Source organism: Mus musculus, chromosome 7 (assembly GCF_000001635.26).
Source record: "Mus musculus strain C57BL/6J chromosome 7, GRCm38.p6 C57BL/6J".
NCBI lineage: Eukaryota > Metazoa > Chordata > Mammalia > Rodentia > Muridae > Mus > Mus musculus.
In genome coordinates, this window is record NC_000073.6 from 118,471,375 (window position 1) to 118,684,599 (window position 213,225).

The following is a 213,225-nucleotide window of genomic DNA, read 5'->3' on the forward strand; positions in this document are numbered from 1 at the left end:
TTGTTTTGATACAGGGTCTTTCTCTCAGGCTACTGATCTCAAACTCATGATCCTCCTGCCTCCACTCCCACACGGGCTGGGCTGACAGGGATGTGTCATCATGCCTACCATCCCCACTGCTCTTCAAATACAAGCTGAACCTCTTATTCTGTTCTACAGTGGATTTCTGCACTTCAGCATATCTGACACCCAGAGAAATCCCTTTCTCTGCTTTGGAGATTCCCAGGACTGTGGGATGATAAACAGCATAGCATCCCTGGACTTAGTGTGTGATACTACTAATGGGGAAGACTTGGACTTGCATAACTCAAAGATGAACTGATTGATGACAGACCAAAGTAAGGACACCATTAAAGTCCAACTTGGTTAACCATGAGTTATTGGAAATACATTATGGAGTATGGGTGAGGCATTGCTTACAAAAGCAAAAATGACTCAAAGACAGCTGCATTCCCAAAGCTCACATCAATATGGGTGATAGCTCACATAAGCTAGAAACCTGGAGCGTACTGCAAAACGTGGAGGCAGCTCTACAGGTTGGAGAGTCTCCTCTCTTGAGCAGTTCTACTGTTTATATTACCTTAGGAAGAAGAAGGACCTTGTGAAGTTGGTAAGTTTTAGGAACTTCCTAAGACTTTCGAGTTGTTCACTATTGGAATCTTAACCAGCCTCCCTTTAGAACTTTCTGAGCCTTAATGACCTTCCCTCCAGGATAGAATGTTTCAGATCAGAGGAAACTGCTACACAATAGGTTTCTCTGATAGATGATAATAGAATCTCATGTCTGCAGGTAAAGACAACCCACAAGGCCAGCAGACATTGCCATGGGACAGCCCTGTTACATCTCACAATCGTACCATTTAGACAGTGTGGCCCAGGTTGTGTACATTTATTACATATATAAACCACGTACATTGGAGAGGGCAGGGGCTGGAAAGTGGCTTCTAGTAATGAGGGAAGTGTTGGCTGGTGGGTTCAAGTTGTAAAATTTATACAAGAAGTTTTTACCCAGCACCATATTTTACTATAACTATGTTAGAATTCAATGATATGCTGAAAATGAGACACATCTGGAAGGGTTGCTAGGCAAAGCCCTCCAGTATACAAGGCATCTATTGCTGTGACAAAATATCATAGCCAAAGTAACTTTTAACAGAAAGCACTTTAACTGGGCTTATGGTTTCAGAGGGTTAGCATCCATAATGGTAGAGCAAAGTCATGATGTCAGAAAGAGCTGCCAATCCCATTCTGATCCACAACTCAGAGGCAGATAGAACACCAAGAATGGCATGGGCTTTTAAAATCTCAAAGCCCACCCATGTGACACACCTCCTCTAACAAGGCTATACCTTCAAATCCTTCCCCAAAGGTTCCAACAATGGGCACCAAGTATTCAAATATCTGAGTCTATGGGAGCCATCCTCATTTAAACCACCACCCAGGGTAAGTCGTGGGGGAGAGGGGGAGGGAAAGCATTGTGAGGAATATTTATGTAATAAGCTGTGTTTATATAAGGGATCTATGGTGTGCAGGGGTGTGCATGCCTACTATTGTCTGAGTGTAAACTGTTGTTGCTGTAGATTGCCCTGCCTCTTGTGAATCTTATTAAAGTTGTGCAGATCCATCAATTGAGCACATCTGACACACCCCCAGGGTTGTGCCCCAAGAGAGCATTTATCCAACACTTCTAGAGTATGCGCACTGTAGACTTTGTTCAAAGGTTGTGGTGGTTTGAATAGCCTCATAAATTTGAATGGTTAGTGTATTAGTCAGGGTTCTCTAGAGTCACAGAACTCATGGATAGTCTCTATATAGTAAAAGGAATTTATTGATGACTTACAGTCTGCAGTCCAACTCCCAACAATGGTCAGTAGCAGCTGTGAATGGAAGTCCAAGGATCTAGCAGTTGCTCAGTCCCACACAGCAAGCAGGCAAAGGGGAGACAGAGACAGAGAGGGGGGGAGGGGGAGGGGGAGAGAGAGGCAGAGACAGACAGAGACAGAGACAGAGACAGACAGAGAGAGCCTTCCTTCTTCCAATGTCCTTATCCTGGTCTCCAACAGAAGATATAGCCCAGATTAAAGGTGTGTGCCACCACACCTTTAATTGAGCAAATCTGACACACCCCCAGGGCTGTGGCCCAAGAGAGCATTTATCTAACACTTTTAGAGTATGTTCACTGCAGACTTCCCAAATGACCTTGAACTCAGAGAACTCCCTGTCTTAATCTTCTGTAATCTATAGCCACTATGCCACAAGATCTCCATACCAAGATCCAGGTCAGAAACGTCTATCTCCCAGCCTCCAGATTAGGGTCACTGGTGAGCCTTCCAATTCTGGATTGTAGTTCATTCCAGATATAGTCAAGTTGACAACCAGGAATAGCCACTACAGTTAGTCCTCAGGGAGTGGAACTACTTGAGAAGGATTAGGAGGTGTGGCCTTGTTTGTGGAAGTGTGTCATTACAGGTGGGCTTTGAGGTTTCAAAATCTCAAGCCAGGCCCAGTGTGTGGCTCTTGCTTTTTCATGTGGATCCAGATGTAGAACTCTTAACTACTCCTCTAGCACCATGTCTGATCCAGATGTAGAACTCTCAGCTACTCCTCCAGCACCATGTCTGACTGGATGTTGCAATGTTTCCCACCATGATGATAACAGACTAAACCTCTGAAATGGAAAGCCAGCTCCAATTAAATGCTTTCTTTTTTAAAGAGTTACCTTGGCCATGGTGTCTCTTTATAGCAATAGAAGAGTGGTTAAGGAACTTGGTGAAATCATCATATAGATCGTAGTTTCAAAAGCCAGGACCTGGTCCCAGGTCAGTTAAATTCAAATAGAGCACTTTATCTCCAAGCAGTAGTCCCACTCCAGTCCCTGTTGCACAGATGGCTGGGAGGGATGAGACAGCCAGGAGCAACACAGCTGTAGGCAGGTGGCCTTCCAAAGACTGCTTCATTCACACCTCCTCAAAGCTCCATCCACTGGTATAGGTGTGGTCCTCCTCCATCTTCTGACATCATTCCCCTAGGCATCTCTCGTCTGTGTCTGTGTCTGTGTCTGTGTCTGTGTCTGTGTCTGTGTCTGTGTCTGTGTCTGTGTCTGTGTCGTCTGTCTGTGTCTGTGTCTGTCTGTGTTTGTGTCTGTCTGTGTCTGTGTCTGTGTCTGTGTCTGTGTCTGTCTGTGTCTGTGTCTGTCTGTGTCTGTGTCTGTGTCTGTGTCTGTCTGTGTCTGTGTCTGTCTGTGTCTGTGTCTGTCTGTGTCTGTGTCTGTGTCTGTCTGTGTCTGTGTCTGTGTCTGTGTCTGTCTGTGTCTGTGTCTGTGTCTGTGTCTGTGTCTGTGTCTGTCTGTGTCTGTGTCTGTGTCTGTGTCTGTGTCTGTGTCTGTCTGTGTCTGTGTCTGTGTCTGTGTCTGGCTCTGTGTCTGTGTCTGTGTCTGTGTCTGTGTCTGTGTCTCTCTCTCTTGTTCTTATAGCCTGAAGGATCATCCCAAACCAACCCTTCCTCCTCCTAAGTTGTCTCAGAGATGGAAGGCTCTGGTCAACTCCTTGTCAACTAATTGATGAAGAGCATGTGTCCCCAGCAGGAGCAGCTCTGGGCCTGGCTCTGTGACTTTGGGCTGGTTACTTTCCTTCCCTGAGCGACTTCCTCTTGTGTGTCTCTGTCCATCAGCTTCCTGCTGCTGTATCAAATACTGGACACAGTCGGCTTACCGCAGAGAAAGCGATACTCTGGCTCACAGTTTGGAGGCTTCAGTCTGTTGGCCCTGTCACTTTGTGCTTGCAACAGAGCAGTGATGAGAGTGTGTTGTGGGGCAAAACCACTCACCTGACTCAAAAAGAGAGGAAAGAAAGGGCTTCCAGGATGACTTCAACCCCAATGACTTGAAGACCTCTCACTAAACTCCACCTCTTAAAGGCCTCACAACCTTCAAAAACGCCTCTCTGGGGAAAACACCTTCAGCATATGGCCTATGGGGGGACAGTCACCATGGGAAGTCCCTGTGTTGTGGTGTCCCGGGTCTGAGTTAGCTAGCCTGTGGACTGACGACTGGTATGCAAGGAGTGTCCAGGCAACAGCCATATTATTAATCACTCCAGACACAGGATCTGGGCTCAAGCCCAGTGATCCCTCCCCAGGGGCACAGAGAGGCTCTAGGCCAAGTTCTTTCCAACCAGGCTGATGTAAAGAGCTAAATTGGAAGGTTGTATCCTGCCATTGTCCCCATACTACAGTCCCAAGTCACAGAGATGACATCATAAAAATGGCTGGCTTTACTCTAAAGCCATACTGGGTGGAAAGGCCTGCCCAGGGAGCCCCTTCTCTCTCACTTTGAAACTAAATGAGGAAGGTCTGCCTTGAAATTTTAGGAGGCATCTAATGATCCCCATTTCCTGCTGTAGCCCTCTGCATTCTTCAGACTTCTATAACTGCAGACACAAGAACACTGTTTCCACCATGGAAACTCCACCCTGCATTGGCTGGCCTTCCTCTAGATGCCTGGGTTCAGTTTCTGATTTACCTGGGCCACCTGCTCTTGGCTTGGCTTTCTGGAAACCATCCAGCAGAATCAGGAGGCCCTCCCTAGGTCCAATCACCTACAGATACTGAGCAGAGAGGGGAACTAACACCAGCCCTCTAGTAAGCCTCAGATTTAAAATACTTACGGTAGGGGCTGGAGAGATGGCTCAGCGGTTAAGAGCACTGACTGCTCTTCCGAAGGTCCTGAGTTCAAATCCCAGCAACCACATAGTGGCTCACAACCATCCATTACTAGATCTGAAGCCCTCTTCTGGAGTGTCTGAAGACAGCTACAGTGTACTTACATATAATAAATAAATAAATCTATGAAAAATAAGTACTTAGGGTAATGCTTGTCTTTATGTGACCGAAACAACAACAACAAACCTGACAAAAGCAACCTAGGGAGAATGGGCTTGTTTGGCTCACAGTTGCTGGAGGGCAGGCTCTGCAGAGAGAGCTTGAAGCCTCAACTTGCATTGTGTGGACCATCAGAAAGCAGGGAGCAATGTATGCTTTTGCTCAGCTTCTTTTCTCCTTTGTAGTCAGCCCAGGACCACAGCCCATCGGATAGCAATGCCCACATTTACAGTGGCTCTTCCCACCTCCGTTAACCTAATCTTGACCTTAAACAAACCCAGAGATTTATTTCCATGGTGATTTTAAATGCCATCAAGTTGTCAATCAAGATTAGCCATCACACTGGCTATATGGGAAGGCCCCTCGGGGCTGGAGAGATGACTCACCAGTTAAGGGCACTTACTGCTTTTACAGAGGACCCAGGTTCAATTTCTGAAAACCACAGGGTAGCTAACAACCATCTGTAACTCCAGTTGCAGGGCATCCAACATCCTTTTCAGGCTTCTGTGGGCATCAGGCACGTAGGTAGTATTCAGACATACATGCAGGCCAAATACCCATATACGTAATAAAAATAAAATAAAATAAAATAAAATAAATATGCAAAACACCATTAACAGACCGAGACCTATGGTCACTTTGTCCAAAGCCAGCTACCATAGTACAAGCAAATGAGTCTGGGTGTCTACATCTACAGAGTCACTGGTGGAAGGCCACGGAGTCAACATTCAAGAGCAGAGAGTGGGTGTGTCCTGCCGAGAGTGGCTGATTCTGCTGAGATAAACCTACCAGCATGGCTGTGCTGCCATGCAGACTTTCCTGTTTTGAATTCCCAGCAGATAACCTTTCCTCTCCTTTGCAGCCCCTAGGGCATCTTCCTATAGCAGCCTCTCCATTTACCAGTCAGGTTCCAGTCCTGATACACTTTAGAACTACACGGAGCTTTAACTAGGTACTCAGGCCCAGCCCGACCAACTGGGGACGGAACTCAGGCATTGCTGTGCATTAAAGCAAAGAAAATATGATTGAGGCTGGAGATTTAGCTCTGTGGGAAAGCACTCATGTAGCAGGCAGGCCCTGGTTTGATCTCCTGAACTACAAGTTAATTAGTTTAAAAAAAGGTTGAATCTGACTAGTGTTTAAGTAGGTGCTCTGTTTCCATAACAAAATATTTGAGATGGATACTTTATAAAGAATATCAGGGGACCGGGGAGATGGCTCGGTAGGTAAAAATGCTTCTGAGCAAGCAATGAGGGCCCCAGTTCAGATGCAGTGAAAAGCTGGGCACATAGTGTAATCTCAGCACTGGAAATGGAGAGCAGGCAGCTTTCTAAAGGTCCTTGGCCCAGCAGACTAGCTGAGTAGAACTAGAGCCATAGGGTAACCTACACACGCATACACAGAGGGTTTGGGGAGAGGGAGAGAAACAGAGACAGGGAAAGACAGAGACAAAGAGAGATGTATGCACACAGATATATTTTACACATATACAAACACATACAGATATGCATACACATACAAGTACACACACATACAGAAAGTACACAGATATACAAACACACACACAGAGATATACACACACAGATATACAAACACATACAAGTACATACACATAGAGAAGATACACAGATATACATACACATACAAGTATACACACATATAAGTACCTACACATACAGAAAGTACACAGATAGATACATATACACACACATTGCTACATACTTTTGCACACACATACCCAATACATCACCACTGAATAGGCACCTATAGCCCATTCATTCCGGAGACACTGTGGAGCACCACTGTGCTGCGACTTTCCACAAAGGCTGGTCAACAGGCACCACTAACTCAGAGGCTTCTCGGCCACCCAGGAACACAGGCTGAGCTCATCTGTGATTGGCAGTTTCCTCCACATGAGGGAAGTGAACAGAGGTGCCCTGGCTTCAGATCTTATGTCATGGATAGCTATACTGCCTGGCCCAGCTTGGTCAACATGCAGAATCATGAGAGAAGCCACAATGGTGGTGGTGGTGGTGGTGGTGGTGGTGGTGGTGGTGGTGGTGTGTGTGTTTGGAGAGAGTGCATCTGAGGTCTGCCTGGGGGTCTGCCTATTCCCACCTTCCCAGAGCTGGAGTTATGAGCATGCACTGCCATTCATTGGGGCTACAGGCACTACCACACCCTGGTCTTACATGGCTCCTCAAGCCCCTTTGGCAGGCATTTTACTGACTTTGGCATCTCCCAGCCCTTACAGTGGGGCGTGAGCAGCTACATTTTAAGGTGTTTTGTTACAAGCCTATAAGTAGCAGGCACCTCACAGAACACTAGGAGGAGGAGCAAGAACCAGGCTTACTTTTCCTGTTGAGAGGCAAATAATAAATACTTTAGGTTTTGAAAATCATAGATAATAAGGTCACTTTCGGCACATTTAGTACCAAAAGCACTCACAGATGAGATGTTAGGGAATGAGTGTTTGAATAAACCTTTATTGACAGTGGCTGGCAGGCTAAGGTTTATTCTATCTAAACAGTTGTTGAATATGTGTGACATGCATGCATACACATGAGCCTGTGCGATACATCTCCATGAGAAACATATATCTGATTAGGTGTCAGTATGTCCCTGTTGGGTTCTGTAAGGAAAAGCAATGAGCTTAACCCAGGCAACATTTCAACATAGTGATCCAAGGACTTCCTGCTTCTGTAGCAAGGAGAAAAGGAGGCATCAGAGGAAGCCAAGAGAAGAGACAGCTGCTGTGTCCTTCTTGTTTGTCTCTGGATTAAGTCTGGAGGGGAAGAAGGCCAGTGGCTGGGCTACTGTAGGGCCAGCCGCCCACGCTTTCCCCCATCTGCTAAAAGAGAAATGAAATCACCCTGGGGCCAGGGGTGGGGAGAAGAAGCTGTAAAAATGAAAAGGAACCAGGGAGCTTTTAAAGAGAGACTGGGAGAGGGCTGTATGCCCCTCCTGCAGGGCGATTGTGGACACTGGACTGCAAGTTTCATTTTGATCCTCCCCCTGGGACTCTCATAGGGTAACTTCCTGCTTGAGTCATTTCTCTGGATGAGTTTAAAGAACTAGGAACACAGGAGCTACTGAGAGTTGGCTTTTTTTTTTTTAAGCGAGCCTGAGGATGTGGGTTCAAAACCTGACGTGTACTTCCTTGGGGCCTATGACTTCATTCTGCTGAGCCAAGAGCTCCTTATTGGTAAAGTGGGGTGGCTCCTAGAGCCACCTCCTGGGACAGTAGCAGTAGTGAGAACTGTGGATGTCAAATGTTTGACGCAGAGCTTTGCGCTTATGAAGCATTCCCAAGGCTGCTCCCTGAGACAGACCTTCAGTGTTCTTCTGGGATTCCAGACTTTTGAGATGTCATCCCCGACACCTCTGGGCTATGCTAGGTTCATTTATGATGTCATAGAAACCTGTTCCTTTGCCTCAAAGCATGCACCTTTATTGGCCCCGTGTCTGATAACAATCTTTCTAGCCAGCCGTGCGTAAGCTGCAGACACGGGAGGTTCTGTCTGCTAACCATTCCATCCTGTCCTCTGCACAGGGCTAATATATTTATTTGATATATTGATATTTGAGATTTACTTCTCAGCTTCCAAAGAGATCCTCTAAAGCAGCGGTTCCCAGCCTTCCTTGTGCTGTGACCCTTTAATACAGATCCTTGTGTTGTGGTGACCCCAACCATAAAATTATTTTTGCTACTACTTCATAACTGTAAATTTGCACTGTTATGAGTCATAATATAAATATTTGTTCCTCCCCCCCCCCCAGTGACCTTAGGCTACCCCTGTGAAAGGGAAGGATTGTTCGATCCATAAAGGGATTGTGACCCCCAGGTTGAGAACTGCTGGGCCAATGCAACATCCTGAGCCATCAGTTAGGTTAGGTTAGGCTAAGTTAGGCTGTGCTGTAGGGACAAGAAACCCCAATGTTTAGCTTCAGAAGCCTGACATCACAAAGGCCGACTTCTCGGCCATCTAAATATAATTCCTGTGACTTACAGGCAGTGATTATGTGTCAGTGACTCAGTTGCAATTTAAGATGCTGTTGTTGTAACTGGTCACTGTTATTGTCCCTGCAGGGCCAAGCATATGTCTCTTCTGCTCCCTGCCCATTGCATATAATTGGTTACTTGGCCCTGTGCACCTACAGGGGACTTTGAAGTAGAGGATTACTCATAGCTAGCAAGCGTGTGGAAGCGCCTCTGCTTTAGAGAGTTCAGACTCTGAGGGCAGTTTCAAGTATCTGTGAATATGCAGAGGAAGTCCCAATGCTCTCTGAAGACTTGGAAAAAACAGATCACTACTAACTAGCTGGCTTCTGAAAACCAGGTCAAATAGCACCTCGGCAGCCTTGAGTGATCAGTTCTAAGACCCACGCCAAGACCCACGCCAAGACCCACCCAAACTGCGGATGCCCACGTCTTCTGCATTCAATGGCAAGAAAAACAACAACAACTGAATGGACACTGTGACTATGCCTGTAATCCTAGCATTTGGGACACCCAGTTCTAGGTGAGCCAGAGCTACAGAGTGAGGTCCTTTCTCTCCCAAACTATGAACGTCTCCCATGTTCTTTATATCCATGTGTTCCACAGCATACATGTAGAGGTCAGAGATCAATGTTCAGAAAGCAGCCCTTTCTGGGTTGCCAGGGTCAGCTTGGCTTGGCAGTCTAAGCACCTTTATCAGGGGAGCCATCTTGCCAACCTCAGATATAATTTTCTAAGTGTATTACTATTGTATGTGTGCATGTATGTATACATGTGGGTATGAGCATGCCACAAGTGTGTAGGTGAAGATCAGAGGGCAACTTTTAAGAGCCGGTTCTCAGCAGGCTTTCTGGGCAAGAGTTTTACTTGCTGAGCTGTCTTGCTGGCCTCCAGACTTAGTTTTTGTTTTTTTCCCTGAATCTTGGCTCTGTGGATGGTTGAAGTCACAGCTGTGCAAGTCATAGATATGGAAAATTAACGGTATTTATCAGGAAAAGCATGGGACTCACACAGCCTTTGCCCATGTGACATCTGAGACATGTGAGGCAGTGTCTTCAGTCTGCAGTTTCTTGCCCTTGAGATTCAGAAGGCGGCGGCTCATCCCCAGAGCCTTAGCCGTTGTCTCCACGGCAGGAATGTTTTGATGCTTTCATTTTGATAAGGTATCGAGGGCCACTCATTAGAGGCCTAGCTCCTGATTTGAAGTGACTAATGATTAAATAAGCCATGAAGATAAACATCTTTCAAGAGATTAGGTCCTTAAAAGCTTCTGGTTGGGTCTGGAAGGCAAAGGGATTTCTGGGTTTTTCCCCCTGGCTTCAGTGAAAGGTGACTCAATGGACTTGAATTTCCTCTTCAGGGCCAGCTCAGAGTCACTGCACCTAAAGAGGAAGAGAGTGAGATAAACGGTGGCCAGGAGCTGGGCAGTGACCTGTTCTTCTTCTATGGTTAAAATGTTTGCCTTGGTTTCATGAGAACGCGAGTTCTGTCACCAGGACCTATGTTAAACAGCCTTGTGTGGTGGTGGTACATGGTTGTAATGTCAGTACTGGGGAGGTGGAAACAGGTGGATGGATTCTGGGGACTTGGTGGCCAGTCAGTTTAGCTAACTGGGTGAGTTCTAGGCCACTTGGAGTCTGTTTTGAAACAAAACCAAAACCAAAAAAAAACAAAACCAGATGGCAGATAGAGCCTGAAAATTATACCCGAGGTTACCCTCTGACTGTCACATGCATATGCACACCCACATCTCCCACATCTGCCTTCACACACACACACACACACACACACACACACACACACACACACACAGGACATGTGCATGAACACTTGGATAAAGTCATTGGATGTTCATGAAAAGAGCTAGCATTTTAAGAAGACAGAAAAGACTTGCTGCACATTGAATCCTGAATGTCTCTCATGTGTTAAAGACTTGGTTTCCACCCCATGATGTGATTGGAAGGGAGGCAAGGGGTTGAACCGCTATGCAGTTCAGCCTAGTAGGAAGAAGGTAGGTCACTGGGGGCCATGCCATTTGAAGGGAAGCTCAGACTCTCTCTTCCTTGATGTTCCCCTATGGCGATGAGGAGTAGCAACAGAGCCAACTGACCATGACCTGAAGCCTCTAAGACTGTGCCCAAGTAGACTGTTTCTTCCTCCTCTTCTTCTCTGACTGCTTCTTCTTAAAACTTGACTGTGTCTGGTATTTTGTTGGTGACAGAAAGCCAGGGTCTAGGGGATGCTTTCTCCAGGATGGTAGATAACAGAAGGAGGGTGGTGTCTTTCTTCCCAATATTGAAGCTTTTTCTCTGTGGAGAAGTTTCGTTATGACTCTGACATCTTAACCAGTTTGTCTCTGTCTTCCTGGGGATTGAGAAAAGAGAAGTGTCTGCAAATGTAAGCACCATGCCTGCTCAGCAATAATGCTTGTCCTGTGCCTCTCATCCCAAGAGTTCTGTCCATTATCACCTCTGCTGCTGACCCTTCAACCTTCCTGTCTCTGCCAGGAAGCAGACATGACAAATATCAACTGGTTCCATCATTCTTGATGTTGAAATGACAGGCAGAAGGTTCTGAAAGGGCCACCAGACAGAAGCCAGTGGTTAATGACTCTATAGTCTACATTCATCCATGGAGTTCTGTCCTGCACTCTCTAAGGTTCTGGTATGTGGTAGAACTGCAAGTTTGGGTATCTTGCAAAGTCTCTGGTGTGTCCTAAGAAAGCTAGGGCCAGGGCCACTGAGAACCTGAGCCTTCTGCCTGGAACTCTAGCAATTAAGACAACTGGAGAATGTTTTGTGAGAAGATGAGGCCCTGTGGAAGAAGGAAATGACTGTGAGCAAGCCACTAACTGGATGGACCTCTTCCTACACACAGCTACTCCAAGTGTTCAAAGCTGTAGAGTCAGCCTTGGTCCCACTGAGAAGAAAGTCTTGTGATGGAGAAACAATGGGCTGAGGCTTGAGGGGGATCCCCTCTTGTGAACTCATCCTCTGCTTGTTCCAATCCTAGGGGCGACTGCAAACATCTCACACTTCCCCTGTGTACATGAGTTGTTCTTCCAGAACCCCTATCAAAGGATGAGTTTTCACTCTCATGTTGAATATTGAAGCGTGGTATTTTTAAAAAATTAACTGGCTTAACAAAATAATTATAATCATCATCACAAGTAAACATGACCCTGAGACAAGACACACCTGTCAAGGTTATGGCATGCCAACTTAGGACAGTCTAAATCAAGTAGATATGAAATGGTAGGTCCTCTACTGCTCCCTTTTTCTGGTAGAATCTTCTGGAATATGTTCCTAAGGCTTTGTTCACTGGCAGATTCTATGGCAGGTATCCACAAATACCCATTGGCCTTTCCCATTTTGCTCAGTGCTGCTTAAAGCCACGCACCAGGCTCTTTCCCAGCGTCCCTTGCAAATATGCCATGTGTCAGGCTATGTCCAGTAGGAAATGAAATTAAGTCCTTTGCTTTCCATAATCAGTTTTCCTCTCTCTTAACAAGACAACTGTAGGAAAAGATAGTGGTCATTGTGGAATCTTGACATATACTTGAAGATAAGATAAAACTATCTGGAAAGCCAAAGCAAAAAGATGCCCGGATCCCAAATCACCCCTCAACTGTGGAACCCTATATCCAAGCTACTAGAAGGGGTAGATTTTGAAATCCTTATTTGTTGATATCACTATAGATTAGGCTTTTCTAAGCAGTAGCCAAACATAGCCTTTCCTCCATGCTCTTCTGGGATGACTTGGGTCTTCAAGTCTCCCTTAAGTCTGTGTGGTAGAGACTTGGTTGTCTGGCTATGGTGCTGTGGGCAGATGGTGGTGCCTTTGGGGGTTGGGCCATAGAGAAAGGAGGCAGGGTAACTGAGAGCAGATATTGTGACCATAGCTCCTTCCTTTTCTTGGTTCCTTGTGACTGTGAGGTGACCAGTTTCCCTCTGTCACAGTTCCCTCACTGTGAGGTTTGGTGTAGTCTTACACAGCTGCTCCACTTCCTCGGCTTGGCTAATTCCAACCTGTGTTTAGATCTCTACATAGGCACCACCCACTCCAAGAAGCCCTCCTGGAAATCTCTACACTCTAGGTTTCTCTCTTGTTGGTTTCTTTGACTTCCCTGCCCAGTACCCTAGTCTCCTGTCTGTAATTTGGAAGCTGATTGCCAGCTCCTGTCTGTAAACTTGGAAGAGGCAGTGTATGTCTTTGCTATATCTGTGCTGTCTTCAATGGCCCAAGTCTTTACAACTTTAATTTAAAACCAAATAAAACATACTCATCAACTTTCCCTGAGGCTTAACCCACAACTATTGCGCAGTCATCGTAGCTGCAGGTTTCATTGAGGCCTACCTGGCTGAGATGTCAACCGCCCAACTTGGTCTCCAAGATGCCCTCTCAGCTAAGCTGGATGTTTTTCAGTGTTAGCAGCTAACCGTGTCAAGAGGGCCCCAGGGCCCAGGCAGTTTCTGGGCAAAGTGTTTGAACTATGAATTAGCCACAGGTCAATACTTGACTCACGTTGGAGGGGGCTGGCAGGGCACAGCTGTATGTCTACAGGGCATTTTCTCCCACACGGGCAAACAATTCTCTCCAGCAGGATCATGAGATGGAGTTCCAGAAAAGCCTCTGAGGTAGGCTGGGGAGGTGGCTAAGCTGGTTATGTGATTACCACCCAAGCAGGAGGAGGACCTGAGTTTAATCCCACAAACCCATCACACACACACACACACACACACACACACACACACACACACACACACACAGCAGGGGGAGGGGGCGCCACTGAGGTTTGTGCTAGTCCAGGCACAGGCACCAGCACCCAGATCCCCAAAGCCCACACATAGTCCAGAGGTTTCCACAAGTTCCTTTATTGATATAGCAAAATTGGAAAGAACAAGGTCCCCAAGTGACCCACAGGTTCGAAAGTGCAAAGACACTCCACTTCGAATGAAGATGAGTGACAGACAGGCCTTGACCACTGGGGCCATGGAAATTGTGTGATGAAGACATCCTTAATCACACAGTTGCTATAGCAGCCAACCAGGTCTGATTAACTCTTTGGTCTCTTTTATTGGAACAAACTTAGGCTGTAACCATGACCCCAAACTGTATCCCCATATGCAGTTTGGGGTCATAAGGGACGTTTAAAACAGCCAGAGCTGGAGTGCTTCAAGTCAAGTGACTGAGGCAAGACATCTTTTTTTTTTTTTCCCTAAAAGGTGCTAAAATATCCCTGCATATATAACACTTCCAGGACCAGATTTCATATCAGCTAGCTGCATATTTCAGTCTATTTTTTCTGTGTACATGATCTGGAATTTACTACCCTCTCCCACCCCACCGTGTGCCATAAAAAATAAATAGATATGTCTAAGTTGCAGATAAGCAATTAAAGAAAGAAAAAAAAAACCTAACACATACCACAGGGGTAACACTGAGCCAGTTTCCCTCTGGAGGGTGTCAGAAATTTGGGAGAGGTTCATTTTTTTTCCACCACAGGAGAAAATTTTCCTTGTGTAGACATGGGGGGGGGGGGAACCTCTTTGTCAAGGTCAAAGCCAGGAAGCACAGTTCTGTGGAAAACGTGACTTCCTCTGGGAGGTGACAAGAGGTGCTTTAGGAGGAGGCTCAGCTGGTGCTCCTTTTGGTGGGAGACACTGAGTCAGAAAGGAATAGAAAGACAGCCAGTGTTCTTGGAGGTGGGAATAGTACAAAGCCATGCAATTTGGCCCAAAGTTGGAACACTGGCTGTTGATATTGTTTTGGTTTTGCTGGTGTTTAATGTTTCCAACCAATATTGTGAAGGCCCAGGCTAGGTTACCATGGTCAACAACAACAACAACAAAATTAATTTTCACATAAGAACCAAACACGAAGAAAGAAATTATTCTGCAATTCTTCCTCATTACTCATCGGCAAGCTCCAGCCAGGCTAAGAAAGTTGATCTCAAATCACCAGCCTCCCACCCCAGCCCTCCACCCCTCCAAAAGTTGCCCCAACTGTTTTTTGGGGTTTGTTTGGGGTTTTTTTTTTGCCCCAAATGTTTTAGCTGGGATTTTAATTGGAGAGCCAGGCTTGCATGGAAACCCTACCAGCCTACCAGGAACTGGGATAAATGTTATCTGTGGCTGTATTTTGTTTTTTTTGTTTGTTTGTTTGTTTTTTTCTGCTGTTATTCCTATAACAAAGCTTAACTCTGAGAGATAAAGTAGAAATGAACTAACACCCCCCCCCACACTTATATATATTTAACCACTGTCTCTATGGCAAAGAATATAAGCCTATACATACCTGGGAGAAGGCTAACTGTGTAAGGCAAGGGGTCGCAAACTGCTGGCCTCAGGTTCAACCAGATATCTGGCTCACTTGGTGGTTTCAGACTTTTTAAATTACTTCTTAAATTAAAAACCAGTGAGCGTTAGTATTTTAATTTGAAATGCCGATTGTTGGCCCAGCCCTTTATTTTCCAGTCTGGAGCTGAGGTGAGCTGCCTCCTTTAAGGTAGGCACAGTCCCCACACCCTCCACCCTCTTATTTATCTCCCTGCCTTTAGGCTGCTAAGTTTGTAACTCCTGACCTGAACTAGCACATACTTAAAAACACATTTCCTCACCCAAAACTCTCTCCCACCCTTGAGGTGTCTTCACCCTTCTCCCTCCCAACTCTTCCTTTCACATACACCTTAAGACCTCCTCCCCACAAATCCTCAGAGAATATTTGCATCCATTCACACTGTCCTCTCCTTCATTTGCAAAACGCATATTCTCCCAGCCCATGAGCATTCCAGGAAGGCTCCGAGCTGGGCAGTGGGAATTACTGAGGTGTCTGGACGCAAAAGAGCTGAGTCATCTTCCTCAAAAAAACGATTTTCTTTGGGCACTGGCTAAACAACTCTTTTTATTTTTTGGTAGAGCCATCGTATCTGAGAATATTGGCATATATGACTCTCCAGCACCAAATATACACCAAAGGTGTGTGCATGTCAGATAGAGGCCATGACAGTAGCCATATGAAATGCAGAACTGAGCTGAATTGAAAGGCCTTGGGCAGCCACTGGACTCAGTTCAAAGCCGTATTATTGCATCTGTACATAGTACATGTTTCAGATCACTAAATATTGATCAAAATTGATCGAAATCTCTTGTTTTTGTTGCCACATGGCAAGAACAACTGTTCAGCATGGCATTTAAATAAAACATTAATATTTTTTAAAAAATTTACAAACACAATGCCCATTAATTTAATAATAATAATAAACTTTAAAAGTTTGAGGATGGATGAAGCTTTGGGTAATTAATACAAAAAAAGAAAAAACCCTACAAGAAAGATACGTTTATATAAGCTATTCATATTTATGATCCTAACCAGATTTATACTTTAAAATATTATCAAGACTTTTTAAAAAAGGGATTCCTTAGCTAGAAATTTCTAGCTAAGCTAGAAATAGCTGGAAATTTGCCTCTCCCCTGTTCTAACTTAATGACTACAGAGGCAGCAACAGGCTGAATGTAGAAATCATGTGTGCATTATACACACAGACACATACACACACACAGATACAGATACACACAGAGAAACACACAAACACACAGACATACACACACATACACATGCACACACACACACATGCACAATCTTCCCTTGGCATTGGCTTTTTAAAGTAATTAAAATCAAACCGACTGTGCAGTTTCAATCTTTGCAAGAGGCTGACAGAACAACCCTTTCATCCAATGCCGTACCTTATAACCAAATATTGGCCTCAAAAAAACGAAGAATGATCTCTGGGGTATCAAGAGGGATGGCCTCCAAAACAACTCTCTTTCAGTCAGAGTTGCAAAGGACAAATGAGAAGTCCCTACACTCTATTCCCCTCGATTGCCAACCGGGTGCCCCAAAGAGAGTTTGCAGAGTTCCCTCCACATAGCTAAGAAATGAAACAATGACCCCATTCATGTGACTATTTTTATCTTCCAACTTTCACTTTAAGGAGTCTAAGGGAGCTCAGATCTTTGTTGTTAAAAAAAAAAAATCCCTAAGTGTATTACTGAGACTGGCCACACTTCCCACGAGGAGAGAGGAAGACGAAGCTTTCTAAACTTGAACTGCTATTGGAAGTTGTCTGGAAGGCAGGAGGATAGGAGGCACTCGAGGATGGGATCCTCCCAACAGCAAGGGGCGCCCAGGCCAGGGAAGTTCAGAACTGAGAAGGGCAAAGACTGTAAGCCAGCTCCCTCTTTTCTCCCTCTGCTCCTGTCGCCTATCTCTTCTGCCCACTGCTGGAGACTGACAGGTCTCCAAGCACACACCTCATGCTACTATTTTACAAGTCATAAGCAGAAGCAAGAATTGACTGGCCTTCAATACGATGTAAGGCTGCTTAGGCAATCAAGAACCTCCCAGCCACTACCCCGATATCAGACATCACTGGACCCTACCCCATTCCCAGGCAGCACACCAAGCATTTTCTCCTCAGAGGTCCTTATGCTCTGAGACAAGCCTACGGGGCCTTTGCTCAGAGGCTCTGAGACCTAAGTGGGTTGTATCCAGCCTACGATGAGCCCTAGGCAGGAGCTTCTAAAAGACTTATGTTCTACACTTTTGCCAGACCTGTCTTAATCAAGGATCTTTCCCTCTGCATTCTGCCTGGCTCAAATGAACAGGTATTGAGTGTCAAGTGCAAATCCCCACCTATGACCTGGAGGAGTGCTGATGGTGGCTGGCTGGCTGCTTTTCAGAGCCCTGGTCTTTCAGATAACTGTGTGGAAGCTCTTTTGAATAGCCCTTGGTTCCAACAAACACAGAACAAGAAAATGACTAGACATAAAGTGCCACTTGCTCTGAAAGTCTCTGACCAGCTCTTGGCCACCTCTTAGCATTGGTCACTTAATTTATAACAACTCCATTAATCTTATTCAACAAACCTGTGATTGCACCACTAAAAAATACATGCATGCTCATGGAAATAGCTAAATCAGGACTCTGGAATGCTAACAGCTGGACTAGAATTTCAATTCCAGTTGTGGATAATTATTCTTTAAAAACAAAACAAAAACTAACAAACAAAAAACTGGGAGCCCAGGATGTAGCTTTGTGGTAGAGGGCCCACCTAGCATAGGGATCTAGGATTCTAGCCCCAGCATTGAAACATACATACAACACCCCTCCAAAACTAGGGATCAATTGGGAACCTAGTATTTACCAAATAAGTATATCAAAGGTGATTGCTTCTAATAATTCGGGGTCAGAGACATCTGTGTATGAGACCACCCAAGATACTCTAATAGGTCTGCAGAAGATGCCACTGATATCTTAGGCCATAGAGCCTAGGACAGAACATTTGTGCCATCAAATCCTGTGACATCCTTCAAATTTTCCCACACCTTGAACAGCTCTTCTTGAATTTAGCTGCCATCCGCTCTCTCATCTCATGGGAAAGGGGCATTTGGTCAGGTGGAGTGTAATCAGGGTTCATGGTTCATCTTCAGGGGAGCCCTGGATGCGTTGACTCCGGGGTGCTGGACACCTGGCAAGGTAGCGGGGACCACCGTAGACTCGGAGAAGCTGGGGCAACCTTCGCCACGTGGACAGCAACCGCGCTGCTGCAAGCTCCCGGGAGTGCGGGTCGAAAGGCGCCAGGAGGTCAACAGGAGCGGCCTCCCGCAGCACCTTGGGCAGGGGGCCAACCTCGGCAGCCGCCCCAGTCGGACCTAGGACACAATGGAAGAGATCTCGGCGTCTCAGCAGGCAGTCCCTAAGGAACTTCACCAACTTCTCCAAGCACTCACTCAGGTGTGCCTCGTCCCAGCTGGGCGTTGGGCTGCCCTCGTTCAGAAGCACCTCCAGCACCGCCGTTTTGAGCACGTAAGAGGACAGGATACGTCCCCAGTGTGTAGCAGCCATCGGGTCCAGCCCGCGGGCACCCAAGTCTCGAAGAGCCTTAAGCAGCTGCAGGCACTTGAGATAGCAGGCACCTGGAGGCGCCCGTTCCTGAAGCCAGCCCAGCAGTTTCTGCTCCTGACGTGCTGTGTTCACACCCCACAGAGCCTCGGCGCGCAGGCCACCCGGGAGCTCTGACAGGGCCCCGCTAGGCGAGGGTGGTGGTGGTGGTGCCACAAGGAAGACGCCATCACCCAGGTGGACAGCAGGGATGAGGCGCACGGCCATGGAAAGGCGGCAGCAGCCATAGTCCGTGCGGCAAGGAAGGATGTGGAGGGTGGGGGGCTGCTCCAGACTGCCTGGGGTCAGGCTGACCCGACAGCGACCCTCCAAGCTGTAGCGCACAGTGGCCAAGGAGCGCTGTAGGTGCGCCTGGAACCAGCGCAGTACCAGGGTAGCTGAGAGGTGGCGACGGCCCTGCACATCCACACAGAAGCCTTCAGCGAAGGGTTTGCAGTCGCGATGCCACTGGCCCGTCGAGGCCCCCGATGGCGAGGGTGGTGCCTTGAGGGCGCACACGAAGCAGCTGCGGAAGGCTGGGGTCAGCGAGGGTTCGGTCCCCAGGCTCCGCGGCTCCAGCGCCACCTGCGGCGGGAGTCGCAGTGGCACCAACACGTCGAAGCTGTCGGGTCGGCGGATTTTATGCTGTTCATAGGCGCTGCCCACCTGGATGAAGTCTCCCCGGAAGGCCAAAGCCAGTGCTCCCCCGGTGATGAGGCCTGGAGACCCTCGGGCCCGGCCAGCTTGCACTAGTTCCCCCACAATCCGGCTCACATGTGCCTTGCTGTGACCTAGCACATGCGGCGACAGGCGCACTTCGTGCTCATAGTAACTCTCCAGTAAGATGCTCAGGCCTGGCTCTTGCAAGGATCTGGCTGAGAAGTTGGCATGACCACGCGGGCGGGAAGAGCCTGGCAACAGGCGCTGGCGGATGGCGTGGCGACATCGTAGGAGGATGTAGCCGAGGAGAAGAAGGATGGCCACCTTGAGCAACGGGAAACCGCTGTCTGCGCCGTCGGGGGACTCGGCCCGGGCATCCTCGCTGCTGCGTAGGGCATGGTAGAGGCACACCAGCGCCGTGCACAGCCCGGTCACCAAGGGCCAGAAGACCCGCAGGTTGAGCGTGTACCGCACGGACATGCCGGGAGACCGGGCGGCCCAGGGCGCGAGCCCGGGTGGTGTCCCCTGCCCAGCATGCGCGCAGCGTCCCGGAGGCCCCGAGGCCCCCGTGTCCTTGGCCTTGAAGGAGGCTCCCCGCTCGCAGCGCCGGGGCCAGCAGCCCCGCTGCTCTGCCTCCACTCTTAGCTCAAGTTCCCCTTCCAGGCGCCGCCCGCGCAGCTCGCTCCGGCCCCTGACCGCGCCCTGTCCCTGTCCCGCTCAGTCCCAGCCGCGCTGCCCTGGGCTGGCTTCTGCCCCGGACTCCTACCCTACCCTGGGCGGCCCTCCTGGCTCCGCCACAGCTGTGCACAGGGGCGATCGGCCGGGTTACTCGGGTCCCGGGATTTTCTTCTTTCGGAGGGGAAGGCCGCGCCGGGCAGCCGGGAGGAAATGCCGGAGTCTGGAGCCTCGCGGGGAGGGCGGCCCCCTCCCAGCCTCCGCCTGGTTCGACGTCGGGTGGCCAGAGGGACTTCGGGACTTGCGGGAGACTGCACTCCCGAGGGCTACTCCTGGGCCCCCTCCTGGAAGGCAGAACGGGGAAGGCCTGGTTCCGGGGCGGTGGCTGCATCTGATCCCGCACTTACTGGGAAGTTGCTGGAGGAAGGCTTGCAGCCCCACCGCCCGGCCCTCCCTTCGCCCGGCCCCACCCCCAACGAGTCCCGCTGGCGGCGTGGCAGGCTCGGGCGGAAGTGGCCCCTAGCTGTCTGCCGCTGTGCTGTCTTGTAAACCTCTGTAGAGTACCTACTAAGCACTAGACAGGAGCCTAAGGGCTGGGAATGCAGTTGATAGTGTGGAGGTTCTCTTGCCTGTTATTCAAGCTCACAGTCTGGTAAAACGGGACTACGAACAGAGAAGGGTGGTGATGACTGCCTCTGATCCCGAGGCTGGAGTCATGAGTTCAAGACTAGTCTGGGCTACATAGACTGTCTCAAAAACAAAGATTCCCACCAGCAGATGTTCTGAAAGGAAGCTGAATGAAGGAGTACAGGTTGATCTTCCAAAGGATGATCCTCAGAGTCCTGCCCCAAACTGTAGGGTGTCTGACGAGGTAGTGTTGGATCTGAGACCTGGGAGAGCTGGTGCAAAGCGATAATGATAGTTTTTGCAGGACAGGAGACAGGTTTGATGCCCAGCCTCACCACCTGAGTTTGATTCTCAAACCTGCATAGTGGAGGGAGAGAAGTGTTCTGCAAGTTACCTACCCTCTGACCTCCTCGTATATGCAAGCACACACACACACACACACACACACACACACACACACACACACACACACTTACTTTAAAAAGGAAAGAAAAGAAAGAAAGAACTGTGTTTTGGTTTTGGTTTGCCTTATACCTGCATCAGTCACATGGTACATACTTACTCTGTACTTTAATGCTAATCCATACTGATAAGACCTTAGTGCTAATATCTATTGCCAATAAGTAGTATCTTCTCAGATTTTCTGATACTAGAGTCCAGCCAGGTTCCAAAGATCACCCAAAGTCACACAGCCTTTGCAGAGCTGTGCTTCCATCTAGAGGAGTCAGAAGGCAGGGTGGCCAGGGAAGAGGTCCATGTGTCCTTTGGGCATTTTTTTTTTTTCTGAGTCCTTTGTGAGGACTCTTACAAACCTGGAAAGCCTGCGCTTTTTCATAACACGAAAGTCCCAGGAACAATTTGAATGTATTTGAATAGTCGTCTGTATTTGTTCACACTTATTACACCTTGCTGCTGTATAAGGGGAGCAAGGGTAAATGACTTAGAGCATATGGGATCCCAACCATAGAACCAGGATAGAGGGTCATCCCAGCATTAGTCCAGGAGATCCTGACTGAACTAGTCAGGCTAAGCAGAAGTGTGTGTGTGTGTGTGTGTGTTCACTCACATTTATATGTGAAAGCCATAAGTTAACCTTGGGTGTTATTCCTCAGTGTCATTCCTTGGGTGCTATTCCGCCTTGGGTTTTGAGACAGGGTGTCTCACTGAACCTGAGGTTGCTGTTTCGGTGGCCAGCAGCTCCAGGCATTGGCTTGTTTCTACCTCCCCAGTGCTGGAGTTTCACATTCGGGCCATCGTGTGCTGCTCCTCCATACCTGCCTCCTCCTCACAGAGGTTCTGTGGATGGAACAAGGGTCTTCGTGCTTGTGAGGCGAGTGTTATACTGACTGAGCCATCTCCCCAGCCACTGGATTTATTTTTAGATCCCATGTATGCTGTTGCCAGAGTCCAGAGGATTCCTAGGGTGTCCTCACAAGGTGCCCCCCTTGTGTTTAAGTTGATACCAAGATTTACCACCACACATCCACCCCTTGACAACCTGACACACAGTCACCTTGCCTTATATCACCCTTAACTTCCAAATAAAAACAATAACTAGGTCATAATTCTGCCCAACATGATATAACTAGCCACATACAATCACTAATTAGTTATATATTTTAGACTAGATGGCAATGTCCCTTGAGGGATGCTTAGTCTTTTAGAGTTTCATGACGTAAATATGATAATAATCACTAATATTATCTCAACCTATGTTATATTACATTAGAGAAATGGAAGAAAGCAAAATGTCTGCTTAGTGTATATGTTCATATGTGTTCACATTCTTAGCAAAATACGACAGAAACACTGTGTCCATTATAATCGTGTCTGCAGCTGGTCACGTGGCCTTAGCTGGTATGTATAACTACCTTCCTTGATATTCTGTATTTCCTCCAGTCTCAGTAAGCACTTCAGCAGGTCTTGGCTCTTTTCCTGGAGGAGTGACCATACCTTCATTCCTGGGGAACGGTATCATATCAGTTGGTCTCTGCTGTGGGTAGATCTGGCACTCAGCAACACCCGTAGCCAGGTCAGGCTTTGTGAGTGAAAGTCTGTTTTGCTGAGCCCCTCTACAACCTGCGTCTCCGCCACCACGGCCACTTTGTTCATGCGCCTATTGGGTAGTGACAGGGATGGATTCCAAGAGGCCGACTTTTCCAGAATGTGTATTAGATAAGAAAGTACAGACTAGCTAACAAGATGAAGGGGACAGAAATACAGCCAGACATGGTTTAAGGGAAAATGTGTGGCGTCAAGGTAATGGAGGAATCCAAGGAGATCCTACTTCAGGTTAAGCTGGATCTAGGTCCAGTAAGTCCACATGTACCTATTTCCCTTCTGCCTCTCAGCTCTGTTTTCTCCTAATGGACTGGGCTCTGACAGGTCACCTCTGTATGCCAAGGGTTAGCCTAGCTGCACATTTTTCTGGGTTCGAAGGAAAAAAGTGTCTTGCTTCCCCAAAAGTTGTGACCAGTGCTATGCCTTGGGATACTGCCAGGTCATGTGTGAAGAGTGACCAAGTAAGAAAGGCAATGACAGTCCTCCCCTGGATTGTGCTTTCACCTCCAGATTCTATGTTCAAGCCCAGCCCCCAAGATGCCCATGTGGAGACAGGGCTTTGAGGAATTCACTATGTTTAAATGAGGTTGTAATGATGGGCCCCTAATCTGATAGAATCTGTGATGAGACATGGATGGCTGGCTTCACACTCCTCACCAAGGGAAGACTGACCATACATAGGATACAGGGAGAGGTGCCCATCTCTGAGCTGGGAAAGCAGCCCTCCTCAGAAACCTAACCCCAGCAGGCCTCCATCTTTTACTTCCCAGCCCCCAGACCCAGGTGCCGATAAGTCCCATTGTTTAAGTTGCTCAATTCATGGTGTTTGCAGTCAGCCCACAATGACTAATACTCTGGGTACCCAGCCCAGGGAACAGGACAAAGGGTCACTGTGGCAAGGGTGTTCCCCTAGAGCAAGTCACAGTGCCAACAGAAGGGGGCTAGGAAGAGCAGAGGCACCACATTTATGTCTTAGTCTTACTTTTCACTCTGGTCCTCTTGTCTCTGGAGTAGCCAGGGTCGTGACACTAACTAGGTGATTAATTTTCCCCTATTAGATATGGTGGCACACTACCTCCTACCACCAAACAATGTCAACACCATAGATCAGAGCTCAGCAAACACTTTTCATGAGGACCCACCCTGAGGACAGGTTCATACTGTGAGCCAGGCTCCCACAGCTGCTCAGGTCTGCTCAGTAGCCACAGGGTAGCTCTGCTCATTTCCTGGGCCACTAGAATGAAGCAGTACACAGGAGTGGCCCGAAGCTACCAGGAATGGTGACACCCATTTGTAATCCTGGTATTTGGGAAGTTCAGGCAGGAAGATCGATCATAAGCTTAGGGCCAGCCTGGACTCCATAGTGAAATCCTGTCTCAAAATATCAGAACCACCAAACTGATATCTTCTACAGGTCTAGAGGCTTCCGTAGCAAAGCCACAGGGCCAGGCTCTTCTTCCCCTCAAAGCCCCAGAGTGATAACACTGCAGTGTCGGCCATCTCTTTCCTCTGAGTTTGTTGGCATCTCTGTCTCCAAATCTCTCTCTCCTTTGTTTTGTAAATATGTCAGTTGTAAACTGGGCATTCTGGCTCACATCTGTAACTTCAGCACTTGGGAAGCTAAGGCAAAGGGATCCTATGAGTTTGACGCCAGACTGGGCTACACAGTCAATACCAGACCAGCCTAGGCTGAAGAGTGAGATCTCTTGTTTGTCTCAAGACAACAAGAAAAGCCATGCCAGACGTGGTAGCACAGACTTGTGATCCCAGCTACTTGGGTGACAGAGGCAAGAGAAGCTATAGTTCAAGGTCTTCCTGGGCTACAGAGAATCCAAAGCTAGCATGGAAAATTTAGGAAGAACTTGTATCACAAATTTGAAAACTACAGAGAGGGCTCTGGTGCAGCTCAGGGGCAAAGCATTTGCCTAGTCCGTGTAAGGGCCTAGGTCCAATACCCAGGACCAACAGTGTGGGGAGAAGAACCAATGAGTCAGTCATTGGTTTTAAAGCCTACCTTAGTCCCGTGTGACGTCATCTCACATCATTTAGCTCAGCAAAGACACTTTTAAATGAAGTCCGATTCATAGATAGCAGAGCCAGAATGTTTCCAAGTTTGGGAGACACCTGACCCAAATCACTGTAGCAGCTTCAGAAAACACGTCAGCTCGTGAATGGAGTCAACTGTGCCACTTATTTACAGATGCTGAAGCCTGAGTTTCCAAACATTGAAATAGACACCACTTGATTTTTTTCCCCCAAGTAGTTAAGACCATAAACCAGGCATGGTAGCATGCACCTATAATCCTAGCTCTCAGGAGGCTTAGATAGGGGTATCATGAGTTCAAGTCCAGCCTAGACTATGGAGTTAGACCCTGTTTCAAGAAAACCAATTAGCTACTTGGTGCTAATAAATAAATAGATAAATAAATAAATAAACCTCAGCTTGAGAGGTCTCATGTAGATTTGTTGCCCTTCACCTTGAGCTTGGGGGCAAAGTATTAACTATTTGTATAGAGTATTACATGGATAGGATAACTTACAGAAAGATTTCTTCTTCCTTCTCCTCTTCCTCTTCCTTTTTTTTTTAATTTTTATTTTTTTGAGACAGGGTGTCTTTATATATTCCTGGCTGTCCTGAAACTTGCTATGCAGACCAGGCTGGCCTCAGACTCATAAAGACCTGCCTGCCTCAGCCTTCCAAGTGTGGGTCTAAAGCTGTGCACCATCAAAACTATTTGGGTTTCCTTGTCTCTGATCACAGCCTTGAGGGTTCAGTGGTCACTGGGCTCCGTTCCTGGGCCATAGCAAAGTGGGAGGAGTTAAGGAATAACACAGTGGTGGGAGGTGGGGGGTGTGTGCTTCATCTAATGGTGGGCAGGATACAAAGCAGAGACCATGTATCCCCTTTACAATCATACCCCAGTGACCTACATTCTTCCAGCTAGGTCCCACTTCCTAAAGTTTCTAGAACCTCCTAGAACAGTGAGACCAACTTGGCACCATGACATATGAACCAGTGGAGGACATTTCATGTTCAAACAGCAAAGGCATGTAGATTCTCTGGTCTGTTGAGCTGGCAGGTCTGAGTGGAGAACATGTCCAAATTTAGGTCTAAGAATGAACTTCTATTTTGTTCAAGGCAAAATGACAAGGGCAAGAAGAACTAGAGTGCTGGGTAGTCAGTGCTCAGTCATTTCTAAGACTTGTTTGCTACAGCCTCAACTAGAGTCCTCTCCACCAATGTAGTCAAAGCCATCTGTCTTCCTCCCTGCTTTGCTCCTGCAGTCCCCTGCGGGGTCCTCCATTCATAACACAGTCGCCAGAGTAGCTTTTCTACAACCTGAGAAAACCACATGGGCTCTCTTCTGAAACTTGACACACTTCTTTTTTGTTCAGAATAAACCCCCTAGAACATCTGTAATCTCTAAGATCCTGCAGAAAGAGCCACACACTCGGATATCTCTCCTGTGCTCTCTCCTCTCCTCCCTGAAGCTCCCTGTTCTGTCAGTACTTAGGTTACATACACACCTCCTAATCCTTCTAATCCTTTCAAAGAGCCCACTCCCTGATAACTAAGAATTCAGATATATGAGCCAGTAGGGGGCCATTGTTATTCAAACCACCACAGAGGCAATTCCTAAGTGAAGGTTTCCTCTTCCCAGATGACTCTAGTTTTTGTCAGGTTGACAAGAAGCAACCAGCACACCATCCTTGCTGTCCCGTCTCTAGGCTATTCTTTCCTATTCCCTTGCCTATGCCCTATACTTATCCCCTTTGACCAAAGTTCTGACGATGACTCATAGCTCCCTCCCTCCCTTTTTCCACATCCTGGAAGGGGCACCTTCCTTAACTCTGCCCAAAGAACCTAAGACAGCAGACCCCACCACTCTGTGCTCACACCCCACTTTATTTTTCTTCTAAACATTATCCATCTCCTGCCACATGACACAGCTGGCTCTCTATATCCTTAGATTCAACCAGTTGAGTGTTGAAAACATTGTTTAAGTTTTTCCTCAGGGACCAGGAAGATGGGTGAAGCATTTGACTCAAAATCATGAAAACTGGAACTCAAATATCCTCGAACCATAAAAGCCAGGATTGGCGCCAGGCATCCATCTTAATTCAGGGTTCCTACAGTGGAAGGAGAGAGTACTGATGCCTGAAGCTGTCATCAGACCTCTACACATATGGTCTGGCAGGACATACGTGCATGCAAGCATAAGAGTGTGTGTGTGTGTGTGTATGTGTGCGCACACACACACACACACAGAGAGAGAGAGAGAGAGAGAGAGAGAGAGAGAGAGAGATGTCCTGAACATGTGCAGACTTCTACATTTCAGATTGTTCCCTACAGAGGACTGTGGGATAAGAATTTACACAGCCTTGACATTGTATGAGGCATCTATCACAAGTCATCTAGAAATTATTTATAGTCAGGGGTTACACGAGTATCCTCTGCCTTTTGGGTTTTAGTATCTAAAGGGGTCCTAAAACAAATCCCCACCCCCAATACTGAGGGATGGGGAGTATGTGCCACCCCTCCCCGGGTACTCAGGGATGTGATGGGGAGTATGTATTGGCCATTCTTGAGATTTATTCTTTTGTCCTTGTGGAAAGTACTACAGAAGCAGACCTGTGTCTGTGTTCTTTTTCATGAATGTACTCCTGGCTCCCAGAGCAGTGTCCAAGACATGGTAATCCCTGATAACTATGGTTGGGCATTTGCTTAATGTCAGGTTACATTCGGCAAGGAGCTTTGCTTTGCAATCTCGTTGTTTCGAGAACATCACAGACTATACTTGCACACAGTAAGGGTGTCATCATCTACGGAACCACCCGGGGTCCATTCAGGAACAAAGCACACCGCCCTTGGCTGGACTTGCTGAGTGTTTCAGTTTCCCATGCCTGCTGTGAAATCACCATACACCGGATGGCTTAAAACCACCCAGGTGTGTCTGCTCAGTGCTGTGGTCTGGGTGAGGAACAACCAACCACACGGGCTGAGGTTGGCTCACTTGGTCTCCAACTGGCAGTGCTGTCTGGGGAGGCTGGGGAGCCTTGGCACGGGAGGCAAGGCTGCCAGAGGTGAGTCACGGGTGTGTGTGAGGGGTGGGGGATGTTACACCTTTGAGAGTTATGCCCTGTCCCCACCCCACTCCACCAGAGCTCTCTGCATTCTGATCCACCTGGATGTGAACAAGTCTAGCCCCACCCCCCATACTTCTTTACCATGATAGACTGTGCCCTCTAAGCCACAAGCCAAAATAAGTTCTTCCTTCCTATATGGGTTGCTTTTCTGTTGCTATGACAAAACACCAGGACGAAGGCAACTTGTAGAAGTTTATTAGGAATTATGGCCCCAGAGTGATAAGAGTCTGTCACCATAACAGCAGAGAGGCGTGGAAGCAGGTAGGTGTAGAAGGCACAAGTCCTCACAGATAAGGAGAAACAAGGAGTGTCCATCACACAGGGCTGGCTCCTCAGTGGAGGAAATGGATACCTCGTTTCCACCCAGAAGGATGGGAGCAGATGTTAATAACCTGGTGACCTTTCCTATCTGTAGAGCCAGACCTCACCCCAACCCCCAGAATGTTTATCCCTGACTCTCCCTCCATGGACTTTTATCTTTAGCTTTGATTCTCAGCCAATAGATGGCATCCTTAGGGGAGCTGTCACATGTACTTTATAGTCTGGTGACCTCTACACTATCTCCAGATCCTGGGCCCTTAAGCTATAAAGTCCATCTTCATAGCAGATATCACTTGTACTTGGCAAAGAGTTTTGATACAGTCACACCTGCAGCTGTATTGTACACATAGGATTGAGATAATTGTTTCCAGAAAACGTTTTTCCAAAATTGGACTGGGCTTAAAGATGTCTAAAATAAACTGGTGTCAGACTTCAGAAGTTTGAACCAGAGCCCGACTAAGACACACTAACGGGTTTGCTTCTTACCTCATTGCTTCCAGAGGTCACCTCAGGCAGTCATGGCAGCAGGAACAGCTGAAAGCTCACACCGCCCACCACAAGCAAGAGGCAGAGAGAACACGCTGGGAATGGCACAGGGCGTGCCCATGACATACTTCTCCCAGCAAGGTCACACCTCCTAAACCTACCTAAAGTCACCGACTGGGGACCAAGTATTCAGCTGCCTGAGAATGTGGGAGACATCTCACTCAAACCACCACACTTACCACAGTCCCTTAAGTTGAGTAACAGGAAAGCAATGGCTGTGCTTCCAAGAAACAGAATTTAAGGTGTCAGAGGGCTGGGCCCCCTTGCAAGGAGAGGGTCCTTCCTGCCTCTTCCATGTTTTGATGTTCTAGCACTCCAGGGTTGTAGACACAAAACTCCAATCCTTGCCTACATCCACACATGGACTTCTCTGGGATTTTTGTCTCCTTTTCTGCTTCTTATAAGAACTCCTAGGTTTGTTTGTTTGTTTGGTTGGTTGGTTGGTTGGTTGTTTGGTTGGTTGGTTGGTTGGTTGGTTTTGACCTTTTTTTCCACCTGGGTAATCCTCTGGACATCACCAAGAGATGTTTAATTTATGAGTCTTAACTCAAAGATCTTTAATTATATCTGCAGAGATCCTTTTTCCAAATAAGGTAATTCTTGGGGATGGGCACATCTTTTTAGGGGGTGTGATGGTCAATCTTCATTGTCAACTTGTCTGGATTTATAATCCCCAAGGAAGCCTAACTCCGGGCCTGTCTGTGAACCCCCAGAGAGGTTCAACTGAAGAGGGAAGACCCACCCTGAATGTAGACAGCACCACTCTGTGGGCTGACATCCTAGACTGAGAAACAAAACAAAACAAAACAAAACAACACAAAACAAAACAACACAACAACAAGAAACATGCAGAAGAAGGCCAAACCAGTGGCAACACCCACCTCTGTCTGCTACTGAATCCACCCCACGCCCATGTGAACAAGCAGTCTCCGGGCACACGCCTTCCTGTCATGACAGGCTGACCTCTCCAACAGGGAACCCAAGTTAACCCTTCCTTCTTTAAGTTGCTTTGGGAGGTGCTTGGTCACAATGAGACAGGGATGAATACAGTGGCACTATGCTTGCCCAGCTGGGCTGAGTGATGACAGGTCCTGCTGCTGTTCTATGTACCTGTTTCCTCGGAGCATTTTCTTCAAAGGGCTCAAGCTAGAGCCTCAGAGCTGGGAGACTGGAGCATCTTCTGTTGGTGTTGGACCAAATACAAGTTCGACCATTGCTTCCTTCACCACCCACGTCTGTGGGTTATTCAGTGTGCCAGGCAGCAGAATGGAACTTGAAGGAAGATGAGACATTCTCAGGTTACGGGATAAAAAAGGTGACTTCAGAAAAGAACCAGCTCCTTACACTAGCAAACACAGAAGTGGATGCTCACAGTCAGCTAATGAATGGATGGATCACAGGGCTCCCAATGGAGGAGCTAGAGAAAGTAGCCAAGGAGCTAAAGGGATCTGCAACTCTATAGGCGGAAAAACATTATGAACTAACCAGTACCCCGGAGCTCTTGACTCTAGCTGCATATGTATCGGCCATCACTGGAAAGAGAGGCCCATTGGACACGCAAACTTTATATGCCCCAGTACAGGGGAACGCCAGGGCCAAAAAGGGGGAGTGGGTGGGTAGGGGATTGGGGGTGGGTGGGTATGGGGGACTTTTGGTATAGCATTGGAAATGTAAATGAGCTAAATACCTAATAAAAAATGGGAAAAAAAAAGAGAGACAATCAAAAAAAAAAATCACCACTGGTGTTCAATATGTGATGCCGGACACGCCTGGACCTTGACAGTCCAGCAAGGCTATGCACACATTTTTTTTCGTGTAGAGATGTGTCCTGACAACAGAAAGGGAGGAGAGAAAGAAGTGGCTGCTTTCACACAGGAGGGCCAGGGGATGCGACCGGAAGTCAGTGTAATGGACAGTCTGGCGGTACCGGGTACCTCCTTGGGGTTGCCGGTGCTGAGCAGCACCTCCTGAAATGTTCAGAGATGGTGCTGGGAGGCCGGTACCATTTTCCCATCTAGGGAAAGTGAGGCAGAGAGAGAGAGAGAGAGAGAGTATCAGACTTGTCCCAAGCCACACACCAGGCATGCCGGATTCTGGAGCCCTTTGGGCTCTACTCCCTGGCACACAGTTTGAGAGGACAGCAGTGGAGCATCATGGGAAGGCAGGGATTGGTCCATCTGCCTCACTATGGGATGAGGCTCGAGAAGGGAGAATCTTTGCGCATTTATCTCAGCATTCCTGCAGCTTTTGCCACACTTGGTACTTGAGGGGTTTATTGAATGAATGCGTGAATGAGCAGGAGTGTGAGCAGCGGAGAGCCAGAAATGCCAGCCCAGGCGAGTGGAACAAATACGGGAACTCTGTTGTCAGTGAGCACGTGACATTCAAGGAAGAGAATGGCCACAGTGTTGCATGGAAGGCTGCAGTTTTTAAGCAGATGCTGTGGCTGCATTCACCAGCCGCTCATTCTAGCAGTCTTCCAGAAGTCTCTCTCATACTCACGTTCTGTGCTGTGAGAACATCAGCTCTGCTGATGCTGCAGGCTTCAGGGAATGGGTCTTTCTGAAGTCTCCACCTGGGTAATCCTGACTCAGTCAGCAGCTGGATAGGACCTGAGCCACAATTCCCTGGTCCCCAGCTCTGCTGTGTGGTTTTGGGGTCTTCTGAAAGTTTCACTTAGCATCTTCTGTACAGTTCCCTGGTTCTCAAAGTATATGTGACAAGGGTTTTGTGTTTGTTTTGTGATGTTAAATTTATCTCTAGGGCTGGGGATGTGGCTCGGCTACAAAGCTTGACTAGCATACCTGAGACACGGGGTTGGATCCCTAGCACCACACAGACCTGGCAGAGTGCTGCACACTTGTAATCCCATCGCTCAAGAAGTGGAGGCAGGAAGGTCCGAAGTTCAAGGTCATCCTTGGTTACATAGAGAGTTCAAGCCTGGCCTGGAATACCTGAGACCCTGTTTCCAAAACAAATGTGTAGTCCTACCACTGACATTACATCCAAATCATCAACCACGCCCTGCTGTCCCACAGAGAGAAGAGGCAACTGGGGACAACTGTTTGGCTGTCCCCAAGATGGTGAGTTAATACAGATGTTTTAAGACTCGCTAGCCTGCTCCAAAGAAGCCAGTGGAAACAAGCCCAGAGACATAACACTACCAACAATGGTCGATAAATAAATGAGTGGCCAAGTAGCTTGTCTTAGGGTTTTATTGCTGTGAAGAGACGCCATGACTAGGGCAACTGTTATAAAGGAAAGCATTTAATTAGAGATGGCTCTCCAGGGCAGAGGCTCAGTCCATTACTACTGACAGGAAGCATGGTGGCATGCAGGCAGACATGGTGCTACAGAAGTAGCTGAGAGTTCTGCATCTGAATCGGCAGGCAGCAGGAAGAAAGAGAGAAACACTGTGCCTGGCTTGAGCATTTGAAACTTCAAAGTCCATGCCCAGTGACACAATCCTTCCAACAAGGCCGCACTTACTAATAGTACCACTCCTTATGAGACTATGGGGGCCAGGTTCATCCAAACACAATCTGTTTTCTTAATGCGTCTGAAGGGGACAGGGGAGCCCTGGGGTGAGCAGGATTGAGAAATAAACAAAAGCTTTAAACATCAGAAACTCTGGAACAGAAAAAGGCCTATCAGTCACAGAAACCATGTGAGTCGTGAGGGGTTGAATTGGTGAGGGGAGGCTGAAAATGGCGGGCCCCAGCTGACCAGCTGACAGGAGGGCACAGAGCTGCTGTGAGGCCTCCAGCTTCTGGGGCTCAACTTCTGGTTGAAGGAACAGCTGTCGCCTCTGTTCCCAGGATTCATCTCATTCCCTACGGGACCTGAGGTCATAGAATGAGTCTCTTCCTGGCAGCTCAAATTTAGGAAGGGGGAGGAGCAAGGGGTGGCATGGGATGCAAAGGCCTTTCCTGTTCCCTAGGAAGCAGACCACAGTCTGCATTCTCCTGCAAATGTTTCCTTGGAAAGTGAGCCCAAGAAAGCTTTGCAGCAAACTGAGCCAGTTCCTTGCTGTCCAAAGAGGCTTAGAGCTTCTCCCGCCTCCTGCCAACCACAGGATAGACTGTATGCATAGGGTGCTTGGTGAAGCTAGAGTTCCAGCAAGTCAGGACCATTGATTGGCACCTTGTGAAGGAAGTGTTTGGTTTGGGACAGGAGGTGTGGCACTAAAGCTTGTTAACTGTGCAAATGAGTGGCATGAGTGATTGCTAGAGATGCTCTGTCTGAGAAACAAGGAATGTAGCTAGGAATGAGTGCAGATGGGGTCAGATGGATCTGGAGCAACCTCTGAGCTGCTCTGGTACCAAAAGTCCCTTGGTGCATCTACCTGCTGAGTTGACCTTGGGGGATGAATTGATAACAGCCAGGGTAGAGAGGGGGCCACCCCCCAGTGTAGAGTCCTGAGGAAGCTGGTTTGGCTTTCGGTAGGTCTGAAGTGTGGGGAGAAAGTTGAGAAGATGAGACTGGAGAGTTAGTAGTGAGCAAGGTCACAAGTCTCAAGTAACAAGTGTTACGGTGCCTGGCTAGGATGTCCTCTCACTGCAGCTGACAAAAGACACTGGACTGTCTAACAGAGACAATAAAAACATGTTCTCTCCATAATTGCAAGTAGAGGTGCAAGAGCTTGCCTCCTTCCCCCCCCAAGTGGTTTACCCATGGTTCCTTCCCACCTCTCTGCTCTGCCATGTACAGTTTTGCTCTCCTCCTGGTCAAAGATGACCACCGTGGCTCTGGGTAGTCATAGCCAAATACTATAACAACCATTAGAAAGCATACCTAGGAGGCCATCCAGATGGCTCAGAGAATAAAGTGCATACCACTGAGCCCAGTGGCCTGAGATTAACTCTTAAAATCCACATCTTAGAAGGAGAGAACCCATTCCCTCACTGTGAGCAACCAGTTATCTCTACCTGCCTGCCCTCAGGCACCTAGCAATTGTAGGATACATCTTCACTAGCTACCAAGGTTCCACAGTAACACATCACCACAAGTCACTTATCCTCTCTGTGTGCATATATCCCTTAGAAAAGGCTAGTGTGTCTTCTCCCCATTCTCTTTTTCCCTCCCCTCCCCCAAAAAACCCTCCCATGTGAGACCTATCTTAGCCTGTGAGTCTGTGGCTTCTGTCCCTTAGATCACAACACTCACCATGTCCACTGGCTCCCACCCTTGCACAGTGGCACACATAACCACCCATCACACTAAATAAATAATATCCTTTAAAAGAAAGAAAGAAAGAAAGAAAGAAAGAAAGAAAGAAAGAAAGGAAGAAATGAAGGAAGGAAGGAAGGAAGGAAGGAAGAAAGAAAGAAAGAAAGAAAGAAAGAAAGAAAGAAAGAAAGGAAGGAAGGAAGAAAGAAAGAAAGAAAGAAAGAAAGAAAGAAAGAAAGAAAGAAAGAAAGAAAGAAAGAAAGGAAGAAAGAAGAGGAAGGAAGAAAGAAAGGAAGAAAAGAAAGAAAACAGACCTAGGAGCTGGGGTATGGCTCAGTGGCTAAGAGCAGTTGCTATTCAAACAGGAGGGCCTGAGTTGATTCTCTGTACCTCACATAGGCCTGCAATATCACCACTGTGTTGGGTAGAGGCAGGAGATTTGTGGGGCTTGCTGGCCACCAGCCTAGCTCCAGGTTCAGTGAGAGACTCTGTCTCAAGGGAAAAGGTAAAGAGTGATTAAGTCTCCCCTGGCAATGGGCAAAGAGTCACCTAATTGGTGGTGCTGCTCTTATATCAGTCAGGGACAGAGAAGATGGCAGTCCTTTGTTCATTCTAGCTTGATGCCTGGCTTAGTGCCTAGAGCTGTGTGTGTGTGTGTGTGTGTGTGTGTGTGTGTGATATATATATATATAATCAAATTCAGGCAGCTCAGCAAGGGAGGAGGAAGACAGAGACCTGTTCTGCCATACCATGCAGCACAGATGAAGGAAGATGCCCATAGACCTGTCCTCCATACTATGGCACAGGTGAGCCATAGACACAGAGAGCCCCACCTACCACCACTCATGCATGCATGAGTGCAGCATGGGAGGACGAAATCAGAGATCTGAGGACCATCATGCCACCAGTGCACAGTACAGGCAGGCCATAAATGCCAGCTTGCCACCACATAGTGAAGACTGTTACCCAAGGGTCCACGTCGATGTCAGAGGCTCATATAACCACTAGAGAACATGGAACATCTCTGATCAGGGCAGCCACTGGGTATCACATGGATGTCCAGGGGCTGTGCAGAAGTGGCCCCATCCCTCACTAGCTCTGGAGAGCTGCCCCATCTCTCATGGGTAGCAGAACTCAGTAGAGCAGGCCCTGCACCTCACCTGGGCAGCACAGTGGAGCTGGCCCTGGTGGCAGGCATGTGGGTGAGCCAGCTAGGAGGGCATGAATGTGGGAAAGCTGTCCACAAGGTTGTGAATGCGAGAGAGGTAGTCAGTTTCTGAGCAGCTGCAGCACTTGGGAGACCAGGCCTGGCACCTTGCCTGTACAGCACAGGAGAGCTGACCTTGGTGGTAGGGCACAGGTGAGCTGGCGCAAGGGCAGAAGCAGGGAGAGCTGGCCTCACCACCCGTCTGCCATCAGGTGGTGTGGGTGCAGGGATGATGCTCTGCCTTGAACCTCACTACCTGCAGCAGTTGGGAGAGCTGGCCTTGGGGTCATGAGATCTGGTAAGATGTAGCAATCGGAAGAGTGAGCCCTATACCTCTCCTGGGCAACACAATAGAGCTGGCCCTGGTGGAGGGGGCACAGGTGAGCCAGCCCTGAGGTGTGAAAGCAGGAGAGCTGTCCCAGTCCCTCACAGTCTGCAGCATCTGAGAGAATAGGCCCAGGGTCTTGACTGAGTGAGGCAGTGAGGTTGACTCTAGAGCCATAGAGCAGGTGAGCGGCCCTGAGGGCAGAAGAGCAGGAAAGCTGACCCTGCCTCCTGCCCATGGTGCCATTGGTTGGTCTAGCCAGAGCAGTGCTGGAGAGCTTGTCCTGGTGGTGCAGATAAGGGAAAGCCAGAGTGATGAGCAGCTCAGCTACAACCCAAGGTCCAGACCTAGGGCTCTGAGTTGGCCCATCTCAACATCTATATCATCTGCAAACGGTTGGGACGTGTGAAAGGAGCAGACTTGCTGATCTAAAGCAGCACCATCACCATGACACAGGACATCAACAAGAAAACCAGGAGTCCTGGTGAAGATCCAATATTGATGGTGCCACAGAAGCCAGTAAGTCCCAACCAGACCAATGACTCACTACGGTGAACTGCAAGTGAAGATGTGTGCCCATGAGACACATATGACATACTACATACATATGTAATGACATAGTATAGTTCCCATGATGAGATGTTTTCCTATGCTGTGTGTGTGTGTGTGTGTGTGTGTGTGTGTGTGTTTTATTTGTAGGGGAGAGGTTGCAAGAGTGAAGGGTGGGTGTGAGGGGAGGAGGAGATGAGTGCGACTGGGGTGCATGATGTGAAACTCATGAAGAATCAATAAAAAGTTTTTAAAAATTAAAACAAAAGAAACATGATGATTTAAAACAAGAGTAGCTGAGTAAGATACTCAGTGTCCTCCCATAACCTCCACGTGCATGGGTGTACACTCTCTCCCCATACACACACGGAAAAATAATAAAAAGAAGAAAGAGAAAAGGAAAACTCAGCACACCTACCAAATCAAAGTGGAAGAGGAGTTCTCTCTCCTTCTGGGGCCTGTTGAAAAACAGGAAATTCTTTCAGCCATTTCATGAGTTAGTCACACGGTCACAAGGGACAGCAAAGGATGCTAGGGAGTCTAGTAATCGCTGTAGATGTCACAGATCCTGCTAAAACATATTTTATCATTATGATAAATAATGAGTCTAAATATTGAAGGGTAACTGCCAGGCATGCCACAGCAGGACTCCAACAGAATCTGCTCATGGCTCAGTCCCGTGTTAATTGTAACTCACATAGTTACTGATAAATGCTTGCATTTACAAATAGATTGTAAGAGCTCTTGGCTTAAAATTTTTCTTTGTGAATTTTTTAGTAGAGGTGATTAGGAATACTCTTTTTAAAGACAGTCTTGCTTATGTAGTCTAGTTGATATCAAACTTCAAATTTTCAATCCTCCTGCCTCAGCCTCTAGAGTGTGGGACTACATGATTTTTAACAGTAAGAAATGTCTTTTTGTTTTGTTTTATTTAGTTTTTTCACTTAAAGATAAAGATAGGGTTTTGTGTAGCCCAGACTAGCCTAGAACTTCTGGTCATCCTGACTCTCCATGCTAAGAGGTGGGATTATTGATGTAAAACCACTGTAAGCTTAGATTTTTCAAAACCTAAGCGTTTAATACGGGTTTTATTTTAAAGCTTCAACCTCCCTTCTAGCCCACCACATACCAAAGGTAGTGAGAAGGAAAGGCTATTAGGAAACGAGGCTTGTGGACCTGGTTAGAAATAGTTCTTTGGGGGGAATTCCAATCTTAGTTATCAGCAGTCCAGTCCTCTAGCAAAACCTAACATGAATCAGCGGCGGCAGTCCAGTCCACTTAGTAATCAACACTCACGAATCAGCAACTGGCCAGAGTCCATGGAAGTGGCAAGAAGTCGCCAGAATAGCACCAGAAGGTCTTTGGCAAGTTACTCTCTACAAAGTGACAACAATGGAAGATCAAATGCAAAACAAGCCAGTGCCAGAGCCTCCTTCCATTGTCTGTGGGGTCATATTTATAGTCTTTCTAAAGACCACATGTCCTTTCATGTGTCTGCTTCAACAAAACATCCTCTCACCTGTATCTGCTTCAGCAAAACATTCTTTCACCTGTCTGCCCCAGCAAAGCATCACATGTCATAACTGAGTTTCCAAAGAAACTAGAAATTTCCACTTCACACCACCATATCTATCAATTTCTATGTCCCCTCCCTCCCTCTATTCCTCCCTCTTGTACTATGTATGTATGTATGTTTGTATGTATCACCTGTTTGTTATCTATCTATCTATCTATCTATCTATCTATCTATCTATCTACTCACTCTGTAGCCCAAGATAGCCAAGATATTGCAGACCTGCTCAGCCTTCCAAGTGCTGCAATTCCAGATGTGAGTTTTCTCATCCAGCCCTCTTGTTTGCTGATCAGTAAGTGCCAGTGAAAGAGAAGACCGAAAGGGTGGGTAAGTCTTATCTCAGAAGTCCAGAAGAGCACCCTGGATCAATAGGATTTTTTCCCTAGAGACTGTGTTCCCTGATTTGCACTTTAGAGGCCACAGCTGTGAGTTATGCAACCAACATTAGTTAAAAGGAAAGCTTTGGTCTGGGTAAGATGAAGAGCCAAGAGAGGACTAATGAGTCTCTCATCTAATTGGGTACCAATAAAGTGTCACTATATGAATCAAGGCCATGAGAACTACAGGGCAAACACCACACAATTAGAGACAAACTCCTCTGCTCCATCTCATCGACTTTGAATCATTTTATAGACACCGAGTTCCCACTGACATTGTCGGGTGATGTCATGGTGAGAATCCTGACAGCCATTACATTTCTGGCCCGAAGTCCAACAGAGCCAAAGAAACTCAGAAGGCAGTGGGACTGAGAACCTCAAAGCCATTGTGCACAAAGTTTGCAAAGCGAGCATGCCAGATATAAGACCCCTCTTCCCTGTCTGTTGGCAGCATTGTGGAGAGAGATGGAAGCCAGCCAGAACAGTTCTTCAGTGGCAGTCCTCGGTCCCTCACGATGTGGGGCTTGTTCATCCCTCCCATGCAGAACAATCTTCAAAGCAGCTTCTGTCTTCATCTCTACTTTGCAGGTGGGAACACTGAGGCCCAGGCAGGCTATGTTCACTGCCTGGGATCCTATAGCCTGCAGTGGTAAAGCTGGGATTTGAACCCACGCCTCCCTCATCACCCTGCACATTGCTGTTTCCCAGGTTCTCCACTTTGTGTTTTGATGACTTTTTTTTTCATGATCTGGTGCAAAAAATAAAACATATAAAGAGAAATTTCATAAGGTTCCTGTGATGGTTTGTATATGCTTGGACAAGGGAGTGGCACTATTAAGAGATGTAACCTTGTTGGAGTAGGTGTGTCACAATGGGTGTGGGCTTTAAGACCCTCATCCTAGGCCGGGCAGTGGTGGGGCATTCCAGGACAGCCAGGAATATACAGAGAAACTCTGTCTCCAAAAACCAAAAAACCAAAAAACAAACAAACAAACAAACAAACAAACAACCCTCATCCTAGTTGCCTTCAGAACAAGATGTAGAACTCTCAGCTCCTCCAGCCCCATGTCTGCCTGGACGCTGCATGCTCCCACCTTGATGATAATGGACTGAACCTCTGAACCTATAAGCCAGCCCCAATTAAATGTCTTTTATAAGAGCTGCCATGGTCATAGTGTCTGCTCACAGCAGTAAAGCTCTAAGTCAGCTCCATTTACAGTGGAGTCTTATCTCAGAAGACAGAGGCATTTCAAATCCAGCACTTAGCAAAAGAAAAATGCATTAAGTTCCAATTGTCTTCACTCTGTGGGCAGAGAAGTCTGCATGACCTGCTCATCAGAACCACTGCCCAGCTGGCTCCTGTCGTGTGTTCCATTACATATCAATTTCACTTCTAAATTCCATGGACACGTGGTAGAGTGCAGTGGGAAGCAGGCTGCAGAGGTAACTGCGATGAATGGATGGTGCACAGAGGGAAGGGCAGAAGATGGAAGATAAAGCAGGCTATAAGAGATGCATTGCTGGGCTTCAGGTGGCTCACACACAGGGCCGAGCAGACAGCCTGGCTCTCTGTTTCTCTACATGTTTGGGAGGCTTTTCAATGTAATGCTGAGAGGGAAACAATACACTTAGGATTCTCTTTAGAAGCTGCCAGCATTCATTCTTTCATTGGCTATGGCAGTCAGATGCTCCTGCGTGATGGTTTGTATATGCTTGGCCCAGGGAGTGGCACTATTAGAAGGTGTGGCCTTGTTGGAGTAGGTGTGTCAGTGTGGGTGTGGGCTTAAGACCCTCACCCTAGCTGCCTGGAAGTCAGTTTTCTACCAGCAGCCTTCAGATGAAGGTGGAGAACTCTCAGCTATGCTTACACCATGCCTGCCTGGATGCTGCCATGCTCCCACCTTAATGATCATGAACTAAACCTCTGAACCTAAGCCAGCCCCAATTAAATGTTGTCCTTACAGAAGTTGCCTTGGTCATGGTGTCTGTTCACAGCAGTAAAACACAAACTAAGACACGCAGTATCAAAACCAAATTCTCACTGTGTGAGCATCTGACAGCTGCTCTGGGAGTAGTGGAGTGTTAAGATTTTGAGGGTGGATTACTGCCTCCTCTCTAGAATGGGCCCTGTGGTTTATAATGAGCATAAACACAAACATAGAAAACAGAGGGGGATGGGGTAAAAAGGAGGAAGGAGAGAGAGAGGGGGGAGAGAATGAATCACAGGTCCCCCCGACACACACACCTATGTAAGAATCCACTGAGTGGTGAATGCCTCATAGTGAGGACAACCAGAGCTGGAGTCTACCGACTCCGACTCCATAACCTACATCATCTGTAGGTTATCTGGTGGTAGAACCGGAAGGGGCGGGGTCTTGACTCACTGTTCCTGTTGCTGGGGGAAAACACCCTGACAGAAGCCACTTAATGAAGGGTTTATTCTGACTCACAGTTCTGGGGTTCAGTCCTTCACAGGGGAAGTCAAGACGGCCAGGAACTGAGGCAGATGGTCAAGTGGCATTCTCACAGGAGACCAAAGTCCTTGGCATCATGCCACTTATAGTACAGGTGGGTCTTCCCACTCAGTCTAGAAACTGCCCCACAGACATACCCACAGGCCAACCTAACCTAGACAGACCCTCACAGCCTCCTCTTCCAGGTCAGCCAAGTTCACCATCAATATTAACTACTACAGGCCCTGCGGTACAGCTTAAAGCTATAGAATAACCTGAAGTTCTCCCACCATCCCTCCCTCCTTCCCCTCCATCCCTCCTTCTCTTCTCCTTTCTGGCCACAAAATAAGAAGTTTAGACCTGCCACATGCTCCAATGTGATGTGTGGCTGCCAGCCCAGAACATCCAAAACTGCAAGCCAAGAGAAACATTTTTCTGTTTGTAAGCTGACTGCCTCTAGTCTTTGTTACAGTAAGGAAAGCAGACCCACGTGACTAGTACTTAATGATTTCCAGTTTCCTTCACTGTGTCCCTAGAAACAACTTTCTACTAAGATCCATGAGAGAAATGGGGTGATGTATCCCAACCTTAGGAACAAGTCAGCCAAGTGCATAGGTACCTGAGGGGTCCCACAACTGTGTGTTGGGTAGTTTTGTGTCAAGTTGACACAAGCTAAAGTCATCTGAAAAGAAGGGATTACAGGTAAGAAAATGCCTCCATACAACAATATGAACTAACCAGTACCCCAGAGCTCGTATCTCTAGCTGCATATGTAGCAGAAGATGGCCTAGTCAGCCATCATTGGGAAGAGAAGCCCCTTGGTATTGCAAACTTTATATGCCCCAGTACAGGGGAACACCAGGGCCAAGAAAGGGGAGTGGGTGGGTAGGGGAGCAGGGCCATGGGGGGGGGGGCAGAGTATAGGAAACTTTAGGGATAGCATTTGAAATGTAAATAAAGAAAAAATCTAATAAAAAAAATAAAAAGAAAAATAAAAAAGAAAATGCCTCCATGAGATCAGGCTGCAGGTAAGCCTGTAGGGCATTTCCTTAATTAGTGGTTGATGGGGGAGGGCCCAGCCCATTGTGAGTAGTGCTATCGCTGGGTTGGTGGTCCTGGGTTCTATAAGAAAGCAGGCTGAGCGAACTATGAGGAGCAAAACAGTAAGCAACAGCCCTCTATGGCTTCTGCATCAGCTCCTGCCTCCAGGTTCCTGCCTTGTTTGACTTCCTGCCTCGGCTTCCTTCAGTGATGAAGAGTGACCTGAAAGTGTAAGTCAAATAAACCCTTTCATGACCAATAGAAACCCTAGCCAGAACACTAGGGAATGACTTCAAGGGCACCTTGCTAGTGTGGAGCCTTCCTCTGCCCTGTCCCCACCCCGAGTAACCTGGGCTGAGTGCACAGCTCTCCCTTGCTCCCACATGTGTGTTTTTTTCTTCAGAAGGTTTGAATCTGTTACAGTTTCAAACGTTTTCCCTGGAGCAACTGTTTAGCCTGTCACAAACAGATCCAATTTCTTCATCCTCCAGTACCAACCTCTCACACAATCACTCCTGAAGGCCTTGGCCCTTCTCTCTCCTCCCACTGCCTGCCTGTGCTATAGGCGTTAGTAGAAATAAGATCCCTACTGTTGACAGCCACAATACCACACTTGCTCATGGCCACGTTTGGCTGCCCAGAGCCTAAGCAACTTGTCTGTCATTTCCAGCTCCAGCCATCAGCCTGAAAAATGCCGAGCTGTGTGTGCACCATCCACTTGAACACAGAGGCCCCGCGGGTTCCCTCCTTTGTGGAGGCACACTATGAGGAAGAAGAGGTGAATTTGGGCTGTCTTTTTATAGTCCTCTGCAAAGGTCAGCCTTTGTCTTGTAGCTGGAAAAGGCCCACACCATACTGTGTGCATAAAAGGGATGGATTATCAGCCTGCCTTCCCATCAGGCCTGTGCTGAGCACATAATCTACCTCTTTTTTTCTTGGGCAAAATCACCTAAGGTTCAGTTTGATGAATTTTATTTCTGACTCTGCATGAAGGGTTGTCCCAATACCAGTATCCTTTGGATGGCAATGTTAGCCAGCTTTCCATGATAATCACAAAATACCAAGGACTGTCAGCTTACAAAGTCAAAAGGTAAATTTGAGCTCAAGGTTTTTGAGTTTCAGACTGTGGCCAGTCTGTCCTCATTTCTTTCAAGCTTGTGGTGAGGCCACACATCCAGGTAGGGGGTAGGAGAGCAGAAATGGTCATCTGGTGAGAGGTGGAGGTTGGCGGGGGATGAGGAACAGAAGAGGAGGCATGCTCTGTGTATGTGTGCGTGTGTGTGTGTGTGTGTGTGTGTGCGCGCGCGCGCGCGCGCGCGCGTGCTGTCTTCACTAAGAATACACGCCTATGCACGGATAGGCCTCCAACTATGCCCCATCCCTTACAGGTCCTGCTGTGCCTGGAGAGTAAGGTATAGAGTATTTGAGGACTTTTATCCAAACTCCAGTAGAGACCAGGAAGGACACCTGCTTACCAGTCATCTTGGATGCCCAGCCTGTGTCGTGCACGATATGAAATGGGTGTTTTATCTACATGAGTAAGACACAACATGTAAACTGGCTTCAGTGGCCCACAGCCATGTGGAGGGACAGAGAAGGACAGCCTATGTGTCCAGAGTTCCCTAAGCAGGACACCTCTGTCCCCTGGAGGAGTTTTGCTTACTGACAGGCCGGCAGATGATCCCTTCAGTATTGTCATTGGACACTCTGACTGACTATCTGCAGTGTGTCGTCCTCTGTGTTAGACTCAGTTAACAAAGATCTCACTATCATTCAGATGATGTTTCCAGTCTAGGAAATTATACATGGGCCATAAAATCTATTGTCCAAACTCAGATTTGATGGAGGGAAAGTGGTTACAAGGATAATTGAGTTAGGACAACAGACACAGACCACAACTGCCCCACACAAATCATAGTGAATAGATCTGTGTACGTTCATGTATAGACAGACATGTGCGTGTGTGAACATGTCATACCCCAGGATGCAAGTGAGTGTTGTATTAGTTGCTTTTGATTGCTGTGATTAAAATTAGGAAAAAAATAAAACTAACAAAAACAACCTACAGAAGGTTTCTTTTGACTAATGCTTGAGGAAAATCCACAGCCAGGTGTGGTAGGCTCTGTCTGTGGTAATAGATGAGATGCAGTCTCCCATAGCATGTTGGGTAGGAAGGAGAAAACAAAATCAGAACCAGGGTGGGTACAGCTGCCAAAAGCCCAAGCAGCTCCATAGCCTTCAGACACCACCATCAAGCTGGGGACAGAAAGCACAGCCCCCAGAGGACACTTCAGATTTAGGGGTGTTGGAACTCCATCCCCTCAAAGTCACTCCCTTCTCATTGCCTTGTGGCTTGTACAGTGTGAACAACTTCTTTGCCACCTATTCCTTGTCACAGACCCCACAACAGTGGAGCCAGCTGGGCAGAGTGAGCTGCCTGAGACTCTGGGCCAACCTTTCTTCTATTTGATGGTTTGAAGTATTGTGTCACAGTGACATAAAGCCAACACTGGTGACCACCCCATCCATCTTCCTTCTTATCAAGGACCGATTTGGAGTAATGGCCTTTACAGGGCATTTTCTGATCTTCTCCTTTAGACATCATCATGTCTCACAAATACTTAACACAGACAGCAAAATCTTTCTTTCCTCTTTGTCTGAACACGTAGACGCAAAAATACACGTTATGTCCTGGACTCTTGGCCAACACCCATAACTTCCTATGTCCTAATTTCACATTCAGGAAGTCTGTAACTCATTCAAAGATTCCCACAATCCTCTGATGATTGAGCGAAATCATTAGAAATGGAACAATTCTGGAAGGGCGTGGGACAGTGCCTTTCTGGGGTGAGGATAACCCTTCAAACCCTTTCTACCTGCCAAGGAAACAAAATTAAAGCTCAGCTTGGGGAGGTAATATTTCAGTTTGAGAGATGAATTCACACTGTGTGGGGGGCTGCAGGCAGGGTGGAAGGTAAACCTGGCTTCTGGTTAGATACTCAGACTTTCATTCCTGTGCCTGGGGCTCCATCTGGCAAAGGGCAGATGCTAACTAAATGCTTTTCATTAAAAAAAAGTTTTCCATACCCCAATCCCTCCTTGTATCTGTCCTGTATCTTGATGCACACAGTTGACTCAGCAGAACCAACAGAAAGGAGAGGAGAGGAGAGGAACAAAGGGAGAAAGAAAGAACAGAGAAGGAAAAAGAACAGGAAAGAGGGTAGGAGAGAAAAGAGACAGGAGAGAGAGAGTGTATGGCAGAGAGAGAGAGAGAATAAGAATAGAGAAAAGAGGAAAGGAAAGGAGAAAGAGGAGAGGCGAGATAAAAAGAGAATAGATACATGATGGATGAATGATAGATGGATAAACAGACAGACAGACAGACAGATAGACAGACAGACAGACACACGGATAGGCGATAGAGAAAGAGATAGGTGATAGGCTTCAGGTTGGTGGGGTAGGAGCTATATGTTGCCCTAGCTCCCTGTGCTTCTTGGCACCAGGGTGTGAACTGTTCAGTGCCCCCTCCCCCCAGGATGGACTGTCAGTGCCCCCTCCCCCCAGGTTGGACTGTCAGTGCCCCCTCCCCACAGGATGGACTGTCAGTGCCCCCTCCCCACAGGATGGACTGTCAGTGCCCCCTCCCCACAGGATGGACTGTCAGTGTCCCCTTCCCCAGGATGGACTGTCAGTGCCCCTTCCCCCAGGATGGACTGTCAGTGCCCCCTCCCCCCAGGATGGACTGTCAGTGCTGAAACTGTGAGCCAAAATAAGTCTGTCCTCCCTCAGTGTGCATCTGCTGAGTAACTTGGAAAGAGTGACAAGCTAAGTCACTCACACACAGATCAAGCTGTCCCTGAATAAAGGGACCTCCAGGCTCTTCCTTTAGCCGAGCTCTTAATTTCCCATTAGGCAAAAAGGTCAGATTTCTGTAGCCCTTCTAAATGGTATGGTGAATTCACATTCAAACATTATTTTATTTCACGGCCTTTGGACAAAGTGTACCCTTAACTTTATTCTTTTAATGGCCACATGGCCTTATTTACACACACACACATACATACACACACACACACATACACACACACACACACGTACATACACAGACACACACACACAGACACACACAGACACACACACAGACACATACATACATACACACAGACACACAGACACATACACACAGACACACACATACACACACACACAGACACACACACAGACACACACACACACACACACACACACACACACCCCGCATCAGCAAGTAAGCATGAGAAGCTGAATATCAACAGAATTTTTCATCTTGGGAGGAAGCTATTTCAGAGTTAGGCTCTGAAAATAACAAACAAAAGATTCACGAACCCCCGCCCCAAGCAAGTGGGGGTGGGGAGGCAGGCCACTCACCATTGTCCCTGCCCGGTGAAGACATATAGCTTGGAATGTGTTTCCAGCTGTTGAGGCACTGAAAGGGCTGGAGAAAAATTGCAAAAACAGGTCCCTTCTTATCAGAAACTGGGAAGTCGGACAGTGGGGACCTTGCCTCTGCCAAGAACGCAGGCTACAAGACAGAGGGAATACGTCCATGGAGGGCAGCCTGCAGCAGTCCTGGAATTAACTTACTTCTCAATATGGCCTGCACTTCTGAGCTCCCATGTGGGGTTTAAAAGATATACAGCCCCTAGGCCTGACCTGGGAGTCTCTGCTTCAGTAGGTAGAGTAGAGTCTGTAGAGTTTGCCTGTTGATTCTGATATGCCGGCTCAGTTAAAAAATAAAATCAAAAGCCAAAGATGAAGCCTGTGAATGTTCTGTGTAATCCCTAGGAAGAGAAATAGACTTTTATATGTAGATGTGACAGTTAATATTGATTGTCAATAGCTTCCAGAATCACGGAGGAGACAAGGCTCTAGGCATGCTTGTATGGTTGAGGGAGTTTCTAGATTGGGTTAGCCTCTGGGCATGCTTACGAGGGAGCCTTCCTGATTGTCTGGTCCATGGATTGGAGTCCTCCTGCACTGAGTAAGGAGAGTGAGCAGCAGTGGGCAGTGAGCAGCAGTGAGCAACAGTGGGCAGCAGTGAGCAGCAGTGAGCAGCAGTGAGCAGCAGTGGGCAGTGAGCAGCAGTGAGCAGTGAGCAGCAGTGGGCAGCAGTGAGCAGCAGTGAGCAGCAGTGGGCAGTAAGCAGCAGTGGGCAGCAGCTCTGTTCTTGCCAGCACCAGAAGGTGCAATGGGACCAGCCAGGCTCCTCCAGCTCCCACTGCCAGACCTCCCCGACCATGAGGGACTATATCAAGAAAACTATATGAACCAAAAACGAGTCCTTTCTCCCATATGTTGCTTATGTCTGGGTATTTTTATCATCACAGCAAAGAAAGTACCTAAGAGAGAAAGCTGCATGAAGAACGGAGAAAATCTCAAAACCAAACCAAAACAGAAACAAACACAGAAGAGGAAAAAAAAAAAAAAAAAAAAAGAAAGAAAGAAAAGAAAAGAAAAGAAAAGAAAAGAAAAGAAAAGAAAAGAAAAGAAAAGAAAAGGAATTCAGGGGATGGCCCCAGGTGAGAGTTGGGGCTGTGCAGGAAGAGCAGGATCTATCAGGTGCTGCCTGGCGCTGGCTGCTGGCACCTCGCAAGGAAACCCTGGACAGGGAGGGACTGACTGGCTGCTCCCTCCCATATTCTCATCTCTCTCCCTTTTTCTGAGAAAGCAAATGAATCCATCAGGACAAGGACACTGAAGCTATGTGAGCATTGCCACCAGGAGCCCTCCAGCTCACCCTCCCAAGGCAATGCTCAGGTGTGACATTTGGGGATGCTCTCCTTTTGCAGCAGAGATCCAAGGGTGGCATTGCCAGGGCCAAGTTACCACCTTGTGGCAGTTCTCTGCCTCTCCCAGGTGCCTTCACCCAAGCCAGCTGAGACTGCCTGCAGGCGGCCACACTCCCGCCTCGGGCTCCGCTCGGTTCGCGCGCGCCCTCTGGAGGCCACCGGAGTCGTGGGCCGTTCCTCGGGAGGCGTCCAGGCGTGGTCCTGTGACAAAGGACCCTGGAGCTGCAGACAGCCCTGGGGAGCACTGAAGACCTGCTGTAAATGGCCGGCTTTATGTGTTTACTCGCTTTCCCTGAGTAGGATTGGCGTGCTCCCTTTCCCAAAATCAAGGTTCAAGCTGGGTTATACAGGTGTTTGCAAGGTCCTGGGGTGAGGCTCAAAGAGAGTGTGGTCCCCAACAGAGTTCAACTCTTGCACCATGGGGACTGGACAAGTAGTTCCATCGTTCCCGATCTTCTGCAGCAAGGCCCAGAGCTGCAACCAGTAGTCACCAATAAAAATCCCACCTTGAGCTACAAGTTCAAGTGGTCCCCTGAAGCAACAGAGCCAGGCAATAGAGAAACAGATTCGTAGTGAGCCGTTAGTTACCATGTCTGTCTCCAGCCACATCCACACAATCATTCCACCCAAGTCTAGCCAAGTCAACCAAGGAACCTAATGGCAATTTACAAGTGGCACACCACGGAGAAAAGTCTCTCCAGATGTAACCATTAACCAGGGATGGTAGGCACTACCAAACAGAAACTACCAAGGAACCTGTGGGGGTCCTGGCAGCCACACTTGGCCAGGATGTAGATTCTGACTGGGGGTGGAGGGGCAGCCTCAAATTGTATTTGCCCCCTGCTCTCTGGTTGGTACCATTGTAGGGAGGGAGGGTGGGCATGAAGAGAAACCCAGGTCAGCTGCCTGTGGAAACACAGTGCTTGCAGAGACTGCCCGTTCATCATCCTGGCATCAGCCCTGGGTTCTGTCCAACTTTAAATCGTATTTCCCTGAAAGGTCAGAGTGGTAAGGAAAGGGGAGACAAGGAAACACTGTGGCCATGTGAGGACATGCTGCGACGACGGGAGGAGGAGTCGGAACCTCTCTGGAAGCTCTCAGAAGCATCAAGCACCAGCCCTTCATTTTGAAGGGGAGGCTAAACACACAGGAGCTGACTGTCACACCCTTCATGTGGCTGGGGCATCTGGCTCAAGAGTGTTGCTATGGGGAGGGCCATAGTACTGACTATGCCACAATCAGAAGATACTCTCGGAACCTCTGCCCACCACTGGAGACGTAGAGACCAGAGGACCCTTGGAGGCATATGGCCTGCCAGCCCACTGAATCCATCGGCTCCAGGTTCACTGAGAGACCTGTCTCAAACAATAAGGCAGAGAGAGAGTGGCAGAGAAAGACAGCTACCTGTGACCTTTTGCCTCTCTCCATGCACTGACCCCCCTCCCACAAACACACAACCACGTAGCCTCTGTTAATTCCCTGGAATGAAACTTATTTCCAAATACAGCATGGAACCGTATAACTTTATTTTTATTTCTAGGGCAGAAAATCTATACTGTTAAACTGTCAGCAGGTTTAAGCTGTACAACAGACACCACCAATCCTAGAACATTCTTATGATACACACACACACAGCAACCCTTATCTACTGGGAGTTTCTTTCCTCCCATCCCCCACTCTAGCCCCAAGCAACCATCAATTTCTCCTCTGTCTCTGACTAGCCTGTTCTTGACATGTCATACAAATGAGATCATAAGCGACCTTTGGATCTGGCTTCTTTCACTGAACATGTGTTTGAAATAGTGGGAAAACATTAAGGAGACATTGCCACTTTGGCAATTTTTAATAAACAGTTTAGGTTATTCATTCCAGCCTCCCTCTCCAGGACTCTTCTTGTTCTGTACTGAACACCTGTAACCAAACATGCTTTACAGCTCGTTCAAGTTATGGCAGGAGCTGATTTTTTTTTTTTTTGATGGCTGAATAATATTCCATTCTCTGTAGAGACCATTCTTCATTCAATCCCTCCATTGATGGGCATTTGGGTTGTTAGGAATTATACTGCCATGGATATTCATGTACAAACATGTGCGAACACATTTTCATTTCAGTTGGCTTAACCTTAGGCATGTTAATTTGGCCATATGACCGAGGAGCTGCCAAACTGCTTCCGAAAGCAGCTGGACCACTGACCTTGTGACTATCAGCACCTGAAGGTTGCAGTTCCTCTGCATCGGCACTAATGCTTCCTATTCCGTTGCCCTAGCAACTAATGATCACGAACATCCTTTCTTAGCTGATCATCTGTAACATTGTATCTCCTCGGAAGTAATGGCTATCCAAATCCTTTGCCTGGTTTTCAGTTGAGCTGCTTCTTTTTCTTGAGCTGTGGGTGCTCTTTGTGTATTCTTTTGGGGGGAGGGCGTTGGAAACAGGGTATCTCTACATAATCCAGCTTGTCCTGGAACTTGCTCTGTAGACCAGGTTGACCTTGAATTCAGAGACTCACCTGCCTCTGCCTCCTGAGTGCTAGGATTAAAAGCGTGAGCCACCCATGCCTGGTTTCTTTATGTGCTATAGAGAGGAGTGTCTTATCAGATAAACAATTTGCAAATACCTTTCATCTCTTACATTTGTTTTCAGTGCCTTGATTGTTATGGCATAGGATTTTAGTTTTGACAGAGTCTAGTAACAGGTTTCATTACTTGATTTGTGATAGGCATGGTAGGCTTGCTTTAGGTTATATTTTATTGCAGCGGTAGAAAGCAAACAAAGACACATGTACATTTGTAGTGTATTTTAAGTTAACTTTTATATATGCTGTAAGGGTTAAACTCTCCTTGGTTTTGTTTTGAGAAAGTCTCACTATGTAGCCCTTGGCTGGCTGCCACTCACTGTGTAGACCAGGTTAGCCTCAAACCCACAGAGATCCATTTACCTCTGCCTCCTGAGTGTTGGGGCTGACTAAATGTGTACACCACTGTACCTGTCTTCAAACTCACTCTTTTCAAAAGATGGAAACCCAGTTAAAGCCATTAGCAAAACCACAGGCAAACGGCCTCTGTTGGTCCTTGGTGATATGAATCCCCACTGAATTTCTGCTAAGAGACACACAATGAGTCTCTAGTGAGCAGTTATTTGAAAGCAAACTTTACTACAAGAGTTAGTTTTTCATTCGGTCCCACCTGCTGTTCACTGAGCACCTACTGTGGGAGACTCAAAGATCTAGATCTCACAGATTGAAATATTCATAAAGGTCATGCAGAGCGAGTCACCCAGGGCCAGGGGCAGGGGTGGTGTGGCGTCGGGCTTAATCTCCTGAAGTTGACTAGATAAGCCCTAGTTAGTGAAGCTGTCTCTGGAAGTGTCTATAAGAGCATGTCAGAACCATCAGGTCAGGAGTGTTAATCCTCTAATGGAGTCAAAACATGACAATACCGAGGATGTGGAAAAGTAGGAAGCGGGGCCTTGGTGGAAGAAGTAGCTTCCTGGGGGTGTGTCCTTGCGCTATATTCCCACGTGTCCTCTTCCTGTTTCCCTCTCTTGGCTTCCTGTTCACGATGGAGAAACTTCCTTTCTCCACCACAGTGCATGACCTGAGCAACCATGGACTAAAAACAACCCCTGAATCTTTACTTCTTCAATTGATTCTCCCAGAGATTTTGGTCACAGAGACAAACAACTGGGCAGCTACAGTGGGCTTCTTCAAGGGTGATGCTGGAGTTTGAACCTGAGTGGGGGTGGTGAGGGATTTGGCAGCCACTGACTCAGAAGGTATTCTAGGCCGACACAGCCACTGCAAAGAACATCAGACAGACCTGTGTGTGGCATTTGTGAGGAGCGCAAGGAGGCCAGTGGCTGGAGCCGAGTGAGGCAGGGATATGCCCAGAAGGCCAGGCCACCTGGAATCCTCTTCACCACCATGAGGGCTTTGCGAAAGAGCCGGGGGAGTGAGCCAAGCTGGCTTCCAGCTGCCAGCGTGAAGATGGAGTGTGGGAGGACAAGACCACGAAGGAAGCTTCTGGATTCATTCGGTCAAGAGAGGGAAGTGACTGGTTGGGCCCAGATGGAGCACGGAAGGTGGTAGACGGGTTTTCATGTAGTGATACCCCATCCTCAACTAGACAACTAGAGGGAGCTATCAGGGAGGCCACTGTGGAACCAGACTTGGAGAGACAGGGAGGCAAGGGGTTCAACTTGTGACACTTGGTGAAAATGTTTCAACTTCCAAATGGAGGCATTGGATAGGCAGCTGGAAAATAGGAGACCAAGACAAACGCCCACAAGGAAACAGCCTGGCCCGAGGGTAAGCAGGAGCGTGAGGGTGCGCCTGGAGCTTATGACATTAAGAGACCAGGGGTGGAAAGGGCGAGCCAGGCGAGCCTTCAGAGTGGTCTTCAGGTCTGCTGTCTTCATAGTTGGCCACCTGCAAGCATCACCCTTAGAATGCCACCTGCTCCCCTCCCTCCCACTCAACTTCCTTTTAATGGGCACCTACTGTGTTCTAGGACAACTGATCTTTCACAGGAGAGAAAGAATGGCCACTAACGAGACAGACACAGCAGCAACCTGAGCCCGGCTAGAGACGTCTGATGGTAGTCCACGCAGAGGAGGTTACAGCCATCTTTACCCTTTCTTCTCATACGTAACGTCTTCCTATTACTTAGTCACAAAGTTAAAATCACTTTTGTTGGTTTTATTCCTTACTTTCATCTTTATTTATGTGTGTATGATCTGGTCCTAGGTATGAGGACATTCGACCCCCTGGAGCTGGAGATATGGATGGTTCTGAGCCTTCCAGTGTGGGTGCAGGAACTGAACTGGGGGTTCTCTGGAAGAGACACAAATGTTCTTAACTGCTGAGCCACCTCTCCAGCCCTTGTTTTGTTTTCTTGCTATAGGGTCTCACTATGGACCCTACGTTGGCCCTAAATTTGTAATCCTCCTGCCTTAGCCTCCCGACTGCTGAATCCTCTGAGTGGCAGGGAAGAGGTCGCAGCATAGAAACTATCTGTTGGCCGCCACCTTGCAAAGCCAGAGCCACTGCAGCAAGCCCCAGCTCATCTCAGGCTCCGCTATAGGAACCACTGACCAGTGCAACTAGGTCAGAATTTTGGTCTGCAAATTTCATTTGTTTTTTTTTCTTGCTGTATTGCTCAGACTGACCTCTAACTCCTGCCTCAGCCTCCCAGGGAAGTTTGAAGGGACATTCTGAGGAGAACTGAGGTTTTTTTTTTTTTTTTTTTTGGCTTTTGTATTTGACAGGGTCTTGCTACGTAACCAACTGGCTCATGAAGATCTCTCTCCCTCTGCTCCCCACGGCTGGGATTACAGGCATGTATCACCACACTCTGCTTGATCCTGGGTTCTTTGTTTGTTTGTTTGTTTGTTTTTCTTTAAATATATTTTGAAAATTTAAAATAATAAAATAGTTCACAGAAATACTAAATTTTTGTCAGTCTGGCTTATTTGGAGATAGCAAACCTTGCAGAAATTATAATTCAATTGTAAATAACCCACAGCTCTGTATGTTATTGTGGTTGTTTGCTGGGGCCGGGTGTCATGTACGCTGTCCTCAAACTTGACGTGTGCTGAGGATAGCCCTGGACTCCTGCAGATCTTCTTGCCTCCGCCTCCCATGGTGCTAGGATTACAGGCCTGCATCACCACACCCAACTTAAGTATATTTTTGATTGGGATAATGCCATCCTGCCTTAGTCTGCCAGGACTGCTATTAAAATACTGTAGGCTCAGGAGCTCATGAACAACAAAAACTTGTTTGCAGTTCTGGAGGCTATGAAGTCCAATATCAGGGTGCCAACAGGTTGGTGTCCAGTGATGTGGAACAGACTGTGGGTCTCCCTAGGCCTCGTTTCTATAAGGGCACTAACCCCACTCCTGAGGTCTCTGCCCCTTATCTGCCACCTCCCAGCCTCCTCTCCCTTCAGGTGTCTCCTCTGGGGTGAGGGATTTACCACCTCCTACCATCGGCTCTGGGTGAGAATTTTCAGGAGCCATAGCTACCACAGTGCTTTGCCACGTCATGCTGACATCAGAATGCACAGCGCCTCCCTCGAGAGACTTCCCAGTCTTGCTTAGCCCATCTTATACAGTCTAATGTTTTTAAACTCTAGAAATAGAAGTAAAATAAATCTTTAAAAAAGGATTCCTGTTAACTGACGAATGGTTTGTTCTTGATGTCTTAGGCCCAAATTAACTATAAGACCAAGGGAAGACCAGCTGCAGGTACTGTAAGGTGAGCAGAGTTAGTTAACTGCCAACCTCACAGCACAAGAAAACCAAGGAATCCAGCGCCAAAGAGTTTATTGACAAACACAAGCCCCAAACCCGGCCTCTTGTATTAACAAAACACACACAGTGATAACTGTACAGCTCCTCCTCCACAAATATCACTCCTTAAGTTACGACCATCTTTTCTAGAAATGGATCAATAGACATACTCTAAAACCTTTCTGATAAATATATGGCTGCACTGCATCCGGCCTGGATAATCCTCTTCAACAAGGCATACGCGGGAGCCTGCGGAGAACAAAAGGCTGCGATGTACTAGATGGTAGAGTATGGTCTAACATGCACGGCGGCACCCTGAGCTGGGAAAATAAGCAAAGGGGCAAGTGGTCTGTTAAGTGGTAGAGCGCTTGCCTAGCAAGGCCCTGGATTCAATGCCAGCCCCTAAACAAACAGCAAGGAAACCCCACGAGATGCATCTATTTTCAGATGTCAGACCTGGACTCACTGGTAGGGCAGGGTTTGGGCTCCTCTGGATAAAAAGAGGATCTGGGAAATGATTTAATTTGAAACAAAAGCCATTTGAAATTCTAGAAGCATCTATGGACACTGAACTGCTGGGTTGTTTCTTGTGTTAGTAACAGAGCAGGACACAGGAGCCTCACCATGGACCAAGGCTGTGCTTGGGTGCTTTCTGTCAAGTACCCGTTTCCCTGCCTTCTGACCTGTACTTTCAAATGTCTCCTTCTGGGAACAGAAACCTTTGGCCCCCACAACCTTTAAAATGGCCTGGGAGCAGCACAGGAAGAGTTGCCCCTACCAGCTCTGCGTCATGGTCCAGGCCTGTATCGTGGTGTTCAAGCTCCTCATCGCGAAACTGCTTGATGACCTGGGAAGAAAGGAATCGCAGACCGGGGTGAGTCGGCACCCCAGGTTGCCGACAGCTCATCCTGTTTCCAGGCCAGAGCTTGTGTCCTCACATACAGCTGGCAAAGGCTCGCATGCTTTTTCTACCCTGGCACTCCAGTGGGGTGAACAGCCTTGCAAGAGTAACCCATAGCTGTGGCTCTAATGAGACTTATTTACAAAACGAGCAAGGCCACAGGCTAGGGTCGGCCAGTGGCTGACTTTAGGTTTTAAAAAGTGAGAGTTGTTGCCTGTCTTAGTCCCTGCTCTGTTGCTGTGAAGAGACACCATGAGCAAAGCAACTCTTAGAAAGAAAAGCATTTAACTGGGGGCTTGCCTGAGGTTTCAGAGGTTTAGCTCACTATCAGCTTAGCAGGGAGCATGGCAGCAGTAGCTGAGAGCTACATCCTGACCTGCAGACCAAGAGAAAGACCCTGGGCCTGGCATGGGCTTTTGCAAACTTAAAGCCCCGTTCCCCAACAACATACTTCCTCCAACAAGGCTAATCCTGAGCCTCCTAATCCTTCTCAAATAATGCCACTCCCCGACATCTAATCATTCAGATATGTGAAACTGTGGGGGCCGCGCTTATTCAAACCACCACATGGCCAAGTACAGTAATACACACTGACACCCCCAGCCCTAGGAAGGCAGAGGCAGGAGGGCCAAGAGTCAAGACAAGCCTTTGTCTCAAAAGTAAACCAAACAGAATCTAAGTAAATGAACTGCTGTTGGGGAGAGTGCTGGAGGATGGCGACCAGGCAGGAGGACCTCTGTAGACGCTAGTTTTAAGACCAGCCCAGGGCCAAACAGTTCCTTTTTTCCTATAGAGAAACCTGAGGAAAATCACCCAACCTGAAGAGTTGATCATCATTTTTTTTTAATTTTATTTTTGGGATTATTAGTAGTTAACCACAGCATTTTTCCCGGCCCCTTTCCTCCCTCCCATATACCCCTCTCTGCTCTCCTTCAAGTTCATGGCCTCTCTTTTCATTAGTTGCTGTTGCGTGTGTGTATGTATTTGCTTATACATATTTAAATCTAGCCTGCTCTGTCCGTATAATGCCACCTGTATGTATGCTTTCAGGCTGACCTTCTGGCACTGGACAGTGTGCTCTTCCCTGGAGAAGGCCACCCCTCCCATCTCGACCTTCCTGCATCACTATGGTTCTTTGTGTAGGGGTCAGGCCGTGTGGATTTTTCTCTGTCTAGTTAGTGTGTTAGCTGACATCATCCTTGTTCACCTCGTGCTGCTGAGTCATGGATGTGCAGAGGCCACACAGACCTGGACTGGGAACAGTTCTGAGCTGTATGATCTGTCTGTGTCTCACGTAAAAGATATGCCCCCTTCCCCAGTTGCCTAAGTCCCTGCCTCCTTAGTACCCATCTCCTGTCACCTGCCCTTTCTCCCCTCAAGCAGCACACACCTGCAGCAGCTCCTCATACTTCTCAGGGTCCTCTTCCATCAGCATGCGGATCTGGTTGTTGTAGTGATTAGCGATAGACTCTTCTACCGCCACGGTGCAGGCCATTGCTCCTTCCTTCCCCAGCAAGGCAGTTCCTGCCCCTGCAACCGTCAAACAAACAAAGTCAAGCCACAGGCTGCTGGTCATCTGTGAGGCATCCTGACACCTGGGTTGGTAACTCTCTGGGAGGGCTGTGACGTGTTTCTCAGGGTGTCTAATGGCACCCGATATCCACCCTCTGGATGTCAGCAGTACCTGCTGATCATGACCACTGGGCATTCAGATATTCCCATGAATCCCTTGAAACAGTCACGCCTAGTTGAGAAGCGGCTGGAGCTTATATCAGATGCCAGTCACAGAGCTCTTTCTGAATGGATTTTTATTTTATTTGCTTGGTTTGTTTTGTTTGAGACAAGATCTCACTATGAAACCCAAGTTAACACATGGGCTCAATGAGGCTTGACCCTCTGCAGAGAGCTGAGAGTGCCATCTGGGTTCTCTGCTGTTCTTCTGTGTGTGTGTGTGTGTGTGTGTGTGTGTGTGTTATGGAACTCGATTTGTAGACCATGCTGGCCTCAAACTCAGAGATCTGCCTGCCTCTGTCTCCCCAGTGCTGGGGTTAAAGGTGGGCACCAGCACTCTCACAGTCAGGTTGCTCTGAGGTCAGGATCCTCAGGACACGGATTCTGGCAGTGGTGGCACGATCCTAGCTTCCTTCTGTGAGTTATTATACCATCTATTTATAAAAGTGATGGCTCTATCTTAAAGTAATATAAACAAAGAAAATTCAATCAACTTCATCAACTTCAATTTAGCTTTAGGAAAACACACAGTAAATTTTAAAAAGTTGGATGCAGCCATGACAAGGGCTCCAGAGGCAGGAACAGCCCATCATTAGAGCCCAAGCGGCTGCTGGACAGACACATACCCAGGGCAAAGCCTGCCACGTTCCACAAGGGCATCAAAACCGTAGGTCGGACCCTGAATGCAATCATCAACTCGTTGAACTTTTTCAAATGGTTCTTCTCTTGATCCCACATTTTCTGGGGGGGAAACATAAAAAGAGGCATCACAGGGACACGGCTCGCTGAGCACACAAGAGGTAAGAAGGAATTGGTGCAATGCTGTCTTCTATCCCCTTAAATATCCATGAGATAAAAGCAAACCACAGAAGAATCTCTCAAAAAAGAAAAGCGCCTGCCAAGTAAATGAAGAACCAAGGCCTTGGACAGAGCTAAGTGTTCCACCTCCAGAGCCACACACACCTCAGTGACCACACAATCAGCTTGCATAGTGAGCCATATAGAACTCCAGGTTCTGAGCCACCGGCTCAAGCAACCACAAGAGAAAATAATGAAAAAAACTAACAACAACAACAACAAAACTGTGTCCTGAAAACTCGCAGACTGTTCTCAATAGAAAACAGGACATGCAATGAGAGGCATTCTCCTGGCATGAAGGACTCTTCACAGGAGAGTTGTGCAGGGCCACAAGCAGGCACCCACCATCTTACACATGGGATGAGCTCTGGGGACTGGGATCTGTGGGGATCTAAGCTGCCATGTGTCATGGTGACAACAGGATCTGGTTTATTCCCCAGCCAGACCCAGGGAGGTGGGGGTTACCAGGCTAGTGTGCACACAGGGAAATGAAAACCTAGAGGTCAGGTGACCTCTTCAGGGTCGCAGAAGTAGATGAGAGATCTGGAAAGGAAACCTAGATCTTCGGGGCTGTTAACCCCTCTCTCTGATACTCTGTGCTAGGACAAGCCTACAACAACCTCCTGGCACATGGAACATTCTTCTAATGGAGGGACTTTCAGCCTTTTCTGCAATGAAACATTAACACCACAAATACACCCAATTTCCAGACCCAATTTCTTTCTCTCTTACTTTCTTTCCCCCTCTCTCCATTTTTTTCTTTCTGACCTGGAACTTCCTATGTAGACCAGGCTGGCCTCAAAGTCCCAGCGATCACCCTATCTCCAGCTCCCAAGTGCTGGGATTATAGGCATGCACCACCACACCCAGCCAGAGTCAATGCATATCTGTGCTTTTAGACAACAGAGCAAGTGCTTTGTTCCAAGTGCCTCCCTTTGGAGCACACAGCCAAAAGTGATGCCCGAGGGCTTCAGATACACTGCCAGGGCAACAGACTGGGCTGAGACTCAGGGAAGAACCCACCTGAATGACAGGGCCAACACTGGTCCGACCGAGCACGGCCATTTGCCCTGCATAGATGCGGTTTGCTCCATATTCACCAGCGTGATCCACCCGAATTATTCGATCCACGGCTGCCCGGTTAATATTGTCTAAGGTCATCCCCGAACTGTGACACCTGATGATGAGGCCTCTTCCATACTCTGCAATGAAAAAGCAAGTGTCCGTCTCATTATCCACACAGGACACTGACATTCCTGAAAACGGAGTTGTGGGGTCCAGGGATGGAACTCAGGCCCTTGTGCTGGAAAGCAAGCACCTTTACCCACTGAGTCATATCGCTGGCCTGTTGCCTTTTTGCCGACAGAATGAAAGACAAGCCTGAGGGCTGGACACATCTACCAGTGTGTGTTCTTTATCACCTGCAATGCTCAAACCCAAAAGACTTCACCTAAAGACTAGGGTTTCCGGATTTACTTTAAACATATGGCGATCTGGAAGGACCGAAATCTGTCCTCACAAGGCAGCTGACGTGACAGCTGTTTCAGGAAAGGGAGGCTCCCCTCTCAAGCTGTACAGCAGAAGCCCCTGGAGTGCACCCAAAGCTATCTATAATGCTCTCCCTAAGTCTCCCTGGGAAGCGGCCAGTGTTGATGTTCTGAAAAAGCTCAGGGGACAAAGCCTGGCATCCCAAGTTGAGGCTTCAACGTTCTTTTAATACACCAATTCCACGGGCAGGTGACTGAGACCCTGCCTGACAAGGTTTGACCTCAGACTAAACTCTTCTTCAAATGTAAACACTTTCACTATACTTCCAAGCTCCAGATTAGAGGATCTTGAATGTTTACCTCATCCCAGAAGGGTCCTGTAGTAATGTGTGTTTATTCCATATAAAAACGGAAACCCACAGGCCCTCTGGTTTGTCACTCTAGCTGCACCCTGTTTAAAGTGCTGCAGGCTCTCTGCTTGCTATGACCACCATGTCTTTGGAAGACACTTCTTTTCACCTAAGCAAACTTCAACATCCAGAAAAGGGGTGGAAAAGTTCCCATACGTCTTTGGCTCTTTCATCAAGAAGGCTTAAGGTCTTTGGACACAAGGCCACGGGGCAGGATTGGAGTATCTGGTGTGTATGCATGCCGTCGTTGGGAACGTGAGCTTTGCTACCAAGTAGAATTTTAAATGCTGTATCTATTTATCATGGTGCTGGAGATTAAGCCTGCCCTGAGCTACATCAACAGTCCTGGGACAAATAGCGCTGTGTGTGCAAAGGCACGTGGATTCTGCAGGAGAATGGCTTTGGTCTACTGCGCATGGCATGCTCTGCCTCACTCAGCTCACTGACTCTAACTGGACAGAGTCTGTGGAGCAGACACGGCACCTCAGCTCTCCTGCCGAGTGTAAGACACCAACCATTCCAAACTGTCTTCAGACAGTGGGGCTCTACGGTTTGAGGCCCATATTTTATGGGACAGTGATGGGACACAATCAGGAACTTGTTGCATTTCTGTGTCCAAGTTCAAGGGCTTATGCTTCTGGCCAGCTTGTCTCCATGCAGAAAGCAGGGTCTGGAGACAGACTTGGTGAGCCAGTTGTATTTCTCAACACAATCTTGTTTGCTTGTGCTCTTACTTTTTAGCAAAGAAAGTTCAAGGCAACCCAGTACTCCTTTTTAAAAAGTATATTAAGGAATAACAAGGGGCCTGGGGAGGTGGCTCAGCGGTTAAAAGCACTGACTGCTCTTCCAGAGGTCCTGAGGTCAATTCCCAGCAACTACATGGTGGCTCAGGAGCATTTGTAATGGGATCTGATTCCCTCTTCTGGTGTGTCTGAAGACAGCTACAGTGTGTTCACATATATAAAATAAATCTTTTTTTTAAAAGAAGAATAACAAGGAGCTGAGCAGGTGGGCCAAGTTTATATGGCTGGCTTTTGAGGTGTGATAAACAGGATTCTTTATAACTGAGAACACACTGGAATGTTCTCTCAAACACAACTTCTGCACTCAATGACTGGGAGAGGGTAGTGTTTGTCCTTTTACCTAAGAAATCAGTATAGGTATTAATCCCAGCATGAGTTGGCAGAGCTCTGTGAATTGAAGGATATCCTGGTGAACAAGCAAGGTCCAGGTCAGCCAGCGCTAGAGGCTGTCTCAAAACCAAATTAAAACCTATCCAGTAGCAAGGCTAGTTTTATTTTTTTAAGGAGACACACACTTAAGGTTTTTTTTTAATTATTATTATCATGAGGGTATATGAAACAAAGGAAACTAAGTTACTTCATAAATGAAAACAAGTGATTCTTATTGTTAACCTGTTCACTGGGTTAGCAAGGAACCTTAAAATTCACATCCCTGAGACCTGACTGCCTTGTTACACACTTTAAAATAAAGCTGAATCGCAGAGCTAGAAGCTCTCAAGAGTGCTGTTCCAGCCATGGTATCTGGGAGATTTTAAGTGGCAAATGAGAAGATTTTAAGTGGCTTATGGACACATAAATTACATACTAAGAGGCTCTTAAAAAGTCTCTTCTGATCCATTTATCACCAAGGAAAACATCTCTATAACTGGCATGTCTTGAAAAATATCCAAACACTTGCTAAGCACTCTTCTCTTCCAGAAAGAAAAACAACCTTGGACTCAAGCCTTGGAAGGCACACACAACAATATCTAATGAAGTTTCATAGCTGTTCTCATGGTATTGGTGGTGGTGGTGGTGGTGTGTGTGTGTGTGTGATTACTCATCCATTTGGGGGCAGACAATTCTGGCTTATTATTTACCAAAAGGATGTAGTTTCAATTAAATTACTTAATAAGTTGTAGTTAAACAAAAACACATCTCAAACCTCCAAACAATATTGCCTTCAGGCAAAATAGAAATCTAATGCTTGAAGATTTAGTTTCGAGAAAATGACCACGATTTTCTGGGGCAGCTCGGATGAATCAGACCTGAATCCAAACCTACCTCTCTCCATTCCAAATTCAAAGCTTACCATATTTTGCAATACAAACAGTCCCATGAGAGGCTTGATAAAAACAGAGACTCTACGGCTCAAAAGAAGGCTCAGCAGTTAAGAATGTGTACTGCACTTGCAAATGACTTGAGTTGGGCTCCCAGCACCCATATATAGGGATTCACAAACTGCCTGTTACTCTAGTTGCAGATTCAAACCCCAATTCTGGCCTCTCTAGAATTTAATTATTGTGCGCACGCACGCGCGCGCGCGCGCGCACACACACACACACACACACACACACACACACTTTTTAAAACTCTAAAACCTATCAATCCAGTGGATAATGAGGGGGACCCGAAAATCTGCATTTATAACAGATTGATGCTGTCGTCGGAAGGCTACTTTGCTTGAGAAAGTCCCGAGTGGAGACCGGAGGGACACTGCAGGACACTCAAGTTCCACACTTGCACTGACGTCACATCACAGGCTGGTAATCACTTGTTCCCCGGCAGGGCATCCTGCAGAAGTTCACCCGTTCCTATCAATCAACTAGACGTACTACAAACCCCACCCCCATGTCGCGCGCTTGTGACGTATAGACGTCCTCCCCGTGACATCCGTGACCTCCACTGCAAATAGTCACCGGCGAAGAGCCCCGCGCCGAACCACGACCCCGAACGGCCGGTACCTGAGAAGGGCCTCCGGACACCAGTGCGCAGGCGTCCCACGGAAGCAGCCGCTATGGCTCCGGCGGCGCTCATCGCTGCGGACAATGCAGCTATGGTCCAAACGCCCCGCCAATCGTGCTCTCGACTCAGGGTGATGACGCATAGATGCCGCGGACCGAGAGCCAGAGGAAACGCCCCTAGGCCCTGGATTACACCCGATTGGTTAGAAATGACCGATTCACGTACTCTATTGGGTCTTCCCCCTGTCGATCATTGTAACGTCGTGAAGGCGCCCGGTCGGCTCTTAGGGTTGATGCAGAGCTGCCCTGGAGAGGCATTTTAGGTTAGGGTTTCTCCCTGTCTTGGAAAGGCGACCCGCAGGTCACTGTTGTTTCCTCCACGTTATGGAGATTATTTTTCTCTATTAAGAGCCGATTTACACCTGAAAGTCAGCAATTACCTGGTAAAACATGCCAGTTTTCGGTGTAATTGTGGGTTTCCCAGTTTGTTTCCCGTTACTTTCCGTTCCTTCTCAATTTTTATATTGAGATTTGCTTCATTGTTCATCCTTTACTGGATTATTCATGGCCTAGTGCACATTAGTGATGAACATAGCTGTGTGTTGAGGGAAGGAAAATTTAGTAACATACATTAAACATTTTAAAGTGCATATCCATTAATATGACAGCTAGGATCTAGCCAATAGAAATAAATTTTCAAGTCAGATAAGTATATAAGGGGAAAAACCATACCTGCAAGGATAATCAGTGCCTATTATAGGACCACTAGAGACTGTGGCTTTAGGAAAACTAGAGTTTGCACCCTTGGCGGGAGGGGGGCGGGTATTTGATTCATAGCTACTGTAAAATAAATGAAACTACTAACCCATTCTATATAATTATAGTGTTCAATTAGTATACTACAGTAACTTAAAATTAAGACGAGCCCAAGTACTGGGCCTTAGCGGCAGTGAGGGTACTTAAATATTCCTGTGGAATACTCAACCTAAATCTGGCTCTCAAAGCCTTCAAATGTTCAGAACCTTTCCCGTGCATTCCACTTCTAGATCTGTCCTAAAGAGATAAAAGAATGTTGAGGTGTATGTCCTAGTTATTACTGGAAATTTTTGGAAGTGTTAAAAAATTGGAGCTAGAGAGAGCTCAGAAGTTGAGAACACTTCTTGCTCCTGTAGAGGACCTGGGTTTGATTCCCAGAAGCCACAGCAGGAAGCTAACAACGGCCTGTAACTCCAGTTCCAAGTGACCCAGCACTCTCCTCCGGACTCTCTGCACATGTGACACACAGACAAATACATGTTTTTTAAAAAGGTTACCATCAAGAGAATGCTAACAAACTATGACTCATGAGCACAGTTAGCAGCTCCCTGAAATGGATGTAATGACGAGTTCAGATCTGATTATGTCACTCAGGCTTGCCTTAAACTGGTGAAATGGCTGCTTTGGCCTCTGGAGCTTCCAGGGGTGTTAGAACAATGAACTTTGAAAGAACTTTGGATAAAATAGAACATTTAAGTGGAAAATATGAGACTACTACATTTTCTTTCTTCCCTCCATTTGTGCTTGCTTGCTTTCTTCTCCCTTCTCTCTCCTCTCTCTTTTTCTCTTTCTCTCTCTCTTTCCCTTCCTCCTCCCTCTTCCCCTTCCCCCACTCTGGTTATGAGACAAGAATTTCACCCTGTATCCAGATGACTTTCAACTTGCTGTGTCATCCAGGCTGGCCTTTGGTGCCTCTTTAAAAAAAACTTGTGTGCTTATGTGTAATTTTGATTTTTCTCTGTGGTTTTCAATGTTCTCATACTTTATAGTAAGCACTTTCATATTTTCAAAAGACAACGAAGAATATGTGATTCCATAATCAAATTCTGAAATATAAAAGCAAGTTTGTCTTAGTTTTGTATTTTAAGTGTAAGGGAACTGTCTCTGAAGGTGAAGGAATTTGTTCACAGTCACACAGCAAAGAGCATGTCCCATGTTTCAAGTACCTCTCATGCTCTGGACAGGTTTCTGGTAAAGCCTCACTCTACAGAGTAAAGATGTGTTCAGAAGTTCTCACACGGTCAGATCTTGTACCACCCAGGAAAAAATGAATTCTTCTGTTCGCAAATACTTAGAGCATAGTGGCTAGCTGCCATCAGATTTTTGGCTGTGAGGTCTGATTTGCCAACTTAACAGTTAATGCAAAGTAAAGACCTGTCTAACTGGATTCTCCTTCACTGAGATGAGAACATTTCGTGGCTGCGAGAACCTGCAGGTCTGCTCTGCCAGAAAGAAATAGAGAGGGAGAGAGAGAGAAAGAAGGAGAGAGAGAAACAGACAGATAGACAGACAGGCAGACAGACAGACAGAGGGGAGAGAGAATAGAAAAGAGAGGAAGGGGAAAGAGAAGGGAGAAAGAAAAACAGAACCGGAGCCTATAGTAGCAGACGGGAAGTGAAAATGTTTGCAAAGGCTTTTAAAGTTCAATTTCCCAGTGTTCCTATGGGGGAAGAATGACAATACCTACTTCAAGTACCCACCAGTGACTGCATAGTTACTGGAAATGTGTGTTACCACTGTGGAAGGCTAGATGGCCATTACAAAAGGGAGCTACTTGGAGAGAACATCAAGATGTTATTAAGGAGAAATTAAAAAATATGTATTCACAACACGCACCCAACACATATATAGCTACTTTCAATATTTATTATATATTTATAGAATATTAAAATAAATACAAACAGTGGCTTTCAATGGTAGCAAGATATAAAATGCTTAAGATATTGTCTTTGACGTTCAAAACACACAAACCTGCTTTTCTTTGGCTTCTTAATAGCCAAGAGGAGACAAGACTCATCTAACACATCCATCGATGTCAAAATGCTACTTCCTCTAACTGCAGTGACAAAGAGCAACTTTACTGAGTATTGCAGTTCTCTTCATCACTTAACCAGTGATGAAGAGCGTCTGTGGGTTTGAGGACAACCATACTCTAAAACTTTCAAGACACGGAATCAGGAGTTTAACACACACCCGTTAGAGAGCCGCACTTTAAAGCTATACAGACATTGCCTGGTTATTCCAAGTTATTAAAATATTCAAGTAGGAGGTGCACACATTAGCAGCACTAACTAAAACCAACATACCAATTGGCATATTTTGTTATCTGTTTTATAATAAAGAAAATATGTTGTTTATTTTATCTACCATTCCTACAAACATAGGACAGCAGATTATCCTCAGGGCCACAGTGAGGACAAGAATGCTTCATGAAGGCACTAGGCAAAAATGCCAGCAACCAGGATTTGTAGAATGAGAATGGAGTAAACTTTGGTTTATTCAAAACTCCTGTTGTTAGGCTTTAAAACTCATAGATCTTAAAATACAAGAAAATGTTACAAAGCACATGTTCCCACAGGAACAAAAATATCCCAGGTTAACAGCCTCATGGAAGATGACGGAAATGATTGTGTAGAGCTTGAGGATATGAGTTCCGCCTCCAGATGTACATATGCACACACACACACACACCCCTCACCAAGGGCCCTTTATACGAATTCACACATGTAAGATATGGACACACACACATCAATACACACAGACACACACACATCTGACAAAGCACCCTTTATACACACACAGACATGGAAGCTACAACGAGTTTGCTTTGCTCCCAGAGGGAAGCCAATCATTTTTGAGGAACAAGGCAGTGATCAGAGCAGGGAAGTCCATCTTGGCAGCTTTCTGAAACATTAATTGAAATTTAAAGGTTAGGAGCCAGTGGAAAACAGTAAAGACTCCACAGTCCCATCACAGGACTGCAGTACATTGACAAAGACCTTAAAGTGAAAGCAGATCAAATTAGACACCACTAAAAGGGACGCCCCATAAGGGAGGCTTATGATGAGGTATTTATTAAATACAGCTTTTACTATGCTGGAGATCTCAAGAGATACTCTGTCTTTGTAATGTTTTATAAAAACAAAGGAACACACACACAAAGTTTTAAACTCAGGCAAACAAAATCTAGCCCTTTGACATGTGTACTTAAGTAATCAGAACCCAACCTTTGTTTGTATTATGGGGCGTTCTTAGGAACAGGCTGGGCTGTGGACCTACACCTGAAATCATACATAAAACCCCTGCTCCTTAAACCCAGCTCCAATTCCAAAAAGCATATTGCAGCCTAGCTCTGAATCACTCTGCATCTTTCAGGAATGAACAGCTCCATGCACGGAAGAGGAATAACACTTGGAAAACAGAGGAACTGCCTGTGCACCTTGCAAAGTTAAACCCCTCTTCAATTCTGTCACCAAATCTTAGAAATTGGGGCCAGGTGGAGACTAAAGGCTAATGGCTAACCAGTTGGCTAAGGTCACTTTCCCTGGAGGAGTGAACAAGGCTGGAGAAAAGTTCCAAAAAGCTGAAATTGCCACCTGGCCTAGTCCTCTCCTCAAGGGGGTGATACTGACTGGGCATGGGTGGGAATTCAAGTGTGATGGGGTACACAGCGGGGATGGATTTCCTTTCTGCCTTTCTGCCAGGACGGCCTCTCCACGTTCCTATCAGCTGTTCTAAGCCTCAGCATCTGAAGATTCCTGCTCATCTGAAAAAGGAAGTCAGGTTTAATTTGAAGTCACCAGTGGCATCTTGGAGGGTATTCACTCGGCCTGGGAAGGCTTTCGGAGAAATCTCAGTTTTACTCTAAAAAAAAAAAAAAACACACACACACACACACACACAACCCTTTTTTAAAAATATACAAAAGTCTAAACAAAAAATAAATAAAAGTCTCCCCTCTCTGATCGTGAGAGGCTGAGCAGCTCGAGAAGTTAAGTGTTTTGGTGGAGTCACCACTCCCTGGGGATCAGGCTGGGGGTCAGCCTGTTTGGCTAAGCCACCAAAAGTCACTTCCACTCAAACCCCAGGTGGACTCTGTAGGGTCATCAGAGCTATGTGTTGAGAAGTTTCGGGCAGCATCTTCATGCTGAAGCCGGCTGGCTCCGGACCTCCCTTTGAGCTTCTGTTAGTTTCTGGATAAGATAACGCTTGTCACGACTCTCCTAAAAAGACAAACAGATTCAAAGGGCATCTTATATGTTTAGAACTGTACAAAGCTATTTCTATCTAGTGAGTCTCTGCTCTGACTCAGGGTAAGGGATTCCAGTCATTAGATTACCACAGTGACTTCCAGTCTGGCCTGTCTCCTTCACTGAAGTCCCAACCATAGTCCCCTGTCCACACAATAGCTGGAGATCTAGAAATGTACATGGGGCTGAGGATGTGGCTCAGGTCTCAGCATGCACAGAGCCCTGGGTTCTATCCCCAGCATTGCATAAATTAAGTGTGGTGGTCCATGCCTGTAATTCTAACCCTTAGGAAGTGATTGTAAAAGATCAGATCTGACAGGCAATGTAATGACTTCTGGCTAGTGTTAAAGAATTATTCTGCCTCAAATCTCATCCTTCACAGCCACACACACACACACACACACACACACACACACACACACACACACACATATCTCTTGTCTCCCCAAAGTGCCTGGCTAATTCCCACACTGGGCCCTCCCACTCCTAATCAGGACCTCAAATAACTGGCTGTTGCCATAATTCACATCTCACTTTTAATGTCACTGCCTTCAACAGGCCTTCCCCAGCCACTGGCTGCAGTAGCCTTGGTTCTCTGCAAGAGCAACAAATACTCTTAACCACTGAGCCATCTCTCCCACTCCCTGGTCCACCATTTTTTGAGACAGTTTCTTAATTAGACCTGCAACTTGCTGGGAGTTTAGGCCTGCTGCCCAGTCAGCCCACGGATCACCCTGATTTTGCTTCCCCAGTGCTGGGGCTACAGAATGCAGGCCGTGACGCCTGGCTTTCTACATGGATGCTGGGGTTGACTGCAGGTCCTCGGGCCTGTGCAACAGCACCTCACACTGAACTATCTTCCCCCTTCCAAAGTTATCGTCTCAAACTCTTCAGTCCTTTGTCTCTCTGGTGTGGTGCTGGATGGACCAAGTGAGTGACGGAAACTAGAGAGAGCTGTTATAAGTTTTTTCCCTTTCTGTATTTGAAACAAGGTTTTGCTATCAAGCCAAGGCTGGTGTAGAACTCACTACGTGGACCAGACATGTGGAACTCGCAAGTTTCCTGCCCCAGCCTTCTGAGTGCGAGGGTGACAGACCCGTGCCACCATGTCCTGAGTCTTGGTTTAATGGCCCTGAGTCATGTCTGACCCTTTGGCCTGTGCCTCCTTACCAGGGACAGCTGCTCTCGAAGCTGTACAACCACCTGCTTGTGTGCTCCAGCCAGTGCAATGAAGTAGAACATGACAAGGCTGCAAAGCAAGACAGACAGGTCACCTGTGTCACCAGAAGGCCACTGAAAATCACCTAGCACTCACAGGGAAGTTTAAATATTGAAGGCCAACAAAATGACTCAAGGCCTCACTCACATGGGAGCCTGTATCATCTAAGGCCACTAAAAACCACCCAGCACTCACTGGGGAGTCAGGACATCAACACAGAACACAGAACATTGCATCTGAACTATGTTTTCTTTTGCTAGAGAAAATAACTAAGCAAGCAAAGTCCTCCTATCTCTGAAGAAGACAGCCTAAGAAACAGCTGGAGCCAGGAGGCTCTGACTTGTAAGTCTTTAACTTTCTGAGCTAATTATAAAATTACTGATGCTCCCCTGACATGCAGAGTGACAAAGTGAGATGAGGTAAAGTCTGGAAAGTCAGCTCAGGGTGTCAGTAACTGGCTATGAACGATCACTGGGCAAGTGCTCTGGCCTTGGTTTCCCCATCTGTGAGATGGGTACAGGAAAACCCGGCAACGACAAGGTTAGGACTAAAAGCCATCAACAGCTTCTAGTCTGCAACTCTGGGTCTCAGATGGGGACAAATTACCTTCATAGAGAGTTCTAAGTGGGACAGAGGGTGAGCCCCCACCCCCCACCCCCCAGCCCATTCCTGCCTAATGTCCCCAGATAGGGCTGATAGAAGGAGGACCAAATCACCAGGACATCTAGAGATTCTCTAAGTCCCTCCAAGGAACAGCATCCAAGGAAAGCAGAGGCAGAGCAGATGCTCAACCCCAGGGGCACTGAGCAAACTGTTAACCCCGGTGCTGCAGGGACGCAGCTTCCTGGGAAGCCCAGGTCAGACAGCTAGCTGAGCATCAGCCAGCTGAGCAGCCCTGATTCATTTTATTAATCTCAGCAAGGAATAGGATTCCACTTCTCATGAGGGTTTTTTCTTTTAAAACCTGCTTCCTATAGCACGCTTTTACTGAACTATTGATATCATAGGATAAGAGCATTTGTAAGTTAAGGTGTGAAAGGCAGAAGGCACAGTTAGTTGTAGTTAAATGTGGCTTAGATATGGCCGAGCCAGGGCTCGATACAAGCTGCTCTCTGCTGTTTCTCTGTTGTTCACTGATCCATTTTTTTTCTCCATAAAGTATGAGATTTAGGCAAACCACCAGTGATCTTAGGAATAGGCCGCCTTTATTTGGTTTTTATGAGCAGGACCATGGGCCTCCGTTCACATGCGTGATCTGAGTCTAGTCAACATTCCCCTAGCACGTGACATTCTGGGGCATTCCTAAAGGCCATGTGCTGAAAGTGTGGGTTTCAGCAGGTGGTGCTGTGAGGAGATGGGGTCTCGCAGGAGAAAGGCAGGTCACGCACGGGCTATGTCCTGCAAGGGGATATTGAAGGGAATTCCTCTTTGCTTCCCAGTGGACAGTGAACGGGCTCCCTGCACCACGTGCTCCCACCATGCAGGCTCAAAGGCAACAGGGCCAAGTGACCATGGAATGGAACCTCTGATACCCTAATCCAGGATAAGCCTTCCTGTCTTATAAACTGATTCTTGAATATCTTGTCCCAGTAGCAGAAAGCATTCTGTTGGGACCTAGGTAAAATGTTAAGGCCTAGGCAACAGTTCCCTAGCAAGCCTGCCATTAGAAGGAAACTTTCCGATGCCAAGATTGACACATTCTGTTCTGTTCTGTGCCCCTGGGAACCAATCATGACAGGAGTCAGTAGAGCTGTTTTATATAGTTACTGACAATAAGGTGGAAGCCGAACCAACCAACCAACAGCACTTCCTGCACCTATGGATAAGCATTTGTATATTGCCCCTGGGATGGACCCCAACAGAAGAGAGACACCTGCACCAATAAAAGAAACTCTTTGGAATAAGACTTCCACTTTGAGTAGTGGCCAAGTAGAGTTTAAGTTCCCACGATATCCCTGGAAACTGACATCCTACTTGGCAGAAGGAGACATACATGTACCTGGGTAACTGACACCCTGGTTGGCAAGTTAAGACATGACTATTAGACAAGTCCTATCCTGGTAGACAAGTTAAGACATAAATATTAGACAAGGCAAGTCCCCTGCCACAGTTGAATACCCCAACCAATGGGAGCAGGGTCAGTGCACAACAAAGACATGCTCCCAAGGAAATCTCTTATCCCTAAATCCTGATTGGTGGAATAACTTGGCACAGATGTTTGTGAATTTTGGGCTTAAAAACCCTGTAAGATCTTAACTCAGGGTCATGGTTCAGTTCTCCAATCTGGGCCCTGGTCCATCAGCCCTGGAGCAGATGCTCAATGAACCATCCCTGTCTGACAGAGATGGGGTCTGTGTGGTTTGTGAGGCGATTCCCAAGTGAGAGGAGATGTATGTACTGGCCTGCTCTGGCTGCCACTCACCAGATGATCATGAAGAAAGGCACCGCGAAGGCTTCTGATGTAACGGCATGGATCAGGGTCTGCAGCGAGCTGGGGAAGGTGCTCACAGTCTGAGGAATCACTTCCCAGGTGGTGTTGAAGTTGGTAAATGGGCCGCAGGCTTTTGAGGAAGGGATGCTGGAGGTCAGAGAGGGAGGAAGCTCAGGCCAGGCTGAGAGGTCTGCCTCCGCATGGCCAGCACAGGCTGAGAGGTCTGCCTCCGCATGGCCAGCACAGGCTGAGAGGTCTGCCTCCGCATGGCCAGCACAGGCTGAGAGGTCTGCCTCCGCATGGCCAGCACAGGCTGAGAGGTCTGCCTCCGCATGGCCAGCACAGGCTGAGAGGTCTGCCTGCCTCCGCATGGCCAGCACAGGCTGAGAGGTCTGCCTCCACATGGCCAGCACAGGCTGAGAGGTCTGCCTCCGCATGGCCAGCACAGGCTGAGAGGTCTGCCTCCGCATGGCCAGCACAGGCATTTACAATAGTCTACAGGGAACTTCCCCAGTCCAGAAGCTTCTGGGATGTTTGAAAATGCTGACCCTGAAACTGCATCAAGTCTCTAGGACTAAACGTTCAGTTTACAGGACACTCAAGACAGAAAAGTAAGTTTGATGTCATGGAACATAAACAATTAGACATATATGTATCCTCCAGTCTCTTAATTGAAAGGCAGAGAAAATGGCCTAGACTCCCCCGAGAATCAAAGACAACTAAAAAGATATGACAGCTTGAGCACAATGCGGGAAGTGGGAAAGACTGTTACTTTAAAATAAACCTGGGAGGGAAGACTGTGCTGGGGGACCTGAGAAATCTGAAACTAGAAGAGATAAATGAGCAATCTGTTTTCTCCCTCCCTTTTCCCTCCTTTTCTCTCTCTGTCTCTGTCTCTGTCTGTCTCTGTCTGTCTGTCTGTCTCTCTCTCTCTGTCTCTCTCTGTCTCTGTCTCTCTCTCTGTCTCTCTCTCTCTCTCTCTCTCTCTCTCTCTGTGTGTGTGTGTGTGTGTGTGCATATACACATGAGTGAACAAGAGTGCTTGTCTGGAGGCCAGAGGTCAAGCAAGGCTTCTCAGTGAACACTGGACCTGGGGCTTGCCGTTTAGAGCAGTCTGGCTGGCCAGTGAGTCCCTGGGATCTGCCCATGTCCATCCCCTCAGCTGTCTCTCTCTGCCTGCTCCCCAGCACTGGGAGTAAAAAGTAGCAAGATCAAACAAAACAAAGGAAAGCTAAAAATTAAAAAAAAATTAAAACGGTAGATATGGAGAGGCCAGCAGGAACTTATTGATCTCTAAGGAAAGAACACTCTAGAAAAGCCCTGAAGAATGTTACAAGTTCTTGAACATAAAGAGATACAAGTCACAAAACCAAGGACCGTTTTAGAAAATGAAGAAATACTTACCGAGCCATGCTGATGGTCAGAGGTATGATTGCTAGGCACAGCCCAATCAGCAACACCAGCAGGAAGAAGAAGTTAGAATTGGATGCTCTGAACTGCCTCGGGGAGGGTCTGCAGGTGTAGAGAAGACTCAACTACAGAACACAAGAGAAGGGGAAGAAGTACCAGTCCTCAGTAGGGCCTCCGAGAGCGAACACGTTCACAACACAGACAGTGCAACTGGGGAGTGTCTACCCCTGCCGGGGTACAGTGTCACACAGATCAAAAAGAATCCTTCGCCCAGATTCCAATTTGGGGGACATTCATGTTGATAGCAAAATTGGGAGAATGAATCAAAAAATCAGCAACACCTCAAACTGTTGAACAGACAGAATAATCCAGAAGGAATGTTGAAAACCAACAGTGGGGACTCCTCAAAGCAGATCTGTAAGAGCTAATGTATCAAGTACTTTAAAGTCATCTTTGAGGCAGCACGCAGCACTTTAAAAGAATGAGAGCCCGTTAACTCCCACGCAGTTGGAGGAAACTATTAAATTTCAAGATCCTGTGTAGCATAAACTTTATTAAAGTTTTATTATTTTATTATTCATAGGTGTTTAAAGTGGATCTACAATGATCTATGCCAACTAGGGAGACATTTTGCTTGAACATTTTCCACACATATAACCTTTCCTATGTGTTAAAAATAAATATTTACACAGAGGGGGAAAGACTCGAAGGAAATATCAAGTAAAAAAGCAGGGAAAGAAGAAAGGCATTCTGTGTTTTTTAAACTTGCATTTCTGTGGAAGACATGAAGCTTGCCAGTTCCATAGAAACCAGAGCAACTTGTGAGCTTAGTTTTGGGGACAGTCAGCCAGCAGGGCAGGCCTGGAGCCAGTGACTGCCACACACACCTGCCCTTCACTACAGCACATGTGGGAACTCACTAGTCCGCCAGTGTTTTCCTGTGTGTCCACATTCCTGCCTCCTCTGATGGCATTGGCTACTTGATGTTTCCAAATGAAGATGGAAGAACAGTGGCCAAAGGCCAAAGGCTCCCAGAACAAAGTCCAGCCCAGTGCAAGGTCCTTCTCACAGGGTAAGAGCCAATGCTCAGCTGTGGTGAGCGACATCTGCCTCCAACACTCCGGGAAACAGCCACACTGTATGACCGGGGGCCAGTTAACCCCTGAGCCTTGGCATGCTCCTTCCTAAAACATGAGTGGCTACTCCAGGGCTGGGAGCCAGGGGAGAACCAGAGTACCAGGAGACCACCCACAGGAAGTGGGGGTACTGAGGGGCACGGGCTCATAGCATTACTATCCCATTATTGTCACCATCATCATTGTGAATTCTACCATTTCCATTTTTGAATGGCTAGGACAAGGTAATTGGTAAGTGTTAGGCTTGGGGTGGGCATGGTACTTTCCTAACATGTTCAAAGTTCTGGGTTCAAGCCTCGGCAGATACACATGCACATACATATAAACATATACAAACACACATACACACACATACACACACACACACACACATACACACACATGCAGAAAGAGAATTAAAAGTTTTTTTAAAAAATCTTTAAAAATATCTCATCTTCATTTAAAAAATAATAATGAGAATGGCTTGCTTTTATATTCATGAACAAACTAGTAAGTCCAGGCATGCCAGCCACCTGCAGGGCTACTTGACTCATGTAACACCTGGTTCTACCTCGATCCCTGGGAACTGTGAGCTGGGACTGGGCTTCCACTAGCCAAGGAGCTCTGAAAAGCTATGGATTGACTCCAAAATTACAAAACAGAAATCAACCAATAATTGGCTAAATGTCACTGAAACACACCACTGTTGTTTGATTGACAGCTCAGACTCATGCTGTCAGTCAATCATCTATAAAAACTACATTTAAGCCCTAGGAACAAAGCAATTCTTAAATGTGCTTGAGAAATTTGTTCTAAAACAAAGCAAAACAAAACCAGCCTGCAACCTCAGCACTTGGGAGGTGGAGGCAGGGAGATCAGGAATTTGAGACCAGTCAAAGATATACAGACTGTGTCGCAAAAAAAAAAAAAAAAAAAAAAAGGTGAAAATGTATTTGAAGTCCCTTCCCAGAATATATTCATATTAAGGAAGCCCTGGGCTGGGGGTACATGTACTTATGATGTGTCTCATGGAGTACAGAATGGCCTTTAAACACGTGAGCTCCAGATGGTATACCCCTGGCCTGGCATGCTGGGGATATGCGGGTTCCTGTCCACAGCACAGCAAAAACCGGAGCTATAGAAAGACTGGTGCAGAGTGGGAGCCCTGCCTCCTTTCCTCACCTCTTTCACATAAAAGATGATAACGAATTTCAAGGTGGCAATGGCAGGGAGGAGTGGGGAGAAGAAGGCTCCAATCCAACAGATGGTCTGCCCGTACACGATGCCCAGGACATTGTCGGGGATGGCGAATTCCTGCTGGCCCCAGCACTGGATCAGCTTTGAGGAGGCACAGTAGGTCACCAGGAGCCTGGAAACAAACTAGATGCATTCTTACCTGACTCTACAAGAGCCCTGAGGCTACAGAACCACACCCACCAACCAAGGTCATTTCCATGGCAAGTGTGTGTGTGTGTGTGTGTGTTGTATATGAGTGTGTACATGGTTGTGCACGCAGGTGTGTGAATGCATGCAGAGGGCAGAGACTGACATCAGGTGCCTCCCTGTGCCATGCTCCACCTGATTTTCTGAGACAGGATCTCTCACTGGGCGGGGAGCTTACTGATAAGGCTGACGTGGCTGGCCACTGAGGCCCAGGGATCCCCACCATCTCCAGCTCTCTAATGCTGGGGTGTGCACAAGCTGCCACTCCAGGCTTTACCTAGATACTGACGATCTGATTTCAGGTCTTCATGTTTGTATGGCCAGTGAGTACTGAGTGACTGTACTGAGTCATTTACTTGGCCCATGTATGTATGTATGTATGTAGGTATGTAGGTATGTATGTATGTATGTATGTATGTGCATATTTGGGGTTTTGTTTTTGAGATAGGGTTTCCTCTGTGTTAACAGCTCTGACCGTCCTGGAACTCACTCTGTAGACTAGCCTAGCCTTGAACTTACAGAGATGTGCCCTCTTCTTCCTTCCGAGTGCTGGAGGATTAAGGGTGTGCATCACCACAGCACCTCTGTATGTATGTACAGATGTGTAATAGCGCAGTATAGAGGTCAGAGGGCAACTTATGGAAGTCAGCTCTCTCCTTCCACCATGTAGTCCCAGTGCGCAACCTAGAGACATCTTGCTGGCCCTCAAATTTCTTTTTCTAATATCTAACTTTAGGGTTCTCTGGACTTCTAGTCCACATCTGAATTAAGATGCCCAGGCTGGTCTGGAATTCAGGATTCTCCTGCCTCAGCCTCCTGAACACTGGAACGACAAGCCTGCATCATCACACCCTTGAGTGGGTATCTTGACTGTGGTGAGAAGAAAGAGTTTCATTTAAGACTCCTGGAAGGACACAATGACCACAGCAGTAAGGGTCACAATAGTGGCGGTCACTTTCTGTTGAGTTCTGTGCTCTGGGGTGTTCTCCCCATGGTATCTTGCTTATTCTCACAGAAAGGCTGTGAAGTGACCCTGCTATCATCCTTCCCTGACTCAGATGAGAAACTCACTGTCTTGTTACTCAGAGCAACAACTTGTTCATGGTCACATAACCTGCAGGAAGGTGGTGTGAACCCCGATCCAGAAGCTGCACTTAGTGTGTCTGCCCTAGCAGGGCCTGGGCTACATCACGTGCAGGGAGTCAGCTCAGGAGGTCTTGTGGGAAGCACCATCTCCACCGGGGTCCCAGGGTACCACCCAAAGATGTGGTGGCTGATGCTGCTACTGTGTCAACAGCCTAGAGTCATTTGAGTCACCAGATGTCAATGGTTCCCTGGTGTGAGTGGCGTTACCCAGCACTTGTGGAGAACAGGAGTGGGTCATAGAGTAGGGGCTGGCAGGGACCCCAGGAGTGGGATGTAGAGTGGGGGCTGGCAGGGAACCTCACACTTACTTCCTAGGGAAATCCACAAACAGCGTCACGGCCAGGATGATGATGAAGTCGAAGATCATCAGCTTGTACATTTCCTGTCCCACCTGAGTCTCCCAGCACTGAAACCAAGACATGGAGACACACTAAGAGACTGACTCCCAGCATAAGAAGCCAGCCTTCTGTATCCTCAACCGTCCCCACATCCCTCTTCCTGAAGCTCCTGCACAGAATTCATTATCCAAGTCCTTGACTATGCCGGGAGTGGGGCCGGATCTGCCTCGCAGCTGGCAGCCCAGGCCATGGCTCACCGGGTAGAGTTTCTGGTTATAGCCGCAGAGTTCACACGTGCTGTCACCACAGGATGTGATCTTGGAGCCCAGCGTGAACACCAGCACACAGATGGTGGCCAGCCGCATAAAGACACACCTGCAGGGAAGAGGGGAGGGAAAAAGAGGCGTCAGAGCTGGCCTCCCTCTGGACCTGACACTGAGGAGGAACACAGGCAACTTCCTTGCATGCAAACCTCAACCTAGGTAGAGATTCTGCTGGGGATGAAAAAGGAAAGCTCTGGAAGTGAGTGGTGGGGAACCGGCTTAAGGCCAATGAATTGTACACTACAAACGGATAAAAGGGTGAAGTGGTAACTTCATGTTCTATACATTATGTTTTAAAGTAATAATGTTTTATTATTTGTGTGTATGAGTATGTGTTTGCGTATGGATATGTGCACATGCATGTAGGTGCTCATGGAGGTCGGAAGGGGACATCGAATCCCTTAGAACTAAGATTGCAGGCTGGTGTTGGTGCTAGAACCTGAACTCAGGTCCTCTGCAAGAGCTCCTAACCGCTGAGCCATCTCTGTAGCCCCTACAAAGTTGTAAGGCGGGAAAAAAAATCAAGGCACAGTGGTGCACAGGATTCAGTCTGAGCCACAAAGGGAGACCCTATTTCAGAGAGAGAGAGAGAGAGGAGACGGGGTGGGGGAGAGAATGGGGGGAGAGAGAGAGGAGAGAGAGAGAGAGGGGCCAATCCAGCAATTAAGCTCAGTACGTGGTCCTATGTAGAGTCTAATTTGAACCCCCAGCCCTCGGCCCCTCCATCATAGAGACTGGCTCTACTTTGGATCACGTGATAAAGATTTGTTAAACAAGACTGTTGTGTGGAAGGGCTTGAACGGTCCTACAGTGACAGGGAGGGAACCACGTGAGGGAGGGAGACACAAGGAAGTCAATATGATTGAAGGGCATTATACATGTGTGAAAATATCACAATGAGCTTATTATTTTGTCCAAATAAAACTCTCTCTCTCACACTCACTCTGTGTGTGTGTGTCTCTGTGTCTGTGTCTCTCTCCCTGTATGTGGAAATACAAAATACAAAGGTTTTATTGTGTGTTTGCTTACTTTAAAAAAGATATAAACAGTCTGGAGTGGTGACTCAGGCCTGTAAATCCTAGCTCTTAGGTGGCTGAGGTAGAGGTGGCCGGAGGAGGATCCAGAGTTGGGGCCATTAAGGTCACAGTAAAGATTGCTGACAGCCATTCTACAATACAGCCACAGTTCACTCGGCCACAGATAAAGCTATCGAGGATAAAAGATAAATCCCTTAGCCTTGTCTCTGTCTCAGCCTGTTTTATGTCATATTGACACAAGCTAAAGTCATCTAAGACATGGGAGCCTCAATTAAGAAAATGCCTCCATAAGACTGGGATGTAAGGCATTTTCTTTCTTCTCTCTTACTTTTATTTATTTCTTTTCTCTTCTTTTCTTTCTTTCTTTTTTTTTTTTTTTTTTCCTTTTTTGGTGGGGGTGGTAGTGGTAAGTTTCCAAGCAAAGTGTCTCTGTAGCCCTGGCTGGCCTTGAACTCAGAGATCTGCTGGCCTCTGCCTCCTGAGTGCTGAGATTAAAGGCTCAGCCACCATCACTCATTAGCATTTCCTTACTTAGTGATTGATGGAGAAGGCCCAGCCCATTGTGGGTGGGGCCACCCCTGGGCTGGCAGTCCTGTGCTCTGAGAGAAATCAGGCTGAGCAAGCCATGGGGTACAAGCCAGTAAGCAGCATCCCTCCATGGCCCATGTACCAGCTCCTGCCTCCAGGTTCCTGCTCTGTTTGGTTCCTGTCCTGACTTCCTTCATTGGTGACCAGGGATGAGGCCGTGTAATCCATCATCTAAGTGCAAGCCAAATACAGCCTTTTTCTCTCCAAGTTGGCATTTCATTGCAGCAACAGAAACCCCAACTAAGGGGGATAAAACTCAATTTCACATATTTGAGAAGTAGGAAAAAAAGTTGTCCTAGTCAAGCCTAAGTACTCACTCAGTCATTTTTATTCACTGGTGTGAACTTTCTCAACTCTGCCTAATACTGTTAATTCTGCCATCTTTAGAACAGAATGTCCTCCTAAGGCCTCATCCTATGTTAATCCTGTGTCCAGTTACTCCAGACTCAAATGTACAAGAGTGACAGGAGACGCTGAAGACCAAGGGCCTTCGCTGCTATCCAAACATTAATTTCTTCACGAGCTCATCAAAGGAAAAAGGATGATTGTCAGCACAGCAGGCAAATACGATGCAATCTATCAGCCATGTCTGCCATGAGTTAGCAATGATCTACCTGGCATGCGCGCAGTCAGGCATTACCTAAGAATCGTCAGGCGGATCTCAAAGCCTGGCGAGTAATCCTCGTAGTGGATGATCTTGGCAAAGATGATTGGGGTAATGAAATTGGCCAGGGTAATCACAATGGACGGGAGGTACAATATCAACAGGTTCTCCCCAAAAACCATCTTGTCAATTTCCTGGAAAGATAACACAAGGCATTGGTCAGCATATGTGGGACTGTGTCGCTGAAGACTTGAACTGAAGAGAACTCAACTATGAAGAGAACTATGTGTAAATGTGTATGCAGGCTGAGCGGACAAAGCCTACTTATCATCCAGTGTGGCTGGGAAACACAAGCTCTGGATGCTCGGATCCTCCCTTACAGGCACATACGCAGAGACCTGGCACTATGATGGAAGACTAACGAATGCTACTGGACATATTCGTGAAGGAATTTCTGTACGTGCTGTGTTAGGTGGCCAATGCAAGGAACTTTCAAGGATGTTGTAATGATTGATTTGTAACAGAATTCTCCTTTCTCTACGGTAGCAGATCACTTAGCCACTGCAGAGCAGAAGTTTAAAATCAAACTCCACATCTCATCCTTGAAGAGCCAGGCCTGTCCCAGCCCCACCACTTTCCCTTTGGCTAGAATGGGGATACAGCAGTGAACCATCTTGCACCATACAGAAAACAGCTACAGCCTATGGATGCCAAAGCCACATGCTGAATGGTATCTATAGTACATGGGTATCTATGCCTAATCATTTAGAGCCACTAGACCAATTTAGACTGTCTTTTTGATTTTCGAGACAGGATTTCTCTGCGTAGCCCTGTCTCTTCTAGAACTCACTCTGTAGACCAGGTTGGCCTCAAAACTCACAGATCTGCCTCCCAAGTACTGGGATTAAAGGCATGAGCCGCCACCACCCAAATTAGATTATTATATATCTAAAAAAGACTTACTATGAAGTTCTGTCCATGTCTCCTCAGTGCTGGAATTACAGGTAAGCACAACCATGCTCATTCCAACATGGGTTTTTTTTTTACATCACTGTGGGTGGAGAGAGGCCTCGGGAGTTAAGAGTGTATACTGCTCTTGCAGTGTGCCTGGATTCCGTTTCGAGCATCCACAGCCTCCTGAATCTCTAATTTCAGGGGGATCTCCCTAGGCCCATGTACCCATGTGCACAAACCCCACCAGAGCAAAAGATCAACCGGACTCTCGTGTGACACTTACTTTTTTCATGTGTTCCTGTGAGAAGGCAGTTGCTAGGTAGATTGCATAAAAGCATGCCGCTAGCACAGCAAGCACAATGCAGTTCAAAAACAGCCTCAAAGTGTAAATGCGGATGGTCTCCTCTGAGGTCCTTTCTGCTATTTTCTGTCGTATTCTCTCTTCTTCCAGATCTGCCTGAGGACCGAAGAAAACTCATTTGTGAGCACTGGGAGGGGTATGTGAAACGTAACTCTCCATGTTTCTCTGAAGTATTCATGTTGCCGATGATACCTTCCCAGGCTAAGCCCTGCCAGTTTTTACATCTAAGGCTTATAGCAATGATTCTCAACCTTCCTAATTCTGCGACCCTTTTAATACAGTTCCTCATGTTGTGGTGACCCCCAACCATGAATTATTGTTGTTGCTACTTTGTAACTCTAATTTTGCTACTGTTAGGAATCACAATGTAAATATCTGTATTTTCTGGTAGTCTTAGGTGACATCTGTGAAAGGGTCATTTGACCCCCTAAAGGGGTCATGACTGGCTGACCTGTAATTGAAGGGGTTGAGAACCACTGGCTTATGTTATGGTAAGGTAGAATCCCCTACTCAAGACTGCATTTAGCTTTGTAATAAATGTGTAAGCTGAATCAGCATTTATAATGATGTGTGTGTGTGTGTGTGTGTGTGTGTGTGTTTATGTATGTGTGTATATGCATATGCAGACTGTGCAATATTTCTTTACATAGAATATATGTGGTTACCATTATTTTAATTTTATTAATTTCTCCTTTATCTATCTGAAGTTCTGAGGATTGAACCCAGGGTGCCTTGTGTATGCCAGGCCAGGATTCTACCATCTTCCTCCATCTCCAACCCTTAACAAAAGTTTTTGGTTTTGAGATAGCCTTATTAAGTTGCCCAGAACAGCCTCAGATTTTAGCTCTTCTTTCTCGACCTTTCAAGTAGCTAGGATTATGGGTGTGTCCTACTATGTTTGTTTTTTATCTAGCCTGGAGGTCTCTGCATTAAACAGAATTTAATCCATTCATATTTAGTGTAATGTTAATAATAGATATAACCCCACCCAGCTTCCTTCATTAAGCTTTATATTCCCTCTCCCAACCCTTTTCTGATGGGCTTGACCAACATGCTATTCATTTCTCTTTCTCTATTAACGTGGAAGTTTCCCTGTTATTTTTCAACTTCTCTCTAATCCATTACTATCACAGCATTCTCTTCATGTTTCTAGTACAAACAAAGTTTATGGCAGCTATGACCAGGAAGGATATCAGTAAGATAGTAGAGGTAAAGGTAAGAAATCATCTGCTCTGGCCCCATGTGTGTCCCACCTCCCTTCCCAGTCCCAAGTTTCTAGCACCCATGTTTGGGTTAAAGGTGATCAGTCCAATAAGCTGTTTGCTATAAAGAGCTCTTAAAAACTGCAACAGGGAAGTGTGCTGAGACAGACTGGGCCCTGCAATCCCATGAAACCTGCAAACAGCCTCCCCAGATCCAACCTGGCCAGTGAGGTCCCTCCCCAGGACTGAGGTCCCTCCCCAGGGCAACCCGGCAGCACTCACTCGGAGCTCGTACCGCAAGCTGCTGTGCTTCAGCTCAGCCATGCTGCGGTTGGTGATGCAGAAGTCCCAGCCAGCGAAGATCTTATTACAGTAACTCTGAAAGTGTTCCTCGCTCCGAATCAGGTTGATCTTGAACCCTTCCACCGACCTGGCCCCCAAAAAAGCATCACTCTGAGAACAGCAGCAAAGTATAGGATGGTGAGTTGGTCTCATTTAAGATTTACAAAATTGAACATAAGTCCATTGCTGGCTCACTGTGACACAGTCAAGTTTGTTCTGAATCCATATGGCAGCTGAGCAGGTATCTATCTCATTGATGAAAACCATTATCTTTTTGTCCATTTAATAACTTCCTTTTAAAAAATATACTTATTTTATGTGTATGGATGTTTTGCTTACATGTTTGCCTGTGAAAGCCAAGTGAGGGCATCAGTTAACCTGGAATCGGAGTTGTAGATGCTTGTGAGCCACCGTGTGGGTGCTGAGAATCAAGCCAACCGCTGTCCTCTAGAAGAGCATCAGTGAACATTTACCACTGAGCCATCTCTTCAGCACCCCACTCATTAGCTTCTTTTTTTTTTCAAAAATAATTTCTTTATATTTATTTATTTTACCTTATGTATTTTATTTTTTGCTACAATGCTGACAATTGAACCCAAAGTCTCTACCAGGCCAGGTTAATATCTGAGCTAGACTACCAGCTCCCTCCTCTTATACATTTTATTTTGAAACATTTGTTGAGGTGTCCCATTTGATTCTCAAACTTGTGATCCCCTGCCTCAGCCTCTTGAATAGCTAACAGGTGTCTATTAGCATGTATGATGTATGGTCCAAAGTTTTAGTTCAGTAGTCTCTTGTGGTATTCACAAATACAGCTTCTATTGTGTTCTGGCTACTATGCAGTGAGACAATTATGAACAGTATTTAGAATTCCTCTTGGGGATTGCTGTCTTGGGAGTTGTTCTGTCAAGGAACCACACACCTTGGTGGCCCATGACCCGAAGGGACAAACTTTTCACAAGTTTGGCAAATACCCGAGATAGGCAGTTTAAAGGAAGGTTTATTTGTTTCACTATTCCAGAAATTTCTATCCATAGTTGGCTGGTTCCACTGCTGGGCCTGAAGTGATGGGAGGGTATTATGGCAATTGGGCATGATAGAAGAAGCAGAGAGGGAGAGAGGGGTAGGGAGAGAGGGAGATGGGGGGAGGAGAGAGGGAAGTACTGCATGGTGTCTAGGAAGCAGAAAGAGGGAAGGAATGCAAAGTGTTTCACTTGCTTCCTCCAACCAGGCCCAGCTTCTAATAGCCAATTTAGCTGTGAACGCCATCTATGAGATTAGCACCTCCTGATACATTCATCTCTAAACAGCGCCACCATCTGGGGACCAACCCACTACACCTGAGTCTTTACAGGGAATTTCACATCCAAACGCCATGACCCTTACCAAGGGCTGGCCATACACCAATAGGGCCTCAACACCACCGTCTCCTGGCCCTGACCACAATGGAAGGGTCAGGATTAGGTATCTGAGTGGACAGAGCCAAAAACACCTTCATAGGTTTCTGTGGCTGTGAGCTGAGCACAGACTTGGCTACAGGCTGACAGAAACTGGTGTGTTATTTCCCATGACTGCAAGGTTCCTGTCATTACACAAACACTCAGGGCAGAGGAAGCCCTTGCTTTTGATACTGTTTCTATAAGCTTTGGCTGTATCCTTCTCAGAGCAGTCTCTCCCTTTCCTTGGCTCTCTGTGCACTCAATTCCCCAATGGTCCAATTAACCAGAATTGGTTTTCTGCCATTTGCAAGCCAATAGAGACCTCGTTAATATAACATTCCCCAGCCAGGACAAAGCCGGTCAGGAAGAGGGATCTGGAAGAAGCACTTAGCACACTGAACTGCAGGCTGCTGCTCCAGATGCTAGCTCCTGACTTCTACTTCCTCCATATCTTGGCTACAGCACACTCAATCCCTTTCCCAAAGCCTGGCCATAGCATAGGCTCTGCTCAACTTTCAGGCCCTGACTTCCAGAATCCATAGAACAGTAAGAGAGTACAGCCATAAAGAGTTCCATCAATCTGAGATGCTCCCAGAGGCTCATGTGGGTGAGGGGTTATGGAACCTTTAGGATGTGGGACTGGCTTGCAGAGATAGGTCCCAGGGCTACCCCCTGGTTGCAGAGTGTTCTCTGCTTTCTGACCCATCACCATACGGACAAGGACAAGCTTCTGTCTCATGCTCTTACAGCCACGTTTTCCTCACTGTGAGGAACTGAAATTCCCTGCAACCATAAGCCCAAATAAATCTTCCTGTACGCATAATGTTTTTCTGTACTGTGAAAAGATTATCCTTGTGTTTATTCAAATGCTGATTTTTTTGTTTTTGTTTTTGGTTTTTTTTTTGTTTGTTTTTCGAGACAGGGTTTCTCTGTATAGCCCTGGCTGTCCTGGAACTCACTCTGTAGACTAGGCTGGCCTCGAACTCAGAAATCCGCCTGCCTCTGCCTCCCAAGTGCTGGGATTAAAGGCGTGCACCACCACCGCCCGGCTCAAATGCTGATTTTTATCTGCCCCGATATCTTGTAATGCTTGTGTCAAAAATCTCCTGTCTCAGGTATGTGTAAACAATGCTTACTGTTTATTCTCTACCTTGTCAATAAAAGCTGACCAGCCAATAGCTGTGCAAAAAAAAAGAGAATAGGGCGGAGCTTCTGCCAGCCAGGGAAAGGGGGAGGGGGAGGGGGAGGGGAGGAGAGAGAGAGAGAGAGAGAGAGAGAGAGAGAGAGAGAGAGAGAAAGAGAAAGGAGGAGGAGAAAGATGAAGAGGAGGAGGAAGACTGAGATTGAGCCATGGGGAGGGATCAAAGGAATCCGTGAGAGCTCAGAGGGAGCAATGGAAGGCCTACAAGCGCACAGTATAGGAATTCTGGCTGGGAGACAAATACTTTAAGGGATAAAGATAGATCAATTGACTACCCAGGTATTGAGGTGAAGCTTGAAAATATATCTTGATCTCTCTGTGTCGTTATTGGGGAACTAGCTAGATTAAAGAAAAACAGCCTCCATATTAATTTACTGCAAACATTTACATTAAAATTAACCAAATGGAACCAAAGGTACACTTACCTTTTCACGATCCAAAGGAGGCTCAGGGCCAGGTAGGCAATCGTGCTTATCAAGTAAGCCAGGGGCAGGTCATACGTGAAGCTCTGGAACTTTACACCATCAATGGTGTAGTGCCCATAAAAAAGGCTGGTCTCCTCCAAGAATCCCTGAACAAAGCAAGAACATGGGGCCAGGTGGGTCAGCTCAAGCAGGCACGGAAGTATCCTTGTTCATCCTGGAATCTTTCCACACCAGAAAGAGGCCCAAGGTATATGGGGTGCTCAGCTAGTATTTAGGGACTGAGGTACTGCTAAAAGCTGTGCATCAAAATAACTGTTAAGTGCTGGAAATATGTATACTCTTGCAGAGGACCCAAGTTTGGTTTCTAGCACCCACAAACCGAGGGTTCCCAACCTCCTCTAACTCCAGCTCTGGGGGACCTGATGCCCTCTCTTCTGGCCTACAAAGGGAACTGTCTCATGTGCACATACTCCTAACACAGACACATCCATATACACATAACAAAAATTAAATAATTTTTTTAAAGCTAGCTGGTAAATCATATTTAACTTAAAGTGAAAAGAAATCTAGGTCATAATGTCAAAAAGAAAAGTTAAGAATATGTTTAACACAAGTATAAATAGTATATTCTAAAAACTATGATCCATAGTTGAAATAAACATGGGCTGGGGCTGTAGTTGTAGAGTGTTACAGGGCCATTATACACAAGCTTAAACGAGGCATGGGGGCAGACGCCTGTAATCATAGCACTCTGGTGGTAGAAGCAGATGGATTGGAAAGTTAAAATCATCCTTTGAGACACATAACTAGTTGGTGCCAGCCTGGGCTACATGAGACATTATCTCAAAATAACAAAACAAACAAACAAAAGAACCAATGAAAAATAAATTAATGGAGAGGTGCTTTTGGCCTAGTACTTCCACATCAACACTCCACAAATTGGTCTACAGAACCAGCACGGTCCCAATCAGAGCCCCAGCTGGCCTCATTAGAAACAACAGGCTGGTCTTAAAGTTTAGATGTAGCTGCAAGGGAGTCAGTGGCCAAAGCAACCTTGACAAAAAGGAGTAAAGTTGGAAGTCTTGTCTCCTGGGCTTACTGCAAAGCAAACTCAAGATCATCCAGTGCAGGCATAAAACAGGCCCAGAAGCCAGACATATTGGCCTTTAATTCCATCACTTGGGAAAGAGGTAGGTAGATTTCTGTGAGTTCAGGGCCAGCCTTGTCTACATAGTGAGACCCTGTCTAAAACAAAAGCAAATAACAAAACCAGATACACATAGCAGAAAAACAGAACAAAGCACCTATGTATCTCCAGCCAGCAGGTTTTTAGTAGAGGGGAAAACATGTCTTCTCAACAAACAATAGACACACAGAGAGCCAAATCATATAAACATCAGCTTAAAGTGGATCAGGGATCTAAGCATTAGAGGTAAACACACAAAAATGCTGGGAAGTTTAAGGTCTGCCTGAGCCAAAAAGCAAAATTCTGTTTAAAAATAAACAAAAAGATGACAAAGTCCTCGATGAAAATAGACTGAACCTCTGAACCTGTAAACCAGCCCCATTGAAATGTTTTTCTTCATAGAGTTGCTGTGGTCAAGGTGTCTCATTACAGCAGTAAAACCCTAACTAAGAAACAGAGTCAGAGGGCAAGAGAGCCTAGAAGGTAAATTTCCTGACTTCTAAAGGAGCCTGTTTTCAGAAGCCAAGCTTGTCATCTTACCTCTGGCCCTCTTTCTTCCTGTTGGGCCTATTTCAGTGTGAAGTGACAACAATAGCAAGAAATAAAGCCCATTCCTCAGTCACAGAGGCCACATCTCAAGAGCTCAGGAGCCCATGGCTCCCTCATGGGACCGACAGACTCAGGCTGCTCTCCAGAACACTGTAGGAAGTTCTTTTGGACAGGGTTGCTTAAGCACGCTTCCTGGGTTGCACATCTGTGATCATGTGCCACTAACTGTCCTGCAAAACATACTAACACATGGTGCTTTGGGGGATGCAATGAAAGAAATGGGGCTACTCAGTGAACTCCTGTCTTGAGAAACCAAAAAGGAGGAGGAGATGGAGAGGAATAAGGAAGATGGCAGCTCCGAGCTTGGTTCCACAATTTCTTTTTCTTTTTCTCTTTCTTTTCTCTTTCTTTTCTTTTCTTTTCTTTTCTTTTCTTTTCCTTTCCTTTCCTTTCCTTTCCCTTTCTTCCTTCCTTCCTTCCTTCCTTCCTTCCTTCATTTCTTCTTTTTTAATGAGACAGGGCATCACTATGCATGCCTGATTGTAGACCAAGCGGGCCAAGAACTCACAGAAATCCACCTGCTCTGCCTCTTGTGCTAGGAACAAAGGCATGCACCATTATGATCAGTCAAGTCTTGCTTTCAGTAACAATGACTTCAGGCAAGCTGCTGAGTTCTTCTCCTTTGCGAGCTTCCATTTTCTCAAGTACATATCTGGCATTTGACTGTGCACCCAACCACCAGAGCTGTTCTGAAGAAAACATTGACTTTGGAAACATAAAAACACCTCCAGCCTCCCCACAATATTAAATGAAATGGACAGATTCCAGGCCTTTTACTTGTCTATTCAGAAAAGCAGCAAGTTCTATGGCGTGGCATTTTAGTACTAGCAACTTCCAGGAAGATGGTTTAATCTGTACGCTAAATGCATTCTATCTGAAATGCCTGGAACCAAAAGCGTCTGCGACCTCAGACCTGTTCAGAATTGAGATTTTCCCCAGAGAGTTCACCAGATGAATGTCCATCAGCAGACAACCACAAATGCAAGGCAACAAAGGCAGCAGAGAGCAGGAAAGGCAGCAGGGGGTAGTACTTCCTGAACTCTAGTGGAAGGTCTAGGTGAGCAGAGGACTGCAACCCCTTTCCTCTGTTCACTGTCAACGCTGGCATTGCCTCTCACTGTGTAGCCTAGGCTCGCCTGACAATCCTTCTGTCTCTCCACCTGCACCACAGAGCACCACTCAGGACTCCAAAGCGCTGTCAGTGTACAGGCCCACAGAGGATTGAGTTAAATACTTACTGTTCCAGACAGCAGGTCTATGATGTAACTGTAGAAGTAAATGAGCCCAGAGCTACTTATTGGATACAGTGTGCACTGAATATCTGCAAGAAACAAAAACAAGGGGCTGGCGAGATAGCTTAGTGGTTAAGAGCACTGACTGTTCTAACAGAGCCACGTGGTGGCTCACAACCATCTGTAATGGGATCTGATGCCCTCTTCTGGTGTGTCTGAAGACAGCTACAGTGTACTCATATACATTAAATACATAAATATACCTAAAAAAAAATAAACAAGGATGTGTCACAAGTTCTCTGTATCAGTAACTGGCCTGTTGAAGTTTGTGAGCAGTGGCTACCTACTCAGATACGCCAGCTGTCTGTCATTTCCTGTGTCTGATACATCCCCCTTCCTCTTCCATTATTAGCATTTCCTTTTTCCTTCCCACTTTCCTTTAGTATGTTCCTTTACTAAACAGCTTAAAGCTATCTTTATTTTTGTGTGTTTACTGGGTGTTCATTTCATCCATTGATTGATTGATTGATTGTGTACTTTATTGTGTGTTTGTTTGAGTGTGTGTGTGTGTGTGTGTGTGTGTGTGTGTGTGTGTGTGTTTAAAACATGTTCATGCAGGTGCCCACAGAGGGTGTTAGATCCCTGGGAACTGAAGTTATAGGCAGCTGTGGGCTACCAGATGTGGATGCTATTACCCACACCTGGATCCTCTGAAAAAGCAGTACATGCTCTTAGCTGCTGGGCCAGCTATCCATCCCCTCGTTTCAGTTTTTGGAGACAAGGTCTCACTATCTAGCTCACTAGCCCCCAAGTCAGTATCTTCCTAGCTCAGCCTCCTAAGCAGGATTGTAAGGTAGGTACCTCCCCGTGCACTTGGTGGTGCTTAATATTACATTTTAATATTTGTCTTATTTTTAATTACATGTATGAGAGGACACATGCATGCAATTGCCCACCAAGGCCTGAACATGTCATCATATCCCTGCAGCTAGAGTTACGGGCAGCTGTGAGCTGCCTACTACAGAGCTGGGAACCAAATCTGAGCCCTCTCAGCAGTCCAATATTTATTGTTCTTTAAAGGAGTTAAGTATTCAATGAAGTATTTTAATGGAGGAATAAACATCTCATTATTTAAATGGTCACCCAGCTCAACACAGAAAGAAACTGAGGCCCAGGAAGGATAACTGACCAGTACATCTGGCCTGGCAACCTAATGTTGATTTTCACAGTAGCAGGAAATATGTCTCTAAAACATGGATACATGAGAAAGCAGGAGGGCACTCTTGGCAGAAATCAGGCTTTACACAAAGTCTGAAGTGGCAGGTTATATGGATTTTAAGAGACTGAAGATGGAAACAAAGGGGAGCTGGGGTGTATAAGGTCTCTGAAGTCGTTCTCCAGGGTTCTTCTGGGTAAGGAGTCGTTTGACAGGAGGGTGTGGTGATTTCTGAAGACCTTCAGAAGATCTGGGACCAAGCCGGCTCCTTTACTGAGCCTGGGATTGCAGGTTTGCAGTGAATGTCTGTGAAGCAGAGGAACCCCCCCCCCCCCCCCCGCCTCATCTGGGCTAATAGAATCCCCAGATCTGAGTTTTGTTGAGAATACAAACGCCTAGTCCAGCACCTACTGTTAGGGTCTGGCATCATTGTGGAATTGCAATCAGCTTCAAGCATGTTCTTTTCATAGATAACAATCTTGAAATGACGTTAGACTAAGGGTAGATTCATTTAGGTTTGCTAAACACCCCACCCTGCATTGCTCCTCCCACGAGCTCTCATGAACCCAGAAGGAACTGGGTGTCCTGGTGTGGCCAATGAGATGTGGAAGAACTATGTTTGTCTGTCGTGTCCAAACAGCAGCATCAGGAATCAGCACACATCTGCTGTGCCTCATTTCCGCTGCATCGTGGTGACCATCATGGCTGCCCCAAAAGTTCAGGCTCCCGAGTGAAGATTCCCTAGCCCGGGATGGATCTGGACTGTGAGTGAGAGGTCAGTGTTTACAGCCACTGCCACCGAGGATAACAGAATCACCTGTTTCTGCAGCATACCCAGACTCATCTCTACTGACAGTCGCCTGAGGCTCAGAACCAAGATGCGCAGGAAGGGAAGCCTTGCAGCTGGCGCAGCCCTTCCACTCACCCATGTCTTTGAACGGGATGAGCACAAAAGTGCTGTTGGTAATCTTGTACTTGGTGAGTAGGATTGGAAGCAAAACCAACATGAAGATGATCAGGAATATCACCAGGTTCAGCACCACCAGGAACCGCAGGAATGAGAAGTAGGACTGGATCCCCGTGCCAAACTTTCCTGAAAGAGAAGCAACACGGCTGTCAGTGACCAGCCCCACACTGTGGACTGAGGTGGGCGGACCCGCCTTATTCAGGACAACCGCCTGTCACTATAGCTCCAGGCTATCCAACTTCCTCCTCAGGCACTAGCACCTATGCATATATACCCTACACACATGTAATTAAAAAATTTAAATATATATATACATATATATATTTAAAAAACCTTATTTTTCTAAATGTTGCTAACATGAAGAAATACACTTATGTCTGGAACTGTAGCTCAGAGGTGGAGGAACGCTTACCTAGCATGTGCAAAGCCCTGGGTTCAGTTCCCAGCATCCCCTACAGGTGGGGGGGATATAACCAATTTTATACAGACCTTGTCAAATCAACAACCTTGTTAAATTCACATACTGATTCCAATAACTTGTCTTTTTATTTCCTATGTATCTATAATCTGGACAAATGGTATTATATAATTCTTTCCCTTTCTCCGTCATCCCTGCCTGAGGTGTAGTTAGCTAAGACGCCCAGGGGAATGCTGAAGAGACTGTGGTAGCACATTTCTCATTCTTCATCTCAGACTCCACGGCATTTCATTTACTGGGTCACTTGCTGTAGGTTTTTCGTACATTTTAAAAGGCAGAAGCTCTGTCTAGCTCACAGTTGTTAAGAATGAGCACTCGGGCTCTCGGTGCCTTCTCTGCCCCTCTCTGGACAATGGCAGTGACTTTAGGGTCAGAAATGGAACAGAAGAGCAGCCCCTTAGCAGAGAAGGACTGAATGCCCGAGGATGGTCTGCAGAGTGACATCCTTGTTGCTGGCACCGACACACTGCACTGTCAAACACTCGGCCGTGTCACCAGAGGTAGCGGCTTTGATTTGCACCCCTTCTCCTTCTGCCAAAAGGACATCCAGTCAGCCAAGAAACCCCAGTTCTTCAGGGATAAGAAAGCCTCTAAGGCATGTGATAGTCAGAAGTCTCCAGGAGTGTCCCACCCAACCAGAGAAAAGCTGGGCACAGCACACTGACCCCTCCCCTTGTCACTGTGGCCCGGTACCTGACAGGCAACTCAAGGAGGGAGGTATTTAGGGGCTCACAGTTTGAGGGGACACAGTCTATCACAGAGCAGAAGGCACAGCTGCAGAAGTGTTGAGGGGGCTGGTCACTTTGTGTTCATGGTTAGGAGGCAGAGGAGAGACAGGAAGTGGGACCTGGCTAAGAAATCTCAAACTCCATCGCCCACCCCAGCAGTGATCCATTTCCACCAGTTAGACACCACTTTGAGGCCAGCTGAAGACCAAGTGTTCAAACAGGAGTCTGTGGGGGCACATTTCACACTCAACACTCACTTGGCCAGTGAAGCATGACTGCCCGAGTTCAAAGGCTGGCCCTGCCTTATCCTAGCTGGGTGCACTTGGGCAAGCATCTTAACCTTCGTATGGCAGGGAAATGGTGAGTGCCCACATGAAAGGGTTTTGTGAGGCTGGGCGTGGTGGCACACACTTTTAATACCAGCACTGGTAGGCAGATCTCTGAGTTCAAGGCCAGCCTATGCTACATAGAGAGAGGCAAAGGGGTGGGGATGAGGTCTTATGAGGACTAGCAGGTCTCTGTGAGTTCAAGGCCAGCTTGGTACACACAGAGAAAAACAAAAGGGGTAGGGAGACATTAGAAGGTCTAACTGACAGAGGTAATATGAGCCAGGTGCCAAAGGCGACACTCGGTGCATTGCTGATGCTCAGTAAAGATTTGCTCAGTACCATACTAAGCTTCCATCTCAGGAGAAAGTGTGTGTGTGTGTGTGTGTGTGTGTGTGTGTGTGTGCGTGTGTCTGTGCGTGCGTGTGCGTGTGTGTGTATGTGTGTGCGTGTGCGTGCGTGTGTGTCTGTGTGTGTGTGTGTGTGTGTGTGTGTGTGTGTGTGTATGTGTGTGTGTGTATAAGTTCTAGATGGGCCTAGAAGACCCCTGGGAAATATGTTTACGGTCTCCATATAAAACAACAATTTATAAAGGAGAATAAACTATCAACAGTATATTCAAAGATTTTATTTAAATTATGTGTATTGTGAGGGGAGTTGTGCAGATGCCCGTAGGGGGCCAGAAGAGGGTGTTGGAGTCCCTGGAGCTGGAGCTATAGGTTGGTATGAGCTGCACAGTGTGGGTGCTGGAAACAGAACTTGCGTCCTCTTCAAGAGCAATTCTGTAGTCCTACCAACTGAGCTATGCCCACCCTCCTCTGCCAGAAGACCAGAAGGTACCCAGTATTTGGTGGGGGGTGGGGGGAGGGAGAAGGACAGGATTTCAATGTATAGTCCTGGCTCATCTGAAACTCACAGTTTCAGCTGCCCCTGCCTGGATTAAAGTTGTGCACACCATGCTTGGTACTATATTTTTAGAGTGGGCAATAAGGAAGATGTCCCTTCTGCCACATATCCTGCCATGTTCCTCAGACTTTGCTAAGGAAAACTACTTTAGCAGTTGTAAGGCACTGACTATAAATCGTTTTGCTTTACCATAGAAAATAAGGAATGGGAGAGGCCCGGCCTGTCCCCAGCTCTGCTATGTGAACTTTCTAGATGACAGAGGCACAGAGCCTACTAAGGATAATTAGGTTGGGTTGACTAAGGTGGGAAGACCCACCTGAACGTGGGCAGCAGCATCCCTGGGCTGGGGAGCCAGACTGAATAAAAAGAAGACCATGAGCGAGCACCCACATCCATCACTTCTGTGTCCTGACTACAGATGTCTGTGACCACCAGCCTCAAACCCCCGCTGCCATGCCTTGCCCTGCTGGCAGACTGAACTCTGAAACAGAGCCAGAATAAACCTTTCTTCCTTCATTTGTTTCTGTCCGGTATTTTGTTACAGTAACAAGAACAGTCACTAACATTTAACCTGGAAGGAAATCCTCAGCAGGTGCACACTCAAGTTGCTTACAGGCCAAGCAGGTAATCCAGATCCACCCCAAAACACACACACACCTCAGCCAAGGGAGGGAAGGCTGGGAGTGGGTGGGTACAACCCCCAGAGCTGCTTGGCTGCGGGGAGGCTGGCAGCACATGGGCTCTACCTTCAATGCTGCGGATGTCTTTGCGCCACAGTTCCAGGTGGGTTGTCATCTCTCGAGCTTTCTCTAGGAACCTCTTCCAGGACTTGCTGCTGTACCGTTTCCACTGGTCCCACTCTGATAAATACTTCATTTGGGTTTCCTGAATGTCCCTACATTAAAAACAAACAAACAAACAAACGGTCATGAGCATAACAATGACAAAGCAGCATCGAGTCCAAGCTCTGTGACGTCCTGGATGGGAGCCCGTGGTCATAACTCTGAAATACTATTCAGTCATCAAAAGGGATACAGCAATGATACACACTCCAGTGTGAGTGACCCTTGAAAGCACACACAAAGTGGTGAGAAAAGCCAGACATGAGGTTGTGTTCCATGGTCACACAATGTTTAGAATTGGTAAGTCCAGAGACAGTAGGTTAGCAGACGCCTGGGGCTGAAGGGAGGAGGGATGGAGTGTTTTTTTAATGGATGCTTCTAGCTGTGGGGATAAAACATTTCTGGAAATAGCCGGTGGTGCTCAGTACAATGACCCTATAGTGCCAGTCCTGACCTTTTGCCCTGCTCTGCCAGCTGATCAAATTCTATTTCATCTCTAGAACACCCCTTCTTTTGATAACATACCTTCTCCAATTAACATTTGTCTTTCCCAATATGCTACAAATGGTTGGCTGCTTGGTTGGTTGGTTGGCTGGTTGGTTTTTGAGACAGCTCTGACTGGCCTGGGACTTGCTATGCTAAGTAGGCTGGCTTTGAAGTCACAGAGATTCATCGACCTGCCTCCATCTCCCAAGTGCAGGGATCAAAGGCATGTACCACCACACCTAGCCTGATGCTACAAGCCTTCTAAGAATATATAATATTTGTTTCTATGGTCCTCTGACCCAGAAAACACAGAACACAGACAGCTGATTTCATGACAATCCTAGTCTGACTGTTTCTGCTTTGCTCTGCACACTGTCTTAAGTTCAGTAACTGGTGCTTAATATATTCTTAATACCCACCATTAATCAAAAAGCAATATTCATAAAAACATATACATTAAATATATACTGCTATATTCATGAAAAGTGAACTGCTTTAGACAGACAAGTGAATAGATACAGATATTGATAAATGGGTGGATGAGATACACAGTTGGATAAATGAATATAGATACAGTAAACTGATGGATGTATACAAATATATAGATGGATAGATGGATGGATATAGATGAATGGATAGATGGATGGATGGATGGATGGATGGATGGATGGATATTGACTAGTGGATGAATAGATGATGATGGACAGAGAGATGATGAATGGATATAATGTGCATGCTTGTAATCCTGACATTTGGGAAACAGAGAGGTGAGTTAAAGGTTAGCCTATGTTACACAGAGACATCTTGACCAAAAAAAAAAAAAGCGGAGAAGAGGCCTGGAGTGACAACTCAATAGGTATGGTGTGTGATATGCAGCCTGGGGACCAGATTAGGACCCCCAGGTCTTGCCTACAACCCCAGAGCTGGGGGAAATGGGGACAGGTTGAACTTGGAGACTTGCTGGCCAGCCAGAATAGCCAACTGCTAAACTCCAGGTTCTGTGAGAGAGCCCCCCCCCCCAAATAAGGTGAAATGATAAATGAGAACTGAATGTCCACTTCTGTCCCCTACATGGGAGCATGCATGTGTGCTTGACACTCTCTCTTCTCTCTCCCTCCCTCCTTCTCTTCCTCCGTGTGTGCATGTGTGTGTGTGTGTGTGTGTGGCTCACTGAATGGCTACCCCCCTCACTGAACTGAACCTGGGACTGTTTATTCAAGCAGGGGGTGAACAACTTCTTGAAGGTCACAGCAGCTTAGGAATGCTCACTACAGAATAAACTCTGGGTTCCACCCATGACGAACACACCACACACACCATACAACCACACACACACCCCTCTCCCAGATCATAACATGGCCACTTCCAGGCAGCTATGGAACCAACCTTAGTCTCCGCTTCTCAGAGATGTTCAGTGCATACTTGCGGATGGATTGGCTGTTGAGGTTTTCTGTGATTCCTCCATCCAGCTGGCAACTGAAAGAGTCTGTCGGCTTCAGCAGGGTGCCACTTTGCTTGTCCCGAGAGAGGATGTTTGTTCTCCTACGTGCCACTGACCGATAGCTTGGCAGCTCTTGAAGGAAGTTCACAGGTGGAGAGAAACAGCTAGAACCCAGAGACAGGTTCTCTGAGGGAAAGACAAAAACATTGGATCTCAGCCATTGGATCTCAGACTATGAACAAGCCTTGCAGACGGTCACCCGTCAGGCCAATGACAGGGAAGCTGAATCTTCTTTTCTCTTTTGCTGTGCTGGGAACTGAATCCATGACCTCACACATGCTAGGCAAGTGCTCCACCACTGAGCTACACAGCCAGCCCTTCATGTACTTAGAAAGGTTTTGTTAAGTTTCCCAGGCTGGCCTTAAATTAAAAATCCTCCTGCCTCCGTCTCCTGTGTAGTTGGAATTACAAAGTTGTGCGAACCCAAATTACAAATCTGGATCATTCTGCTTTGTTTGCAGGTATGTGTGCTCTCCTGTGTGTGAGTGTGTGCATAAGCTTGCACACGCATATGCACACGTGTAGGTGAGGACAATGCCAGGTGTCTCTCGTGACCACACTCTACCTATGTATTCAGGCAGGGTCTCTCACTTGAACCCAGAGCTCACCCATCCAGATAGTCTAGCTGACCAGCTTGCTCCAGGAGATGGGCTATCTCTGCCTCCTGAGCATTGGAGTGGGCTGGACAGCAGCATTTAAGTGGGTACTTGGGGATCCAAAGCACTTTACCCACTGTACTGGCTGGTTTTGGGTGTCAACTTGACACAGCTGGAGTTATCACAGAGGAAGGAGCTTCAGTTGGGGAGATGCCTCCATGAGATCCAGCTGTAAGGCATTTTCTCAATTAGTGATCAAGGGGGAAAGGCCCCTTGTGGGTGGGACCATCTCTGGGCTGGTAGTCTTGGGTTCTATAAGAGAGCAGGCTGAGCAAGCCAGGAGAAGCAAGCCAGTAAAGACCATCCCTCCATGGCTTCTGCATCAGCTCCTGCTTTCTGACCTGCTTGAGTTCCAGTCCTGACTTCCTTGGTGATGAACAACAGTATGGAAATGTAAGCCGAATAAACCCTTTCCTCCCCAACTTGCTTCTTGGTCCTGATGTTTGTGCAGGAATAGAAACCCTGACTAAGGCACCCACTAAGCCATCTCCCCAGCCCTGGCTGTGTGTAGTTGGCCATGACGATACACAGAACAGTGAAACCATTCTATAAGAGCTGTCTATAGATGTGTCTATAGACAGGTGTAGCCATTAGCTAAATTCATGGTCCATTTGCTGAATGAAGCTAGCAATGTGTGCTGTGTCTCCAGTAAGTGGGGGAAATGATACTGTGTAAGAACCATGATTGCCTAAGCGATTACCTCCATGCACATCCTAACACCAATCCTTCTTCCTGTTGGGTGCTAAATGGCTTAAGTTCATATCCTGACTCGTCCCTTTTTTGTTGTGTGTCTGGGGCGTGTGGGGAGTGGAGTGGAGATGACTTAACCTCTCGGAGCTTCTGTTTCCTGATCCCAAATAGTCATTCAACAAACAGATCTACCACACAACCTTTCTGGAGCTAGGGATGCCATGGGAATCAAGGGAAATGCCCTGCTCTTATGCAGCTCATATTCTGAGGGGGGCAAGAAGACAACCAGACAAGAAGCTGGAGATAAACTTATGACAGGAAGTGGTAGGCACAATGTAAAGAGAACACAAAGGCACACTTGGGGGCTGTAGGGTAAGGGGCAGAGGTGAGACTGGGGCCAGACACTGCTTTTGGTTAAAGATCAGTTCTTTCTTACCCTTAGCTGAAGCTCAATGGAAAGAAGGAACAGACTTGAGGCTACGTGGGGAAGAGCAGAGGGGGCAGGAAGTGCAAGGATCCTGGGGCAGCCATGCACAAGGCACATCTTTAGAGGAATATGCAGACTTCTGACTGGAGCACTGGTGGAGAGACAGACAGGAGCCTAGAGGTCCATTTGGTTGGCAGATGGTGGCATCATCCAGCCGGTCTATACCCTTTCCCCCTAAGCCTTAGCTGAGATTAGCTTTAACCAAGGGCACAAAAGAAAAGTACTCTGCCAGCATCAAGTTATAATAGAGTCCAGAAACCATTTTGGGCATTTGGGAGCCAGTCCTGTAAGGACCAACCAGGGTCAACAAGATGGCTTATAGGGTAAAGGCACTTGCCACTGAGACTAAGAATCTGAGTTTGACTTCTAGAACTCACATGATGGGAGAGAACCAACTCTTGCAAGCTGTCCTCTGACCCCCAACATGCACCATACACATTCATGCACACACACTACAAACAAATAAATGTAATTTAAAAGATATCCAGGCAGTAGAACCCACAGACAAGAATCAAGCCTCTGCCTTTGTTTCCAGTCACAGAGAACATCCATGTGGGCATTGTATGTAGGATGTGGGAAAAATCAAGATGCTTGTGTGAGACCTTACATGTAAAGGACCTGCAGATGAGTGCTGACTCTGTTCTGACCACACTTTAACTGGTCACTCAGTAGGGTGCTGTAACTCATGCTGTGTTCCTAATTCAGGAGACTAAGATGGTAGATCCTGAATTTGAAACCATCCTGGGCTACCCAGTGAGACCTTAAGGGCAGGCCTGGGCACCCCATAAGGCCAAGCCTAGGTACTATGGGCATGGTCTCAGCATCACAGGTGCTCACAAGGGGGCAAGTCTCAGTGATATGGCAGACACACAGTGCTCCCCCCGTAATGTTCCAGGAAGTGTGAGAGGGCTTGGGGAGGACCCGGGACCTGCATTCCAGGTCTCTCTGGAACGTTCAGATTACCAAACCTCTGCCCCTCCCTGAAAGGCATGCTCAGACACAAGACAGCAGTTGTCTCACTGTGGATGACGCAGAGACACGCGCCCAGGCTCTGCCAACCTCCATGAGCAAGCCATGCCACATTCATACCAACACACCCTGAGGATGTGAGGCACTCCAGTGACAGGCAGAGCTGCCTCCAGCTATTAGGTTCAATCTAGAAGGCAGCAGGGCAAGGGTGCAGCCTTGGGACACTCCTCCCGCTAGGCAGCAACAAAGAACTGTTATTAACCAGGAACAAAGGTCTTTGAATATGGGGCTTGTTGAATATTCAACAACTGTAGGGGTCAGGAACCAGTGCAGATGGGAACCGAAGCCTGGGCTGGCTTCAGATCTGCACTGTTACCCACCAGCCAGGCTACCCCAGGAAGACATCAGTTCTACTCATCTCAGACGGAGGGCATCTGTCACCACAAACCATGGACACCTGTCTCACTGTGAGCGTCAGTGAGCTCTCCCTTCGGGCTTGGCTGTTAGAAGTACTGAAAGAGAAGCCTAGCCGTGTATACAAGTAAGGCCAGCAGTCAGAAGGCTGAAGCAGGAGGATTGCTGCAAGGGTGAGACCAGCTGGGGTTATACAACAAGAGACTGACTCAACTTGACTAGATTTAGAATCAGCTAGGAGACAGTAGAAAATGAAGATTCACCATCATGGGCTGGCTCAGCAGGTAAGAGAGCTTACAGTGCAAGCCTGAAGACCTGAGTTCGAGCCCCATAACTCACAGAAAGAGAGACTGACTCTTGAAGGATGGTCTCTGACCTCCACATGTCTATGGTGTGCGTGTACACACACACACACACACACACACACACACACACACACACACACACACACACGGAGTTAAAGGGTCTTGCCCACTTGCTACTAAACACTGGGTTAAGGATGGACCTAACATCCAATCACATTACCCACGTCCTGACTTCCCCCATGAAATGGGCTGTGGACTTGCAACAGCCTTATAAACGCTAACATGACACACAGGTAAAATGGCTAAATGTTCCTCCGCTTCCAACCAAGCTGTACACATGTCTTTCTCTCCAGCCGCTCCAGAGAACATTCCCACCTCCTTTACAAACACTTCCAGTGCTGTCCTCATCCCTAGACTCTCCCTCCAGCTTTAATACAGGGCTGTGCTGGTTTCAAAACTCCACCAGGCCTCTCATAGGCTTCGGGGCCCTGGCTCTTTAACGGGGAAACTGAGGCTCAGAGAGATGACGACTCGCCCAAGGCTCATGTTAAGACAATCACGGCCTCTGGCTGCACCTTTTTGAGCCTTGGGCAGCTTGTCCTTGGGGAATATGAGTGTCAGGTGCTCCTCTGACTTAGCCCTGCCATCAGTGTGGCCCCTTAGGTCAGTATGGGGGCTGTTTAACTAAGCCTTTGCATGTTTCCAACATCGGGGTGACTGCTGAGAAATACCTAAAATTTCTTGGGATCAGACTGCAGCATTTAGGCTGTTACTAGGGCAGGAGGGCAAGGGTGACAGGTGGCATGGGTCAGAGCAGGGAGCTTCCTTCCTCTCTTTCAGAACTGGGACTGACCCCAGGGCCTCAGGCACACCAGTCAAATGCTCTGCCATCAGCCGCAGAGTGGCCTCAAACTCAAATTCCTCTTGCTTCAGCCTCCGCAGTAGCTGGGATGGTTGGCCTGCACCACCAGGCTCAGCTCAAAGTCGAGTCTCTGAGTCTAGAGCAGTGTCTTGCCCCTAGAAGGCCCTCTACTTGAAGACCAAATGAATAGATGAATGAATGAATGAATGAATGAATGAATGAATGTCAGAACAGAAGCATGGACATGTGAAGAAGGGCTTCCTTGGGTCCTGACATCCTAGTGAAAACTATAAACTCTCAAGAGACTGGCCAAGCATGATCTGAGTGTCTCCAAAGGCCCTGCATCCCTCTGCATGCCTGCCAAAGGCGCTTCAGCCATATTTGGTGCTGAGCACACTTAGGGCTTTGCTTCCTACTCTCAGGTTCGTGGAACTCAGGATAAAAAATGACCTTGTGAGTCATGGAGAATCTGCCAGTTACTGTGAGGATAAGTGTCCTCTCTTCCCATGGGCAACATGTTCCAAAAGTGCCAATGGATGGCTGAAACAAAGAACTCTCTTCTATGCTGTGCTGTGCTGTGCCACTGTGCTATGATACACTACACACACACACACACACACCACATCATCTAAGTATGTGTATGTATGTTGCTGGGGATAAACTCAGAGCCTTGGGCATGTTAAGCACATACTCTCTCACTGAACTCCAATGCCTGCTCTGTCTTTTCCATCAGAACTAAGCACTTGTCACACATTGTGGCCTTAGCCTTTTCAGTCACTTTTTATTTTTGTGTGGGGGGAGGGGTTGTTTTTGCGAATGTATGCAGGTGCCTGAGGAGGCCTGAAGAGGGCATCCAGTTCCCTGTGGCTGCCCGATATGGATGCTGGGGACTGAACTCCTGCCCTCTGCAAGATCAGTGCTTGCTCTTCACCGCTGACCCATCGCTCCAGCCCAGCTTTTAGGTGTGACAGCAGAGCCATCGTGGAATTCTTAGAGAGAGACACATGACAGTCATTCCAATCCTTAATCTAGGCTGTTTAATGTGTATTGTCTCTCTCTTCTCTCAGGGACCCCATTTTTCTCCACCACCATGAATCGTCTGGGTCTGTGCAGGACTTGACACATGTCAGTGTCTGATAAATAACTGATGAATGAATGAATGAATGAATGAATTGGGAATGGATGAATCTGGTTTTGAGGACACTGTTCAATTATCTACCAAGTTTTTGATCAAAGTATGTGGTTAGCACCCTAGAAAGCAGGGTGCAAAAAAACAAGGGGCAAATAATTAATCATGAAACATTATTCTTTTCCATATGGATGATACATTTTTACAACTGAAAATAAAATTAGTGGTTGTTTTTCAGGGTGTTTATGTTTGTAGCTCAGGCCAACTTAGAACTCGACTTGTAGCCCAGGCTGGTTTCAAACTGAAGTTCCTAGAGCCTCCCTAGACCTCAGATTGTAAGTGTGAGCCATGTCCCAGGGGGAGGGGAGTTGGCAGTACACACTGACTGTACTCGATGTTCCTGTTTGAGATTCTCTCCACAGACGTGTTTATGGACATGCACTTTGATCTGTTAGGAGCACAGTTCATTGTTCTCAAACAATCTCACAACAGGGAGACACTGATTGCAGAGCCTGCTTACACTGGTTCCTGGGCACTTGTCCACTCCCTGCGGTTTGACATCATTGTTATTCCGGAAGCTAACCAGAGAGAGGAAGCTTGATAAATACATATACATACAGATTCCAAAGGCTTTTTATCTAGAAGTTTCTAGAATTCAGAGACTCTACTTTAAAAGCTACCACACACAAGATACTCATCAAGTGATATATGGCCTATCAAGATGGCTCAGCACTTGGCACCAGGTCTGATGACCTCAGTTTAATCCCTTCCTTATATTTTCCATAGTTGAGAAATTATATATTTTTGAACTCATGTTTTTAGAGTTCTTTCCCACAGCCTAAAGTCACAACATCCTACCATTTTGCTGAGACTTTAGATACACCTTCACCTCCTAGACTTGTGCTGTCTCTGATTCTCATGGAGTCATGAACCTTAAGGTTATTCCTCCAAGGAGGAGCATGAAAATATGTCTATTATTATACAAATAAGCCTTACGCCCACAACAACCATCCACACCATGGAGGCCCATGCCCTGCTGACTCTATTCCAGGGACAAGAATCACATCACATCGTTCCTTACACTTGGCCAAGTAGGATTTGGTACCTGAGAAGGTAACATTTGAGGAAGGTGGGGAAAGCAGGGAGAAAGTTATGCAGCCTTCCTGGGAAAGGCTGTCTAAGAAGAAAACAGCAAGTGCAAAGGCCCTGAGGCAGATGGAGCTCGGCAGGCCTGAGAAAGAGATTGGTGGGAGTCAACAGGAGGACAGTAAATCATGGGGGATAGAACAGGCCAGGGGCCTTGAGTATCAGGGAAGACACTCGCTTTTGTCTGATAAAGTGGGAGCCATGAAGGGTTTGTGCCAGAGGGATGCTTCTCGAACTGGGGTTAGGCAGGGTCACTGTGGCTACCACTGTCTCTACACGGTACCATGGCTATGGTCCAAGCTAGGTGTACTTCCCACAAGGAAGGTCTAGTATTGGTTGGTTTTTGCCAACTTAACATAAACCTAGACATTTATGAGAAGAGAGAATCTCTTTTACTTTTTAGATTTATTTATTTCTGAGTTTTTTGTTTGTATGCGTGTCTGTATACCGTTTGGTACCCTGAGAGGTCAGAGAGGGAATCTCTATCAGATTGGCCTGTAGGCAAGTGTGGGGGGAGGGCATTTTCTTGCTTGATGAATGATGGAGGAGGGCCTTGCTCATTGTGAGTGGGGCTACCCCTGGGCAAGTGATCCTGGTCCTGGGGTGTGTAAGAAACCAGGCTGAGGGGCTGGTGAGATGGCTCAGTGGGTAAGAGCACCCGACTGCTCTTCCGAAGGTCCAGAGTTCGAATCCCAGCAACCACATGGTGGCTCACAACCATCTATAACGAGATCTGACTCCCTCTTCTGGAGTGTCTGATGATAGCTACAGTGAACTTACATATAATAAATAAATACATCTTAAAAAAAGAAAAGAAAAAGAAACCAGGCTGAGCAAACCACATGGTGTAAGCCAGTAAGCCGCACTCCTCCATGGCCTCTGCTTCAGTTCCTGCCTTCAGGTCCCTGCCTGGAGTTCCCGCCCTGACTTCCCTCAGTGATGGACTATAACCTGGAGATCTAAGCCGAAATAAACCCTTTCCTTCCCAAGATGATTTTGCTCTCCATTCTTCTCATCAACAGAAACCCGACAGGAGGGAAAGTATCTGGGATTGTAAAGCAAGCGAGGTGTGACCGAGGAAAGACAGTTTTCATTTAGTCACATGTCCAAAGCGACCCGTGGCTGGTGCTATAAGGAATATTGTGGAACAGCCTTCTTCCTGGATCCCAGAGCCAAGGGAAGTGTGGAGAAGCCTGCCAGACACCTGGATAGCAGGCTAGTAGGACCAACCTGAGTCAGATCAGCTGGTGTCACAGCCAGGACAGGAGCGCAGCTGGGCTACACCCCACATCTTACAACCGGATGAGCAAACTGCCCTCGGGAGCAGGTGACTAACTTGCTAATCAAAGTTACCACTGGGCCAAGTGCCTGTATTACCTAGCTGTTAAGCTAGAGGAGAGTCCAATGTGCTGGTTATGGGCTAGTTCCTATGAGTCTGTGTGCCTAATGATGAGCAAGACATGCAGGGCAGAGCCCTGCCTCCCTGGCCACCTGCCTGGTGCTAAAGCCCAGCTCCTCCTCCTACCGGTGTGGACAAGCAAGCGTCCTGACCACCTTGTACCTTAACGGGAACAGCTGTCCTGAAACTAGTCGGCTCCCATATGTAAAGTGTTTAGACAAGAGCCAGAGGAAAACTCACGTGTCTCAAATCCCTGCTGCCCACATAGCAGGAAAAATCCCCAAGTGACAGCCGCAACTGTGTTCTAACAAAAGCTTATTCACAAAAACGGGTGGCAGCTAATGTGGTGAGACCCGCGTGGAAGCTGGGACTTCTTCATTGATAAGTTTACTGTGTGAGCCCATCTGGAACGGGCAGGGGAGGTGTCTTCTTGGCAGGGGCCAGGCTAGTCCTTTGTGGACTGTCTTCTCTCTACCAAGACCGCTTCAAAAGAATCAGAAGACAGAGGCTGAGGCAGGAGGACTGAGAATCTAAAGCCAGTCTGGGTTAGGCTCTCTCTCAAATACAAATAGGGCTGCAGTCATGGCTCTGTTGGTAAACTGCTTGCCTTGCAAGCACAGGGACCCGAGTTCAATCCCCAGGAACCTCATGGAAAAGCTGGGCATAGGAGCATGGGTTTATAATCCAAGCGCTGGGAAGGTGGGAGCAGGCGGACCCCTGGAGCCAGCCTTTAGCCTGCTTGCTTTGCAAAAAAAAAAAAAAAAGTTTAAATAGGATAGCACCTGAGAACATTACCCAATGTTGACTTCTAGCCTCCATGTGCATGTGCACCTGCACACGCGTGCGCACACACGCACCACGTAAACAAACAAACAAACAAATGGATCACAAACAAGTAAGTGATGTCCAGTGTTACTGGACACAACGTAGGCAGCCTCTGGGAACACGCACACAGTGCAGGAGCATACGTCACGATTATGGAAAGCTTTTACACTGGATCCCGCTGGGTCTCGCAGGGGCTGGATCACAGCTGGTCTTCTCAAGCCCTATCCTCCTCTGCAGCTAAGATAAAAACTCTGCCCCAACGTGAGCCAGGGCTTGAACCACGAGGGAAAAACCTCAGGACATGCGCACGCCATACCTCCACCATGGCATGGCGGTGGCCTGGCACCTAACAAACGTCCCTCAGACAGACACGTGCAAAAGTGACCTTGGGAATTTCTCTGCTCCTGGGTGGCCACAGTGCGCTGCTCCGGATTTCATCAATGGATTTGTCATAAAATACAAAAGCGGCTAGCTCTTCACCGGCAGGTGAACTCTGCATAGCACTGTGGCAGTTCACGGGGCCTGACAGGCTAAGCTTGGGTGAGGCTGGGCCTGCTCCTGGACGCAGGTCGGATACAACACTGCCTAGCAGGATGTCACTGGAAGTCAGAAAGGAGTTGGGGTTCCACAGTCTCTTTGGTGGGCACCCCCCCCATTAAGTTCCACCTCCTTTTCTTTTTTCTTGGTTTTTCCAGACAGGATCTCATGTAACTCCAGCTGGTCTCAATACTTAGCAGAGGTGGGTCTTGAACTTCAATCCTCCAGGCTCCATCCCCTAACTGCTAGGATTACAGGTGTGGAGCACCACGTCTATCCCTTTCCAATACCAGTACCCTGTGAACTAAGGCTCCAACACACAGATCCGCCTGGGATAAGCCACCACACGTGGCTTGTCAAGTCGTTTCTCTGTGCCTCAGTTTCCACAGAGGTGAAACAAATAATCCTGCCCTGGTTTGCTTTCTGTTGGCTGTGATAAATACCAGGACCAAAAGCTACTTAAGTAGGGAAGGGCTGGGCTGGCTTACAGTTCCAGGTAACAAAGTTCACCACCGAGGGCAGTCAGGACAGGAAGCGAAGCAGACCATGGAGGGCCGCTGTGTACCTGCTTCCTCTCTGGTTCATGCTCACCCTGCTCTTTTAGCCCAGGTAGGCTTTATCTAGGCTGCAAGCTATAAGCATATGCCTCGGGATGGAGTCCTGGGCTCTCTCACATCAATTACCAGTCCAGATCATCTCTCTCAGACACGGCCACAGGCCAATCTGATACACACAGTCTCTCAGCCGAGGCTCCTTCTTCCCAACTCAGGTTGTCAAGTTGACAAAGAAAACTACCAGGACAAACCCTTACATCACTGAGTTTCTGAAAGAACTTAAGAAAGTTACATTGCAGACTCCACAGGCAAATGCAGACCCGGGCCTGTAGAGTCTGCACCAACAGGCTGTGGCTTGCCTGAACCTGGGCCACCCTGCTCCTCTAAGATCTCCCCCAAGGCCTCTTCAAACACATTTTACTCTCTGGGCAGCCAGGGGCTGGGTCCTTTAGATCCTCAGGGACCTTAAAGCCAGGTGCAGCAGGATCTTGGTATCCACCACAGAAAAGACTCAAAAGCAGTCAAGAGTGAAGCAAAGTTATCGAGGCTACTGACTGGAAAGACAGACTTGAAGGGAGTCCAGTGCAGGGGGAAGAGGATTGCCCTGCCCCCACATCAGCAGTCACCATGGATACAATTCGGGGAGCTTCCAAGTTTAGATGTTAGAGGAAGCCCACACCTGGCCTGGAGACTTATCACAGAGCTGTGTCCCTAGATAGATAGATGTAGGTTACCATTTTTGGAAGGGCACACTGGAAGAAATAAAATACAACTACAAAACGAAGAGGTTCTTGCTCTCTTCCTTGGGTCGCAGGATGCTGGACTTAGAGCCTCATTCAGTAGCCAGAGTTTTTCTTTTTGTTTTGTTTTGTTTTGTTTTGTTTTCATAATAATTCGTTTTTGTTTTATGTGTATTGGTGTTTGGCTTGCACGTATGTCTGTGTGGGAATGTCGGATCCCCTGTAACTGGAGTCACAGGGAGTGCTGAGCTGCCACGTAGGTGCTGAACATGGAACTTCTGCAAGCATAGCCAGTGCTCCTAACCACTGAGCAACCTCTCCAGCCCCCAAGTAGCCACCACATATGTGGGACTTCTCAGAAAGGAGAGGGCAGGGCTGGTGAGAGGGCTCAGCAGGTAAGAGCACTGACTGCTCTTCCCAAGGTCCTGAGTTCAAATCCCAGCAACCATTCGTAATGAGATCTGGTACCCTCTTTTTCTGGTGCGTCTAAAAACAGCTACAGTGTACTTACTTATAATAGTAAATGAATTCCTAAAAAACAAACAAAAAAACAAAAACACAAGAATTTTAAAAGATAGAAAGGAGAGGGCAGTGCTGTAGACTTGGAGGTCAGCCAGTAAGCCAGTGATGGACAGAAATCAGAACCAGGCGTGTGTGTGTGTGTGTGTGTGTGTGTGTGTGTGTGTGTGTGTGGTGGGGGAGGGTCCTTACTTCCTCTCTCCTCCCTCCCACTCTCCCTACTCTTTGTTCCAGACAGAGTCTCTATACAGACAGGATGGCCTAGAGCCTTAGAACTCCTCCTTCCACCCCCTGCTGACTGGCCACCAGTACCTTGCTTGGTTCTTCACTTATTTTGTTTAAGTTTGGTTTCTAAAATTACATTTCCCTGTTGTGTGTAGGGGGTGTACCAGGAAGCACAGGCGTGTGGGGGGGAAGAAGACCACTGTGGAGCTCAGCAGACAACTTTTGAGAGTCCTCCCCTTCCTCCATGTGGACCAGAGATCAAACCCCGGTCACCCACCAGGCTCGGCAGACAAGCACCTTAGCTCTCCTGTCCTCTGCCCTTCTGGGCCCCTCTCTGAAGGTCCCTTCCCTTTGTGTTGCCAGCAAAGGCTCCAAACATTCTTTATATCACCCTGCCTCAGCTTAGAGTCACTTCAGAGGCCCTACCCCATCTGGGCTGGTAATGTCATACACATATACACACATAGACACACACACACACACAGACACACATACAGACACACACAGACACACACATACCACCTCCACCTTTGTGTTACTTCTTTCCCAGCGGCTGGACTCCCTTGGATTTTCTCCCCTTCCTTCTCTTCACTGCATCCTTCCCAGTGCCTGACTTGGAGCTCAATGCCCTGTCTTCTGAAGGCTGGCTCCTTGGGGACCAGTCCAAGGGCCTGCTGGTTAGAGCTGGCTTGCCTCCCTCCTCCTCCTCCTTCTGGGAGAGTACCTCAAGTACACAGCCCAGTTTGACTGGGTGGTCCCAGACCCAAATTCTCTCCTTGGTAGAGGCATCGGCTTGCAACCAAGTCACAGCCCTGCAAAGCTATTTCCCCCTTTTATCCCTTCAGACCTCTCACTTCCTGAAAAAACAAAGAAAGCCACCTCTGAGCTGGGTCCCCGTTCTAACCCTGGGCAGAGCTGGGCTCCCCCAGACAGAGCGGCAAAAATAGCTGTCCCCAAGAGAACCTGACTGAAAAAAAAAGGCTCAAGTGATCTCCAGCCTAGTCCAGAACATTCTACCCTCCTCAGAGGCCTAGAAGGGTGATCCGGTGGGTCACTCCCCGGATGAAGGGCTACGCAGATAAAGGAAGACATAAATAGCTATATGTCTTCGTATCTATTGTGCTGGAGTAGGCTTGACTCAAACAGACGTGAAGAACGGTTTTAAGGTCATGCACATGCCTGGTGGTGCATCTGCAGAGGTCCAGGCACAATGGGCCTGTCACAATCCCTATGCTGTTAGGGCTACAAAGACCAAACAAAAGTACCCACAGTGTTGTCAGGGCTCTGGGACAATATCCCAAAATATGCTTCAGACTCTCATGTCCCAGCTCCTAGGTAAGACAGACACACAGAAATTCTCTTGCTCAAGGGCAGTCATGAAGACTAGACTCCATTGTCCCTAAGACAGAAGAAATTCTCCACCTTTGTTTGATGGGTGTTGATAGAGATTTCAAGAGGGAACCTTCCAGGGGATTCCTAAGAAGCTGGGTGCCCTGCCTGGCTCACACACAGCTCACACACAGCCATGATGTGCCTTGCGGTTCTCCAGGGCTGTGTGGCTTCACCACCCAAGCAGCACGTCACCCTGGACCTTTGAGTCTTCAAGTGTATAAAAAGTTCTGATGTAGCCAGGCATAGTACAACAGCTCAAATGCCAGCACTGAGCAACAGAGGCAGGAGGGTGGTGGGTGCAAGGCTAGACAGGGCTACACTCTAAGACCCAAAATAAAGTTGAAACGTTAGAAAAAAAAGGGAGGTGAGAACAAGGTTTTCCAACAAGAAAGCTGTGCACATGAAGGGCTGAGCAACTCTACTCACAGGGGCCTGATGTCCACGAGTGGATGTGTACACACACAGCATGTGACCCACAAACAATGGAGCATTAGTCACCTATGAAAAGGGACGGAGTACTGTGTCATTTGACCCTGGATGAACTCCAATGGTGAGCTGAGAGGAAGCCATTAAGTCTTCAAATCAGTGCCTAGATAGGAGATCTACAGACAGGTAGAAGTGGACTGTTTGCAGAAAGCTGAGGAGGAGGAAGGACTACTGAATGAGGGCGGGTCTCTTTGGGTGATGCAGATGTGCTGAAATGAGTGAGACCCAGCCAGACCATCTCTTGATGCAGGAGAAACTAGTTACATTGGTGCAGTGAGGGATTTACTAATTAACTTGCTAAGGAAATACTAAGGTTACACAAAGTAGAATTTAGCTGAAGGAGATCTCCAATATTAGCAGTACACTAACCAGGCTTGCTGAAACTGCAGGAAGAAGAATTTTGTACCATAACTGAAGTTTAGGGTTTCCAGAGAAAGTTTCTGCTAATGCTTGTTCACCAAGATTGACCTCCAATTAGGCTTCATTGCCATAACAAAGGGAGACAGCCCTGACTAACAACCAGCCTTTAGGCTACTCCCACATCAAAGAACACGCCCCCAAGGGGCAGCTCAAGGGCACAGCAGGTTTGAAGCCATCACCAAGTCCGGGTCTGCTTTTATTTAGGTCAGGAGAAGCACAGTCCTGCCAGGTGGGCAAGAGGGACCTGGGTAACAAACATTCAAAAAGAACACCAGTTGTTAAGAAATACTATTAAGAAATAATTCCAATAACATCTTTACCCTGTAAATCTCCCATCTGCCCCAGTGGCCAGACTTGCAGTCTCCTGTCTTGTTTAAATTGTTCAGAGTGTGACCTGGACTGGAATGGAGAGGTTTAAGGATGATAGCAGAGGTGAAAAGCACTTGTCTAAAGTGGCTATGTTAGTAAAACCTGTTCCAGCCGGCTCCTCTTTGGACACAGCCAGGGTGGGATGTGAGTTATCATTAAGGTGTTTTCTCCGCAATCTCCTGAGTGTGCAGAGTGGGTTCTCACTGGGGATGAGGGAGAGCAAGAAGAGTGGTTCTCACTGGGGATGAGGGGGAGCAAACAGAGTGGGTTCTCACTGGGGGGGGGAGGAGCAGGCAGAGTGAGTTCTCACTGGGGATGAGGGGGAGCATGCAGAGTGGGTTCTCACTGGGGAGAGGAGCAGGCAGAGTGAGTTCTCACTGGGGATGAGGGGGAGCAAACAGAGTGGGTTCTCACTGGGGGGGGAGGAGCAGGCAGAGTGAGTTCTCACTGGGGATGAGGGGGAGCAAACAGAGTGGGTTCTCACTGGGGGGGGGGGGAGCAGGCAGAGTGGATTCTTACTGGTGATGAGGGAGAGCAGGCAGAGTGGGTTCTCATGGGGTGGGGGGACACGCTTTGCATCATTCCACCCTGATGAACAACAGCTGAACCTGTCTGAATCACACCTCCATGAAAGAAAGAGAAGAGGAGGGAGGAAGGAGAGAGACAACATGGGGTGAGAGGGCGTTAGAGACGTACACTCTCAGTCTCACACAGAGGGGCACATGAGCACAGTAGCCTGGCAAGATGATTCTTCTGTGAAAAGGGGGCACCAAGACCCAAACTGGGCGAGCAAGCACACCGGACTGGAGGTTCACTGCATTTCCATTCTAACACAGGCGGTGGTAATTCAGTGTCTTCCCCCACCCCCACCCCCCCACCCCACCCCCACCCCACCCCCATTCCATCCTCCCAGCCCCCATTGTCTGGGATTGGACCTCAAAGTTTTTCATGACTGCCTAGTTTTCAAGGAGTCAGTGCAAAGGAAATCAAAGGCAATAGAGGTCACTTAAATTCTGATAACTTGGCAGGACGTAGTGGCACACACCGAAGGCAGAGGTCTTCTGTGAGTTCAAGGCCAGCCTGGTCTACATAGTGAGTTCCAGGACGGCCAAGGACTACATACTGAGACCCTTCTCAACCAAACGAACACACACAAAACAAACAAAATAATAAATTTTGATAACACAGCAGGACCTTTGTATAAACAAGTTTTAGCCAGTTGGAGGGAAATAAGGACATTTGCATAAATGTTTCAGAGCGGGAGAGAGAGAAATATTTTGATTTCTTGTCACAAACAAAAGTTTTTCAGTGCTTAAGAGAAAAGAATATTAAATGTTCCTTGCAGGAGAGAAGGAGGAGAGGAGAAATGGAAGAGAGGACGGGAAAGAGAGTGGGAGGGAAGTCTGGAACTGAGGCGAGAGGGGGAGGCCAGGTACCTGTCCGCAGACACCTGGTGAACGGAGCTTCCCTGTGTGCCTCTAGGAGCCTGTGAGAGACATTGGGAGGTGTGGCCAGGATTCAGGGAAGGAAGGCTGTGTGGCTGTGGCAGGTGGAGGCTTTGCTGGAGCCCTCCTCCTCTCCAGCAGGCTGGACAGGGCCTTGGGTTGTACGCCTGTCAGAATCTCCTTATAAATGTGGAGATGAAGCCTCAAGAAAGGTGATTTGCATAAACTTGCATGAATCCAGCTCTGAGAAACAGGGTTGAGCCAAGCGCATTTGTCCCCAAAGCCGGGCTAAGGGGGAGAGGCTCAGGGATCAAGTGCCTGCTTAGCCCGTGTGAGGACTGGAGTTCTACTCCAGGGCTGCACACACACAGGAAAGGAGGAATCAGCAAGATGTGCAAGGACACACCTGCCATGCCAGTACTCGGGGAGCACAGGCAGGAAGACCATGAGTTCAAGCTCAGCCTGGGCTACTCGGTGAATCCCAGAGAAAGCCTGAGCTGCAAAACAAACTATTGGGGGGGGGGGGAGAATCCCTCCCCCTCAGGAGAGTACATGGAGGGGACAGAGTCCAGCCTGGAAGAGGCAATCAAAGAGGGCTTCTGGGAAGAAGTGACACTGAAGGAAGAGATGTATGTACCTTATAAGGAAGGTTATGGTCCCCAAGGTGGATGGACAGGCTGGAGTGTCCATCAGGTGGGCCTGGGAGGAACGGGCATTAAAACAGGAACCAGTGGAGAGGGACTTCCATGCAAACACTATCATCAGAGTGTGTCAGACACTGGGGCCACCTTCCAGGAGCCCCGTAGCACAAGAAAGTACAGCCATAAATGTCAACACTTAAATTTTCTTAACACTGGCCCCAAAATGGCCCCAGAGAGCTACACTCCCAATGTCTGGGTGCTCACACTGGGCAAAGTGACCCACGATGACCAAGAAGCTGCTGCAGAAATCTGGCACGGACTTCAAGACTGAACCCCAGAACACAATAGCTTCCAGCCTGCTCTCTTGGAGTCATCTGCTCTGGGGAGGATATGAGCCATGTTGAGGGGAAGTCAAAACCAGCCTGAGAAGGCAGAGTAGGCCGGTTGATCAAGCCATGGTGGGAAGGACCCTCCAGGGCCAGTCAAAGATGCAGGCGACTGCAAAGCCAGGTTCCCCTTGACTACAGCCTTACAGTGACAGACTCAGGAAGCAGAGACCCCAGAGGGTTCACTCCTGAATGCGCACACCATGGTCTAGCACAGGACTGTTGCTCGGCTACAGTGTGCTGCTTCGGAGTGCTGCTGTGGGGTCCATTTCCAAAGAGGTCCTACCTCATGCTGCTAGATTAGGAAGTCAGAAAACAGCATCTGTGTAGGGCAGACACTATGCACCTGTGTTCCAGGACACCCAGAGAGGTCAAGTCATGAGGTGAAGGCCAGCCTGGCCAGCATCAGGAGGCAGAGGCAGGACTCCAAGGCTGGCCCAAATTGCAGAGGGTTAGTCTCCAAAAAACAAAAACAAAACCAAACCAAAAAAAAAAAAAAAAAAAAAAACCAAAACAACTTTAAAAAGTAAAAAGAACTGGGGAATGTAGTTCTGAGGGAGAGCTCTTGTCCTGCTGTGTGAGGCTCTAAGACCTAGCCCGGGAATTTCAAAACAAACAAAACCTTGCAGATAACCAAGGGGGTTGGAGAGATGGCTCAGTTTATAGAGGTCCAGGGGTTGCTTAGAGTGGCCCTTCAACTCTCAGCAAAGACCCAAAGTGAGACCGAGCATGCTGGAACAAGAGGAAGAACCATGGGAGCCACCCAGAAAGATATTGGGCTTTCACAGTGCTGCATGGGACCCTGGGGTGGCTGGAAAAACGCTACAGGTGCCACGCCCCCAGCCCCTCACTGTGGGATTCCAGGCCCCTTGCTGTTACCAAAGGGCTGAAACAAGCTGACATCAGCAGAGCTGGAGCTGAGCAAGAAAGGGGAAAACCCTATCATAGAGCTTCGCCTGATTTTTTTTTCCCTGCTTCCAGAGCTTTGTCCCAGGACTGGGTCTTTCTTCTGGAGGCTGAAGAGCCCAATGCCCTCTCTCTGAGCTTTGCCTTCGTAGATCCAATCTCACTGAAACTCATACTGCAGATAACTTTTGTTAGTTCTGGCTCAAGACAGAAACAAAGTAAATACAAAGTACAAGGAAGCCTGCTCCAGGGGGTTGGCAGCTCTACTATATCTACTGGGCGGCGTCTTTACACATTTCTGTAAAATCTCAGGAAGCTGTATATTTGACTGTATATTTAACACAACTAAAAAGAAATTTTTCCTGTGCTAAGTAGGCTGCCATCGACTATTGCCTCGCTATAATCGGGGCTGTGCTGGGCATTTGTTAATATTTCACTGTTATTCTGTCAATCTGAGGCTCAGAGAGGGCAAGTCACTTGGCAAAATTCACACAGCAATAAAGACCAGAGACAGAATGGCTTCGAGTGGGTCTAAAGGGAATATCTAGGGGCCAGCCGCTGGGGCGGGCAGGTTGTCACAATCTCTTCACAGAATAAGATACCGTGGCGATCTAGAGGCTGGCCTGGGTCCGTGAATCGTCGCGTGGAAAGTGGGGACTGCCTCTCCAGCTCGGTAGGCAAGGCAAGGCGAGCCTCCTAGCCGGGCATATCCGCTGCCCACCGCTTTCCCCGCAGCGGTGCCCCGCGGAGGACCAGGACGGCCACCCTGCCGCCCCGCACGCCTGGTCCCGCCGCGACCTACCTGGGTGTACGGCCCGCTGCCGGCTGGACCCGTGGCCCGGGTCGCCCGCGCTGCCCTCGCTCATCACGGCTCGGCGAGGACCCTCCAGCCGCCTGCCGGCGGCCCTGCCTTGTCGGGTTCCAGATGACGTCACAGAGGCGGGCGGGGCCGTTCCCACGGGCGCGGGGTGGGGACCGGCTACCTCCAGGAGCCTCTCAGTCTTCTTTCTCAGTCTCCTTCTCCCCTCCCCTTGGTCCCTCCCTCCCCTTTCCTACTCTCTCGGTGCGCCCTCCCCTTCTTCTTCCCCCCTCCCCTCCCCTTTCTCTTTCTCTCCCTCCCTCTCTTCTGGTACTCTGAGACCCAGGTTGGCCTTGAGCTCCTAATCTCCTGCCTCCACCTCCCAAGTGCTTGGATTACAAGTCCCACTATTGTAAATTGTCACTTGGTAGCAAGTGTGGAACAGAAAGTGTGGAACGTTGCCCTTTGGGTTCGTGTGTGTGTGTGTGTATGTGTGTGACACATGCATAACTAAGACAGTCAATGTGTACCTTACACGCTATATATCAATGTATGTGTGTGTAGATGGCTGTCTAGAGGGTGCAGTCAACTTGCATGGTTACCGGAGGGAAGGGCAGGTGGGGGATTTGCTACATATGTTCTTCCTAGAAATGTTCTCATTCACCAACACCCCATACATATATATACATGTACAGCTAAAACGTAAAATTAAAGTAATGAATGGGGCCAGTAAGATGAATCAGCAGGTAAAGGTGTTTGCCACCAAGCCTGGCAGCCTGAGTTCTAGCCTCAGAATCCATAGGGTAGAAGGAGAAGATGGGCTCTCACAGATGTCCCCTGCATGCATACAGGCACAAAAGAAATACGAATAAATGAAATTTGGAAAATATTCTTTTAAAGAAGAAAGTGGGATTTTAGAGATGCTTCGTTGGTTAAGAGCGTTTCCTGCTCTTCCAGAGGATTGGGGTTCAATCCCCAACACCCACAACCACCCTGAACGCCAACTCCAGGGAACTCTCTTCCAACCTCCACAGGCACCTGACACACCGTACATGCTCATGCAAACACACATACACATAAATAAAAAGTTAAAAAGAAGAACTTGGGAGACAGATGGATCTGTAAATGTGAGCCAGCCTGATCTACATAGCAAGTTCCAGGCCAGCCACGGCGACATAGTGATACCCTGTCTGGAAGGAGGAGAAGGAACAAGGAGGAATTGGGACTTGATGGATGGAGTGGCTGTCCCACCTTCTCAGGAGGCTGAAGCGGGAAGATTGAGCCCAAGAACTCAAGGCCAGCCTGGACAACACAGGAACCTCCACAAAAAAAGAAAGTGGATCAGAGGAGGACCAGGGACGAGCAGGTGGCAACAGGGCAGAGCAAGACTGCTATTTTGAGAATTACTAAAAGGCTCAGACGCCAGCTGGCACCGGAGACCATTAGCAGTGGCAGTGAAAGCAGCCAAGCGGGATCACCACGTCTGTTTGAAGGTCACCTGGCTTCCCAGTGTCCCTCCCTGTGCTCTTCACCCTCTGAATTTTCCTACACTGTGCCCTCATCCTCCCATGTCAGTTAGATAGTGTCTGCTGACCTCTGGCTGTTTACATAGTTTCTGTCCTTTTAGTTTCTCTGGCTTACTGAATGATTAATACAGGATATTAACATTAATTTAAAAAAATATTGCCAGCCATGGTGACGCAGGCTTGGAACTCCAGAGCTCTAGAGACAGAGGCAGCACTATTATGAGTTCAAGTCCAGCCTGGGCTATATAGCAAAACCTGACTCAAAACAAATAAATAAGAAAACTGAACTAGAATATAAAGAATATGACCCAATGGTAGTGAGGAGTGTTCCAGCAGGCACCAGCTTACTCCTGTATGAGTTGCAATCCATCTCCAGGGCCTGGGCTGTTTCTCCCCAAATAGAAACATTTCCTATGGCTTTCCTTCATCTTCCAACCCACTTCCACGTTTCCATCTCATTATTTCCAGCTAATTTTAATTTATGATTATGGATGTTTGTGTCTGCACACCATGTGTGTGCCTGGTACCAGTGGAGACCAGAAGAGGGCATCATGTCCCCCAGAAATGGAGTTGCAGACAGTTGTGAGCTTCCATGTGGGTGCTGGGACCCAAACCAGGGTCTCAGGAAGAAAGCCAATGTTCATAACTGTTCAGTCATTTCTCTAGACCCTCGAAGTGTTGTGTTGTTGTTGTTGTTTTGTTGTTGTTGTTGTTGTTAGGGTCTCATCAGCCCAGGCTGGCCATGAGCTCATTATACAGCCAAGGGTAACCTTGAACTTCCCCCTGCCCCTCCTAAGTGCTGGAATTGCAAATGTGTACCACCATGACCAACTTCACTGTCAACTCTTCCAGAAAACTGTATTTGTAATAAGAAAATAGAGATCACTGAGTTGAATGTGTTCATTTGAGGCTAGCTTGCATAGTGAGAACTGTGTCAAAAACAAAGAGGGGGCAGAGAAGGGAAAGAGAGAGGAATCACAATGGATGCTATCACCATCACCACCGCCGCTGCTGCCACCAGTGTGTGCAGTGTTTTGTGTTTATGCAGGTGCATATGCACAGTATGTGGAGACCAGAGGTCACCTTTGGGTCTTACATCTCAGGAGCTCTCTGCCTTGCCTTAGTTAGCTTTCTTTTTCTTTCTTTCTTTCTTTCTTTCTTTCTTTCTTTCTTTCTTTCTTTCTTTCTTTCTTTTCTTTCTTTTCTTTCTTTCTTTTCTTTTCTTTTTCTTTTTTTTCTTTTCTTTTTCTTTTTTTTAGACAGGGTTTCTCTGTATAGCCCTGGCTGTCCTGGAACTCACTTTGTAGACCAGGCTAGCCTCAAACTCAGAAATCCACCTGCCTCTGCCTCCCGAGTACTGGGGTTAAAGGTGTGTACCACCACGCCTAGCACTTAGTTAATTTTCTTTTTCTTTTTTTTCCCCAAAGATTCATTTATTATTATTAGGTGACTTCTGATATACCAGAAGAGGGCATCAGATCTCATCATGGGTGGTTGTTAGCCACCATGTGGTTGCTGGGATTTGAACTCAGGACCTTCGGAAGAGCAGTCAGTGCTCTTAGCCGCTGAGCCATCTCACCAGCCCCTTAGTTAATTTTCTAATGCTGTGATAAAATGCCACAACCAACGCAACTTATAGAAGAAAGAGTTTATTTGGGGATTATGGTTTCAAAGGATTAGCGTCTGTGATGGCAGAGTGGAGGTAGCAGACAGTGGGCAGCCGAAGCAGCCATTGAGAGCTCACATCTCCATCTACAAGGCAGGAGGCCGAGAGGGCTCATTCCAAATGGCATAAATCTTTTGAAACCTTAAAGTCTGCTCTTAGTAACACCTCCTCCAATAGGGCCACGCCTCCTCGTCCTTCCCAAACAGTTCCCCCAACTGGAGATCAAGTATGAGCCTGTAGAAGCCATTCTCATTCAAATCACCACCCTGTGATACAGTCAGGATCACACTTACGAGGGCCCAGCAATTTCAAAGTTTAGAGGTTGGAGGGGCGCTTAATGCATAGCATCAGGACCTGCTGTGTGTCCATCTCGCAGACTCTTTCTTCTCCAGTGCACCCCCAGGCTCTCAGAACTACTCTTTGTAGGAGGCAAGATCCCCTACCTGGAGAGCCACAAATCTTGGTTAGTGCTTGGTGATTTTAGGATACCACCTCCCTTCTATGAACCTGTTTTTCATGACAGTGTGTTTCAGTGACACAGGATTTAGTTAGACTTGCTGGCCAGGAGCCTCAGGGACCCTCCTGTCTCTGCTCCTAAGACTGTGATTACAAGAACATTGTACAACCTAGGTCTGGCTCTATTTCCCAGGCTGGCTCCAAGTGTACAAAGCTCCTCTCTCAGTGCTAGGATCCTCCCCTCCCAAAGTGCTAGGATGACAGGCAGATGCCACCACGCCCAGCTGGAAGCTGCCATTTTGAAACCTCTTATCTGGCACACACACTTTAATTCTCTGTTTGACTAGACTCTCACTAGACAAGTGGAAGTCACCAAGCATATACATTTATTAAAATCCCTATCATTGCAGCACTTAAGAATAGACAAGCCCAATAGCTATGTGGATTAGGGCCATGATGGGGGTGACACCTGCCTGGGGGCTAGTTTGAGAGCGTTGGTGAGCTAGGAATACTTTTGCTCTGAAGGGTGGAAGTGAGGGTTGATCCCCAGCACCAAGATACCAGTAATCCTATCCCTCACAATGGCCATCCTGCCTCCCAGAAACTTGGAAACAAAACCCTGAACCGCTGGCTGGAGCAGTGGTTCTGGTGTTAACAGAGCGCACTGCTCTTCCAGACAACTCACGCTTGATCATCGCATCCCTGTAGGACAGGTCACAGTTGCCTGTAGCTTCAGCTCCATGGGATCCAACATGCTGTTCTGCTAAGAGCCCACACATGTACATGGCAAATACACACAGATACATAGAGTGCACATATATAAAAATTAGTAGGGCTGTAGAGAGGGTTCAGCAATTAATAACATGTATCACTCTTATAGAGTGTGATTGTTTGGTTCTCTGTACCTGTGGCAGCCGGCTCACAGGAACTCCAGTTCCAGGGGATTGGACACCTCTGGCCACTGCAGGAACCTGTACTATGTACACATACCCACCCTCATATATATAAATATGCATTTATTTATTTACAATAATTGTTATTATTAATAATAAATATTTACTATAAATAAATGTTTATTATATTTATTAATAATAAATATTTATTGTATTTATTAATATATATTCATTAATAATAATTGTTATTATTGTTAATTGTTATTATTTACAAAAATTGTTTACAAATTGAGTCAAGAGCCTGCATCGCAGGAACAGCTGTCTGGTATTTCTACTTCCTCTTTGACAAGAACTGAATTTTCTAGGAACACAACACCTTAGGATTTAGTCTCCAGTGTTGTCTTGGTCTTCACTGTCTGTATCACTGCACATCTGCATCAGTGCACATCTGCATCAGTGCACATCTGCATCAGTGCACATCTGCATCAGTCCACATCTGCATCAGTTCACATCTGCATCAGTGCACATCTGCATCAGTTCACATCTGCATCAGTGCACATCTGTAGATGCACCATCAGTGGGGTTCCCCCCACCCCGAAAGTCCTGAGGACACTTGCAGAACACTGTCCTTTAAGCACAGTGGCCACTACCATCTTCATCAGAGCAGCTGTCTGATGACCCAAAAGGGACCCTCAAGATCAGGTCTGTGGAAGTTTCCTCAGAGATAGTGGACCTGGGAAGTAAGTAAGACCCTCACTGAGGCTCCAGCTGGATGCAATTCTGTCCCTGCTGTCTGTGAAAGAGTATACCCATGGAAGAAGGATAATTGGGGGTGGGGGAGGTGTTTATACAGCTTAGCTATGCAGGGCTGGGACTTGGAAGTGATGTGGGGGCTTGGCTAATGGTCATAGGCCACTAGGGGTGGGTCTTTAGAAGTTATAACCCAGGGCTGATCCATTGTGTGGTGGGTTGAAGATGCTTGGCCCAGAGATTGGCACTATTAGGAATTGTGGCCCTGTTGAAATATGTGTGTCACTGTGGTCATGAGCTTTAAGATCCTTATCCTAAGCCGAGCAAGATGGCATAAGCCTTTAATCCCAGCACTTGGGAGGCAGAGGCAGGCGGATTTCTGAGTTCGAGGCCAGCCTCGTCTACAAAGTGAGTTTCAGGACAGCCAGGGCTACACAGAGAAACCCTGTCTCAAAAAAAAAAAAAAAAAATCCTTATCCTAGCTGCCTGGAAACAAGCTTTCTTGTAGCAAGCAGCTGTCAGATGAAGATGTAGCCTCTCAGCTTCTCCTGTACCATGCCTGCCTGGATGCTACCATGCTCCCACCTTCATGATAATGGACTGAACCTCTAAACCTGTAAGATAGCCCCAGTTAAATATTGTCCTTTATAAGAGTTGCCTTGGTCATGGTGTCTGCTCACAGCAGTAAAACCCTAACTAAGACAATCACTACGTGACTGAGCTACTCCCTCCTACCACTACATGCCAGTCTACCATGCCAGTCTACCATGCCAGTCTAGTCTACCATGCCAGTCTAGTCTACCATGCCAGCCTACCATGCCAGCCTACCATGCCAGTCTACCGTGCCAGTCTACCGTGTCAGTCTACCATGCCAGTCTACCGTGGTGGGCTGAAATCCCTTTGAAACCATGAGCCCAAGCAACTCTTTCCTCCTTCATTGTTATACATTTTGACCACAGCAATAAGACAAATAACACACCTGGCCTTTTTCCTGGCAGACCTGCATGCATTCCCTACCCTCCTTGACCCTTGACCCTCTTCTCTAGGCCTCCTTCTCTTGTGGCATTTACCATTCTTTAACAGCTTGCCTTCCTGGTAATTGTGGCATTATTGTGGCTGTCAGCCTACCCCAGTACAACAGAACGTAAGTCCCATGGTAGGAATGGTCTGTGGTCATGGCAGATCACCAAGAAGTTCATTAGGCTTGTGGGAATTAATGGATGGAGGAGGGGAGACTCTTTCTCTCAGAGATTGCTCAATAACTATTACTCATTCATTCATTTTACTGGTATTGGAATTCTGTCGGGACTCCACCCCCCACAGTTAGCTGGCAAAAGCCAGGTAGGCCTGGCCCACTATAAAAGGGGCTGCTTGCCCCCTCCCCTCTCTCTTGTCTCTCTTCTCTTGCCTCTTGCTCTCCCTCTCTCTGCATTCCCTTCCTCCATTTCCCCACGTGGCCATGGCCAGCCTCTACTTCTATACTCTCTCTCTCTCTCTCTCTCTCTCTCTGTGTCTCTCTCTGTCTCTACTACCCTCTTGACTCTCCTCCCCATGCCCTAAATAAACTCTATTCTACACTATACCATCATGTGGCTGGTCCCTCAAGGAGAAGGGATGCCTTGGCATGAGCCTGTCAAGGCGTCCCCTTCCCCATACCTCACCACACCCCCCATAAAACATATTCTTATACCCTTTTTTTCTTAATAATCTTTTTATAACAACTGGCGTGTTTGTTTTGTTTTGTTTTTGAGAAGTGGAAAGGGAAGGAGTCAGAGTCTCATGCATCCCATGTATCCATCCCATCAAATCCACTATGAATGATCTTGAACTTCTAACCTACCTGCCTCTGCTTCCTAAGTGCTGGGGTTGCAGGTGTACACTGCCATTCTGTTTTATGAGTGTGGGGCTCAAACCCCAGGATTCTTTCATGCTGGATAAATTACTAATGAAGCTGTATTCCTGGCTCTTTTTGTTTTGAGACAGATCTCATTATGCAGTTTATCCTTGCCTCAAGCTAGATTCCCCTGCCTCAGCCTCCCAGGCAGTGCTTTGGCAGGAACTCACACCACCAACCCTAATGAAACCTGGTGCCTCCTCGTGTGCTGGGTGAGTGCTCTCTGGTGGGCTTTCTGTGCCTCTGTCACTTTCACAGTGTGTACTTGAGCCTAACGGAGCACTGGACTCTTCCATATAGCAGAATTTGGTAGAGTAAGCTGGCATACTTTTCTCATGGTAAGTGGCCTTTTACTATGGGGTGTCCACCATGATTCCTCAGGACAGACAGAAGGAGTGTCCCTCCTCTCTTCCACACTCTGGCCTCCTCACTTCCCAAGGTCCCCCACAGATGTACTTCCGGTCCATCTGGAAAACATTTCCCTCCTACGGAGGTAATGACTTCCGCCTGTACCCATTCCCATCAGCCCTGCTACACTGTCCTGCTCTGAGTTCTGACTACTCTCTGTCTCTAGGGAGGACTTGGCTGAAATCTCCGAGGCAGGAGATGAATCCTGATGAGAGCCAAAGTTTCTCTGAGGTGGCTCATGGCCTAGACGCTGCTGCCCAGAACGCTGTGAGTGGGGGAAGGGAAAGTTCCCTTTGGCTATTGTTGCAGACAGACAGCAGGACACCAGCACACACACTCAGCAGCTGCCCTCGTGGGTATTTGTTATAAGGCTGTTGAGCTCCAAGGGCTCCTTTTGGGAGGACCATGCTGTTCTGGTATGTCATCATTCCAACTTTCTCATGGTAAGCTGTCATTTCCAGAGAGAGAGAGAGTGAAAAATGAGACAGCCTTGGATCAGCAAATGGTTCTTCACTCACTGGCTGTGCGATCCAAGGCTTGTTACTAAGCCTCTCTGTGCTTCTGCTCTCTCATCTATTTTCTCCCCTTTCCTTCTTTCCTCTTTTAGATAAGAGCTTGCTAGGTAACCCAGGCAGGCTTTAAACTTAAAATATTCCTGCTTCAAGCCACCAGAGTTCAGGGATCATGGGTCTGCATGACCAAACCTGACTCTCTTCCTATATCAGTGGTATCTGTTCCTCTGTTTAAAAAAAGCATTAGCTGGACCTGGATTGTGCAGACAGGGAGAGGTGTGGGTTTGACTCCTAATGTGACCTGGGTATCTGGGAGCTATAACCAAGGAGCAGGCTGGAGGTTGCTGATAGGAAATTACCAGGACAGAATATTAGAGCTGTATTAGTTAAGTTGCTCTGAGCAGATTGGAGGAGGGAGGACTTAGTTTATTCCAGATTTCAGAGGCGTTGGTCCAACTTCTATCATGCTGGCCAAGAAGCAGAGAGAGGGATGGTAGCAAGAAAGAGGTGAGGGCAGAGCATCTCGCGTCCACCCCTGCTTCCTCCCAGGGGTGCCATCTAGATGGGAATTCATCAAAATACAAGGTCAGAACCTGCAGTATCTAACTGTGAGCAATCTGTCACACACACAGCAGGATGGAATGTCTCATTAATCATGAGGTGATTCGAACTCCAATCAGGACGACTGTGGCGACTAGCCACCACAGGGAGTTAAGGAGGTTTCTATCTAGGCTGAGCTGATGAAACTGTCACTGCAGATAGATCAGGTGACAGATACCATCTAGGAAGGAGGCCCACTCAGTGAGGGGCAGCAGGTATTAGGGCTCCTTCTTCCTAAATGACTGTGCAAGGCTCTCTGGCAACACTAGAGTTCACAGGGGAGAATACAGGCAGGCTCTGGAGTTGGTTAGGAGCCTTACAGTTAGGCTACACAAAGAATCTTAGTCATCTCTGTTCAGCTCAGATCTAAGAGGCAGAGGCAGGGCACTGAGCTCAGAGTTATATGTAAATCTGAGTCTAGAGAGGACCCGCTGAGCTTTCTAGGTTCGTAAGTCCCAGAACAAATAATTGGACCAGGGTGAGAAAAAAGTAGAGGTGCTGATGGACCCCCACCTGGGAGTGTGGTGAGTCTCTAAGGCCTCTCCTCTCGGGAGAGTGCCTTGGGTGAGCTTGGTTTGTTCCTCATAGCCCTGGTGAGGGAGGAGTTCCCAGGCCTTCCGCCAACTGGCTTCTTTCATATGCTAATCTCCCCTCCAGCCCTATTCTGCCAACAGTTGCTGTAACAGAAGACCACCCCTCCTCCCAAATTGGGTGCTTTATATAGAAAAAAATATATCGTTCACACAGTCTCCAGCTGGGAAGGGACATCTGTTCAGTGAAGAGGAACAAATACAGCTTCTGGAACATTCCTGTGAAGCAAATTGCCTGGGTGCTTCAAAGATATCAATAGCTGGAGTGGGGGCGGGGCAGGGGCAGGGGTGAGGTGGGAAGCTCTGTAAAGCTCTTGCATAGTAAACAGGAGGTCCTGAGTTCCACCCCCAACCCTGGGGGGTGGGGCAAGGAAACAACAAGAGTCGGGGTTGGCTGAAGCAAGGGAGGAGGAGGGGACAACTGGACTAAAGTAGAGTAACATGGAACTGATGGTTCACAGCCGACCTCCTCTGCTTTCCTCTGTTGGTGCTGGCTATTAGTGCGAGCAGGAAGGTCCTTGGGATTTCCCAGCACACAAAGCTGAGAGAGTACTGAAGAGCTGCCATAGGGGACTGGGGAGGGATGGCTCAGTGGGTGACGCACTTGCTGCAGAAGCCTGAGCATCCGAGGTTGGACCCTCAGCATCCACGTAAAATTGGGCTCAGTCTGTAATCTCGGCTCCTACCTCGAGAAGACGGCCAGAAGTAGCCTGGGGAGTCCCTAGGCCAGCTCGGGAATGCAGCTGTGAGCACCAGACTCAGCTTCCCACAGGTAGAAGGAAGGCAAATGTCTCTCGCTGAACCTTGAACTCATCCGGCCACCAGTAAACCCTAAGTGTTTTCCTCTTTCTAGCCCATGCCCCACAACCCTCACCCCAGAATGGGGTTACAGTGTGAGTGCAGCCACCCGTGGCTTAGTGCTGGGGATTTGAACTCATGTCCCCATGATTGCAGCAAGTGCTCTTACTCACTGAGCCCCTCTGATTTAAAGACGCTTGTCTTAATTAAAGGCATGCTGTGCTAGCATTAAATAAACGGGGCTGTCTGGTGCTTTCAGGTTCGTCTTGGAGTCTGCGTGTGGGATTCTTACGGTTCTCTGATGGACCCAGTCACGCCAGCCAGCATGGCACAGAAGCAATGTAGGTCGTGTGGCCCTGAGGTCAAGCAGACCCAGAACTGGCTCTGTAGGGCAATGTTACATAAGTTCCCTTTGTCTCTGTCTGAATTACCTCCCCGTGTCTAGATTTCCGTGTCTTTAAACTTAAGACACGCTATGACTATGTTTTCTGGACCGGACTGGGAGACCAGAGCTCAAGCACTCTGTTATCCTGTCACATGATTGAGTGCATGATATCACGTGCCAGGTGGGCACCTAATTTGAGCTTCTTTGACCAGTGAGTCCCTTCCGTAGACTGGGCTAGATCCCTTCCTAGTCGTCTTTCCTTGACGAAGCCTCCCTTTTCTGCCTCACCCTAGAGGCAAGTAGCCACAAGAGGGAGCCAGAGAGCAGGCATGGGAACCGGTCAGGCCAGCTGGGGAACTTTGCCAAGTTTGTATTGATGGCACGCGCGCGCGACTCTGCAGAGGTAAACACCATCCTCCCAGGAGAGGGCAGACTAAATCTTGGTTATAATGAGTGTTTCCGAAGGTGGCCAGGGTTCTGCTAGGTCTCTGGGAGCCTGATCTCCGGCTGCTACGGACCGGTCACAGTTTCTGGAAAAAAAACCCACCAAGTCAAATCCCTTAGTGTCCCAGAGTCACCACCTTTCAAGTAGTGCTTTATGGTCTTTTTCAGGCTAGCTGAGGATATTTGGGCAGAGATTTGGGTGGGGCATTTATTCCGGTTTTGTTTGTTTGTTTATTATTTTTAAAAAGTGTTTTACTATGTGGTCCCAACTGGCCTGGAACTCCTTTTGTAGCACAAGCTGTCCTAAAACTCACAGGTCCACCTGCCCCCACTTCAGTGCTGGGATTAAAGGCATGAGCCACCATGCCTTGCCTTGCCATGTGGGCCTTTAAAAAAATGCCTCAATGAAGACAAATGTGCTTACATTTTAAACTTATTTCTCTCTCTCTCTCTCTCTCTCTCTCTCTCTCTCTCTCTCTCTGTGTGTGTGTGTGTGTGTGTGTGTGTGTGTGTGTGTAAGTCAGACAACTATTTTTAGTAGGTAGTAAATTCCTCCACCTTTATACCATGTGGGTAGAAGTCAGGCAAGCGTGGATTCAAACCCCTTTATCCAACTGAGCGGTCTTGCGTGTATGTTAAAGAACTATGTCTATAACCATATCGTGATCTTCTTGGTCGCAGAACTAGGTAATAATAGCCTCTGAGATAAACAGGCAACAGAGTCTGTTTGCTGGTACAGTGCTTCCTTAGGGACCCTGCTGTGCCTGACACACCATGTCCCCCCTGCAATAGTCAGAACGACAGCTGGGTGGTACTGAAGCAGACACACACACACACACACACACATTTCTTAACAGTAACGGAAAGCAAATGGCTTGCAACTTATCATCCTCATCCTTCAGGTGCAGTTCAACGGAGAAGAGCCACGGCGCTATGTGGCTTGTCTCCGGAACGTCCTCATCTGGGGAACGCCACCTCAGCACCCCCTCAGCGCCCCAAAGCTTCTGTCTGTGGTTGTTTCCTGTGCGAGTACAACTCGGAGCATTCAAGCTGTTGTACCAGACTCATCTTGCCCAGTGTCAGAATCTCTTGTTCAAGACAGGCTGGGTGTGAAGCATGCCTATAGTCCTGGCACATCAGGAGCTCAAGGCCGGTCCAGCTACTTGAGACCCGTGTGAGAGCTTAGAAGGTAAAGGTGCTTGCTGCTGTGCTTGACAGCGTGACGGAAAACAAGAATGGACCCCTACATGTTGTTCTTGGATCTCCATACATGTTCCCATGGACCCCCAATAAATAAAATGTAATTAAAAAAAAAACCTCTCTGTTTTGTTATGAAATTTCCCCTCTGTAGCTCTGGCTGCTTTAAACTTTCAGCAATCCTCCTGCCTCAGTCTCGTAAGTGCAGATTACAAGCCTGGGCCAACAGTCTGGCTGACGTTTTCCTTCCTATTGAAAGGCAGGATTTCACTAAGTCACAGGGACTGTCTTGGAAAGATCTGGGATGACAGGCTGGGTCACCACCCTGACCACTTGGTTTGTTATTGGATGGACAGTGTCGCTCTAGTGGTGAGTGGCAGGGTGCTCCTCACTGTGGTGTCTGATTCTGTGTCTGATTCTGGTGATCCGAATCTCCATGTGACTCTGCATTTCTTTAGATTCCCACAGTGTGGCCGGCAAAGCTTTTGGAGCTAGTCGCTCCAGCCCCAATGCCTTCCGGCATCCCCTGGGGACTCCATGGCCCTGGCTTCTGCTGAGCGGAGGGGTGGGGCTTTCATGGGAGACAGTAGTGTGTGTACACTGGAACGAGCAGTAGTTGTCTATAGCCACCGTCTTCAGGGACCTGCTGGATGCTAAGAATACTGTAGCCGGCCCCTGGATACTAGGACGACACGCGGCAGCCTGCGCACAGTCCTAGGTCCTAGCTGGAGCACACTGTGAGTGTGAGAGAGGCGCTGCGCCCGGGTGAGACGGTTGCCCTGCACGGAGGGTAGCGGCTGTGGCACGGAAGCAGGAGCTACGCAGGTGGATTGGGTGAAAGTGGGGCGGGGAGCAGGGGGGAGCGGGAGCGGGGCGGGCGGATCTAGGAGCTAAGGGCCCCGGCAGCCTCTGCACCCCAACAGCAGCGCTGGCCTTCTGTGGTAGCAAAAAACGGGGTAGGATTGTCTAAACTGCAATTTGCATGAGAATATCTTCAAGATCAATTTCCTTTCTTAAGAAAGTCCCATAGCCACAGGTCCAAAACCCCGAACGTGTCTAAGCCAATATCAAAAAACTTCTCCCTTCCTGCCTGTCTTCCCCTGCGACCGCTTACCGCCAGGTCTGGAGGGCACCTGCGGCCAACGCAAGAACCATCTCACAATGTCTAGGGCAGAGTCCCTGGCTAGATGGGATGGTTTCCAGAAGAGAGAGACTGGGTGGAACTTGTGTGTCTCCTATACTTGGGGTTCTCTTGTGTGAAACGGGGAGAGTTCTGGGACGCTACTGCTAAGCACCCTAAGATGACAAAATGCCCAAACTCTAATACGGCAGAAATCAGGAAACGGTGCCTGACAACTGAGAAAGGACCTTTTGCCTTGTGGTTCCTCGACGCCCTCTCTGCGACCCCTGCATTCCTCAGTTGCTGGCAGCTGGGGACTTATCTCTGTCCCAAACCAAGCCATCCTCTAGGGGACCATCTTCTACTTCCTCTCATATTTTAAGGCCTTTCCTCAATTTGTGAGGAAGAAAAGTCCCATCTCTCCTTTAGGAAAAAAAAATTCACCATTTTGCATTTAAAATGTAAATTTTACTTACTTGTTCTTAAGTTTTTGTTTGTTGTTGGTTTTTGTTTGTTTGTTTTTGTTTTTTGTTTGTTTGTTTTGTTGGTTTTTTGTTTGTTTGTTTGTTTGTTTTTTGACAGAGTATCCCTGTCTATGGGCTGACTCCATTCTTGTAGCCCTGGCAGGCCTGCCTTTGCTATGTAGACCAGGCTGGACTTCAACTCAGAGCTCTGCCTTCCTCTGCCTTTTGAGTGCTGGTGGTGCACCCCCAAGATTTTATTTTTATTTTTAATTATGAGCATGTGTGTGGTTTGTACACATTAGTGCAGGACCCCTGAAGGGCACTGCATCCCCAGGAGCCAAATTACAGGCAGTTAGTTACCTGAAGTGGGTGTTGATAGGTGATTTCTCAGCTACCAGTGAAATGAGCCAACTCAAGCCAGATCAGAGTATATTAAAGTCAGGTTTATTGGGAAGCTGGGCCCCAAGGATGGAGGCCAGGGAAGTTACAATGGGGAAAAGGGGTGGGTAGGGGAGGAAGACAGAGCTCTTTAGTAGAGAGAGAAGAGGAAAACAAAAGAGAAGGAAGGGGGGAGGGAATGAAGGAGGGTGACAGGGAGGTGCAGGGAGAGGCAGAGGGACCAAAATGTCTGGATTATATAGAGAAGAGCCTCGGTGGAGGGTTGCCCAGTCCCTGGGCTGCTAAGTTCAGGGTTAGGGACAGGGCATGCCAGGTAGGGACTGAGAGGTGCGGGAAGAACCTGGGGGCCAGGTCTGCTTACCAGATCCCACTCTGCAATAACAAGTGGTCTTAACCACTGAGCCATCTCTCCAGCCCAATACATTTATTTTTAATTGCATTAGTTAATTGTGTTTTTACCTTTTGCTTTTGAGACAGGGACTCTTGTATCATGGTCTGGCCTTAAACGCATGTGTAACTGAGGATGCCCTCAAACTCCAGATTCTCTTGCCTCTACCTCCTGAGGGCTGAAGTCACAGGGCTCACTGGCTGCCTACTGTCTGGTTTATCTGTCGCGAGATGGCCCCCAGAGCTTTGCGTATGCCAGGTAGCCCTCTGCCGGTTGAGGACATTCCTAGCCCTACTTAGCGTTTTGATGTGGGTGTCAATATTGCAAGCTAAGAACAAGAAGGATAAGTCCCATCCCTCTCCCCCTCCCCCTTCCCCTCCCTCCCCTCCCCCCTCCCTCCCCCTCCCCCCTCCCTCCCTCTCTCCCTTCCTCCCTTTCTCCTTCCTTGTTTAAGAGACAGGGTCTTTCTCACTATGTTTTCTGAGCTGACTCCATTCTTGACATCCTCCTACCTCGGTCACTCAAGAGCTAGGAGTTCAGACTTGTGCCACTGCCCCCATCTCTTTCCTTCCTTTTGAATGTTTCCTTCTTAGAGGCCTCACTGAGGGAAGGTAGAGTGTATCTGCTCAGCTGTGGTTTCTCTCTAGGTTGAGTCTTGGGTGACTAGAAAGGACCTGAGTCACAAAAGTCCCATTTATCTCCAGTGTTGCCTCCGCTGAGGAGGTGGAGGATTTTGCTTCCATTTCTCAGATAAGGAGGGTAACACTGAAACTAGAAGAGGACGAAGAACAAGAGTCGGGATTTGAATTTTGAACTGCCTCCTTGAGCTGTCAGCCACATCCACACTGCCTCCAAGGCACAGGCCACCTGGGATCATAATTGTGAGCTAAGGCTACCTTCAGATGCTGCCTCAGGGGTGCTGGCTGCAGAACACACTGTCCCAGAGCTGGGAGCATCTGTGAGACCAGGGTCTATCAGTACTACGTTTCCAAGGGACCCACAGTTCAAAGCCCGACTTACTTCCTTATGGTGTCATAGAAATAAAACACTGAGCTGAAAAGGACTTTGCTCTCTTTGTTGTCTTGATGCCAAGAGGACATCGGAGGAGGAGCTCGGGCTCAGGAAGAAAAGAAGAGTTGGAGCCCCAGCGAGGGCCTTGGTAAACCACAACGCTCAACCAGGCGCTGGAATACAAAGCAGACAGATCTGTGCTAAAGGTAAGACTTGGCTTTTCGTTGGCAGGGAGGGGACAGGTGCTAATGAGGGGGCATTTGTAAAACTTTCCCAAGCTGGGCCAACAGTTCCCCCTTGCCCCTGCCACCAGCTGCGTGGCAGGCTGCCCAACAGAATAAGGTAGACACTAGGCAGGCATGAGGTGTGCACAGGGACCTCGTACAAGGGCTGAAAGAGATGAGACTTAACGTGTTATTTTTAAAAAGGAAGTGTCTGCTTCCTTTTTCTTTATGTCTACCTAAGCAGTCTTCTTCCCAGAGGCAGTGCCCCAGGGTTTAGCATCTCCGCAGTTGAGCTTTCTTCCTGGAAAACAGGTCTCCCTGGCTATAAATGCCCAAGCCTCACAATAGTGTCACCCCACCTCTGGTCACAGAGTACGGAGGGAAATTACTGGGATGCTCCTGCGGGACGAGGGAGGCTGAGTTAGGGTCAGCAAAGGAGGTCACTGACGTAAAGTGGATGCTTGGGAATGTGTCCGAGGAGAAGCACCACACTGGGCCGCCCTGTGGCTTATTCCTGGGTTATGGATGCAGAAAACGTACACCATGAACATATGTTAGCCAAAAGAATTGTCATCTGGAAATCCAGAGCACTCCCGTTAGGACTGCCTGTGCTTCAGCTGCCTCCTACCTAGTGAGAATCCAGGCTTTTCTGCTCCTAACTGTGTTTTGCTAAATTACTGTTTCTTTCTGACCTTGGTTTCCCCATCTGTAGAAATGGGTAAGATGCTATGAGCTCACACATCTGCAGGAAAATATCAGAGCTGATAAGAATACATGATATATTGTCACCTTGATCCCTGCAACCTCCTTATGCTCTCTTGATCGTCTTCATCTGCTATCACTGATGATGTTGTTGATGAGCGCAACCAAAGTTTAAGGTCTTTGGGCAGAGGCCCTGGGGTCACATCCCACTCTGCTTCTGTGCAACCTTTTGCAAATTATACAACCTGTTTGACTTCAATATCATCATCATAAGATGGGCCAGCCAGACCTTCCCAGAGGTTTGAAGGTTTGATGGCTGAGATGAAAGAGCTTGTTTTAGTGTAGACACACGGGCAAGCCTTCAGTACATGGTTCCATCTTTATTTGTGAATGTCAGCATTACCCTCATCAAAGGAGATTCTCTCTGAACTGGAGGGAGGAGAAGTGCCCATTGGGGATGGATAGCAAGGGGAGGATTTGAGCCTAGCAGGAAGTGCACACCTGTGATTCCAGCACACGGGAGACTGAAGCAGGAGGATTTCAATTTTGAGGCTCCAGATCAAAAATTTGTTTCCAAAATCAGAGAAAAAAAACCAAAAACAAAAACAAAAGGAAGGGAGAGGGAAGAAGGGAGAGCGTAGAGGGAGGGGGGCCTCAGTGGATAAGAGCACCATGCAAGCAGAGAGAGTCCAGCATCCATGTGAAAGCCAGGCACAGTTGTGGACTCCAATATCTACAGCACCACCAGGGACAAAGACAGAACTTCTGGCCGCCAGCCCAGCACCAGGTTTAGTAAAAGCCTCTGTCTCAAAGGAATACAGTGGGAAGTGATAGCTCAGAACACCCAAAGTTCTCCTGAGCCTCTTCTCCGAATGTACATGTACTCATGGTGGGAGACGGGCTATCAGGAAAATCCCCCACCAGTGTTACGTTAAGGTATAAACGCCATCGATATCCAGTGAATCACCTGTTGGATATTTGTGCCATGATTTCCCGGAATGAGGTGATGAGGCTATCTGATTGCTGAGGTCATTTACAGTCAGAGACCAGGCCAGCTGTGGGAATGCTAATCACCAGAAACGGCTGTCTCTGCAAAAGAACTGGTCAGAACAAGCAGAGAATTTCCATGTTGTTATTGAACGTCGGGCTGAACCAATTCCATTTCCCGTGGTCTTTTGAGTCTGAAAAGCATTTAAAAATAAAAGAAAAACCGGTTTCATTTTTTTTTTATAATTCACAAGAAGATTTGGAAGCCTCTAATGGCTGTGGTTAACATCCACATTAAATGAAAAAATGGAAAAGAAAAAAGTTATTTTTCCATAAAGAAAATGAGATTTCCTTTTGACAGAACATTGAGGTATAAACAGAGTAATTAAGGGAATGTCCTTTAAATGAGGACAGGAGGGACTGTCTCCCTGAGGTAGATTTGCCTCAAGATCTGTCTTTCCAGTGATGTGTAAACTACAGGGTCCAGCGTGTGCTCTCTGACCAGCTGAGCGGCTGAAGTTGAAGGTGGACCATGCTCCCCTTGTTGCATATTCCATGTCTTGCTCACGGAGCTTGAAGTGACTTGAATCTGAGGTTTGTGTGCTTGAACACTCCCAGCTGCTAGTGACATGTTGGAGGTGATGGGGCCTGCTAGTGGAGATGGATCCCTAAGCTGGGGACCCACCACAATAGACTGAGAGTCACTCTAACCATGAGTTCAGACACGGCCTTTCTATGATTCCATCAAGTCTTCTGTCACAGAGATGAGAAAATTAACTGAGAGAATCTGTATTGTTTCAACTTGGATTTTGGGCAACATATTTCTTAGTTTTAAAAGTCATGGGCGGGGCTGGAGAAATGGCTTAGCAGTTAAGAGCACTGACTGAGTTCAAATCCCAGCAACCATATGGTGGCTCACAACCATCTGTAATAAGATCTGACACCCTCTTCTGGTGTGTCTGAAGACAGCTATAGTGTACTTACATATAATAAATAAATGAATCTTAAAAAAAAAGTCATGGGCTGAGAGAGATGGCTCAGCCATTAAAGGCTGGGGCTCACAGTCAAAAATTATAAGTCATAAGAGGTACTTCTTTGTCCAAGACGGTTTCAGGGCTGGGAAGATGGCTCAGTTGGTAAAGCGCTTTTGTTGTAAGCATGAGTTCAGCTTCTAAAAGGCTAAAATAATGACACTGGAAGGAGAGAAGGAAACAGTTGGTGAGCTGGACTCTTGAGCACTCAAAACAGCGTGCATGCAGGATAGCTACATGGATCAAGCACCAAAGCATATAATGAGAAACACACTCAGGCATGTGTACATGTGTACATCCCCTGACCTAGTGGGATGGTTCGATGGATAAGAGCTCCCATTGCTCTTGCAGAGGCCCAGCGTTTGGCTCCCAGCACTCACATGGCAGCACACAACCATCTGTAACTCCAGTGCCTAGAGACTAACTGTCCCCTTCTAACCTCTCAGGGCTCCTAACTACACATGGTACATACATGCTCAGGCATATGTACATGTGTGAGTGCAGGCACACACACATACACTCACATGCACACCATTTCAAATGTCACAAAAGAGATGATTAAAAATTCAACACTTCCTCTTGTGACTTCTCCGCCAAACATCATTCGGCCACATGGTAGATGACCACCGTATTTGTTTGGGGGTTACCATGGTAACCACCTTTAACCTTATGGGATCTGTTGTCTCATTGGTTATTGTGTACACATGTACACATGCCTGAGTGTGTGTCTCATTATATGCTTTGGTGCTTGATCCATGTAGCTATCCTGCATGCATGCTGTTCTGAGTGCTCAAGAGTCCAGCTCACCAACTGTTTCCTTCTCTCCTTCCAGTGTCGTTATTTTAGCCTTTTTCCTTTGTAGCTAAGAATCAGGGTATCTCAACTTTCACATACCGAGATGTTTGATCAGGAAACTTTGTTGGCTTGTGCTGTGTGCTTTGTGAGATGTTGAGTGTTAGACCCTCCTGTTTGCCAGAGATGGCAACAACATACTGTACTAGTTCTCTCTCTATCTGTCTCTCTGTCTCTGTCTCTGTCTCTCTGTCTCTCTCTCTCTCTGTGTGTGTGTGTGTGTGTGTGTGTGTGTGTGTGTGTGAGAGAGAGAGAGAGAGAGAGAGAGAGAGAGAGGTGTGTGTGTTGGTACAGAGATAGGTCCTGGCTATCCTGGAATCCTCTATATAGACCAGGATGGCTTCAAACTCACAGAGATCCACCTGCCTCTTCCTCTCAAGTGCTAGGATTAAAGGCATGTGCCACCATTTCCAGCAGTTACTTTTCTCATTGTTGTGACAAACTGCCTGACAGTTTGAGGGGAGAGTTTATTTTTGGCTCCCACTCTGAGGGTCCATCACAGTGGGGAAATCTTGGCAGCAAAAGCCTTTGACAGCTGATGACATTACACCCACAGAGAGCAGAAATGATGAAGGCTGCCCCTCAGCACTGTTCCCTATATTCGGTGTGGAACCCTAGCTCAGCCCATGGGATAGTGCCTCCCATGGTTAGAGTGGGTCTGCCCACCTCTGCTAACCCCATCTAGAACCTGCTTCTCAGGCCTGCCCAGAGGTTTGTCTCCCAAGTGATTCTAGGTCCCATCACACACACACACACACACACACACACACACACACACAACATTGAAGTCTGTCAGACGATGGAACGTTCAGTTTCAAGACCCCACCTCCACACCTCCACATTTGGATCAAAGTTCTCTTCCAGTTTCACTCTCAGGCTTCTAGATGCTGCCCCATGTACTGTGGCAGTTAAACGTTTTATGTTTCTTGAATGTTGGGAAAACAGTTTGCTCCTGTGCTTCCTCCTGCTGAGGCTGTTGTGGGTGTCACTCCAAACGTAGACACGGGTGGATTCCCGTAAATGTTCCTTGCAGTCAGCAATGGAGCTGGCAGGGACTCCAAAGAAGGAAGCAGCATGTGCCATGGGGGCCTGTCCCGGTGTTGGCTCAGGGCACCTGCAGGAGAGTGTGGCTTACCCTGTGTGACAGGAAAGGAAAGAAGTGCTCCCTGGGAGGGTCAGAGTTTGTGCAAGGGCTTCAGGATTTAGGCTTAGTGCCAGGCCCAGCTTCCTCTAGTGTTTTGGCAACAGACTAACAGAGTGCTCTTAAGGTCCTGGCTTGTGGACACAGAGGGGCAAGGCACAAAGAAACTTGGGCTCTGGGACGTCCAAACTCGCGTTACGTCTCAACAGAGTCTCCTAGGTTTGGTGGTACGAAGCTTTTCAGGACTGGCCAATTCTATTTCAGCTGGCCCATATTTGAATTAAATTCCAGTATTTTCTACCTAGAGTTAGTGCAACATCCCCAGGTTAAGGGCTCAGTCCCACAGGGTACCACAATTCAGATACAAGTGACTAATCCAGGCTTCAGTTAAAAGACAAAATTATAGTGAGTTTATTTGAAATATATATATATATACATATACATACACAAATACATATAATTTTTCAAATCATATTTATTTATCTGTTTGCACATCTGTGACACACGTGGTAGTCAGAGGACAACTTTTGGGAGTTGGTTCTCTCCTATCGTGTGAGTCCTAGGGACTGTCCGCAGGTCATCTTGCTTGGTGGCAGGCTCCTTTATACACTAAACCACCCTATTTGGCCCCCATCCCCTTTAAAGATAGAGTTTTGTATCCAGCGTGCTGGTGCATGCCTTTGATCCCAGCACTAAGGAGACAGGTGGATCTCTGTGAGTTCAAGGCCAGCCTGGTCTATAAAGCAAATCCAGGAAAGCAAGGGCCATTTCACCGAGAAACCCTGTCTCAGACAACCACAACAAAAAACAAATAGGGTCTTGCTATGTGGTCTAGTCTGGCCTTGAACTTGTGGTCCTCCTCTCTTATCCTTTTGAGTACTAGTACCACAGGTCTACACCACCATACCTGACTAAAACACACAATGCACTAAGTTGCCACTGTCTTCTTGATGTTTTTATCTTCTTTGCTGCACTAGCTGTGAGGTGCAGGCCTAGTATGCAGCTGGCCAATGCTGGACCACTAAGCAACTTCCCCATCTTTGAATGATCTTCATTGACTTGTGTTGTGATTCTAGAAGCAGGCAACAGCCCAGTTTTGATTCGCTGAGTGCATGATAACCAGAAAAAGATTGGGAGGTCCAGAAAAGGAACAAAAGCAATTGATTGATTAGTGATTCTAAAGTTACTTTCCCCAAAAAGGTTGAAGCAGAGGGGCCCTTCCTGTCCTGTTGGCTGAAATCGGCTTGTTGGGAAATTGGCTATCACCTCTCCTGATTTTTTAGAAGAGCAAACAATGAAGTTTTGACTTAATATGAAACTTTGGTGTGAACGACTCCATGATAGTTTGTTCTGTGGGGCCTGGCACACAGCCTCATTTAAGTTTTATTTAACATTAGAAAGCTTTTTTGTGTGGTGTCTCTATGTGTGTGTATGTGTGTCTGTCTGTCTGTCTGTCTCTCTCCTCTTGTCATCTTGAGGGCTTACAGCTAAATTAGCTCACCCTTTCTAGTTCTTTCTGAACTCTGACTGGCTAGTTCAACTCAATTATTCTGGCTCAAACTCCTCTCCAAGCTGACTGATCCAACCTGGCTTCTCTCAGCTTCTCACTGAATTGCTGTCCTTGGCCTCAAACTAACTCTGGCAATTAGTTCTAATCTTCTGGCTCCTTCTTAGTCTATGGCTTCAACAACCACTGCTGCCCTGCACAGAACTCCGTGAACTCATGAATGAACACTGACTCCTGACTGACCTTCTTCCCTGCGCTGCTCTTAAATAGCTTCTCTTTCCTATACTGCTCTGGAGAGAGTTGGGCGTATCCTATCTGTCTCATTCTGTCAGATCGTTCTCTGATTTGTCACTTTGTCTGGCCCTCAATTAGATGTCACTTTCAAATGTGGCTGCTTCCTTCTACAAACTAATTTTACCTTAAAGGTATATAATAAGGGTATGTCTGTATTCCAGCCAGATCACAACCTTGCCAGAGTGCCCATGTTGTTGTGTTGTTGAATTAAAATTCCTCCTCCTCCTCTTTCTCTTCCTCTTCTTCTTCCCCCCCCCCCCCTCTATGTGACATATGTGTATGCTTATGAGGGACAGAAGTGGACTCACTGCCATGTATGTGACTTTTTCCACGGGTGCTGAGGATCCAGACTCAGGCCTTCACACTTGTGCAGAAGCAGATTACGGACTACACATCTCCTGAGAGCCTCGACACTGAACTTCTCTGACCTTCCTGCTACTCCTTCAATGGTTTAGTCATTTGCTGAAACTGCTTACACAACTCAGGGAAACAGTTAATACTCTTATTTATTTATAGGTTTATTGTCATAGTTATGAAAAACCTCTGACCAACAACCAGATGAAGGGGACACAGGGTGAGGTGTTTAGGGTAGGCACGCCTCTTTTGCTCCCTGTAGACGAATGACACCAATGAAGTATGCTGTCCAAACAGTGCCTGATGTGTTGAACCCATAAGTTCCTGGAACCCCTGAGTTAAGGGAGTGGTGTGAGGTCTTCATTGCATCAGCAGGACCCTGTGAGCCTGCCAGCTGCAGCCTGTGTCTTCATCTAGGACAACAGAGGCGAAGCTGAAAGCCCAAGCTGCTGCTCTGTCACCCCAAGAGTCATTGCATTAGAGTAAAACAGAAAGTTTCTGAGCACGGGTTGCTCTATCAGGAACTTTGCTCAGAGACCATATAGTTCCTATTATTATTATTATTATTATTATTGTGATTAAAAAATTAACTTTATAGTGCTAGGATTCAAACCCAGAGCCATGAGCACACTAGGCTAATACCTTACAAAGCAGCTACAGCCCCAGACCTGAAGTTTTAAGTTTAGATTGAAAGACTCCAGGGCTGGAGAGATGGCTCAGAGGTTAAGAACACTGACTCTTCTTCCAGTAGGGCCCAGGTTCGATTCCCAGTACCCATATGTCAGCTTGCAACTGTCTGTTACTCCAGTTTGAGGGGAATCTAACACCCTCATGCAGACACCAACACTCATAGAAATAAATAAGCAAACAAATAAATGAAAAGGAATCACTTTAAGTTTTAAAAAATGTTTGTTTGTTTGCTTGCTTGCTTGTTTGTTTTTAAAAAGGAAAAAAGGAAATGAGAGCTTCTCCCATGATCTCTCCTGCTCTGACTATTGTAAGGCTCTAAGGCGCTCCCTGTAATTGCCCTCTTTTCCACTTCTGTAGGAGAGTAACCTTAAGACCAATCACTTTTTGTTCTGATTCTGCTTCACTCAGCTTTTTCCTGGCTATCAAGCCAGTCTCTCCCCAGCTCATTAGAATGGGGATTCTGTTTTACAAAATTCGATGGAGCTTGATTCTAGAATCACAAATAGGAGTCAGTGAAGTTCATTCAAAGGCTGGAGGAGGGGCTGAGTGGGCGAGTGCCATCCCAGCATGCTTGAGGTTCCCTACCCAGCACAGTAACAAGAAGACATGGGTGGAAGACACAGACGGAAGACCAGCGAACATGGCCACAAGCAAGGCTCTGGCAAGGCACCCTGTCACATAGGGTCCACTCCAGTTCACAGTGCTGGAGACCCTGAAGAAAACTGATACAGCAGCCCAGGTCCCTTCATGGCTTCCAGTCAGACTCAAGTGTCACTTGGTCCCAGCTTTGATGGGATTGGCTGTTTTGCCATTTCTATCTGTCTGTCTGTAAGTTCTTTGTGTCCTTTTGAGACTAGAAGTCTGTAGTTCAGGCTAGCCTTAAATTTTGTCTCCTCCTGTTTGAGTTTCCAGAGTCCTGGGATGACAGGTACACGCCATCAAGCCCCTCCCTTGAGATCTTCGTGTACTTTTGCCGTGTCTAATGGGTTGTCCTTTGTGGGATTACACCTGACTTTTAGTTTTCTTGTTTCCGACTCTTTCTCACTTGCAAGCTAGACTTATGAATAAAACATCTCATATTCACTTTGCATTCATAAAATATAAATACCATTCAAGAATTAAATACATGCCTTGGAATCTCTCCCTGGATTGTCTTGACCTGCTAGTTCCCAATAGTGACGCGGAGACGTTTTACTTATTTGTGAATGCTTAGGCTTTACACCTTAGGCTTGTTTCTAACTAGTAGGCTTGTTTCTAACTAGCTCATGTAACTTAATAACCCCATCTAAACTAATCCCCTTTTTCCATGTGGCCCGTGACCTCTCATTCAGTCCATACATCTGGCTTTCTCTGTGTCTGGTTGGTGAACCTCCCTCCCCCTTCACCACTGCCATCATCTGATTCTTTCCCAGAGTTCCTCTCCATTGCTGGAAGTCCTGCCTTTCCTCTCCTGCCTCAGCCATAGGCTATCAGATTTTTATTAAACCAGTCAAAAGGTGATGGAGAAGAGTGTTTAAAAATAACCATACTGGGCTGGAGAGATGGCTCAGCAGTTAAGAGCACTGACTGCTCTTCCAGAGGTCCTGAGTTCAATTCCCAGCAACCACATGGTGGCTCACAACCATCTGTAATGGGATCTGATGCCCTCTTCTGGTGTGTCTGAAGAGAGTAACAGTGAACTAACATACATAAAATAAATAATAAAATAAATCTTATTTAAAAAAATAACCATACCAAAGTCTGGATAGTACTCAGCACTCCGCTGGCACAAAAATCAACACGTGAATAATACAGTCTTTACACAGTGCACAAGAAGGTCATCCCAACAGAAAGCTCAATAAATCCTTTTGATAATGAAAAATACTTTAAAATTTTTGCTAGAGCGTATTTAATTCATTAAATATTTATTTTTGTGTGTCCGCATGCTATAGCGAGTGTGTGGCGGTCAGAGTTTACTTGGAGACTCAGATCTTCCTTTCAACCACATGAGTTCTGGAGCTGGAACTCATGTTGTCAGGCTTGGTGGTTACCGAAGGTAACTTTCCTCACCAAGTCACCTCCACAAGCTCTAAGAGTTTCTTCTCCCCTCCCAATCTGGACACCGTAACACTGAAATCATAGCGTGGTTGTTTCCGGGGAGTGGGGTGGGGAGTGTTGAACACTGGCAACATTTAGGTCTGACTCAGAGGCAGAAATGCTATCTGAAAAAACCCACAGATCTTGCATTTGCAAATATTTAATTACCAGGAAGTGTTTACATGCGAGTGAAGGTCTTGTTTGCAGTTGCTGTTTGAAGGCTGTTTACCTTATAGACATTTCTTAATTCTAAGCTGAAGGCTTCCCTAGTATTTGTGATGGGTGCTGAGGTCCCGTAGTCTAAGTACCCATCATTTGTATGCTGACCAAAGTACCCACACAGGCACAGGCCCAGTGAAAAATGTGGAACAAGGATGGACACCTCTATTATCATACATGAGCCTGAGGGACATATGGCCAGGCATCTGGGCCACACCCTCAGAAATATGGCCATCACTACTCCCTGTATTAGCAGTTATTTTTCCCTATGGCAGTCCTGGGGAATGAAGCCGGGGATATTCTCTCTCTCTCTCTCTCTCTCTGCCTCTCTCTCTCTGTCTCTCTCTGTCTCTCTCTCTCTCTGTCTCTCTCTCTCTCTCTCTCACACACACACACACACACACACACACACACACACACACACACACACTGCACATATGCACTAGGCAAGTGCTTGCCCACAAGTTACGGAAAGGCACAGTAAGAGTCCATCAAGATGATATGATATGCCTGGTAAGAAGGGACTGTGACAGTAGCTGGGTTGTCTACTGGACAGAATCTAGAATCTCTTAGGAAACAAAGGTATCGGCACATTGGTGAAGAAGTTTCTAGGTTCGGTTAGTTGAGGTGAGAAAGCTCAGGATAAATGTGGGCGGCACCTTTCCACGGGATCCCAGACTGCCTGAGAAGAAGAAAGCACTGAACATCAGCCTTCCCGCCCCCCTCTCCCCCGCCCTGTCTTTGCTTCTCGAATGTGCGCATGCGCCAACCGTGTGCGCTGCCTCACTCTCCTCACACCAACTGTGTTGGTTTCCCGGAGCTGGGAGCCAAAACATAAACCCACCCTTCCTTCCTTCCTTCCTTCCTTCCTTCCTTCCTTCCTTCCTTCCTTCCTTCCTTCCTTTCTTCCTTCCTTCCTTCGACCCCTCTCTTTCTATGTAGCCCAGGCTAGCCTTGAACTCACTTATGGTGCTCCTCCTGCCTCAGATTCCTGAGAGTTGGGATTAGAAGAGAATCCAGGTGAATTATTCTCTTTAGATTCCTTTTCCTCCCTCCTTTTCATCATGTTTTGGTTCCGTTCTTATCACACATGCTATTTATTTATTCATTTATCATAAATTCATTTCAATAGAAACCCTGTGTGCGGAGTGGAGATGGAACTTAGGACTTTGACCATCCTGGGCTCTACAACTGAGGTCAACCCTCAGCCTGTAGCAGTAAGCTGATGTCTATTGTCAATAGAGAATGTGTATAATTTGTTTACAATTATGGTTAGATTTCCAGTCAAGGACAAATGGCTAAATGAGGTGCTTACTGACATATCAAAGTGGACTCTGGCCACCAGGTTCTCCCAGCATTCCTCAGTGCCTACCTGTTACAAGGTCCTCCTAGTTGACATGTCCTGCGCTCTGCCTAAACTTCTCCAGTGCAAAGGCTGGGCTGGACTTTCCCTTCCCCCAGCTGTTCTTCCCTATATGATCCGTTTGGGCTATTTGGATCCTTTTAAGCTGTTTTGGTCTCTTGGCCTCTGGTTTCCTTGGTTCTGGGCTCCTCACTTGGTCTTCCAGCCTCGTGGCCTCACCGATTTCCCCCCCTGTTACTTCACAAGGCCTGGCTCCCGGCCACGTTCACTCTGGACCCTTCCAGATGTCTGTGGCTGTGCTCTCCCTCACATCTATTGTACATTCTTACGTTCTCCTCACCATACCTAGCAGCAGTCACATCCTCCCTCTTATTTCTTTTTCTTCTTCCTGTTCTTTTTTTTTTTTTTTTCTGTTCATCTGGTACTGAGACCTCAGGAGTGGCATAAACGAACTCCTGTCCAAGGGACTTGGCTGCTTCAAACCAAGGTGCGGATCCGACTCTCCTAAGCTTTGTTCGGATCATTTGTTTCTGCGGGCTTCTGCTACCCGCCAGGTTTGGCCTCATTCCAAATTCCAGAGTCTGCTTTGATATGTTAATAGGTGGCTCAGCCACTTGTCCCAGGTTTGAGACCCAATAGACTGTACACACAATGCTAGAAGAAGATCTTTATTTTAGTGTGACTCTTGGTACTGTGGCTGGAACATACCTTAAGCATGAGAGGCAAGTGCATCTAAGCCACAGCGCTCAGAAGTAGTCACACAGAAGCATAGACACATCCGATCTCTCAGAGTTCGAGGAGGGGAAAGATCCCTGAACTGTGCAGCACTCTGAATGAGCAAAGGTTTAGGAAACTCCACCAACAAGCGGGCAGATACTCTTAAAAATACATAAATAAATAAATAAATAAATAAATAAATAAGGAAAGAAGCACCCAGAAATAGTGAGGGAGGTCTGAGTTTACATTTTGCTGTATTTGGATAGATCTGAGTGGTTTATGATTTGTTAATAGCTGAACACTCAGCTGCTGGGGTTGGCAGAGATGTGGCTACATGCTATAAGAATATGCTATCCAGTCAGGTTACAGCTTGCTCTCTATGGAGACAGCTTGGAAACAGATTTTTTCATGTTTTTATGAATGTATGTATCCAAGAAAACACACACACACACACACACATATATATTTCATTATTTATGAATGCGCATGTCTGTGTGTGGGTATGTGCCTGTTTTTGTGGATACCCCAAGAAGCTAGAAGAGGAACTCAGATCCCTGGAGCTGGAGTTGCAAAGCAGCCTGATGTGTGTGATAAGAACAGAACTTAAGTACTCTGGAAGAGTAACTAGTGCTCTTAACCACCAAGCCGCCTCTCTAGCTCCCCATATTTTAAATCCTATTTAGATCGAACTGAGCGAAAGAAGCCCGTCTCCAAGGGCTGTGTACTATGGGCTCCATTTATGCAACATTTTGGAAAAGGCAAAGCTATGCGAGCAGAGAACAGATCTCTGGTGTCTAAGGGGAGAGCTATCTGTAGAGAGCAGTAACTAGCAGGTTTTGGGTCACGGAACTGCTCTACGCTAATGATGAAAATACTGTGCTAGTCAGCTTCCTGTGACTGTAACAGATACCTGGGCTGACCAGTTCACAGTTTAGAGAAGGTTTATATGGCTCATGGTTTCGGAAATTCCAGTCTGTTCCTCAAACCTGTTGGTTTGGGTTTGTGGCCACTATCGAGGTGAGAAGGTCAAAGAGAGGAAGAAAGGGCTGGAAGCCTAGAGTCTCCTGTATGGGCATCTCCCCTCAGTGACTCAAGACCTCCTATTGGGCTCTACCTCTCACAGGCTTCCCATGGCAGCACCAGTCTGGAAGCTAGCCTCGAATACCCAGGCCTTTGGGGAGACACAACCCCGAACAGCCAGTGCACATTCAAAATAAAAGTCACTGAAGGCTAAAGTCAAAAGAAAATTCAGGTGGTGCCCATGATTCGATTTACTGCTTATGCAGAGAAAACAAAATGAAACAGAACAAGCAAAAAGAACACACACACAGCACAAAAAAAAAAAAAAAAGAAAAAAGAACAACAACAACAAAATAACCCTCTCACTTTAAAAGAGAACAGGAGTTTATTCTAGAGCCAAATTTGAATGGTCACATACTGGGAACACAGATTTAAAGTGTCCCAAATTCCATGTTCCAATTGGAAGCAGTTTCACAATGTCTTTTAGTTCTACAAATCAAAGAAAGTCACGAGTCAAGGCAAGTTGGTGGGTACATCAGAGCGGTGGTTACAGCAGGGTGGGAGAGCTTTTCCTAGGTCTCAGATGCTATCTGATGACAGTGTTGGCTTCTAAGTTGGTGGAAACTAGTGGTCTAATAAATGAATAGATTGCAAAAGGTTTTTTATCTATTCACCACAGGATGTTAGTTCTGACACAGAAGTGGGCAAGGGATGGCTGCTCTAGGGGCATACCAAAATAAGGTAGTTAGCTTCCGGGACGGAAGCACTCCAGTCACTTCAGTTCTAATTCATCAGTCTTGGCAGACACAGCTGCTTTCCAGGAATCCCCCATTACTGTGTTTGGACTTTATGAGGGTGCAAGAACTACCTGAGCTCAGGAGACACACTGCAGCGTTTGGATTCTGACTCGAATGTTTGGCATCAAATTCTCCCAGCATGCAGTGTTTGCTGGGCTGATGAGTGAAGAGCTTTGGATGCTCGTTCATCCGTTTCACAGAATCTCCAACGCACCGCTGGGTTTCGTAAGTCGGGAGTGTCTGCGGGTGACTCTGGCCACACACTGCGGCCTCAGGAAGTCTCTGAGCTTGCTTGCTGTTTCGGCCGGCCTTTGTTGGACAGGGCACCATGACAGAGACATAGTTGAAGAGCTGCTGAAGACATCTTGATCGAGATGTAGTTGTTAATTGGAAAGACTTCAGTGGAAATGTGTTTCTTTTGTGTGTGCAATAGCCAGAGGTTGCTGTCAGGAACCCTCTGCACCTTTTTTCCTTTATTTAATTCTCTGTGTGTGCTTGTGTGTGTGTGTGTGCTTGTGTGTGTGTGTGTGTGTGTGTGTGTGTGTGTGTTGCACAAGTGAGTGCCTACATTACTCAGGCACCATCCACCTTACTGTTTGGAACAATCTCTCTTGCCTGAAGCTTGCCAAACAGGACTGGCTGGCTAATGAGACTGGGTCTCTGCCACTCCAACAGCTATACCACCGCACATGGCTTTTTTTTTTTCTTTTAAATAAAGTTATTTGTTTACTTCACATCCCAATCACAGCTTCTCCCACCCTCTCCGCCTGGTCCCTCCCTCTCACCCCCACCCCCCCCCCCCACACACACACAGACAGACACATGGGACACACATGGAGGCTGTACTTTCAAGGCAAGTACTTTACCAAGTGAGCCATCCCCCAGCCCTTGAGCTCTCTGTTGCTCCTAGGTAGAAGAAGGAGGTACCATCCTGTTTCCAGCTGACTTTTTAAAAATGATTTAAATATTATTTTATTTTATTTGCCTGCATGTATGTCTGTATGAGGGTGTCAGATCCCCTAGAACTAAGAATTACAGACAGATGTGAGTGGCCATGTGGGTGCTGGGAATTGAACCTGGGTCCTTTGAAAGAGAAGCCAACTGAGCCCTCTCTCCAGCCCCCTTGTCAGCCCTCTTCACTGGCTGCAGGTAGAGTGGGGATTGGAGCTGATCATCCAGGCAATACTGTGGGCTTCTTACATTTCTCTTTTATTGCTGCGATGAATGGTTATTTGACTTCAATGACAACTTATTGCATTTGCTTCGAGGCCTTAAACTGCACTTCTGAAACCCATGTGTTTGGGGTTTGATGGAGAGAGGGAGCAATCATGATGTCAGTGTATTTAAGGTTTTCCTCACCACCGCTTCCCCAGATAGCACGCTGTGACAGCTGATGTTTTCACAAATGGCTTTCGTTTTAAATGACTATAAGTTGGGGAAATTCTTGTCTCATTTCATTTACAGTTATCATGTTTTCTGTCAAGAAAGCTTTTTAAAAAAACTAATTTTATTTTGCTTATTTATTTTTTAAAACATATATATACATATATATAATTTTTCTAAGTTCTTTGAGAATTTCGTGAAATATGTTTTGATCATACTTTTCTTCCCCCAGCCCTCGGCTCCTCTCAGATTCTCTCTCCCTCACTGAGAAGATGCCTGCAGTTGGGAGTGGACAAGAAATCCAACTTCTTTATACTAACACACATATAGTGCATATCTTTAACCTCAGCACTTGGAAAGTAGAGGCAGGTAATCTCTCTGTGCCTGAGGCCATCCTGGTCTACAGAGAAAGTTCCTGGACAGCCAGGAGTGGATTCTCCACATTTTCACCATAAAGAAACAATTGGCATTAAGACGATAATATGCCATTGCCCTAAGTTAATCTTTATCCCATGTGCACACAACCCTAGACGTCACACTGAACCCCATGGCTATGTAAAATATGATGCCAGTCAACAACGTAAATTGGTTTATAGAAGCCTGCTCTATAGAATCATTGGTGTCAGCAGTCCCCAGTGACATCTGCAGACCACATTGCATTGGGGACAGTTCCTGTAACTGGGGACACAGTGAGAAAAGTAAACACTAAGAGACAAGTTTCCATGCAGGGATCTGTTCAGTTAACAGACTCTCCTCTCTGTTCGGGAAGGACAGATAAAAATATTTTTATTTTATGTGTGTGGGTGTTTTGCCTGCATGTATGTCTGTACACCATGTACGTGCCGTGAATTGGATCCCTTGGAACTCGAGTTACAGACGGTTGAGCCACCACGTGTGTGCTGGCAATGAAACCCAGGCCCTCTGCAAAAGCATCAGATGCCCTTAACCACTGAGCCACCTCTCTATACTCTTCTCTATACTCTTCTGTATACTCTTCTGTATACTCTTCTGTATACTCTTCTGTATACTCTTCTGTATACTCTTCTGTATACTCTTCTCTATAATCTTCTCTATGCTCTTCTCTATGCTCTTCTCTATGCTCTTCTCTACACTCTTCTGTATACTCTTCTCTATACTCTTCTGTATACTCTTCTCTATACTCTTCTCTATACTCTTCTCTATACTCTTCTCTATACTCTTCTCTATACTCTTCTGTATACTCTTCTCTATACTCTTCTCTATACTCTTCTGTATACTCTTCTCTATACTCTTCTCTATACTCTTCTGTATACCCTTCTCTATACTCTTATCTATACTCTTCTCTATACTCTTCTCTATAGCCTCCGTATGAAGGATTTTTATTGGCATATATTTATGTCCTCAGCAATAGATAGGTTTGGTAAGATGTTTTTTACAAAATATATCATGTATGTTAACCATATTCACCACCAAATCCTCCTTTTTCTCTCTGCTCTTCCCTCTAAGCCCTTTTATTCCCCCAGACAGTCTTGCTTCTACTTCCAGAGAGAGAGAAAGAGAGAGAGAGAGAGTCATTTTATATATTTCCATAAACCCCAAAACCTACAAATGAGAGAAAATATTATCTATCTATCTATCTATCTATCTATCTATCTATCTATCTATCTATCTATCATCTATCTACTATCTCTCTCTCTATTTATATATATATATATATATATCGATATATATATATATATATATATATATATATATATATATATATATATATATATATATATATATATATATATATATCGAGAAAGGGTTTCATTATGTAGCCATGACTGGATTGGAACTTGCTATGTAGACCAGCCTTACCTCAACCTTGCAGAGACCCTCTTGCCTTTGCCTCCTAAGTGCTGGGATTAAAGGCATGCATTATATACCTGAGTTTATTTTCTTTTAAATTAGGTTTTATTTTTTTAAAGATTTGTTTATTTATTGTATGTGAGTACACTGTAGGCTGTTTTCAGAAACACCAGAAGAGGGCATCAGATCTCATTATGGATGGTTGTGAGCCACCATGTGGTTGCTGGGATTTGAACTCAGGACCTTTGAAAGAGCAGTCAGTGCTCTTAATCTCTGAGCCATCTCTCCAGTCCCTTCTTTTTAGTTAACTAACTAACTAATTAATTAATTAATTAAGTCTTTTGAGAAAGACTCTCTACATAGCCCTGGCTATCCTGGAACTCACTATGTAAACAAGGCTATCCTAGAACTCTCAGAGATCCACCTGCCTCTGCCTCCTGAGTGCTGGAATTAAAGACATACATAGCCATACCTGAATATTTTCTTTCTCAAAAAATACTTTTTAATGTACACAAGTGTTTTGCCTGCATGCATGTATGTGCACCAGATGTGTGCCTGGTGCCAACAGAAGCCAGAAGAGGATATCAGATCCCTTGGAACTGGAGTTAGAGGTGGTTGTGAGCTACCATGGAAGTCCTGGGGCCTGAACCAGGGTCCTCTGGAAGAGCAGCAAGTGCTGTTAACCACTGAGCCGTCTTTCCAGCTCAGTGAGATTTCTTTGAGTCTGACTTCTTTTGCTTAATATGATCATCTCTGGTTGTACACATTTCTCCATGGTTAGCATAATTTTACTCTTCATCAAGACTGCATAAAATCACCATACAGATTCTCACCTCAGTGGCCTGGAGGGGACCCTGATGTCCCTTCAACTTTAGGCTCCTGAGGTTGTCAATCTCTGAGTGCTTTTTATGCGGCCTTGGCTGCTGGCTTCGCTCTGTTACCTGATCCTTCTAGAAGGCTTCTCATAACACTTGTTCAGGAATGGATTCTTAGGAGCAGAGCTGCCTTGCCAAGCCAGCTCGCTTTCTGCTTACCCACTGGGAGCGTCATGTAACCCACACTGATTTCCTTGTAGTCTGAGCACTGATTTCCTTGTAGTCTGGGCTAATAAGAAGCTTAAAGCAAAGTTTCGCTCTAGGCTGGTCAAGGTGTTGCATACCTATAATCCTAGCACTCAGGAGGATGAGGAGTTCAAGGCAAAGCTTGCCTACATACTACCTAGAGGTCAACCTGGATTATATAAGACCCTATCTTACAAAACACTGAACAGTTCTCTCTTATTGTCACTATGACAACCTAGGAATTGTGTAGTATTGCTCCTTCTTCTCCTGCCTGTTACAAGGCACTACCTGTTTCTTTAATCATATCCTGGTCCAGTCCACAGATCTTAAGTCTTCTAGAGGTTGCCCAAGGATCTAACACACACACACACACACAGTGCTCACTAGGAATTTCTGAAGGCTGCCTGGAGACGGGTGCTAGGATGTTACTGTTGACATTAGGCGAGTGCACAGACAGACTCACAGAACCTGAGGGCCTTGTCCCACACAGCCAGCATGTGGGAGCCAGAGTCCTTTCTACCTGACACCAAGTGCTGGGCTTCCTAACCATTTCATTTTGTATCACTTTAGTATTCGGTCTCTCTGTTCTTCCTTCCTTCCTTCCTTCCTTCCTTCCTTCCTTCCTTCCTTCCTTCCTTCCTTCCTTCCTTCTCTCTCTCTCTCTCTCTCTCTCTCTCTTTCTCTCTCTCTCTCTCTCTCTCTCTCTCTCTCTCTCTCTCTCTCTCTCTCCTTTTCTCCTTTTGAGATAGAATCTCACTGAATAGCCAAGGCTGACCCCAAATTCACAATGTAGCCTAGGCTAGCCGGAAGCTTGTGATTTTTCTGCTTCTGCAACCATACTAATCGTCATGGTCACCACACCCGCGGCCTTCATTTTCAGTTTCAGGTTAGGTATTGTATATTGGCAAATACAGGTGCAGGTCTTAAGTGTACAACTTGATGAATGTTTACACACATAGGTCTGAACTTCTAGTAGGCATCTCCCACCCAAGAATAAGATCATAACCCAGCACTCAGAAAGACCTAGCCATTACCATCTCTGTCCTTCTCCACACCCACTATTCTGACTAAAATCATCACCTGTTACTAGCCTGATCTTGAACTGGGATGAGTATATACAGTATATGCTCTTTTGTGTTAACTCAGTTATTTGTCAGAGTCGTCCATGCTACTTCATGGAGCAAAGGTTCCGTCTTTGTTATTGCTGTATAGTATTTCATGCTCTGAGAATACCATAATTCATCTCCTTATTCTGCTCTTGAATGACACCTGAGTTGTTTCTAACTGTGGGGTGCCTTGATACATTTCTGTGTAGGTCACATGTGACTTGTCATCTTCTGGTGGCTATAGTTATTTCCCTTGAGATGGTCTACATATGTCTATTTTTATTTTCTGAATGTAGTAGGCCTTACTTGGCTTTGCTAGATATAAGACCTTGGTTTTATGTAGACCCTGGAAATCTGTAGCATAGACCTGGTAATTTCTACAAGGAAACAAATGAGCTCCAAAACCATGTTAGGAAAAATAATTTGCAGTAAAACACAGCAATGAGTCTTTATAGCACCATACTGTGTGTAAGTGTCACCATTTGCAAAGATCATATTGTTGTGAAGAGTCTTCTGTTTTGTCAGCAATTAGCAACCAAACTCTAAATTATGTCAAAACGGGAATACGATGACACAGGCATATAGTGGTCGTCTGCCTTCAGGCATGGCTGTATCCAGGGGCTGCATACATCACCAGCACTCTTCTTTCTATGTATCTCTTGGCCCTGCCCTCTCCCTATGGGCAACGTTTAGGCAAACTCATTAGCAACTAGTAGAAGCTTCAGGCTTAAGCTTTCTGGATACAACTTCAGGAAAACAAACAAAACTCACAGGATTGATTCTTGTCAACTCTCCTGGGTGATATGCCCCCACCTGATCACTGTGCCCTGGAAGAAGAGAATCTCAATTAGGTTCAGCCCCTGGAGCTCCAAACAGGGAGGGATCCTATCCCAAGGAGACACGTTTCCACAACAGAGAGAAATGGATGCCAGGAAGGAAGGGGGGGGGGCGGTAAGCCGACTCCCATGGTGCTGAGCTACCTGGAATCGAGTTGGCCCACAAACTTTCTGAAGACATAGCTGAGTGTAGAAAGTTAATATTTTCTTAAGCTTTGGTTATTCAAAGCCTAACCCATGTCATTTACACAGAGATAAAGTAGTCTAAGTTGGCCAAGCTTTAAAAATCTTCTACTTCCTTCTTCAAAAGTATCTCCATTTACCTAGTCATTCAGGCCTGAAACTGCAAAGATATTTGTATTTTACTTTCCTTATCCCCCCCCCCCCCCATGGGCTAGGCAACAAACCCTATTGTATTGACTCTGCCTGCTAACTTTCTCCTTTGCGTATTGTTTTCTGCTCCACCCACACTGGTACCACTCCTGTAGCTCCAAGCTGAGCTTTTTTCTTTTTCTTTTTTTAAAAAGATTTTTATTTATTTATTATATATAAGTACGCTGTAGCTGTTTTCAGACACACCTGAGGAGGGCATCCGATCTCATTACAGATGGTTGTGAGCCACCTTGTGGTTGCTGAGATTTGAACTCAGGACCTCCGGAAGATCAGTCAGTGCTCTTAACTGCTGAGCCAATTCTCCAGCTCTCGCTCTGGCCCTGCTCCCTGTAGCTGTCTTCAGACACCCCAGAAGAGGGCAACAAATCCCATTACAGGTGGTTGTGAGCCACCATGTGGTTGCTGGGATTTGAACTCAGGACCTTCGGAAGAGCAGTCAGTGCTCCACTGAGCTATCTCTCCAGCCCCAGACTGAGCTTTTAACTTCGTTGGAAGAGGAACACCTCCTCACCAAATCTATTCTACACCCCTTAAAGGGTATATTAGCCCAGTCAAGAATTGAACCTTGTGGGAAAGAGGATGGTGGGTTCTGATTGGTCGTGCTGGGTCACGTGATTGTCATTGTTTTGGTTGGTCGGTGCACTCAGTTTTTGTATCATCTGCACTAAGCGGGAATGAGAAGATTTCTTGGGGGAAAATCAAGGCATTGGTACCAGAGAAGGAAAACAAATAGCAAAACACATCTTCAGGACATCTAAAGAAACCCTTATCACTTGACTGGAGAGTGTACCCCATTGAAGATGAAGAGTTCCTGGAACTGATAAAGTCACATTTTCAAACAGAAAGGGACCCTAGCTGGTGTTCTTACCCGAGTCTTCTGTCTCATCTTCATAAACTGTTCTTTCTTTGTTCACTCATGTTGGTTTGTGCTTTTAACCCTAGAAACAGCAATCAAAGTGTTCAAGGTTGGATACACCCATAATTTCAGCATTCAAGAGGCTGGAGCAAGAGGATTGTGAGTTCCAGATCAGAGTGGGCTCCACAGTGAGACCTTACTTTAAACAAACTAGAGAACAAACAGTTCAAAGATGATCTGGTTCCTCCGGCTAGGGCGCAGCTCAACTGGTAGAATGTTTGTCTAGTGTGCAGGAAGCCCTGCATGGCTTATGCCAGACATGGTAGCCTGTCTGTAATCCTTGAACTTGGGGTCAAGTTCAAGGTCATTCTCTGCTACATAGTGAGCTCAAGGACAGCCTGGGCTATGGGAGACTCTGCCTCAAAACAATTTGTTTGTGTTCTTTCTGATCTTTGGTTCATATCTCTTCCCTCCCCCCAATCATGCAGATATATTCTGTAAGATATAACTGCCGCTGTAGGTACCAGCACACTGAGAAAAGAGAGGCTTATTCTCTTCCACACCGTAGTCTGTGCTGCTAGGATGGCTTTGCTCAGGGGAGTTGCTTACCACTCAGCTCTCCATATGTTGTGCTATCATCCCTCCAGAGAGCACTGCCATTCTCATGACACAAGACTGCTGTGTACCAGCTCCATTCAGCCCACAGAGGTAGAAAGTTGTAAAAGGCCGTAGGTCCCTCTGGGGAAGAACAGGAGAAAGGGTAACAGCAAAACCTTTGGGTGTCTTATCAAGATCCTTCCTCAGTGGAACCTGGCCACCCCTTCATTCAAGGGGTTCTGGATCTGCAAACTGTCTCAAGTCTGGAAATTGATTCACTGGCCGAGATTGCTGTTTACCACGATCTAATGTAGCCTTTCTTTCATTTGGCTGTTTACCACGATCTAATGTAGCCTTTCTTTCATTTGTTTGAGAATTTTTCTGCTTATACAGATCAAACAAATATGCAGTAGGCTTCCTATGTATTTCATTCCTGGAAACACCATGATTGATTAGCCAGTACCAAAGGTCCAACCGAGTCATGCCATTATAAATTTCACCTCTCCTGTGCTGACCATTACTGGGTATGTTATTATAAACATTCTTTTGTCTACGCTGTCCATTATAATAACTAGGATCACCTTGTCTCCGGCGATTCAATGCTGCCACTTGGCCCTTGTTATCTCGGGATCCATATGGAGGAATGACTTCAGTCCTTCAATAGCATGGAAGCTGTAGAGAGTGCTCCTGCTGGCCTGCCATTGAGCGCTTTCATAGCTTTATTCTAGATGTGGGGAATCTGAAAAACCCAGTCACTGCTCTCGGAAACTGAGCACCGACTTATCAGATGGTGGGAGAAAGCAGGCAATTTGTGTAAGGAAGGAAGAAAAATAGCTTACTTTTCCTTTGCATTTTGATTTTTCAGGTTAATAAAAAAGGTTCCTGGGTTGCTATGGATATGGGGATGCTTTAACACAACCGGGTGAAGACTCTGCAGCATCATGTCTTCCTTCCACCAGAATAGCAGCTACATGGAGGATGCTGACTACCCTGGTTACTCAGGGTCTCGGAACCACACACACAACTATTTGGAAACTCAAGATTATCCGGAATTCCCAGGCTCTCAGAACAATCCAGGCTTCCACCACCCCAGAAGCAACCCGCATTCTTCGGGCTCTAGAACAAACCCAGACTACCCCTACTTCCAAGAAGAACCAGATTATCCTGGATCTCTGAGTAACACGGTCTATCAGGACACCAGGAGTCACCCGTTCTCTGCACATTCCAGAACAAGGCCAGACTATGAGTCTTCAATTGAGCCAGACTATAATGACTTCAGGAGTGAATCTTACCACGCAGGTTTACCCATGGAGCCTGACTACCCTGGCTCTCAGAGCCATCCTGGTTTTGCAGGCGTCGGAAGAAGCAGTATGAACTATACAGGCCCTAGAACCAATCTAGGCTATTTGGGATCTCTGGAAGAACCAGACTACCCTGGAGCTCAGGATAACTCTTATTATCATTCTGGCTCCAGACCCCATTCCAACCTGCCAGGCTCCAGAAGAGATGCAGGTTATGCTGGGTCCAGAATCAATTCCTACCCAGATGATTTGGGGGAACCTGATTACCCAGGTGCTGAGAATCAACCAAACTCTCCCCGTTTTTACGGAAAGCCAGACTATCCTGGTGCTGAAGAGGGTGATGGCTATAGCTCTTCCAAGTCCCTGGCAGTCATCAGGAGGTAAGTCCAAGTATATTCTCCCACTGGGGGCCCTCAGCATGCCAGTGGACATTGGTCCAGTGGATTCAATTAGGGACATGTACCTTTGTGTCACTGTGTCTAAAAATGTCCAATGCAAACAACTTACAGGACAACGCGTTTGTTTCAGATCACAGAGTTGGAGCCCACGGTGCCTTGGTCCCATGTTCTCAGTCAGAACATCATGGCTACAGGAATGTGTGGCAGAGGAGAGAGTTTATGTCCAGGAGGGTGGGTAGCAAAGAGAGTGAGATCAGGTAGATGGTGGGAGGTGCAGAGACAGAACCTATCCCAAGGATCCACCCTCAGTGACCCTCTTCCTCCACCCAGATTTCATCTCCTGAAACTTCCAGAAAGTCCCAAAATAGTATCACAGCTGAGGACTGAGCCTTCGGCTCACCCGCCTGTGTGGGACAGAGGACCTTAGCATGTGCCATTTCTGATCACTGTCATCAGGTACTGCTTTAGGCCTTCACAGCGTTGGCTGGGTGCCCTAGCTAGACCAACTCTGATTTTCCTGGGTTAACTTTTGCAAAGGTCATGTCAACAACAATCCTTATATCTTCCGTGAGTTTTTTGTTGTTGCTAACTTATACATTTTACCTCGTGAAATCTTAACTGGCACTGGTCTTATTTTACAGGTACCATTTCCATTTTTAATACTTACAATTTGAGAGGTTTTTTTTTAATAGCTGTCTTAGAAATGATGATACATTCCTGTAATCTGAGCACTTTGGGATGCTGAGGCAGGAGGATTGTGATGTTAAGGCCTGACTGGGTTGCATAGTGAGATCTTTTCCCAAAAGAAGGAAGGAGGAAAGGGAGAGAGGGAGGGGGAAAAGGGGGGAGGGAGAGAGGGAGGAAGGATAGAAAGAAAAGAGGGAGAAGGAGAGAGAAGGGAAGAAGAAAGAACAAGATCCCAGTGCCTTGCATTTGTGTCAGGGAACAAGGGCACAGGACTTGGTATGCAGCTATCAGACAAATGCCTTCAGGACCTAAGCAGTGACCCACAGGAGCAGGCCACACATGCTATCACCTCCGACTGTCAGAGTTACCATTCTGAGATCCACCCTTTATCCCAGCAGCCCCGTTCTTTCCATCTCTCACAGGTCCTCCTATCCTGTGAGCCAGGCTCTGCTCTTTCACTTACAGACTGAGAGAAGGAAACACAGAGTCAACAGCAGAGCCAAGTGCCAGCCTCAGACCAGCTGCCCTCGCTCCTGCCCCTCCCTACCTCCGATCTGTGCTCCAAGTCAGTTAACTGACTGTTCATTAAAATTACCTGTTACCTGGAGGCCTTTAAAAATGATATAACTAGGGCTAGAGAGATGGCTCAGCCGTTAAGGGCACTCGGCACTCTTCCAAAGAATACAAGTTTGGTTCCTAGCACCCATATGATAGCTTACAACTACCCAAAATCCAGTTCTAGGTGATCCAACCTGGCACATGTGAGATATAAATATATTCACACACATAAAATAAAGTAATAAAATAATATTACACACACACACACACACAATCTTAGTTGGGTATGTGAGTACACAGCTTAATCCCAGTGCTCGGGAGACAGAGGCAAATAAATCTCTATGATTCTGAAGATTGGTATATACAGTGAATATATCAGCAGGGCTATGTAGTGAATATACCATAGCCAGGGCTATATAGTCATACCCTGCCTCAATAATAAATAATAACAATAGTAATAATGATGGTAATATAACTTGGGAAGTAGAAGCAGAAGAATCTAGACAATTCTCAAGTCATCCTGGGCTGTGTGCTAGAATCCTATCGCAAAAAAATCGATAAGATAATAAATAATAGTAACAATAATCATAATCACAATATAGCAATAGCAGCAGCAATAATAATAATACAAAAATAAAACTGATCTTGGCCCAAGCTTCTGATTCTATTGTCTAAGATGAGGTCTATGTATTGATATATGTAAAATTGAGCATTATTGCTGCAGGTTATTTGTTCTTTTTTTTTTTCCATGTAATGTGTGTGTGTGTGCGTGCGTGCGCGCTTGTGCTTGTGCATGACTTTGGGTGTCTTCCCCTGGTCTCTCACTGAACCAGAAGCTCACTGTTTTGCCTAGGTTGGGGTCAATGAGCTCCAAGGATTCACTTATTTCTGCCTTTCAATACTGGGAATCATAACTCTCAGCTTTTCTGTGGGGCTGGAGATTCAAACCTAGCTCCTCATGCTTGCATACCCACATTGTCGCCCTCTGAGCACCTCCTCAGCCCTCAGGTGCTTGGGTTTTACAGCATTTGTCCCTACACCCGTGCTCTCAGCCTCTCACCTGTACTTCTGCTCTGCAGTGTGCCCGCAGACTGCACTGATCAGTCCTTCAAGCTCCTTCTGAGATGCTCGCTCTCCATGTAGCCTTCTTGGAACCCCCATCCTTCCTCTGAACCCCCAGCCTGTCTTTTCACACTCCCAGTTCCCACTTGTATTGCTCACAGCTGTATTTAAAAGTGGGTTGTGCAGGGAAGGAAGTTCCTCTGGGGGGTCAGTACCATGTCTTTTTCTCTGTGTCCTTTGTGCCTGCCTCACGCGTGACACAGGGCTGGCCTTCAGTCAGCCTCACAAGGCAGATGAATGGATGCATTATGCATGGATACATGGGTGAATGGATGGATAGATGGTGCATAGCATACAGGAGCGGTGAATGAATGATGGATGCACACATAGATGAGTGAATTGCCACCCTGATATTGCTGGATAGAGTGGGATTGTGCTAGTGAGACTTTCTGCCACTGTAATAAACGAACAGACAAAAAAAAAAAAAAAAGCAAAAACTGACATAAACTAAATGAGAAAAGATGTATCTTGGCTTATGGTTTCAGAAGGTTCAGCCCATCATGAAGCCCATCAAGTAGAATAAATACTTCATATCATAGTGAGCAAGAGATAGAGAGATGGGGAGAGAAAAAGAGAAGGGAGGAGGGGGGACGGGCAAGGGGAGGGAAGAAGGGAGGGAGGGAAGGAGGGAGACAGAGACAGAGACAGAGACTATACATATACATTCAAGTGAATTTCTCTTGGTTTTACTTTGGTTCCATGCCACACACACACACACACACACACACATACACACACTTTTCTGCCCTCGTCTGGAAGGGTCTTCCCTTAGATATTCCTCTCTTGAAATGATCCTCACAGACACTCCCAGATGTGCACTTTACAGCTTCCCTAGGCCTTCTCAATCCAGTCAAAGTGATAAAAAAAATGGACCATCACAGGTAGTCGTGCTTTGGGAATTTAAAGATGCTCGGCCAAACATACTGAGTGTGACCCCTATTTCCTTACAGAGGGAATGGCCCCTTTGGCATGCTCGGCAGGAGGAATGAAGATTACCCTGAAGGCATTGGAATGGTATCCATGGAGATGGCAGGTGATCCTAGAAATGGCTATGGTAAGTGTGTCCAGGTCGCTTTAGTGTCCCAGGAAGGAAGCAAAAGGCAGCGAATACAAGCATGCCACAGCAGCAGCAGCCCCGACTCCTCCTCCAGCAGATAGACGACCTCTTTACATACATAGAACTTGGTGTGTAGAAAGCCAAGTGTCATCACTAGGATCAAATAGTATGAGGGGAGAGGAGCAGGGGGGAGGGGAGGGAAGGGAAGGGAAGGGTAAGGGAGGGGAGGGGAGGGGAGGGGAAGAGGAGAGGAGGGGAGGGGAGGGAGGGGAAGGAGAAGAGAGGGGAGGGAGGGGAAGGAGAAGGGAGGAGAGCGGAGGGGAGGGGAGGGGAGGGGAGGGGAGGGGAAGAGGAGAGGAGGGGAGGAGATGTCGAAACAGAGAGGAGAGAAAAGAAGAAGAGGGAAGGATAGGGGAGTGGAGAAGGACCAGCTAAGGACAGCACAGGATGCTGGTGCTGTAAGGCACAGGCAGAGCTTCATAAACTGTGGGGATCCTGGGAATGGTTTTGAAGGCAGCAGAGAGGAAGGGACAGGACGCAGCTCTCTGGTTAGTGTGCACTAGGAGTCTGCTGCGTTCTAGGCTTATTGGACCATTTCACATGTCTTACCAGATTGTTCCACCAGCAATCCTGTCTAAAAGTCAGATTGTCATCCCTGCTTTACAGATTATGACAGTGAAGCTCAGAGACGTTACGTAACATGCCTAGGGGGAACAGCTGGAAAACAACAGGGCTGAGAATTACTCCCAAGCAAGGAGTTCTAGAGTGCACCGTATTCTGTGTAGGTTACCTTTTGTCCTTAACATGAATTGCGTAAGCATATATCGGAATGTGACACTGTCACACAGATGCAAGGAGCGGACTCTGTCCCTAGGAAAATCAGGTCATACTTAGTCCATGTGTCACCAAACATTACAGCTTCAAGAAACCTTTGTGCTCACCTATGCGCTCGGTTTCAATGCGACTTGTAACTCATTAACTAACAAGTACAATCAATTACAGAGTGAGATAGAAAATTAAGTATATAAACTTAAGTTTATGGAGCTAAAATAGAGTTTTATAAAATGTGTTTATCGGTTACATGAGCATTATTTTGTGCTGAGTCGCAAGTTCCAATGTTATAAAAAATGTTTTGAGTTTTTATTTTTATTTAATGTATATGGATGTTTTGCCTATGTGTGTGACTGTGCTAAAGGGGGCAGGTGGCTATGAGTTGTCACCAACAGGGAACCAAACCCAGATCATCTACAAGAGCAGCCAGTGCTCTTAACCCCTGAGCCATCTCTCCAGCCCCTAAGTAGTTTTTTTTTTTAATCGTATGATTTTTGTATTTTAATCCTATTTTCTACCCAAGTTTTTAATCTTGGATCTCATAGGGACCTCAAAGCTGTGGGTGACCTTTCCTGACCACTGAGAGCACAGTCAGCCATTACGTGTTCCTCAGTGTCTAGTGTGGAAGTACTGATTGGCCATGTTCTCCTCCTCATTGCAGTGAATCCTGCTTACACAAGAAGAATTAGTCCTGTCTGTCCAGATAGAAACCTATTGCTGTGCGCACATGATTGGCACACATCAGTCCAAGGTAAGTCTTAACGGATCATCACTACAACGTCAGTCCTGGGGAAGGACTGGGCTCAAGGCAACCCACGTTGGCAATGGGACTTCATCAAGATCCATGGTCTTCTAATGGATGTAGTGCTACTTCCTTTATCATAAGAGTTTCCCCCCTGCTCCCTCTGTCCGTCTATCCCTCCCCACCTCCTTTCCCTCTTCTGTTGTGGGAACGGAACCTGGGGTCCATTGTGAGTGGTCAGCACACACTTTATCCCTTAACTTCACTATTCAGACTTTCCTTGTAGACAATACAGGTTTCCCAGTCTAAGAATCATATTTTCATTAGAACCATCTGGTTGAAGGCTGGGGGAATGGTCCAGTGGGTGAAGTACCTGCTATGTAGCCATGATGACTTTCGTTTGAATCACAAGAATACACACACACACACACACACACACACACACACACACACACACACACACATGCTATGTATAATATCAAGTACCCATAACTCAGTGCTTGGGGCAGGCAGGTGGATCCTGGGAGCTCACTGGATAGCTAGTTTAGTGAAAATGGCAACCTTTAGGTTCAGTTGAGAGACCATGTCTCAAAGTTGGAGAACAATAGAGGCAAGGCATCCTGACATCAAGCTCTGGCCTCTACGCGTGTCTATTCATACAGGTAAGTGCCCCCATGCACACACAGGTGTGTACAAACACACATACACATTTAAAAAAAAATCTTCTCGGTATAATGGAAACCCAATTTATCGGCAAGGAATGTATTGGCTTAAGGGAGAGGGTGTAGGAAAACTTAAGATCTAAAGGTTGTAATAGCTTATACTTCCTCAAATGGTGCCTGGCACATAGGCAGGTTAGGGGGTTTTGTTGATCAGTTTGTTGAGTATAAAAACCATCACCTTAGAGTCTGAAGCCAGGGCTGGTTGCCACTGGACTCATTAGTCATCCCCCTCCCACCTCTGCTTGGCTCAGCTTCTCTTTAAACTTGACCTTCATAGACATGAGGTCAGGCCATCAGACCCGCAGAAGCCTCTCAGCATAGCTACCCTTCTAAAGGCTTTCCTTTCTCCCTGGCTGTCCAGTGCTACACACCCACACTTGAACCATTTTATCATAGGTGACAAGATAGGGCCACCTGTCTCAAAGCTAATGCTTGTGTTTCTGGGGACAAAGTCCAAAAATAAATTGTGAAATGATAAAGCAGCTTCCATAAGGTTGGCATGTGTATGTCACTGGAAGTGTGTAGCCCAGTGGCAAAGAGAGGCCTCTTCTTCTTTGTATATGTTTGTGTATGTAGTATGAATCTGTGTATGAGGGTTTGAGGGTGTGTGTGCACTTACAGAAGTCAGGAGTTGACATCTTCCTACTTACTGCTTCAACTTACATATTGAGGCAAAGCTTTCCCACCACCTTAAAATTACATTTTGGCCAGATGTGGTTGCACATACCTTTAATCCCAGTATTTTTCAGGTAGAGGCAGGCACAAATCTATGAGTTCAAAGACAGCCTAGTATAATTAGCAAGTTCCAGGCTAGCCAGGGCAACATCATGAGACCTCTTCAAAAACATAAATTATGTTTTTGTTTATTATACTTGTTTATTTGTGTGTGTGTGTGTGTGTGTATGTGTGTGTATGTGTGTGTGTGTGTGTATGTGTGTGTGTGTATGTGTGTATGTGTGTGTGTGTGTGTGTGTGTGTGTCACAGTGCACTATGGAGGTCAGAGGACAAACTTGGGGGAGTTGGTTCTCCCCTTCTACTATGTTGGTACCCAGGACTGAACTCAGGTCATCAGGCTGAGTCAAAAGCCACTTTAACAACCAAAGCCTCTCCCTAGCCTCATACCAGAGAGCTTTTGGGATTCCTAGATCCCATCTCTGCCTCCCAAATGCTGGAATTACAGGAGGCAAACATACCAGTGCTTGCATGGATACTGGCATTTTAACTCACACCCCCAGGGTTACCTGCAAAAATACATTGAACCCTCTCTGCTGAAAGATGAAAGGCTTTGAAGCATTAGGAAACTCTAAATATCTAAATATCACGTGTGGCAAGAAAGGCTTTATTTAGAGGCAGAGACCAATAAGCCCAAGGAGACCATCAGGGAGACACTAGGGAAGGCCATCACAAAGGCAAGCCTGTGAACACAGAGGACCAAACAAATGGGTTCTTATATCGTAATGCAAATCGAGGGGCCCTTGCAGCCTAAAGCTATTTCTCTGTCAGCTCAGTATTATATGAGCAGCTCTCAGACTCATCCTTCCAGAACCTTCCCAGGCTAGAGTGTAACTTTTACAGGAAGTAAATACTACAGCCTGGCAGTGGAGCATAGGTTGACTTTAATTACTGAGGAAAAGCAGTAGAGTGACCATCATTACACTGCTCTATCAAGCCAGCATGAGGCTGGAAGAAGAGGCCCCCAGAGGCAGAGGGGGTGAAGAAATAGAAGACACAGCTTTTAATCTCCCTGCTTCCTGATTTTCAAATCACATCACTTGGTGTATGTGAGGCAACCAGATCGTGGGGGCCAGTGTTTACCATTGCAATACATAGCAAAGGACCAAACCTCAACATAGTTGCTAATTTATGAGTGAGTGATGAACTAGTACACATTGGCACCTTATTCTAGAGGGAGACAAAGGTGAAGTACTCCAGCTCTCCGTTTTGGGTTCAGACCTTCAGTACAACTGATCTCTGACATCTTAGCCTTAGGCAAGATTTCCCCCATTGAGCCTCAGGGTTTTTTAGCTATGAAATGGGGTAATTGTGAAAACCTGAATAATATACTTGTATTAGTCAGGGTTCTCTAGAGTCACAGAATATATGGAATGTCTTTCTATATTGAGGGAATTTATTTATTTATTTATTACATATTTTCCTCAATTACATTTCCAATGCTATCCCAAAATCCCCCCTCCCCTACCCACCCATTCCCATTTTTTGGCCCTGGCGTTCCCCTGTACTGGGGCATATAAAGTTTGCCTGTTCAATGGTTATCTCTTTCCAGTGATGGCTGACTAGGCCATCTTTTGAGGGAATTTATTTATTATGATGACTTACAGTCTGTAGTCCAACTCCCCAACAATGGTCAGCTGTGGATGGGAAGTCCAAGAATCTAGTAGTTGCTCAGTCCCACAAGGCTAGTTGTTTCAGCTGGTCTTCTGTAGAAGTAGGTTCCGACAAGGTGTGCTGGCAACAAGCAGCAAAGAAGAGTGAATCTTCCTTCTTCCAATGTCCTATGTAGGTCTCCAGCAGAAGGTGTGGCCCACATTAAAGATATATACCACCATGCCTGGATGTGGGACTTGTTTTGTCCCAGGCTGACCTTGAATTCAGAGATCTCCTTGCCTCAGTCTCCTGAGATTAAAAGCCTGTATTACCTTGCCTGGGCCTAAGCTTTTCATGGTCACTATGCCTCAAGATCTCCATGCCAAGATCCAGGTCATAAACTTGTGTCTTCCAGCCTCAAGATCTGTATCACAGGTGAGCCCTCCAATTCTGGATTGTAGTTCATTCTAGACACAGTCAAGTAGACAACCAGGAATAGCCATACAATACTCTAAAGCAGCGATTCTCACCTTATGGGTCGCAACCCCTTTGGGGATCAAATGACTCTTTTATAGGGGTTGTCTAAGACCATTGGAAAACACCGATATTTACATTATAGTTTATAACAATAGCAAAATTACAGTTATGAAGTAGCAACCAAAATAATTTGGGGTTGGGAGTCACCACAACATGAGGGACTGTATTAAAGAGTCAGTTTCAGGAAGGTTGAGAACCAGTGTTCTAAAGTATTGGCTCTCAGTAAAGCCAGGTGACCACTGTGGGGAGGAGATAAGAAGTTCTTATCCAACCCTGACTTGTAATAGGAGACAGTGGACAGAATATGTCATATTATCTCTCTGCTCTTAGTTTTAGCCCACTGGAAAAATGAGCAAGTTGGCCCAGGTCACTTGAAAATTGGATCTCTCCAATAATTCTGTTCAAGTCTCTGGCGTTGGGGCAGAGCAATACCTTAGTGATAATTTATTTTTCTCAAGGAACAGGAAGAGTTGAGAAATTAATTCAATAAAAAATCTGTTTCTATGATTCTCTCGAGGACTAAGTTTCCTTCCTTAGCAGATGAATGTCTGCTTGTTTTCAAAACAAGAAGGCACAAAGACAGAAGGATGGTGAAGGAAAAAGAGCCAGCCAAACCAACTCTTTGATGTTGTTGTTGTTGTTGTTGTTGTTTGATTGTTTGTTTGTTTGTTTGTTTTTCGAGACAGGGTTTCTCTGTGTAGCCCTGGCTGTCCTGGAGCTCACTTTGTAGACCAGGCTGGCCTCGAACTCAGAAATCCGCCTGCCTCTGCTTCCGGAGTGCTGGAATTAAAGGTGTGCGGCTAAACCAACTCTTTTTAAAACGCCTCCCAAAAAGTGCATTCTCATTGGCTCAAACTGGGTCACATGACTACTCAGCTGGAGCGGAAACTAGGAGACTCTTAAGTGAGCACTGTGTCTATCCAGAGCTTCTGCTGGCGTGAAGAGGATAGATATCAGAAGGCAGAGCTGAGGTCATCAGGAGATAATGATAATGTTAGGAACTCATGTGAGTTTATATAGAAGACGTTTAATCATTAGTGTGCACAGGCTCTTGTGTGGAGATCAAGGAAAACTTTGAGGATGGATCAGTTCAGTCTTTCCACTATGTCACTATGTGGGGGTTAAACACAGGTCATTAGACTTGGCAACAAGTGCCTTTAATCACTGAGCCACCTCACTGTCCCTGAGATATACATATCAAATGATGAAAGTCAAGAAAACCTTGTCCTGTGGTTACAGGTCATTTAGAAGATTCCCCACCTTCTGTTTCTAGAACCCCATTGTCTTTAATGGAGGGTTCTGTTTAAAATCTCTCACTTAGCTACCAAGGCAATATTCTCTGTAGAGAAATGTGTCTCCTCCTAAGGAGTCCCCCCAGGGACAGAGGCAGGAGACATGTTGTAATTTGTGTGGAGCTCTTTGTGAATGGGGCATCCTTTCTCTGACGTCACCGCTCTTCCCTGGTGGGCCCAACCATGGCAGTCTGAATGCTTATGAGACCTCTGATGACCACCCTGTGAAGAACAAGAGTCTTCGTAGGCAAGAGATGCAGTCAGACGACCAAGTGGATGAAATCATCATAGAAGTGGAGAATGTTCCCTCTGGGGTTCAGAATCACCTAGTCTCAAGTCAAATTGCTCTGAGAAAGTCATCAGCAAACCCCGCCTTCTGCGTGCTCTCCTCATCAGCTGCAGACAGGGTAGACTGTCAGATTTTCAACCCTGGGAATGACAGAAGGCACAACCGGCTGTTGAGGTTTTCATCTCTGAATGAATCAATTTCTCAGATCTATCATGGCTCAGAGTGCCTGGTCACGGATGAATCCTGCACTTTTCATGAAACTGTTCAAGGTACAGAATGCTCAGAAAGAGTTAGGGGAGTACTCCTAAAGCCGTCTATAGGTTGCTGTTGTCTAAGTGTGTGTGTGTGTGTGTGTGTGTGTGTGTGTGTGTGTATTAGGAAGGCATGCTTGCACAACAAGGGGCTTTTATTAGTATGCTCATCTCATGCTGGCCCCTCCACTGCATTCTTTTGAGACAGGGTCTTTCACTGAATCTTTAGCTCCAGGACTCAGCTAGACTGGCTGGCTTTTCAACCCCAGGGTTCTTTCTACATCTGCCTCCCCGTGGCTGGGATGATAAGTCTGCTGCTGCGTCCAGCTTTTCACATGGGTACTAGGGATCCAGAGGCAGATAGATACTCACACACCCGTGCAAGGGTTTTACACCCTAAGCCATGTCTCCAGCCTTTAATTTTTTTTTAAAGACATCAAGTTATTTTCAAGAATCACAGTTAGGAAGCTAAAGGATGCTGGCAATGAAGAGAGGTGTTACTTTAAGACTTAGTAAGAGCTCATTTTCCAGACAACCGTATTTCACGGGCCTGGAGTTGAGTTTTGTTAGGCATTGGATTTAGTTGTATTTTATCTCATCCTCTGCACCTTTGAGACAGGCTTAATGAGGAAGCTGGGGCTCAGGAAAAATCATTACCACCATGGATTTCTGGGACGAAAGTCTTAGAGACCCTCCAGCCTCTGAGCTCCTGAGGCCAACAGAAATGCTATTTCTGTTTTACCCCATGATACTTCAGATGTAAGAGCCTGGGCCTGTGGCTCAGATGGTAAGGTGTTTGCCTAGCATTTAAAACAACCCTCTGGGCTCCATCCCCAGCACCACATACACAAGGCATGGTGGTATGTGTCTGTGGTCACGGCATTCATGAGGTGAAAGGAGGAGTGTCAGGGGGTTCAGGTCATACTCAACTGTGTGTAGAGGTTGAGTCCAGTCTGAGCTGCATGAGGTCTTGTCTAAGAAATTCTATTAATATACATTTTTTTATTCTAGGTATAAAATCTAGCATGTGACAGAAAATTCTAGAAGGGGAAAATGCACCTAATCCTTTACTAGCTTAGACTGTGTGCCTCTCCGAAGCCACTCTGTAATGGCCTTCCCCTCCCCTCCCTTCCCCTCCCCTCCCCTCCCCTCCCTTCCCCTCCCCTCCTCTCCTCTCCTCTCCTTTCCTTTCCTCAGCTTACCTCCCCTTCCCTCTCCTTTGCTTATCCTAAACAGGGAAACAAAAACTCCTCAGTTTCAGCAAAGTGAGTTACTTTCCTTAACGGGACCCCCTTCCACCTCAGTGAACCCGGAGCTTCCTCTGAGGCTTTCTGGTTCCATGTTGAGTCTGAGCCTGAGGAGCAGCCCACACCTGCCCCTTGGCAGAGCATCCTGCAAGCCAGTCCCACTCACGTTAGCAGATGGTCACAGCAGCTCGGAGGTTACACCTAGACCCACACTATCCAGAGGAAGAAACACAATCTTTTGCTTTCCCCCATTTGTGTAGAGAGAAGAAACCCTTTTCCAAGAAACGTTCTGACCAATAGTATGTCACATGTCTCTGTCTAAGTCCCCAGCAAAGAGGATAAGGCCACTGGATTGGCTTAGACTCACTGGGACCTGTCCCGTATGCCTGGAGATGGTGTTTGTAGAAGATGCTCAGGCCTTGTTAGGGAAGTGGAGGTAGGGAGCCGGGGTAACCTGGACTCCGTTGGAGTTCATAGTTAATAGGAGGGGATGACTTGGAGGCTGAAGAATGACTATGAGTCGGAAGAGAAGGGAGAATTAAGAAAGCTGTGACGGGGCTGGTGAGATGGCTCAGCGGGTAAGAACACTGACTGCTCTTCTGAAGGTCCTGAGTTCAAATCCCAGCAACACATGGTGGCTCACAACCACCAGTAATGAGATCTGACGCCCTCTTCTGGTGCGTCTGAAATCAGCTACAGTGTACTTATGTATAATAATAAGTAAATCTTTGGGCTGGAGCAAGCGGGGCCTACAGGAGTGAGCAGAGGTCCTAAAATTCAATTCCCAACTACATGATGGCTCACTACCATTTGTACAACTACAGTGCACTCACATAAATAAAATTAATTAATTAAGCACTCCAATTGCCTGGAGTTCAGAGAGACACAGGTGGGCAAGATCTGTTGCTTTGTTCAGTAATAGTTTTGCTTTGCTTTTGCTCTTGTTGTTTGTTTCTTTGTTTGACTCGGGAAATACAGAAGTATTGGATTAGAATAGTCTAAATGTTAGCTTTGATTTTGAGCACGCATACACACACACACACTCACACACACACACAAACACACTTGTCTCTGGTCACTTCCATTTGTGATTTTGCTTTTTGAGACAGGGCCCCACTATGTAGCTCTGGCTGATCTGGAACTCATTCTGTAGACCAGGATGGCTTTGAACTTACAGAGATCCATCTACCTGCCTCTGCAGGAGTACTGGAATGAAAGGTCTGTGCCACCTCAACAGACCCCATTTGCGATCTTTGCATTCCCCGGGTCTATATTATCTCCCGTGCCAGTCTCTATGGTGCAGAGTGTTCATTGTTCAGCACTGGGAAACAGAGAACAGAACCATCAGTTCCAGGACAAGCATCTGTCTCAAAATAAAACATAGTATTGAACAGTCTAGTTCAATACTATGACTGATTGATTGATTGACTGACATATTTATGAGGGACGTGGATGAGACAGGACCTCACAAGGTAACCCAGTATACTAGTTACTCTTCTATTGCTGTGGTAAACACTGTGACCAGGACAACTAACAGGGGGCATTTATTTGGCCTTGTGGTTCCAACAGGTTAAGAGTTAGCTGTAGTGGTGAGATGACTCAGCCTACCAGAGCACTGGTTCCTCTTCCGAAGGTCCTGAGTTCAAATCCCAGCAACCACATGGTGGCTCACAACCACCCGTAATGAGATCTGACACCCTCTTCTGGTGCATTTGAAGACAGCTACAGTGTACTTATGTATAATAATAAATAAATCTTTGGGCCGGAGGGAGCCGGGACTGAGCAAGCAGAGTTGACCAGAGCAAGCAGAAGTCCTAAAATTCAATTCCCAAAACCACACGAAGGCTCACAACCATCTGTACAGCTACAGTGTACTGAAATACATAAAGTAAATAAATAAATCTTAGTAAGAAAGAAAGAAAGAAAGAAAGAAAGAAAGAAAGAAAGAAAGAAAGAAAGAAAGAAAGAAAGATGGAAAGGAAGGAAGGAAGGAAGGAAGGAAGGAAGGAAGGAAGGAAGGAAGGAAGGAAGGAGAGCCAGCTGTAGTGGAGACGCATGGCAGTAAGTAGCAGTCGTGGCAACAGAACAGGAAGCCTGACTCATAGCCTGAACTGAGAGCAGAAGTAGAGAGAGCTACCTGAGACTAGTTTAAGTCTTTAAGCTCTCAAAGCCCTCTCCCTGCCCGCCCCCGTGGTGCACTTCCTCCAACAAGGCCACACCTCCTAAACCTCCCTCATACAGTACCATAAGCTGAAAAACAGACATTCAAATGCCTAAAACTATGGGGAACATGTCACACAGACCACCATACCCTGATTGGTCTTGAACAGATTATGTAGCTCAGGCTAGCTTTGACCTTGTTATCTTCCTACCTCTGGTTTCCAGTTGTGGGATTAGAGGCAAACACTGCCAAGTCTCACTCCAGTGTCATTTCTTAAAATGTTAAGACTGAATTAAAGAAAAAAAAAAGAGGGGGGAGGGTGTGGGAGACTTTTGGGATAGCATTGGAAATGTAATTGAGGAAAATACGTAATAAAAAAATAAGAGAAAAAAAAGAGTAAATGTAATTAAATTATAAAAAAAAAAAGAAAAGAAAAAAAGAAACAGAACTCTGATCCTTTTCTTCTGCAGGACAGAAACTAATTGCATCCCTGATTCCCATGACAACTAGAGACAGAATCAAAACCATCAGGAACCAGCCAAGGACCATGCAAGAGAAGAGAGAGCTTAGGTATGGCCAATGCTCTCACATGGGAACCTCAGTCTACTGGATTTGTTCCATCTCAAAAAGATAAGAGACCGGGCAGTGGTGGTGCATGCCTTTAATCCCAGCACTTGGGAGGCAGAGGCAGGCAGATTTCTGAGTTCAAGGCCAGCCTGGACTACAGAATGAGTTCCAGGACAGCCAGGGCTACACAGAGAAACCCTGTCTCGGAAAAAAAAAAAAAAAAAAAAAAAAAAAAAGATAAGAAACAGATAATGCAGGAGACAGTTCTTCTGCAAGGAAAACCTTTACAGGGTGGAACGCCCCCCCCCCCCGCCCCAACTCTCCTCCACCCCTCCCCACAGGCATTTTTTATGTAGCTTGAGCTGTCCTCAAATTCAGGCTTCTCCTGCATCAGCCTTCTGAGTGCTGAAATAAAGGTGCGTATCACAACAAGTTTTTGATTCTTAATGATGCAGGCTCTTACATGATCCAGACTGCCCTTGAACTTGCTATATAACCAAAGATTATCTTGAACTCCTGATCCTCTTGCCTCCACTTTCTGAGTGCTAAGGGCTGGGGCTTGATCTGTCTCCCTAGAGTGCCTGGGTACCCTGGTGTATGACTGCTTCCAAAGAGGATTCTCTGAGAAAAGCAAGTCTCCAGTGAGGTCCTGGATAGTTACTACTGTCCAGGCCAGGTACTCGCTTGAATTAGTTTCTTCAGAGATAGGACATGTTCAGTGGTCCTCTTTTCTAAAGCCCAGATGCCAGTCTAACTAGAAAGATGCATTTGTCAAATCCTCCAAAATCTCTGACTCACACATCTTCAGGTCATCAAATGCAAGGAAAGTCTGAGACCCTGACACGAAGTAGAGGATTCTAAAGAGGCAGGAGAGCAGATGCAATGTGTGCAGCCTGGGAAAGGCTGGGTGAGAATGTGGGAGTCTCTGGGGTAAGCATCAGGAATGCATGCTAGCTTTGCTTGGACAATTCGACCGTGTTAGTTACTTTTCTACTGGTGTGACAAAACACCAGGACCAAGGCTACTTGTAGAAGACTTTATTGAGATTAAGGTTCTAGAGCATTAGAGTCCACCATGGTAGAGAGCAGGCATGGTGATGGAGCTGTAGCTGACAGCTCACTCTTGAACCACAAGCAGAGAGAGAAAACTGCGAATGGCCTGAGTCTTTGAGACCTCAGAGCCCACCCACAGTAATGTTCAGAGAGTCACACTTCCCAAAGAGTGCTGCTAACTGGGAATCCAATGTTCCAGTGCCCCTTTCCCCAAACTCTGGGGGACATCTCAGACAAGCTGCCACACCTACCGTGGAAAGTGAACAGGGGAACCTGTGAGGGGCGTGTGGGGACAGTCTACAGTCTAAAAACTTCTTTAAATTTCAAACCACTCTAAAATAAAACTTTGCTTTAAAACAAACAAACAAACAACAAATAGGAAAATCTGGGGAGAAAGGTCAGTTAGAAAATGCAAGCATAAGAACTGAATTTACATCATCAGAACCCATGTAAAAACTGCCACCCTTGTGACCACCTTTGTATTTCCAGGGCTGGGGACATTGAGATCCAGGACTAAGTGGTTCTGTTTTGGCCCCCAAGTGGCTGGAACTACAGGCAGGGGCCTCCGTGTCCAGGAGTGGCTGGGTTTTTCAAAAATGAATTCCACTGATGTCCTCTATTTTCTCCTATTGTTTTCCACAGAAAAATAGTTGACAAAGAAAAAAACAAACAGTCACATGGCATCCTCGAGGCCAACTGCTGTGCTCAGTGTCTGGGCTCCCTTTCACTGGTGAGTCAACTTTTAAAGACACTTTTGTTCCCATGCCTTTGATCTCAGTACTGGGGAGGCAGAGGCAGATAGGGCTCTGTGAGCCAGAGGCTAGAGTTCCTCTTCATGAGTTCCAGGTTATCCAGGGCTACATAGTGAGACTTGGTTCCCAGCCGAGGTTTCCATTAACATAGAATTTGCATGTTACTGCTGTAACACATGCTACATGAACACCTGTGTACAGCCTGTGTGGATGATCAAGTCTGACTAATTAATTAGAATTATCCTCTCCTTGTCCTTCTGTTATGCCAACAAACTTGTTTCCTGCAGACAAGGAACCAATTAGCTTGGTGAACCAGTCATGTTAACTACGATTACCTACAGGGCACAGGAAACTTGCAGGCTGTTGCACCACTGAAGATGTCTCTCTCCCCAGCAACCCTTAACAACCTTGCATGTGAGCCCCTCCCCCAGCAGCTGTTAACTGTCTATATATATTATGGGGGAGCCGGGGCTTTGGGTCCTTGCTCCTGTCCAGCATGGAAAATGAGTGGGTCCAACCTTGCACAGATCTCCTGAGTACCCACAGCTGCTGAGGGTTTAAGAGTGAAAGGCCAGCCGGGCATGGTGGCGCACGCCTTTAATCCCAGCACTCAGGAGGCCGAGGCAGGCAGATTTCTGAGTTCGAGGCCAGCCTGATCTACACAGTGAGTTCCAGGACAGCCTGGGCTATACAGAGAAACCCTGTCTCGAAAAACAAAACAAAACAAAAAAAGTGAAAGGCCTTGTCACAGCCAGGGGCTGGCATCCCCCACACTCCTCCCTCTCTTCTTCCTACTTACCTGCCTTCCTTGCTCCCTTTCTGCCCTCTTCCCCTCCCCCCCCCCCCCCCAGTGCTGGGGATTGAACCAAGGTCAAGCACATGCTAAAGGTTCACTCTATGCTTTAGCCCTTGAGGTCCTCTCTCCTAGATCAGTATACAATATATACTAGGCTATCGTGAGCTACGGTCATCCCACCTCAAAACACCAGCTCTCGTTCCTTCTTTACCTCAGCCCCTCTCAAGCCTTCCTCCCTCAGTTCTTCCCTGCCTTTAGTAATCACTATTCCATTCTCCCACATATGAGGGGGAACATGCAGTATGTGTCTTTACGTGTCTGGATCATTTCATGTTTCATGTTGCATAATGTCCTCTAGTTCTATCCACATTTCAGCAAGTGATACAGTTTTATTCTTTGTAGTACACACACACACACACACACACACACACAGAGAGAGAGAGAGAGAGAGAGAGAGAGAGAGAGTCTATACCCATCCATGCACCGAGGACAGCTAGGTTAATTCTATATCTTAGCTCTTGCATATGGTACTACAGGAACTTCACTGGTATACTGATCTCATTTCCTTTCATTATATACTATGCTAGATTGATTTCTACTGTTATTATGATAAATTACCATAACCAAAAGCAATTTGGGGAGGAAGAGTTTGGCAACACGGTCCATGGTGATGGGACTTCAGGACAGGAACTCAAAGCAGGAACCTGGAGGCAGGAACTGAAGCAGAAGGCATGGAGGAGTGCTGCTTACTAGTTTGCTCCTCATGACTTGCTCAGCCTGCCTTCTTATAAACTCAGGACCACCTGCCCAGAAGTAACACAGCCCACAGTGAGCTGCTCCCTCCACTGCAATTATTCAGAAAGATGCCCCCACAGATTTGGCTATAGTCAATCTGACAGAGTTAGTTCCTCAGTTGAGGTCTTCACTTCCTAGATACATCTAGGTTTGTGTTTGGTTGACAAAAACTGACCAGTACACATATGTGAAAGTGGGAGGCTGCATCGTTGAAAGTTTAATATTCATTCACTCATGTGGGTAAATGGGATAAGCTGAGCAAGAATGTGACATCAGTGTCGTCAAGGGTCGGGGTGAAAGGAGGATGGAGGGAAGGGAAGCAACACTCAAGCTGTTCGGGCCAACATGGCTGGGAGTAAAAAAGGTGGGAATGGGAAGGTAGAATGTTAGTGACCAGTCTGGCCATTTAGAACAACTTGGGAAGGTGATAGTAGGGATACATGAGAGGGTCATTGTGATCATGAATGAAGCCACCTTAGCCAGTGACCCTTGAAGCTGCCCAACTGGGAACGGGGCTCTTGGAGCAGGGCTGTTTGGCTATTACAACACCCACTCCAGATCTCCTCTTCTTTGTCTCTCCAACCTAGACTTACCGCAGGACCAGGAACGGCCTTTCAGAGCTCCTCAATTACATCACCTTGTGGCAGAAGAGATTCAAGGTCATCGGAGGCAAGTTTGGAACCAGCGTCCTGTCCTATTTCAGCTTCCTGAGGTGGCTTTTGAAGTTCAACATCTTCTCATTCGTCATGAACTTCAGCTTCATCATCATCCCACAATTCACCGTGGGTGCAAAGAACACCCTCCAGTTCACTGGCTTGGAGTTTTTCACAGGGGCGGTATGTTCTCTGTTCTCTACTCAAGTTCACCACAATGGAAGACCATGCCTTGCACTTACTCAGACCTCTCATTCTGCCTGATGGAGAAATGGCCAGTTCTCTCTCAAGTGCTGAGTGGGGCAAGACATTGTGGGGCGAGCCAGTGAAACACCCAGAGGTCCAGAACCAGTGTCACAGGCTGTTTTAGCCATACTCCACTTCTCTTCACATCTGCACATGAACCGGGCACTCCATTCTTACGAAAGATGAGCATTCCTTACAGGATACCTACTGTATCTTTCCTTTCCCTTAGCATTCCACTGCAGTGGACACATCAGCTTGGAAATCTGTTTCCTGTTTCTTCCCTTTCTCTCTCTCTCTCTCTCTCTCTCTCTCTCTCTCTCTCTCTCTCTCTCTCCCTCTCCCTCTCTCTCTCTCTCTCTCTCTCTTTTGTTTTGTTTTTGTTTTTTTTGGGGGGGTTGGGGGTTTTTGAGACAGGGTTTCTCTATGTAGCCCTGGCTGTCCTGGAACTCACTTTGTAGACCAGGCTGGCCTCGAACTCAGAAATCCGCCTGCCTCTGCCTCCCAAGTGCTGGGATTAAAGGCGTGTACCACCACGCCCAGCCTCCTTTTCTTTATTTCTACAAATACAATCAATCGTCTTCTGGAAAATTCCTACTGCAGAGGAAAATGAAAGAAAGTCCGTTTTCCCTATCCTCCAAGCTGGGATGTATCCTTTAAAATATTTTTAATATTTTTATTTGTGTGTGTGTGTGTGTGTGTGTGTGTGTGTGTGTGTGTGTGTGTGTGTGTATGGTGTGAAGAGAGGATCAGATCCCCCGGAGTTATATATAGGTTATTGTGAGAGCTGTGCAATGTGGGTGCTGGGAACTGAACTCAGGTTCTCTGGGAAAGCAGCAAGTGCTCTTAACTGATGGGCATTCCTGGAAATTTATTCTTAATTTTGTTAGACAGGACAATGGTGATGTGATCATAGGAATGGATTCTGTGTTTTCAGAGTTGCATGTTGAGTGACTTCAGAGTGAAATGGCCTGATGTCTGAAAATGTTTGCCTTTGACTCTTTTTCAGTGAGTGTACATGCACGCACACACACACATATACACACATAAACATGTACACACACATACACAGACACATATACAGGCACACATACACAAACACACAGATATACACATACATACATATTCACATACATATATACACACATACTCAGATACACACACACACACACACATATACACACACACATACACAGACACATGTGCACTCACACACATACCCACACCCATGCACAGTCCTAGTTCATAGAGATGCAGAGGCAAGTTGCTTGGTGTGTAGTTGTAGCAGCCTTGCTCTACAGACTTTCAAAAGCAGACATTTCATCAATGCCAACTCACAGAGTAGAGGTTAGATGCTTCAACGGGCAGTTGTGTTGATAACATGCTGACTGATGCTAAGAAAAACACAGGTTTATAAAACTCTCCAAGATGTATGGTAAAGCAAACAAACAAACAAAAAACCTTTTATGGGTTTTATTTTTTTATTGTGCAGGGAAGCCAAAGCTCAGACTTCACACATTTCAAACAAGCACTGTGCAGACAGGCAACGCAACCAGCCATCCTCCTTTATGATTAATGAATCATTCCCCTGTGCCTATGCTTCTTTATTTGCCTAACATCTATCATTTATCTACTTACTGATCAATTGCTGGGTTGATGCTTATATGGGAAGAGAAAATCGTCTACACAGGTATATCATTTTCCCCTTATTACAAAAAGTGGCACCAGCTAATATGCAGGCACTAATGATGTCCTGCCTTCTGGAATTGTCTGGCCACTTCCTGGTGTTTGCTCTGTCCAGTCAACACACTGAGTAGATGGCAGAGGTTGAGGATGTCTGTTGACTTGGCTTTCAGATGCTCACAGTGGGGTTCCTCGACTGCAAAATCACCTTGGTTTGAAATTCTCCCCAACTCTAGGAACTCAGTTTTAAAATTTCTAGGTCTCTTCCTTAGAAAACTTTCAGTCCCCTGGTTCTTTGATTCACTCAGCCACAGGTACAACATAAGTTTTTAAAATGTGTGTCTAGGATGGGGGGAGGGGGCTGACTTAGTGGGTAAGAACCCTTGCTGTATAAACATGAAGATCTCAGATAGGATACCCAGCACCAAATACAAAGCCAGCCATGGCTATGTCACCTGTAATATGAGCACTGGTGGGCAGAGGCATGAGGGTTATTGGACATCCAGCATAGCTTTCTAAGCAGCAAGCTCCAGGTTCAGTGGGAGTCCCTGCCTTAAGGGAATAAGGGGGAGGAGAGTCATAGGGCAGAACACTTGTTTCTTCTCTGCCCAGCAGCATACTCACGCATACACGCATGCACGCACGCTCTCTCCCTCTCTCTCTCTCTCTCTCTCTCTCTCTCACACACACACACATAGCACACACAGGTATGTGTGCATGCACATATTCACAAACAATACATTTTAAGAATTGTGTGTGTGTATAAGCATGTAAGCAGTCCTGGTCTTCATCATTATTCCCTAATTACACCTATATACAGAACATTCATATTGTATTAGGTGTGTCATCTCAGGATGACTTAGAACCTGGGAGGGTGGGCACAGGTCCTGTGTGGACACTAGACCACTGCATGCAAGGGACTTGAACACCTGCAGTTGGTGGATTCTTCAGCAGCTCCAGAGCTGATCTCCTTGGATGCCAAGAAGCTACCATGAATGTGTGAATAACTGCAGACAGCCATTCATTTCTCAAGCAAGTTGCTTAACTCGGATCTCTCTACTATTCCTGTCAGGGTTATTTTGGGGACACGGTGATGTACTATGGGTTCTACACCAATTCTACAATCCGACATAGGATGGGTGGAGCATCCTACAACATGCAGCTGGCCTACATCTTCACGATCGGAGCCTGCCTGGTCGTCTGTTTCTTCAGTCTACTCTTCAGGTAGAGATTCCGATCTGACCCTAAAGCTTATTTCGTTTGTGTGGGTGCACAAGTGTGCGTTTGTATGTGCATATGTGTGCACATTAGTGGGGGTCAGAAGATTTGTCCACATTTGAGGACAGAAGACAATTTTGGGTGTCTTCTGTCCCTCAGGTACTCTCTATCTTTCTATCTTATTGTTTGTTTGTTTGTTTGTTTGTTTCGTATTTAATAGGGTCTCTCTTGGGCTTGGAACCTGCCATGGAGGCTTATCTGGCTGTCTCTTGAGCTCCAGAGAGCCATATGTTCTTGCTTCCCAGTGCTGGAATTATAAGTGTCCACTATCATATGCAGATTGCTTTTTACATGGGTTCTGGGAATTGAACTCTGTTCTTGTTCTTGGGTGACAAATACTTTACCAACTGAGCTGTGTCCCCAGCCTCTAAGGCTCATCTTAGATTTAGGCAAACTCCAAGAAACTCTATCAGTAAATCATGAAGATGGGCATAGTGGTACACAGCTGTCATTCTAACACCTGAGATGGTGAGGAAGGAGGATTTTTGAGTTCACGGCCAGCCTGGGTTGCATAGTGAGACCTTGTCTCTAAATGAAAGCTATCCCAGAACTCAGCTTCTCTGCAATAGTGACTTCCATGGCTATCTGTGCTCTCCTTGTCTCACAGTGCAGACTATGAAAGGGATGGGAGATGCTCGTGTGCCTTTAAAAAATTAAGTGATCAGTCTAGAAACAGACGAGGTAGCAGAGCCATTGCACACGCTAGACAAAGTGGAGGGACGGTCGGCAGAGAGGAGGTCCAGATGGGAAGTGAGCTCAGGAGTGTGTCAGCCTCTGTATTCATTTGCGGATGATTGGGGCAACAGAAATCTGTCTTCTCACAGGTTTGGAAGCCAGTAGTTCTAGATGAAAGTGTTAGCAAGGTTGGTTTCTCCTCAGGAGGCCTCTCTTTGGCTTATTGAAGGCCATCACAATAGCTTGGATCTAGGATGTGAGAGGTGTGGTCTAATGGGGGAACTTCAAGTCACTGAGGGCCTCCCCTCAGGGGGAATTGTGGGGTTCTGACCCCTTCTGCTTTCAATTTTCCACTTCCTCAGTTTTCTTCTTCCTCTTCTTCCTCCTCTCCTTCCTCTTTCTCTCATTTTATTTTGCAGTTCTGGAGAGGAGTTGCAGCCCAACCCTAATTTCTTCTAATAAGAATGGCAATGTCTCTGATTAGAACCCACCCTGAATTCTTCATTTTACTTTAATTATCTTGTTTTCAAAGGCCTTGTATCCAAATGCAGTCATATACTCATGTCCCAGAGCTTACAGCTTTCATATCTGAATTTGTGGGACTCACAGTTCAACTCATGTAATCTCCCTGACAGCATCATTGTTCAAAGAAAAAAAATGAGACTTCATTGAAACTTATCAAACTAGAACACATTCTTTCAGCTGTCACCCAGTGCAACGCATCATGGGAGGGCAGTGTTGCTTTCATTCCACATTGACAATGTGCCCAGCTGTATGCCAATGGACTTCTGGTCTGAGAACTCCATGATCTCACAACAGAAGCTAATGAATGCCTCCTGCTTCTGTAGTTTTCTGACTGATGTCCCCCCCTCCCTCCAGGATTCCTGTTTCCTGATTCCTAGAACCCATGGGCATCTTGCCATCATCCCTACAATACCAATACAATATCCAGAGGGGGGGGAGTGAGCAAGCTTGCATGTGCGGGTACACACAAAAACATGTAGAAAACAGAGAACAACTCTGGGTCTCTTCTTAGACGTTGTCCACCTCCTCTGAGATAGGATTTCCCACTAGCCTACAGCTAGACTGGCTGGCTGGTAGAGTTCAGGGATAGACCTGTTTCTGTCTCCTTAGATCTGAGCTTATAAGCATATGCTTCCACACTCTGCATTTTTACTTTGACTCTGGGGATATAAACTCAGGTCCTCATGTTTGCACAGCAAGATTTTTACTGTTTGAATCATGTCTCCAGACCCTTCTACACTTCTAATCCCAGAAATGTGAGATTATGCCCCTATAGTGTATTAAGCAATAGTTGATGATCTTTTGTTGTAGAAACATGGATAGTATTCTCATAATCTCTCTGTGAGGTTATATTGTTATCCCCATCATACAGATGTGGAAACTGAGGCTCAGAATACTTAATGGGGCAAGAGCCCTCTATTGGCAGACTTTAGGCTTTCAGGCTATGCCTGTCTGATCCTGTCACCTGTACAACATTGTGCTGGTAATTCTCCCTTCTTTGAGAGAAGAATTTGGACTGCCCATATTACCTTTCATTATCACTGAGTGACCTGTCTCATCCCTGCATGCCTCAACACCTTCATAATAATGTTTGCACATTTTGGTTTCTGCCTTCCCCCAGTATGGCCAAGTACTTCCGGAACAACTTCATCAACCCCCACATATACTCCAGAGGGATTGCTAAGCTCATCTTTTGCTGGGACTTCACTGTCACCCATGAAAAAGCTGTAAAGCTAAAACAGAAGAATCTGAGCACGGAGATCAGGGTAAGTCCCAGACTCCAGAGTCCTCCCCACAAAGTCCTCCTCCACCAGCCTTCCTCACCCCTGCGTGTCTACAGCTTTTTTCCTCCCCCCCCCCCTCCTCTTCCCTGCTTTTCCTTCCCTTTCCCAATTCCCTTTCTCTTTCCCTTTGTGATAGGGTTTCAGCCAGGCTGAGGTGTGTACATCTTAATCCCAGCACCTCAGGAGCCAGGGGCAGGTAGATCTTTGAGAGTTCTAGGCTGGGGCGGGGGTGGGTGGGATGGTGGGGTGGAGTGGGGTGAGGGGTGTTCATGTGTATCACAAGCTGATCTGGAATTTAAGATCCTCCTTCCTCAGACTTCCTGGTGCTGAGATTATAAACCTTTGCCTCCACTCGTGGTCTTGTCTATAAAATATTTAATTATGGATAACACCCAATGCCAGCCAGTGCATGGGGACATCATGCCAGGCTTTGTGGTTGTCTCAGTCTTCACTGGGGCCAGTTTAGCAATTCCTCTGAAAAAACATCCTCTTCTTGAGCTTCCACATTAAAAGTTCTACCCTAGAGCAGTGATTTTCCATCTGGAGCAACCGTGTCCCTCAGTGCGGGGGAGCTTGGGCTATCTCTGAAGACCGCGTTCAGTTGCTACAGTTAGGGTAAAGGTGCGGTGGTGTCTAGTGGGTAAGGTTTGGGATGCCATGAAGCACTCCATGTACAAGGCAAGCACAGTCTGAGGCGGAACTGCCCTGGTCTACAGAGACGCCTTTAATCCCAGCATTGGAGGGGCAGATGCTGGAATCCAAGGCCAACCTGATCTACACAATAGGGAGTTCCAGGACAGCCAGGGTTACAGAATGAAACCCTGTTTCAAAATACAAATCAAAACAACAATAACAGTAAAGCCCATCAAAATAAAATAAACCATAACTTATCAATAAATGAGCTTTGATGGCAGCTTTAACTTCTTCCCCCCATGTGGTTCTCAGAATTGTTCGTTAAGAAAGGCTTCTGTGGAGTGTTTTGTTATGGTATACACCTGCCATCCTGGAGAGGCGGAGGCTGGGGATTGTATGTTTAAGGACAGGCTAGGCTACACTGTAAGACCTTGTTTCCTCCAAACACAAAGATAAAAAAGAAGAAAGGCAGGAAGAGAGTGTCTGAAGGAGGGAGGGAGGGAGGGAGGAGGGGGAAGGGAAGGGATGAAGAGAGACAATGAGGAGAGGAGGAGAAGAGGAAAGAGAAAGAAGGAGCAGAGGGAGGCAGCACAGAAGAACGCACACCATGACCAAGGGCCTCTTAGGTCTCTCTGTTGGTCCAAGATGGAAATGGAGTTTGAAGTCCTTGTGCTTTTCTGGCGTCTTGAGGTTTCCCCTTGGTCTCCCATGATCCAGCTCGCAGACTTGCAGCAGACTTACCCTGCAGCTTCTGTGTGATCTGGGCTAGCCCTGTGCTCCTGAGGATTGCTGCTGACAAGCAGGGAAGGGCCAGTGGGTCCCACTGACTGTTCTCCTGGCACTTGCAGGAGAACCTGTCTGAGCTCCGCCAGGAGAACTACAGGCTCACATTCAACCAGCAGCTGACCCGATTTTCTGCTCACGTAGCCGCTTGGCTCGTCTCTACTGGAGTGACCGCAGCCTGCTGTGTAGCTGTCTACTACTTGGCTGAGTATAACTCTGAGGTAACTCTGCGGACCAGAGCAGAGAGAGCTGGGGAGGACTGGGAGGCCACTGGGCAGATGCAGAGCAGATGCCTCCAGCAGGGCCCTGTGGCCAGCAGCAACTGCACCCATAGAGACCTTGCTTCAAAATGCAGAACCAAGCCTCTTCTCACGGCCAGATCTGCACTTAGGAGCCCCCAGGGTGTAATGCACATCACAGGGCAAAGTGTACCAGGCTCCTGTGGACGTGGGACTTTGGCAGAGAGCTGGGATCAAGTTCTCAATTCTGTTTTTTGTTTTGTTTTTCTTCTGCTTTTCTGAGACAAAGGCTTGATATACAACAGAGGCCAGACTTAAATTCCTTATCCTCTTGCTTCAACCTCCCAGGGGCTGAGACTACAGATGCACAGCACTCTTTATTGATTCTGTCTCCATGCCCCCATGACACTTGACAAAGTAGACACTCTAACCCATGGGTGAACTCTTGGAGGGCTTAATATTCTTTGATCACAGTGTTTCTCCCCTGATTTAAAAACAAGGGATATAGGATTATGCAAACCTGAAGGGTCGACATTGGCCATATTGAAGTCTGATTTGAAAGAGGGGAAACTGAGTCACAGTCCTTAGAGGCCACCGCAGGGTGGAAGCTGTGGCTGAGCAGCTGCAGGTGGGAAAGCTTTGCCTCCCATATCTTCCCTGAAATGCAGGGCTGCTACTGAGAGACTCAGAAGTCCTGGGTGTACACACCTGCTCTGTGCTGAGCATGATCAACTGTTGACACAACCCAGTGGCTATCAGTCACTAATGAACACAGCGTCCCGTGGCTGAGCTGGGCTTTGTTTTATCTTGCTTAATTCTAGTGAGTCTCTGTGGCTTGAAGGATGCACCCATGGCTCAGAGATGCCAAGTGCCCAGGTTCCCCTCAGCTGATCATCAGTATGGGATAGAGAGGCAGCCTTAGGACCCAGGCATGCCAGCTAATTTCCTCAATGATCTGACAGAAGCAGTGCCAGGAAGGAAGGATGTAACTTGGCTCACAGTTTTAGGGAATGCTGGTCCATCTTGGAGGGGAGACATAATGACTGGGCATGGTTAGCATAGGTGGGAGTGGGTGGGCTCTCTTGATGGGTCAGGAAGCAGAGAATGTGGGAGGCACCAGAGGCTGGCTTTTGACCTTCAAAGGCTGACCCCTGTAATGCATTGTCTCCAACCATGCTTCCTGCCCAAGGACCCACAGCTTTCCACAACAGCATTACTAGCTGGGGACCAAGTACTTACACACACACACACACACACACACACACACCTCTAATTTCATAACTTACCCATGATAGGAGGGTCCCAAAGAATTACTAAGAGGTGAGAGGTGCTTTCAACACCTCTATGCTATGAGTGGATACAGTGGGTCAGGCCTCAGGAGAAAGAGAATGAAACATTGGGCACCAAACACATCCACAGGAATCATGCCAAGGAAAATGCCTTGCTGAGTCAACCACCAGGGGAACTACATCCTTATGTAAAGGCACTGCGTGGGCAAGCCTCCTTCCCATTCAGTTCTTAGCACAAAGGAAGCCAGGTGAACCAGCCTCAAGCTGTACAAGAAAAGCAGGGACAGTCAGCCCTGAAGTCATATACATACAAGTAACATTATATGGCCTGAGCAGGTTGAATCTATATATTTGTGAACATATATGCATATGATATATGGGTAACAATAATTAAAGAAAAAAACCATAAATTTGAAATAGAGAAGAATGAGGTATACATGGGAGAACAGTGAGGAAGAGGAAATAGAAGGGAGAAAATAATGTAGTTATATTTTAGTTTGAAAAATAAAATAAGGGCTGGAGAGATGGTTCATTGGTTAAGAGCACAGACTGCTCTTCCAGAAGTCGTGAGTTCAATTCCCAGCAACCACATGGTGGGTTACAACCATCTGGAATGGGATCTGATGCCCTCTTCTGGTGTGTCTGAAGACAGCTATAGTGTACTCATATATAAAATAAATAAATAATTGTTTTTAAACAAATGTAAAATAAGGGGCCAGACATGGTGGCACATGCCTTTAATCCCAGCACTTGGGAGGCAGAAGCAAGCAGATCTCTGTGAATTTGAGGTCAGCCTAATCTACATAGTGAATTCCAAGGACAGCCAAGCTTACATAGTGAGATCCTATCTCAACTGTCCCCCCAACACTCAAATAATAACAATGATAATATAACAACAATAATAAAAGAATGGCAGGAGAAATCCCATGGTGTTTAGTTTCCTTGCCTCTATTCTCCTACGGCTAAAATAGATTCTGTTTCCACAGCAAGAGAACGCAAGTTCATAGCTCAAGGTATCCTGGTGAGGAGAGCCAAGTTCCAGCAGAGCTGTTTGAGTTTAGGTCACTATTCTAGTTTTGCTCTGATGTCATGAAACGCTCTAAATAAAACCAACTTGGAGAATAAAAGACTTACTTGGCTTACACTTCCAAGTCACAATCCATCACTGAGGGTGGAGACAGGAACCATGGGTAAACAGTTTGTGGCTCCCCCACAGGCTCATGCTTAGCAAGCTTTCTTATACAGCCCAGGAACACCTGTCTAAGGATGATGCTACCTAAACTGAGCTTGGCCCTCCTGCCTCAATTAACAGGGCAGTATACCACACACTTGCTCATAGGACATCTGATCTAAGTGATTCCCCAATGGGGTTCCCCCTTGGCACTTGACTCTAGGTTGTATGGGGTTGACAAGAAAAACTAACCAGCACACTGCTCTGATCTTGTGCTTCCTTGCTGGGTGACCCTGGGGAAATGTATTTTCCTCTCTGAGACTCAGTATGCCTCAGAAGAACTGTGTGTGGGGCTCTCTACTTGAGACCCTCTGAGTGTGTGGAGAGGGTCCACAGCTCTGTGGCCCTCTCAGGCTTATCCTCCAACCCCGCAGTTCCTGAAGACTCACAGGAACCCTGGGGCGGTGTTGTTGCTGCCCTTTGTTGTGTCCTGCATCAACCTGGCCGTGCCTCGCTTCTACTCCATGTTCCGCCTGGTGGAGAGGTATGAGATACCAAGACAGGAAGTCTACGTCCTCTTGGTCCGGTAGGTGTGCTAGGCCTGGTTTTAGCTCATTTCCCAGAGCTAGGAGTTCAATGCAAATGTCAAAGTTCTGTTCCTGAAGGAAGGCATTCCAGGAACAATGTGTCATGCTGGGTTAGCAGCTGCCATTGTTGGGTTTTTATTGATGCAATGAAACACCACAGGCCAAGAGCAAGTTGGGAGGAAAGGGTTTATTGGGCTTTCACTTCTGCTTTGCTGTTCATCACTGAAAGAAATCAGGACAGGAACTCAAACAGGGCTGTCCCAGGAGTTAACCTAACCCTCAAGTGTAGCCACTGTACAGGGGTCCTGCCTAAGAAGCCCAGTACCCACTGCTTCATGCAGGAGAAGGCATATTTTTGTAATTCATCCATCAAAACAGAAGGGAGGATGTTCCTGGTGACTCACTGGCTCAAAGCCAGCACTCCTTGGTGATGCCCATTCACATGTAAAGAGATGTGCTTGATGAACAAAACCCAAAGCTACCCAGTTTCTGTCTGTCCTTGCTAGCTGATCCTCTGGCTAACTCCCGACTCTGACCATGAATCTGCACAAAGTGTCCTCACTGATCACCTCCAGAGTCCTTCCTTCCTCTCTGTAGCTTCTGCCCTGAGGCCCATATGCCAGCTTCCTTTTCTGTCTGACGCCTCATCGTGCCCTGCACCGGCCTCCCAAGTGTGCTCAGACAGGTCTAGCTCCATAGCTACCTCTGCTCTGGCCGTCCTCTCTGCCTGAAAGTCTCCTCCCACATACAGCCCTGGGGAGTCACTTCCTGACTTCATTTTTGCTTCTACTCAAGTGTTGTCCCTTCATGGAGTTCTTCTCTACCATCCTTATTCCTTACATTATCATTTTCTTCCACTTCCTAGTAATTTATCTATTATCTCTCCCAGCAGTGTGCACATGTGTGTGCCTCTCTGTCTCTGTCTCTGTCTCTGTCTCTGTCTCTGTCTCTGTCTCTGTCTCTCTCTCTCTCTCTCTCTCTCTCTCTCTCTCTCTCACACAGACAGACACAGTGAATGGGGAAATTGTGTTATTATTTACAGTTCCTGGGGCATACCAGATGCTCAAGAGTAATTAGTGAATGACTAACTCAATAAATCAGTGAGTCAATCATTTTCAATTACATTATGAAACTTCTAATCATAATTGATTTTTGTACCACCATTATTCCTCCCAATCCACCCACAGGGCAGGGATCCACTTTTGTAGGTTTTATGGCTAATATTGATTATTGACTGGACAGGATCTATAATCATTTAGCAGACAGACAGATCGTTGGGCATGTCTGTGGAGGAACTTCTAGGTTGGCATAATGGAAGTGGGAAGACCCACCTCAATTGTGGACACCCCCAATCCTAAGGGCTAGGACCCCAGACTGAATGAAAAGCAAAGAATAGGCTAGGCACAGTATTCACCTGTCTTTGCTTCCTGACTGTGTGTGCAACGTGACCAACTGCTCATGTTCCTGCTGCCATGGCTTCCCTTCTGTGATGGACTTCACTGTCAAACTGAGCACCAAACCAAACCAACCAAACCAACCCTCTTTAACTCACTTTTTACCAGGTACTTGGCCACAGCAATGAGAAAAGTACCTAATACATTGGGCATGTATGGAGGGATAAATATTAGAGGTTTCTGTCACACTTGGAGTTTGGGTAAGATAGGTACCTGTGATAGAGTTAGAAAGTTTAAGAGAGATGATTCATTGGGGGGCCTCAGGACAGCATCTTGGATAAGTATTCAATAAATAAATATTAAGCACATTTCTTATTACTGTAACGAGCTGTGATGGGAGAGAAACTGGCTCAATTGCAGGGTCAACAGAAGAGTGTATTTGTCAGAACACATTAAGTTTTGCTGTAGTAGCAATCCTCCCCAAGCCTCAGTGGCCTGAGGCACAAAGGTTTACTTCTTGCCAGTGTTGCACGTACATTGTAGACTGGAGAGAGGGTTGTGTGCATGTGAATCACCAAGGGACAGGTTGAGGTATCAATGCACATCTAAGGTAGTGCCAACGTCCCTTGCAAAGATGTTTAGAATGTTCTGGAAGCTCTCAGGGTAGCATGCAGTGTTCAAGGTTAGAACTGACACATGACACATCTGCTCACAGTTCATCTTCAAAAACTCATGGACATATCCAGCCTCCAAGCTAGGTAGGCAGAAACGTGTGTCCTACTGAATGACTACAGGGAACAGGAGACTGCCAATGAGGGTGACCGAGGGTCACCAGAGCTATCTTCTCTTCTGTTATATAGAAACATCTTTTTGAAGATCTCCATTGTTGGAATTCTTTGTTACTATTGGCTCAACATCGTGGCCCTGTCTGGCGAAGAGGTGAGATCTATGTGTTGCTCTAGTTTGCCTTGAGTTTTGTTTCTAGGCCTTCAATCACCACAGAGATTTTGAGTTTCCTGACAGCCATCACACTTCATTTTGGGAATAGGAGAGGAAAGAAGCTGGTGTGGGAAGTAGCATAAAGCAGGCGGGCTTTGTGGAGAAACTGAAATGTCAATCAAATACACTCAGTCTCTTTAGCATCAGTATCTGTAAGACAAGTACTACTCAGTATCAGGGGTAGTGCGAGTATTGTGACCAACCACTAATCTTTCTAAATAGCCTGAGGTTGGGCACAAGATCCTTCTTGAGGTTTGGTGGGTTTTATCCACACCCCAGACACTGTGGGCTCTGCTGAGATGCAGACAGGTAGCTCATTGCATGGTCACATCCTAACCCTGACCGTCCCTCACACACTTAACATGGCTTTTCTCCTTCTCCTGCCTCAGACCATGGGTTTCTGGTCCTTGCATCTCACAGTGGTGCCCCAAGTGCCCTCAAGAGAAAGCTAACCTTGTTGGTTCCAAGAATCTTTCTCCTTGGAGTGCCTCTCCTTCTACCACAAGTTTCCTGTGACAAACAAAACAAAACAAACAAAAACCCCTTCATATCATAGAGTTTCTAGGTTGTGACAAAGAGTAAGTGATCTCTGACTCTACTTCCAGTGCTAGGGCACTATGGGTCCCTGAGGGCCCACACTGGCCAAAAAACATTGCTATGTCTGGACTCAAATTATTTGCATAACATAGAATTTTTAGCTAATCATCAAAGATGTTCAAAACCAGCTTTTCAAGTTAGGATGTTAGAGAAAATACCATGTACTTCTGTCCACACATTTAGTCTTCCATCCATGTATTCACTTATTTATGCATCCATCCCTTCATTCACTAACCCACTGATCCACTTATTCAACTATCATCTATCCACCCAATATTCATCTACTCATCCACACACATCCATCCATCCATCCATCCATCCATCCATCCATCCATCCATCCACCTATCCACATATCTCTTCCTGCATTCATTTATCCAGTCATGTTCCCATCCATCTATTCACCCATCTACCCACATGTACCCCATTCATCCATCCATCTACCCACATTTCCCCCTTCATTTACCTTCTATCCATTCTTCTACTCATCTATCTACCCATCCCTCCATCCATGAATCCTTAGGCTATAAATGGAAATTTTCCTTCTCCTTCAGCTAGATATGGAAGCTGCTGGTATGTCCTCTCATAGTTCTGACTTCCTGGAGAGGTTTCTGTCTACCAGCTCACACCAACTTGTGAAAACTTCTAGTCCCTTTTAAAAATTACATTTTCATTACTTGCAAGTTCCATATTTTTATACAACGTAGAAGTCAATAAGCAGAAGAGGAGGAGGGATATTCTTACCCCTTCGTGCTTCTTACTCTCCTGAAGAAAATACTTAAACCTGGTGGGGGAAATGGGGTCTAGAAGGGACAGGGCAGACATCAAATATCTTAGAAGTAGAGCTTATGATTTGGGAACACTTTGGTACATGTGAGCCTTACAGGGTATGTAGGGAGTACAGAAACACACACACACACACACAGAGAGAGAGAGAGAGAGAGAGAGAGAGAGAGAGAGAGAGAGAGAGAGAGAGAGAGAGAGAGAGGAGAGCTGTTTTTGCAGATTAAGTCTCCTTTTCTGGGTGCAGAGGGTGTGGTCAAATTGAACCCACATGCACTCTGATCTGGGCCACCAGACCTGATCCTGATTCGTGTCTGCCTTCCAGTGCTGGGAGACCCTCATTGGCCAGGACATCTACCGGCTCCTTCTCATGGACTTCGTGTTCTCCTTGGCCGATTCCTTACTGGGGGAGTTTCTGAGGAGGTAAACTTTAGTCAGTTGTGAGTGGGCTGTAACCAGAGCCTGATTCCTGGCTGAGCAGGAAGGGGTGGGGTGAGGGGTGCTGCCTTGCCTGCTGTGTGTCTAATCTGCCCATTGTCCTTCAGGACATTGCTCTCTTCTAACTTAACTACATTCCACCTCAAACTAACAGCTCACTGGGTTTAGGTTGACCCTGTCCAATCTTCTCTTTGGACAAAAATTCCAGAAATAAAACACACGGAGCCACTTGGAATCCGTCTCTCCCTTTGTCTTTGTCTGTGATGTGGGAATGGAAATTAGGGCTTCCAAAAGCCAGGCAGTCACTGCACCACTGAGATGTGTATTATTGCTGAAGATTTTTTAAATTGGTTAATTGTTTATATATATGCATCCAAAGACAATGTCAAATTTCCCAGAACTAGGGTTAACTGGTAGTTGTGAGCCACTCAGTGAGAGTCCTAGAAACTCAACTTCGATTTTCTGCGATAGCAGCCAATACTCTTCTTAATAGTTGACTATTTCTCCAGCCCATGCTAAAATCCTTATCTGCTGTAGATGATTTTAATATTCCAGTGTGTATTCCTCCATATTTGTGGGTCTTGTTGTTTATTGAAACAGAAACCTACACAGCATGGGCCAACCTTGGACTCCTAGCAAACCTCCTGCCTCAGCCTCAAATGCTGGAATTATAGGTGTGGACCACCACACCCAGCTAGACTGACTTTCCTCCCAGATTTCTCTACATACACATTGCCACACATGTGCATACGATATCATGTTCTATAATCTCCAAAAAAAATGCAGTTCTTGTGGTTTTGCTGCACAGAGCATAAGGATCCTGGTTTAAGGTTGGTAGGATCCTTGCAGACAATGCTTTTCTGTAGCAGACCATGCTGGACATACCTAGCTCGCTGTTTTAGGATAATTAAGTCACTGGTGCTTATTTTAGGTGGCTGTGCAGGACTGAGGCACTGGGACCATTGGCCAGATGTGGTTCTGTTTTTATTTTTATTTTTTGCAGTGCTGGGGTAGAGAGAGACACAAGGCTTCCAAGTGCTACGTGAGCACCCCACTACCAAGCCATACCCGAGTCCTGCCTGGTGGCTTCTGCTTCATTGTTATTCATTCACTTTGCCATCATTTGATGTGCACACCCCTCTTCTTTCTAGGTGTTGCTTTTGCTGAGGCTGTCCCTCAAGGTCTGAGACTTGTTAATTCTCTCCCACTGAGTGACACTCCAGTCCTGGACACTCCTGTGTTGCCTCAGTTTCTCTAGAGTGAGATGCCATGATATGATGTCAGGTTTTCTCTGTGGCGAAGCTGAAGTTCTGTACAAACCTGCTTTTATTTCTGCCTCTGTCCAGAGCCTGAACGTAAAGGGGAAAAGCATTTTTGTTGTTTAACAGATTTGGGGGTGGGACATGGAAACTCCCCTGAATAATGAAATCTGGCTGAAGAGATGGCTCAGTGAGTGAAATATTTATCATACAAGCATGAGGACCTGAGTTCGAGTTTCCAGAGCCCACATAAAGCCAATCGTGGTAGCACATATATAATCCCAGTGCTCTCAATGGGAGACAGGAGAAGTGCCCCCTCCCAAACTACTCATCAAAAGACCCATCTCAAACAAGATAGAATGTGAGGGCTAATATCCAATATGGTCCTGTGACTTCTATATGCACACTGTGCCCATGTATGCAAGCACATAAATGATCAGATACACACATACACATATCAGACACATGAACAACGATTTAAAACAATCATAGTAAGAGAAAAGAACATGTCATTAAAGAACAATGTGAGCCAAGCAGTAGTGGTACACACCCTTAATCCCAGCACTCCAGTGACCCAGGCAGGCAGATCTCTGTGAGTTCAAGGGCAGTCTAGTCTATAGAGATAGTTACAGGGCAGCCAGGGCTACACAAAGAAACCTTGTCTCAAAAACCCAAACCCAAACCAAAAAATGTCAGCCATGTGCCAGGGCCAGGCAAGGCAGGTCCTACTCCCAAGAGCAGTTGGGGAACACAAGCTGACCTTGCCAGCAAGAGAGAAGAATTCAGAGTTGGGTGGGTAGGAAAGGATGGGTGTGGGAGGAGGGGGAGGGTAAATATGATCGAACTGTGTTGTGTGACAGTCTCAAAGACTTAACAAAAACATTTAAGAAAACAAGAAAGAAAAGGATCAAGTTTCCCCAAAGTATATAGTGAGCCCATTTCCTTCTTTGCAGAACACAGACCTTCGCTGGCTCCAGAGTAGTACCCACACCCATGGCTCAGTGGCTCAGTGGTAGAGTGCATGCCTAGCATAGCAGGGCCCCAGGGCCCATCCTCAGCCCCCCCCCAAAAGGTTTTAAAACTGCATTTGTGAAAACAAAAACTAATAAGCAAAGAATGGATGAACCAGAAAGCAGGGGGGCCAACTGAGCTAAAGGGGCAGGCAGTCCAGGATCTCTGGAGTGGCTTGCATTGACTGCAATAGTTCCCTACCTGGCAACCCTGTTAGGCCTGCACCTCCCCAGTTATCTCCACTGCTGGAGAACTTGCTGCAGACTGGGGGCCTCAGCACTTGCTCTGGGACCTGCAGCTTCATTCTTGACCGTTGAGGGTCCCTGCTGCTGCTTGTCCCAGTTGGCAGAGTCTCTGAATTGTCGCTTGAGTACTAAACTCAGAACATTTTCACAGGCTCATTGGGATGAAGTTCACCAGTCTCAGCCTACAGGAGTTTGACATTGCCAGGAATGTTCTAGAACTGATCTACGCACAAACTCTGACCTGGTAAGTTTTGCAGTGTGGTGTGGAGTACCCCAGTCGCTTCCCACCTGGGGTGGACTTGGGAGTCGTTGTGGTTTTAGGTCCCTGATCTGTTGTTTAAAAATCTGCCTAGGTGACAGCAAACACAGCTAGTCTAAAAGCTGGGAACATAGCATGTGTTCTAGATTATTGTTCGCCTTCAGGGAGCCCCGAAGATGTCAGATGAGAGTCAGCTTAGGGCAGGGAAGCAACCTGGAGACCTACAAACCATAGGCAGCTGTAGTCCTGGTTTGTTTGAACTCCTCCTGTTATACACTCTCCCCCATGACACCCTCCCTTAATCACATCCCCCCATCACACCCTCCCCATCAACCCTCCCCCATCACACCCTCCCCCATCACACCCTCCCTCCATCACACTCTCCCTCCATCACACCCTCCCCCTCATCACACCCTCCCCCTCATCACACCCTCCCCTATCACACCTTTCCCTTTTACCACTGCCACAGTGCTTTTTCTAAAACTCTGGATTACTCCCTATAGTGTTGAACAGCTGTCTCTCCCTAAAATTGTGTGTGTGTTTGTATACATGAGTGCGAGCTTGTTCATATGTGTGTAGATACATGTATGTGTGCACACATGTGGAGACCAGAGAAAAATCTTGTTGTGCCTCACAAACTGTCCACTCATTTTAAAAAAATTGTTTTAGATAGGGTCTTTCACTGGAACTCACCCAGTAGGCTAGGCAGTCAAGAGAACCCTTTGGAGCCTTCATCTCTGCCTATTCAGGTCTAGCATTATATCACATGCTACCATGCTTGGCTTTTTAAATATAGCTTCTAGGGCTCGAACTTATACTTACTCGCTTACTTACTTACCAGATGGGCACTTTACCAATTATGCTGTGTTCCCAGCTCTATGTAATTCTTATGCTGAAACAGAATTGCCAATGTAATAGTATTAGAGGAAGATTTAGCCTTAAAGTGGAGCCACCATTAATAGGCCCTTATAAAAGAGGGCCAAGAGAGGCTTCTGTATCCTTCTATCATGTGAGGATAGTGAGAAGGCTCCATCCATGAACCAGGAAGTGAGCTGCACTGGACACTGAATCTTACCAGCCCCTCAGTCTTGGACTTTGGGCCCCTCAAATTTTGAGCAATAAACCTATGTTGTTCTAAAGTTAATCAGCTAAAGGTGTTTTGTCATAGTGTTCCAAATTAGTAAGTCAGTTGCCAATACTCTTAATTTTATGTTATGTATATGGGTGTTTTTCCTGGATGTATGTATGCCATGTGTGCGCATTGCATGCAGAGGGCAGAAGAGATCATCAGATGCCCTGGAACTGCAATTAGATAGTTATCAGCAGCCAAATAGGTGCTGGGAATTGAACCTGGGTCCTCTGAAAGAGCAGTCAATATTCTTAATCACTGAGCCATCTCTCCAGTCCCGTGCGTGTGCATGTGAGTGTGCATTTGCGTGTGCGTGTGTGTGTGCGTGTGCGTGTGTGTGTGTGTGTGTGTGTGTGTGTGTGTGTGTGTAGTTTGTTGTTTGTTTGCTTGCTTCTTTGCTTGCTTGCTTGCTTGAGGCAGCTTAAAGCATGATAGCACTATGTAGCTATGGCTGACCCAGAACTCACTATGTAGACCAGGCTAGCCTGGAACTCACAGAGATACACCTCCCCTGCCTCCCACCATGCCCAGTACAATCACCAATACTTAAAACACAGAAGATTTCATACGGAATTTTCTTTAAAGATCTGGCCTTGAACTACAGTATTTCTGATGTGGCCCAAACTCCACTCTTGTGTCCCCAGTGTCCCCAGTATTGGTTTGTCTTTTTTCAGTGAACTTACCCTCCTCTCTCACAGTAGAAAACTTAACTGCACTCAAATCTCCACAGAGAGAATGAAGGTAGAGGACTACTTGTTTCTTATCCCTGTTCTAAAGGCCCTTTCTCCCCTCCCCCCCCCCCGCCCCCACTCCATTCTTCCTTCTGTCCCTCTCTCCTCTGCCTCCCTCCCTGGATTACGTTTTTAAGGACAGTCAGGATGGCCAGATCATGGACTTTCTTTCATTCTGCTCTGTTTCTGTGGTAGGGCTGAGGATCAAATCCAGGCCCTGATGCACGATAGCCAAGTGGTTCAGCACTGAGATAGCCCTCCTAGCCGCTGGCATCCCTCCTCTCACACAGGCACACTTAGAAACCTTACAGCAGCCCGAGAGTCTTTCCTTACTTATTATTTTAACATGATGGAGTCAATACCAGAGTTTTGTGTGGTCCAATCTATGAGTGTAGCTTCTGACATTACTGGGAGACACAACATCACAGCTCACTCTCTGATCCTTTGGCTCTTATCATCTTTCTCCCACTTTTCTGCAGCATAGCCAGAGCCTTAGGTGTGTGAGTGTTTTATGGACATATCTATTGGAACTGGGTTCCACGACTCTGCAGTTTGATTGGTTGTGACTTTCTGTAGCAATCTCCATGTGCTGCAAAGAGAAGTTTCTTTGAAGAAGGGCAAAAACTACACTTACCTGTGGCTATACGGATAAATGTTTGTCTGTTAAGGACACATAGATTGTTGTTAAGGATCATCATAGCTACCTTTCTTAGACAGCCCAAGACCACCTGCCTAAGGATGGTACCGCCTACAGTGGGCTGGGCCCTCTTGCATCAGTTATCAGTCAAGACAATCCCACACAGACGTACCTGCAGGCCAAACTTTAATTGAGGCTTGCCTCTCAGATAACTCTAGGCTATGTCAAGATGACAGCTAGAGCTACTCACATGTACTTTTCACCCCATAAATGTTATCACAGTAAAACCGAGAGTACCTGAAGGTTGCCCAACATGCAGTTGGCACCGTTGTCAAAAAAAAAAAAACAAGGGTAGGCTTCTTTATATGTTGAACATGTTAAGCACTCTGAGAGAAGAAGGGGTTTCCTGAAATGGATTTAAAAAAAAAAAAAGGAAGAAAAGGAAAGAAAGAACTCAAAGAGAAAGATACCTAAGTTCATGTGAGGCACCAGCCTGCTCTGTCAGAAGAGGGAGAGGAAGGGGAGGGGCCTGTGCTGATGGAGCTTACGATTCCTGGAATAACAGATTTAATAATAATAATAATAATAATAATAATAATAAAGTTTTTAAAAATCTCTACTGAAAAAATAGTAATGGTGGTAAATTACGAACCTGGGTAAAAATGGGCTTTCCAACTGCCAACCCTTTGAAGATACCCCCAAAAAAATGTAAGTGGCAAGGAGTGTTACATTTAAAATTAGCAAATGAGAGAGCTTGCCTTGACAGAAGGTAGAGGATGTCTAAGGACAAGGCCTGAAGTTGACCTCTGATCTCTACATGTGTGCCCTATGTCCATACACACTTACATCCCCAACATGTAGCCATGTACACACACACACACACACACACACACACACACACACACACACACACTGGCCATTATGGTTGATTGATTGATTGATTGAGACAGTGTCTCATTTTGTAGCCCGGCTGACCTGGAACTCACTGTGTAGACCAGGCTGTTCTTGAACTCACAGAGATCCACCTGTCTCTGCCTCCCTAGTGCTGGGACTAAAGGTGTGTGCCAGCATGCATGGACTCCGCCATTCTACTTTCTGGAATTTTTTTGAGCTGCCTATTGATAAGCACAGTTGGAAAATGGTATTTTTTTTCTTTCTCCGTACAAATTACAGATTTAGTCTTTTTAGATTTTAGGGTATCCTCCCCATCCCCCTCCCACCCCATTTTTTTCCTCTCAATACCGAGATCAAGCCCAGGGCCTTGTGCTTACCAGGCAAGGCTCTACTTCTGAGTTATAGCCCCCAACTGTGAAAACCGTCTTTAATGCTGAATTTTTAAACAGTGTGATAACCAAGGCGAGTTTGTTGGGCATGATGGCCGAGGTAAGGAGACTTGCTTCCCAGCCTCAGCCTCAGCCTCCGCACAGCACTGCCACCTACCAGCTTGTTAGCACGCCTGCACATCACTGAACCATCATCTACTTAATATTTTCTTTTAAATACATTGCTTCTTTTTACTCAAATCCACAAAATATTTACTCAAATCCACAGAATGCATAAAAGTTGTATTAATTCTTTGAGAATTTCATATATTGTATCTTGATAATATTCACTTTCCTCCTCCATACTCCCTCGGACTCAAACCCCATTCCATACCTACCTTTGCGTTGTTAATTTTTCTAAAAAAAAAAACAAAAACAAAAACAAAAAAACAAAACCTGTCCAGTCCTAAGACTGCCTATACATCCTTGCATGTGTGGCCAAGCAGTGGAGCATGTTAGACCTAGTAGGGGCCACACCCTTTTTAAAAAGTTGACTTTCCATTTCCTGGTAGTTATCCATTTCCACTAGCTCCCCCAAGCTAAGAGTGGGACTTTATTTCCACTTCCCTTCTTCAGGCTGAGATTTTTGTCTGGCTTGAGCTTGTGCAGGTCTTGTGTGTGTCACAAGTGCTGTGAGTTCAGATGTGCAACTGCCTGCCCTGATGTGTCCAAAAACCCTATTTCATTGAAGCAATCTACTGTCCCTGGCTCTTATAGCCTTTCTATGCATCTTACCACAATTACCCATGAGCCTTGGAAGAAAGGGGTGTGGGATACAGATGTCCCATATAGAGTTAAAAACTCTGAAGTCTCTTTTTCTCTGCACCTTGACCAGTTGTGGGACTCTGTTAATCACAATAACTGCAAACAGCAGTTTCTCTGCTGAGATTTGAGCGATGCCCTGATTACGGGCATAACAGTAAATCATTAGGACTCAGCTTAACACTCTGCCCATTTATCAGAGTAATAGTAGTCAGAGCTATGATCTGTCTAGTCACATGCTCTTAGCCCCAAATGGAAGCTCCAAGCGATGAGTTTCACTTTGTGGGCAGACCTGAAGTCCAAGCAGTGAGTGGTTGGTTACTTCTCTAACAGTTGTGCCACTACTGCACCAATGGGCATACACACGCATGCCAGGCCAGTCATGACTGTAGCTTCCAGGGCCCACAATTGGGTGAGACCGGTGATGACTTTTCTTCCTCGGGAGCCTGCATAGCACCTTCTAGCACTGGGAACATTAGCAGCAAGCATAAAGCTTGCAGACGAGCACCAGCTCCATCTCTCCGTGTCCTGTGATGTCTTCAGCAACAGGATCTAACCACCAATCCCGGGGAAGCGACCAGAGCATTGGCAATAATCCTTACTATGGGGGGTGTCTATGGGACCCCACTGGTCAAGACTCCAATAGAGGCAACCCATTCCTAGCATGGGGGGTTATTTGTTGTTTTGTGGTGTCTAGTAGAGGCATTGTCACCGCATTACAAGGTAACTCCATTTCAACTCTTTTTATACATGCGTATGCTTATAGCTTACAAGCTTCTTCTGTGGTCATCTTTCAGAAGACTTTCTCAGGTCTTTATTTTAGACATTGCTCTCCTTGCTCCTGCCTCTCCCTTGCCCTCCCATACCGTACCACATTTAACCTTTCTTGGTTCATTAATCTCCTTTCCCCCTTTACATCGCTACTTTTTACCTCCCTCTCCTTGAATGTCCCCCTCCACGTTAGCTTTGAATCTTTAGATATGTGTTTCACTCAAATACCCATACAAGCCAAGAAACTACTCAAATATATTTTAAACCATCTTTACTTTGCTATCATAAATGGAAAACTAGTGCCAGGTTGTATAAGTCATAAGTTATTGGGAACATTGAAGCAACCCTGTCCCAAACAGTCCTTAGACCCTGGCTGTATGTTCCTGTCTTCCGAGACTGTTGCTATTGGGTGTGCAGGTGGAGGAAGTGCTCCAGTGGGTAAGAATGCCTTTGCTATGTAGGCATAAGAACCTGAGTTCACATCGCAGCAGCCACACATAAGCCATTACGGCACGTGTGCAGGGAGACAGGAAGATTGTTAGGGATATTGCTGGCCACCAACCTAGGCCCAGGTTTGGTGGGAGACGCCCCTCCCCCCATCTCAAAAGAGTAAGATGAAGAGTGATGGGGAGGACACCCAATGTCCTTCTTTGATTCTGCACACATATGTGTGCATTCATTGCACACACACACACACACATATGCTATACACACAGATAAAAATTTAAAATTTTTTAAAGTATATGGATCGGCAGGTGTGGGGCGTTAAAGCCATCCTGGCACCAAGCTTCCTTGGGAATACTGCAAGAGAGTCAGAAAGCAAAAGACTTTCTGACCTGTAACTGAGTGCACTTGATTGTCTATCACGGCAGGCCTTCTCGTGTGCCATGGAAAGGATGGGGGCCATACATGGGAAGGACGACCTCACATTTGAGACACACTAGATTAGGGCACATTGAAGGGCCTCTGATGGTTTAGTGGCTGGGGAAGAGGGATGTTCTCGCTTTGTCTCTGCAAAGCCTTCCCAGATCTGAGGAGGGAGCAGGCATGGTGGGACATCTCTGGTCTGCTGTTATTCAAATATCCCCCCCCCCCTCTGCATTAGTCTCCTATGACACTACACATCAAAAGGAACACTTACCATGATGAAGTACCACAGTCACAGTGTTGGCAAGTGGCTCCTTCCCAAGCCCACGAGTCAGGATTTGCCCCATGCCTCTCTCTCTAGCTTATAGCTGCCCTCCCCTTCCCTGTGTCTTCAGACACGTTTCCACCTTGTTTGTGTCCCACTCGCTTCTCTTAAGGACATCACTCATATTGAATTAAAGTCTACCATAGTGACCATGAGCCTACCACATTCTAACGTAATTCCTATTTGAACAACTCTGCCTTTAAATCCAGTACTGTGGGGTGTGTGTATGTGTATGTGTTAGGTCTTCATATATGAATTTTAGGGTGACACGATTTTTTCCCTTGTCTCTGCACCCTGTTCTCCTCGTGTTTCCCCAGGTCTCTGACACTCCTGTTTTTCTCGCAGGCTTGGAATTTTCTTCTGCCCTTTGCTGCCTTTTATCCAAATGATCACTCTCTTCATTATGTTCTATGTCAAAAACGTGAGTTGGACCCACATTGCAACCAATTACGTTCCTTTGATAACTTATGACTTGGTGGGAGTTTGGGGGAGATCCCAGCTGGGAAAGGGCTGTGGGGAGGGATCAGGAAGCCAAAAACTGGGAGGCTGTAAGTAGATGGTGGGAGAGCTGGCCCTTGGTGGGGTCCTAAGGACTGCAGTTGGCCGCAGGTGGTAGGAGTTCTGTTTCTCTCCTCAGGTCAGCCTGATGATGAACTTCCAGCCCCCAAGCAAGGCCTGGCGGGCCTCACAGATGATAACTTTCTTCATTTTCTTGCTCTTCTTCCCATCCTTCACGGGAGTGCTGTGCACCCTGGCTATCACCATCTGGAGGTAGGGACCTAGGCTCAGGTTTTAGTGATGGGGTGGATAGATGTCTGCTTTTAAACATGGGTTTTATCATCCAGATAGGAAGACAGTTACCGCTTGTCTTAGTCAGGGTTTCTATTCCTGCACAAACATCATGACCAAGAAACAAGTTGGGGAGGAAAGGGTTTATTCGGCTTACACTTCCATACTGCTGTTCATCACCAAGGAAGCCAGGACTGGAACTCAAGCGGGTCAGGAAGCAGGAGCTGATGTAGAGACCATGGAGGGATGTTCTTTACTGGCTTGCCTCCCCTGGCTTGCTCAGCCTGCTCTCTTATAGAACCCAAGACTACCAGCCCAGAGATGGTCCCACCCACAAGGGGCCTTTCCCCCTTGATCACTAATTGAGAAAATGCCTTACAGTTGGATCTCATGGAGGCATTTTCTCAACTGAAGCTCCTTTCTCTGTGATAACCCCAGCTGTGTCAAGTTGACACAAAACTAGCCAGTACACCACTGAAATCAGTTTGTTATTCACAGTTCCCAAGAAGGGAAGGCTCTCCATGCTATGCAGGGCCACATGAGGAAAAGGCAGAGGTAGTCAGGAGGGAGGTGGACTGATGGACAAGAGCCTTTACTGCTGTTTCTAGGGGAAGGCAGAGATGAGGCAAGGTAGCAAGGCTAGGGATGGCCACTTTGGGTCTTTTTAGAAGGGTCTATAGCCTTGGGGGCTATTATAGGTCATTGAGATCCTGGCCATGGGGTGACTGGATCCTAGGAACATGCTCCAACAATAAAAGCCCTGTCAAAAGAGGTGGCTATGCTGCCGGCTATTTGGGGGTATTTGTCTTCATAAGAAGTCATGCTTCCTAGGCTAGCCCTGGAAAAGGAAGCCTCCCCAGGGTCAGTAAGACTCTCAGATGGTAAACATCAGAGTAGAAACAGGGCTTAATACAGAGCTCAGTTCATGTTCCTGGGGTAGTTCGCACATACAGTGGCCAAGGGAGGGAACACATCCTACACTGGATTTATTCTGTACATCCTACACCATATTTAGGAGTCATGTCCTCATTTCTCATTTATGCCAAGTGTTCAAGCTTCCCAAACTGGGAGAGGCCACTTCTTCCACAATGAGAGGGAAACTTGACTAAAGTGAACCAGAGATCCTGGCTGAGCTGGCTTCTCCCTTGGGCACCATCTCACTGCAGCCCCAAAGCTCCCGCTCCATTTCTAGACCCAAAGAGTCCCTCTCCATATGGTCAGGGTCCTCTCTCCGAAGCTGAGTCTCAGCTCCGAGGTCAACTCTAAAGCATCCTAGACACCCCTGGCTGCTGCTGGTGCCTTACCCCTTTCCTTTCTGAGGCCCACCTTTCCGTCCATCATCCCATGGTTCACAGTTTACCTATAAGAGCTTTACTGCATGTATGTGCACCATGTGTTTGCCTGGTGCCTGCAGAGAACCTCCGATTTTCTGGAACTGCTATAGATGGTTTTGAGACACTATGTGAGTGTTGGGAACTGAACCCTGATCCTCTGCAATAGTTACAAGTGTTCTGAACCTCTGAGTCACTTATTCTGTCCCAATCCTCACTTCTTTTGTTATATCTAGTCCCCACCCTCTCCTTCAAAAAAAAAAAAGATGTATTTTTTTATTTTATGTATATGAGCACACAGTCGTTGTCTTCAGACACACTAGAAGAAAGCATTGGATCCCATTACAGATGGTTGTGAGTCTGTGGTTGCTGGGAATTTAACTCAGGACCTCTGTAAAAGTAGTTAGTGCTCTTAACCACTGTGCTATCTACACACACACACACACACACACACACACACACACACACACACACACCTTCTTAACCTTCCAGTTTCTACTCATGTGTAACAGCTGACAGTACCTGAACACAAGGTCACACGTGGCTTCCATAGCTAACAGGCTTCCCGCTTGGTGGGTCTTAAATCTCATTGCCAAGAAAATCCCTCTGATTGCTCCCAAGATACTGCTAGACCATTGCCTGGAGTCTGGATTGGCCACTGTGGCGGGTGATACCACTGCTCTGTCCTCACGTGGCACATAACTTTCCATGGAAGTAGAGTGTGGGGAGAGCAGGCAAGATTTTCTGTGTCTAGAGCCCAAGCCCAGGAGGGACTCCTAGATTGTGAAATGCACCTGCATTTCAGACACCTGCATCAGAGTCTCAGGCAGCAGGTGGTTTTCTGGTTTTGTCTTCAGACTGAAACCTTCGGCTGACTGTGGCCCGTTCCGAGGTCTGCCTTCCTTCATCCAATCCATCTACAGCTGGATTGACACTCTGAGCCGCAGGCCTGGCTACCTGTGGGTCGTCTGGATCTACCAGAATCTCATTGGAAGTGTGCACTTCTTCTTCATCCTCACCCTCATTGTGCTGTAAGTGGGGTTCCTCGGGAAGCGAGAGGGAGGAGAAGATAAGGGTTCTTGGGAACCCTTTGTTGACATGAGATGACAGTGGTCCTAGGGATGTTCATTTGGGACACAAAGAAAGGTGTGCAGAGCAGTGAGGCCAGGATGGTCTCAACTCTTCCCTTGAATAGTTTTCTGTAAAATGTCATTTAATATTTTTTAATTTTTAATATAATAAATATTATATTATTAAATAAATGCTCACTTTAGATATGCATATTATATAACTATTTAGTGTTTAAATATTAATGTTTAATATGCAATTTTAACATTTATTTATTTATTTATTTATTTTTTATTATTATTATATAAGTTCACTGTTGCTGTCTTCAGACACACCAGAAGAGGGCATCAGGTTATAGATGGTTGTGAGCTACCATGTGGTTTCTGGGAATTGAACTAAAGACCTCTGGAAGAGCAGTCAGTGCTCTTAACCACTGAGCCATCTCTCTAGCCGCATTTAATAGTTTCATATCTAAGCTTTTTTTGTATGCTCTATAAAGATAATATACTTACTTTCTCCCTTTGTGCTGGAGATATAGCTCAGTAATAGGACATGAGCCTAACACGTGCAAGAGCCAGGATTTAATCCTCAGTACCGGAAAACAAACAAACAAACAAACAAACAACCCAAAGAATATCAAAATAAAATTTAAAAAAATGAAAATGTGTGATAATTCTCAGAAATTTTCCTTTGGAGGCTGCAAGATATAAAACTGGCCCAGGCTTTGTTGACATTTAGGGGTTTTATATTTTAACTTTTAAAACTATCCATTTCTGACTTCTTATGAAGAGTCATACACACTGGGTTCACTTTCCTGTATGGAAGAGCTAGTTGGCCTCCTTGCTGCAGCTTAGCCCCCATGACACAAGACAGGGCTGCTCCTTGTCAAGAGACACAGGACTCCAGGGCTCAGACCCTTAGAGCCAGCCTTGGATTATAGAACAGTATCTGTGCTTTGCTGATGAGGGCAATAAGTCAGTGATAGGCTGGATGCTGATACAGGCTCCATGCTGCGCAGCCTGATAGTGGAGGCAGAAACTCCTGGCTCTCCATGATGCTCCCTCCCCGTACACCGCAGCAGCAGCTGTGCCTGACACTTTAGAATGGTAAACTGGCCTCCAGACCTGCTGCCTCTGCAGCGCTTCTCCTTCACAGGCCCTGCTGCTGTCTCCCTTTGGGTCAAAACCCATTTGCAAGGAAATATTCCCATCCTTCTGTACCCCACTAAAACATGGAGTTTCAAAGCACTGTCAGCAGTGTCTGTCATTTCTTCTCTTGCAGAATCATCACCTATCTTTACTGGCAGATCACAGAGGGGAGGAAGGTCATGATTCGATTGCTCCATGAACAGATCATTAATGTAAGACTCTCCGTCCCCCAGTCCCCTGTCCTGTAATACCTCCTCCCTCCCTCTCCCTCCTCTGTCAAGAGTATAGTAGACATCCCCAAACATATTCCAAGACAGAGAGAATAAATAGTACAATGAATCTCCAAGTCATCATCCCCCTGTATGTGTGTGCATGTATGTTCTTGTGTGTGCAGGTACACAGATCTGTGTATGCACATGTGTGTCATGTGTGCACAGAGGACAACCTTGAGTGTCATTCCTCAGACTCTGTCCACATTTAAAACAAAAGAAGACAAGGTCTCTCATTGGCCTGGAACTTGCCAAGAAGGACAAGCAGGCTGGTCAGTTAATCCCAGGGAACTGCCTGCCTTCACTTCCTCCCTGCTGGAATTAGAAGCACATACCACCATGCTTGTCTTCTTTGTATAGGTCCTAGTGATCAGACCCATTTGTGAGCATTTCACTGATGGAGCTGTGGCTTCAGCCACCATTGGCATTTATATACTCTCATTTCTTCCCTGCTCTTATTTCATATATATACATACATATATATATATACATATGTGTGTGTGTATGTGTGCATGTGTGTGTGTGTTAACTACCTCTCTCATCACTGTGACACAATACTCAACAAGAAGCAGCTAGAGGAGGATGTATTTATGTTGGCTCACAGTTTCTGTCTATCATGGCAGGGAAAGTTCATGATGGCAGGAGCATGTGGCAGAGACCCCTTACATGTTGGCAGATCAGGAGGCAGAGAAGTTGGGCTAGAAGCAGAAGCAGGTGTCACCTCCAAGATCCACCCCCCCCCAGAAGCCCACTTCTGCTGGTTAGGTGGCACTCCTGATGGTTTAGCAACCACCTGAGATTATCATTCCCAGGGGCAGCCCTTCCTTCTGGGGCAAGTCCAGTGGGTGAATGTAGAAGCAAGGAGGGAAATAGAATGTGATCTTGAAGCAGAGGCCACAGGAATATTAATTAGTGTGAATGGCACTTACATGGTTAAGGTTGTTCGGGTAATTGTTACAAGCAGGATGTTAAAAATCAGTGGAGAAACAGGTATGCAGTTGGGGTGCCTATGCCTGTATGAAGCTGGGACAATCGTGCCTCTGGGAAGTTGGGGTGACCTGCCTGTGTGAGGCTGGGATGTCAGAGCCTGCATAGAGGAGACAAATGTGCTTACCTGGCTCCCCACACAGGAGGAAATAGTTCATGCCTTCCTGCTTTAGGGCTCACAGGAAAGTGATTCCAGCTTCCTGGGGGAAGGAATATTCCCTGTTTCTCTTTGAAGTGTTGAATCACAGATCTCAGCCAACACAGATAACTTCTCTCATCAGAAGCATGGTGGCCACTTCCTTCTGGCTTATGGACCCCTTTTTATTCATACCTTCTTCACCTCGCACAAGCACACGGTTTCCATGCTTTACTCTTAATTTTTCTTCTTGGCAGGAGGGCAAAGATAAGATGTTCCTGATAGAGAAATTGACCAAACTACAGGATATGGAGAAGAGAGTCAACCCCAGTGCCCTTGACCTGGAAAGGAGAGAGGTGGAGGTGAGGCCACAGCTGTCCTGGGGACACACACCTGCATCCTTGTGACAAGTGTATTGGAGAGCAGACACCAAACTCGGGGGTGGGAGGGATGAGGGCGTGTTTGTTTCTGTGTAAGAGACTCTCTTGCAATATAGCCCAGGCTAGCTCCTGTTCTAGCCTCTTGAGATCTGGGATTATAGGACTGTTCCATTCTGCCTGTGTAGGGCCCCTCATTTTCTGCCTTAAGCATTTCTGTGCTCTTAATTAAATATATATAGCCCAGGTTATGGGTCACTGTGTGCTGAAGCGTGTTCTGCTCTCATGGAGTTCACACTTGTTTTAAATCCCAGGAATACTGAGAGTGTCCCACTCAATAGTTAGCCCTTTAGTGCACATTCTTCCAGATCGTTACCGGGGCATCAGCAATCACACCTTTGTCTACCAAGACTTAGATGAATGGAGTATAAAGTACGGATTTTATATTTTTATAATCACAGCCTGATATCCAAATGGTATTATAGCTTTCCCCTCACTGCACACTGCATTCTGGACATGTTTGGGCACTTGAGTTGTCTGGGGGCATTTTAAGTACTAAAAACAGGTATGGAATGAAACATTGTATGAAAAACTGTAACTTTGTGGTGCTGGCCTTGTGCATGCCAGCAAGTGGTCTGAGACACACCCCTAGACCTATTTGTTAAAAGTGCTTTATGTACCCACAGACATGTACATCTGCCCCCATAACATGTTGTTAATAGATATCCTTGTATCAAACTCATAAAAAGTTTTTTTTTTTTTTGCCAATTTCCATTGATGTCCTGGAATGTACCCATAAAAGGTGAACCCTCCTCAACTCAAAATGTTGACAACATAATTTACTACCAGTGTAAATTAATATTGTCAGCATTGCCCATCTCAAATGACCCAAGGTTTTAATATATTAGCTGGCATGTCATAAATGCTCAGTAAATATCTGTGGGATGAATGCAGTTTCTGTTGCTAAATCTAAACATATTGGACATTTCTGTAGTTGACGCCTTGTCTCAACCATAGCCCCTTCATTTTAAAATAATGGCAGGCTCACAGATTGTACCATCTGTGCAACGATCTTAATGTTTGCATTCCTCCTCCAGTGACATGGCTGTCTGTTTTCTTTATTTTCAGCCACAAATTCCTTTGCATTTGGAGGAACTTGGTGCTGCTCCTGGTGAGTGCCAGAACTACCCCAGACAGAGACCCAGTGACTTAGCCCAAGGTGGAGGGTGTGCTGTCACTCTTCAACTGCAAGCCTGACCTCAGATGATTTTGCTTTTGTTCTGGCCTAACGGAGAAGCCCATGGTGTCACTAGAACTCTGTTTCTGTCTGTTCAGGTCACACGTTAGCTCTTTACACAGGAGCCACTTTGTAATGACGGCAAGATAGCATCACCAACACATCACAGCCTTTCAGGTTCAATCTGGTGGGAAAAAGTCAGGGAATTTAGAAATTTCACATCACTTTCATTTGGTCTGGTGGGTTCATCCACAAACCCATTGCTCTGACTATGAAAATGTGACGTTACCTATAGCCATACCCAAATCACGTGCCTCAGCGACTGTGCAGCTGATACAACCATACAGACCACAGGAACTGGGAACAAACAGCTCAGTGTCTCAAGTCAGGGTCTGTTGCCAGAAAGGGAATGGCCACGGGGAAGGCAAACAAGCCTGCTCATTTTTTTAGACTAGTTATGTATTTCTGTGTGTGCATGTGCATGTGCGTGCGTGCGTGCGTGCGTGCGTGCGTGTGTGCCTGTGTGTGTGTGTGTGCAAGGAAACCAGAAGAGGGAATTGAGTGTCTGCTATCACTCTCTGCCTATTCCTTTTTGACAGGTTCTTTCTCTGATCCTGATGCTTGCATTTTCTTCTTAGTTAGGCTGGGAGTCAGCAAGCTCTAATGATGCCCCTGCTTCTGTCTCTCCCTGTGAGATCCGGGTTTACAGGCACATGTGGGATACCTGGCTTGGTACCTGGGTCCTGGGATCCAAACTCTGATCCTCATGATTGTACAACAAGTACTCTCTCCACTGAGCCACCCCTCCAATCCTGCACTTCGTTTTTAAACAGTCTTTACTGACAACAGCCAGTGATGGGAGGTCAAGGGGAGAGTCTAGAAACTCAAAAGGAAGGTGAGAAGGCAGGCTTGAGAAGTGCTGGAGTCTTCCTGGCCTCCCCGAGGGAAGCCCTTAAGCTGGCAATGTGTGTGTGTGTGTGTGTGTGTGTGTGTGTGTATGTGTGTGTGTATGTGTGTGTGTGTGTGTGTGTGTGTGTGTGTGTGTGTGTGTCTGCATTGACATCTCTTTCCTGTGTTCAACCCAGACCTGCGATTGAGGCGGTCAGCACAAGAGGAGAATCCCATAGCCTGATCACTGTTGTGTGTTGTGGAAGCAAGATGCTGGTCAAAGGGAAAAGAAGGTACATATGAGACCACCTCCGTGACAGATGGGCCTCAGGAGCTTCTCGGGAGTGGAATCCAAGCCCGAGGAATCGGATCCGCAGTGCGAACAGCTCCATGAAAGAGGGCATGCCTTATTTCCAACCTGGACTGCTGATTTTTCTTCCAAAACAAAATACTTGGAACTTTCCTATTAAAACTGTTAAAATGTTGAAATTATTCCACAAACATCTGGGAAGAGGTAACCTGGGAATGTTGCATTTTTATCTTTAAGAAATACATGTCTGCGTGGTGGGGCCTTTACGACTCTCTTCCCAGACCTGGCAATGGTTTAGAAACTGGTGCTAATATTAATGGTTCATAATGAATAAAAAATGTGGTCGTCAGTCTGGGATGCAAAGCCTCTGAATGGTATAACTTGGATTGGTTGTGACTTTGAACTAGAAATAGCCCCATGTCATCTGAAGCTGAAGTATAATGAAAGGTTTTATGGCTGGACTTTCTGTCTTTACTGAGTACAGAAGCCTTGGGGTTGGACTAGAAACAGAGGATGTCCTAGTTAGGGTTTCTGTTGCTGCAATAAAACACCATGGCCAAAAGCAAGTTGGGGAGGGAAAGGTTTATGTGGCTTACACTTCCAGATTGGACTTACACAGTCCATCATTGGTGGAAGTTGGGACAGGAACTCAAACAGGGCTGAAATGTCAAGCAGGAGCTGATGCAGAGACCATGGAGGGTGCTGCTTACTGACTTGCTCCTCATGGCTTGCTTGGCCTGCTTTCTTATAGAACTCAGGATCACCAGCCCAGGGATGGCTCCACTCACAATGGGCTGGGCCCTCGCCCACTGATCACTAATTGAGAAAATGCCTTACAGCTGGATCTCATAGAGGCATTTCCTCAACTGAGGCTCCTCCCTCTTTGACGACTCTTGATTGTGTCAAGTTGACACACAGCCAGCCAGTACAGGGGAGGTGGAGGAAAAGAATGAGAGCTTGTCCCTAGAAGACGATGAGGATGGTCATTGTTATGGTTTGAATCTGTTATGGTTTTGAATCTCTGCAGGCTCAGGTTTCTAATGCTTGTTCCCTGGCTGCAGACATTACTTGAGGAAGCTGTAGGATTTTTTGGAGGTAGACCCTTGATGGAGGAAGCAGGTTACTAGAGGCAGGCCTTTCAAGGATATACCTGGCCCTCTAGTTCCCACTTTGCTCTTCTACTTGGTCAGCAATGATGTGAACATCTGCCACACCCTCCTGCTGCCACAAACATGTCTTACCTAATGCCATCCTTATCATGATGGACAGAAGCTGTGAGCCAAAATAGATAATTCCCTAAATTGCTTCTGCCAGACATTCTGTTACAGCAAAGCCAATATGATACAGCCATTTAAAAGCAAGCCCACAAGAAATCAGGAGTAGTATGTACAATTCATGTCTGTACATGGATGCATATGTATATGGTGTGGAGTAGTTTTTGCAGATCTGCCAAATGATTTCCAAGGAATGCGACTCCTTAAAACTGGAGCTGCACTAGGCCCACCTCCCAATAGTGCCAGAGACTGAGTACCAAGGACCTCTGGAAGAGCAGTCAGTGCTCTTAACCTCGGAGCTACCTCTCCAGCCCATTTGCTCCCTTCTTTAGAGGCATTACACTTCACTCTGTTGGGGAACACCTCCCCTCTCATTTGAACCTTATTGTGTTCTATCAGTGCCACACTGGGTTCTGATTTGCCTGCAGCCTCATTGCTAGCTAGAGACAGAACTGAAGGCACACTAGCTGCACATAAGCATCCCCATACCCTCGCAGGCATTTGTTCTCTTGACGATGGCTGATGGGTAAGATGGAATCTCAAGGCAATTTTAGCTTGTGTTTCCTTGATGGTGAAGAATGTTGAACATTATTTCAAATACTTAATTTGCATGTCTCCCTTTGAGGGACCACTTACCAGCTAATGGATTTGTGTGTGTGTGTGTAGTTCTTTATAGATACTAGATATTAGCCCCCTGTCAGATATTGCTGTTTAACTCTCTATCTTAGCCCCTCTGCTGAGAATTAGCTGATGAAATAAATGTGATTCTATTTTAGGAAAACATTCCATATCCAGTTAAGGTATTTTTCCCCTTGTTATTTTTGATAGCACGGCACTGATTGAACTTTATGTTCTAATTGATTTGCAGTGTTGGGGAATGGATCCAGAGCCTTGTGTGTGCTGGGTTAGTTATACAATCACTCAGCTGTAGAGCAGCCCTTAACACTGAAGAGCTATTTAGAGCGCTTTATCTTTTCAGTGCTGACAAGTGTCTCCTTGTCCTGATCACCAGCCAAGGGGAAGTCAGGTACTTGGCTGCTCTTCTGTTATCTCTTGCTCTCGGTCAGTGCAGTTAAAGTCACCCTTGTCTTCTCCATCTTCAGCACAGCCTCCTACTCCCCCCTCCCGGCTGCTAGGGTTATAGGTGTGCACCACCATGCCTGGGCTCATGCATTGCTGGGGTTGAATCCAGGGTCTCCTGCATGTCCAGCAAGCACTGTACCAACTGAGCTGCAGCTCCCCTTGGGCATGCTGGGATGTCAAAAGGTAAAAGACACAGCATTGGGCTAGTTAAACATGGACAGAAGAATCCAAGGGCTATGCCACCTGCCAGGATCATATAGAGCCTAAGAGACTGAGCTGGGAGGCCTGCTCAGTCTGATGCAGTGCCTAAGCTTTACCATAAGGCCAAAGAGACAGCACACATTTGTGCAGAAGAGCTGCTTCTGGGGGCCTGTACATAATACTATGCATTAGTATATATTAAACCTCAAAAAATCTGCATATAACAAATTGTACACACAGATCTGACCTCCATATCTCTTCTGCCATTCCTTCTGCTAATTCTTCTTTTCCTTCATATATTTAATTGTAGGCTTAGATTGTTTTTCAAAACCTCCCTTATTTAGGGTTCTTAAACATTTCAACCTCTCTTCTAACCCACCAACCAGAGGTAGGGGTAAGAGAAGGTTAATAGGAAACTGGTTTTGTGAACCTGTTTAGAAGTAGTTTCTTGGGGCGATTCCAATCTTCCTTGTCAGGATACCAGCAGTCCAGTCAATAGCAAACGCCAAACATGAATCAGTAGTAAGGACACACACGATCCAGCAGCAACAGCAAGGCTTCACCAGCAGGAGTCAGCGGAAGCAGCCAGAATCAGCTGGAATACCACAAGAAGTTTTTGTGGTGCATTTCTCTCTATGAAATGAAGACCAGAGAAGACCAGGGAAGACCAGAGAAGACCAGGGAAGACCAGGGAAGACCAGGGAAGACCAGGGAAGACCAGAGAAGACCAGGGAAGACCAAGGAAGACCAGAGAAGACCAGGAAAGACCAGGGAAGACCAGGGAAGACCAGAGAAGACCAGGGAAGACCAGAGAAGACCAGGGAAGACCAAGGAAGACCAGAGAAGACCAGGGAAGACCAGGGAAGACCAGGGAAGACCAGGGAAGACCAGAGAAGACCAGGGAAGACCAGGGAAGACCAGGGAAGACCAGAGAAGACCAGGGAAGACCAGGGAAGACCAGGGAAGACCAGGGAAGACCAGAGAAGACCAGGGAAGACCAGAGAAGACCAGGGAAGACCAAGGAAGACCAGAGAAGACCAGGGAAGACCAGGGAAGACCAGGGAAGACCAGGGAAGACCAAGGAAGACCAGGGAAGACCAGGGAAGACCAGGGAAGACCAGGGAAGACCAAGGAAGACCAGAGAAGACCAGGGAAGACCAGAGAAGACCAGGGAAGACCAGGGAAGACCAGGGAAGACCAGGGAAGACCAGAGAAGACCAGGGAAGACCAGGGAAGACCAGGGAAGACCAGGGAAGACCAGAGAAGACCAGGGAAGACCAGGGAAGACCAAGGAAGACCAGAGAAGACCAGGGAAGACCAGAGAAGACCAGGGAAGACCAGGGAAGACCAGGGAAGACCAGGGAAGACCAGAGAAGACCAGGGAAGACCAGGGAAGACCAGGGAAGACCAGGGAAGACCAGCAAAGTGTTGCACAGTGTAGCAATGCAAGAGACTCCTCTCACTGTTTGTGGGGTTCCATTTTTATTCTTTCTATATATCACGTGGCCTCTCAAATGTCAGCAAAACATCACATGCCCTCTCATGTGACAGCTTCCAGAAAACATCACATGACACAACTGAACTGTTAAACAGACTGGAGATTTCCACTTCATTTAATATAATTATTTATGTTCCTTTTTGCGTATGTGTGTGTCATGTGAGTGCTTGTGCATGTTCACACGTGAATGGGCACCATGTGAGTGGGAGTACATGCACATATGTGTGAGTGAGCATTCAAGTAGAGACCTGAAGTTGATATGAACTGTGTCCCCCATCACTTTCCACCACACTCTGTCAGGGTCTCTCCCCAAACCCGGAGCTCACCCCTTTGACTTGTCTGACCAGCCAGCTTTCCCTGGGGATTTCCTGTCTGGAATTACAAGTAGGCTGTGACATCCACCCAGCTTTTATGTGGGTTATGGGGATCCAAACCCCTCAGCCATTTCCCTAGCTCTAGCCACTGTCAACCGCATTGCTGGGTCATGGTAAAGAAAAGAAAACACCGATTTGGAGTTGCAGCTCTTGGTTTCTGGGATCCTGTTTGTCACCTGTCAGCTCAGTGACCTTCAGCAAGTACTTTAAAGTGCCCCAGCTTCTTCCAGTCCTTTGCCTTAAAGAGAGAACACTAACAGAACCCACTCTACCTGGCTTGCCTAGGAATCAAGTGAGACACCGAAATGCTTTGATATTTTTAATTTGAGGGTCACAGAAGAAAGATTGGATCTCTGGACATGTAGCAGATATGTGGCAAAGAACCACTGTCAGAAGCTGGGTGTCAGAAACCTTACCTGGTGGCGGAGAGCCTGAATTCTGACCTTGATCAGCTTGTTCTGAGCGAACTGTTTGCTCAGCACAATCACAAGCTATTACAAGCCATAGCCGTTCAGAGACTTACAGAGAGGACTTGACTGACAGAGTGTCCACAGAGGCAGGCTTCGCACTTGCTCATGGTGCAGCCAGTCTTCACTGATGTCTATGCTGTGGGCTGCTTAGAGTTTAGTTTTAGTTATAGATTTATTAAAGACAATGTCTCACATTTCTCAGGCTGGCCTCCAACTTATTATGCAGCCAAGGATGCTTTGGAACTTCTGATCATCCTGCTCCATTCCTTGAGTGCTGGGATTATAGATGTGCAACTCTGTAACCCTGCAACCCCTGTGTTTCCTGCATGCTGGGCAAACACTCCACCAGCTGAGCTATATCCCCAGCCTTAGGAAATGTTTCAAATGAAAAGGAGAGGATGTGAGCTAACACTTTCAGATGAGAAGGAAGGGAGCATGGTGAGCTGGTTAGAAAGTCTGAACTAGGGCTGGTGAGATGGCTCAGTGGGTAAGAGCACCCGACTGCTTGCTCTTCCGAAGGTCAAGAGTTCAAATCCCAGCAACCACATGGTGGCTCACAACCATCTGTAACAAGATCTGACACCCTCTTCTGGAGTGTCTGAAGACAGCTACAGTGTACTTACATATAATTAATAAATAAATCTTTTTTTAAAAAGTCTGAACTAGGAGTATGAAAATCTAATCCTGACATGGTGGTGTATGCTTTCAGTCTCTACACTTAGGAGGCAGAAGCAGGCAGATCTTTCTACCTGGTCTAAAGAGCAATTTCCAGGACAGCATGGGTTACATTGTAAGATGAAGACACACACATAGGACACACATCAACTCAAATTCAGCGTCCTGAGCAGGAGGTGCACTACCGTCAATGCAGGAATTTATGATTTATCAGATGTTCTTTCTAATTTTTTCATTATTCCTTTGTGGCCTCAAATTTAATGGCAACAATTGTAACTAATAGATATCATTGCCTTTTAATAAAAATCCGTTGACCAGTTTTTCCACTGAGTTTCATTCTTTGCATCCTAAAGATTTTTACGATTTCTTTGGTCTAAAATAACAACCCTACATCAAGAAGTTAATGGCTGATATCTTTAAGACTGATTAAATGCTACTTAAAACATTTCAGCCTTTTAAACAAATGTCTTTAAGTGAATAATCATAATTGAGATTTCATTTTCCTCTTTTTAAGATTTATTTATTGAGCAAAAGTACATGGTACTGTCTTCTGACACACCAGAAGAGGGCATCAGATCCCATTACAGATGGTCCTGAGCCACCATGTGGTTGCTGGGAATTGAACTCATGACTTCTGGAAGAACATCCAATGCTCTTAACCACTGAGCCATCTCCATCCCCATTTTTCTTTTTTCAGTTAAAGGGTTTTTTTTTTTTTTTTTTTTTTTTTTTTTTTCTGTTTCCTTCTGACACACCATTCCATGCAATAGTGTCTTAGGGTTTTACTGCTGTGAACAGACACTATGACCAAGGCAACTCTTATAAAAACAACACTTGATTGGGGCTGGCTTACAGGTTCAGAGCTTCAGTTCATTATCATTAAGGCAGGAACATGGCAGCATTCAGACAGGCATGGTGCAGGAGGAGCTGAGAGTTCTACATCTTCATTTGAAGGCTGCTAGTGGAATACTGACTTCCAGGCAGCTGGAATGAGGGTCTTAAAGCCCACATCCACAGTGTAACATCTCCATTCAGAGCTCTGTACAAGGGCAAACCATCCCTTTGACATATTAAGATGAGACCAGTCACTGGTGTGGCTAGGATCTGAGTGTGTTGCATCAGTCATCTGTCAGACAGCGGCCTCTAGATCATGCAGTCATGGCTAAATCCACAACCAACCTGAAGCTGATTCTGGTGGAAGACTGGTTAAAATATAGTCAATCTCTCACTTGGAGAATGGTGTGTTATGGAAGGGCATGTTCAAAGACAGTGGAGTTAGTCTCCTCTGGACTTAGTTCAACTGGAGATTTAAAACATGCAAAACCAACCAACCAACCAAACAAACACCACACATTTTAAAAAAATCAAGAATAGCATATTCTCATGAGATAGTGAGCATTAATTAGCAAAGAAACCGTCGGTTCTAGGTCAGTAACTTTGCCTGGCCAGGCAGAGGCAACTGTCATTCTGAGCAGCCAGCAGGTGATAGTTAGCTCAAGGCTGAGAAGTCCTTTTTCTTTTTTTTAAAATCTTTTTGTTTGGTTGGTATTTTAGGTTTTTAGTTTACTTTTTTGTTTGTTTTGTTTTGTTTTATTGAGACAGGGTTTCTCTGTGTAGCCCTGGCTGTCCTGGAACTCACTCTGTAGACCAGGCTCACCTGGAACTTATAGAGGTTGGCCTGTCCTTGCCTCCCAAGTGCTATGACTAAAGGCATCCACATCCCTACCTGGTTTGGCTGAGAAGTCTTTGGACAAGCTTCCCTGGACAGTCCACGCTGACTTTGGTGGGTACACCAACACATGCGTAAGTTATGCTGGGCCACGAAGCTGCCTTCTGGAAATTCCATCTCACTTCTCTCTACTGGGTTGGATCTCTTATGAATCAAAGTCTTCCTTGGATGGAGGACCCCGAAGAAAGCAGAGGCATCTAACAGAGTCTGGCTGGTTATTCCCAAGATGGCCGGCTGTCCTCCTCCAGCTTGCTGGGATCTTGGGATGGAATTCAGGCTGTCAAAGGTGTCTCAGAACCTCTCTAACCTTGCCATCCTGGGCACCAATGTTCTCCCCATGGTTCCTCAACATTGGTGTCAGGACAGGGACAGAGGGCAAGGCCACTCAACAACACTCAGAGGCAGTGCCAAGGAAGTCACCCAGGAGTACCTAACTTCCCAACATACTCTACTGAAATCACAAAGCCTGTGTCAGCCATGTTAAATATTGTCCCAAGATCCTCTGTTGTCTCAAATATTTGACTGCATAAACATGTTTACATCCATGAAAAGCATCTTAAAACTGAACCACTGGGACTGCAGAGCTGGCTTAGTGGGTAAAAGCCATGGAGACCCTGAATTTGAATCCCCAGCAGCCATGCTTGCCTGTCACCCAGCATTGTGGGAGGGAGGGGACACAGACAGTAGGATTGCTGGGACTTATTGGCTACCACTCTCAACTCCAGATTCAATGGGACCGCCTGTCTCAAAAGAGTAAGATGGGGATAGAGCAAGAATAAGACTCATGTTGCCAATTACACACACACACACACACACACACACACACACACACACACATCCTGTTACCTTCTTTTGCAGCCAATGTTATCCTTAAAAAGACCAAAGGGGAGGATATGAATAGGGTGACTGTGTTGCATGACAATGATGCTGCCATTTTGATGACTGATTAGTTTGTTGTATCTGAGCTACAAGGCATGTGGTAGCTGTGTTCCAACCATATTGATTGCTCAGAAAACAGAATATTGACTGATGCGGCAGAAAACTATGGTCAGAGGCTCAGAAGCATGCCCTGTGACAGCAGGAGAATGTACCAAATTCCAAGAAACTCCATCACAATCTCCCTTCAATATGTGCTTGTTCTGTGCCAAGTAAAAACAGGCAGAAACCAACACGAAGAACTCGGGTGTCTTAGAATAATAAGAACAAATCACTTCTGCCAGCAAGATCAAGTCTTTTTTTCCACCAGTTATTGAAAATAGATTTTTCCCCTTCACATATTATATCCTGAGTTTGGTTTCCTCTCCCATCCAGATTCACTCTTTTCCTGTCTCATTAGAAAACAAACAGACTTCTAAGGGGTAATAATTAAATATAAGATAAAACAGAAGCTAACACATTGGAGTTGAGCAAAACAGAAGGAAAAGAACCCAAGAAAAGACACAAGAAACAGACACCCACTTGTTCCTACACTCAGGAATCCTGTAAAAACACTAATATGTACCCAAAGGACATGTAGGGTATAAGGAGAAAAATAGAATAAAATTATATATATATATATATATATATATATATATAAAACCCAACACGACACTATGAGATGAAGGACTTCCAAAGTTGCCACTGGGTTCCTTTCCTATTGGCCATCAACTGCTGGACATGAGACCTGCCCTTAAGAGTAGTGAGAAAGCTAATTTTTTATTTGCCAGTGGTTATGAACTGGTGGCAGCTTCTGGGATGGGCCTGTGTCCACTTCTCTCAGCTCCAGGACCCATGCAGGCCCTGTGCATGCTGCCTCAGCCTCTCTGAGTTCATATGTGCATCACTCTCGTTGTCTTAGAAGGTCTTGGCTTTTGTTTTTTGTGTTTTGTTTTTTTGTGACTTCCATCGCCTCTGGCTCTTACTCTTTCTGCCTCCTCTTCCACAAGATTTCCTGAGCCCCGAGGGGAAGAATTTGATGGAGAATTCCCATTTAAGGCTGAGTATCGGAAGCTATCTCGCTCTCTGAATAATGTCTGGCTGTGGGTCTCTGTTTATTCCCATCTACTACACAGGAGGAAGCTTCTCTAATGATGGGAACTGATTTATGAGCAGAATGTCATTAGGAGTCATCTTCTTGCTATGTTCTTTTAGTAGAACAGTATTTGGTTTTACAGCAGATCCCTGGGCTATCTCGTCTCAGATTCTTGGTCACCCAAGCAGGGTCAAGTATGGGTTCCATCTCATGGAGAAAGCCTCAAGCAAATCAGATCTTGTGCGGTTACTCCCTCAAGCTTTGTGCTACCATTGTACTAGCATATCTCACAGGCAACGCACTATTGAAGATCCAAGGGTTTGAGGCTGGGTTGGTGTTCACGTTGGTAGCAGAATACCTTCAGCCCATAGGGTGAAGGCTCTATGTAGGCAGCAACTTGACTTCCCCGTGTTCAGTGAGTTGTGTTGTCTTCAGCAGTGAGGCTGTGCTGCCAAGCTGTGGAGAACAACCTGCAGTCTCAGCAATAGCTCAGGTTGTTTGGGAGTTCCCATGAGACTAACAATGCAATGAGACATAATCTAATCCCAGTACGGC

The 213,225-nt window shown here is 46.7% G+C and overlaps 4 protein-coding genes, 1 long non-coding RNA gene and 1 pseudogene across 16 annotated transcripts; 3 read left to right on the forward strand and 3 right to left on the reverse strand.

The window, feature by feature from the left end:
* Nucleotides 1-13,736: 13,736 nt before the first annotated feature.
* Itpripl2 (inositol 1,4,5-triphosphate receptor interacting protein-like 2) lies at nt 13,737-20,601 on the reverse strand. Its single transcript, NM_001033380.3, has one exon. The coding sequence runs from the start codon at nt 19,958-19,960 to the stop codon at nt 18,353-18,355; it is 1,608 nt and encodes a 535-aa protein (NP_001028552.1). The 5' UTR covers nt 19,961-20,601; the 3' UTR covers nt 13,737-18,352.
* Nucleotides 20,602-34,549: 13,948 nt separating this feature from the next.
* Gm51516 lies at nt 34,550-34,676 on the forward strand (annotated as a pseudogene).
* A 3,608-nt stretch (nt 34,677-38,284) lies between these two features.
* Coq7 (demethyl-Q 7) lies at nt 38,285-61,982 on the reverse strand. 3 transcript variants are annotated; one of them, NM_001304758.1, is made up of 7 exons: nt 61,805-61,982; nt 58,185-58,363; nt 56,930-57,044; nt 55,963-56,102; nt 54,450-54,518; nt 45,960-46,026; nt 38,285-38,806 (listed from the first exon to the last, which is right to left on the reverse strand). In NM_001304758.1, exons 1-7 carry the CDS (start codon nt 61,875-61,877, stop codon nt 38,436-38,438), a joined length of 1,014 nt encoding a protein of 337 aa, NP_001291687.1. In that variant the 5' UTR covers nt 61,878-61,982; the 3' UTR covers nt 38,285-38,435. The 3 variants fall into 3 exon arrangements, with proteins under 3 accessions (NP_001291687.1, NP_034070.1, XP_030097920.1); NM_009940.3 differs by lacking the exons at nt 38,285-38,806; nt 45,960-46,026 and adding an exon at nt 53,688-53,920; XM_030242060.1 differs by lacking the exons at nt 38,285-38,806; nt 45,960-46,026; nt 61,805-61,982 and adding exons at nt 53,688-53,920; nt 61,519-61,673.
* Nucleotides 61,983-64,466: 2,484 nt separating this feature from the next.
* Nucleotides 64,467-113,455, reverse strand: Tmc7 (transmembrane channel-like gene family 7). Of its 3 annotated transcripts, none has more exons than XM_006507550.4 (16): nt 106,911-107,004; nt 94,811-95,051; nt 92,843-92,991; nt 89,617-89,784; nt 87,482-87,564; nt 84,449-84,594; nt 81,324-81,471; nt 79,762-79,935; nt 78,561-78,718; nt 76,230-76,347; nt 75,943-76,040; nt 74,228-74,414; nt 71,925-72,055; nt 70,512-70,667; nt 68,041-68,119; nt 64,467-66,843 (listed from the first exon to the last, which is right to left on the reverse strand). In XM_006507550.4, the coding sequence occupies exons 3-16, from the start codon at nt 92,970-92,972 to the stop codon at nt 66,763-66,765; spliced, it is 1,857 nt and encodes a 618-aa protein (XP_006507613.1). In that variant the 5' UTR covers nt 92,973-92,991; nt 94,811-95,051; nt 106,911-107,004; the 3' UTR covers nt 64,467-66,762. The 3 variants fall into 3 exon arrangements, 2 of the variants coding, with proteins under 2 accessions (XP_006507613.1, NP_766064.2); NM_172476.4 differs by lacking the exon at nt 106,911-107,004 and adding an exon at nt 113,230-113,312 and having other exon boundaries at nt 64,470-66,843; XR_003946428.1 differs by lacking the exons at nt 64,467-66,843; nt 68,041-68,119; nt 70,512-70,667; nt 106,911-107,004 and adding an exon at nt 113,230-113,455 and having other exon boundaries at nt 71,965-72,055; nt 74,228-74,425.
* Nucleotides 113,456-120,910: 7,455 nt separating this feature from the next.
* B230311B06Rik (RIKEN cDNA B230311B06 gene) lies at nt 120,911-125,464 on the forward strand. 4 transcript variants are annotated; one of them, NR_169120.1, is made up of 3 exons: nt 120,911-121,086; nt 123,579-123,660; nt 125,051-125,464. It is a non-coding gene; the product is annotated as an RIKEN cDNA B230311B06 gene (long non-coding RNA). The 4 variants fall into 4 exon arrangements; NR_169122.1 differs by lacking the exon at nt 120,911-121,086 and adding an exon at nt 121,118-121,262; NR_169123.1 differs by lacking the exon at nt 120,911-121,086 and adding an exon at nt 121,118-121,235.
* Nucleotides 125,465-125,922: 458 nt separating this feature from the next.
* Nucleotides 125,923-203,711, forward strand: Tmc5 (transmembrane channel-like gene family 5). Of its 5 annotated transcripts, none has more exons than NM_001105252.1 (22): nt 125,923-126,170; nt 128,810-128,933; nt 151,629-152,444; nt 155,780-155,883; nt 157,379-157,468; nt 166,755-166,854; nt 168,546-168,633; nt 170,834-171,082; nt 173,898-174,049; nt 176,424-176,568; nt 178,068-178,223; nt 181,136-181,287; nt 183,543-183,621; nt 185,385-185,482; nt 188,164-188,256; nt 195,161-195,236; nt 195,453-195,586; nt 197,793-197,966; nt 199,285-199,363; nt 200,801-200,905; nt 202,049-202,091; nt 203,243-203,711. In NM_001105252.1, the coding sequence occupies exons 3-22, from the start codon at nt 151,705-151,707 to the stop codon at nt 203,287-203,289; spliced, it is 2,904 nt and encodes a 967-aa protein (NP_001098722.1). In that variant the 5' UTR covers nt 125,923-126,170; nt 128,810-128,933; nt 151,629-151,704; the 3' UTR covers nt 203,290-203,711. The 5 variants fall into 5 exon arrangements, with proteins under 5 accessions (NP_001098722.1, XP_011240226.1, XP_006508316.1 ...); XM_011241924.3 differs by having other exon boundaries at nt 125,925-126,170; nt 128,440-128,933; nt 203,243-203,704; XM_006508253.3 differs by lacking the exon at nt 125,923-126,170 and having other exon boundaries at nt 128,156-128,933; nt 155,780-155,862; nt 203,243-203,534.
* The last annotated feature ends 9,514 nt before the right edge of the window (nt 203,712-213,225 follow it).

What these genes read in the sequence shown, in the direction of transcription:
- Coq7 (NM_001304758.1), bottom strand. Translation starts at nt 61,877, where the DNA reads ATGAGCGCCGCCGGAGCCATAGCGGCTGCTTCCGTGGGACGCCTGCGC. An exon ending in AGTATGAGGAGCTGCTGCAG is followed by an intron (nt 54,519 to 55,962) that starts GTGTGTGCTGCT and finishes CTTTCTTCCCAG; the next exon opens with GTCATCAAGCAGTTTCGCGA. An exon ending in TGGACCATGACGCAGAGCTG is followed by an intron (nt 46,027 to 54,449) that starts GTAGGGGCAACT and finishes ATTTTTCTCCAG; the next exon opens with CCCTTTCAGTGCCTCAACAG.
- Tmc7 (NM_172476.4), bottom strand. Translation starts at nt 113,293, where the DNA reads ATGAGCGAGGGCAGCGCGGGCGACCCGGGCCACGGGTCCAGCCGGCAG. An exon ending in TAGACCTGCTGTCTGGAACA is followed by an intron (nt 84,595 to 87,481) that starts GTAAGTATTTAA and finishes TGCTTTGTTCAG; the next exon opens with GGATTCTTGGAGGAGACCAG. An exon ending in TTTGTGGATTTCCCTAGGAA is followed by an intron (nt 74,415 to 75,942) that starts GTAAGTGTGAGG and finishes GTTTGTTTCCAG; the next exon opens with GCTCCTGGTGACCTACTGTG.
- Itpripl2 (NM_001033380.3), bottom strand. Translation starts at nt 19,960, where the DNA reads ATGTCCGTGCGGTACACGCTCAACCTGCGGGTCTTCTGGCCCTTGGTG.
- Tmc5 (NM_001105252.1), top strand. Translation starts at nt 151,705, where the DNA reads ATGTCTTCCTTCCACCAGAATAGCAGCTACATGGAGGATGCTGACTAC. An exon ending in TGGAGTTTTTCACAGGGGCG is followed by an intron (nt 171,083 to 173,897) that starts GTATGTTCTCTG and finishes TATTCCTGTCAG; the next exon opens with GGTTATTTTGGGGACACGGT. An exon ending in TGGAAAGGAGAGAGGTGGAG is followed by an intron (nt 200,906 to 202,048) that starts GTGAGGCCACAG and finishes CTTTATTTTCAG; the next exon opens with CCACAAATTCCTTTGCATTT.